This window comes from Phacochoerus africanus, chromosome 5 (assembly GCF_016906955.1).
Source record: "Phacochoerus africanus isolate WHEZ1 chromosome 5, ROS_Pafr_v1, whole genome shotgun sequence".
Classification (NCBI taxonomy): Eukaryota; Metazoa; Chordata; class Mammalia; order Artiodactyla; family Suidae; genus Phacochoerus; species Phacochoerus africanus.
The window spans coordinates 60,540,858-60,755,697 of NC_062548.1; the positions used below are offsets into that span (position 1 = coordinate 60,540,858).

The 214,840-nt window shown below is 49.4% G+C and overlaps 6 protein-coding genes and 1 non-coding gene across 24 annotated transcripts; 5 read left to right on the forward strand and 2 right to left on the reverse strand.

Annotated features, from left to right (window-relative positions):
* The first annotated feature begins 33,110 nt into the window (after nucleotides 1-33,110).
* On the forward strand, nucleotides 33,111-42,874 carry ACTR1B (actin related protein 1B). The gene is made up of 11 exons (XM_047781512.1): nucleotides 33,111-33,318; nucleotides 35,463-35,527; nucleotides 36,691-36,766; nucleotides 38,206-38,331; nucleotides 38,691-38,815; nucleotides 39,049-39,265; nucleotides 39,382-39,474; nucleotides 39,565-39,739; nucleotides 41,234-41,295; nucleotides 41,553-41,593; nucleotides 41,788-42,874. Exons 1-11 carry the CDS (start codon nucleotides 33,271-33,273, stop codon nucleotides 41,888-41,890), a joined length of 1,131 nt encoding a protein of 376 aa, XP_047637468.1. The 5' UTR covers nucleotides 33,111-33,270; the 3' UTR covers nucleotides 41,891-42,874.
* Nucleotides 42,875-53,004: 10,130 nt separating this feature from the next.
* LOC125127846 (cytochrome c oxidase subunit 5B, mitochondrial) lies at nucleotides 53,005-55,165 on the reverse strand. Its single transcript, XM_047781513.1, has 4 exons — nucleotides 54,980-55,165; nucleotides 54,368-54,441; nucleotides 54,096-54,195; nucleotides 53,005-53,199 (listed from the first exon to the last, which is right to left on the reverse strand). The coding sequence occupies exons 1-4, from the start codon at nucleotides 55,080-55,082 to the stop codon at nucleotides 53,087-53,089; spliced, it is 390 nt and encodes a 129-aa protein (XP_047637469.1). The 5' UTR covers nucleotides 55,083-55,165; the 3' UTR covers nucleotides 53,005-53,086.
* Nucleotides 55,166-84,154: 28,989 nt separating this feature from the next.
* On the forward strand, nucleotides 84,155-171,794 carry FAM178B (family with sequence similarity 178 member B). Of its 9 annotated transcripts, XM_047781514.1 has the most exons (15): nucleotides 84,155-84,251; nucleotides 85,551-85,612; nucleotides 88,215-88,322; nucleotides 93,684-93,836; nucleotides 100,204-100,309; nucleotides 103,802-103,886; nucleotides 127,111-127,225; nucleotides 132,859-132,940; nucleotides 133,227-133,403; nucleotides 133,615-133,712; nucleotides 144,829-144,916; nucleotides 153,184-153,309; nucleotides 167,310-167,387; nucleotides 167,693-167,845; nucleotides 171,480-171,794. In XM_047781514.1, the coding sequence occupies exons 1-15, from the start codon at nucleotides 84,198-84,200 to the stop codon at nucleotides 171,525-171,527; spliced, it is 1,533 nt and encodes a 510-aa protein (XP_047637470.1). In that variant the 5' UTR covers nucleotides 84,155-84,197; the 3' UTR covers nucleotides 171,528-171,794. The 9 variants fall into 9 exon arrangements, with proteins under 9 accessions (XP_047637470.1, XP_047637472.1, XP_047637473.1 ...); XM_047781516.1 differs by lacking the exons at nucleotides 153,184-153,309; nucleotides 171,480-171,794 and adding an exon at nucleotides 169,102-169,472 and having other exon boundaries at nucleotides 84,160-84,251; XM_047781515.1 differs by lacking the exons at nucleotides 84,155-84,251; nucleotides 171,480-171,794 and adding an exon at nucleotides 169,102-169,472 and having other exon boundaries at nucleotides 85,535-85,612.
* Nucleotides 171,795-173,367: 1,573 nt separating this feature from the next.
* SEMA4C (semaphorin 4C) lies at nucleotides 173,368-183,904 on the forward strand. Of its 7 annotated transcripts, none has more exons than XM_047781530.1 (15): nucleotides 173,368-174,248; nucleotides 176,707-176,852; nucleotides 178,220-178,368; nucleotides 178,671-178,733; nucleotides 178,910-179,008; nucleotides 179,081-179,177; nucleotides 179,283-179,399; nucleotides 179,505-179,656; nucleotides 179,743-179,918; nucleotides 180,222-180,366; nucleotides 180,461-180,683; nucleotides 180,795-180,907; nucleotides 181,782-181,942; nucleotides 182,023-182,093; nucleotides 182,222-183,567. In XM_047781530.1, exons 2-15 carry the CDS (start codon nucleotides 176,744-176,746, stop codon nucleotides 183,049-183,051), a joined length of 2,505 nt encoding a protein of 834 aa, XP_047637486.1. In that variant the 5' UTR covers nucleotides 173,368-174,248; nucleotides 176,707-176,743; the 3' UTR covers nucleotides 183,052-183,567. The 7 variants fall into 7 exon arrangements, with proteins under 7 accessions (XP_047637486.1, XP_047637484.1, XP_047637485.1 ...); XM_047781528.1 differs by lacking the exon at nucleotides 173,368-174,248 and adding an exon at nucleotides 174,650-174,732 and having other exon boundaries at nucleotides 176,704-176,852; XM_047781529.1 differs by lacking the exon at nucleotides 173,368-174,248 and adding an exon at nucleotides 174,653-174,732.
* Nucleotides 183,905-185,460: 1,556 nt separating this feature from the next.
* On the forward strand, nucleotides 185,461-197,582 carry ANKRD39 (ankyrin repeat domain 39). Its single transcript, XM_047781536.1, has 4 exons — nucleotides 185,461-185,630; nucleotides 193,150-193,253; nucleotides 193,576-193,779; nucleotides 197,189-197,582. The coding sequence occupies exons 1-4, from the start codon at nucleotides 185,531-185,533 to the stop codon at nucleotides 197,330-197,332; spliced, it is 552 nt and encodes a 183-aa protein (XP_047637492.1). The 5' UTR covers nucleotides 185,461-185,530; the 3' UTR covers nucleotides 197,333-197,582.
* LOC125128596 (U6 spliceosomal RNA) lies at nucleotides 195,744-195,850 on the reverse strand. The gene has a single exon (XR_007135291.1). It is a non-coding gene; the product is annotated as a U6 spliceosomal RNA (small nuclear RNA).
* Nucleotides 197,583-200,122: 2,540 nt separating the features above from the next.
* Nucleotides 200,123-205,975, forward strand: ANKRD23 (ankyrin repeat domain 23). 4 transcript variants are annotated; one of them, XM_047781531.1, is made up of 9 exons: nucleotides 200,123-200,200; nucleotides 201,393-201,539; nucleotides 201,707-201,835; nucleotides 202,802-202,927; nucleotides 203,177-203,275; nucleotides 203,361-203,459; nucleotides 203,997-204,095; nucleotides 204,203-204,301; nucleotides 204,372-205,975. In XM_047781531.1, the coding sequence occupies exons 1-9, from the start codon at nucleotides 200,156-200,158 to the stop codon at nucleotides 204,465-204,467; spliced, it is 939 nt and encodes a 312-aa protein (XP_047637487.1). In that variant the 5' UTR covers nucleotides 200,123-200,155; the 3' UTR covers nucleotides 204,468-205,975. The 4 variants fall into 4 exon arrangements, with proteins under 4 accessions (XP_047637487.1, XP_047637488.1, XP_047637489.1 ...); XM_047781532.1 differs by lacking the exon at nucleotides 203,997-204,095; XM_047781533.1 differs by lacking the exon at nucleotides 203,177-203,275.
* Nucleotides 205,976-214,840: the final 8,865 nt, after the last annotated feature.

The window sequence follows — 214,840 nt, forward strand, 5'->3', positions numbered from 1 at the left end:
GCTGTGGCTATGGTGTAGCCAGCGGCTACAGCTCCAACCCTTAGCCTGGGAACCTCCATATGCTGTGGGTGCAGCCATAAAATGACAAAATAAAAATTAAACATTAAAAAATAAAATAACAACATACATACCTTAATTAAAAAATACCTTATTGCTTAAAAATATGCTAACCATCACCTGAGCCTTCAGTGAGTCATAGTAATAACATCAATGATCACTGACCACAGGTCACCCTAATAAATGTAATAATAATGAAAAAGTTTGAAATATTTTGAGAATTACCAGAATGTGACAAAGAGACACGAAATGGGCAGAGGCTGTTGGAAAAATGATGCCAACAGACATGTTTAAGGTATGGCTGTGTTTTTTGTAAAAAAAAACACTATCTGCCAAAAGCAATAAAGTGAAGCACTATAATATGAAGTGTGCCTGTACACAGGCCTTTAGAAGTATGTGCACTTAGAGTCTTAAAGACATATACTTGCTTTCTTCCACATCTCTCTTTGTAAGTGATTTGTCTGCTGTTCCTCTTGTCTCATCAAATGGAACTTTGGAAAACACTTGCAGTAGAATTTCATCTCAAATGAAGCAAAGAAAGGCATGTTAATGTCAGCAATCCAGGATTAACATATTCTGCACCATAAGTACCTAATGTAGTCTACAAATACAGTGAAGAAATGGTACAAATGCAGTGGAGAGATAATGTTATGCTCTAAAATGTCTTAAAAAGGGGAACTTGGTCTATCTAAAGCATTTCTAAACAATTGTGATTTCACTAGACATCCCAGATGGGAAACACTACCCTCTACATATTTGTGGCTAGAAATTTTGCCCCAAATCTCAGGATATTTAATGTCATAATTTTTCTTCTTGCTGCTAATGTCATTCTCTGCACCTCTGAGACTGTCCCCAAACTTTCCCTCTGTAGAAACAAGCCTCTTTCCTGTTTCTAAAAGATGCACATTATTTTCTATCACTGAGACTTAACGACCTCTCCTGGGAAGCATCTCACAGCGAGGTCCTGCTTTTTGTGGCAGCTGGATCTAGACACAAATCTTGGTTTTATTGTTTACCAAAATGTGATCTTGGGCAAATAACTCCACCTCTTTGAGTTTCATTGCCAAGATGGGGTTATGATCATTTAACACAAGGAACTTTAGTTAAAACTGAATAAAACAATGTATGTAAAAACACTTAATGCAGCACCAGTGTGAGGATCACGGAAAGGCTAAGGAGCTGGACACTGCTAATCATCTTACTTACAATAACCTCCAGATCAGCTAGTAAATGTTGCTTTTTTTCTGCTCATTGGAATCCTGTACAAGTCAAATGATATATGGGTAAGGAAGAAATAAAAAAGATACAAACACAAAGGAAACAAAGATGTCACTAACAGATGACAGGAAAAAAAGAGATATCTGCCACAAATTCTATGGTATTTCATCACCAGTCGTTTTTGCCTCCTTCTATGCCTGTGACTGGTCCTCAGGGGCCAGCTCTCAGAGAGACATTTCTTTTCCAGCCACCCTGGCAGCAGGGAGGGCTGTGAGATTTGTGAATCTTTTTCAAAGACTCCTTGGACCCTGGAACTCTTGAACCTCCAGATGGAAGAGAAATTAGTGCTGGGGCTGTACTTCTACACCCCCTTTACCTCCTGCCTTCAGAGCAGATGTGATGGCAGAAGCCATCTTATGACCAAGAGACACAAGCACCAGGGAAGGCTCTGATGATCTCAGGGAAACAGACCCTGACCTGAAGTCACAGGGCACTGCACCAAAGCTGTAGCTGCCTCCTTCAGACTGCTTGAAACAGAAGGAAAATAAACTACTCCATGTTGATGCCACTAACTTAAGTCTTCTGGTAACTGCAGCCAAGTGCTTTATTAGGCATAATGACTAAGGCAACACCTAGACATTCCTCACTGAGTTCATCATGGCCACTCTGGTTTGATGACCTATTATTAGATGAAGGAACCAAATATAACTTCCTAAATATCATAATGGCCATGTAGAATGGGGCAGAGTAGAAAAAACAGTGGGTCATTTGAACAACAAGCTTTTAGCAAGTCCTAGTGTTTTTTCCCCTGCTCAGAAACTGCATGAGGTGATAGAGGATCAACGAGGATGGAGAGAATGACATCACCAAATGGGGACACAGTAGATCACTGCCTCCTTCTCCCAACAAAGATCAACAATGAGACAGCTATCCATGAATAAAAAAAAGCCCTGACAGAGCTCATGAGTAGACTTAAGAAACTTTAGCAATACAGTGGAGTCAAAAAACAAAAACAGGAGTTCCCATCGTGGGGCAGTGGTTAACGAATCCGACTAGGAACCATGAGTTTGCAGGTTCGATCCCTGGCTTTGCTCAATGGGTTAAGGATCCGGCATTGCCATGAGCTGTGGTGTAGGTCGCAGACAAGGCTCGGGTAGATCCTGAGTTGCTGTGGCTCTGGTGAAGGCCGGCAGCTACAGCTCCGATTAGACCCCTAGCCTGGGAACCTCCATATGCCGCAGGAGTGGCCCTAGAAGAAGGCAAAACAAAAAACAAACAAAAAACTGAAAATAACTGCGAAAGAGAGAAAAAGAGGGAAGACTGCTTCATTCTGCCAACATCATTCCATCCCCTAACTTGGCTTTGCTCAGCACCAACAGGGAACTTCCCAGCTAGGGTTCTCCCTGCAAAAAAGGAAGAGCAGCTTCTTACAACCAGTTCTGACAATGGATAGATCAATCAGACTGAAAAACCAACAAGAAAACCCTGGACTTGACCCATACTTTATACCAAGTGGACCTAACAGACATATACAGAACTTCCATTCAATAGCAGCAGAATACACATTCTTCTCAAGTGCATATGGAATATTCTTCAGGACAGAGCACATGATAGGTCACACACATATAAACAAAAAGTGTTTTTTAAAACACTGAAAACATACCAAGTATCTTTCCTGATCAAAATGGTAGAAAACTAAAAATCTGTAACAGAAAGAAAACTGGAAAATTAACAATTATGTAGAAATTACACAAAATAACCAAACAACAAATGGGTCAAAGGAGAAATCAAAGGAAAAGTTTTAAATACCTTGAAACAAATGAAAATGGAAACACACCACACCAAAACTTATAGGATGCTGCAAAAGCAGTTTTAAAAGGGAAATTTACAGCAATAAAGCCCACATTAAGAAGAAAGAAAGATCAGAAATAACCAACATACAAAGAGATAGAAAGATATGCCATCTTCATGGATTAGAAAAAGTAGTATTGTTAAAATGACCACACTATCCTAGGCAATCTACAGATTCAACCTAATCCCTATCAAAATACCAATGGCACTTTCACCAAATCAAAAAGTACAGTTCTAAAATTTGTATGGAAACACAAAAAACCCCAAATGACAAAATAATCTTGAGACAGAAGAAATGACACTAAAGGTATCAAACTACCTGTTTGCAAACTATACTGCAAAGCTACAATAATCAAAACACTATGGTGTTGGCACAGAAACAGAAACATAGATCAATGGAATAGCATAGAGAGCACAGAAATGAAGCCACACTTATACAGGCAATTAATCTATGACAAAGGAGGTAAGAAATACAATGGGGAAATAAATAGCGTTGGGAAAACTGAATAGCTACACCTGGAAAATAATCAAACTGGATTACTCTCTCACACCATGAACAAAAATACACTCAAAATGAATTAAAAGGAGTTGCTACTGGGGTACAGCATGTTAAGGATCCAGCATTACCACAGCTGGCACAGGTCACAGCTGTGGTTTGCATTTGATTCCTGGCTCACGAACTCCCATATGCCATGGGTGTGGCTAAAAAAGAAAATGAAAAAATGAATTAAAAAGTTAGACCCGAAACCATAAAACTCCTAGAAGAAAACAGGTAGTATGTTCTTTGACATAACTTTTAGTGATGGATCTCCTCAGAGAATGAAAATTAAGCAAAAATAATAGAACACAATAAAACTAAACAGCTTTTGCATAGTGAAGGAAACCAGCAACAAAAAGAAAAGGCCCCCTACTGAATGGGAGAAGATGTTTGCAAAAAATATATATGATAAGGGGTTACTATCTAAAATATACAAGAAGGAGATGGGGTTAAGATGGCGGAATAGAAGGACTGGAGCTAAATTTCTCTCCTAAAAACAACAGAATTTACAACCAAATACTGAGCACTCTTCAACCAAATGGACTGGAAATTTTCAAAAAGATATCCTACTCCATAAGACAAAGAGGAGGCCACATGAAGAGGTAGGAGGGGCAATTACGTGATATAACCAACTCCATACCTCCCAGGTGGGAAGATGCACAGACTGGAAGCTAAATGGTTCACACAGACTCACCTACAGGAGTGAAAGTTCTGAGCCCCACATCAAACTCCCACGAGTGGGGATCTGGCACTGGGAGAAAGAGGCCCTTGAGCATCTGGCATTGAAGGCCAGTGGGGCTTGTGCACAGGAGCTCCATGGGACTGGGGGAAACGGAGACCCCATTCTTAAAAGATGCACACAGAATTTCAAGTGCACTGGGTCCCAGGGCAAAGCAAAGTCTCCATAGGAATCTGGGTCAAACCTGACTGCAGTTCTTAGAGGACCTCCTGGGAAAACAGGGGTGAATGTGGCTTGTTATGGGGGAAGGACATTGGAAGAAAAGCTTTTGGGAATATTCAGCAGTGTGCTTTTCTCTGGAGGTGGCCGTTTTTTTGGAAAATCTGGCCCCACCCATCAGCGATAATAAGCCCCAGGCCAAACAACAATCCAGGTGGGGTCACAGCCCCACCCCTCAGTAAACAGGCTGCCTAAGGACCCCACCAGGCACACAGCCACCTCTAATCTCATCCAGAGACAAAGCCCCATCCACCAGATAGATAGGTATCAGCTCCACCTACCAATGGGCAGGCATTAGTGCCTCCCATCAGGAAGACTATAGCAAGCCCCCATACCAACTTCAGCCACAAGGGGGGCAGACATCAGAAGTAAGAGAGGCTACAACTCTATTATCTGTAAAAAGGTCACCACACCAAAAACCTATAAAAATGGAAAGACAGAGAACTATAACTCAGATGAGCAAGAAAGAAAAAACCCCAGGAAAACAGCTAAGTGATCAGGAGATTCTCAGCCTCCAGGAAAAAGACTTTAGACTGTTGATGCTGAAGATGATGCAAGACAATGGAAATAAACTGGAGGCAAAGATGGATAACTTACAGGAAACACTGACCAAAGAGATACAAGATATAAAACTTAAACAAGAAGAGATGCAAAATACAATAACTGAAATTAAAAATTCACTAGAAGCAGCCAACAGCAGAATACAGGAGGCAGAAGAATGAATAAGCAAGGTGGAGGACAGATTAGTAGAAATTATGAATGCGGAATAGAAAAGAGAAAAAAAGATTGAAAACAAATGAAAAGAGTCTCAGAGAACTCTGGAACCATGTTAAACACAACAACATCTGTATTATAGGGGTGACAGAAGGAGAAGAGAGAGAGAAGGGGACAGAAAAAATATTCCAGGAGATAAGAGCCAAAAACTTCCCTAACATGGCAAAGGACCCACCCACTCAAATCCAGGAAGAGCAACAAGTACCATATAAAATAAACCCAAGGAAGAATACCCTGAGACACATATTAATCAAAATGACCAAAATTAAAGACAAAGAGAAAATAGTGAAAGCAGCTAGGGAAAAGAATCAAATAACATACAAGGGAAACCCAATAAGGTTAACAGCAGACTTTTCTGCAGAAACTCTGCAGGCCAGAAGGGAGTGGCATGATATACTTAACGTGATGAAAGGAAAAAAATCCTCCAACCAAGATTACTTTACCCAGTAAGGCCCTCATTAAGATTTGAAGGAGAGGAGTTCCTGTCATGGCTCAGCGATTAATGAATCCATGAGGTTGTGGGTTCGATCCCTGGCCTTGCTCAGTGGGTTGAGGATCCAGCATTGCTGTGAGCTGTGGTGTAGGTCACAGATGCAGCTCAGATTCCACGTTGCTGTGGCTCTGGCATAGGCTGGTGGCTACAGCTCCGATTCTACCCCTAGCCTGGGAACCTCCATATGCCACAGCAGTGGCCCAAGAAATGGCAAAAATACAAAAAAAAAAAAAAAAAGATTTGAAGGAGAAATCAAAAGCTTCACAGATAAGCAAAAGCAAAGAGAATTCAGGAACACTAAACCAGCTTTAGAACAAATACTAAAAGAACTTCTCTAGACAGAAAACACAGCAACAGGAAACAAAAATACCACAAATGACAAGGCTCACCAGTAAAGGTATATATACAGTAAAGATATGAAATCATCTACACACAATTATGCCACCAAAATCAGAAATCATGAGAAGAGGAAGGTACAAATGCAGAACACCAGAGATGAACTTGCAATTAAGAAACCAACAACTTAAACAATCTTGTATATATATAGACACTTATATCAAAACTTCAGAATAACTGCAAACCAAAAATCTACAATTGATGCACAAACAAATAAGAAAGATCAACTCAAATATAACAGTAAAGATAGTCATCAAACCAGAAGAGGAGAGAAAAAGAGAAGGGAAGAAAAAAGAGCAACCAAAACAAATCCAAAGCAATTAATAAAATGGCAATAAGAACATACATATCAATAATTACATTAAATGTAAATGGACTAAAAGCCCCAACCAAAAGACATAGACTGGCTGAATGGATACAAAAACAAGATCCATATATATGCTGTCTTCAAGAGACCCACTTCACTTCTAGGGACACATACAAATTGAAAGTGAGAGGATGGGAGTTCCCGTCGTGGCACAGCGGTTAACGAATCCGACTAAGAACCATGAGGTTGCAGGTTTGATCCCTGACCTTGCTCAGTGGGTTAAGGATCCGGCATTGCCGTGAGCTGTGGTGTAGGTTGCAGACGCAGCTCAGATCCTGCAATGCTGTGGCTCTGGCATAGGCCAGTGGCTACAGGTCTGATTTGACCCTTAGCCTGGGAACCTCCATATGCAGCAGGTGCGGCCCTAGAAAAGGCAAAAAAAGACAAAAAAAAGGAAGTGAGAGGATGAGAGGATGGAAGAAAATATTCCATGAAAAGGAGAATCAAAAGAAAGCTGGAGTTGGAGTTCCCATCGTGGCACAGTGGTTAACAAATCCGACTAGGAACCATGAGGTTGTGGGTTCAGTCCCTGGCGTTGCTCATTGGGTTAAGGATCCATGAGCTGTGGTGTAGGTTGCAGACACAGCTCGGATCCCGTGCTTCTGTGGCTCTAGCATAGGCCAGCGGCTACAGCTCTAATTTGACCCCCAGCCTGGGAACCTCCACATGCCACCGAAGCAGCCCTAGAAAAGGCAAAAAGACGAAAAAAAAGAAAAAAGAAAGCTGGAGTAGCAATACTCATGTCAGACAAAATAGACTTTAAAATGAAGAATATTTTAAGGGACAAGGAAGGTCACTACCTAATGATCAAAGGATCAATCCAAGAAGAAGATATAACAATTTTAATTATCTACACATGCAACATAGGTTCACCACAATATATAAGGCAACTGCTAACACAGTAATAGTGGAGGACTTTAACACTCCACTTACAGCAATAGACAGCCATCTTCCAGACAGAAAATCAATAAGGAAACACAGGCCCTGAATGATGCATTAGACCAGATGGACTTAATAGATATTTGTAGGACATTCCATCCAAAAGCAACAGAATACACATTCTTCTCAAGTGCACATGGAACATTCTCTGAGATTAATCACATCCTGGGCTACAAATCAAACCTCAGTAACTTTAAGAAAATTGAAATCATATCAAGCATCTTTTCCGACCACAACACTATATGACTGGAAATCAACAACAAGAAAAAAACTGCAAAAAAACCACAAACACATAGAGACTAAACAACATGCTACTAAACAACCAATGGATCATTGAAGAAATCAAAGAGGAAATTAAAACATAACTAGAAGCAAATGACAACAAAGATACAACACTCCAAAACCTATGGGATGCAGCAAAAGCCATTCTAAAAGGAAAGTTTATAGCAATACAAGCCCACCTTGGGAAACAAGAAAAAGTTCAAATAAACAGGCTAAGTTTACATCGAAAGCAGCTAGAGAGAGCAGAACAGACAAGACCTAAAGGTAGCAGAAGGAAAGAAATAAAGATCAGAGCAGAAATCAATGAAATAGAAACAAAGAAAACTATAGAAAGGATCAATGAAATGAAAAGCTGGTTCTTTGAAAAGATCAACAAAATTGATAAATCCTTAGCCTGAAAAAAAGAGAGAGGACTCAAATCAATAAAATTAGAAATGAAAAAGAAGTAACAACGGACATCACAGAAATACAAAGGATCATAAGAGACTACTACATGCAACTATATGCCAATAAAATGGAAAACCTAGAAGAAATGGACAAATTCTTAGAAAAGTACAATCTTCCAACACTAAACCAGGTGATATAGAAAAGATAAATGGACCCATCACAAAAACTGAAATTGAAACTGTGATTTAAAAACTTCCAACAAACAAAATCCAAGACCAGATGGCTTCATGGGCAAATTCTATCAAACATTTAGAGAAGAGCTAACATCTATCCTTCTGAAACTATTTCAAAAAACTGCAGAGGAAGGGATACTCCCAAACTCATTCTATGAGGCCACCATCACCCTGATACCAAAACCAGACAAAGATACCACAAAAAAAGAAAACTACAGGCCAATTTCACTGATGAACATCGATGCAAAAATTCTCAACAAAATACTAGCAAACCACATCCAACAATACATTAAAAGGATTGCACATCGTGATCAAGTGGGATTTATCCCAGGGATGCAAGGGTTCTTCAATATCTGCAAATCCAGCAGTGTGATACACCACATTAACAAACTGAAGAATAAAAACCATATGATCCTCTCAATAGACACGGAAAAAGCCTTTGACAAAATCCAACACCCGTTTCTGATTAAAAAAAAAAAACCTTCAGAAAGTGGGCATAGAGGGAGCCTACCTCAACATAATAAAAGCCATACATGACAAACCCACAGCGAACATCATTCTCAATGGTGAAAAGCTGAAAGAATTCCCACTGAGATCAGGAACAAGACAAGGATGTCTGCTCTTGCCACTACTATTCAACATAGTTGTGGAAGTCCTAGCCATAGAAATCAGAGAAGAAAAAAATAGAAAAGGAATCCAAATTGGAAAGGAAGAAGTAAAACTTCACTGTTTGTAGATGACATGATACTATACCTACAAAATCCTAAAGACGCTACCAGAAAACTGTTAGAGCTCATCAATGAATTTGGTAGTTTCAGGATACAAAATTAATACACAGAAATCAACTGCATTTCTATATGCTAATAACAAAAGATCAGAAATAGAAATTAGGGAAACAATCCCATTTACAATCACATCAAAAAGAATAAAATACTTAGGAATAAACCTAAAGAGACAAAAGACCTGTACTCTGAAAACTACAAGATGCTGATGAAAGAGATCAAAGATGACAAAAACAGATGGAAAGACATACCATGCTCTTGGATTGGAAGAATCAATATTGTCAAAATGACTATACTACCCAAGATAATCTAAAGGTTCAATGCAATCCCTATGAAATTACCAAGGACATTTTTGCAGAACTAGAACAAAATATTTAAAGTTTGTTGGAGGCACAAAAACCCAGAAATGGGCCAAAGCCATCCTGAGAAAGAAAAATGGAGCTGGAGGAATCAGGCTCCCTGACTTCAGGCCATCCTACAAACTACAGCCATCAAAACCATATAGTAATGGCACAAAGACAGAAATACAGATCAGTGGAACAGGATAGATAGCCCAAAATTAAATCCACACACCTACAGGCAACTAATCTATGACAAAGGAGACAAGAATATATGGAGAAAAGACAGTCTCTTCAATAAATGGTGCTGGGAAAACAGGACAGCTACATGTAAAAGAATGAAAATAGAACCTAACACCATACACAAAAAAAAAACCTCAAAATGGATTAAAGACCTAAATATAAGACTGGATACTACAGAACTCTTAGAGGAAAACATAGGCCAAACACTCTCTGACATAAACCACAGCAATATCTTCTCAGATCCACCTCCTAGAGTACTGACAATAAAAACAAAAATGAACAAATGGGACCTAAATAAACTTAAAAGTTTTTGTACAGCAAAGGAAACCCTAAACAAAATGAAAAGACAACCCACAGAATGGGACAAAACATCTGCAAATGTAGTGAATGACAAGGGATTAATCTCCAAAATATACAAACACCTCCTGCAGCTCAATACCAAAAAAACAAACAACCCCATCAAAAGTTGGGCAAAAGATGTAAACAGACAATTCTCCAAAGAAGATATACAGAGGTCCAAAAAACACATGAAATGATGTTCAACATCACTAATTATTAGAGAAATGCAAATTAAAACTACTATGAGGTACCACCTTACACTGGCCAAAATGGCCAGCAGCAAAAAATCTACAAACAATAAATACTGGAGAGGGTGTGGAGAAAAGGGAACCCTATTACACTGTTAGTGGGCATGTAAATTGGTGCAACCACTATGGAAAACAGTATGGAAATTCCTCAAAAAGCTAAAAACAGAATTACCATTTAATCCAGCAATCCCACTTCTGGGCATCTATCTGGAGAAAACCATGACTGGAAAAGACACATGCACTGCAATGTTCATTGCAGCAATACATACAATAGCCAAGACATGGAAGCAACCTAAATGTCCACCAATAAAGGAATGGATAAAGAATATGTGGTACATATATACAATGGAATATTAGTCAGCCACAAAAAGGAATAAAATAATGGCATTTGCAGCAACATGGATGGACCTAGAAATTATCATGCTAAGTGAAGTCAGTCAGACAGTGAGACACCAATGTCATATGCTATCACTTACATGTGGAATCTAAAAAAGATACAATGAAATTCTTTGCAGAGCAGATACTGACTCACAGACTTTGAAAAGCTTATGGTTTCTAAAGGAGACAGGTTGCAGGGTGGGTACAATGGGCTGGGAGTTTGGGATGGAAATGTTATAAAACTGGGTTGTGATGATTTTTGTACAACTATAAATGTAATAAAATCCATTGAGTTTAAAAAATACATATATATATAACACATGTATACATACACACACACATATGCACACGCAGAACTCATATAACTAAATATCAAAAAAAAAAAAACAACCACTGGGTTAGAAAATGAGCAGAGGATATAAAGACATTTTTCCAAAGAAGATACACAAATGTCCAACAGACACATGAAGATGTTCAACATCACTAATCATCAGAGAAATGCAGATCAAACCACAATGAGATATCACCTCACATCTATCAGAAAAGCTATTATCGGAGTTCCCGTCGTGGAGCAGTGGTTAACGAATCCGACTAGGAACCATGAGGTTGCGGGTTCGGTCCCTGCCCTTGCTCAGTGGGCTAACGATCCGGCGTTGCCGTGAGCTGTGGTGGAGGTTGCAGACGCGGCTCAGATCCCACGTTGTTGTGGCTCTGGCGTAGGCCGGTGGCTACAGCTCCGATTCGACCCCTAGCCTGGGAACCTCCATATGCCGCAGGAGTGACCCTAGAAATGGCAAAAAGACAAAAAAAAAAAAGCTATCACCAAAAAGATAACAAATAACAAGTATTGGCGAGGATGTGGAGTAAAGGTTTTCATGCACTATTGGTGAGAATGTAAATTTCTATTGAAAAAATTAAAAATAGAATTAACATACGATCCAGAACTCCCCTCCTGGGTATTTATCCAAAGAAAACAAAGCACTAATTAGAAAAGATTCATGCACCTTTATGTTCATTGCAGCATTATTTACAATAGCCAAAACATGGAAGCAACCTAAGTGCCCATCAATAGATGAATGGATAAAGAAGATGTGGTGCGGAGTTCCTGTTGTGTCTCAGCAGTTAATGAATCTGACTAGCATCCATGAGGACGCAGGTTCAACCCCTGGCCCTTCTCAGTGGGTTAAAAGATCTGACATTGCTGTGAGCTGTGGTGTAGGTTGCAGAAGCAGGATGGCTCAGATCCTGCGTTGCTGTGGCTATGGTATAAGCTAGCTACAGCTCCGATTTGACCGCTAGCCTGGGAACCTCCAATATGCCACAGGTACAGCTCTAACAAGCAAAAAAAAAGAAAAGAAAAAAAGAAAAAAAAATCTAAACCGACAATTCTCCAAAGAAGACATACATATGGCAAAAAAAAAAAAAAATGAAATGATGTTCAACATCACAAATTATTAGAAAAATGCAAATCAAAACCACCATGAGGTACTAACTTAACCCAACCAGAATGGGCATCTTCAAAAAGTCTACAAACAATAAATGCTGGAGAGGGTGTGGAGAAAAAGGAACCCTATTACACTGTTGATGGGAATGTAAATTGGTGTAACCACTGTGGAAATCGGTATGGAGATTCCTCAGAAAACTAAAAATAGAACTACCATTTGATCCAGCAATCCCACTCCAGGGCATCTATCCAGAGAAAACCATGATTTGAAAAGACACATGCACTCCAATGTTCACTGCAGCACTTTATACAATAACCAAGGCATGGAAACAACCTAAATGTCCATCGACAGAGGACTGGATAAAGAAGATGTGGTACATATACACAATGGAATATTACTTAGCCATTAAAAGGAAAGAAATAATGGCATTTGTAGCAACATGGATGGACCCAGAAATTATGCTAAGTAAAGTCAGTCAGATAATGAGACACCAACATCAAATGCTAGCACTTACATGTGGAATCTAAAAATAGGACACAATGAACTTCTTTTCAGAGCAGATATTGACTCACAGACTGAAAAACTTATAGTTTCCAAAGGAGACAGGTTGCAGGGTGGGGAGATGCACTGAGGGTTTGGGATGGAAATGCTATAAAATTTGGTTGTGATGATTGTTGTACACCTATAAATGTAATAAAATTCATTAAGTAATTTAAAAAAAAGAAGAAGATGTGGTGTAATATACAATGGAATATTACACAGCCATAAAAAATAATGAAATCTTGTACATCTGAAACTAACACAACATTGTAAGTTAACTACACTCCAACAGATTTTTAAATTAAAAAAATAATGAACTCTTCCTATTTGCAACGACATGGAAGGACCTAGAGGGTATTATGGTAATGAAATAAGTCAGAGAGAGAAAGGCAAATACAATATGATTTCACTTTTCTATGGAATTAATCTGAAAAAAAAAGAAAAAAAAACAATGAACAAATACAACAAAGCACAAAGAGTTGTAGATAGAAAGGAAAAAGAGAAATAAACAAGGGAGATTGAGATACAAATTCCAAGTTGCAAAATGAGTCCCTGGTAGTAAATGCACAGCACAGGGAATATAGTCAATAACTACATAACATCCTTGTAACATCCTTGTTTGGTGGCACACTGTAACCAGGTTTATCATGGTGATCAGTTTGAAATGCATAGAAATTTTGAATCACTATGTTGTGTAACAGGAGCTAATTAAGTGTTGTGGGTCAATTATATGCCAAAACAAATCCACAGAAAAGAGATCAGATTCGTGGTTACCAGGGGCGGGGCAGTAGGGGTCAGGGGAAATGGATGAAGGTAGTCAAAAGTACCTGGTAGTCTTAAACTTCCGGTTATAAGATAAATAAGTACTAGGGATGTATTGAACAACATGATAAATATAATTAACACTGCTGTATGTTATACCTGAAAGTTATGAGAGATTAATCCTAAAAGTTCTCATTGCAAGAAAAGTTTTTCTATATCTTTATGACTTTTTTTCCTTTTTTGTCTTTTCTAGGGCTGCCTCTGTGGCATATGGAGACTCCCAGGCTAGGGGTCTAATCGGAGCTGAAGCCGCCAGCCTACACCAGAGCCACAACAATGCTGGATCCGAGCCGCATCTGCAACCTACACCACAGCTCACAGCAATGCAAGATCCTTAACCCACTGAGTGAGGCCAGGGATCGAACCCACAACCTCATGGTTCCTAGTCGGATTTGCTAACCACTGAGCCACGATGGGAACTCCTATATCTTTAATTCAGTATCTATATGAGACAATGGATGTTCACTAAACTTGTATATAATCACTTCATGATGCTTGTAAATCAAATAATTATGCTGTATACCTTAAACTTATACAGAGCTGTAGGTCAACTACATCTCCATAAAACTGGAAATAAAATAAAATAACCCAACTTTACACATCAAGGAACTAGAAAAAGAATAACAAGCTAAGCCCAAAGTTAGGAGAAAGGTAGAAATAACAAAGCTTAAAGCAGCAATAAGTGAAATAGACACGAGAAAAATAATAGAAAAGATTAACAAAAGTAAGAGTTAGTTTGTTGAAAAGATAAATGAAATTAACAAACTTTTAGCTAAACCAGCAAAGAAAAACACAGAGATGACTCAGGACCATAAATGAAAGAGGAGACTACAACTAACACTATGGAAATACAAAGAATCATAAGAAACAGCTATGAAGAATATACACTGACAAATTGGAACAAAGAAGAAATGGATAAATTTCTAGAAACTAACAACTTACCAAGAGTGAATCAAGAAAAAAACTGAAAATCTAATAATGAATTAGGAGACTGAATCAGTAATCAAAAACCTTATAACAAAGAACAGTCCAAAACCGGGTGGCTTTACTATTGAATATTACCAAACACTTAAGAATTAACACCAGGGTTTCTGTGGGTTCAGGATCAGCATTGTCACTGCAGTGGCTTAGGTCACTGCTGTGACAAGGGTTCAATCCCTAGCCCAAGAACTTACACAGGAACAGCCAAAAGCAAAGAAAATTAATGCCAATCCTCCTCAAACTATTCCAAAACATTTAAGAAGCAGGAGCCTTCCCAAATTCATTTCACATGGCTAGCATTACTCTGATACCAAAGCCAGATAAGAATATTACAAGAGGGAGTTCCTGTTGTGGGTCAGCAGATTAAGGACCCAACTAGTATCCATGTGTATGCGGGTTCAATACCTGGCCTCACTGAGTGGGTTAAGGATCTGGCATTGCCACAAGCTGCAGTGTAGGTTGTAGATGTGGCTTGGACCTGGCACTGCTGTGGCTGTGGCATAGGCTGGCAACTACAGCTGCAATTCAACACTTCCCCTGGGAACTTCCATATGCCACAGGTGTGGCCCTAAAAAGAAGAAGAAGAAAAAGGAATATTACAAGAAAACAAAACTACAGGCCAATATCCCTGATGAACACAAAATGTAAAATTCTCAACAAAATATTAGCAAACAGAATTCAACAGCAAACTAAAAGGATCCTACACCATAATGAAGTGAGTTTAACCCTGAAATGCAAGGGATGGTTCTACATATGCAAATCAATAAATGTGATACACCACTTAATAGAATGAAAGATAAAAATCATCTCAATAGATCCAGAAAAAGCATCTGACAAAATATAACAGCCTTTTACAGTAAAAACACTCAACAAATTGCATATGAAAGGAACATACTGCAACACAATAAAAGCCATATATGATGAACCTATAGCTGATACTTTACTCAACCATGAAACATTGAAAGCTTTTCCTCTAAGATCAAGAATAAGACAAGGATACTCACTCACACCACTCCTATTCAACACAGCACTGGAAAGCTAACCATAATAATCAGGCAAGGGAAAGAATTAAAGGCATCCAAATCAGAAAAGAAAAGGTTAATTTGTCTTTTTTGCAGTTAATGTGATCTTAAATAGAGAAAATATTCTAAACAATCCACTGGAGAAAAAAAAACTGTTAGAAGTAATCAATGAATTCAGTAAAGCTGCAGAATATAAAATCAACATTTTGTTGCATTCTGTACACAAACAATGAGACATCTGAAAAAAAAATAAGGACAATCTAATTCATGATAGCATCAAAAACAACAGAACAGGGAGTTCCCGTCGTGGCGCAGTGGTTAACGAATCCGACTGGGAACCATGAGGTTGCAGGTTCGGTCCCTGCCCTTGCTCAGTGGGTTAACGATCCGGCGTTGCCGTGAGCTGTGGTGTAGGTTGCAGACGCGGCTCAGATCCTGCGTTGCTGTGGCTCTGGCGTAGGCTGGCGGCCACAGCTCCGATTAGACCCCTAGCCTGGGAACCTCCATATGCCGCAGGAGCGGCCCAAGAAATGGCAAAAAGACAAAAAAAAAAAAAACAAAAAAACAGGAGTTCCCATCATGGCTCAGCAGAAACAAATCTGAATAGTATCTATGAGGATGCAGGTTTGATCCCTGGCCTCGCTCAGTGGGTTAGGGATCCTGTGTTGCTGTGAGCTGTGGTGTAGGTCACAGGCATGGCTTGGATCTGGCATTGCTATGGCTGTGGCATAGGCCGGCAGCTGCAGGTCTGATTCAACCCCTAGCCCAGGAACTTCCATATGCTGCAAGTGTGGTCTTAAAAAAAATAATAAAATAGAACTACCATTTAATCCAGCAATCCCACTTCTGGGTATACATCCAAAGGAAATGAAAACAGGAGATAATCTGCACTCCTCTGTTCTGCAAATTCTTCACAAAGCCAAGATATGGAAACAATCTAAGGGTCCATTGATGAATGGATAAAGAAGAGGTATTCACACACACACACACACACACACACACACACAATGGAATGTTATCCAGCTAAGACCATGGATGGACTTTGAGAGTGTTACGCTAAGTAAGTTAGACAGAAAAACACAAATACAGTATGATCTCACTTATATGTGGAATCTAAAAGCCAAACCCATAAAAACAGAAAGTAGAGTGGTGGTTGCCAGGGGTCAGGGGTGAGGGAAATGGGGAGTGGGTCAAAGGATATGAACTTCAAGTTATAAGATGAATATGCTGTGGGGATGGACTGAATACACACAGCATGGAGATTATTATTAATAATACTGTATTATATACTTGAAAGTTGCTAAAATAGTAGATCTTATTGTTCTCACCACAAAAAAAAAAAGAAAGAGACATTATGTGATGTGATGGAGAAGTTAGCTAACACTATCATTTTGCAATAGATAAGTGTATCAAATCATCACATTTATACTTTAAACTTATGTGATATTCTATGTCAATTATATCTCAGTAAGGCTGGGGTCGGGAGTACAAAAGGAGACTGTCTTTTTGTGAATCCACTTTGGAAACTGCCCACCATTTATAGCACTGTTTGAGTGTCCAACTTCAGACTAATAGGACCAAAATAAATATTTGGAGTCAAACTTGTACAAATAGGAGTTCCCTTGTGGTGCAGCACATTAAGGATCCAGTCTTGTCACTGCAGTGGCTCAGTCCTTAGCCCAGGAATTTCCACATGCCACAGGTGTAGCCAAAAAAAATTTTTTTTCAATAAATAAACTGTACAAATAAACTCTGTATAATGGTTGGCTTGTACACAGTAGGCACTGAATCCTTAATGGTTTTAAAGAAAACAAAACAAAGAGGACAGATCTGCCACCTGGTCTGTGTCCCTAAGTCACCCAGACCCAGGGGAGAGGCGGAGGTAGACACAGATGAACAGACATATCGACACAGTCACCCAGAGCAATGAGGCAAAGGACAGGCACAGGAGAGGGGAAGCAGCTCAGCCCAAGGCAGCAGGAGAAGGTGCATGGCTGAGTAGCCTTCAAGAGGATGAAACTGAGTTCTGGATCCAGTTGTCCATGATATTTAGTAAGACCCTCACAAGGTCACTCCTGTCCACAGACACAGGGTGTCAGTCAGTCCCCTTCACCAGCACACTGGTGTTCACCATGGCCTCCCAGCAGCCCTGGCAGGTCAGGATGTGATATACAGGAAATCTGGGAATAGGCTCTTGGGGACACTAATTCGATGAGCTGCAAGCATCATGGAAAGACCTTGAAGCAGCCACGGAGGGACCGCTGCAGGCCAACGACAGCCCCAACATCCCACGGGGCACTCCCTGTGCCTCAGAGAAAAGCCTGGAGTGGGGGTGTGAGTGACTCAGACAATTGCAGTCACAACAGGACTGCCCAGGAGGTGACAAACCAGAAGGGTGAAGCTGTCCTCAGAGTTTCCAAATTTACTTCCATTATACATGAAAATTGTACCCATGAAAACTGGGTAGAGGCATGGAAGAAGATAACAGATTCTGTAAGCTCAGAAAAACTCTTCATTTATAAAATTGTTAGTAATTTTTCTTTGTTACATTTTTGAAATATATTGATTAATTAATATATTAATTTCTCCTCCCCCCCCCCTTTTTTTTCTTTTCTTCTTTCTTTTTAGGGTACACCCACATCATGTGGAAGTTGCCAGGCTACAGGTCAAATTGAGGCCACAGCTTCCAGCCTACACCACAGCCACAGCAATGCAGAGCCAAAGCATGCCTGTGACCCACACCATAGCTCACAGCATCATGGGGTCCTTAACCAACTGAGCAAGGGCAGGGATTAAACCCGCAAACTCATGGATTCTAGTTGGTTTCGCTACTGCTGAACCACAATGGGAACTCCCTCTGCTCCCTTTTATTTTATTTATTTATTTATTATTTTTATTTTTATTATTTTTTTTTGTCTTTTTGCCTTTTCTAGGGCCGCTCCTGCGGCATATGGAGGTTCCCAGGCTAGGGGTCTAATCAGAGCTGTAGCCACCAGCCTATACCAGAGCCACAGCAATGCAGGATCCTTAACCCACTGAGTGAGGCCAGGGATTGAACCCCCAACCTCATGGTTCCTAGTCAGATTTGTTTCCTCTGTGCCACAACAGGAACTCCATCCTTCTCTTTTTAAAAAAATGTTTCAGGAGTTCCCGTCATGGAGCAGTGGTTAACGAATCCGACTGGGAACCATGAGGTTGAGGGTTCGATCCCTGGCCTTGCTCAGTGGGTTAACGATCCGGCGTTGCCGTGAGCTGTGGTGTAGGTTGCAGACGCAGCTCGGATCCCGCGTTGCTGTGACTCTGGCGTAGGCCGGTGGCTACAGCTCTGATTAGACCCCTAGCCTGGGAACCGCCATATGCCCCGGGAGCGGCCCAAGAAATAGCAAAAAAGACCAAAAAAAAAAAAAAAAGTTTCAAATTGAAGTCTTCTCATGCCTAGATGGGAATTCTTGAAAGCATGGAGTTGGACAGCAAGACTCCCTGTATCCATGCATCCGTTCAATCATGCTCACCTACATCTATCAATCAGCCAGCCAGTGCAGATTTACTGTAATAGCACCCATTCCTGACACGAGAAAGCCCCTGGAAAAACAATCCACATCCCAGGTAGACAGATGCTTCCCTTCCAAGCAGGACTGGAGGCATCCCTGTGATCAAACGTCTAACAGCTCCTAAGCCAAAGAGAAGCACCAACCCTAATACCCCCTGGGGGCTCTTCCTCAGACCAAAGATGACCCTCCCTGTCCATTCCTGACCACACAGGTACCAGAGAGGAAAGATTTCTCTAGACTCTGGATGGCTTCCTTCAGCAGATGGCTGCGGTTTCAACTGTTCCTCCTCAGTCTCAGCTCTCTGCTAAAAAGGACCTCCTTGGGCCTCTTGGTATTTTTTCAAATATTAAGTGGGAGGCTTGGAGATCACTAAGTCCCAGCATAGAATCCCCTGCAGGGCTCAGAAAGCTACTCATGAAAGGGTCTCACCCCACAGCAAGGAATCTAATGACTGAGTGTGGGCCTGGATGTCTCTTTTAACAATCTCCCCAAAAGATTCTCAAGCTTTTTTTTTTGGCCACAACCAAGGCATGCAGAATTTCCCAGGCTAGGGATCAAACCTGTGTCTCTGCAGTGACAATGTCAGATCCTTAACCCAATGCACCATAGAACTCTGAGATTTTCAGGCCCAGTTTGGGCTGAGGACATGGGAAGAGGTCTAGCTAAGTCTTAGGGTCCTGCCCATTTCTAACACATGCAGAGATCACCTAGATCATCATCGTCTAGGCAGGTGTGATGCACCTGGTCCAAGGTGGGGTCTGACACTGCACCTTCAATAGTCCCCAGATGGTGGCCCTGCTGCTGCTACATGGACCCCATGTGGAGGAGCAGAATCCCTTCCAACTGCTTATCTTCTCATGTCACCTAATTTCTTGAGACTCTGACACTTAGGGAACCTGTTCTAGCCTCACAGCAAAGCCCCTTCCTTCCCATCAAAGCAGCAGGTACAGGTTATCTGGAAGACCACCACGGGCAGGCATGGAACTCTGGGAATATAGCCTGATGATTGCACGTGAGAAAGGTACTTACCAAAGAGTTTAGCCAAACCTTTGTCCATATGGTTTGAACTTGATGAAAATTCAGTACTTGAACCTGTGGGGAAAATAAATTTTAGCTGTGAGTCAATCTTTCATTGAATCTGCATGTGATCCTTTTTACATCCATACACTCAGGCACAGTATTTTGAGAGCAGCAGCACACAGCTGGCCTGCTCTAAGAGAAGAGCACTGGACTTGGGATCTGGTACAACCTTTGAATACTGTGTGACCTTGGATGTAAAGGTCGGGGGATTTGGTTTTCTCATCTGAGACTGGAGGGAAAGATACTGATCACAGGAGAGCTGTGAGAAGGGAGGAGAAAAGGCTCTGATGTGACCTGTGGACTGAAAGGGCTCGCCCCTCATCCGGTCCCAGTGCTTTTATCTACGATAAACCACACTAAACTGTGCTGGTTCCCAGTAACGTCATGCGCGGTGCTTGGCTGTGGGGGGAATGGAGACAGATGGACACACAGCTCAGGGGCTCTTCCACAACTCTCCCCTCCACAGGCAATGAGGCCAATGATCAATGACTGACCATTCTGGAAATGCGATGCTCTCTTGTTGGGGTGAGGGGACAACACTACAGCATACTCTGCGCTAATCCACACTGTGGAGCTATATTTCGAGGGATGGGGGGCCTGACATCATCCCAACTTGATCTGTTTGATAAGCACAAGGAATCCTGATGTTGTCACTGAGGAATGAAAAAATGAAGGTGCAAACAGAAATGGGCCAGAACAGCAATCTCCCCTGGGACAACATGGATGGGCAGTAAGACGTCTGCTGGCCCTCACCTGGCTACATCAAGGATATGAATTAATTGTGCTAAAAGACTGAAGTGACCTGTGCAGATTTTGAGCTATTTTATCAGGTTTTTCTTTTTGGAGGTCATAATGTCTGTGACACATTTTCCTGATTCAAAGTGAAGGCCAGCCATTTTCTCTGGGCCCTGAAGAGTGTGCAAACCCATCAGAGAGGAGAAACTTGTCCCTTAATGAAGGAGTTTCAGGCCACAGCAGCCACATCTTCTGAAAGCCGCCAAGCATTCACGAAGTGTCTGCAAGAATCTGAACATACTCAGAACCAGGACAACGCTGGTTTCCCCACAGTCTGTGTAGTAGACACTGAGTAATCTATGCACACGACAGCTTTCAACTCTGTAGGAAAACTGCTAAGTAAGTGGTTAATGGTGCATGGCTATTGCTTGCTGGTATGATTGCTTTTTGATAAATGAAAGAAACAAAAAGTTCTCTTGCTATTACAGAGTTATTAAGAATCAATACAATGGAAGTATAAGTAAGCCTAAGCAGTAAATATTTGTTCAACAAAATCCCTTTGGTCCTGACAGTTTGCATAATGTACCTTTATGGCAGATAACGTGATGCTGCTCTGTTTAATTTTGGGGAAACAGTACTATAGCTTCCTCCATCACAAGGTCTGTGTCCACTCCTTTTGCTTTTCTCCACAGACCCTGTTTCTTTACATTGAGAGAATGTTCCAAAATGTGGTCAGCCAATTAGTTTAGTAAATAATAAAAGTGGTTCTAAATGCAGTAAGACTTGCAAGTAGAGCATAGAAATCTAATGTTCACTTTGTAAAAACCAAGTTCATAAAATATTCATAAGAGTTATTCAAAGAGCCAAAAGGTTGAAACAACCCAAATGTCTATCAACTGATAAATGAATTAACAAAATGTGGTAAATTCATGCCATGAGGTGGGTGAACACAGAAAACATGTTCAATGAAAGAAACCTGTACAAAAGACCAGATACTCTGATTCCATATGTGAAATATCCAGAAGAGACAGATTCACAGAGCAGATGGTAGATTAGTAGTTGCCAGGGGCTGTGGGGAAGGGGGGATGGAGTGACAGCAAGTGAGTGTGACATGACTTTTTGGAGCGAGAAAATGTTCTAAAATTAGAGAGTGGTGCTTCACAATCCTGTGAATATAATAAAAATCACTGAAATAGACATTTTAAAGGTGAATTTTATGTTATATGAATAATATTTCAAGCTGTTACTTAAAGTACGGTGAGGGGATAGAAGAAACAAAGTTGGCCTGATTAGCCACAGAGGTTCATTTTACTAATCTCTCTCCTTTTGTATGTTTGATATTTTTTTGTAATAAAAAGTTAAAAAAATTAAGTTATTTTTAAAAGTTAAATAAAAAGTTAAAAGGTGCATGTATGCTCCCCTTCCATGGAGCTCTAGAGTTTGAAAAAGGTTCAAAGTTGGGGAAAATGTTAAAGTTTCTCCCTTCTCCTGAGCAAGACACCCCTCCGGTAGACCCAGGGAGGTAAAGCAGGATGGGGAGAAGCCCTGCACTCACTCCAAGCACCCGTGGGAGGCGAGCACCATCTCCTGCCTGGTTTAAGCTCATGATGAGTCTCACATCTCCATCTGCCACAATATACCTGTGCCGGTACCTTTGATGAGGTGCAAAGGGTGGAGCTCTGCACCTTGCCAATAATCCAGGAAGAGAAGAAACAAGAGGGTCTCCGCTCCTCTCTTCTTTGCCATGGTCTGTGTACCCAAGGAGAGAAGTAAAACAACTGAAATCCTTCAGCCAGAACAGCCTTGAACTCCTGGAGACCTCAGAACAGGACCGTCTGTGACGTCATACCCGGAAGCGGAAGCGAGGTGGGAGCAGGTCTACAGTGGGAAAGAGGAGGGACCGGTGTCTGCGGACAGGGATGGGAGGAGGCTGGCCAGCTGGCGGTAATACCCTCTCGGTTCCCTTCCTTGGGCTCTGCGGTGCCTTCCTCCAACCTCTTGCACTGAAGCCTGAGGGCAGTAGGTTATCAACCAGTACTCTTCAGTTGCAAGTAATTAAAAACTCAGCTAAATCAGCTTAAATGAATTGCAGGTAGCTGGAGTAGCCAGAAAAATCTCAGGACAGATCAAGATATCACATTATGAAAGTATTATTATTTATTGCATTACATAAAATGATAGCACTAAAAATGTTTTAAATGAAAATATAAGTTGATGTTGTCACTCATTTATCAATCACTATTTGCCCTATTAAATTTCATAGGTATGAAACTATTTCCAAAGAAAAAAAATCTTTAGATTTTAGCACCTTTTTTTTTCTTTAACAGCCACTCATGCAGCATATGGAAGTTCCTGGGCTAGGGGTTGAATCAGAGCTTCAGCTGCCAGCCTACACCACAGCCACACCAGATCAGAATTGCGTCTGTGATCTACACCACAGCTTGAGGCAACGCTGGATCCTAACCCACTGAGTGAGACCAGGGATCAAACTCGCATTCTCGTGGACTGGGGTTCTTAACCTGCTGAGTCACAATGGAAACTCCCAGATTTTATTTTTTATTTATTTAATTTTTTTATTTTTTGTCTTTTGGCCATTTCTTGGGCCTCACCCGCGGCACATGGAGGTTCCCAGGCTAGGGATTGAATTGGAGCTGCAGCCACTGGCCTACACCACAGCCACAGCAACATGGTATCCCAGCCGCATCTGCAACCTACACCGCAGCTCACAGCAATGCCAGATCCTTAACCCACTGAGCAAGGCCAGGGATCGAACCTGAAACCTCATGGTTCCCAGTCGGATTGGTTAACCACTGAGCCACAATAGGAACTCCTGGAAACTCCCAGGTTTTAGCACCTTTAACTGTACTTTTTTTCCCTGCACTCTCATTATGCATTGGGTCTCACCAGTTTTATAGCCAGCCCTGCTTTGTATGAAGTGATAGGATGGAAGAGATTTGTAGGGTGGCAAAAACTTACACGAAAAAAAAAGTTATGTAGTTGAAAACTTAGTAGCTCAGATGGATTGCTGGGGCTGCGGTCAAAAAATACCACAAAAGGCTTGGCTTAAGCAACAGCAATCTATTATCTTACAGGTCTGGGGACTAGATGTCCAAGATCAGAGTGAATTTCTTCTGAGTTTCTCCCCAGCTTATAGGTGGCTATCTTCCCTCTGCAGGCATCTATGTCCAAAGTTCCTCTTCTTATAAGAACTCCAGTGATACTGGATTAGAGCCTACCCCCAGTGGACCTCATTTTGACTTGATTACCTCTGTAAATACACTCCAAATAAAGCCACTTTCTGAGGTCCTGGGGGTTAAGACATCAATATATAAATTTGGTGGGGTGAGGCACATTTCAACTCATAACAGTAGGTAATGGCAGCAGCAAAAACATGATTTCTCTAAAACATCTTCAAAAAATAAAAACATATCAAAAAAGAACATATAAAACAGCACAATGTCCACACCCTCAGCATCATTAGAAGACAGAAAATGCCCGATTCCAAATTACCAGTAAGTATAAAAATAAGCCCTAGGCCCAGGCACTGACTCTCTCCATCCTGCCACTTGCCTTTGTGGAGAGGAAACTCAGTGCCCCAAAATGGCCCAAAATCTCCAGTACAAAGAGAACATCCACCTGTGAGTGCAAACACTGCAGATGTGTCCTGGTAGATCAGAACAAATACCCAGAGGTGGAAAAGACCTGGGCAAGAGAGTGGTAAGGCTTCAGTCAAGCAAGACCCTAGAAATGGCTGGGCATGGGCTGGAGGTGGGTGGAGTGAGGGATCTGTCAACAAGGAGATTTCACACAATGCTGAGGGTCAGTAAAACCAAAGAAATGGCAAATAAGCCAGCTTCAAAATCAAGATGCATAACATCCATCCCTTGATCCCCACTGCCTGCTCCTGCCACTTCCCCCCATCTTATTAACCAATCTTTCTACTTGTTCAGGCCAAAATCCAGAGTGCATCCCAGCCTCCTCTATTTCTCTCTTACCACACGTCCAGTCCATGAGTAAATTCTCTCAGTTCCATTTTCACATATATCCCAAACCTGGCCAGCTGGCCCCAGCAGAAACCAATCAGCATCACCTTCACTTTACTGCTAGTGAAATAAGAGGCCACTGTTGAATCCCAGTGAGTCCCATTACCAAAACCTTCACCACCTCCTCTCCCACTAACCCCTTCCTCCCCCTTCTATCTGCCCACATCACCAGAGGGAGAGAATATGGGCTGCTTTGCTACCTGAGTACACCGTAGGACTCTTATGTAGTCTACCATGTACCTTTAAGTGATCAGCAGACTTTCTTTACCTGATTCCTCTTATTTCCAGGCAGATTTGTTGAGTATCAAGGTATGACAGAAAAAAAAATTGTAAAAAATTAATAAACAGAACCTCAGTTAAATAGAGTTGAGGGACCAGAAGGGGGAGCTCTAACTCCCAGAGGTCAATAGGAAAAACAAAGACTCCTCCTCATTCTCTGCCAATGAAAAACCATGGATTCTTTACCATGTCGGCCCCGCCTCCACTCGCGCCCACCCCACCCCCACCCAGGCCAACATCCTTTTCCTGTCTATAAAAGAGCCCTCCCTGGTGCCATGCAGGGACTTACATGTAGCACACCATGGTTGCAGACCCCAAATTTTCTGCTGATCCCAAATAAACCCTTTTTCTTTTTTTTTTTTTTTTGCTTTTTTCTGGGCCACCCCCAAGGCCTATGGAGGTTCCCAGGCTAGGGGTTGAATCTGAGCTGTAGCCACTGGCCTACACCACAGCCACAGCAACGCCAGATCTGAGCTATATCTGCAACCTACACCACAACTCACAGCAACACCAGATCCTTAACCCACTGAGAGAGGGCAGAAATTGAACCATGTCCTCATGGACACTAGTCAGGTAAGTAACCTGCTGAGCCACAATGGGAACTCCTCCTTGTTGTTGTTTTTAAAACCTTTTTAAAATGAAAAAAAAAAAAATCAATGAAACCAAAAGCTAGTTCTTTGAGAAAATCAATAAAATATATAAACCTCTAGCTAGGCTGATCAGGGATAAAGACAGAAGACACATAGCAATATCAAGAATGAGAAAGTAGGCATTGCTAAAGATACTTAAGATCAAAAGGAAAATGAGTATATAACAATTACTTGTTACAAAAGTTAAGAATTTTTTTTTGCCAATAGATTGAACAAACTGGATAAAATGGACAAATTCCTTCACACAAACTGACAGAGTTCACTCAAGAAGAAATAAATAACCCAAATATTTATATAAAAAAAACGTTTTCTTTTTAAAAAGTGAAAAAGCTCTGTATTAAAGAAACTGGATTTTTGGATAAAAAACTTCCCACAAAGAAAACTCAAAGACTATATGGCTTCACTTGTTAACTCTATGTTTAAGGAAGAAACATCACCAATTCTACACAATCTCTTCCAAAAAATTGAAATTGAAGGAGTACTTCCCAACTCAACTTATGAGACAAGCATTATCCTGATAATAAGCCATTGATATTACAGGAATAGAAAATTATAGGCCAGTATCTTTCATAAATATAGACGTAAGAATTCTTAAAATGTTAGCAAATTGACTCCAACTATATACATATATATTTTGCCTGCAGCATGCAGCAGCTTGAAGTGAGATCTGAGTTGCCAGACCAGGGATGAAGCCAGGCTACCGTGGTAAAAGTACTAACCAAATCCTAACCACTAGATCACCAGGAACTCCTCAACAATATTTTTAAAGGATAATATAGCATAACTAAACAGTGTTTATTCCAGGAATGCAAGGCTGACTGAATATTCAAAAATAAATCAGTGTAGGAGTTACCATTGTGGCTCAGTGAGTTAAGGACCCAACATTGTCTCTGTGAGGATGGGTTAAGGATCCAAGCTGCAGTGTAGCTTGCAGAGGGAGCTCCAATTCAACCCCAGGCCTGAGAACTTCTATATGCTGCAGGTGCAACCCTAGCAAGAAAAAAAATCAGTGTACTTTACCAAATTCATTTTAAAAATTATGTAATCATCACCCCAGATAATCAGAAAAAGCACTTGACAAAATCTAACATCCAGTCAGGATGAAACTCCCATTAACTAGAAAATAAAAGAAATCTTCTCAGAGTTCCCAAATTCGACTAGGAACCATGAAGTTGCAGGTTCAATCCCTGCCCTTGCTCAGTGGGTTAAGGATTCTGTGTTGCAGAGAGCTGTGGTGTAGGTCGCAGACGTGGCTGGGACCCCGAGTTGCTGTGGCTCTGGCGTAGGCCGGCGGCTACAGCTCCAATTAGACCCCTGGCCTGGGAACCTCCATACGCCACAGGAGCAGCCCTAGAAAAGGCAAAAAGACAAAAAAAAAAAGAAAGAAAGAAAGAAAGAAATCTTCTCAATTTGATAAATAGTATCTATAAAAAACCTAAAGTAACATCATAAAAATAGTAAAAGATTGAATGCTTTCTTCCTTATCTCAGGATCAAAGCAAGAATATCCACTCTCAGGAGTTCCCTGATGGCTCAGTGGGTTAAGAATCCTGTGTTGTCCCTGCTATGGCTCCAGTTGCTGGGGTAACATGGCTTCTTTATGAATTGAGAAGGCTTCAAGATACAAGGTCAATATTTTAAAAATCAATGGTAAAAGAATGCTCAACATTACTGATTATTAGAGAAATGCAAATCAAAAATTCTATGAGCAGAGTTCCCATCGTGGTGCAGCGGAAACAAATCCAACTAGGAACCATGAGGTCATGGGTTCAATCCCTGGCCTAGCTCCGTAGGTTAAGGATCCAGCGTTGCAGTGAGCTGTGGCGTAGGTCGCAGACACGGCTCAGATCTGGCATTGCTGTGCCTGTGGTGTAGGCCAGCAGCTGTAGTTCCAATTCGACCCCTAGCATGGGAACCTCCATATGCCGCTAGTGTGGCACACACAAAAAAGCAAAACTACTCTGAGGTTGGTACCACCTCATACCAGTCAGAATGGCTGTCATTAATAAGTCCACAAATAACAAATGCTAGAGAGGGTATGTAGAAAAGAGAACCCTCCTACACTGTTGGTGGGAATGTAAATTTGTACAACCACCATAGAAAACAGTATGGAGGGACCTCAGAAAACTAAATATAGAATTACCATATGACCCAGCAATCCCACTCTTGGGCATATATCCAGACAAATCTTTCCTTGAAAAAGACACATACACCCGTATGTTCATTGCAGCCCTATTCACAATAGCGAAGACATGGAAACAACCTAAATGTCCATTGACAGATGAATGGATTAAGATGTGCTATGCATATATATACAATGGAATTCTATTCAGCCATTAAAAATAAAATAAAATACAAAAAAAAAAAAAAAATGCCGCGGGAGCGGCCCAAGAAATAGCAACAACAACAACAACAACAACAAAAGACAAAAAGACAAAAAAATAAAATAAAATAATGCCATTTGCAGCAACATGGATGGAACATACTAAGTGAAATAAGTCAGAAAGAGAAAGACAAATACTGTACGCATGATACCACTTATATGTAGAATCTAAAATATAGCACATGGGAGGAGTTGCCGTCATGGCGCAGTGGTTAACCAATCCGACTAGGAACCATGAGTTTGCCGGTTCGATCCCTGGCCTTGCTCAGTGGGTTAGGGATCTGGCGTTGCCATGACCTGTGGTGTAGGTTGCAGATGCGGCTCGGATCCCGTGTGGCTGTGGCGTAGGCCAGCGGCTACAGCTCCGATTAGACCCCTAGCCTGGGAATCTCCATATGCTGCAGGTGCAGCCCTAGAAAAGGCAAAAAGACAAAAAAAAAATTTTTTAAAGATACAGATATCTAGATATATTCTTTTTCAGATTCTTTTCTATTATGTTTTCTTAACAGTTCATTTATATATATATATATATATATATATATATATATATATATATATATATATATATATATATATAACTGAATCACTTTCTATACCCCAGAAACCAACACAGCATTGTAAATCAACTATACTTCAATAAAATAATAATAATAATAATAAAATTTAAAAGATCTAACACAAGAAGAGACCTGTTCATGGATAAGAAGACATTGTAAAGATGTTAACTCTCCTCAAATCCACCCATCAATTCAACGTAAAACCAATCAAATTCCCAGAAGGCTTCCTTGTAAGAGCAAAGGCGCTTATCCCAAAATTGTATGAAAGTCAAAGAACCCAGACAGTCTGGGTTGAAAAAGAAAGCCAAAAGAGGACTTAACACTATCTGATTTCAAGACATGTAAAACTACAGCAAACAAGACTATGTGGTATTGGCATATAGATTGATGGAACAAAATATGGGGTCCAGAAATAAATTCACACACATGAGGTCAATTGATAACTAATGAAGGCATCAAATGGATCTTTCTCAGTCTCTCCCTCCCATGGCACTGCTGTCCTGCCACCCAGTGTTCACAGAGTTTCTTCACAAGCAGGACCTTGGCACTTCTTTTGTAAATGCTCAGATGTTTGTTATGCAGACACCTTTTCATTCCAGTTTTATATTACATTTAAAAAGTAATATATCATAAAGACAGACATAGAGAATAGAATGGAAAAGAATAGCAAGCCCAGGAGTTCCCATAGTGGCTCAGCGGTTAATGAATCTGACTAGGAACCATGAGGTTGCTGGTTCGATCCCTGCCCTTGCTCAGTGAGTTAAGGATCCAGCGTTGCTGTGGCTCTGTGGTGTAGGTCACAGACGCGGCTTGGATCCCGCATTGCTGTGGCTCTGGCATAGGCCGTTGGCTACAGCTCCAATTGAACCCCTAGCCTGGGAACCTCCATATGCCAGGGAGCGGCCCAAGATAGCAAAAAGACCAAAAAAAAAAAAAAAAATAGCAAGCCCAGAAATAAGCCCTCACATATATGGTCAAATAATTTTTGACAAGGGTGACAAAACTATTCAGTGGGGAAAGTCAGTCTTTTCAACAAATGGTGCTGGGAAATCTGGATATTCGCATGCAAAAAAATGAAATTGGACTCTTACCTAACAGTACATACAAAAATCAACTCAAAATGGGTCAAAGGCCTAAATATAAGAGCTAAAACTACAAAACTCTTAGAATAAAACATAGGGCAAAGCATCAGGACATTAAATGTAGCGATGATATCTCAGAAATGACACCAAAGGCATAGGCAACAGAAGAAAAAACAGGTAAATTAGACTTCATGGCAATTTTTAAATTTTGTGCATCAAAAAACACTACTGGGAGTTTCCATTGTGGCCAGCAGTAATAAACCCAACTAGAATCCATGAGAATTCGGATTCAATCTCTTGCCTTGCTCAGGTGGTGTTGCTGTGAGCTGTGTTGTAGGTCGTAGAGGTGGTTTGGATCTTGCATTGCTGTGGCTGTGGTGTAGGCTGGCAGCTGCAGCTCCAATTCAACCCCTAGCTGGAAGCTCCCATATGCCACAAGTGCAGCCCTTAATGGGTGGGGGGGGGGGAGAAGGGCAAAAAAAAAAAGATACACGAATGGCCATATAAGCAAATGACAAGATACTCAACATCACGAATCACCAAAAAGATGTAAATCAAAACTATGACGAGATATTACCTGATAACCATTAGAATGGCTACAAGCCAAACAAAAACAAAAAACAGAAATGTGAAATAACCAATGTGGTAAAGCTTTGGAGAAACCAGAACCCTTGTGCATTGTTGTCAGGAATGAAAAATGATGCATCTGCTAGGGAAAAGAGTATGGCTGTTCTTCAAATAATTGAAAATAGAATTATAATATGATCCAGCAATTGCATATCTGGTTATATATCCCAGAGAACTGAAGGCAGAGTCTCAAAGTGGTATTTATACATCATTATTTTGTTGTTGTTGTTGTCTTTTTTGCTATTTCTTGGGCCGCTCCTGCGGCATATGGAGGTTCCCTGGCTAGGGGTGGAATTGGAGCTGTAGCCACCAGCCTATGCCACAGCCACAGCAACACAGGATCCGAGCCGCGTCTGCAACCTACACCACAGCTCACAGCAGTGCCAGATCCTTAACCCACTGAGTGAGGCTAGGGATCAAATCAGCAACCTCATGGTTCCTAGTTGGATCCGTTAACCACTGAGCCATGATGGGAACTCCCTGTACATCATTGTTCATAGCAGTTTTACTCACAATAGCTAAAATGTGGAAGCAACCCAAGAATCCAACAGATGAATGGATAAGCAAAATGTACTATATACATACAATTGGATATAATGCAGCCTTAAAAAATGAACGAAATTGTTATGTGGAGGATGGAGAGTTAGAGTTCTGGTCTCATAAGTTCCCTTTCCCATATTAAAGAATCTTGAGGAGTTCCCGTCGTGGCTCAGCAGTTATGAACCAACTAGCATCCATGAGGATGAAGTTTAGATCCCTGGCCTTGCTCAGCGGATTAAGGATCCAGCGTTGCCGTGACCTGTAGTGTAGGTCCCAGACGTAGTATTGCTATGCTTCTGGTGTAGGCAGGTGGCTTCACCTCTGATTGGACCCCTAGCCTGGGAAACTCCATATGCTGCAGGTGTGGCCCTAAAAAGACAAAAAAATAAACAAATAAAGAGTCTTGAATGTGGCTTATACAATCATTGGAGACATTTACACATAGAACATTCTGGACTCTGGCTTTCTTTGCTTTGACTTAGCCGTACATCCCGACGTATTTCTCATCAGATTATACAGAAATCCCTCGTTATTTTAAATAGTTGCACAATGACCCATTTTATGAATGGATAGACACCAGATACAAACAAACACATATCTATGACCTCATTTGCATGAAATTCCACAATAGGCAAAACTAACCTGTGTCATTAGAATGAAGGACAGTGGTCTCCTCCTAGGAGGAAAAAGCAGTGAGCAAAAGGGGTGAGAGGTTTCTGGGTCATGCTTTGTTTCTTTTTTTTGTCTTTTCTAGGGCCGCTCCCGCAGCATATGGAGGTTCACAGGCTAGGGGTCAAATCGGAGCTGTGGCCTATGCCAGAGCCACAGCAACTCAGGATCTGAGCCGCGTCTGCAACCTACACCACAGCTCATGGCAATGCCGGATCCTTAACCCACTGAGCAAGGCCGGGGATCGAACCCGCAACCTCATGGTTCCTAGTCAGATTCGTTAACCACTGAGCCACGACGGGAACTCCCATGCTTTGTTTCTTAAATTCAGTGATGGTTATGATCTCGAAGAGACAGCAGTGAGTAATGACTTGGAGTGAGACCTTAATTTCCTGCTCCAGAATTGAACCTGGGCAGCCTAGATGAAAACCAGGTAACCTAGCCACTAGACTAACTACAGGCTAGAAGTAGAATTGCCCTGATTCTTGCGCCCTGTTGAAAACTGAATGTTTCAAGGAGGCAAAGACTGTGAAAATAGGTATAAAGTTTGGAGTATAGGTATAATTCATTAAAATGTATACTTATGATTTCTGCACTTTTCTGCATGACGGCTGTGCTTCAATTTTACCAAATTTAATCTCACAGTCTAGTGGGAAAGTTATATAGAGATGCAAATAACCATGGCTCAGTTTGGTAGTGAATTCAGGACTCTTATCTAGCACTTATGCAGCAGTTGATCCCAGCACAATTGTAGGCTGCCTGCAGGCTAATCCCAGTTGCTGCTCCTTGATTCCCATATCTGTAAAATGGGGATAATAATAAAACTACCTGATACAGTTACTGCAAGGGTGTAATATAGTAATCTATAGAAAGTGGGTTAGAAGTCCTCCGGAAGCACGTGGCAGGTGCTCCATTAACTCAGCTACCGTTACCACGAAACTGTCATTTTTACTAGGAAAAGGATCCTCCTCAATGCTCTATAAAGAAATGCTTTGGGTGAAATATCCAGCGCCAGCCTCCTCGGGTGCAGCGAGCTCAGGAGGAACGGAGTCTTCCTGGACAGGTGAACTCCCAACCCGCCTGACTCCGAACACGTCCTCTTTAAGAGTGGAGCCACGACGTCAAACCCACGCGGCGCAGCCTACCTTGGAAGCGCCCCTGCGGTTCTTCCGAGCGGCCTCCATTGGCCGGCCAGCACCCGGCGGCCCCGCCCCTTCGCCGGCCTCCGGCCCCAGGCGACCTGCGTCAATCCGCCCTTCTTGGAGCTTGATTGGCCGTGGGGCCGGCCCTCCAGAAAGCCCCGCGGGGCTTGCTTAAGCTGCGCGCTCTGGATGGGAGGGGCGCGGCGCAGCGTCTGGAGTCGCCTCCGTCCCCGTCCGTCTGCCCGCCCGCCGTTGGTCCCTCCAGCAGCCCGCCTGCTGGGCAGGGCCGGCCCGGCCCGGCCATGGAGTCCTACGACATCATCGCTAACCAGCCTGTGGTCATCGACAACGTGAGGCTCGGCGGCCGGGGGGAGGGCGGGCGCTCCGCCCTCAGGGACTCTTGCGGCGGCGCCTGCAGGGACCCCGGCCCGTCTCTGCAGCTCTTCTGCTCACTGTCCGCCCGCCACCCGCGCTGGCCGCCCGCGCCCCCATCTGGCCCTTAACCCGGGCCACGGGGCCAGACCCTCGCCAGCGTGGCAGAGCCCCAGCCAGAGCACTCCCAGCCCGGCGGGGAGGTCAGGAGAGGCAGGAGTCCCATCCGTCTGGCGGCCCTTGGTCAGCATCTGGAGGGCTGGAGTGACAGCCAGGCAGCCCGGCAGATGTGTGTCAGGCTCGGGGGCGCACCCCGGACCCTTCTCAATTGACAGTGAGGTCACAGGGCAGGTCTCGACCCAGCCCCTTTACTCCCCATCAGGCTCTGACTTTGGCTGCCCCTCTTAGTGGAGGAGGAATGGCATTTGCCTTCTTGCACACCGCTGGCCCCATGTTTCGGAGAGGGTTGGCCTGGTGACCTCTACAACAGCTCTTCCCAAGGGGCTGCACCCCCAGGCAGCACCTCCAGAGTGGGCAGGCTTGCTGCACCCTTTTCCTAGGACAGGGGAAAATGTAAGCTAAGCTCTGCCGGCCACATAGCCACGGCCACCTGCGTGGCCACTTGGCTGTTTTGACCCTCTCCTTTAAGTGCTCCAGGAGCCAAACAGAAGTTCCACAGTTGGCAGGGCAATGGAAAGAATTCAGGACTACTTTTCCCAGAACCCATGAGCACTTTGCAATAATTGTTTGACAACCTCAGGAGAAAGTTGCTTGGCTCCATTGTGGTCCTTCAACACTGGGGCTAAGCACGCTTCCTGGTCCACAGGAAGAAAATAAAGGACAGGGAGGGATCTGTGGCTCTGCTCCTAGCTGGGTATCTGCCCCTGGAGCCCTGGAGTTTTTGTTAATGACTCACTTTTCTTTCTTGGATCTGTCTCCCTGCCATTTGACTCCCATGTAATCCCTGAATGGCTGTCTTTTTTGGAGTACCCATGTGAGCACCCTGAGTCACTGCAGGGGATGCTTAATAAGAAAGCTGGAACTGGGCTTGGGGGATACTCTCCATCAGGCCATGGGAAGGACAGGGCCACTTCCTTTCTTGGCGGGCAAATAATCCACTTAGGCTAATCAAAAAGTTTAAGAGGGAACCTGCTTTGCTCCCTCTGGGCTTCCAACCCCTCCTCTGTAACTTAGGGTTGTATATGTCTGCTCTACAGACCCCAAGGCTGGTGGTGGAGATCTCTGGGAACATGGGTTGAGATTCTGGTTCCTGCAGTGGATGGGGAGTTCCTAGATGCCAAGTTCCCTTCAAGATTCTAAGTTCCTTGGTGGTCTAGTGATTAGGATTCAGTGCTTTCAGCACTTTGGCCCAAGTTCCATCCCGAGTCTGGGAGTTGAGATCCCACGTCAAGCTTCTGTACACTCTGGTAAAAAAAAAAGGGGGGGGGGGATTCTAAATCCAGCTTCCATGCTGGAGCAGTGCAAAACCAAATTCTCCTCTTGTAGGCTCTGGGGAAACCACTTGAGAAGTGCCAGCTGTCCCCAAGCATCCAATGATCTTCCCTGGGCCATCCTGTATGTGGTCCATGGCTGCTGACAGGAGGGGGCTGGGGACTGTTGGAGGGAAAAAAAAAAAAACATGCTTAGGGGTTGCTCTAACTGGGTTTGGGGAGTAGCATGTGCTGCTGTGGATTCCTCCTGCCTGGAGTGACCATGGAGCATGCAGAGGAGGGTATGCTTCGTGGTTCCTCCATCTCCACACTAATGACATTCTGGCCTGGATCACTTTTGGTTTTGAGGGGCTGTCCTGTGCATTGTAGGATGTTTAGCAGCATCCCTGGCGTCTACCCACAAGATACCAGTAGTAGTTCCTGCTCCCCAGTCTCCAAATATGGTCAGATTTGGAGGAGGGGATGCAAAATCGCCCCCAGTTTTGAACCATTGGTGTACTTGTAAATGGCCTGGCTCTCTTGTTTTTTGTGTGTTTTTTTGGCTTTGCTCTCTTGGCAGGTCCTCAGCTTCCTGCCCAGGCTGCCCTGGTAGGGCAGCAGCCTTCTGCACAATGGGGCACTGCCTTCATCTGGAGGTGAATGTTGGAAGCTAAACATTATTTTTCTTTCAGGGTTCGGGGGTGATCAAGGCTGGCTTTGCCGGAGACCAGATTCCCAAATACTGTTTCCCAAACTAGTAAGTGTTGCTCAGGCAGCATCCTTAACCCTTTTGTTTGCTTCGGGGGAGAACACTGGTCATGTGTCACAGCTCTCTTGCCCCCGCCTGTATGTAGGGGAAAACACTAGACTTGTGAAACACTAGATTTGAGTTCTGGAAAGAGAAGACAGGTGCTCTGGGCTTCCCCCTCCTCTTTGGACTCTGATTTTGGTCCCTCCTGGAGCCAGGAAGGAGGAGAAACCACCAGCTTTCCCTTGGGGACAGGGCGTGGTAGCAGCAGCAAGAATAAAACAATCTCCTGGAAAGAGACCTAGCCTCCGGGGAGAAAGTACGGAGTTAATGCACAGCCACCCCTTCCTCCCCAGAAATGATTTCCAATTTCTTCGTGTCTTACATAGTTTCAGACTCTAGAAAATATTGTGTGTTCAGACTGAGGGAGTCTTTGCCAGAATGGCACCGTGGTAGCAGAGGTAGGAGGGGGTGAAAGCCTGGCACCCTGCCCTGGCCGCTCCAGCCCATCAGGGAGCCCTCCCTCACCTGTGTCTCTTCTCAAGTCCTAGAGGCTTTTGAGTTTCCTGGCCTAAGGCCCTCAAAATGACTGGCTATAGCAAGACACAGCCAGCATGGAGCACCCAGGAGAGCTTCAGTGTTCCTTCCAGAACTCATATTGAGTGTTCTTAAAGATTCCTCTTAGTGTGCAGGGAACTCAGGTCAGATGTTGAAATGAATGGTAGTTCATCCAGTCTGCCGAGAACTGCGTCTCTGTCCCGGAAGCCCTGGCAGTGGGAATGGGCAGGATTGACTGAGTGAGAAGGGCAGATGGATGAGGGAGCCACGACTCAGCTTCCTGGGGCCATCCCTTTTCAGGCTGCGGAAATCAAGAGCGCAGGCTGAGTCGTGGCTGCCAAGGCTGCCCCTCTGCCAGGGCTGGGCCAGGAATGGCTGATGTTCCAGTGCTCTCAGCTCTCTGGGCGGTCTGGTGGGAGATGGAGGGGATGCCTTTGCTTCTGACTATGACTTCGGTCCTGCCAAGGCCTGCTGTGAAGCAGGCCTAGGTTCTGACCTTTGCCCTGAAGCTTTGGAATACACTTCCCTCTCAACCATTGGCATTACACTGTTTTTCCTGGACTGGGTTCAGCTATGCCCCCTGTTCTTCTCCCCGAATTTTCCTGTCTTCACAGTGTTGGGCGCCCCAAGCACATGCGGGTGATGGCTGGAGCCCTGGAAGGGGACCTCTTCATCGGACCAAAAGCAGAGGTAATACCTGTGGAGACTGCCATTGCCTGGCTTTGGGGTCCTCATTGTCCCAGGAGCTGTGCATTGGCCCATGCAGTCAAAGCTGTACCTGCAGAGAGGGCCTGGGAATCTGTTCTCTGGGGCCACCTGCTGAGCCCCCTCCAGGCTCCAGGCTCCAGCTCTGAAATACTACGCCCTGGTCCCTTTGCTCTATGACATGGGCTGTGTTCCTGTGTAGGGCAACATAGTTAGACCACTTCACGCTCCAGAAGCTAGAAGCTACAGAGCAAAGAACTGACTAAAAAGTGACTTAAGGAATTCCTGTTGTGGCTCAGCAGATTAAGAACCTGACATAGTGGAGTTCCCTTTGTGGCTTAGCAGTCAACGAGCCTGACCAGGAACTATGAAGCTGTGGGTTCGATTCCTGGCCTTGCTCAGTGGGTTGCTGTGATTGTGGTGGAGGCTAGCAGCTGTAGCTCTGATTTGACCTCTAGCTAGCCTGGGAACTTCCATGTGCTGCAAGGGTGGCCCTAAAAAGCTAAAACAAAACCAAAAAAAAACCTGACATAGTGTCCATGAGAATGTGGGTTCAATCTCTGGCCTTGCTCAGTGGGTTAAGAATCCAGTGTTGCCACAAGCTGCAGCGAAGATCACAAATGCGTCTTGGATCCCGCATTGCTGCGGCTGTGGCATAGGCCAGCAGCTGTAGCTCCAGTTCAATCCCTAGCCTGGGAGCATCCATATCCCACAGGAGCAGCTGTAAAAAGAAAAAAAAAAGTGACTTAAAAGTCTGAATCACTTGAACTTGATGACTGATCTGAATGAGAAGGCCACCTCTTGTGCTCCAGCCAGGTTGATGCCCAGGGGCTGCAGGGCCCCATGAAGCCCTTGGGAAGAGGGTGAATGGGGGCAGGGGAATGGCAGAGGATAACAAGCAGGGGCAGTTTAGGCACCTGAGGGCTACAGCATGGGTCCTGAGGACTTGGGGTGCAGCTCCCAGAGCTCTCAGGAAATGGGGTCAAAGGAGCCAGGGCTGTGGGTGAGCAAGGCTGAGTGGTGCTGGGCAGGATGGGGCTCACTGTTAGGGGAAATTGAAGGGCAGGTCTGTGCAGAAGACACAAGCACTGGGGGAAGAACTGGGAGGAGAGGTGGCAGCAGGTGACCTCAGAGGGGACCATGTAGGATCGGCCTGCAGGGAGGCTCCTGGCGCTGGCAGGCGTGGTAAGTGAAGCAGTGGAGCGTGATTGTGGAGGGCAGGAGAGGGTGTGCACTGAGTGTAGAGGAGCCGGACCCCCCTCTGCGAGCCTGAGAAGCTGCTGGGCAGATGACCCTGTGCTGGGTTCTCTGGGCCTGCCCCAGGCACAGGGACCCCCAGGAAGCAGATACAGGCAGCTCCCAGAGGGCTGGGAGCAGTTGCCGGATGTGTGTCTGATGCCACAGCCAGCCTCCCGCCCCCACAGGAGCACCGGGGGCTGCTGGCCATCCGCTACCCCATGGAGCACGGAGTGGTGCGGGACTGGAATGACATGGAACGCATCTGGCAGTACGTCTACTCCAAGGACCAGCTGCAGACCTTCTCCGAGGAGGTGTGGCAGCCAGGCCCCGTTCGGGTGGTGCCTTCCCCATGCCCTGCAGTGTCTCTCTCAGGCTTCCATGTTCCCTCTGGCTTCCGTCAGGGCCCGCTGCCTCTCAGGGCCCTCTCCCTCTTTGTTGTGTGGATGTGGGTCCACATGGTCAGTGGCTGCCAAGCAGAGTGTTCCAGGGAGACCTGGATCTTTAGGAGAGTAACTGCTGGCTGATGACAGGCTGGTGCCCTCAAGAGGGATGGCAGGCCGCAACTTCCTGTGCTCATGGACCGGGGGTGGGTGGGGGGAGGCCTGGAAAGATCCTTTCAGGGCGAGCACATGGTCTCTGCGCCTGTGCACAACGCTGCCGTCTCTCACAGCATCCTGTTCTTCTAACGGAGGCCCCACTCAACCCGAGTAAGAACCGGGAGAAGGCGGCAGAGGTGTTCTTTGAGACCTTCAACGTGCCAGCCCTGTTCATCTCCATGCAGGCTGTGCTCAGCCTGTGAGTGCTCCCCGAGCCCTGTGTCCCCTGCGTCACTCTCGCCATCCTCCTGCTTGGGCTGACCAGGCATCTGACTGCCCTGTAGAAACAGCCCCCTGCTGACTGTCCCTTTAGGGAGTCCTTCGGGTCCCTTGGTCAGACTATATGATGCACATGTCCCGGGGTCCCTTCCAGGGGTGAGGAGGTCCCCGTGCCTTAGTGGCTGAGGTGAAAGGGTGACGACCTGGTGACAGGTATGCAACAGGACGCACAACGGGAGTGGTTTTAGACTCTGGGGACGGGGTCACCCACGCCGTCCCCATCTACGAGGGCTTTGCCATGCCGCACTCCATCATGCGGGTGGACATTGCCGGCCGTGACGTCTCCCGCTACCTCCGGCTGCTGCTGCGCAAGGAAGGGGTCGACTTTCACACCTCGGCCGAGTTTGAGGTTGTCCGGACCATCAAAGAGGTGACAAGGAGCAGGAGGTGGGGAGCCGAGGGTGGTCAGGCCAGGCATAAGGTTGAGCCCTGGGTGTGGTTGTCCTGGCCACAGCTTTCTGAGGGCCATGTCCCTGCCCACTGCAGCGGGCCTGCTACCTGTCCATCAGCCCGCAGAAGGATGAGGCTCTGGAGACAGAGAAGGTGCAGTACCTCTTGCCGGATGGCAGCATGCTTGATGTAAGTTGCCAGGCCAGCCCCAGGTGGCCACAGTAATGCTGGGATGTGGAGGGGAAAGAGGCCTGTCTGCCTCCATCTTATGTTCCAAAGGTGGGGCCAGCGCGATTCCGGGCCCCTGAGCTGCTGTTCCAACCAGACCTGATAGGGGATGAGAGCGAGGGGCTCCACGAGGTGCTGGCCTTCGCCATCCACAAGTCCGACATGGACCTACGCCGGACACTGTTTTCCAACATCGTCCTTTCAGGTGGCTCCACGCTGTTCAAAGGTACCCTAGTTGGGCGACATTGCTGAGACTTGGAGGCCAAGGGCAGCTACCCACTACTCCCTAGAGCCTGGGACATGGTCCATCTTCTGTTGGTTTTTTTAGGTGCTCAGAGAGCTTTTTTTTTAAAGAGAAAGATTTAAAATTAAATTTTGGAGTTCCCGTCGTGGTGCAGTGGTTAACGAATCTGACTAGGAATGATGAGGTTGCGGATTCGATCCCTGCCCTTGCTCAGTGGGTTAACAATCCGGCGTTGCCGTGAGCTGTGGTGTAGATCGCAGATGCGGCTCGGATCCCTCATTGCTGTGTCTCTGGTGTAGGCTGGCAGCTACAGCTCCAATTCAACCCCTAGCCTGGGAACCTCCATATGCCGCGGGAGCGGCCCAAGAAATGGCAAAAAAAACAACAACAAAAAAAAAAAGTAAAATTTTATTGGAGTTCCCATTGTGGCTCAATGGAAACAAATCTGACTGGTATCTGTGAGGACGCCTGTTCGATCCCTGGCCCTGCTCAGTGAGTCAGGGATCTGGCATTGCTGTGAACTGTGGTGTAGGTCACAGATGAGGCTCAGATCCCACATTGCTGTGGCTGTGGCATAGGCTGGCAGCTGTAGCTCCCATTTGACCCCTAGGCTGGAAACTTCTATATACTTTGTAACTAGGCGATAAGTTTAATGAGGTCTCAAAGGTATTAGATGAAGTCTGCCTTCTCCCATGTCCTGGACACCCAGTGCCCTCCCCACAGTTGTTATTTTCCCAAGTAACACCTGTGCATCATTAAGCATTCCCTTTTTACACAAATCATAGCAAACACTCAGGCTCCACTCCAGGCATTTTTTGACTTTGCACTACAACCAGAAGATAGTAAGTTCTCTTAGATGGTGGTATGGGATGCATGTGCCACTTAACCGTCGTCCCTTAACTGGGGGTGCCTGCAGTTCTTTCTAATCACAAAGATGCTTCCGTGGGTGACCTCCTGCACCGTCATTTCACATGATGAGACTGTACCTAAAAGATAAATCCTAAGAGTAGACTTGCTGAGCCAGAGGGTGGGTATGTGCGTTTGTTACCTGGTAGATATCACCAGTGTCCCTCCTGAGAGGCTGTGCCACTTCCGTCCCCACCCCCGCTCCCAACACTGTGTGACATTTGCCCATGTGCTGGGTAGAAGAGACAAGTTCTCCTGACTTGTCGTTTGCCTTTGACTTTGCTTCTGGTGGTTTTGGCTCTGGAATGTCAGGGAAGGAAGAGCATAGGGTCAAGCAGAGCTCAGGGTCCCATGGCTTGGGGTCCCCTGTCCCTGGCCTTGCTGAGGAAGGAAGCTGGGCCCACCTGCAGGCATGGTGCTGGATCTTTTCTGCCTTTGGAGTGGCTCACCCTGGCCTTAATCCTGACAAGAATGACTAAAACAAAAGGGCGGCAGCACTGACAAGCAGAGCTAGGATTTGGGGCAGCTAGTGTTGAGGCGTCAGATGTGGACCCAGCCTTGTGTTCACAGGCTTCGGCGACCGGTTACTAAGTGAGGTAAAGAAGCTTGCCCCAAAGGACGTCAAAATCAAGGTGAGGTTATGGGGAGTCCCAGTAGGGCATGGGGGTGCTGGGTAGCCTTGATCTGGGGAAGAACAGGCAAGAACCACCTTCAGATGCCTCACTTCATGTCCAGCCCAGGCCTGCCCCTCCCACTGCTCCCAGTGGATGTTCTTGCTGCCTGGCACAGGGGGAGGGGCCTCCCAGGGCAGGGAGGGTGAGGGGCGTGTGCAGTAACAGGGGCCTCTGTGTGGGAACAGGGTGGTTAAATCGTTGCTTGCCCCCTCTAGATCTCGGCCCCTCAGGAACGGCTATACTCGACATGGATCGGGTGAGGTGGGGCTCACAGGGAGGGCTCTGGGAGGAGACCATTGTGCCCTGGACATTTCTCCCTGGGTTGGCCCAGGCAAGGTGGAGGTGGGTGGATTTCCCTCCGAGGTAAGGGAAATGGAGCTCCAGGCACCCTGGGAGAATGGGGGGCTCAACCCTCAGGTCCACAGGAATGCTCTCCCTCCCCCCTCTCAGCGGCTCCATCCTAGCCTCGCTGGACACTTTCAAGAAGATGTGGGTATCCAAAAAGGAATATGAAGAGGATGGCTCCCGGGCTATTCATCGTAAAACGTTCTAGCGCCCAAAGAGGAAGGTGGAGGGAGGAGAGGATGGGAGAAGAGGAGGCCAGAGTCCTTAACCTTTTCTGGTCCAGGTTCACAACCTAGGCCTCGGGTCCCTGTGTGCCCCGCTTCCTGGGCAGGTGGTGCAACAGTGCTTTCCTGCAGCCCATCCACACACACTCACATGCACACACAGACACGCACACACACACAGTAACATTTAGCTGCGTGGATGAAGGCTTGAGCTGGCATAGAATGGATGAGCCCAGCTTTGGGCTGTATGAGTGTCCACCTTGGCAAGCCAGTTAGGCCTACAGCTCCTTGCTCTGCCCCTTGGGGCTGCTTCCCCAAGTTCCATGGCCAGACACCCAAACATCATTGATAGGATCCCTCCCAGGGCTAGAGCTCCTGGATGCCTGTGTAACTAGCCTTGGGGAGAGGGGTGGAGGAGGGGGCTACCCACTGCTGTGTCACTGCTTCTCGTGCCACCTCTTCTTCCTGGCCTGACAGGGTAGCCCTCAGGCCACACCTAGGCATCCCCACTGCATTCACATCCTGCCCACCCACCTTCCTGGGTGGATGCCTGGGTGCAGGCTGACTACCTGGCACTCTTCTGTCCCCAGTGAGGGGGTCTGGCCCAGGGTCCAACCCTGTGCAGCCAGGGCAGAGGACACATGGGGTTCGGGCAGCCACGGTGTGTTGCATTTTCCCTCTCAGAGCACTTCACTGACTTGCTGCTTCCTCTCTACCCCAATACCCGGGACAGGAAGGGTTAATGGTCTTCATTTGTTGAGAGGAAGCCACTTAATCAGGAATCAGACCTAGTAGGAGTTGGGGGGGACACATTTTCTCCTCCCACTTCTCCCACAAAAGAAGTCTTCATTCACCCTGTGGTCAGGACCCCCACCTCCCTCTCCTACACATGTACAAGAATTTAACACAGTTGCCTGGAAAAACCTCTTTTTGTAAATCATTATAGTAATAATTATGGACAAAGCCCAGTGTGTGGCTCTGTTTTCTTGTGGTTCTTTGTGCTGTTGTTTTCTCATCCATCCCTGGGGACCAAAGCAGCAGGGCACTGGCTCCAGCTTTGACGCCTGCCTGTTCAGTGGTTGGTGGGGCAACACGGCACAGGAGGCAGACTCCACCCCTGGTGGCAGAACTCCCCAGCCTCTTCACAGGCTTGCTACAGTCCACCAGGAGAAGCAGAGAACAGGCTGCCTTCATGTCCGTATTCTTGGACGGGGCCTTGTGGCAGGCAGGGCTGGGGCTTGGTGCTTCCATGCCTTTACCTGTTCTATTTGAGCACCTCTGCTGCCCGGCTCAGACATGGCCCACAGTGATCCAGTTCCCGAATTGAGTCAAGATGGGAAGGGGAGAGATGTGGAAGGCCATGTGGAGGAGCTGGGTCCTGAAGGAAAAGGCTGGGTACCAAAGAGGGCGGGGGCAGTGGAGGCAGAGGGCACAGTGGGAAATGGGAGTTTGGAGTGTCTGCCCTCTCCTTTCTTCAAGTACTTGAACACCTGCCTACAGTATGTCCAGGAGGTACCGTGTGTTTGGTAAACAAGACATATCTTTGCTGCCCCAGACATACAGATTAGGGGAAGAAGATAAACAGGCTATTCCAGTACAGAGTTGGGGCTGACAGGAGGGGCATCTGGCCCACAGGTGGGGCACACTGACATTCACGTATCCAGGAGGGGGTGACCAGGTAAAGAGGGGGTGTTCCTGGGAGAGGTAGAAGCTCAAGGAGATACCTGGGGCCAGAGAGAAGGACATGGACCGGGAAGGCCAAGTCAGCCAGACAGGGGAAGTGGTCTCCTGTCTATAATGGGAGGTAAACCAAAAAGTAGGCTGGGTCAGCATGTGGGGAACCCTGAGAGGGGTTTTAGCTGTGTCCTGGATGATGGGCAGCCAGCTGTGGGTGCATGGTTATTGTAGCTGTGTGTCAAAGACCATGGAGTTGGTGGGGTTGAGGGTGGGGTTGAGGGAGGGCCCAGACCGAATAAATCAGGCAGAAAGGGAGATCCCTGAGTCAGGCCCTTCACAGAAAATTTTTTGAGGCTTTGTGGTCAAGAACAGTTAAGCCTGTACCTGCTTCCAAGGGGGAAGAGTTAACAGAACCCTTAGATTGGGATTCTGTTCATGGTACCACTTTCTCGAAACCACTCAGGTATGGAGCCTTGTCACTTTGACTCTTCCTTCCTCTTCCCTCCTCCACTTTCCATCAGTTGCCAAGTTCTGTTGGTTCTGTAGTACCTTTCTCACCTGTCACTTCTTTCCCATGGTGACCACCACTACCCAGCTCATGGCCACAGCTCCATTCTCCCCACCCAGTCCACCTGCTCTTGGATGCAAAGCCAAGATAGCCTTGGTTCTGCCACTTCCTAATTGGTTCTCTGCTGCCTGGTGAAATAAAACCGAATTGAGGTGAAGTTGCTAATAAAATCACCTTCACGAGCTACATGTTGTTGCATTTGATCTCGGCCCTTTGGAGCCTGTTCCTTCTGTGTTAGACTTACTCATCATCAGGCCCTGCTTTGACTACCAACCTCTACTCGTCCTCCTCTCTCTGCTGGGAGTGACTTTCCCTATGTCTGTCAAAATCCTATCCTTTAAAGCCGAGTCTGATGTGGTGCTCTCTCTACTAGCTCTTGTGGAAGAGACAGCATGGTCACAGAGCTCTGGCCCTGCTGGGTTTCTCACTGTTGGAGAAAAGCTATAGATGAGACAGTGATACGGCTAGAATGAAACTTGTGGTATTGGATTGTGATCAGAGGTAGTATGCACTCTTGGTTTCCATTACACATGCAGATAGATACTGAAATAATGTATCTGTGTTCAAGTGTCAGGGTTAGAATGTATGAGTATACCTTAGCCCTATCTGCCCAGAGGGCCTAGAGGTGGTGACATCCCAGAAGCAATAAACACATATAGTGTCTGGATCTTGGCTTCTAAATACCTTTCTTCAGTAAAAGGAACCAGAGCTTCTTGAGGAAATTGCAGATCTGAGGCAGAGAAAAGATAAATGGAGCCTGGAATATCTTGTGGTCCTATCAAGGAAGTGTTCAAAAAAGAAGAGGGCTTGACTGAGGGACTCAGGAGCCAACTTGAAAGCACACCAGATGATCAAGTCAGTAATGGACTATAAGCTATGGAATAAAACAGTCATGACTCTAGTCTGGTATGAATAAATAATTGAATAACTATATGCATGGAGAAGAAGGGACAGTTCTTACAGAATTCCAGTTAATAAATGTAGAAAGAATAATGGAGAAGAAAATCACCATTAGACAAACACCACAATAATCATTTGCAGGCAAAAGTGGATACAAAAATAGCAAAAGAAAAAAAGGGAACATTTTCATTGTCTCAAAGTATCTCCCTATAAGGTACTTAACTAATAAAAACGGAAAAATAGTAAGCTTACAGTGCAGAAACCTAGTGAATATCAATCACCTTAATCATGTGGTCAAAGTTTATATCCCCTGTGATTGATTAGTCACTACCTTTTATTGATTGATTGATTGCTTGGTCTTTTTGCCTTCTCTAGGGCCACTCACTCACGCGGCATGTGGAGGTTCCCAGGCTAGGGGTCTAATCAGAGCTGTAGCCACTGGCCTATGCCAGAGCCACAGCAATGCAGGATCCGAGCTGCATCAGCAACCTACACCACAGCTCACAGCAACGCTGGATCCTTAACCCACTGAGCAAGGGCAGGGACTGAACCCTCAACCTCACTGCTCCTAGTCAGATTCGTTAACCACTGCACCACGATGGGAACTCCTAGTCATTATCTTTACATGATGCATTAAGAGGCCCCAGTGTCACCTGTGTATTCTTGTATAACTTCAGTCTAACCAGCAACAAAGAGCAGACAAACCCAAACAGGGATTCTGCAAATCAGTGGACCAGCTGTCTTGTTCAAAAGTGACAGGTTAGCAGTTCCTGCTATGGCACAGTTGGTTAAGGATGAAGACTAAGTAACTGTCATGGATTGGAGGAGACCAAGGAGGTATGACAATTAAATGCAACATGAGATTCTGGATCAGAAGAGGACCTTACTAAGAAAGCTGGCAAAATTAATTCATAGTACTGTATCAAGGTGCATTTCCTGGTTTCACTCATCGTACTACGTGTGAATGTTATCGGTTAACCTTAGGGGGAAACTGCGTAAACAGGAACTCTGTACTATTTTTGCAACTTTTCTGTAAGTCTAAAATTATTTCAAAATAAAAAGTGGAGGAAAAAGCTCAGGCTTGACCTAAATGGTCTGGATTCACAATCCAGCTAACTAACTAGCTAGCTAACTAGCTGCATAATCCTGACCTGTTCTTTGAGGTTCCTGCATCTCTGATATGGGGCTAATAGTAATAGCACCCACCTCATGGGTTTATTAACAGCCTGGAACATTTTGTTCCAGAGAATAAAAGAAGTGTTCCAAGAATGATAGGAACATGTCAAAAGGCCACCGGAGCCAGTTTGAAGAAGCTTCCACTGGCCAAATTTGGAACACATTAAACATGGAAAGATAAATGATAGTTATGAATTAATAAGCCCCTGAATGCAATATGAAAACATGAACCTATGCTGATATAAATTATTAAACTGAAAGACTGATGAGGACCAGGGTACTGGCATTTCAAATTATTGCCCCCTAAGATATTTATTAATATTTAAGGGGCTCGGGGATCTGGCATAACTGTGAGCTGTGGTGTAGCTCTGATTCGACCCCTAGGTGGAAACTTATGCCACAGGTGTGGCCCAAAAAAGCAATAATAATAATAATTAAGGGACAACTTCACCATGGAAAAACCTGGCAAGACATTAGCTTAATCAAGTGACCAAAGTGAACATCTTGTCAGCAAAGGGCCAAATCAACATGATGTGCCCACTGAGAAGGGCACAGCATCACCTCTGTGGTACCCCTGCCCAAGATGTGTAACCTGAATCCAATCACAAGGAAACATCAGAGAAGCCCAGGTTGGTGTAATTTTCAAAAATATCACAGTCACAGAGTCAAGGAAAGGCTGAGGAACTGCTGTAGAGTGAAGGAGACTAAGGGACGTGATGACTAGAGGCAACACGAGCTGGATTCTTTGCTGTTAAAGACATCATTGGAACATTTAGTAAAACTTGAATAGGGTCTGAGGGAGAAATGTCCAAGTTGTAATTCCCTGACTTTGATAGTCATGTTGCAGGTATACAAGGGGATGTCTCTGTAGGAAACTCACATGTGTTGGACATTACATCAGCAACTTACTTAAATCATTCCGGGGGCTGGGGGGCAAGGTCTCTATTCTGTACTTACACATAATTTAATAATAAATACCGTTGGAGAGATGCCAGTATTTTTCCCTAGTGAGGAGAGATGGGATCCAATTTCCAAGCTGCTAAATGGCAAAGGTTCAGATGGAACCTGCTTCTATCCAAAAGCAAAGACTTGGTTCTCCCAGTGGAAGATGCTACACTTCCTCTCTGCCCCTATGTTTCTCAGTCACCAAGAGGCCAGGAAAAAGGCTACTTGTGCTTTTGTGATTAGCTGAGATAGAGGTTCTCTGCCTTGGCGGCATGTTGAAAACACCTGAGAAACTTTAATAATGTCTGGGTCCCAGCCTCTGAGTGTGATGCAGGCATTGGGAACAAAAAGATCTTAGGTGGTTCTAATATGCAGCTATCTTTGAGACCCACTAACCCTGGAGACAGAAGGTGAGTTTACTGATCTCTTCATGCCATGAAAACATTACAATTTTTTTTTTTTTTTTTTTTTGCCGTGCCTGTGGCAAGCAGAAGTTCCTGGACCAGGGATCAAACCTATGTCATGTCAGTGACCTGAGCCATGGCTCCAACAATGCTTGATCCTTAACTGGTAGGCCACCAGAGAGCTCCAAAGCATTACAGTTTTATTTAAGTCCAAAGTGGGTCTCACTGTGCTGAAATCAGTGTACCAGCAGGGCCATTTCTTCCTGGAGACAAGGGGAAGAATCATTTCCTTGCCTTTCCCAGCTTCTAGAGATTAATTGCATTCCTTGGTCTCTTATCTCTTCGGTCCATCTTTAAACCAGCGACAGGGAGTTCTCATTGTGGTTCAGTGGTAACAAACCCGACTAGTATCCATAAGAATGTGGGTTCTATCCCTGGCCTCATTCAGTGGAATAAGGATCCAGCGTTGCCATGAGCTGTGGTGTGTAGGTCACAGATTCAGCTTGGAACGTGCATTGCTGTGGATGTGGAGTAGGCCAGCAGCTGCAGCTCCAATTTGACCCTAGCCTGGGAAATTCCACATGCCACAGTGCGGCCCTAAAACGCAAAAATAAAAAAAAAATACAAACCAAAAAAAACAGCGACATTGCATCTCTCTGTTCTTTTTTTGGGGGGGGGAGGGAGGAGATTATTTTTCTCTTATTACTTTTTTTTTAGGTTTTTTTCTGTTATAGTTGATTTACATTGTTCTGTCAATGTCTGCTATATGGCAGTGACCCAGTCATACGTGTGTGTGTGTGTGTGTGTGTGTGTGTGTGTGTACATTCTTTTTCCTGCATTGTCTTCCATCATCTTCCATCGCAAGTGACTAGTTCCCTGTGCTATACAGCAGGATCTCATTGCTTATCCCCTCCAAATGCAACAGTTTGCATCTATTAACCCCAAACTCCCAGTCCATCCCACTCCCTCTTCCTCAACAACCATAAGTCTGTTCTCCAAGTCCATGTGTTTGTTTCTTTTCTGTAGAAAGGTTCATTTGTGCTGTACATTAGATTCCAGATATAAGTGATAATCATATGGTATTTGCTTTCTGGCTTACTTCACTTAGTATGAGTCTCTAATTCAATCCATGTTGCTGCAAATGGCATTTTTTGTTCTTTTTTATGGCTGAGTAGTATCCCATTGGGCATATGTACCACAACTTCTTAATCCCTTCATCTGTCGATGGACATTTAGGTTGTTTCCATGTCTTGGCTACTGTAAATAGTGCTGCAGTGAACACAGGGGTGCATGTATCTTTTTGAATGAAAGTTTTGTCTGGATATATGCCCAGGAGTGGGATTGCTGGGTCACATGGTAGTTCTATGTTTAGTTTTCTGAGGAACCTCCATACTGTTTTCCATAGTGATTGTACCAATCTCTGACCATTCTTCCTCGGTCTCATCTCCCTTGTGATTATTGGACCCACCTGGATAATCCAGGATAATCTCCCTATTTTAGGGTCAGCTGTTTAGCAACCTTAATTCCATCTGCAACCTTTTAATGTTTGATCTAACATATTCACAGGCTGTTGGGATTAGGACATGGACATCTTTGGGGGAATATTATTCTGATTACCAGAGTCTGGAAATATATGGAGCTTTTCCTTTCTTAGTGGAAAACTGGTGAAAAAATTTAAAAGATGGAAAAGAAGCAAGGCGTTATCTAAGGCAATTTATAGATTCAGTGCAATTGGTATCAAAATACCAGTGGCATTTTTCACAGAACTAGAAAAATAATTCCAAAATTTTTATGGAAAACACAAAAGGCCCTGAATAGCCAAAGCAATATTGAGAAAGAAGAACAAAGCTGGAGGTATCATGCTCCCTGGTTTTAATCTATACTTCAAAGGTACAATAGTCAAAAGAGTATAGTACTGGCACAAAAAACATAGATCAATGGAACAGATTTATATCAACAAAACAAAAGGCAGCCTACCAAATGGGAAAAGATATTTGCAAGTGATATATCCAATAAGGGGTTAACATCCAAAAACATACAAGTAACTCATACAACTCATCAAAAAACAAACAACCCAATTAAAAAATGGGCAGGAGTTCCTGTTGTGTCTCAGTGGGTTAAGAATCCAATTAGTATCCATGAGGATGCAGGTTTGATCCCTGGCCTCCCTTAGTGGGTGAAGGAATCCTCCGATGTTGCCTTGAGCTACGGTATAAGTCACAGATGTGGCTCAGATCTGGCATTGCTGTGGCTGCAGCTGTAGGCTCTGATTCAGCCCCTAGCCTAACTTCCATATGCTGCAGGTGCAGCCCAAGAAAGAAAAAAAAAAAATTAAAATTGGGCAGAGAATTTGAATAGACAGTTTTTCCAAAGACATACATAGACATGAAAAGATGCTCAGTATCACTAACATCAAGGAAATGCAAATCAAAACCACAATGAGTTATCGCCTCATATCTATCAGAATGGCTAGCATCTAAAAGACAAAAAATAACTGGTACTGGGAAAAGGAAACCCTATGCACTGTTTGGTGAGAATGTAAATTGGTGCAACCACTATGGAAAACAGTGTGGAGTTTTCTCAAAAAAATTAAAAATAGAACTTCCATATGATATAGCAATTTCACTTCTGGGTATTTGCCCAAAGAAAACATAAAAGATATGTGTGTACCAATGTTCATTTCAGCATTATTTAAAATAGCTTAGATACAGAAACAACCTAAGTGTCCATCAATAGAGGAATAAAGATGTGATACATATATTATATATATATATATATAAAACACATACACAATGGAATATTACTCTGCCATAAAAATGAATAAAATCTTGCTATTTGTGACAACATGGATAGACCTAGAGGAGTATTATGCTAGGTAAGTCAAACAAAGAAAAAGCTGTATTATCTCACTCATATGTGGAATCTAGAGAATAAAATGAAATAGGGAGTTCCCTTTGTGGCTTAACAGTTAACAGCCCAGCTAGGATCCAGGAAGATTCCGGTTCGATCCCCTGGCCTCGCTCAGTGGGTTAAGGATCCGCCGTTGCCACGAGCTGTGGTGTAGGTCACAGACGTGACTCAGATCCTGAGTTGTTGTGGCTGTGGTATAGCCTGGCAGCTGTAGCTCTGATTTGACCTCTGGCCTGGGAACTTCCATATGCTGCAAGTGCACCCTAAAAAGCAAAACCTAAAAAAACCCCCAAAAAACAAAATAGACAAATAGATACAGAGCACAGGGGAGGGAGGAGGGTGAAATAGGTGCAGGGAATTAAGAGATACAAATCTCTATTTATAAGGGGTATACTATACAGCATGAAGAATATGATCAATAAGATTATAAAAACTTTGTAATGGGGATAGATGGTTATTAGACAAATGGTGATAATCATTTTACATTGTATGCAAGTATCAAATCACTGTAGTACAACTGAAACAATACCATAATATATTTCTACTAAAAATCATTTTAAATCATAAAGATGCAAGGTGAGCTTGGAGATGAAGGAGGAAGACAGGACCAGACAATGATGTGGGGGGTCAGAAACCTACTCTAAGCAGCTTTGATTAGAAAAGGAGACAGTATACAAGGAAAGAAGTTGCAGGTGGGCCAGACGGAAGGGCTTGGGGGCAGCACAAAGCAGTCTTCTTAACATAGTGACTAGGAAACTGTTGATAAATAGCATTAAAGGTGGGAGTGGTAGGTGTTCTATTAACACCTAGAGGTGTTATTAACATCTAGATTTAATAGAGGTGTTCTATTAAATTAAATCTATTAATCTATTAAATTAAATCTATCCCTACCACTCCCACCTTAAATGCTATTTAGGTGTTTCTGGTCCCAAAGGGAACAGGCTTGAATGACAAATAAATGCTTGGGCATTTCCTGGAAATGAGATGAGTCAGGAAAAAAAGCAGTTGCTTGTACCTTTGAGGTAAGACAACATGAAGGGAAGAGCTTTTCTCTCCCATTATCAATTCAACTTAAATGTCTGGTTTGGATCAATTTTGTGGCAACAGTAACTAAAGCCACCTCTATGGCTAGTCCCACAACAAAATGGAAAGGTACTATCTCCATTTAACAAATAAAAATAGCTTTTGGGGAGTTCCCGTTGTGGCGCAGTGGTTAACGAATCCGACTAGGAACCATGAGGTTGCGGGTTCGGTCCCTGCCCTTGCTCAGTGGGTTATGGATCCGGCGTTGCTGTGAGCTGTGGTGTAGGCCGGTGGCTACAGCTCCGATTCAACCCCTAGCCTGGGAACCTCCATATGCCGCGGGAGCGGCCCAAGAAATAGCAACAACAACAACAAAAAAAGACAAAAAGACAAAAAAAAAATAGCTTTTGAGAACTTCATTGTCCAAGGTGCCACAAGTATAAAGTGATTGAATTGGGGCTTTTGTTTCTCTCAAAATTTTGTGTTTTATTATGCTAAAGTTCAACAATACACAAAAGTAGAAAGAACAACCCCTCTTGCCCCAGGCTACAATGGATCAGACACACTCCAAACTACTTTCTTCCTTCCGTTTGTTTGAAGGCTGTACCCTCAGCATATGGAAGTTCTCCAGGCCAGGATAGAATCATGCCACGGCTGCCAGATCCTTAAAACACTGCACCAGGCCGGGGATGGGACCCAAACCTCTGCAGTGACCAGAGCCACTTTGGTTGGATTCTTAGCCCACTGCATCATGGCAGGAACTCCTTCCTCACTCTTTTAAAGCTGATCTTAGCCATATTTCACCTCAGTATGTATTGCTAAAGCATTAAAAAACAAAAACATTCCGTAACACATCTAAAATTTAGTAAGCTCCTAAATCTTGGATTTTTTACAGTTGGTTTTTTTCAAATCAAGTTTCAAACAGTCCACACATTGCTTTTGATTGGTATCTTCCTCATGTCCATTTCACTTGCTAAGTACTCCCATTTTTTTTCTCCCTATAGTTTATTTGAAGAAACTGGTTGCTCGTTTCTGGAACTCTCCCATATTCTAGATTTTGCTGATGGCATCCTCATGAACTATGCTTTAAACCTGGGTCCCTTAAGACTTCAAAGCCAAAACTCTCCTCACAAGGCCACTCTGTCTTTAGAACAGCATAAGGACCTATCTGCCAGGCTCTTTATATATTGTTTACTCCTACAACCTTACAAGATACTTATCCTTTTTTTCTTTCTTTTTTTTAATGTGATCCATCCCAGAGAACATGTCCGCAGTGATAAAGCTAAATGATGGATTGGAGCCAGTTTTACAAGTCCAGCCAGCCTGCTTCCACAAGCGGTTTGCCCCTTGCCAGGTGGTTCCTATCACTGCATTAGGGGATTGGTAATCTCAGTGTACACAGTGGATGGCAAGCTAATACGAATAGACAACTACCTCTGATAAGGAATTACCCATACCCTTCCAGAAATACAGGAAAGAAAGAAGACCAGCCAGCCATGGGAGGAGGAGCCAGTGTAATGGCTAGTCTTTATTGGAAGAAACCTGCCAGCGCATCTTGAGTGAGTTAGTGCAGGGGCTCAGTGGGCCAGCTGGTGGGACACCAGCTTGTAATGGGTTCCACAGCTGGGGCATCGCTGGGTCTCGCCTTTGTGCACCCAGAACCAGATGACAGCACTGTTGTCTTCTTCACCTGAAAGAACATAGGTGGTTGAAAGCTATCCAGCCTAGAAGAGGGGACTTTCAACATAAATCTCTTTTCTTCAGACACGTCTGAGACACAAAATTATGGCTGACACGGCCTAACAGGGTGTCTAACAAAGGAGAAATACAATAAACATTTTCTAGATGAATACTCCTTCTTCATACTGCCTTTCCAATAAGGCAGTATTTTTTTTCTTTTTTGCTTTTTTTTTTTTTTAATTAGGGCTACACCTAAAAAAAACAGCATATAGAAGTCCCCAGGCCAGGGGTCAAATCAGAGCTGCAGCTGCTGGCCTATGCCACAGCCCCAACATCAGATCCTTAACCCACTGAGAGAGGCCTGGGATCAAACCCACATCCTCATGGATATTAGTGTCTTATTCATAACCCACTAAGCCACAATAAGAACTCTCAATGAACCAATATTATTTATGTTCCAGGCCTCTCTCCTGTAAGGATCACCTACTCAAGCAGAGGGGTATGAGAGGGCCAAGACCCTTATAACAACTTATTTACACACACACAAAGCACAAGATATGAAAGAGCTTACAGACCTGTATAGTGGGCTATATTAAATGGGTAAGAAAATAGTGTTGAGGAGTTCCCGTCGTGGCGCAGTGGTTAACGAATCCGACTAGGAACCATGAGGTTGCAGGTTCGGTCCCTGCCCTTGCTCAGTGGGTTAACAATCCGGCGTTGCTGTTAGCTGTGGTGTAGGTTGCAGACGCTGCTCGGATCCTGCGTTGCTGTGACTCTGGCGTAGGCCGGTGGCTACAGCTCCGATTTGACCCCTAGCCTGGGAACCTCCATATGCCTCGGGAGCGGCCCAAGAAATACCAAAAAGACAAAAAAGAAAAGAAAAGAAAATAGTGTTGAAGTACTTACAGATGCAGCCCACTATCCGCTTGTTGGTGATGGAGGGAACTAAATTAGGGTCTTCCTTGGTACCTGAGGCTGCCTTTGGGGCAAGAATATTGTATGGGTCCTGAAAAGACAAAATAAGGATCCATTATGCCAAATGACTCCTACCTTCTATGGGTTAGCGATATTGTTCCCACATGCCAGGTTTCCAGGATCAGTGAGGCCCAGGGAGAAGACTTTTCTGATCCCATCCAAAACCATAAACTCCTAAGAAGACATATAAAGTTTCTCCTCACCAGTCCCTTGCGGGCGGCCATCATGACCTCCCTCTCCAGCCCAGTCGCCTGCTCCTCATCAGTAGGAACACCACCTGAAGGAAAATATGGTAATTACCATGTCTTCTGAAATGATCACGATGGAAAATGCACATACGTAAACTGCTGCATATAGTTTTAGTGGGCTTATTGTCCCCTAAAGACCCGAGTCATGATACCCGAAAGTGGCAACATGGGGTGATCTTCACTTCCTTCGGCCACGGAGGCCGTTTTTCGACACATTTTTTTCCTAAAAGCAGGTTAATCAGAGTCCTAGTGGAATACATCCAACTTGAGATAAGCGCGGGTCTAAGGAGGGGCTTAGCCCCACCCCCCATATCCTGGCTGCAATCCCTGCCCACCAAGGTCATCTAGCATTTCGGTTAAGGATTATTTGGCAGCGGGGTCAGTCTGGTGGTCGGCAGCAACGGCGGCCCAGGGTAACAGGGAGACACCGGTGAAGCCTGAGGCCTTCGGGGCCAAGGGGCGGCCACTGTGGCCGCGAGGTACTGAAGGCTGTCCCCCGCCCCGCTGCCCCCACCACCCCGAGAGAGCAATGGCACGGGTCCCTGGCGCGCCGGGGGGGCCTAGTACCTCCAGATGCCATGGAGCGCACAACGGCGACTCCATTTGGACCTCGGGCCCTCAAGGTCTGCGCAGCTAGCGCTCCAACTCCACGGAGTAACCTTGAAGCCATCACGCCCGCTACAAATACCAGCACTTCCGGTAACAGGCTCCTGAGGTGCAGGGACTTCCGGGGGAGGGCTGCTTTCTGCGCAGAGTCCGCCTTCCGCTTCCTCCCGGCCCCTAGACCGCCCCCCTCACGTGACTCCTCGGGGCGGGGGTTGGGGCAAGGCCTGCGCCTGCGCACCTATGCCTCACTGCCCCGCCTTGCAGCCGCGAGGGCGTGGAGGCGATCAAGGTTTCAATTGCAGGCTTCTGGGGGCTTTGCCCTTTAGTAACGCTCGGATTTGGTGCAACTCGTTTTACGTCCGTGGGACTCAGTGTCCGGCAGTTCAATGGAAAACCACGCTGGAGCCGATAGTTGTGCCGAGTAAACGTGGAGCCTGCTGACGGAAAACATTAAGCCTGCGTCGCTCAAGATACTTGCTGGATCCCAAAAGGTCCAAATTTAGGAGTGGGCTAGTTGTGGTGCTGGTTCACCTGGCCGTTTGTGAGCCACTGCGAACTTGTAGCCCAAGAACTTGAGCAGGAGCTCCCCGCAGTCCTAACGTCAGCTTCTTGTTACGGTGGTTTTGAGGTGATGAGGTTCAGGCCTGAGGCGAGGCTGGGGTGGCAGGGGAAGGGACGGTCAAATTGTGGGCCCTTCCTGGGAGCCAGGCCCTTGATGATATGGGGTAAGGTAAAGGAGTGGTTGCATTGGGAGGCTGTTAATTAAGAAGTTAAGGGAGGGAAGCAGGAAGCGGAGTTGGTGACGGGAAATGGAGCTCCAGAACGTACTGGGGCGAGTTCTCTTGTTTAAAACTGAAAACTTTTTGGCCTGTTTTTTGGTTTTGGCCCGGGTCTACAGCATGTGGAAGTTCCCCGGCCAGGGATGGAACCCATGCCAAAGGAGCGACCCAGGCTGCTGCAGTAGTAATGCTCGGTCCTTAACCTGCTGCACCACAAGAGAACTCCTAAAAGCTGAAAATGTCTTCTGTAGCCGCCCCTATTGCCCCGCAAGCTGAGGTGTGCAAGTTTCTGTAAACGCTGCCTTGTATGGATGGGCTCCTAGGACCTAGTTCCTGCTGTCGGTGTAGCCCTGTTACAGACTGGCTGCATGCAGCATCTTTTTCCCTATTAGGTAGAAAATTCTTTCACAACAGAAATTTTGCTCTATTCATCTTTGGATTCTCTGCCTTGCAGAGGTCTAACATATGGGATCAAGTAAGTTTTAGTAAGTTTAATTCTTGGTGAGAATATACAGAATCAGTTTTGAGGGCCTCTCCTGGCCCATTGAGGTAAATTTGAGGTAAATTGGGAAGGGTTGAAGTCCCAGGTAGTCCCACTCGTACTGTGCAGGTTATATTTTCCAAAGGATCTCGTGGAGCATTCCTTCACATGAGCACAGCTGGTCTTCGTAGCTGCCCCTCCATCAAGAAGAAAATCATCTGTAAAGCCAAAGATGGTTTTGTTTTTTTTTCCCCTCGTCTTGTGGAAGTTCCCAGGCCAAGGATCTGGTGGCCTATGCCACAGCTGTAGCAATGCCAGGTCCTTAACCTGCTGTGCCACAAGGCAACTTCTGGCCAAAGATGACTTGATCCTCTTTAAAGGTGGGCTTTGCTTTGAATGGCTTCCGCTGTTACTCCCTTCACCCTTACCTTCACTGCAACCCCTCCAAATTAAATTGGAAAAAAATTTCCGTAAGTCCTAGGAATGTTCCCCAAGAATCTGTAGTTGATTTGTACCTGTGCTTAAATGTTTAATGCTAGAAAAAAAAGCATCTGGTCTTGGGAACAGGTGTTCTGGGATGGAAACTCACCAGCTAACTCAACCATTTTTTTCTTTTGGACTCCATTTCCCCGTCTTAATTGACCACTCTTCCCTAAGAAACACCTACTAACCCGACTCTCAGCAGACTAGTGAGAAATTCAGTTCTGCCTGATCATAAGATGGCTTATGGCTATAAAGTGGAAATAGAGTTTAGGCTTGTTTCTCGATCTCCCAGGAGCCTTGCCTAATTGTAGGATGTTCTTGGCAGGTCCTTCCTCAGCCCACAAAAGCCCTGGGATTATTCAGCCTATGCAGGTGAGCTCCAGTAGTGAGGCCAGGTTCTGGGCCAACGGAACCCACCCCCTGCTGCCTCCCAGCTCCTACCACCCTCCCCTTGCGCCCATATCCCTGAACGTCTCCTTGAGAAACAATTTGGCTTAGAAAACAGTCTCCCACTGCTTCCTGCTGCATCATCTTTGCCAAAACCATAAACTTGTATTGAGTATTATTTTTTACTTTTGTGGAATAAACCTTAGTGGTCAAAACAAATGCTCATTGTAATAAGTCAGACAACATATATGTTTAAAGAAAATGTTAATTGTTAACAGTTTTATGTTTATCTTTTTTTCTCCTTTGTATCTGCCAGAGTTTTTCAACTTTAGTGCTATTGACATCTTGGACTGGAAAATTCTTTGCAGGATGTTGAGGGGGGAGGTGCTTTCCTGTGTGCATTACAGGATGTTCAGCATCTATGTCATTAGCACTCCCCAGTGGTGACAACCAACAATTTCTTTAGCCATTACCACATGTCCCCCAGAGGGCAAAGACATCTCTGATTGAGAATCATTACTCCATTTGCCTATAGCTATTTTCGAACAAATGCCCATAGATGGCCTGTTTCTTAAAAACATACAGAAATGTAGGAGTTCCCGTCGTGGCTTAGTGGTTAACAAATCCGGCTAGGAACCATGAGGTTGCAGGTTCGATCCCTGGCTTCGCTCAGTGGGTTAAGTATCCAGCATTGCTGTGAGCTATCGCGGCTCGGATCCCGCATTGCTGTGGCTCTGGTGTAGGCCATCGGCTACAGCTCCAATTGGACCCCTAGCCTGGGAACCTCCATATGCCGCAGGAGCGGCCCTAGAAAAGGCAAAAAGACGAAGAAAAAAGAAAAAAAATATATATATGTATATATAAATGTAAATATAAAATAGAAAAACTGCTCTACAGATTATGAGTAAATTGCTTGTTCCAATTTAAAATATTTTGTGGTTGGAGTTCCCATTGTGGTGCATCGGAAATGAATCTGACTAGGAACCATGAGGTTTTGGGTTCAATCCCTGGCCTTGCTCAGTGTGTGAAGGATCTGGCATTGCCATGAGCTGTGGTATAGATTACAGATGCAGCTTGGATCCTGCATTGCTGTGGCCATGGCGTAGGCCAGCAGTTGTAACTCCAGTTTGACCCCTAGCCTGGGAACCTCCATACGCTGTGGGTGCAGCCCTAAAAAGCAAAACAAAACAAAACAAAAAAAAAATTTGTGGTCATCACAGATCAATAGGTAGAGATCTTACTCATTTTATGTAATTGCTGCATAACATTCCCTACTATGAAAGTACTACATATAAGTTTATCCAGACATTTTCCCTGTGATGAATACTGAGATGGTTTCTATTTTTTTGCCTCTCAAACAATCAAGAGTGGCAATGCACATCTGTAGACCTGTATTCTGGAGCCTCCATTTCTGAAGAATAGAGTCAGAGGGTGTGTATCTCAAACATGGCAATAAGTTGTGCCAGATTGTTTTCCCCAAAGTTTAGAGCAGTTTGTGCCACCAGCAGGGCATGTGAGTGCCAGTTCTTGCCTCCACAAGTGAGGGTCATCTGCCTTTTGTCAGGTCTTCCCACAGTTGGATGAAAAATGAGATGCTCTTGGACTTTGCAGTTCTGTTCCCTGACCTCTAAGGCAGCTGAGCTTCTTTTTATAAGTTTCTTGATTATTTTCATTTCCTCGACTGCTGGGCTCAGTTTCATTTTCTTTTCTTTCTTTTGCTTTTTAGGGCTGCACCCTCAGCATGTGGAGGTTCCCAGGCTAGGGGTCTAATCGGAGTTGTAGCCACAGGCCTGCACCACAGCCACAGCAACTCAGGATCCGAGCCTTGTCTGACCTATACCACAGCTCACCGCAATGCCGGATCCTTAACCCACTGAGCAAAGCCCAGCATCGAACCCGCGTCCTCATGGATGCTAGTCGGGTTTGCTAACCGCTGAACCACTACAGGAACTCCTGATATAGACATTTTTTAATTGGCTATTATTTTGGTAGATTGTTTATGTAATTGATTTGCAGAGACTTTGAATGTTAGGAGGGGTATATTGAATCCATTCCTGGGGCCAAGGCTGGTCACTATGCAAGAGGAAAATGAAACATGGTTTCTGCTTTCAATCCATCACAAAAAAAGTGGAAGGTGGAGGCTGTTCTTCCCTTGGGCCAAGTTCACAAAAGCTTGAAGGGATGGGGTCAAAAAAAGGACTTAATCTGCCTATCTGTCACCAGAAGCAGCAGCAGCTCTGACGGGACCACAGAGGCCCCAACCTCTTACAAAAGCAGATGTAGGCCAGTTTTTAATTATAACAGATTAGGGAGACAGCTGCTGTGAGAAGGACTGATCCATCCTGCATCATCCAGGGGCAGCTCAGAGCCCTGGAGCCCCCTCAGGGAGGCCTGAGGATGAGGTGACAAAGTGGCTCAAGCTCTGGCATGCTTCTGGAGGCCAGGACCCTTCTGGCAGAAAAGCCAGGTCAGAACAAACCAAAGATTTTTGTGCAGATGCTACAAATCCAAAATAGGCCACCTGGAACTGCTGTCAGCATGGAGCTGGGCTGGGGATCTGAGGAGGCTTCTTGATTAAAGTATGTGTGTATAATATTAAAAAGGAGTGTATCTAAGGTGTGTGTGTGTGTGTGTGTAAGAAATAAAAGCAGTCTGGTGAACCAGGGCACCTCACACAGGAGAACCGTGAATTGCTGCCCTTCCTCCTCCCAGGACCCTTCTCTCATCCACTGATCCCCCTGCCAGCCCCACGGAGCTCCATTTATTCTTGCAGGGGGGAACCTGAGCCAACCTGGGAAGTCCCAGGATTCCTCTCTTCCTCTCCCTGCCCCTCTTCTTCCTCCCCCTCCTCCACCCCCATCCTGCTGGGCCAGCCCATGGGATCTGTTTTTCCCATGTCACTTCCCAAGTCACTAAACCACATGGAAGAGGTTAGGACTGTTTGCTGAGGGGTGCTCAAGGTTTAGGGAGCCCCAAGGGGGCTCAGGGATGGCCTCCATGGGATACTCTGAGCTCTTCTGGGCTAGGTAGTATGGGCACCTGGTGACAGCTGTAGCAGTAGGAGGCGCTATGTCACAGCCAAAGGCTGGCAGGGAGGGCAGGTAGAGGGGCCCACTTGCCCAAGATCTCACTCCTCCCACCCTCCTCGCTGCCTAACTGGCAACCACAGGGCAAGAGAGTCCCTTGATGTGGGCGATGGAGGTCAGCCCCTCAAGCAGAGAGAGCAGGGAGGGGGTGGAGGGTGGACATGGAGGGCCAAGCAAGGAGCAACCAGCATGGTTCCCTGCCAGATGGCTCTGCCATACTGTCACTGACATTCTTAGTTCCTTGCTTCCTTGCCCACTGGTCCCAGCACTCAATTTCCTCAACCAAGTTTTCTGCATTCCAGCTTCCAATGTGGAAGAATTTGGCAGTTCTTTAAAGAGTTAAACATAGAGCTGCCATGTAACCCAGCAATTCCATTCCTTTACAGATATACCTCCAGGGAACCGAAAACCTGTGTCCACACAGAAACTTACACATGAGTATTTACAGTGACATTATTTGTAATAACCCAAAGGTGGGCATAACTGTATTGATGAACCAAGTGTTCATCAATGGATGCATGGATAAACAAAATGTGGAATATCCATACAATGGAATGTCATTCAGGTATTTATAACATTGAAATACTAATACATGCTACAACATGGATGAGCTTTGAAAACATTATGATAAATAGAAGGCAGACAAAAGACCACATATTGTTATGATTCTATAAATAGAACATGTCCAGGGTAGGCAAATTCAGAGACAGAAAGTTGCCAGGAGCTAGGGGAAAAGGGGAATGGAAGTGATTGCTAATGGACACAGATTTTTCTATTGAGAATTAGTGATAATGATTGCAAAACCTCACGCATAAACTAAAAAAGTCACTGAATTGTGTATGAATTTTATGGTATACAATTATATCTCTGATTTTAGAATTAACAGGAAGGAAGGAAGAAAGAAAAAAATGTCCATCTCACACATTTCCCAGGGTAGTTGTGAGGGTCAAATAAGTTAACAAGTGGGAAGCGGCTGTGCTGGCTTTGATGCTGACAGGATGGTTGTGTAGCCACCTTTCTCTCCCACCAAAGTGTAAGCTCCTCCGAGCAGAACCTCCTGGAACTCATCTCTGTCCTCGCCTGATCCAAGTGCTGAGCATGCAGTCCAGCACATAGGAAGTATCCAGCAAATCCCAGTTAACGCCATAAAAGACAGTTATGCTGCTATTGCAAGCTGATGGGAACACATTATAGATTCACACACATAGATGTGAGTATATTCAACAAATACATTGATGAATCCACAGGGTTATTGGGACAATTCATCTGAACTGGACACTTGTTCAGCTCAGAGAAAGCAGAACTGTCAGTGAAGGATCTTCCAAAAGGTTCTTCTTCCCAAATGACATCAGAGAGCCTGAGCTCAAATCATCTTCCCTTTTTTTTTCCTTTTAGGGCCACACCTTTGGCATATGGAAGTTCCCAGGCCAGGGGTCAAATCAGATCTGCAGCTGCCAGTCTACGCCACAGCCATAGCAACAGAGGATCCAAGCCATATCTGTGACCTACACCATAGCTCAGGGCAACACCAGATCCTTAACCCACTGAGCAGGGCCAGGGATCAAAGCCAGCCTCATCCTCATGGATACTAGTCAGATTCATTACCAGTGAGCAACAATGGGAACTCCTCAAATCATCTTACAAAATACAGGTCTTGGGGATTAAGATGGTGGAACAAAAGGACTGGAGCTCATCTGCTCTAATAAAAACAACAAAATTACAACCAAATGCTGAACAACCTTCAACCAAATGGACTGGAAACTTTCAAAAAGATACTCTACTCCAGAAGACAAAGAGGAGGCCACATCAAGAGGTAGGAGGGACGATTACGTGATATAAGCAACCCCGTACCCGACAGGTGGGCAGCCCACAGACTGGAAAGTAACTTTATCACAGAGACTCACCTACAAGAGTAAGAATTCTGAGCCACACATCAGGTCCCCACACCCGGGGATTTGGTATTGGGAGAAAGTGCCCCCGGAGCGTCTGGCATTGAAGGCCAGTGGGGCTTGTGCACAGGAGCTCCATGGGAGTGGGGGAAACAGAGACCCCATTCTTGAAAGGCACACACACGCTTTCATGTGCACTGGGTTCCACGGCAAAGCAAAGGCTCCATAGGAATCTGAGTCCGACCTGATTGCAGTTTGTGGAGGACCTCCTGGGAAAACAGGGGTGAATGTGGCTTGTTGTGGGGGAAGGACATTGGAGGCAAAGACCTCGGAATATTCATCAGTGTGTTTTCCTCTAAAGGCGGCTGTTTTGGGAAAATCTGACCCCACCTATCAGCTCTGAGAAGCCCCAGACCAAACAATAATCCAGGTGGGATCACAGCCCCACCCATCGGTAAACAGGCTGCCTAAGAATCCCCCCAGGCACACAGCTGCCTCTGTCTCACCCAGAGACAAAGCCCCACCTACCCGTGGGCAGGCACCAGTCCCTCCCATCAGGAAGACTATAGCAAGCCCTTCCCCCCATACTACTGCCTCAAGGGGGGCAGACACCAGAAGTAAGAGAGGCTACAACTCTATTGTCTACAAAAAGGAGACCACACCAAAAACCTATAAAAATGAAAAGACAGAGAACTATAACTCAGATAAGGGAACAAGAAAAAAACCCAGAAAAACAGCTGAGTGATCTGGAGATTATCAGCCTCCAGGAAAAAGACCTTAGACTGATGATGCTGAAGATGATGCAAGATATTGGAAATAAACTGGAGGCAAAGATTGATAATTTACAGCAAATACTGAGCAAAGAAATACAAAATTTAAAACTTAAGCAAGCAGAGATGCAAAATACAATAACTAAAATAAAATATAGGTCTGAAGAATAAACAAAACAAAACAAAACAAAAAAAAGCATGGAGCAGTGACACACCAGGGAGTCCATAGTAGGTACCCTTTATTTATTCCGCTCCTCGAATCTCAGTGCAGTCAGTGGTCTTGCACAGCATCACCCACACTGGGTTTTGTTTGGATATTATATACTTCATATACTGGAATAACTTCATTTTAGACCTCACCCCCTGAATTCTCTGTGGACTCTAAAAATTGACATGGTTTCCAACGGGGCTCACTGTGGGGCCACTCATCCCGTTAATGGGATCCATCCTCTAGGCTGACACACTGGGGTTCCCCTCCCAACTTTCCCTCCTGGTGGTCAATGGTTCTTCCTCAGCAATAGTCCCCAGGGAAGCCCCTGGAGGGGCTTAGCCATAGACTCCCACATGCATTCTGGTAACTACCTTTCTTGAGACTCCAGTTCCCAGCTCCTTCCAACTCTGTTTGGCCTCTGCTCCTTCAGCACTGAATCAGATAAGGGGTTTCCTTAGCCTGGCTAAGTAAGGTCCTTGTCAAGCTGTCTGTCACCTGTGAATTCTGTACTGTCCCAATGATAAGCAGCATTCACTTCCTCAAATGCAACATTTGCATTCATGTTTTGGCATATTCTGTTCCCTTTTGCTTGAATACTTTCTCCTTTTTTTTTTTTTTTTTTTTTTTTTAAAGGACTGCACCCTAGGCATATGGAAATTCCCAGGCTAGGGGTTGACTCAGAGCTGCAGCTGCCGGCCTACACCACAGCTCACGGCAATGCTGGATCCTTAACCCACTGAGCAGGGCCGTTTTGTTACCACTGAGCCCAAACGGGAACTCCTTTTTTCTCCTTTTGGAAGTAAGTTGCAAATTCCAACTCACATTTCAAGACTAGGGGCAAATGCACCCTTGCCAGTGAAGTTATCAGACTACCCCTGTTACCCCCCACAGGGTGTCATCCCACTCCTGTGTGCTCCAGAAACACCAGGCACACCTCTATTATGGGGTTGATTGCACTGCATAGTAATTATCTTTTTTTGGAGTTCCCGTTGTGGCACAGCAGAAACAAATCTGACTAGGAACCATGAGGTTGCCGGTTCGATCCCTGGCTTCACTCAGTGGGTTAAGGATCCTGCGTTGCTATGGCTGTGGCATACGTAGTATGGCAGCTGTAGCTTCAATTGGACCCCTAGCCTGGGAACCTCCCATATGCTGCAAGTGTGGCTCTCAAAAGCAAAAAACAAAAAAGTACCCAAGAATAATTCTTTTTCAGAATGTAAATGTTTCTAATTTTACCTCTTCACAGAAGGTAGAGGGCACTGTTACTATGCTCATCTTTCAGAAGAAGAAACTGAGGCTTGGAGGCCACCTGCTGGTCCAGGGCCATTCCCTGGGTTATGAGAGCCAGAGTTTAGGCCCAGGGCTCACCTCACTGCTAGCCTGTGTTTCCCCACATCTCCCAGGGTTTAGCCTTCACTTTTGGAACCTGTTGTCCTACCTGTTCGTGTGCAGCCTCTGTGTTCTTAAGGCCTTCAACATTCTTCCCAGAGGACTTTGGAGAAAGAAAACGAGGTTTGTCCAGCAGGGCTGTTTCAGGTGACTCAGGGACTACAAGAGAGGGCCCTGCAGGGCCTGGCCATGTGCAACTGAGGACCTGCCTCCTTTTCTTCCTTCTCTTCCACATCCTCTGCCTGGGATCTCCTTGGGACCACCTGCTGTGTGTGCCCAATCCTAGTGACTTGATTTCTTAGCCCGGTTTAAAAACTGTGTTCCCAGAGTTCCCTTGTGGTTCAGCAAGTTAAGGATCTGGTGTTGTCACTGCAGCAGCTTGGGCTGCTGCTATACCTCCGGTTCAATCCCTGGTCTGGGAATTTCTGAATGTCATGGGTGCAACCAAAAAATCCCAAACAAAGAAACAAAAAACAAACCAAACGGTGTTCCTAAGAGTCCTTTGAATAGTGACTCCAATGATGGGATTGACTCAGGGGAACCAGCCATGCTCATTCCCAAGTCATGCCATATGAGGAGCTGCTTATTTTCCCAAAAGTCGGCCTGGAGTGACACTTTCAATTATTCATCTACAGCTTCTACTTCATGTAATTTTCATTTATTGATCATTTAGTAGGTGCTAAATGTGCTATATACATTGCCATTCAATCCTTTTTAATAACCCTACAAAAGGGAAATTAGAGGTTAGGGAGGTTAAGAAAGTTGCCCAAGTTACCCAGCTGCTAGTCACCCAGACTGAACTCCATTCCTTACCTCTTCCTCCACACTACACTGATTTCAAAAGAGTTACTAGAGAAAAGATAAAAAAAAATCAAAACCACAAAGAGGAGGAAGTGTCAAATTTTGGCCAAGAGGGCTAATGTGATTATGTGAATAAATATTAAATCTGTCTCTGAGATTCTTGGAAGTAAGAAACAAAGTTGGGGAGTTCCCGTCGTGGCGCAGTGGTTAAGGAATCCGACTAGGAACCATGAGGTTGCCGGTTCGGTCCCTGCCCTTGCTCAGTGGGTTAACGATCTGGCATTGCCATGAGCTGTGGTGTAGACGCAGCTCGGATCCCGCATTGCTGTGGCTCTGGCGTAGGCCGGTGGCTACAGCTCCGACTAGACCCCTAACCTGGGAATCTCCATATGGCGCGGGAGTGGCCCAAGAAATAGCAAAAAGACAAAAAAAAAAGGAAATAAAGTTGGGAGGGGGCATGAAAGGCTACATGCCTCTCTATATAATATAGAATCTTCATGGTAGAAGGAAATAAAACTTTTCCCTTGGAGTTCCCATCGTGGTGTAGCAGAAACGAATCTGACTAGGAACCATGAGGTTGCAGGTTCGATCCCTGGCCTTGCTCAGTGGGTTAAGGATCTGGAGTTGCCCGTGAGCCGTGGCGTAGGTCGCAGACGCGGCTCGGATCCCCCGTTCCTGTGGCTGTGGCAGGCCAGCAGCTGCAGCTCCAATTCCAGCCCTAGCCTGGGAACCTCCATATGCGCCAGTGCGGCCCTAAAAAAAAAAAAAAACAAAACAACACGTAGTTTTTAACTGATGACAGGGCTGGCTGAGGATAAAGAGAAATAATGCATGTAAACGACCCCCGTCAGTGCCAGGCCCAGGGTCTGGCTCAAGCAGTATTGAGTGTGAACTTGAGGGCCAATGTTCTCCAAAGCGCCTGCACACAGACTCACATGGACACTCACACACACTCAGATACACACGCCCACGAAAGCAAAAGGTGGCGAACAATAATCATGGGTAGTAGTTATGAACTGAGTGTTCTCAACACAGGCCTGTAGCGTCTCAACTTTAAAAAGAAGCAAAGCGATCAGAAGGCACGGTCTGTTCTGCAATCAAAGTTTGATGCCACCCCTTTCCGTCCCTGTGCTTTTCTTGGCAAATGCCCTTTCCCTCTGGGCTTCTATGTCCTCACCTGTAAAATGGAAGCCATAGTGCCCAGGTGAGGGTTCAGCGATTTACTCTGGGGTAAATGGGAAATGCGAGCGGCTGCGGAAAACAGCCTGGGTGCCTGCCGCCCGCACACTAGGGGGCGCGCCCGTGGTTATGCACGTGGTGGGGGGCTGCGCATGCGCAGGGGCTGGGCACCTCCTAGAGCCGGGCGCTGGGCGGCTGTTGCTGGTGAGGTCGACGTTGAGGTGCTGAAGGTCCCGCTGGCCCTGGAGGTAGGGACCTGCGCCTGTCCCGCACTCGCCCACGGGTCCCCCATCCTTCACCCCCATAGTCCCAGAGGCCTGTGCCCACTTCTTTTCCCCGCTGTTTGGCCCCGTCCCCTGCTACCTCCCGGCCTTGAGGGGGGACCTGCCCTGCCCCCTACTCCCCGTGGCGTGGGCTGCGGTTGCGTGCGTGGTCCTGCACCTCGGGAAGGGAGGGAGTGCTGGCAGCCCCATTTTACAGCTGAGGAAATGGAGCCTGAGGGTCCCCGAGGGGCGCATGGTGGCCGCACAGAAAGGCCCTTCTGGGATTCCAGTGGGTCCCAAGCCGGGAGTCGGTGAGCTCTCCTCCTGTCTTAGGCTTTCATGGGTTCCTTTGTTCCATATGTGTGTTTGCGTTTTACTCTGATTTGGGCACAGGGCTGGCCCTCTTCTCTCTGGGTGGCACAGTCACCAAGGCATGGTTTACTTTGTTGGGTTGGAAATCTCTTAAGACTAATTTGGAATTGGTTTATGTTTTGGTTGATTTGGTAGTTTGTTGTTGTTTGTTTTTCATGTTCCCCAGACCACAAAGGGTCGCTGCTGTTTTTCTTTCCAGAAGGGCTTTCTCTCCCCACCCCCTGTCCAGTTTGATGAATGTGCGTTTTATGATACTGGAGACTGTTTGGCTGTTCCTTGTGGATGAAACTCATCTCATCCTCTCTTTCACATTGTGAGCTGAGCCCTTGCTGACCAGAGCCTCTGCCCTCACTAACATTCCTGAGCTATTAAATATTTGTTTAAAAGGACCAGACATAGAGCATAGTGTTAGGAATAAGGCAGCTTGAAGAAGTGGAGTTCATCAAAACATGATAGTTCTGGAGTTACCGTTGTGACTCAGTGGGTTAAGAACTCGACATAGTGTCTGTGAGGATGTGAGGACACAAGTTCGATTCCTGGTCCCCTTGGTGGGTTAAGGATCCAGCGTTGCCATGAACTGTGGTGTAAGTCACAAACATGGCTGGGATCTGGTGTTGCTGTGGCTGTGGTGTAGGCCTGCAGCTGCAACACCGATTCAGCCCCTAGCTTGGGAACTTCATTGCCACAGGTGTGGCCCTGAAAAAAAAAAAAAAGGACAGTTATAATATTCTGAGTTAATCTTGGATCTTTTTACATCAAGGTTCAAAGCACTTTGGATTCCATAATTGTAAGTCGTGGCTGCCACACTTATTTATCTTCTTTTTCTTATAGCCAGGAAAGTAAAAAAAAAAATGAGGTTATGTATCATAATCACACTGTGAGACTGTGATGGAGAGTGGGAGAGGCTGGGAATGGGGGCTGAACTTAAAGCTTTGGGCTTGGTTATGTAGGATTTGGGAGGGGTGTACTAACCCTGCAGGGAGACGCATTAGGTCGATAGACTCCCAGTCCCAGGGCTGGACTGGAGAGAAGGGAATGTAGCTGGCCCAGGGAGCTGTGCTCTGAGGTGGTTTCAGTCCTTAGACTGGAGAAAGTATGAGTGAGATGGAGGAGGAACGGGCCCTGGCTGGTCAACTATTGGTGGCTTGGGAGGGAGATGGTAGAAGAAGTAACGTTTAGACAGTAGATGTTCTCCCCATTGACTGGAGTAGGGTTTTGACATGGTCGCTTTTGTCCCCTCATGTGTGCCTGTCTTGACACCTACCTAGCAACATAGCTCTCAGAGCATGTCAGACCAACCACAGTTACCATTTTTAATTGTTTCTAGGATGCATCTCTGTTCACATTTTAACAGCTTAGTGCAGAGCCCGGTCCCGCAGTTGGTGGTGTCTTCCTCTGTGCCACAATCAGTTGGCAGCTTTTTGTCTTAGTGGCGCAGAAAGTTGTAGTTCTCTTAAAATCAGTGTCATCTTAGCTCTGATGAAGTGCAGTAGTCAGCTGTGACCTTGGTCTAGTAATTGCAGGTTTCAGAGTAGGAGACCCAGGCAGAAATGATGATATGTTATCAGACGGTACTTTTCTACTGTGGTTCATTTCTTCTTCTTTGAAAATGCTAATGTTGGAAGTTCCCTCGTGGCTCAGGGGATTAAGGATCTGGTGTCATTGCAGTGGTTTGGGTTGCTGCTCTTGTGGGTTTGATCCCTGGGAATTTCCATATGTCGTGGGCGTAGCCAAAATAAATAAATAAAATAAAATAAACTCAATTTTAAGAAAAAGAGAAAATGCTAATGTTTTCAAGGAACTTGAGGGAGGGTATTGTTAAGAGCCAGGAACAACAGGTGCAAGTATGAAAAGTGTAATACTTCATGGGCTGGAGAGGGAAGAAACAGCTAGTAGATGTGTCTCTTTTTAGAAAGTGTAGAGTGATACCTTTGAGTGACACATGCTTTGTGCTGGCCTCACTTGGCTGCCCGCTGGACAGGCCACCCTGGCCCATGAGCCTGCTAACAACCAGCCAGTCTGAGTACCCCTTTGGGGACACTGGGGCCCAGGCTCCATCATCTTTTGGAGTCTTGGTGACCCTGGGTCTGTCCCTTGGCAGATACCTCCTGCTGCTGTAGGCTCAAGAGCAGAGGCTACATCTTCCTCTTCCTCGGTGTCCCAGTGCTCAGCACAAGGCCTGACAGACACATCAGAGATGCTAAAGTGGGTTATGCTGAGCAGAGCTGTCCTAGACAGTTTGGGGCAACTTGTCTTCCTGGTGCCTAGGTCAGTCTTCATCTGGTAGGAATGAAGTTCTGGTTCATGGTTCAGTTCCTCGCCCTCAGTCCTCTGTGTAGCTGCTTTGCAGGTTACTGGTTTTGTGAGCTAACCTGGGGACCTTATTTCTCTCCAGTCCCCCCTTTCTTATTTGTAACCCTTGGCTTTCAGAATGAGCCCTTGGGACCTAGTCCACTTACACATTAGAACCTGTTCCTTGTCAGCTCCCTTGGTGACCTTGCTCCCAGGAAGCCTCAGTAGTTAAGCCCAGGATAGTAGGATCCCAGCTGGTGCAGCAGGTCGTCTGTGCTAGATTGGGTGTTTAAACAGGTGAGCAGGTCCAAGCCTGGGGAGAGCTACAGAAGTGAGTGAGAATCTCCTGGAAAAACAGGCCAGTTTTTTCTCCAGTGGGAACATGGCTGGATCCCGGGGCCCTCAGGATCTGCCAGCTTTAACCCTTGCTCCCCACCCACACCCTGGCTGACTTTGTGTGCCCCTTCTGGAATGAGATCCTTTGAATCAGCCTGCACCAGGATTGTCTGGGGTTGGTTTGTACAAGAGTGGAGACTTTTAGGAGAGTTGTTCTCTCTTCTTTGGCTCTCTTTCAGGCCTTCACAGGGAACAGGTACGTGTTGCTTGAGGATCTAGCCACTGGTTGTACCACCACATATTTGCCAGTTTTATTTTTTTAATCTTTGAATGTGATTTTGGGGATATTTTTATGGTAAAGATCTGATGATATTCCAGGTTTCAGTTTTATTTGTGAAAAGTACTGGTTATTACTGTAAGATTTTTGCAAGATTTGAAGCTATTAAAAATATACAGCCACTATGGAAAACAGAATGGAGGTTCCTCAGAAAACTAAATATGGAATTAACATATGGCCCAGCAGTCCCACTCCTAGGCATATATCTGAACAAAACTATAATTCAAAAAGCTTCATGCACCCCAATGTTCATAGCAATACTACTTAACAATAGCCAGGACATGGCATCAACCTAAATGTCCATCAATAGAGGAATGGATAAAGAAGATGTAATATATGTATATACACACCATGGAACATTACTTAACTATAAAAAAGAATGAAATAGTGCTATTTGCAGCAACATGGATGGACCTAGAGATTATTAAACTAAGTGAAGTAAGCCAGAAAGAAAAAGACAAATTTATGATATGACTTATATGTTGAATCTAAATATGATGCAAATAACTTCTGCTGTGGCATAACAGGATTGGGATAGGCAACATCTTGGGTGCACCGGAACACAGGTTCAATCCCTGGCCTAGCACAGTGGGTTAAGAATCTGGTGTTGCCTCAGCTGCAGTTTAGGTCGCAACTGCAGCTCGAATCTGATCCCCTGGCCCGGGAAATCAATATGCTTTGGGGCAGCCAAAAAAGAAAAAATAAAATAAAATATGACACAAATGACCCTATCTACAAAACAGGAACGGACTCACAGACATATAGAACAGACTTGTGGTTGCCATGGGGGAAGGGAGTTGGGGAGGGATGGACTGGGAGTTTGGGATTAGTAAATGCACACTATTACATTTGAAAGGGATAAACAGCAAGGTCCTACTATATAGCACAAAGAACTATATTCAGTATCCTGAAATAGGATATGGAAAAGAAATATAAAAAAGAATGCACATATATATGTATAACTGAATCACTTTGCTGTATATCTGAAACTAATATAACATTGTTTGGGTTTTTTTTAATTTACTAATTAAATTTATTTTTAAATTTTATTTATTCTTGTCTTTTTTGGGGGAGGGTTGGCATATGGAGGTTCCCAGGCTAGGGGTCTAATCAGAGCTGTAGCTGCCGGCCTACACCACAGCCACAGTAATGCCAGATCCAAGCTGTGTCAGCTACCTACACCGCAGCTCACAGCAATGCCAGATCCTTAACCCACTGAGTGAGGCCAGGGATCGAACCCACAACGAACCCCCTAGTCGGATTCGTTTCCCTTGTGCCATGACGGGAACTCCCCGAAATTTATTTTTTTAATGCTTTTTATTTTTTCCATTATAGTTGATTTACCATGTTCTGTCAATTTCTACTGTACAGCAAAGTGACCCAGTCATACATACATGTATATATATGTTCTTTTTCTCACATTATCCTCCATCGTGTTCCATCGCAAGTGACTAGATATGATTCCCTGTGCTATGCAGTAGGATCTCATTGCTTATCCACTCTACATGCAATAGTTTGCATCCTTAACCCCAGACTCCCAGTCCATCCCACTCCCTCACCATCCTCTCCCCCTTGGCTGCTAATATAACATTGTAAATCAACTATACTCCAATATAAAAAAAAACTAAAATAGGAGTTCCTGTTGTGGCGCAGTGGTTAACGAATCCGACTAGGAACCATGAGGTTGCGGGTTCGGTCCCTGGCCTTGCTCAGTGGGTTGACGATCCGGCATTGCCGTGAGCTGTGGTGTAGGTTGCAGACGTGGCTCGGATCCCGTGCTGCTGTGGCTCTGGTGTAGGCCGGCGGCTGCAACTCTGATTCGACCCCTAGCCTGGGACCCTCCATAAGCCGCAGGAGCGGCCCAAGAAATACCAAAAAGACAAAAAAAAAAAAAAAAAAAAGTGTGGTGGGAGTTCCCGTCATGGGTCAGTGGTTAATGAATCCGACTGGGAACCATGAGGTTGCGGGTTCGATCCCTGGTCTTGCTCACTGGGTTGACAATCCAGCGTTGCCGTGAGCTATGGTGTAGGTCGAAGACATGGCTCAGATCTTGCATTGCTGTGGCCTGGTGCAGGCGGGGGCCTACAGCTCCGATTAGACCCCTAGCCTGGGAACCCCATATGCAGTGGGAGCGGCCCTAGAAAAGGCAAAAAGATAAAAAAAAAAAAGAAGAAGAAGCTGTGGTGTAGTTACGTGATGGAATGCCCTATAATAATGAAAATAAATAAACAGCTGTGATATACAATAACATGGATGAATCTCACATGCATAATTTTGAGCAAAATATAATCAGACACAGAAGAGTACAAAATGTATGATTTCATGTATTTTAAGTTCAAGAACAAACAAAATAATTGATGGTGATAGAGGCAGAATATTGTTACCTTTAGGATTATTGATTGCAGGAGGTATGAGGGACCTTCTAGAGTGTGAGAAATGTTCAGTATTTTGATCTGGGCGGTGGTTACATGTATGTATATAAATTCATCAAACTCAGCACTTAAGATTTGTGCATCTTATCTAAGTTATACACCATTAAAATTAAAATGTGTCATGTGGATTGTAGATCCAAATATGAATTGTAAGTGATAGAAATTCTAAAAGTTGGAGTTCCCATCGTTGCTCAGTGGTTAACGAATCCAACTAGGAACAATGAGGTTGCGGGTTCAGTCCGTGGCCTTGCTCAGTGGGTTAAGGATCTGGCGTTGCCGTAAGCTGTAGTGTAGGTTGCAGACGCAGCTCTGATCCCAGTTGCTGTGGCTGTGGTGTAGGCCGGCGACTACAGCTCCAATTAGACCCCTAGCCTGGGAACCTCCATATGCCGCGGGAGCAGCCCAAGAAATAGCAAAAAAGACAAAAAAAAAAGGAAAGGAAGAAATTCTAAAAGTTGACATAAAAGAATGTGTTCACGGAATCCCCTAGTGGCCCAGCGAGGTAAGGATCTGGTGTTGTCACTGCTATGGCTCAGGCTTGATCTCTGGCCCATGAATTTCTGCATGCTGTGAGTGTGGCCAAAAAAAGAAAAAAGAAAAGAAAAGAATGTGACTTTGAGGTAGGGGAAGATTTCTCAATAGGACACAGAATGCTCTATTTTAGGACACTGAAAAGCAGTGTCGATCAGCTAGGGTACGTTAAACTTAAGAACTTCTCTTCATAAAAGCATACCATTAAGAGAGTGAAAAGGCAAGCCATATGGGGGAGAAAATTTGCAGCAGGTGTAACGGACAGAGGGTTCATCTTGATAGTATATGAAGAATGCCTACAGATGAAGAAATCATGAAAATGACAGGTCAATAGAAAAATGGACAGCAGGCACAATGCAGTAGAAAAAGGTGCTCAATTTCACTGTAATTGGGAAAATTCAAATTGAAAAATGCAGTGAGAAACCAATACATACCTCCTAGCATGGTGAACACTTAAAAGACTGACAATCTCAAGTTTTGGCAAGGGTTGAACACAGGGAACTGATAAATGGCATATAGGAGGGTGAATTCATTTTACCACTTTGGAACCCTTTGCCTTTTCTACCACAAATGGACTACCTGTTCCAGTGCCCCATCAATGTGACACCCAGGGGCATTCCTAACAGAAATGTGTGTGATTGTGTGTGTGGCTGTGTGTGTACAAAAGGCAAGTACAAATATTGTTAAGTGTTCATGGAAGCATTATTCACAATAGTTAAAAACTGGAGACGGTGAAGATGTCCATCAGTAGTAGAAGAGTTGAGCCTCTATTCATACAGCAGAACAGTGCAGATCTGTGAAAATGAGCACTCTTGGGAATTCCTGTTGTGGCTCAGCCATAACGAACCTGACTAGTATCCATGAGGACGCTGGTTCGATCCCTGGCCTTGCTCAGTGGGTTAAAAGATCCAGCATTGCCAGGAGCTGTGGTGTAAATTGCAGACATGGCTCGGATCTGGCATTGCTGTGGCTGATTTGACCCCTAGCCTGGGAACTTCCATAAGCCGCTGCAGGTGTGGCCCTAAAAAGCGCCCCCCCCCAAAAAAAAAAAGAGAAGGAAAGAAAATGAGCACTCTTAAACATAACACTGAACAAAAGAAGTCAGACAAAAGGGATCTGTATTCTGTGATTCATTTATGCTTTATCCAAAAAACAGGCAAAGCGAATCTATGTAACACTTTAGGGCAGAGGGTGGGAGTCCTGACTGGGAGAGTGTGAAGAAGACTCTGGGGTGCTAGAATATACTATTTTTATGACTTAGGTCAAGGTTCCCTGGGTGTGTTCAATTGGCGAAAATTCATCATGCTGTTTTCTTACCCTAGTACCCTTTTCTGCATGTATATCATCCTGTAAAGATGATCAGTTTGATTTGTGCTGAGTGTAGTGATGTTTGATATCTTATATTGCATATCACAATGGACTGAACCATGTCTCACCCCCCACATTCTTGCATTGAAGCTCTCACCCCCAATGCGATGGTATTTGGAGATGGGGCCTTTGGGGGTTATTAGGGTTAGATTAGGTCATGAGGGTGGGGCCTCATGCAGAGATTAGTGTCCTTAGAAGAGAAAGAGTCCAGAGCACACACCTGCTTGCTTTCTCTCCCTCTGCCCACTCCATGCTGAGCACACTGCACAATAGCGGCCTTTCCTAAGACACAAGTAAGGCCTCAGAATGTAACCTACCTTGCTAGCACTCTGACCTTGGACTTCTAGGCTCCAGAGCTGTGAACAATAAATCTGTGCTTTAAGCACCCCCAGTCTTTGGCATTTTGGTAAGGCAGGCCCAGCTGACTGAGGCTCATGTAGATATACAATAGCATCAACCACCGAATTTTCTGAGTGTCCTCCAGGGCTGGTCTCTGGACTGGGCGCTAAGGTAGCAAGACAATGCTTCCTCTGTGCTCTCAGGTGACTCAGGAAGAGCATGGACTCCCCAGTGTTATGATGAGGGGGGAGAAGAGGGGCTGAGAGACTATGCAGCTTCCTCAGTCAGCTAGGGCACCCCTCACCCATGGTTCCGCCCTGCCCTCCTTCCGGAGCCGTGACTGCTGAGCTGTCAGGACCCAGAGCATGCTGCTTGTTGTGATCTTGAAATTGCAACTGGACTGGAACAAAGGCTGTGCTGTGTTCCTAAACTTAGTGAGTCCCGCATTGTTCAGAAGACACAGAAAGCACTTGTGCTCAAAAAAGAAACTGATTTCGAAAGGAGAATATATACTCCCCTCCTCCCCCTCCCCCTCCCCGCTCCCCCATTGCATGCAGCAGCTTTGTCTGCATGGGATTGGTCTCTGTATCAGCAGTTTCTGATTATTTTATTTTCTGTCTTGGTTTAGGGCAGTTTTCTTATCTTTGGCAAATGTTCTAGACTCAACTTTGTACTATGAACCCCTAATAAGAGTGCTTTTAGGAGTCCTCTTGTGGTGCAGTGGGTTAAGGATCCAGCATTGTCACTGCAATGGCTCAGGTCCCTGCTGTGGCGTGGGTTTGATCCCTGGTCTGGGAACTTCCACATGCCGCAGGCAAAGCCAAAAAAAAAAAAACGGTGTTCTTTAAAATTAGAGTAGCTCTAATCCCCTGCCCCACAAATTCCCAGAAGTTGTTATCATTCACACAGAATATTTCTGGGAGATTTTAGCGTTACTTTTTACTGTTTGTGTTTCTTTTCCTTCTCGATTCTTGATCAGCATCTACAGTGTGAGCTTTGACCATGTTTCCCAGTTGCTAAACTCCTTGGTCCTCTTGGAAGCTTCAGCTTCATTGACAGTGGTTGCCTTTAGTTTTACTTTCCTTGTACTTTCTTTTTAAAAAAATTTTTAATGAGGTATAACTCATATACCATACCACAGTTCATAGAGCTGTGCAGCCATCGCCCCTGTGAGAAACCTCGCGTCCCTTAGCTCTCACCCTGCCTTCCCTCCTCTCTCAGCCCTAGGCAGCCACCAGTCAGCTTTCTGTCTCTAGGCTCTTGCCTATTCTGGACACTTCATATAAAAGGAACCACAGAGTATATGGTCTTAGGAGTCTCCCTTCTCTCACTTGGTATAATGTTTTTGAGGTTCATCATGTCTTGGTACTTCATTCTTTTCTATGGTTGAATTGTGTCTGTTATATGGATGTAGCGCATTTTGTTTATCTACTCGATGTCCGATGGCCCCTTTGGTGGTTTCCACTTTTGGCTACTGTGAATAATGCTGCCATGGATATTTGTCTCCAAGATGTTGTGTGTCTTCATTTCTCTCGTGTATATACGTTGGAATGCTTTGCTGGGTCATGTGGTACCTTTGTGTTTAATGATTTGAGGAACTTCCAGGCTGCTTTCCAAAGCCCTATTCTGGGTTTTACCAGCAAAAGAAATATTTTATTGCTCTTTAACCTTTGCAGAATTTCAAAAGTTTATTTAAACTTGTTAAAATGCTTCCATAGGAAAGCTGGAGGGGGAGTTCCCATTGTGGCTCAGTGGTAACGAACCCGACTAGTATCCATGAGGACATGAGTTTGATCCCTGTCCTTGTTCAGTGGGTTAAGTATCCAGCATTGCCATGAGCCATGGTGTAGGTTGCAGACGAAGCTCAGATCTCATGTGGCTGTGGTGTAGGTCCAGCAGATATAGCTCCAATTTGACACCTAGCCTGTGTGTGGCCCTAAAAAGACAAAAAAAAAAAAAAAAAGGCAAGCTAGAAGGGTCATCACCACACTTATGCCTTCTTCTCCCCGTATATGTCTCATCCTTTGTAAGAACTGCTGGATCTGGGTCCTAGTCCTCAGCACTCCTAGGAACAGAGATCTTTCCCACCAGATGCATTGTTATTTATGGACCCAACAGCTTTTCAGATACTTCTAGATATAATTTCTTTCTTTCCTTTTTTTAAATTTTTTAGGGCTGCACCTGCGGCGTATGGAAGACTAGGAGTCAAATCGGAGCTACAGCTGCCGGCCTACACCACAGCCACAGCCACACCAAATCCGAGCTTCGTCTGCAATCAACACCGCAGCTCACAGCAATGCTGAATCCTTGACCCCCTGAGCAAGGCCAGGGATCAAACCTGCATCCTCATGGATATTAACCAGGTTCAGTACAGCTGAGCCACAATGGGAACTCCAAGAGCAATTTCTTTTGCTGGTCTTTACTTGTAGTCTCACTTTCATATTAAACCGTAGATATTTCAGGGAGGAGGATGTTGCTCGAGCTGATGTCTGGGTTGCCCTCCACAGCCATGCTGATGTCATGGCCATACCAACAGCAAAGTGATGTCCAAATCAGGAACATGGGAAAGACCTGGGACTTTCAGTGTCACCCTTTCTGATGCACACAAAGGATTTTCAGTGTTTTCAGAGGCCTCACATTCCAATCTCGACCTTCCACAGAGTCAGGGTTATTGCCACCAAATGCAGTGTTATGGGCTAAATTGTGACCCCTTAAAATTCATGTGTTGAAGTCCTAACCCACAGCACCTCACAGTGTGACTGTGTTTGGAGATAGGGACTTGGAAGAGGTAATTAAGGTTAAATGAGGTCATTGAGCATGGGCCCTAATCCAGTGTGATTGGTGTCCTTACAAGAAGAGGCACTTAGGACACAGACACACCCGGAGCAGAAACCATGTGGGTGACACGGGGAGAAGACAGCCATGTGCAAGCCAAGGAAACAGGCACAAAAGACACCAAACTGGAGTTCCCTTCATGGCGCAGCAGAAACAATCCAATTAGGAACCATGCGGCTGGGGGTTTGTTCCCCAGCCTCGCTCCGCAGGTTAAGGATCCAGTGTTGCTGTGAGCTATAGTGTAGGTCAGGGACTTGGCTCGGATCCCGTATTGCTGTGGCTGTGACGTAGGCCAGCAGCTGTAGCTCCAATTCGACCCCTAGCCTGGGAACCTCTATATGCCATGGGTGCGGCCCTTAAAAAAAAAAAAACAAAACAAAACCCTACTGACACCTGGATCTTGAATGTCTAGCCTCCAAAACTGTGAGAAAATGAGTGCTTCTTGTTTGAGCCCCCAGTCTGTGGTATTTGTTACAGCAGCCTGATGTACATGTACCTTGATGCTCCTTCGCCCTGACACCCTGCCTGCTCTCCTGCCCTGTGGGTCTGATGAACAGCTGCTCCCCTCCCTCTCAGACCCTATCCTCTTCTTGGCTCATCTGGAAGCCTCCATTCTGGCTCTCTTTCCCCTGGACCCACCCTGGTCCTTTTTATTTCCCCAGGGCCAAAGAGACCTCCCAGGTAGAAGGCACATCCTGGCCCAAGTATCACCACATAGCAGGGCTTTTGTCACTGGGGGCTCCAATCAAGACCTGAACCCCTACTTCTCCCATTTCTCCTTTACAAGGAGAGGTTCAGTGACTTCTTAGCACTTACCAGGGGCCCCATGGAGAGTGGTCCTGAGAAGGCCAATAGTGGACACTATGCCCAGAGATGGCTTTGATTACCCCAGAGGCATTTTCATTTCATTAGGAGAATTTTCATCTCGTGTTTTCTCCCAGATTTTTTTTTTTTTTTTGGCTTTTTAGGGCCGCACCCGTGGCATATGGAGGTTCCCAGGCTAGGGTTCGAATTGGAGTTATAGCTGCCAGCCTACACCACAGCCACAGCAATGCCAGATTGGAGCCACATCTGTGACCTACGCCACAGCTCATGGCTACGCTGGATCCTTAACCCCCTGCGCAAGGCCAGGGATTGAACCCGCATCCTCATGGACACTAGTCAGGTTCTTAACCCACTGAGCCACAATGGGACTCCTTTTACTTTCTCCTTTTTTTTGGCCTCAGATGATTTCTAATGTGGAAATAATTTTATATGTTGAAAAGTTGGTCTCAGTGTTTGGTAAGTAGGAAGCTGGTGATATTTGTTCAGTTAGGTTTATGGAGGTATAGTTTACATCCAATAAAATTCACCCTTTCTAGATGTGCAGGTCAGTAAGCTTTGACAATTATATATCATTTTTGAGTAACCACCGCACAGTGAAGATAGAGAATATTTTTATCACCCTCTAAAGATGCTTGATGTGCATACCTTTCCCAGCAGTGGCATCTGAGCACAGGAAGTTACTCTAAGGTGATGCTCTGGGACGGTTGAATCAACAGCAGTTTTCAGGAAGGACAGGAAGGAAGAGTGGTTATTTATTGTTTATTTCCTTTTTTGGCTCCCTGCGGCATATGGAGTTCTTAGGCCAGGGATCAGCACCAAGCTGCAGTTGTGACCTAATCCACAGCTGCAGCAACGCTGGATCCTTAACCACTGTGCGGGGCCGGGTTCAAACCTGCATCCCAGTGCTCCCAAGGCACTGCCAATCCCGTTGCACCACAGTGGCAACTCCAAAGAGTGGTTATTTTTTTAAGGGAGAAAAACTAGCAAGAAAATCCCATTGGCTAGTGGAAGGATGGGCAATCCTGGGCAGCTCCTCCAAAAGGCCCAAAGGAGGGCAGGGTGTCCGAACCAGGACAGGGTGATTTTTATTTTATTTTATTTTATTTTTGTCTTTTTGCCATTTCTTGGGCCGCTCCCTCGGCATATGGAGGTTCCCAGGCTAGGGGTCGAATCGGAGCTGTAGCCACCAGCCTACGCCAGAGCCACAGCAACGCGGGATCCGAACCGCGTCTGCGATCTACACCACAGCTCACAGCAACGCTGGATCCTTAACCCACTGAGCAAGGGCAGGGATCGAACCCGCAACCTCATGGTTCCTAGTCGGATTTGTTAACCACTGCACCACGACGGGAACTCCCATGACAGGGTGATTTTTATTGGGCCCCTAGGGGCTTCTGATGCTGCCCTCCAGTGCTTAGGAGGTCAGTTCTTGGTCTTGGCCCCAGCATGTAGAAGTTCCCAAGCCAGGGATAGTGACCCACACCACTGCAGTGACATCACTGGATCCTTAACCCACTAGGTCACCAGAAAATGCCTAAATATTTTTTGTTTTAACCCATGATTTCTACCAAGTTGTGTTGACGTCTCCTCAACTTGACATTATTTTACATGCACTTTTCCCCCATGTATAATTTATATAATTTATCTTATATTGCGGTAAAATTATATGTAACATAAAACTTACTATTTTAAAGTATATAATACAGTGGCATTTGGTACATTCACAGTGTTGTGCAGGCATTAGCACTGTCTAGTTCTAGGATAGTTTCATCATCCAAAGGAGAAAGCTTACCCATTAGGCAGTCACTCCCCATTCCTTCTCTCCTCCCCCCACCTCCCACATCACCTGGCAACCTCTAGTCTGCTTTCTTTCTCTATGGATTTCCTACTCTGAGCGTTTCATATATATGGGATCATATACTATGCAGCCTCTTGTGTCTGGCTTCTTTCAGATAGCGTAATGTTTTTGAGGTTCATCCATTGTTATAGCGTATGTCATTGCTTTATTCTTTTTTGTGGCTCAGTAATGTTCCATTGTGTGGCTATACCATATTTTGTTTATCCACTCAGTAGTTGAGAGGCATTTACATTGTATTTCCACCTTTTGGCTTTGTGAGGAGTGCTACTGTGAAGATTTACAGGCAAGGATTTGAGAACTGAGAACCTATTTTTATTTGTTTTGAGTTTATATCTAGATCATGTTGTCATTCTGTGTATAGCTTACTGAGGAGTTGCCAAACTGTTATCCATAGTGGCTATACCATTTCACATTCACACTAACAATGTACAAGGTTCCAGTTTATCCAGTCCTCACCGACACTAGTTATTTTCCGTTTTTGTTTTTGATAATAGACATCCTGGTGGGTGTGAAGTGGCATCTTATTGTGGTTTTGATTTACCCTTCCCTAACCAAGTAACTATTAACATTGAGCATCTCATGCTGGTTGGCCTTTTGTGTATCTTCTTTTGAAAATGTCTATTCAAATCTTCTGCTTATTTTTTAATTGGACTTTTTGCTTTTTGTTGCTGAGTTGTAAGAGTTCTTCATAAATTCCCAATATTGGACCCTTATAAAATATATGATTTGCAAACATTTTGTCCCATTCTATAGGTTGTCCTTTTTTTTGTTGTTGTTGTTGTTGTTGGTATTTCTTGGGCCGCTCCCGCGGCATATGGAGGTTCCCAGGCTAGGGGTCTAATCGGAGCTGCAGCCACTGGCCTACGCCAGAGCCACAGCAACGCGGGATCCGAACCGCGTCTGCGATCTACACCACAGCTCACAGCAACCCCGGATCGTTAACCCACTGAGCGAGGGCAGGGACCGAACCCGCAACCTCATGGTTCCTAGTCGGATTCGTTAACCACTGCGCCACGACGGGAACTCCAGGTTGTCCTTTTATTTTCTTGACAGTATTATTTAAATTTTTATGAAATCTGTCTTATTTATTTTTTCCTTTGTCACCTGTGTTGTTGATGTCATATCTTTGAAAAACATTGCCAGATCTAAAGTCATAGAGATTTACCCCTCTGTCTTCTTCCTCTGAGTTATGTGGTTTTAGTGCTTCCCTTTAGGTATTTTTTAGTCTGTTTTGAATTAATTATTATGGTGTCTAGTGAGACAAGGGCCCGGCATCATTCTTTTGCACATGGATATTCAGTTGTCCCAGCACAATTTGTTGAAGAGGCTCTTCTTTCCCCATTGAATTAGACACTGCCAATCCCACTGCACCACAGCAGGAACTCTTCCTTTTGATCATTTTTATTTGTTTATTTATTTTATTATTATTATTATTATTTTGGTGTTTGTCTTTTCAGGGCCACACCTGCGGCATATGGATGTTCCCAGGCTAGGCGTCTAATCGGAGCTACAGCTGCCACCCTACGCCAGAGCCACAGCAACGCCAGATCTGAGCCACGTGTGTGACCTACACCACAGCTCATGGCAACACTGGATCCTTAACCCGCTGAGCGAGGCCAGGAATTGGACCCGAAACCTCATGGTTCCTAGTGGGATTCGTTAACCACTGAGCCATGACAGGAACTCTGACTATTTCTTTAATGTGGGTAGTTACAGCTATAAATTTTCCTCTCAGCACTGTTTTCACTGCATGCTATAATACATTTTGGTATGTTGTGTTTCCGTTCTTTGCTTATCTCTAAGTGTTTTCTAATTACTCTTATGATTTCTTCTTGGACCCATTGGTTGTTGAGTTTGTTGTTTTACTTCTACATATTTCTGAAATTCCCTGTTTGCCTTCTGTCATTTATTTCTAGTTTCTGTTTTAATAGGGAAAGATACATTATGTGGTTTCAGTATTTTAAGATTTACTGAGACTTGTTTTCTGGCCTATGATCTATCCTAAAGAAATTCTTTGTGTACTTGAGAAGAATGTGTATTCTGTTGTTGCAAGGTGAAATGCTTTGTATATGTCTGTTACATTTAGTTGGTTTATAGTGTCATTCAAGTCCTCTATTTTCTTTTGATCTTCTGTGTAATTACATTGTTGAAAGTAAGCTATTGAAGACTTCAACTATTATTTCATAATTATGTCTCCCTTCAGCTCTGTCATTTTTTGCTTCACATAGTTTGGAGCTCTGTTTTTAGGTGTGTATATGCTTATAATTATATCTTCTTGATGATTGACCTTATATCAATGTATAATGGTTTCCTTTGTCTCATAGTAATTTTGGATTTAACATCTGTTTTTTTCTAGTATTATAACTACTCCAGCTCTCTTTGGGTTTCTATTTGCATGAAGTAGCTTTTCCTCCCCTTCAGCCTATTTCCATCTTTGGATATAAAGTGAATCTTGTAGAAAGCATATAGTTGAATTATGGTTTTTAAATCCATTTTGCCAGTATCTGCCTTTTGATTTGGGAGTTTACTACATTTAAATTTAAAGTAATTACTGATAAGGAAGAATTTCTGCCATTTTACTATTTGTTTCCTAGATATCTTACATCTTTTTGTTTGTTTGTTTCTCAGTTTCTCCATTACTGCCTTCTTTTGTGATTAACTGATTTTTTTTCTTGTAGTGACCATTTTGATTCTGTACTCATTTCCTTTTCTCTATTAAGTTATTTTGTTAGTGGGTACACTGGAGATTGTAATTTGTATCTTTAATTTATTACAAACTAGTTTGAGTTAATGCCAATCTAGCTTCAACAATATACAAAAACTCTGCTCCTGTACAACTCCACCCTTCCCCTTTATGTTTTTAGTGGCCCAAATCACATCTTTAAACATTGATGTATGATATTTTTTCTTTTTAAATTGTTTTTCTTTCTTTTTTTTTTACAATTTTATTGAGATGTAATTGACATACAGCATACAGTTTAAGGTGTACAGTATCATGATTTGACTTACATAACATCATGAAGTGATTATCACAATAGGCTTCTAAAATGTTGTTTTAACAGTATTTCATACAGGTTTTTAAAGTGTTGATGCCCTTACCCTTGCCCATCACATCCTTGAAATGGCAGGTCACACGGAGCCTCCTTCACCTCAGCCACTTGATCTTTGTGGTGCTTGTGCTTAGTCCTTGGGGTGGAGCTAGAGGGGGAGCTCCTTCCTGGGCACCTGTGAGCCCAGGCCCTCCTCTCTAGAGCACTAAGCTCTCTTCTGGAGGCTCCCCTCACCTGACAGGTGGTTCTTTCTAGGGTAGAACACTTAGCAGTTTGCAGATGGCCAGGCCCCAGAAGGCTGTGCTAGCCCTTCCTTGGAGAGAAGGTAGGTGTCTCTCACCTATACAGGTAGAGCCCTTCTGAGGCTTGGGTCATGAGGGATGCCCCTTGTATTCTGCCCACAACAATTCTGAGCTACCCTTCTCTTCACCCAGCATGGCGCAGTGGCTGGGATGGTGGCGGGCAGGGGGGGACACCGCAGTACTCTGTCCCATCCACAGGGTTGCAGACAGCTGCCGCCAGGCCCATCCTCTTGCCCAGCCTGCAGGGCAGCTACTTCGATCATCCCCTGCACCAGGGACTCGTGAGCCCCACCCGGCGTCTCTGCAGCCCCACCTCTGCTCTAGCTCCCAAGTCCTCAAAGAAGCCCAAGATACAGGCCAGTGGGGACATGTTCCCAAGTGACTGGAGCCCGCCACCTGTGGAGTTCTTGAACTTGAGGGCACTGCAGGCTGACAGGGCAGCCCCAGTCCAGAGGCAGGTGGATACAGTGGGGCCTTGGAGCCTAAGGAGACTGGCCCACCAGCTCCCCGAGGGGTTACAGCAGGAGCCCCAGGACTCAGACTCCACGGAGCACCTGGCCTCACTTGAAGAGCTGTTCTGGAACATGGCAGGCACCAGCCCGAAGGCTGCAGCTCTGGAGGTGGACGCCCGCACCTCGGTAAGCCAGAGGCCCCCTCTTTAGCCACCCTCCTTAGTCACCACCAGGCCGCTCCTCAGCCACTCCCCAGCTGCCCTCCTTTGGCCACCTCCCTTGACCATAGCTCCTTGGCCGCACACCCCAGCCTCTCCCCAACCTTTGGGGTCTCATGGGCCCTTTATTTCTGCTCCCAGTTTCTGCTAACAAATGGCTGAGGGTGGTGTCAGATTGAATGCCATTCCTATGTGGGGCCTTTCAAGGCTTTCACAGCAAAGGCTGGGATCTGGCCCTAGAGAAAGGACCTTGGTGCTGGCATCTGGGCTAGCCTCAGCCGACTCTGGACCAGCAACTTGGGATTCCTGAGTGAACACTTGAGTGATAAATTGCAAGCTGGGGATATAAACTTTTGCTGCTGGGCAGACTGGGGATATGTAAGTGCCCATAGATCCAGGAAATTTATTCTCCACATAGGATTTACTTATTTGTCATAGTCCAAGATTGCCAGTAACTTAACATGCTTACCACTAGGGAACTAATAAGTTATGTTCTAGTTGTACATCAGAATACTTAAATAATTATTTCTTGAAGTTCCCCTCATGGCTCAGTGGAAATGAATCTGACTAGTATCCATGAGGATGCAGGTTTAATCCCTGGCCTTGCTCAGTGGGTTAAGGATCCCGAGTTACTGTGAGCTGTGGTGTAGGCCATCCACTGTAGCTCCGATTGGACCCCTAGGCGGGGAACCTCCATATGCTGCAAGTGCAGCCCTAAAAAGACAAATAATAATATTTATCTCTTGAGTATTGGTATGGAATGATCCTGAAGACTTATCATTAATTGAAAACCAGAGCTAAGTGCAGAGTAGGGAGTATAATATGCTATGATTTGTGTTAAAGGAGAGACTCTGTGATGTGTTACTGTTTGCTTCTCTATGTGTACAGTATCTCTGAAAACACAGCCAGCAGTGAGCACCTATGGTCACCTGTGGGGTGGGACCTAGGTGGCTGAGGATGGAGGCCAGGGGAGATGTCTATACTTTTCAATATATTTTTTTTTGGCCACACCCACGGCATATGGAAGTTCCCAGGCCAGGGATGGAACCCGCCCCACAGTTGCATCCTGTGCCACAGCTGTGACAACACCGGACGTTTAACTGGCTGCACCACAAAGGAACTTGCACTTTTCTATTTGTCAATCAGGTGAATGAATGCCTTGCCTGTTTAGAAAAGTAAACAAAATAAATAAAGGGCTTAATTTAGATTCAGTTTCATTCTCTTTCCCTCTTTTTCTTTCTTTCCCATTCCCATGTCATTTCTCCAGTTCACCTCAGGGGGCTCAGAGTGCTATGTCAACAGCTTGGATTACTTACTGCAAGAGAAGAGGTGAGTGGGGAGGGTCCATCAGGGGGTCTTCACCTCTGTGGGGTTGGTGGTAATTTCACAGAGGTTGTTCTCAGAGACTCAGAGCAAATTCCTCTCAGAATAAAGCAGCCTACCCACCCCACCATCAGCATGCCTCCCAGGTGCCCTGGTTAATAGTAAACTTGGGGAATGGTAGCAGGTCAGAGGGCGCATCTCCGAGGCAGGGAGCCCAGGACCCTCACCCCGTACAGAGGCCTCACTCCAAGTCCTCTCTCTGCCTGGGTGCTGTTTTGCCCGATTCATGATTGTTTAGGGCTCACTCAACTCCCATTGAAGTGTTAGAGTGAAATGGAAAAAGCAGAGCTTTGACTATCGCCTCACCTGTGATGAGGGCAAGTGTAAGGTGCCAGCCTTTCCTGCCGCCTGTCCCACACCAGCACCTGAGCACACTTAGCTCCTTTCCCATGGCACTTGGCCTATTTTATGCCTGCTTTCCCCCTGGCATTGCAGGGAGCCTGTCTCACATGGAAGTTGGCTTCTAAAGGTAAAAGTCATATCCAGTCAGAGCTGGAAATCCCTTAGGAAAGTGGAGGTGGGCACAAAGTCAACCCCTGTGCTCTTTCTGTACTGGAAACCAGCTAAAGTGGTTGGCTGGCACTGAGGGCCCATTTGGGGTGAAGATGCTAGACTCCTGCTCCTCCACTGCCTGCGAGGACTGGGGTGTCTGGCGTGCAGGTAGACTTCATCCCTGGGCATGCGCTTTGATAGAATGGGAGCACATTGCCCACAGGCTTTATTCTTCTTAGTCCTCTTCCCTTCTCCCATGTTGTTTTTGCTCCATGTGTGCTCGCCCCCTTGGCGGAAGTTAAGTATAGGAAGAGGCAGCACTGTTGTCTGACACTTGGGCTCTTGTCTCAGTTCCTGCTGGAGGTCTCACTGGTCTCTGTTTTTCCCACTTCCCAGCCCCATGTTCTTGCCCACAGCAAGGGCTTCAACAGACAAGTGGGCTGAACTACTGTTTTCTCTCCTGGATCTATTCCTGACCCCACCCCAGAGTCATCTTCCTCCTCCATAAGCTCTTCCAGGCTCTTAATAGCCCATGACTTTTGTTGTTTGACTCTTTCACCTAAGTACATTTTCACCCAACCAGAGTGTAAGTTGGGAAAGGGGCCATGTCTGTATGTTCCCACGTGTCCAGCTGTAAGTAAACTAAATGCTTGAAAGTGTCAGTGGGAAAAAGTGACCACGCATGGCAAACTACCTGCTCATCAAGCCTGGCGTTGGGAGGTTCTTGCTCTGTGCTGGGCCCTGTGCCAGGCACCGGATTTACAGATAGGATGGTGCGGCCTGGCTCACCTGGAAACTGAACACAGTAATTCTGGTATTTCCAGTGCTGTGAAGCTGCTATGGAGGGGCCTGGACTGGTGGCACCTAACTTAGCCTGGGGTCAGAAAAGAATCCTCAGAGGGGTCCTTGTTCTCGGGCCTTGGAGGATAAGATCTGGGAGGTCAGCTGGAGTAACTACATGTGTGAAGGGAGGCAGGACAGACTATGTCTCTCCTGGCTGGCTAGGACTGGAATTCTCAGTGCTAGAGTGTGAGGGGTGGGCAGAGCGGGAGATGCAGCTAAGAGCTGAACACGGGCTGGATCATGAGGGGCCTCCTGAGCACAAGGTCGAGTCATGGGAGAATTCTAAGCAGGTTGTGATGCATTTTCCCGCAATCACTGAGGCTGCATTATAGAGACTGGATGGGAAGTGGGAGAGGGAACAGGGTGAATGCTAGTGAGATGGGCCCCTGGGAGGAAGGGCCTCCTGTGGAATCTGCTGCACTGCGTGGTGGGGGCCTATGTCGGGAGGAGGAATTCAGAACTGGAGTGATGTCAGAGGGCTAGCCAGTGGCTGGCCAGGAGGATCTGAACCCAAGGCAGTCTGGGCTGGAGGTGAAATCTTGGAGAGCCAAGGCCCTGTGGGTAGAGCTAGGGTGAGAGCCTGGAGGGCAGGGCAGGGCCTGGGGGGCTCCCAGACTCCCTCCACAGCCCACAGGAACAAGGACACAGAAGGCCAAGGAGGGACTGGGGCCCCTCGGGGCTTGGGGTTGGCATGTGGTTGGAGCAGGAGGAGGGTGAGGGAGCCGGCTTGGCAGGGTCGTGGTTGGCACATTGAAAAGGGAAGTGAGGCTCTCAGGGTGTCCAGGAGAAGCCAGCCTGTGGGCAGGGCAGACGGGAAGGAGCAGCCCCTTGGGGGCTCTGGGGAAATGTGGGCACAGGGGCTTCTCCTGGTCCTCAGGGCTGGACCGAGGCAGGGGCAGAAGGGCTAGGTCTTAGCCCTGATATGTTAAAAAAAGCAAGCAAATGCCAGAATGAAGTGTACAAATAAAGGTGTGTTTGAAGTTGTGTAGTGTAAATTGTCTTCTTTTGGGCAACACAGCAGATGCAATGCAGACCCTCCCCTGTCCCAGGAATCTAAGCTTGAGGCCTTCCTGCAGGGAGACAGGGCCTGGGCTCTTGGCCCCAGGCCTAGGCCCTGCTGTGCCCATGGAGGTGGAGGCCCCTGTGGCCCAGCGATGGGGCCGGGTGAGCAGGCCCCGGATTGACTCTGTTGTTGCCTCTCCTGTCCCTGCAGGGAGCAGGCCCTGGAGCAGGAGCAAGAGAAGCTGCTTCTGCAGGACTGTCCTCACCTCGATTCCTTGGATCCTGATGAAGATGAAGTGCCCCTGGCGCTGGAGCACAGGTTGGGGCAGGGGGCACTGTGGGGGAGGGGCCTGCCCACTTGGGCCGAGTGCCCACACCTGCCTTTCCAGGCAGAAGATTTAAGTGCTGACCTGCCCTTGGGCTTGGATAGTTGCAAGCAGAGATTCGTGCATCACTGATGAGTTTTCAAGTTGCCTCCTTTTACACCCACATCCGTTCATTGATTCACATACTGTGTGTCAGGGCCTAGTGTGGGCCTTTGAGGACACAGAGGCATAAAGCACAGCCTGCTCTTCCCCAGTTGTCTGCCCAGACTGGTAGAACCAGATCTCAAACCACAGTCTGAATGAAAACTGCCTTTGAAAGGAGAATACAGCCTTGTGACATTTTTTTCTCCTCCATGTGGGGAAAGAAAGTAGCTCTGGTCTGAGCTGTGGGCCGGGCCAGAGTCTGCTGGCCCATCGCTGGAGGGAGGACTGGGTTCATGGAGTCTCAGAGATACCCTACAACCACAAGAATTGAATACATCTTCAGGGTACCCTGCTGTCCATCCACCCATTTGCCCGTCCATCTGTTTGTCCATCCAAGCAACAAACATCTATTATGTTCCAACTTGGTGCCAGGCTCTGTGCAGCTTCTGGGGATACAGCAGGCGCAGAACCAGACAGAGATCTCTCCTAAGTGGTGCTTGCTGTCAAGGCGGGGAGACCAGCAGTGCGCACAGTAAATGATGCTGTATGATAAGTGCCAGTGAGAAAGGGTAGCATGGGGAGGAGTGGCAGGAGCATGGGGCAGGCTGTGAGAGCTGGACAACGGTCAGGGAAGGCCTCTGTGAGCGGATGACTTCTAAACCAAGCCCTGCAGCTGGTGAGAGGCGGTCTGGGAGGACCTTCCAGTGGGCGCCCTCCCCATGTGTGGGGAGCAGTGATAAGGAGGAGGTGGGGGAGAAGAGGCTGGGAGGTGAGGGGGGCTTCATGCTGGAGCCTCACCTCTGTGTGAGCTGGCTGCCACTCATCTGAACAGGGCCACTGGTGAGGGGGTGTGGAGGGGGCGTGAGGGTGAAGGGAGAAGGGAGATGGGGTGGCACAGGGAGCCAAGATAGTAACCCTGGGAGGAACGGACGGGGCAGTGAGGAGGAGGCAAATTCCAGGTGTATCTTCAGGGTAGAGCTGAGCTGTCTTTAATTGGGAAAGGCTGAGTGATGCAGGCAGGGGGATAAGAGTTCACTTGGGGGACCCCCTGGAGTGAGAGCCAGACAAGGACCTCCTTGTCTAGAGAGGCAGGCTTGGAAACCACCACAGGTACTGGTGATGTTTAAAGCTGCAAAACCAGGAGTTCCCGTCATGGCACAGCGGAAACAAATCCGACTAGGAACCATGAGGTTTGTGGGTTCAATCCCTGGCCTTGCTCAGCAGGTTAAGGATCCGGCATTGCCATGAGCTGTGTGTGGTGTAGGCTGGCAGCTACAGCTCTGATTGGCCCCCTACCCTGGGAACCTCCATATGCCTCGGGTGCAGCCCTAAAAAGACAAAATAATAATAATAATAATAATAAAGCTGCAAAATCAGATGAGACCCCAAGTTCCCCTTGTGGCTCGAGGGAATCGAACCTGACTAGTGTTCCTGAGGATGTGTGTTCGGTCCCTGGCCTCACTCAGTGGGTTGGGGATCTGGTGTTGCCACAGGCTGCGGGGTAGGTTGCTGATGTGGCTCGGATCTGGCATTGCTGTGGCTGTGGTATAGGCTAGCAGCTGCAGCTCCAGTCGACCCCTAGCCTGGGAACTTCCATATGTTGCAGGTGCAGCTCTAGAGGGGAAAAAAGGTGAGATCGCCAGTATGGAAAGAAGAGCAGGAGCCCAAGGGTGCAACGTGGAGGTCATGGTGACCTTGACCAGAGCAGCTCCAGTGGGTGGTGGCAGCAGGTGGCTTGGGGCAAACCTGCCTGGAATGGGTTCAGAGAAGAACAAGGGGAGAGGTCGAAAGAGAAGAATAGGCGGCAGCTGAGAAGGCGCATTACAGGCAGGACAGATCTTTCTGTTTCTACATCTTCCTTTCCTTTCTTCTCTCCCTTCCTCCTCCCTTCCCTCACTCAGGAGCCATGTGTGCCCATGTGACTGGGGGCAGGCCAGTCCACTCGCCCTGGATTGTCTGCTTGTCTGGGCCCTGCTTTTTCTGTGTGTCTGGGTGACGATATTCAGGTCCCAGCAGTGACAGCTGGGTTTTTTGTTTTGTTTTTTGGATTTTTGTTTTTGTTTTTTGTGGGGTTTTTTTGGTCTTTTTGCATTTTTCTAGGGCCATACTGGCGGCATATGGAGGTTCCCAGGCTAGGGGTTGAATCAGAGCTGTAGCCTCCAGCCTACGCCAGAGCCACAGCAACTTGGGATCCGAGCCACGTCTGCGACCTACACCACAGCTCATGGCAACGCCGGATCCTTAACCTACTGAGCGAGGCCTAGGACTGAACCCACAACTTCATGGTTCCTCATCAGATTTGTTAACCATTGAGCCACGATGGGAACTCCGACGGCTGGGTTTTGTTGTGCTCTGAGTCAGCATCTGGTGTCCACTCACTCTGGCGTGAATGATAACACACTGGCTTCTTGGGTCCCCCACTCTTAGGACCCGCGCTGTCACTGTTGCTCAGAGAAGATCCCCAGCAACACCTTGGCTGGCCGTGTGCTTTTTTTCTCAAGTCTTTTTGATAATCATCTCAGGTTTGATCAGGGACCAGAAGACTTTCTATAGAGCTTGTGAGTATGAAATATTTCAGGCTTGGAGGGCCAATGCAGTCTGTCACAATTACTTGGCTGTACTTCTGTGGTGGGAAGGCACCTGTCCACTAGCCTCAGTGAGTGATCTTGCCTTTGTTGTATTGAAACCTCCTGTACAGAATGGGCAGGAGGTGACTGCAGCTGGTGTGCAGCGGCTGACCCCTGGACTAGATCAGGGGGACACCTGCCTCCTAACTGGTCCCAGTTTCCACACACTGCCCAGAGGCAGGGGAGGGGTACCTTGCAGTCACACAGTGACTTGCGATGGAGCCAGCAGGTTTGTGCCAAAGGCCTTGGTGGCAAACTGAGTGATGAAAGCAATTTTCTCTGTGTTTTGGGGTGTGGATTTGGCTTCCAGGGCCCCCACTCACTGGATGGAGAGCCCTGGAAGTAAACGTCTTGAAACATCTCTGTAGCAAGAATAATCCTTCTGTCTCTTAGCCTTTCTCCTGAGTGCTTTTAGGATTTTGGAAGTCCTGGCCTGGCTGTTTTGAAATTCCCCACAGAAAGAGAGTTATCTGGGCAACCAGCTTAAGTCAGATAGTATTCTAGGCTTTGAAATTGCTGATAATTTCCTGGGCATGTGACATTTTCAAGTAGTACTTTGAGAAAGCTTTTTTGACAACATCCACTTTGAGGTGGTTGTTTTGATGTGGGATCATTTTGATGGGACAGTTCAGTTCTCTTCTTCAAAGAAAATTACTCACTGGTGGACAAAACTAGCAGGCCTCTTCCATCCCTGAACTGAGCCAGGGGTGGGCTGGGGTGGGGAGCACCAAGGAGAGGTATGGAAGGGGTGAGGCCGAAGCCGGGGCCTAACCACCATCTGACATTCAGGGCACATGTGACCCAGAGTCACGTGGCCACCACAGCTGCCCATCATAGAAAGGCCCCCAGTCATGCCAAGCAGATCATCTGCTCATGCTCTAAGGATTGCTTGCATCTTGATTAGACAACTTCCTATGTTCTCTGTTCCTTAACATTAAAGACCTTATGTGTGTGCTGGGCAGGGGAGGGGAGGCTGTTTAACCCACAGCATCATCCTTTATCCTCAGTTCTGAGCTGTACAGGAAATCGTCAATTAGATGTGAGAGTCATCTCAGAGTTCTTAATGATGCACATACATTATATTTAATATCACAAAAGTCCTTTTGAATGATGGTTTGGGGGGCAGGGCTAAGACCTTTTTACAGATGAGCCTATTCTTACAAACTTTTAATAATTTGTACATTTTTTAAAATTATAAAAGCAATATAGGAATGCTCGAGCACTCAGATGGCAGAGAAATTGACAAGACAGAAAGTTGTTTTACCATTCACGTGGTGGTTTGCAGACGCTGCTCCCAGAAGGCCATGGGATCAGAATCTCCTCTATTCCGACATCCTTCCCTTTTGTGCCATTTCATCCTTAGGATGTGCGTAGCCTCCTTACGTTGGGTGTTGGGTCACTTGGCCAGAGTGACAGATTACATCTGGCCAGCTGGTGGGCCGCCAACGGCGCCCCCCCCCCCCCTCCGGTGCTGGCAGCTGGGTCCCAGATCCTCATGGGAGCTGCAGGCAGTGTCCCCCTGAGTTCACTGACTCAGGCCACAGCTGGGAACCTGGGTCTGGGCCTTCCTCTGATTAGAGGAGCAGTGGCAGTGCCTGTGGCTTGTTTTATTTTCTTCTTGTTAAATGGATGTTATGTTATCACAGAATTAAGAAGAACACAGTTTCGTGAAATAAACAGGAAATCTCTCCTCTACCTTCCCCTCCCCCATCCTCTTCCCAAGGGATGACCCAGGCCAGAGTTGGGTGTGTCATTTGGGTGTGGGGAGTGTTGCATGTGGCCAAGAACGTGCGTGTGCTTGTCTGTGGGTTTGTCTGCACACACTTGTCCTATCCTATGACTTGCCGTTTTTACTACCACAGACGCCAACAGTGCTCAGGGGTCAGTGCATCCTTCCTGGTGCGGAGATTTATTCCCATCCTAGGAATCCTCCTCACGTCTCCCTTAGACAGTCCCCAGCGAGTTGGAAGCCATTCCCCCTTCTCCCTGCTCCTCCCCTGTCTGCAGGGCCCAGCTTGGATCCTCCAGGATGAGTGGGCCTGGGCATTTGGCAGGCTCCCTGGAGTCCTGCTCACAAGAGCTTGAGGATGCTGCTGCTGGGAAGAAGGGTCTGGACTCCCTGATGGTGTGGGGACCCTCCCCAACCTGCTGCACCTGGGCCTTCTCCCCTCTGCTGCTCCCAGCGCCCAGCGGCAGCTCTGAGGCTGGTCCACTTGGTGCAGGGCATCGCTGTGATTCATTTGCACCTTTCCTGGGCGTGCAAAGTGCATCCTTCAGCACTTGGCACCACCGTGGTGGTACTCAGTGAGAGTCAGAACTGACCCCAGGGTGGGATAGTGTTTGGGACTAGGACTTCCGGCTCCTGGCCTGAGGCTGGGAGAGGAGGACTGTGGTTTGTGACATCCCGGAGTAGGAAGGGCTCCTTTTTCTGCGTCCCACAGGCTCCTTCCACCAGCAGGTGGCGCTGCACCCTGGTCTGGTCCCCTCCTGGCGGGGGCTGGGGGCTGGCGGCTGGCTTCTCTCCAGGCTGCAGACCAGGGTGTGCCTGCTGACGCCCCACTCTCCTGCCCCCTGCTTTGCCAGGAAGCTGGTGGAGCGGTTCTCCACATCACTGCAGGGCATCCCAGCAGGACACCCTGGCGAGACTGTGTTTGTACCCATGCATCACCCCCTGCCTCGCATGCTGGACCATTCACGCCTGAAGCCTCGAAGTCACCTGGAAGAGCTGTTCCTCAGGTAAAATGCGGCATGGCCAGGCCCCTCCCTCACGGAACCCAGTGATGAGGACGACCCTGTATCACCAGGCTGTATTTTGCCAGTTTGGGTAGGTAGACTTTTAGGGGAATGGATGAAATGGCACACATGGCTGCTTATAATGTTTCATTTACTCTTTTAGATTACATACTTTAAAAACTCTTACATCACAGCAGATACTAGATATTTGTTTATGCGGTCGTGTTGTCTTTTCTCCCCCGTGCCCCAGTTTCATGGAGCAGCTCTGGTCAGGCTCTTCCCACATGCCTTTGGGGTTATGTCTCCATCCACACTGGAGCCACTTTCCTGGCCATCCAGCAGCTTTCCAGAGCCCCTCGTCACTTCCTCCTACTGCCTCTCTGGTCTGTGTGTGATGCTGACGCTGAACAGTTTGACCCCAGTCACGAGTACATCCTGCCTGACATTAGGACAGCTGCCCTGTTCCTCTTCTCCTTGGGAGTTGTTCATGATCGTTATCACATAACCACTGACTATGTTGATTTTTAAGGGAGTTTTTTGTTTTGTTTTGTTTTTTAGGGTTAGGGCCGCACCTGTGGCATATGGAAGCTCCCAGGCTAGGGGTCGAATTGGAGCTGCAGCTGCCAGCCTACACCACAGCCACAGCAACATCAGATCTGAGCCGCATCTGTGACCTACAGATGGCTTTTGGCAACGCCAGATCCTTAACCCACTTAGCGAGGCCAGGGATCCAGTTCACATTCTAATAGACACTGTGTCTGGTTCTTAACCTGCTGAGCCACAATGGGAACTCTCTTTAAGGAGATTTTTAAAAAATTTACCACAGTGACATCTAATGCCTGTCATCGTGAGTTCATATGTCTAAAAATAAGAGAGAGAAGGCCCTCAGGATTCAGTGTGGCAGCCGTCCATGGGGGCTCAGCGCAGGCTGGCACCCTCCTGGACCCAGCAGCTGAGGGATGGAGGAGAGCCCACCTGCCCCCTCCCTGCCCATGAGGCACACGGAGGTTGGGGCTTAGTTAGGACTTGAGTGCAAGAATCTTGTTCTCTTTTCCAGCTGGCCCATCTTATTTTGTAGTAGAAAGATAACAATATCTTGATGTGTTTCCTTTAAAATTCCTTATCATAGGAAGTTTCAAACATACACAGAAGTAGAGTGTACTTCCATGTACCTGTCACCCAACATCAGTGGTTACCAATTCAAAGCCAGTCTTGTTTAACCTGTGCCCACTAAGATTGTCCCCTCAGGATTATTTTTAAACAAATCCCAGAACACATAAAATTTAATCTGTAAGCACTTTAGTCTGTGTCTGTAAAAGACACTATCTTTTGAGTACATAATTACACCTAAAAAAATACAGAATTTTTTTTGACTTTTTTTTAGGATGGCATGTACAGCATATGGAGGTTCTCAGGCTAGGGACTGAATCGGAGCTGCAGCTGCCAGCCATAGCCATAGCCACAGCAACTCCAGATATCCTTAACCCACTGAGTGAGGCCAGGGATCAAACCCTCGTCCTCATGGATGCTAGCTGAACTTGTTACCACTGAGCCACAACAGGAACTCCTGGAATTTCTTAGTATCATTGATATCAGTCAGCGTTCAGGTTTCCTTGATTGCCTCATGAGTGTTTTTTGTATGTTGTTGCAATCAGAATGGAAACAAGGCCCAAATGCTGCAGTTAGACAGTATCATGTTAATGGTGAAATTATATTGCATGGCATTGATGCCCCCAACACATTTTACCATTTTCCTCATTTTTCTTGACATACAGATTACTTCCAACTTTTCCCCTTGTAAACATCGTGGGAGAGAGCGTTCTTACACAGAAATATTTGTCTGCAGTTCTGGAATAGGTCTCTGGGTGTGATGTGAGATGGTTGGGTCTGGGGATATGAATACTGGTAAAAGCTGGCATTGCCAAATTGAAAATATATCTAATAAAGCGATGATGGGGCGGGGGGAGGAATGCAGGGAGAGAAGAAAGATAGTGGTGCTAGAGGAAGAAGAGGGACAGAGAAGCAGCCCAGCTGGGGCGGAGAGGTGCTAAGAGGGGAAAGGCGGGCAGCATCCTGAGCTGCTGCTCCTCAAGTTCTGTGTACACAGCAGGTGTTCTGTCCCGGGCTGGATGCCCGCAGGATGTGTTTGACAGAGGAGATGGCCCGTGGAGCGGTGGCCTGGGATCAGAGCGGCCATGCCAGATGGGGCCAGGTGGCCAGCCAGCCTCCCTGGAGCAGAGAAGCCAGGCCCTCCTCCCTCAGGTCGGCTCACGAAGCTGAGTGGAGAGGGAGGCTGCGGGGCCTCGGCACTGAGGGGCTTTCTGGAAGGTTGCCCATGCCCGCGGTCAGGTCAGGGGTTGCCTGCCATGTGCTGGGGAAGGGCGGCTTCCTGAAGGTTGCCCTTTTACTTCCTGTTCATGCCAAGGACTTCATGTGCAGACACAAGAGTGAGAAGCACTCGTGGTTCAATAATTGTCCTGTTGTGTGTGGCCGGAAACATGAAAACGGAGGAAGAAAAGGTTACTTGATCTTGCAAAAAGCAATGTGGTTCGACTTCTCACCATAGAAAAGAGTTAACACTCTGTGAGATTACGGGGGACTTATATTTTCCTCGTTATACTCCTCTGTATTTTCCACATTTTCTATGAGAAACATGTGCCTTTTTATCATTAGAGGTTTGGGAGAGAAGCAAATGTGGTTTTTAAGATGACTTCTTGAAATAGATTCACTTCTTCTTACTGTTGAGTGAAGAGGGACTTTTTCTTTCTTTCCACTCTACAAAGTGGAAATCTTGGCACAGAGTAATAAGCAGGTCTTTGTCTCAGAGCAAGTGAGGGTGACCCCCGTGTCTCTCCGTGACCGAGTGCCAGGCCTGGTCCTCCTGGGTTGGCTCTACAAGGCCTATATACAAGAAATCCTCTCCCCAGACCCACAGCTCTGGAACCAGAGGGGGCCCCGACCATCCTCTCTCATTCATCACCCAGCCGGAGCTGTAGCCTCAGGTCGGTTCCCTAGGACCAAAGTCACATGCTACAATGGAAAGTACCGGGGTGGACTTTTTCCTCCTCCCCTGACAGCAGTTTAAAAGGAAATCTAAGCCCCCAAGCATGGAAAAGCATCAGGACCTATGCCCACAGGCAGCTTCATTCAGGGCAGGAGCCGGCGCCATGGGGGGTGGAGATTGCCCTCATATTTACTCTGGGTCCTCCTGGGGCTTCCCCAGAGTGTTTGGGAGCATCAGGGCCCACATGTGTCCTCTGGGTGCCGGCTGTGTGTGTGGAGAAAAGGATTGGGCCCGAGCTGCGTGGATGGGGATGGGGCTCGTGTACCAGGTCTCTCCGAGGCCTAGCCCCAGCTCTTGTTCTGCCATGACCTTCTCCTCTCCCTGGCATGCAGGGAGGCCTGGGTGAAATAAATCCAGCAGTGCCAGAGTGTGGACAGGACTGAACCACCCAACTGGCTATGACTGCCCCGAAAGTACAGAGCCAGGGGAAGCGGCAGCTGGGTCGTTGCTGGGCTCCCCAGGCTGCTGGCCAGAGTGGTGCTCACCTGGCTTTAAAGAAAGGAAGGAAAAGAAGAGGAGGCGAGATGTACATTTGGACTGTTCATCATTTCTGTTCTCCCTCGGCATTTTACTTACACTTCCATAGGAGTAGGTTGGCAAAGGCACAGAAACTGATGCTGTTTGGTGTTTATCCCTCTGCCGTTACTTGGGATTCCCAAGGCATTTAGGGACTTCGCTCTCTGGGACTGCTGTCCATAAAATAGATGACCGGTGGGGTTTGGGGGATCCTGACTTGGGCCTTATCAGGAACACAGAGTCCAAGTAGGTCGGAGCTCCGCCAGGAGTCCAACACGCTGACCCAAGCTGGCGCCCTTGTTCTGTGATTCCCCTTTTTGGCTGATTCCCCCACCCCCCCGCCGCTTCCTTCCTTCTGTTTCCGTGGCCCTCTCTCCCTGCCACAGTGGCTGGGGATTTGAGCATTCTGACTAGGGCTGTTCTTTGTCCTGGCGGGGCCCCCTCCTCCTGGATGCTCAGTGTTGTCAGCTGGGCTTCACGTGCAGCCAGCCTGCTTGGCATCTGCTGCCAACAGGAGGCTCTGCTCCTCCTCCCACTCCACAACATTCTGACATTCTCAAGATACCTTCTGATTTGGCGTTGGCTTTGCCATGAACAAAGGAACTGGGTCAGCACTCTTGGTTTGTGGACAGGCCGTGAGCTTTTATAAATGTGACCACAGATGATTGTGTAACACAAGGTGTCCGAGTTCTCAGTGCACGCACCTGCCACCCCCTTCCCTCCTCCAGGCCTCCCCTGTGCTGCTCTGCAGACTCTCCCCCTGCCTCAGACCAGGGCGGTGTCTGCCCTCCAGGTCTGTCCCTGCCCTTAACCAAGCTGGAGGTCAGTTACGCCACTGGCCTGTCCTTTCCCGAATGGTGGGATGTCCGTGTGGTACAGCTGAGGCAAGGCAGCGCCGCCCTCACACTGAGGAGATTCCTGTATCTCATCTAGCTGTCGGCACAGAATTCCTTGAAAGCCCAGCTGGGCCATGCCCTTTCTGCCTGTCTCTGGCTCCTGGTCTTACAGACTAAGCCTAAGCCAGCAGCAGTGAACTCGGCTGCAGAGCCTGTGCTGCAGAGTGGTGTAAAAAGGGAGACGTGACCCAAGGGCTATGTCTCCCTCTGAGCAGCAGCTGAAAATGTGCTGCTCTGAGCTGACAGGGGCTTGTAGAATCAGTTCCCCTGCTGCGAAACTGGCAGGTCCCCCTAGAAGAATGCCAGAGCAAGAGTTTCCTTGGAGTCCCTGGAGCACCGCCTTCCTTGGCACATGGCCCCTGGCCAGATCCTACCAGTCTGTGAGGTCCTCTAGACCTGCTCTGCCTGGGTATTGTCTGTGTTCAGGTGCTGTGCCTGAACATCATGGGGGTGAGTCTGGGAAAGTGTCCATGTGACCAAGCACATGGAGCGGAGTGGCGTGTGCCAGCAGGCCTGCGGTGCACATGAGTTTGTACGTGCAAATCAAGGTCTGTTTCAGAGTGGTCAGCTTCACAAAGCCAGGAACAAAGCCGCTTTCTCCTCTGAACTTAAATGACTTTAAAACAAATATATACAATTTGTGAATTGCCTGGATATACTCAAGGAGACAGCAACTTGGCTCTGAGGAGCATCTTTGTTTTGGAGCATTCTGTTCCTGGCAGATTAAAATATGATGTCCTTTTTTAAAAAGAGAGGGGGAGGTTGGGCTGACCAAGGAAATTTCTATCTAGAGTCGTGACTTTAAATGCTGTCTAAAATGTTCTTTGCCTGAATTTGGCCATTAAAAAGAAGAACAAACATGAAACTACTCTTTCATTTCCTGGAATCCTTATTAATTGCCTTTAGGACATTCACTAGAAAGAGGGAGCAAAGAGGCATTCACCAGCCGTGGACGAAGCAGGAGGCTCCCACCCCAAATACAGCCTCCTCGGCACGCCCAGGAGGGTGACGGTCCAGCTCTCTGAAGCGAAACCTCCTCCACCAGAGGCCCGAAAACCACACGGCATATACCAGCTCCTTGTTTTACAGGAACCTGGGATTCTGTGGGTCCAGCCAACCTACCAGGGCAACAGGGCACATGAAACTGGGCTCCTCTCCATGCCAACAGCTCCTGGCAGAAAGGGAGGCCCAAGGGCAAGCTCAGGTTATGGCCCCAGGCGCGTGGCGAGTCTGAACACCAGTCTCCTTGACCATGGGATCTTGCTGTTCACGTGGTTTCCGAAGAATCCTCTGTGGCACCCTGACAACCTTGGCTGTTATTTCCTTCCCCGAACGTCCCCATCAGAGGCCCCTTTCTGTTACTTTCCCATCTTCTCAGGTGTCCCCTTTGTTTCGGAAAAACACAAGACAGGCAGACACGCTCTGTGTAACCAGACTCCGGACGCCAGCCCCATGTGGGCCCCATGGTAATTCTGTCCTCCTGCTGCAGCCTGGAGCCCTTGGCTGAGATGCGACTCCCAGACGCTGTCCTCACCACAAGCACATCCTTTCCCCAGCCCTGGTAAATGCCTCAGTTTGCCCCTCCATCAAACGGGAAGGACAAACTGTACCACCCAGTTGCGTGTTTAAAACAACTGAGATGTGTTCATGGACAGCAGGTGATTCTGTGGTTCCATGGCTTGTTTTTCCTTCCAGCAGCTGCTTGCACCACGGACTCCACGAGCATTTTTGTCCAGAGCAATTACTGGTGCACTTCTAGTGTCCCTGTGAAGCTGAAATCTGAATGTCTTTTCAGTCTTGCTGAGACGGGTATGTTGAGGAAGGCTGCCAGGCTGCGGGTGTGGAGGTCTCCCTGATCTCGCCCCCCTGTCCCTCTGTTCCTCTGCCCCCACAGCTCCCCGCCGGCCCAGCAGCTCTCATTCCTGCGCAGCGGCCTCCTGAGTGGCCTCTACCTGCACGTAGGTGATAGACCTGAGGCCCTGCTCCGGTGGCTGTTCCAGGTGAGGACTGTGGCCTGCCGCTAGGTGGCAGGAGTGTGCCAGCCAGGCAGCCTGGGCAGGGCTGCAACAGGAGAGGCTGGACACCGACCCTATCTGCCCTTGGGTGCCATTGGCACTGGATTCATCCCAGCAGAGGCTGGAGGAGGAAGGGAGGCTTGTGATGACCAAGCCTGGGAGGGGTGGTGACCAGCCTGTAGTCTCACTCTGCTCCCCCCAGAGCATGTGGCCTGTGTTGCCCGTGCCACTGGAGGCCCTCTGTGTGATGGGGGCCTGAACACTCAACAGGTGTTCCGTCATGTCCAGCTCGGCTCTACTCCGAGTCACAGGTCCTGGCCCTTGTCCCTAAGCAGCGGGAGCACAGCCCTGCCTCGACCTTGCTGGGTGCTGGGTGTTTGCCTCCCACTGTGAAGTTGTAGGTGGTTCGGCTGGGAAAGCCTAGAACAGCTGTTCTGTCTTCCCTTCTGGCTGCTGCCAGGACATTTTGCCTTGGGGGTACATGCATTCTGCCCCAGGCCGGAACCCTCGTACTGAGAACGACAGGGAGAAGCCAGTGAGGAAAGCCTGGCACCAGCTGCTGAGATCTGAATGCGAGGCACGGGGATGTGGCCTGGCCCTCGACCAGGACCAGCCCTGCCTGGGGACAGGCAGGTCACAATTCCAGCTGGTCTCATTTCTGCCAGTTGGAGCCCAGACCCCAGCTGTAAATTAGGGCCACCATGCCGGGTGGATTGTTGTGGGAACTCCTCAGCCCTGGCAGACTGGCTGGCTTCCAGAAAGAGCCCCCCAGCTCTCTCTTCTTCTCTCTGGGGTCCCTCTGTAACCCCTCCCCACCCCAGAGGAGAAAGGCACCCCCTTCCCCCTCCCCCAGGCCGGGCAGGAAAGGCTGGCAGGCAACACAGGGAACAGAGCGGCCATTATGTTCTGTCCCCAGTCAGTGCAGATTCTCTCTGTTCCTTGCGCATATGACAGACGCACAGTTGGGCGTCCGAGGCACAAAGAGCTGGCCTGAGATGTCGTTCAGAGGGTCCTTCTGTGACCTAAACACGGCTGTGGAGGCATGAGTGGGCGCTACTGTTTCTTCTGCCACCTCTGTCACCTGGGTGGGGGAGGGGCTAGAGCAGAGGACCCAGACCTGCTCTGCCACTTAACTGCCTTGTAACCTAAGGGGGTTATTTAACATCAGCTCAGTGCCTCAGTTTCTTCCTCTGTAAACTGGGGCCAATAGTGCCATGTGAAGGTTGAACAAGAAAATGCCAGGACCTGCTTTGTCCTTATGGTCCCCACATGTTTCTGCCCAGGGCCTAGGCATCATTGGAAGGAATGATGTTTGCACAGAGCTTCTGGTTGTCCATCCCCAGGGAGGAGAAACAAAAGCTTCTCCTGCCCACAACTGAAGTCAGATCAGTGAAAGGGTGCATTTGGCCTTAGGAGCTTCTGGTGATTCTCTGCCCAACATCTTTGTCTCGGGAGGGGAAGGAAGAGCAAGACAGCTGACGTCTCACGTGGTCATACCTCAGGCCTCAGCAGGATGGGCTCTGATGTTTCACTTCTGAGATTTGGGTTTTCTTGCCAGGGGAGCTTGTTCTCTCACAGCAGCAGTAGCATCATTCATTCACAGGCATTGGTTGAGGACCCGCTATGTGCCGAGCTCTAGGGATAGAAAGATTTTGGAAGCGAGGTCCCAGGTAAATGTGCAGAACATGGCCATGGGGCTCTGTGCTGAGGACTCTGGTTTTGAGAGGCAGAAATCCATGGGGGCTTCCTGAACTGCTGGGGAAACTCTTATGAAGGAGCAGGGGTCATTCCTGGGATCCAAGGGCAGGGATACAGCTGGGCCTTAAAAGAGTGGAACTAGAATGGGGAAGGGTCAGGATCCTAGGACAGGCTTCAGCTTTTCTTTGTACTCCAGGCTCCATGGTCAAGTAAGTCCCAGGGAGGACGAGTCTGATTGGCCTAAGAGGGGTTAAGGGACCACCCCAACACCTCTGACCCTGGCCCAAAGACAGCTGGGGAGCAGGGCGACAGGCCGCTGGGGACCCACGTGCATTCCTGGAGTTGATTCTGAGAGCTAGGGGATGGGGGAGTCGGGCAGGCTTTAACCCTGCTCGTTCAGCTATTATTGCTTTGGAAAGGCCATCCTCAGTCCTCATGGGGGCTAGTTCCTGCTGCCTGCCACCCTCCCTGCTCCCAGGGGGTTGGGTGGGGTGAACAGTGGGTGCTGGGTGAATAGGCTTCAGCTTCAGGGCTTGCCAATTTATGTTAGCTCTGTCACTGGAAACCCAGTGCATACCTGCCAGGTGAGCCTTGCTTGTAGATTATGCTCTCAGTGAATTCACATTCTTGTTGGGAAATGATTCCGTGTTCAACTATGAAGGAGTTAGGAAAGAGGCAGGGGGGAGGCAGCGTGGTGTCTTAGGGCAGATCGCCAGGGACACAGACCCTGCAGGTTTCCTGGGAAAACTACCCCTGGGATTGAGGGAAGGCGGCAGGAGAAGCAAAGCAAATGCACGAGAGGCCCCACCCAGTCCTGGGGGCTCTGGAACTGGGATTCCCTTTTACATTTGTACCAGCTGAGGCCAGGGGTCCTGGCCTTTGGACTACCAGTTATCAGACAGATGGCACTTGGAGCTGGGTGTGATCCTGGGTGAGAGACTCCCTCACACCAAGGTCATGCCCAGAGCAGGACTCGGCTCGGGGCCCTCAGCCAGCAGCAGTGCCCAACCCATGGGGATGGGAGCCTCTGTCCTGAAGGGGCTCTACCTGGAGCGCCCACTGCAGCAAGCTCTTCTTAGCACCCTTGGGAGGATGTGTACCGCACAGTGTGGCCCGGCCTTGCCTGGGGGGTCCCCAGACTGGACGGCGCTGGTGGGCGGGTTTGTGTCTCCGTGTCACACTCTGTTCACGTTCCCAATCCCCAGCTGTGACCTCAGGCCCAGGGAGCATTGGGTAAGAGATCCCAGGGAGTTTGAGTCAGGCTGGTGTCCTGCCTGCCCTCTCCCCACCAGGCCATTGAGGGTCTGCCCTCAGGACCCAGGACCTCCCAGAGCCAGTTCAGTCACTGCCGGGAAACCATACGAGGGTCACAAAGAGGGGGTGACTTGTCCTTGTCCAGCTGACTACAGTCAGTGATTTTGAGCTCTTTCTTTTCCCTACACTGGTCCCTGTCCTGGAGGGCACGGCTGTCACCACAGGGAGGGAGGAGCAGAAGGACCAAGACCCCCCCACAGGGAGGTGGACAGAGTAGGAGATTTTGAGTCACATAGATTGGGGGTTGAATCCTGATTTTGCTGCTTTCTTGCTGTGTGACCTGGGGCAAGTTGCTTGACCTTTCTGAGCTTGTTTTCCTTACCTCTAAAGTGGCAATAATGATGATATCCTTCTACCGGGTAGATTTGTGAAGATTAAATGGGACTTGTTTAATATGGAGTAATAAAGCTTTATTGCTATTACTTCATAGGGCTGACCCAGCTAACCTGTTTTTTTTCCTGCTAGCTGCTGACATGGCCTCCAGAAACTTCTTTGGGAGCCTTTGGTCTCCTGTGGGACCTCAGTGTGGATGGGCTCATCCGTCAATCTGGTCAGTACTACAGGTGCAGGGTGGCAGCTTGCATGCTGGGTACCCAAGCTGGAGAGCCTATACAGTAGACAGCTCCAGCCCCCTGGAACTCAGGGTGCAGGCGAGGTGCTGGTGGGGACATTGCATCACCAGCACAGGGGACATCAGGACATCTTTGGCTCTGGCTCCGACACTAGTAAAAAGCTGAGCCAGCAGGCTCCTTGGCACCTTATCTGGCCTCAGATCCGTGTCACCAGGGCTGAGTCCAGGCTGACTTCACAGACCCAGGATCCCAGAACAGCCTGGGAGGTGGATTCTCTGGATTTACACAGGCAGTTTGCCTCTGGCTTCTTCCTGAGAGCCCCAGTTTACTCGGGAGCATTCTAGAACATCTGCATCAAATTTGGGGAGCTCTTTGGGTTGGAGTCACCAAGGAGGAGGGCTCTGAAGCTGTGCCCCCACCAGTAGCTGTCCTCAGCTCCTAGGGCAGCAACAGAGCACCTAAGTTTGGACTGAGCTGGAGGGACTTGAGTCTGTACCTTGATCCTGGCACATAAGGGGTATGCCTAAATCATTTTTATGGTTTAAGATATTCAGAGTTCCACAGAAGCAATTCATTTTCCCTTCAGTGGCTGCACCCTTCCCAGGCTGTCATCATTTGGTGCCTAAACCTAGACACTTTGGCATCAAAAAATATCATGGAACCAGTCACAAGAGAAAGGGACTCACAGGTGTCCAGACCCCGACCTTGTACACCAGCTGTAGTCTGCCCCCACTTCCCCTGAAACACTGCAGCACAGAGCTCTGAATGCCAAAGTTAGAGACCCATGATGTACCATTACTCCCCACCCCCACCCACAAGCAGCCCATTGAATTTCTGCTTTTGTGCCTCCTCTCCTTCAGGAGTTGGCTGAACTGGGGGCCATCTGTCAAATTAGAGCATTCCAGACGCCTCCTGTTCCCCCCTCCCACTGCCTACCCCCCAGCCCAGACCCCTCTAACTCAGGTCCTCTGAATAGCGCCAGTCTCGGCCTCCTCTCCCTTTACATAACCTCTTCCCCTGCAGCCGGAGCTGCCCTTTTGGTGCCCCTGGGGCCGCCTCTGCGGCATGCCTGCCCTTTGGGGGAACAGAGGCCTCCTTGTCCCACTCTTCTCCTCCATACAGTGGTATGTGTCTCCTCCCGCAGGGACAGAGAGGACGTCCCACCCTTCTTTGCTGCTTGCCATGTTGTCTCTGACTTGCCCTCCATCTGGAGGAGCTGGGAATGGACTTCTGGGTATCTAGTTGGCCCAGCTCTCATGGCTCCCTTCCTCCAGTCCAGAGCATTTCTCCTGGCATCACATGGGAGCTCAGCCTGAGGTTGTTTTTCCCACCCTTTGCAGTAGAGACTGGCCCACAGAATGCCGGGCTCAAGGTCAGATCTTGATTGATTTGGTGAAAGGCGAAGGCCTGGTTCCCAAAAGAACTGAGAGCTTGAGCAGGCATTTGTACCCCCACTTTCATAGCAGCATTGCTCACAATAGCCAAATCCCAAACATCCACTGATGGATGAATGGATAAGCAAAATATGGTCGTACATCTGTGGAGTATCACACAGCCTTGAAAAAGAAGGACATTTTGTCACGTGCTACGACATGGACAAACCTGGAGGACATCACACTAAGTGAAATAAGCCACAGAAGGGTAACATACAGTATACATACGTACAGTATACATACTGTATGCCGTAGTTCCACTTATATTAAGGCCCTGAAATAGTCAAATTGATAGAGACAAAGTCGAAATGGTAGTTGCCAGGCAGAAGGGGAGGGGAGAATGGGAGGCTAGTGTTTAATGGGTACAGAGTTCCAGTTTGGGATGATGAAGAAGTTCTAGAAGTAGTGGTGATTGTGAAACATGAATGTGCTTAACACTGCTGAACTGTGCACTTAAAAACAGTTAAAGAAGTTCCCCTTGTGGCTCAGCAGGTTAAGAACCTGACTAGCATCGATGAGGATGCGGGTTTGATCCCTGGTCTTGCTCAGTGGGTTAAGGATCTGGCATTGCTGCAAGCTGCAGCAGAGGTTGCACATGTGGCTCAGATCCAGGGCTGCTTTGGCTCTGTGGTATAGGCTGGCAGCTGTAGCTCTGATTGGACCTCTAGCCTGGGAACTTCTATATACAGCAGGTGCAGCCCTAAAAAGAAAAAAAAGTGGTAAAAGAGTTCACTTGTGATGTCATGGGTTTAGGATCCAGCATTGTCACTGTAGCGGCTTGGTTGCTACTGTGGTGCAGGTTCAGTCCCTGGCCCAGAAACTTCTGCATGCTGTGGGTGCAGCCAAAAAAAAAAAAAAAGGTTAAGATGGCAAATTTTATGTTAGGTGTTTTTGTCATAATTTTTTTTAAAAGAAAAGGAAAGGCCAGGTCCAGAGCCAGGAGCCATTTGCCAGGAGAGAACCTACCGCAAGTTGGATCTGAAAATCAGCTGTGAGTCCAGGAAGCATTTGTACAGTTAAGTTAGATCCGGAATTGATACAAAAGGAAGCCATACTTACAGATTTGTCAGCGGCTTGAGGTTCTCTGAGTGTCCTTGTCCTCTGTGGGGTACTGCTCTCCGAGGCAGAACCCTGGGGCTTTGGACCTGTGATTGGGGTAGGTGAGTTTTTAAAGGTGCCTGGCCTTCCTCTTTTGTAAAAAGGGGGAGATTTGTGTAGTGAGTAAATTTCCATATTTTTATGGAGTCTGTAGTGACCAGCATGCCTTCCCAGATTGTCCTGGGAAAGGGCTTCATAATCGCCTTCACCCCAGCACCCCTCCTGGGTGTGGAGAGAGCCAGGGTGGGGTTGGCTGGGTCTCTGGCAGGGTCTGGGCTCCAGGCCGCAGTGCTGACAGTCATGGGTGTGCTGGTTACTCGGGCTAAGGGCCGAGAGCCCAAGGCTGGAGGATTGCAGGAAGATGGGACTTGTTCTTCTGGATTGAGAAGCAGCTCAGGTCACCTTTTAAAAGCTCCTTGATGAACTTGAAGAATGGGATATTCTGGAACACACATTCTTGGTTGTAGGGAGTGTTAATTCATTTATTAAGCAGACATTGAGCACCTCCTGTGTTCAAGCACCTCTGCTGAGATGGCAGAGGGAGATACAAGGATGAATCAGGTGTGGTTCCTGCTCTCACCTGGTTGATAGTCAAGTGGGAGGAGATTAAATTTCCATCTGCAACAGGAGATGAAAAGGAGGCAGAGACAAAAATGGGAGTTCCAAGGAAAAGGAAATGACTTCCTGCTAGATGGGATTGGGGTTGGGGAGGCAGGAATGGGGAAAAGTGCTTTAAAGAAGAGGTAACAATTGATCTATCCCTTGAAAGATGGATAGAGTGAGGATTGCAGGCTCAGTTGTCCATGGGGACCAATTGAGATCAGTGACCAGAGATCCCCTGCCCCATCTAAAGAGGCTGGCAGGTTCCATGTTGCCAGATCTCCATTTTCAAGAGAAGCTGTGTTTCAGTTAGAATGTACTTGGGCTCTGAAGTAACATACCCAATGAAGAGTAGTTTTATTGTCTCACATGACAAGAAATCCAGAGGCAGGTGCTTCTGTGGTATGTTCAGCAGATCAGCATTTTCAGAGCTCTGGCTTAGCTTGCATGTCTTTTCTCACTACTTCTATCAAGGTGGCAGAATGGCTGCCATAGCTCCAAGCATCGTCATGTTCTCACATGACAACAGTGTTCAAGGCAGAAAGAACAGAGGTGAAGGGTAAGAGGTCATGGCTTCTAATACTTTTTTTTCTCTGTTTGTCAGGACGTCCTTTCCATTTTGTTTCAGTAGACAGAACTGGATCACAGGTTTTATTTTTTTTTCTATCTTTTAATTTTTTTGCTATTTCTTTGGGCCGCTTCTGCGGCATATGGAGGTTCCCAGGCTAGGGGTCCAATCGGAGCTGTAGCCACCGGCCTACACCAGAGCCACAGCAACGCGCGATCCGAGCCGCATCTGCAACCCACACCACAGCTCACGGCAACGCCGGATCGTTAACCCACTGAGCAAGGGCAGGGACCGAACCCGCAACCTCATGGTTCCTAGTCGGATTCGTTAACCACTGCGCCACGACGGGAACTCCTGGATCACAGGTTTTAGAGGACTCTTGCCCTCTTTTCTTTTCTCTTCTTAGGGCCACACCCAGGGCATATGGAGGTTCCCAGACTAGGGGTCTAATCAGAGCTACAGCTGCCGGCCTACACCACAGCCACAGCAACTTAGGATCCTTAACCCGCTGAGCGAGGCCAGGCATCAAACCCCCATCCTCAAGGATACAGTCAGGTTCGTAACCCCTTGAGCTACAACAGAAACTCCTTGCCCTGTTTTCTAGCAGTCCAGTGCCCATTAAACACCGTAGCAATGTCTGAAGAATTTTCAGCCTCATGAACCCTACACCTCCAGAGTAGAATCCAGGAGACTCACTTTTTTCCAGGCTCCTTTCAAATATTTGAATTTTTAGTTTTGGAATTTCCATTTAGTTCTTTTTATTTTAAAAATAGTTTCTGGAGTTCCCGTTGTGGCTCAGTGGTTAACGAATCCAACTAGGAACCATGAGGTTGCAGGTTCAATCCCTGGCCTTGCTCAGTGGGTTAAGGATCTGGCGTTGCCGTGAGCTGTGGTGTAGGTTGCAGACGCGGCTCGGATCCCGTGTTGCTGTGGCTCTGGTGTAGGCTGGCAGCTACAGTTCCGATTAGACCCCCAGCCTGGGAACCTCCATATGCCACAGGAGTGGCCCTAGAAATGGTAAAAAGACAAAAAAAAAAAAAAATAGTTTCTGCATCTCTACTGGGATTTCTTATTCATTCAAAGTGAGAATATTTTCATTTACCATCTTGAGCACAGTTATAATAGCTGCTTTAAAATCCTTGACTATGGTGTTCCTGCTGTGGTGCAGTGAGTGGGTTAAGAATCTGACTGCAGCAGTTCAGGTCTCTGCCGAGGCTCCGGTTTGATCCCCAGCCCGGCACAGTGGTTAAAAGGATTCAGCGTTGCCATAGCTTCAGCGTAGGTCACAGCTGTGGCTTGGATTCAGTCCCTGGTCTGGGGAACTTCCATATGCTGTGAGTGAGGCCATAAGAAAAAGTAAAAAATCCTTTACTGTAATTCTAACATCAGAGCCTCTCATTTATTACATGGAAAATTAAGTGTGAAAGTGAACATTTACTGAGAATGAGTAGAGAAGTGATACCAAATACTAGACCTTGGGAGTGTCACGTCCCTGTCCTCTAGCTGTCTTTAGGATATTTCCAGAACCATTCATGTAGAAATGCCTGCTGATTACAGCCTGGCTTCCCTGCCTAATGTGGAACCCTCACAGGGACCGAGCAGGTGAGGTGCCCCAGAGCTTAAGCTTCATTAGCTTTCAGGTCAGTTGGTTTCTGACATATAATAAAACTGTGCTAACAGCCAGAGCCTGTTTCTGCTGCTGTGGCTTAGAACTCTGACTGCTCTCCCAGTCACCCTAGAGCAGTCCTTACAAAGATAAATGGGGTGATGTGGGTTCTTTCGTGGGGGTGGGCCCACTTTCCCTGAACAGACACCAGGACGAAACCAGGGAAGGCTTACTGACTTCCTAGGGAAGGGGGCAGCATGGTTCTTGGATAGGCAGCCGGTAGCCAGAATACTGACGTTTATGTGAAATTTCCTCTTGGTAACTAAATCAGTTGAAAAACAAAACCCCCAAACCCCTACCGTGAAGCCATCTGCAGACTATATTCGACTGTAGATGGGATATACTTCTACTGGTTTGCAGCCCTGGGCAGAGCCCTGGGGGTGGGGTGATGCAAGGAGAGCTGGGAGCAGCAGGAACAAAACCAAGGAAGAGGGGAGAGTGGGGCTTCCTTTAAGGGGCAGAGCAGAAGGTAAGACTGGACATATGGGGCCAGATCTTGGAGGACAGTAGGGTCCATTGCAGGCATACTGAAACTTTATTAATATTTGGTGAGGAGTTCCCGTCGTGGCTCAATGGTTAACGAATCCAACTAGGAACCATGAGGTTGTGGGTTTGCTCCCTGGCCTTGCTCGGTGGGTTAAGGATCCGGTGTTGCCGTGAGCTGTAGTGTAGGTTGCAGATGCGGCTCGGGTCTTGAGTTGCTGTGGCTCTGGCATAGGCCGGCGGCTACAGCTCTGATTCGACCCCTAGCCTGGGAACCTCCATAAGCCGCAGGAGCGGCCCAAGAAATGGCAAATAGACCAAAAAAAAAAAAATTGATGAAACCAGGACAGATTGTTGTCGTTGTTATTTAGATATAATTCATGAACTGTGTAATTCACCCTTTTAAAGTGTATTGATTCAGAGTTGTTCAAACATCACCACTATCTAATTCCAGAACATTTTCATCACCCCCCCCCCAAAGAAACCTCATACATCAGTAGTCACTCCCCATTCCTCCCAGCCCTGGCAATTCTTAATCTACATTCTGTCTCACTGTACTTGCTTATTCTGGACATTTCATATAAATGAAATGATGCAATATGTGACCTTTTGTGTCTGCTTCTTTTACTTAGCAGCATGTTCAAGGTTCATGCATGTCATAGCGTGTGTGACTACTTCATTCCTTTTTATGTCTGAATAGTATTCCACTTTATGGATACACCACTTTTTTTCTTTTTTTTTTTTTACTTTGATCTTTTTTAGGGCCGCACCTGAGGCATATGGAGGTTCCCAGACTAGGGGTCGAATCAGAGCTATAGCTGCTGGCCTACACTACAGCCACAGCAATGTGGGGTCCAAGCTGAGTTTGTGACCTATACCACAGCTCACGGCAACACTGGATCCTTAACCCACTCAGCAAGACCAGGGATCAAACCCGAGTCCTCATGGATACTAGTTGGGTTTGTTTACCACTGAGCCAGGGTGGGAACTCCTGAATATGCCATATTTTATCTATTCATAAGTTAATGGACACTTGGGTTGTTTCTACTTTTTGGCTGTTGTGAATAATGTTATTGTCAACATTTGCACACAGGTGTTTATGGGGATGTATGTTTTCAGTACTCTTCAGTATATGCTTAAGAGTGGAATTGCTGGGTAATATGGTGAATCTTATATTTTACTTTTTGAAGGACTGCTAAACTACTTTCTTTTTATTTTCTTTTTATGGCCACACCTGCGGCATATGGAAGTTCCCAGGTTAGGGGTTGAATTAGGGCTGCAGCTGTAGACCTATGCTGAAGCCACAGCAGTGCCAGATCTGAGCTGCCTCTGCAACTTAACACCATAACTCATGGCAACACCAGATCCTTAACCCACCAGGTGAGGCCAGGGATCAAACCCATATCCTCATGGAGACTATTTTGGGTTTTTAACCTGCTGAGCCACTATGGGAACTCCTGCTGAACTATTTTATGAAGTGGCTGCATCATTTTACATTCCCACTAGAAATGTATGCAAGTTCCAATTTCTTCACATCCCTGCCAGCATTCGTTATTGTCTGTCTCTTGATAGTAGTCATACAAGTGGGTATAACATGATATCTCATTGTGGTTTGGGTTTGCTTTTCTCTAATGACTAAGGATGTTGAGCACCTGTTCATGTACTTGTTGGCCATTTGTATGTCTTCTTTGAGGAGATAAGTATTCATATGCTTTGGTGGTTTTTTTTTTTCTTTTTAAGGCCACACTCACGGCATATGAAGTTCTCAGGTTAGGGGTTGGATCACGAAGCTGCAGCTGCCGGCCTACGCCACAGCCGCAGTAGCATCAGATCCGAGCCGCGTCTGCCATCTATGCTGCATCTTTCAGCAATGCCAGATCCTTTACCCACTGAGTGAGACCAGAGATCAAACCGCATCCTCGTGGATACTATGTTGAGTTCTTAACCCACAGAGCCACAATGGGAACTCCTGCTTTGGTGATTTTTTTTATTCATTTGTTCTTTTATGTGGTTGAGTTGCAGGAGTTCTTTATATACTCTGGATCCTAAACCCTTTCCAGATATCTGATTTGTAAATATTTTCTCCCATTTTGTGGGTTATCTTTTAACTGTCTTGATGGTGGCCTTTGATGCACAAAGGTTTTTAATTTTGATAAGGTCTAATTTAGCTATTTTTTTCTGTTGTTACCTACGCTGTTGATGTCAAACAAGATACCACCATTGCCTGTCCAAGGTGATGAAGATGTGCTCTTATGTTTCATTCTGAGAATCTTATAGTTTGCACTTTTCCATTTAGGTCTTTGATGCATTTTGAGTTGATTTTTGTATATGATGTGGGACAGGGGTCCAGCTTCAGTCTTTTGCATGTGGATATCCACTTGTCCTAAGACCATTTGTTGACTGTTCTTTCCCACAATATGTTATCTTGGCACCCTTGCTGGAAATCAGTTGACCATGGGTGATGTATGAGTTTATTTCTAGATTCTCAATTTTATATATATATGTGTATAATTGAGACAGTACCATGAATTCTTGATCACTGTAGCTTGTGGTTCAGTTTTGAAATTAGGGAGTATGAGTTCTCCAGCTTTGCTCTTTTCAAAATTGTTTTGGCTATACTGGATCACTTGTAATTCCATATTAATTTTAGGATTGACTTATCAATCTCTGCAAAAATGACAGCTGGGGTTTTGATAGTGTTTTTGATAGTGTTGAATTTGTAAATGACTTTGAGTGTTACAATCATCTTAATAATATTGAGCCTTCTAATCCATGAACATGGGCTATCTTTCCATTTATTTAGATCTTCTTTAAACTTTTTTCAAGAATGTTTTGTAGTTTTCAGTGTCCAAGTCTTACCCTTGTTTTATCAAATTTATTCCCAATTATTTTATTCCTTTTGATACTATTCTAAGTGGAGTTTTCTTCCTTCATTTTCTTTTCAGATCATTCCTTCCTAGTGTGTAGAAATACAGCAGATTTTGGTGTATCAACCTTGTATCCTGCGACCTTTCTGAACTTGTTTATTAGCTCTAATAGTTTTTTTTTATGGCAGAGTTTGGTTTTGAAAGCAAACATATTCTTGTGCAGCTAATTCTTGCGAAAAATGACCTCATGTTTTTTTAACAGACATTCTTTGGCTGTGCCAGCGTAGGACTGGCCAGTAACCTAGCTGCCAATCATACTGAGTAGGCAGCAGTGCCTGGAGAAGAGGAGCTCCATCAATGAGACTAAAACACTTTGGAAGTAAAACACACCTAGGCTCCTTCCAGTTAGCTTCTAAGACATTGTTCATTCTTAGCTACCTGTTGCATTCCCTGCCAGCTTCTATAGTAGTTGTGTAGGAGAGGGAGAATATAGCAAAGCAAAATGACACTGGCCAGTACATTCTTTGAATTTTTTTTTTTTTTTTTTGGCCGTGCTGCGGCATATGGAAGTTCCCAGGCCAGGGGTAGAACCCACGCAACAGCAGCAACCAAGCTGCTGCAGTGACAATGCCAGATCCTTAACCCACTGCATTATAGCGCTGCAAGAATACCTTTTTTTTTTCTTTTGCTTTTTAGGGCCACACCTGTGGCATATGGAAGTTCCCAGGCTAGGGGTGAAATCAGAGCTGCAGCTGCTGGCCTACACCACAGCCACAGCAACACCAGATCTGGGCCACATCTGGGACCTACACCACAGCTCACGGCAATGCCGTATCCTTAACCCACTGAGCAAGGCCAGGGATTGAACCTGAGTCCTCACAGAGGCTGGTTCGTTAACCGCTGGGCCACGATAGGAACTCCCTCCCTTTGGATATTTTTAAGTGGACGAGAAATTTGGCTCTCAGAACAAGTTCATTTCATTGTCACGAGAAGTGTCTTTGGACACATTGTTCTTCCTCACTTGGTAGCCATGGTTTTCCTTGTGTTGCCCAGAGCTCCAGTGTTGTTACTGGGGCTTGGAGACCTTCTTGGATAGGCCCCTTTTTGTGGGTGGCTTTGCTTGCTCGAATCCTCTCTCCTTCCTTCTTCTCTGCCCGCCTTCCTTATTCCTTCCCAGATAATCTCTGTAAGATTGCCTCCTGTAGGAGTTCCCAGGTGGTGCAACAGGTTAAGGACCTGGTGTTGCCATTGCTGCAGCTCATGTTCAGTCCCTGCCCCAGAACTTTCCACATGCCATGGACACAGCATATATATGTATATATAACTTCCTGTAAAAAGAATAATAAAAAAGACCAGTAATCTCACTAGCCTTGTAACCTCTGCTGTTCTTTTTTTTTTTTTTGTCTTTTTGCTATTTCTTGGGCCGCTCCCTCAGCATATGGAGGTTCTCAGGTTAGGGGTCGAATCGGAACTGTAGTTGCCAGGCTACACCAGAGCCGCAATGCAGGATCCGAACCGCATCTGCAACCTACATCACAGCTCACGGCAACACCAGATCCTTAACCCACTGAGCAAGGCCAGGGATCGAACCCGCAACCTCATGGTTCCTAGTTGGATTCATTAACCACTGAGCCATGACGGGAACTCCTCTGCTGTTCTTTTTTATTTTAAATATTCTGTGTACCAAGTACAGAATTTTATTTATTTATTTTTGGCCATGCCTCTGGCAGGTAGAAGTTCTCAGACCAGGGATTGAAGCTGTGCCACAGCAGTGACCAAAGCAGTGATAACGCCGGATCCTTAACTGCTAGGACACCAGGGAACTCCTGGAAAAGTCAAATACTAGATCAAGATACAAAGTGAAAAGTGAAAGCTTCATTCCCCACTCACTCCCCATGGCCTTTTCCTCTCTCCAAGTGCTCATTACCAGGAGTTTCCTGTGATTATTTCCAGGAACAGGATTAAGGCACAATCTACATAATATATGTTTTTGTATATATTGGTTTATTTACAGAATGTTTCTTCTGCCACTTTGGCATTCATTTCACGTTACCTCTAATGGAAAATTACTCTTCTAGGAGTCCCACACCTCTCTCTCTGGATGTCAGAGGAGGCCACAGCTCACACAACACAAGTCAGGCAGGGTTTTCTCCTAAGTGGGTGTTTTCTTTTTGCACCCTGGAGGCAGGATGAGCCCTCAGGGTGCAAAAAGAGAACATTGACACTTATATTTACTTTTTTTTTTTTTTTTTTTTGCACTGGAGGCATATGGAAGTTCCCAGGTTAGGGGCTGAATCAGAGGAACAGCTGCTGGCCTACACCACAGCTCACGGCAATGCTGGATCCTTAACCCATTGAGCAAGGCCAGGGATCTAATCTTCATTTTCATGGATAGCAGTTAGGTTCATCACTGCTGAGCCACAATGGGAACTCCCTATGTTTACATTTTAACACATCTTTTAAAAAACAGTTTCATTGAGGTGTGATTGACATATATTGGGCTGTACACACATGAAGTGTACAGCTTATATACTAAACATATGCATGTACCCATAAAACTGTCACCACAATCAAAATAATAATGTCCATTGTCCCCTGCCCTCAAAGCTTTCTTGTGCCTCTTTGCAATTAATTCATTTCTTCCCCCTTTTGTCTCTGGGAAACTACTGACCTATTTTCTGTCATTCCAGATGAGCTTGCATTTTCTATAATTTCATATAAATGGAGTCATGCAGTAGGTACTCTTTTTTTGGTGGGGGGTCTGGCTTGTTTCACTCAACATAATTACTTTGAAATTCACCCACATTATTGTGTATCAAGAGTTCATTCCTTTCAGTAGCCCGAGTAGTGTTCTATTGCATGACAATACAATAGTTTTTTCATCCATTCACCTCTTGGTTATTTCAGTTGTTTTTGGTTTGGGGGCTATGAAAATAAAGCAGCTGTAAGCATTCTTATACAAGTCTTTTTGTGGATGTCTGCTTTCTTTTCCCTTAGGGAAAATACCCACAGGCAGATAGGCTGGGTCATATGGTAAATGCATGTTTAAGTTGTTAAGACATTGCTGAACTATTTTTTTCTAAAGTGGTCGTACCATTTCCCACCAATGGTGGGGGAGAGTTCCAGTTAGGAGCACCCTGCCACTGGTACAGTCAGTCTTTTTAGGAGATGTGCATTGGTAGCTCATTGTGGTTTTAATTTGCATTTCCCTAAAGCTTGGTAATCTTTGTGTTGGTTTATTTGCCATCTGTGTATCTTCTTTAGATAAGTGTCTTTTAGGTTTTTGTTTTGTTTTGCTTTGTTTTTTAAGGCTGCACCTGAGGCTTATAGAAGTTCCCAGGTCAGGATTTGAATCCAGGCTGCAGCAACACCAGATCCTTCACTACTGCACCAGGCTAGGAATTGAACCCTTGTCTCAGCATCAACCCAAGTTGCTACACAGACAATACTGGATCTTTAACCTGCTGCATCACAGTGGGAACTCCTCAATTTGCTAAATTTTTAGTGGAGAACTCTTACATTTATGTGCATAAAGAATATTCATATGTACTTTACTCTTTCTGGTTCTGGTGTCACAGCATTGCTGGTTTCATAGACTATGTTAAGAAGTATTTCCTGGGAGTTCCTGTCATGGCTCAGTGGAAATGAATCTGACTAGCATCCATGAGGCTGCAGATATGATCCCCGCCCTTGCTCAGTGGATTAAGGATCCAGCGTGAGCTGTGTGGTGTAGGACGCAGACGTGGCTCGGATCTGGCATTGCTGTGGCTGTGGCTGTGGTGTAGGCCAGCAGCTATAGCTCCGACTGGACCCCTAGCCTGGGAACTTCTATATGCTGTGGGTGCAACCCTAAAAAGCAAAAAAAAAAAAAAAAGGATTATTTCCTCCTCAGTTTTCTGTTAGAGTTTGTGTAGAACTGGTATTATTTTTTCCTTAAATGTTTCTTGTGATTAGTCAGTGAAGCCATTTAAGCTTTTCGTTTTTTTTTTCTTTTGTCTTTTTAGGTTATTTATATTTGTCTTTATGGTAAATTATATTATCTGTTTCTTCTTTTTTCTTTTTTTTTGTCTTTTTTTGCTATTTCTTGGGCCGCTCCCGCGGCATATGGAGGTTCCCAGGCTAGGGGTCCAATCGGAGCTATAGCCACCGGCCTACGCCAGAGCCACAGCAACGCGGGATCCGAGCCGTGTCTGCAACCTACACCACAGCTCACAGCAACGCCGGATCGTTAACCCACTGACCGAACCCGCAACCTCATGGTTCCTAGTTGGATTCGTTAACCACTGCGCCACGACGGGAACTCCTGTTTCTTCTTGAGTAAGCTTTGTTAGTTTGTGTCCATTCATCTAAATTGTCAAAATTATTGACAGACTTGTTCATAATCTCTCTTATTCTTGTAATGCTTGTTGGATCAATGATGCTCTCTTTCTCATTCTGATATTTGTATTTTATGTTTCTCTCTTCTTCCTGATCAGTCAGGTCACAGGTTTATCAGTTCGCTTTTGGTTTCATTTACTTTCCTTACAGTTGTTTTCTATTTCACTGATTTCTGCTCTTACCTTTATTTCCTTTCTTCTGCTTGTTTTGGGTTTAATTCGTTCCCCTCCCCCTGCCTCACTTTCTCAAGGTGGAAACTTAGATCATAGTAGCTCATCTTTTTAAAGTTCTCTCTTTAATACGTTATAGCATGTACATAACATATTGGTATCATGGTACAGTTATATAGCTTATAAATGTGTTTGTTGGAGGTATATTTTAAAAATTATATCGATAGCTTCCCATTTAGAAAAAATAGAAACTGAAAGACGGGCCCCAGACTGATGGGTACGGTTTAAATTTTTTCCCATTAGATCCCAACATTCCAGGTCCACAGTACCCTCGCCTGGAAAACAAGGTTTATATTTGATTACAGCTTCTAACAATTCCTCTATCTTGGACTCTGTTACCAGAGCCCCTGACTGTTTCAACCTACATTTAAACAATTGAATGTAATGTTTAGTTCCTTGTGATTGATTCTGCCCCATTGTTATCCTGGCTTAAAGTTTCTACTTGCCTACTCACAGTCGCGGGCTCCCCGTTGCGAGTGCAAGGCTACTGTTTTCTGGTCGTCTGTAGTTTCACCTTTTCCTGCTTGTGGCAGACCTTCCTTACTTCTCCACTAGTGGCAGACCTTCTCTTCCAGCCCCACGTTGGGCGCCACTCTGCTGCGTCTAGCGCTGCAGGGAGACGGAGAATCCTGGAAGAGGGAGGCACAGTATAACCAAACGCACAAGACTCTTACATTTAGAAAGTGGGGGACCAAGAGGCACTCTGTTCATAGAACAGGTAGAAGGAAGGCAAAGGAGCCTAGGCTTTAGGCCATATCTTTTTATTAAGGAAGATGATGAGATTATTATTGATGGGATTAATGAAGGTGACAAGATTTGTGGGCAGGGACAGGCATAGGCAATAACGAGATTATCATCTTAGTAATATCAAAGGAGGTATCCTTAGGACATAGTTCAGCTGTTTATAGAATAACATGGTTAATGCATAAGTCCTTCATCTTGTCTTTGAAGGAGACTCTGTGCTTTAGAACTCTGAGTCCAAGACATTCGCCTTCTGCAAAGTTCAGCTGTTCCATGGTCTCCAACAATAAATAAATGATAATTTTTTAAAAAAGGAGTTTCTGGAGTTCCCATCGTGGCTCAGTGGTTAACAAATCTGACTAGGAAGCATGGGGTTGCGGGTTTGATCCCTGGCCTCGCTCAGTGGGTTAAGGATCTGGCATTGCCGTGAACTGTGGTGTAGGTTGCAGACACGGCTCAGATCCCTCATGGCTGTGGCTGTGGCTGTGGCATAGGCCGGCAGCTTCAGCTCTGATTTGACCCCTAGCCTGGGAACCTCCATATGCCTCAGGTGCGACCCTAAAAAGCAAAAAAAAAAAAAAAAATTAAATGACAGATAACAACAAAAAAGTTTGGAGACCAGCAGAAGCATTCTTTGATTGGCATTCTAGGCAGACTCCTTATTGGCAAGTTTGAGCATCAATGTGTCAGGGAAGTGCAGGGATGCATGACTGGGGACAGCGTGTAGGGTGGCTGGATGGAGTGAGGCCAGGGTGTCCAGCAGTCATCCCTTGGGGAAACCCTGTAGCACCACGAAGCAGCCTCAGGACACAGACGAGTCCTCACCTGAGGGGCCAGCACTGTGCACCGGGGATTGTTTTCAGAGTTGGCGGGTAATTATGTCTGTGAAGCATCTGGTGGATCCAGAAGCTATGGTGGCTGTTATCAAAACAAAAATGTATTTCTTCACGAATCATACCTTATTCAATAAACTGAAGATACTAAGCAGCATGAATGCTCTAAGTACTGTCTGTGTTTCTTTCTGTAGTTCCTTTTTGGCCATTTCTTCCTCAGCCTAGTCTCAGATGGTTTGGTTTGGTTTCTCTTTTTGTTTTCTCACAGGGTTTTTAAGCAGTCAGAAATCCCTTTGTCCATAGATGTGGTTGACACTTTCTGCTCTTATGCTGTCTTTGGACACCTGATCTGCCTCACAGCGAGCAGAGCAGTCTCCAGCTTGGGTGGCGAGGAAGCCGTTCAGAGCTCCTGGAGCCCCCAGTGTGGAGGCCCAGCCCGTGGGCAGCTGCCCCTCAGGGAACCACATGGCCCCGTTATCTGTGAATCACAGACGCACACGGAGCACTTAGGTGCCAGCCCAGGGCCTGCCCTGTTCACATGTGGGTGCCCTTCACTCCTGAACATCACAGAGAGACAGGCTGGGATCCAGCTTGGCTGCCCCAGCTGCACTCTCAGTCCCCACCCTGGTACTGTGAGAAGGCTGTGTAGACCTAGACGGGCAGGAAAAGGCTTTGAGGACCACCCGGGAGATCCCCCCACCCTGGCTTCCCCAGAGCTATCACTGGTCCAGCACAGCCCCTCCAGAGTCTCCAATTGGAGCCCGACAATAACAGTAATTCAGCTTCATAATTGGTTCTCATTTTTGAAACATGTTATTGTCTGTTGTGATGATAAAAGTAATTTCATTAAAAATAATAGCTAACATTTCTAGAGAGCTTGTGCCAGGCACTGAGCCCAGGGCTTTGCCCATCTCATTCGGTCACCACAACCACCCAACAAGTAGATACTATTATTTTCCAGTTTTACAAATAATCAGGGGGCTGGGAAGCCTGAACTTCATGGTCTGGAAGAAGAGTGGCTGGCCTGGCCTGGCCCTGGTCTGGCTTGTCGTGGCTTTCTCTCTGTCTTGCCATCTGTGCTCCACCCTTACTGGCCTTCTTTCCCCTCTGTCGTCCTGCTGCAGGTCCTCGGCCTGTGCCCATTTCTCTGCTTGGGGTCACTCTCCCTCCTCCCAGCAGCTCCCTGGCTTTTGCCTTCTTGTCTTCACCTCTTCCTCTGCCCCCCCCCCCACTCCCCTAGCCTCCATTCCCTCCACTGTCACGCTCCCTTTTCCACTCTTTGTGGCTCTGGTTATCTGTCTGACATGTAGATTCTTTGATTCATACTACCTCTCCTGATAGGCTGCGAGCCCAGAGCTTAGGGACCGTGTCTTTGCTTGTTTTCGTTTCAGCTTTCTCTTAAGTCTCTGGCAGCTCTGTGAGCCGAGTCCACAGTAAGACTCAGACCTTCCCCGTTGAACAAGGGGACGGTTTGGGGAATGTGTATGTTGTCCACAGCGGATGTAGGCATCTTTTCCACCAGCTCCTCTGATCCCCTGTGGTCACTTGGCAGTGGAGCTGCCTATCCGCTGACCTGGTGGCGACAGGCAGACATGCTTTACCCCAGCTCAGCCGTGGCTGAGCTTCACAAAGTATGGCCAGGCTCCTGCCCTCTGAGACTGGTCCAGTGAAGCCTGGATGTGAGCACTTTAAAAGCTCCCCAGGAGTCCCGATGTGGCTCAGTGAAAACAGATCTGACTGGTATCCATGAAGACACGAGTTTGATCCTTGGCCTTGCTCAGTGCGTTGAGGATCCAGCGTTGCCTTGGGCTGTGGTGTGGTGTAGACCAGCTGTTACAGCTTCAATTTGACCCCTAGCCTGGGAACCTCCATATGCCATGGGTGCGGCCCTAAAAAGACAATAAATAAATAAAAATTTAAAAATAAAGTCTTTGTTTAAAAATTAAAAAAAATAAAAGCTCCCCTGATGGTTCCACAGAGGCAGTTGGCCTCCCCTTGGAGGCTGAGAGCCCTGGGTGTGATGGGTGGTGGGGGCTGCCTGCCTTGATTCCTCCCTCCCCCTCCCCACCCACACAATCTGCCAGAGTCCCAGGGTGCCGCTCTGAGGCAGGGCCATGGCTGTCTCAGCTCTGTGGTTCCTGAGCCTAGCTGGTATTAGAATCACTTGGGAATTCTTAAAAATTCCGGAGCCCAAGCCACACCCATGTTAATTAAACCATAGTCACAGGGAGTGGGACACAGGTGGCAGTAATTTTTGAAGCTGCTCCCTAAGTGATTGCAGACTGTGCAGATGAGTCTGAGAACCACTGCATTAGGTTCTTAGCTGGGTCCTGATCCAGAAGCAAACACCAGCATCCTGCCAAAGATGTTATGTGTGGAGTCCTTTTCCTCTGTGTGTGTGTGTGTGTGTTTAAGGGTTCTTTGGTTCGTTTTTGCTTGTTTTGGATGTGCCTGCAGCATGTGGAAATTCCCAGGCCAGGGATCAAACTCATGCCACAGCAGTGACCCAAGCCAGTGCAGTGACACCTGATCCTTAACCTGTTGCACCACAAGGGAACTCCTGAGTTCTTTGTTTTCATTGTTTTGTTTATTTATTTATTTATTTATTTTTGCTTTTTAGAGCCACGGTTTCAGCATATTGAGGTTCCCAGGCTAGGGGTCCTTTCGGAGCTACAGCTGCTGGCCTACACCACAGCCACAGCACCTTGGAATCCAAGCTGCGTCTGAGACCTACACCACAGCTCTTGGCAATGCCGGATCCTTAACCCCTGAAGGGGGCCAGGGATTGAACCCCTAACCTCTTGGTTCCTAGTCAGATTTGTTTCCACTGTGCCACAACAGGAACTCCTTTTATTTAATTTTTAGAGCAGTTTTAAGGCTTACAGAAAGAGTCCACCTTTGCCCACAATGTCTCCTGTTAGTAACATCTTGCATTAGTGAGGTATATTTGTTAGGGTTGATGAGCCATTACTGTTACATTGTTATTAGCTGAAGTCCACTATTTACATTAAGGTTTCTGGGTTGTACAATTATGACATGTGACATTACTAGATCCTACAGAATTGTTTCACTACTCTAAACATCCTCTGTGCTCCTGTTTCTCCCTCCTGCCCTCCTTCCCTGCCTTCCTCCCTACTCCTGGTAACCCCTGATTGTTTTTGCCATTGCTATAGTTTGCTTCTTCCGGAACAGCGTATAGTTGGCATCATGTAGCCTTTTCAGACTGGCTTCTTTTCCCTTGGCAGTGTATACATTGGAAGTTTCTCCGTGTCATTTTGTCGCTTGATGGTTTATTTCTTTTTATTGCTCAGTGGTATGCCATGTCTGGAGGTACTCCAGTCTGTTTATCCATCCCCCTATTGAAGGACATTTTGGTGGCTCCCAACTTTTGACAATTATGCATAAAGCTGCTGTAAACATTCCTGTGCAGCTTATAAGTTCATCTGGGTAAATACCAAGGAGCACAGTTGCAGGACGATATGGTAAGAGAATGTTGATTTTGTTAGAAACTGCCCGACTGTCTTCTACAGTGGCTGCACCATCCCACGTTCCCACCAGTGGTGCCTGAGCCTTCCTGTTGCTCCACATCCTCGCCAGCATTCGGTGTCTTCTGTTTCCTTTCAGTGCAGAGATGAGGAGCATTCCCAGCATGGCCAGTTCACACATCCAGAGTGAGCGAGAACCAGCTGGCCCCGTGTCAGGACTGTCACCCGGTTGTTCTTTGGTCGAGTCTAAATCAGTTTGAGACTTTTGAAACTTGAGAATGTGGTTTGCTCCTGTCTTCCAGAGTCAAGCTGAGGGGGGCCTCACAGACAACCCAAGAGTGTGCACTGAAGTGGCACAGTGAGGAAGTGGTTGTCTGGAGGTGAAACACACAGTAGCTGGGCCTCTAGCCACGTCCCAGGCCACCAGGTGGTCTTGAAAAGGACCCAGAGCAGGAGGCTGCACCCAGGGTCCTACAGATGTGTCAGGTCCCTGTGCAGAGTGGCCCACCCACCTCCAGACTTCCTTTTCATCAGTGAGAAGCAAGACTCTAGCTTAGTTAAGCCCCAGTGGGCTTTTTGTTTTGTGGCTTTTTCTTATTTGCAGCCACACCTAATTCTAGAAAATGCCCATGGTTCCCTGGTCTGTCCTACACATGGGGTCTGGAATACTCCACAGTGTTAGGTGACACCAGGGAATGGCGTGGGTTACAGAGGGAAGGAGAGAGGAGAGGTGGCCTGGGGACAGTGTCCCCTGCCCTGTACATACCCTCACCTCATGGATAAATGAACCTGGGGCTGACAGAGCCTCCGAGTATATGTGAGTGGTGTAGTGTGTGAATACATGGTGTTTGGTGTATGTGGGGGGTATGTCAGTACACGTGGTGTGCTGTATGTGTGAGCGGTGTGGTGGTTGTATACATGCGGTTTGGTGTGTGTGTGTATGTGGTAGGGGATAGAGGCTGCATTACATCAGCAAGGCAGGCAGGGAGGCTGGGGGTCCCCGAGGGGAGGACCTCAGCTCAGGTCCTCTGAGCAGAGAGAAGAGGGAAAATGAAGAGCCAGCAGAGTGGAAGGCACAGCAGAGAAGAAACAAAAAGCTTAGGAAGAATGTGGGCCGGAGTTCCCGTGTGGCTCACAACATAGCTACTCGGCATTGCTTCTACGGTGGCTGTGGCTCGACCCCTAGCTTGGGAACTTCCATATGCTGGAGGTGTGGCCACTTGTTTAAAAAAAAAAAAAAGGAATGTAGGCAGAGCAGGTCTGGGGGGGAACCAGTGGGTACTAGAGGCCAGGGAGAGGGTCAGGGCCCCCACGTTGGGGCCCTTCAAGGTCCCGCGTGCATGCCCTGTGGTGGGTGAGCAGGTGAGCAGGTCCTGTGCTCACACTATAGCTGGACAGTGAAGCGCAAGTGTTTTAAATGTGAACTTAATAGGATTTCTTCCCACTACATGTGTGGATCCCTCTGATAATGTCCCCTTTGCCTTTTGTCTTGGCCTGTCTGCAGGGTGGGCAGGTCCCCTCCCAGGTCTCTCTGACCTCGTTCCCCAGCCCTGAGCCTGGCACTGGCTCCAGGACCCTGGGGTCTTCGGGCTGGACCCAGGTCTCTGCAGGGCTCTTCCTTCCGCCTGTAACATCTCCCTGCATCACCCAGACCCCCTTCCTTCCATGCTGGTTACACTTCCTGGCATGGTTTTGTGCATTCAGTTTTTGTGTGCATTGTCTGTTTCCACAGCACACCATCAGCTCTGTCAGACCAGAACTTCGGTCCCCTGGTGTCCACTTACCATTTGTTGAGTGAATAACAGTTTAAAATGACTAAGATTAGAGCTGATTGACTAAAGCCCGCGATACTGACAGTGTTTAAATTCAAATATGAAAGCGCCAAGGGAAGTTAAGTGACCAGAGTTGGCAGGATAAGAAATGACGAGATATTCAGCCTCCTCTAGATGTCATGAGCCCCACACCCCATGTGCTGGCTCGGTAGCTTGTGCTCCTTCAGGAACCAGATCCCCCGTTCCGGCTGATGGGGATGCCCCCTCCTGGGGAACTGTGGGGCCTCAGAGAATCAGGACCCAGTCAGAGGGTACTTGGCCCTCCCAGTGTAGCACTCGGGATGCTCATTGGTGACTTGATTTGGGGGCAGGGAGGGGGCGAACTAGAACTGATGCCTGCAGATCTCTCACCCCTAAGGCCCAGGAAACAGAGAGAGTGAGGGGAGGGGGGCTGAGCTCACTGCTGGGGCTGCCTGAGCACCCGGGGGGGCTCTTGGGATGCGTGTGGTTTTCCCATATTCTGTGCACAAGGTGCCCGGAGAACAGTGGGTTACGTGAAGTAAAGCTTCTTCCCAGGCACAGATGGAAAAGTCACTTTTATTTCAGGCCTGATGCTTTTCTTCCCCTGCCTTCTCCTGAAGCTGCAGTTCTATCCCAGGAGAACATTCAGATTCAGCCTCCAAGCAGAGCCCAGATGAGCAGGGCCGTTGCTGCTGGCATTTGAAATGGCCCAGGGCCCTGCTGCTCCCCCAGGGAGTCACCTCAGATGACTGTGCCGTGGGCGTAGAGACTGAGTTAGGAAGACTCTTCTCTGTCAGCTCTCTAGAAAACCCTCTTTCGGGACAAACAGTGCCCAGGAAAAGCTGAGCACATGGCCTACTTACAGGCTGCATTAATTACAGGCTCTCGGGTGCTGGTCGTCACTTAACCAACTTACCGGGCTGTCGATGCGGACTGATTTATCCCAAGACATCACAGGCCCCTTTCTCTGAAACTGCTCCTGACACATCAGCCTGGGTCGAGTGGGGATGTGGAACCATCACCAGTGGGAGCTGGGAGGTGCCGAGGCTGGGCTCCAGGCCTTTGCTGGCGGGATCCACACTGCTGCTCTCAAGTGTTTCACAAGCAGCAGATGCACCTGCATGGCCTACCCGGGCAGTAGGGTCTGAGGCAGCTGGCAGGACATCTTTGCCAAGCAGGGCCTCCTTGGGCCTCGCCCTCCTCCATTCTCTTACCACACTGTCTCCCCCGCCCCTACCCTCACCCCAGCGTAGCAAGTTCAGCACCGCCCACACAGGCCCCCAGAGCTTGGGTAAACAGCCCTCTCTCCTTTTGCTTTTGCAGACTTCATTCTTCCAGCTCTCCTTTGTGAAGGAGGCAAGGGTATCATTACAGTTCTTTGACTTGTTAAGTTGCCCGAGAGGAAAAAAACAAACAAGAAAGTTTTTCCTCCTTCAAGAGTCTAATTACTTGTTGGGTGAGCCTTGGCCTGTATTCCTTTCCAGAGAGAAAGACACTCGATGCTGCCTCGAGAACGTCCCTGGATGGGGCTCAGAGACCCTCTCTCTGCTGGCTGTGTGTCACACTGTTGCTGAGACATCTCAGTGCTTTTAGGACACCTTCTTTCTTGCTTTGAATGTGCCAGGATCTTCCATGCCTCTCTGCCTTCGTCATTTCTGTCCCTTTGCCGGGTGTGTGCTTCCTTTCCTGGTACCTGTGCCAGCTGCCCTCCTACCAGCAGCCCCCAGTTACCCCCCGCCCCAGCAGGCTCCACACCCTTCACTTACTGCGGTTTTTGCAGGAACAGCTCTGTTGTATTTGTTTATGTGTCTGGCTGCTCTCCCTCCTAGACTGTGAGCTCCCTGAGGTCAAGGGTGCTCCTGGGTCAACTTTTTGTCTTTGGCACCAGGCACAGTTCCCACACACAGTGGGATCCGTCGAGGTGGGCCCTTAGGAGGGAAGGCTCACCCCCGAGAAGGGCAAAGCGTCAAGCCTGAGCTGCTCCTGTGCTCCTGGCCCTGTCTCCACGTTCTTGATGCCCACAGTCCCCACAGTCAGATCCATCATCTGTGTTCCAGACACTGCCAGCTTGTCTTGTGTCTTGTTTCCAGTTTCTCTCTTAGTCATGCTTGACTTGGTCACTTTGTGTAGGATGTTCCCCATTGGTGCGTCCGTACATCCATCCATTTATCCGGCTCCCTCCACACACCGGCCACTCTGGGGCTGGGTGTGCAGGAGTGAGCAGCGCAGACTGGCCCTGTCCTCATGGAGTTTACATTCTAATGGGGAGAGGAAGACAAGATGCAGGTAAATCAAATAATATGTGGAGGAATGAGAGAGCAGAGGGTGGGCTCTGCTTCTGCTGGGGTAGGGATGCCACCGTGCAGAAGAGCATGTGGGGTGTGATGCAGGGGTGCAGCTGGCTCTGGTTTGGAAAATATCCTTAAGTAAGTCTGACAGTAGAAAAGGCTGTCAGTGCATAAGGTTTTTCCCTTTTGTCCATATGGTCAGATTATCGTTCGCGTCTTGTTAAACTCATCAGGAGAGAGCTCCTTGCGGCTGGAGCTTGGCAGGATGACACCTCCTGGGCTGCAGGGCTGGTGGACCTGGGAACACCCAGACGTGACGGCAGGGGCGCTGAGTCGGCAGTAGGTGCAGGGCTGGCCTCCGCCCTGAGTGGCGGAGAGCCTGGGGCTGTGGAGACTGCTGTCTCCTGAGTCTTGCGGTTTTGAGGCCTCCAGTTCGGGCATCTGGCTCAGCTCAGGGCAGCTCAGCGCCCTGATCACTGCCTGATGGAGATGGTCAGAGCATCATCCTCCCTGGGTGGTCATAGCTTGAAGATGGGAGAATGAAGGTCCAGGTGCCCAGAGCACTGGCGAACGTGAGCACACCACTGGTGGCTTCCCTGTCCAGAAAACATCTGTGGTGCCAGAGGATTCAGGTTGGTCCCCGAAGGCCAGGAGCCATCATGTCCAGCCCTGCCTGTGGGCACAGCGTGGCCTGTCCTGCTCTGCCTGCCCTAACCCACCGCCCTTCTTTGGTCTGACAGATGAGGACACGTACTTGTGGTGCCCCTCGCTGCAAGAGGTCACGGCCGCATTCCACAGCCTGGGAGCCCGAAGCCCAGCACTGCACCCCCTGGGGCCCTTCCAGCACAGTGGGAGGTGAGTACCTCCCTGGTCCCCGTCCTCCCTCACGCGCTCTGCGGCCACTGAACTCAGTTCACATCCACGCACATGTGTACATTAAATGTGCACAGTACCAGTTTCATCTCAGGAAAAATGTAAAAAAACAAAACAAAATATTTTCCCTAAAGAGAGATTCTTCTAAACATATATTCATTCTGTGAAACACTAATTTCCAGTATTTCCTATTTAATGAATGTAATACAATGGGCAGTTCATCATAGCGTTCCATTTGCATTCTTGTCGGTGGCATCCAGCCTCAGCACCAGGAACATTTTTTTTTTTTTAAATATTGACTCTTTTAATACAATATGTTTAGTGATAAGTTTATATAATATAAATTTTAACAAACTGGTTCACAAAATTATTGAAAATGTATCAGTTGTCTCTTGTGAGCTGGTGCAAGCTGATATAAACCAGCCCTCGGTTAGGAACACCGAGCCTCCATGCAGTTGAAACTTTGAGTTTTACTTATAGTTGGTCCTCGGTATCCAAGGTTCCTCCAGCCCTGTGGTTCACTGCCAGTCGTGTCGTGCTATAGTACTTACTCTTGGAAAAACTCCTTGTATAAGTGGACTGTTGGGTATTAGTCAGGGTTAACTGTAATGTGTGAATTCATGGGCATTTTTCAAGTTAAAGGAAAGATTTCTTCTGATGATTTAAATAAAATTATACTTTTTTTTGGCTGCACCTACAGCACATGGAAGTTCCCAAGCCAGAGACTGAATCTGAGCCACAGCTATGACGTGTGCAGTGGTGGCAGTGCTGGGCTGGGGATCGAACCCGCACCTCCACAGCGATCTGAGCCTTTGTAGTCGGATTCCTAACTCACTGTGCCACACTGGGAACTCCTGTGTGGTTTTTTTTTTTTTTTTTAAGTTTAAAAAACAAAGTTACCAAACTCGGCCTCTAGCCCAAACCGTGCAGCACAGAGTCCAAGGGGATCAAAGGCCCATTGCACACAGGGACCTGAGCATCACACTGTGAATGACCAGCCTAGCAACCACCCTGCTGGCAGCCTCGATGGGTGGGAGGAACCAGGCTTGGATGAGTCTGGCTGCTTTGGCTGACATTGGTTCCTGCCCCATCCTGACTCAGAGTCCTCACTGTACCTCCTCTTCCAAGACATGTCTCAATCTCTTTGGTGTGTCTCCAAGCCCCTCCCGGCACCTTACCTAATACCAGCTCATGGCCAGCGAAGCACAATTTTACATGTAATTTCCACAGGGCTCCATCTTGTCTTGTGGGTGCCCTCTCTGTGCACTGGGCCGGGGGGTGGGGTGGGCAGGGATGCTAATTCCTCCCTTCCCTCTAGGAATAACCGATCCAGTACAATACAATACATTGATGACTTGCTGGGTGGATGGTGACTAGATCTGGCTGTCGAGATGTCGGTATCATAAGCTTGTTCTTTCTTGAGGTTTCTTTGAGAAGTTGGTTTGCAGTACGACCGAGAGCTTAGACCCTGGACAAGCTGTCCCGTGGGAGCCCCCGCCATCCTGCCAACAGTCCCTGGGGCCCACTGTGGTGGGCGGATGTCCCTCTGGGGGAAGGCTGAAGCTTTCTTAAGAACCTGTTCCACGACTGTGTTTAGTAATTGTCTGCCAAACCAAACCAGACCAAACCACACTCACTGTGCTATAAATACCCGACACGTGTGCCAGCCTGCTGTGCTCCTGCCCCTCTCCCTCACCTTGGAGTTCATAAGTGGTGTAGTAAACCTCTGAGCCTCTTCTCCAACACAGATCTTCAATCAGGCCACCTCCTAGGAGGAGTTGGGGAAAAAATTATACTTGGGAAAATAAGTGCACATATGGGACATGTCGGGGGGTGGGGGGCTGTGAGATTCAGAAGAGCCACTTATAACAAAGAGTACCCAGTCACCCACTTAGAAATTGAGAGGTGGCCCTGGAAGTTTGTAAGCTCCCTGTTTGCTCTGTGGAGAGCCCCCCACACACCTCCCTCACTTCCGCCTTCCACCAGGATTTGAAGGCTTCCTGCCCCTGATGTTTCAAAACAAATCCACCAGCTTGGGGCGGGTGGGGGGGGGGTGCGCACAGGGGCAGGTGAGCATTAGGACTGTGACTGTGGAAACATGTCATCTCAAATACTTGAGACACAGCCCCCGCCTGCAGACTTCCAGCTTTACCGGGCGCAGTTAGCCCTCCAGGCCCAGAGTGCTGCAACCTGAGGCATCCTGTTTTGAGACCCCTGCCTCTTTCCTTGGGCTCCCTTCTTGGGCTGGCTGCTGGCATCATTTCCCACAAAGGATTCCAACCAACCCAGAGGATTGGGCCAGCAGCTTCAGGGGTCATTTCCCCATCCCAGCTCTGGAAGAGTGTGCTGGGACCACCTGCCCAGCCATTAAGTCTGGGGGCATTCTGCCTGAACACAGCCTCCAGTTGAGAAGCAAACAAACAGGTCCAGAGGAGTTCTGACCATAGCTCAGCAGAAACAAATCTGACCAGCATCCATGAGGACATAGGTTTGATCCCTGGCCTTGCTCAGTGGGTTAAGGATCTGGCGTTGCCATGAGCTGTGGTGTAGGTCACAGGTGTGGGTTAAGGATCTGGCGTTGCCTTGAGCTGTGGCTGTAGCCAGCAGCTATACTCAGATTTGACCCCTAGCCTGGGAACCTCCATATGCCACCGGTTTGGGCCTAAAAAAGACCAAAAAAAAAAAAGAGGTCCGGGAGACCCCTCCCACGACCTCCTTGAGGCAAAGGGTGGTGAAGATGCTCTAGTGGCTGTCCTGGATTGCTGCTGCCTGGCTGCTGTGTTGCGGGAACCTCTAGAGTACTTAGGAGACACCAAGAAGGTTCCAGGCTCTCCTCCACCAAGGGTTTGGCATCCTTCATGGATGCATGGGCTACAGGGGGATCTACAGGGCAGGCTGCCTTCTCTGTGCCATCCTCATCCTCAGAGGTTCTCCCTGTGCCAATTGGTTCCACATGAGGCATTTTCCTGTTGATCTCCAGGGATGTCGCCACCTAAGACTTTCCGGGCCAAATAGGTACCCTGGGGCTCCTCTGAGGCACCCACAAGCCTCACGGTAGCCAGGACTGGAGATGAGGGCCTGAGATGTGTGTGCACGTGGACCCACGGCTTGGCTGTCTCTAGCCGTGATGAGAAAGACTGGTCTTTCCCCAGTTGTTCCTAATCTCAAATTTCCTTGGAATGCATCACCATGTCATTGAATGCTCCAAGATTGCCTTTTAGGACACAGCCCTGTGCTGCTGGACCATGCTGATCGCCTTACTGCCAGTTGAGTAGCCCTCTGCCCCGTGATGAGGCTGGGGAGGGAGAAATCGGAAGGACCTCTGGGGGAAAAGGGGAGCTGAGGAGGGACCAGAGCACGAGTGCCAGATGGGAAGCAGGAGAGAGCGCCAGCATCCTCAGGGGCTGATGCCACATACCTACACAGACACTCTTGGTCAGGTACCACCAGTCTCACCTGGGGAGAGGAGTGGGCTTATTAGCCTACTATTATAATTCTTTTCTCTGTTTTGGGGGCCTGGGGATCAGCTGATGCTGCGTCCCAGAATAGCAGTCGTGGATGTGGACATTTCAGTCCAGTGGCTTCTCAGAGAAGCAAGGATGAGGCCCTGGTGACGTGGCCTGCTGTCCCCAGCAGAAGTGGCGCAGGGCATTACTGGGCTGCACATTCCTCCCCAGCCCACATTTTCTATACTCCTCCTCCCACTGGTAGCACCAAATTGAAAGCCCACTCCTCCTCAGCAGAGTCTCACTGCACTGTGGTTGCCCCCGCCCTGGAGGAAGTCTGAGACTATTCCCAGCCCTCCTTGCCCCACTTAGGGTTAGGGCTGGCGAACAGACCGGAACTCCCCTCCTGTAGTGACACAGAGCCATCCCATACCCGATGCACGAGGGCTAGCCCCACCTGTTAGTTCTCTGGCCCTGGTAAATGCTAGAATCTGAAAGAATGGCCGAGCCCAGTCCTGTCTTGTCCCCCACAGTTTTGGTTTGTTGACACCAACTTCCAAGGTACCTAGAGATGGGTTTCCTTTTTTCCTCTTGGAGAAGCAGCACCACAGCACCACGAAGTAAAGAAGAGCAGAGCCTTTTCACTGGAGCACCCAGGAGCGGTGGCCAGGGTGGTGGTGTCATCATCATATCTTCATTGTTGGAGTCTGCGGGTGTCAGGAACTCCAAGCTAGTTAGTAAGAGTGGAGGCGTGGAAGAGATGGTGAAAGGAGTCTTGTCACAATGTCATCTCACTTATTTGAAACCAACAGCAACACCTACTTGGCCAGAGAGAGCATGTCATGCAGCTGAGGGCACCCCTGCTCAGTGTGCCATCCAGGGAGTGTGTGCCCAGGGGCCTGCGCAGAGGGCCAAGTGGCTCTGCTATCACCTAGTGCCTATCTCTATGTGAGGCTCTCGCCACCCTGAGTGTGACCCTGATCTTTCAAGGGGGTGTTTTAAATATATGACCCTGGCCTCTAACTTTACCCAGGCTGTTTCCTGGCTGTGCCAGGCCTGGTTGTGGACAGCATGGTAGTGGAGCACGTCTGGAGGGGTTTTCAAGGATGTCTTTCACTCTGATTTTCACTTCACCTGCAGACTTGGGAAGCTGACCGGATGTAAGCTGCAACATTGTGAGCTTGCCCCTGCATGTGTAGTCTCACCATACCTGTGTGGACAAAGGATGCTTGTGAGGGAGACTTTTGGGGGGGCAGTGGAGTATGATTTTTGGGGTCCCCCATGTTCTGGAGCAGCTGCATTAGGGAGCGAGGCCCCTGTGGTCCCCACCTCCTGGCATTCACCCCCAGCTGCAGCTCCCTCCCACCCAAGTCAGGCTGGCCCGTGGGGTCAGTAAAAATCAGCAGAGGTGATGTCACTTCCAAGGTTAGGTTATAAAAGCCTGCAGTTTCTATCTCAGATATCTTCTCTTTCTCAGATCACTTGATTTAGGGAGGCCGGGGCAAGGTGAGGAACCACATGGCAGGGTCTGAGGCCTGTGACCAAGTGAGTGAGCTTAAAGCAGCTCCTTCCGCTCAGTTAACCTAAACTGGGAGCAGCCCCTCCTCCCAAGGCCCTGAGCCAAAGCACCCCCTGCCCGGCCTCCAGTAAGCTGCTCCTGGATTCTTTTTTCTTCATTTTAGGGCCGCACCTGTGGCATATGGAAGTTGCTGGGCTTCCGAATCAGAAGGGTCGAATTGGAGCTGCAGCCGCTGGCCTATACCACACCACCACCCGATCCTAGCCAAGCCTGAAACCTATGCTGCAGCTTGCGGCAATGCCAGGTCCTTAACCCCTGAGTGACGCCAGGGAGCAACCCTGCGTCCTCACGAGATTAGTTGGGTTTTTAACTCACTGAGCCACAATGAGAACTTCTGCTTCTGGATTTTTGACCTCAAAACTACATGGAATAATACACATTTGTTGTTTTTAAGCGTCTTTGGGATTATTTGGGGGTAATTTGTTACACAACAGGAGGTGACCTCAGGGTCCCCAGGCTGAATGGGTCCCCAGGCTGAACAGACCATCCTGGGTCTGTTCTGAGCAAGCTCGGGCCTCCCTCTCTGCCTCAGTTCTCTCCTCATGCCTGCCTCCTCCTACTTCCTTTCCTTTGTTTCGGTACCACCTTAGCAAGGCCAACCTGAGCCAGTGTGAGCAGCAGGACACCCCCGGGGAGACGGCCCTGGACATCAGTCTGAGCCACATCTGTAAGGTGAGGCACACCCAGCCCTCTGCTCCCAGTCCAGGCCTATTCAGCGTTGAATTCAGGGAGGGAGTACCTCTGAGCACTCAGGGTGCGCTCAGCACCATTGCAGGCACCTGCTGGCTGCCAGGCCACCGGCTGTAGCAGCTCATACTCCTTCCCCGCCTATGCGTGAAGCCGACGACCCAGGGAGCTGGACTCCAGCCCTCAATATTTTTCTCAGCTCCTTCCCCGCATGGCTGAGGGCTCACAGTGCCCTGGGGGCCCCTGCCCCTGAGCTCTCTGTGCTTTCCAGTTCCTGATGCTGTGTGCCCTGGCCCAACCAGGGGCCTACCCCGACGGGAGCCTTTTGGGCCTGATTGAGCTGATATGTCAAGCTGGCCTGGATGTGGGACTCCGCCTACTGCCCAAGACTGACCTCCAGCAGCTCTTGCTCCTGCTCCTGGAGAACATCCAGGAGTGGCCTGGGAAGGTACCGTGGACCCCTCAGCCCAAGCCCAAGCACTCACCTTCACCTGGAAGGTCCTCACAGTGTCTCGTGGCCCCTAGAGCGCCCCAGCTAGGGACAGCATTGCTCAGAGGTTCCTTCCTTACCTGGCCTTCTCCCCTGGGTGGGCTGGTTCAGGGCGTCAGGGTGGAAGGTGTCCCACCCCCGGCTCACCTTAATCCCCTCTTCCCCATAGCTCCGGCCGCTGTGCTGTGCCCTGAGTCAGGTGTCCGATCACCACCACAACCTGCTGGCCCTCGTGCAGCTCTTCCCTGACGTGACCTCCCGGAGTAGGTGGGTCCTGCTCCACCTCGGCCTCCCCACTCTGAGACTCATCCCTGTCCCTGTGACAGGGTGTAGCTGGTGGGTGGGGGGCTGTTTCCACAATCCTCTCCTCAGTCCCAACAAACCTTCCTCTCCCGCCCCATCTCAAAAACCCAGGAGAAAAGACTAAAAATATAATTCACTAATGAGTTCATTACAAATGGAAAAAAGCCTCATTTTCTTAACACAGTCTTATTAGCAAAACAATTGCCTTGTACAATTAGCCTCAGACTTGCAGCATCCCCACCCTCCTTTGCGGCTCCCTCTGTCCCTGGTGGAGGCAGGGTTCCTTCTCCCCATTCAGACCTCAGCTGCACAGTCCCCTCACTCTCTCACCCCCTCTCCAACTCTCTGCGCATCTTTCTGTTTTATTTTCTGCACAGCATCAATCTGACAGAAATTATCTTACCATTTGTTCCTCGTTCATGGTTGCCTCTCCTCCTTGTCACTTCCAGGGGAACAGGTCTCTTCTTGAGGTCACTGCCGTGTCACCCTGCATCCAGAACAGTGCCTGGCACATTGTTGGCACTTTGTAAATTCCTTTCAAACAAACTAACAAGGTGAACAAACAGACCCAAGCCCATGGAGAGATAAGACCCATTCCCTAGACAGGCCCCAGTCTCTCCTCCCCTCTCCTCTCTCCCTCTCCCCTCCTTGTCCTGCCACAGCCTCAGGGAGTTCTTTGCCCTTCCCAGCACTGACCATTCCCTGTGTCTCCTCCTCTCCCCTTTGGCCATCCATTCACAGCTCCTCCCACCTAGAATGACACCCCTTCCCACCCTTCCAACCAGAATAGTCCTGGGCCCCCTTCAGGAAGACCCACAGCCTTCACAGGCACCCTCAGGGTCACCTGCCACTGGTGCCATCCCCTGCGACTCCCCTTCCCCAGGAGGCAGCTCCTGGGAGAAGGCTTGGAGTTCCACTCAGACACACATCCTCAGAGCCATCCTGAGCTCAACTTCTGGCTAAGTTGGGAAGTTCAAGTCTCTTTGCTAGGAATCTGGTTGAAAGAGCAGAGGCTTTTCCACAGTTCTGAAAGGAAAGATTTGCTCTGTATTTGAAAGAACGGGGCTTCTAGAAGCTCTGAGACCTTTAGGTGTTGCACAAGTTAGAAATTGTAGTCCCAAAGGGCTTTCCCATCCCCGTCTCGTTATCCCTGTTCATCCCCAAATCCTTTTTTTCTAGTTGCCTCTCCATGTCTGCCCCTTAGCAGGGACCTTGTCCGGGTCACTTTAAATCAGCCACCTCCTTCCCGCCCCCTCCTGCTTGGATTTCTCCATCTCTCACCTGGATGGTGGCAGTGGCTCTCTGTCCCTGCCTCCTTGTCCAGAGGCTCTTTGCTCAGCGGTACCTGTGCTTGTCCTGTCTCTGCCTGGCCTTGCTCCCCATTGCCTGCACAGCCACTTGCAAGTGTCTTAGCCTGGCCTCCAAGGCTCCGTGTGATCCAGCCCCAATTTCCCACTTACTCCAACCAGGCCACGTGATTAGGATTTGTTTTTCTCACTGTCATATATGTGTATGTGTGTGTGCATGTGTATACACACACATATATATATGTACACACACATACATGTTTCATATATACACAGTATAGCATAAACAGCATTTATTTGTACTGAGAAATCAAAGCATTAATGTGACTTGCTTTATAATAGTGTTTGATTTATTGTGGTGATCTAGAACCTGACCTGCAGTAGCTCTGAGGTGTGTTTGTGTGTGTATGAGAGAGAGATGAGCCCCCTTTTTTTTTTTTTTTTTTTGTCTCCACCCATGGCATATGGAAGTTCCCAGGCCTAGGATCAAATCCAAGCCACAGCTGCAGCAGTACCAGATCCTTAACACACTGCTCTGGGCTGGGGATCAAACCCACACTTCAGCAGCGACCCAAGCTGCTGCAGAGACAACACTGGATCCTTAACCTGTTGCACCATAGCAGGACCTCTGAGATGAACCTAATTCTTTTCCATAGCTGCTTAGTATTTCCTGATGTGTGCGGAAACCAGTCCCCTGTTCTGGATAGTTGTCCAATATATAAGCTTTGTACATCTATGCAAATATTCCTATAGGATAATTCTTTGAAATTGCAGTTCTAACGTATGTGTATTTGAAATTTGGGGAGTTCTCTTGTGACCCAGTGGGTTAAAGGATCTGACATTTTCACTGTAGCAAGTTGGGTCGCTGCCGCAGCTTGGGTCCCGTTTCTGACCCAGGAACTTCCACATGCAGTGGGCTCAGCCAAAAAAAAAAAAAAAAAATTGTTTTTTAATCTGGCCTCCAGAAAAGAAGCTGTACCCATTAATAATAGACATGAAAATGCCTGTTGCTCCACACTCTAATTAACACTGTATATTCTCAGTTTTGTTTCTAAGTTTTAGTTAATCTAGTAAGTGAGAAATCTCATCCTGTGGTTCTAATTTTCATTTCCCTGGTTGCCAGTGAAATAGAGAGTCTCTTCCTGTGTTTGTTGACCTTTTGTGTTTCTCTTGGTGTAAATTATCTCTTGATAGTTCTTGCTCATTTTTCTGTCAAGTAATTTATCTTCTTAATTATATATTGGTTTACAGATTGCTTACTAATTATGTTTCAGACACCATATTTTCTTCCCCTAGGCTATAAGTTGTCCTTTTTTATTTTTTATTTTTATTTTTTCGGCCACACCTGTGGCATGCGGAAGTTCCCAGGCCAGAGATAAAGCCCCTGCCACAGTAGTGGCAACACCAGATCCTTAACTGCTAGGCTACCAGGGAACTCCAGTAAACTTTTCATTTCAGAATAGATTTAAATTTACAGAAAAGTTACATAGATAGTACAGAGTTGATTGTAATTGAATCTTTCTATCTTGAAAAGGAAGACCTTGCCCACCCCAAGAATATAAAAATATTGTGTTCTGTTTTCTTCTAGTACTTATATAACTTTGTTTCTATTGGCACTTAATCCCATCTGGAATCTACTTTTTTTGTAGGTATGAAACAAAGATCTAACTTGATTTTTTTTCTACCCCCAAAGAGCAGGTGACCACAAATTAATTGTTTTCTTTCTTTTTTCTTTTCTTTTTTTTTTTGTATTTCCTAGGGCCACACCCGCTGCATATGGAGGTTCCCAGGCTAGGGGTCTAATTGGAGCTGTAGCCACCGGCCTACGCCACAGCCACAGCAACGCAGGATCTAAGCCACCTGGGCGACCTACACCACAGCTCATGGCAACACCAGATCCTTAACCCACTGAGCGAGGCCAGGGATCGAACCTGCAACTTCATGGTCCCTAGTCGGATTCGTTTCCACTGTGCCACGAACAGGGAATTCCTGTTTTCTGTCTTAATAGTCTATCCTTTCCCAAAGATTTGTCATATCCTAAATTTGTGACATTGTTCATCTGTTAGCCAAACTGGGATTTCAGGAATCAGTGTCTTTTTGTAGCTCCAGGGCCCGTGGTAAGTCTCCTTAAATGCTGGGAGCAAGTATAATGGAAGTGTCAGCTGGGGTAGAACCTCCTGCTGAGGGCTTTGCTGGGAAAGAGGAGTCATCATCTGGATGGGTTGTTCTTTATTCATTTATTTAGAAATTTTTTTCTGAATAGATAAAGCAGTCAAATAGAATAGAATCCAAAGGGCACCAAGGAATACCTCTTAAAAAGTGCCCTCCCTGCTCCTCTGCCACCTGGCCTATCCCCATTTCTCATCTGTGCTTTAGGCCTGTCCTCGCCGCTCCTCTTTCCACTTCCACGTGGGTTTTGGCAGCTGTGCCAGACTGGATCGGAAAGGATTTCTAATTCTTTTTCCCAGCTGCACTGTTTCCACTGTGATCTTTAGTTAGCCTCCCCCCACCCCCCCCATCCCCATGCTGGCAGCTCTGCTCTGCCCTCGTTGGTAGATGCCCCACTGGGCTCAGCGCCCAGACTGACCCCAGCACCCAGACTGACCCCAGGAAAGTGTTCTCTTACACAACGGGCTGCCACTTTCTTGTCTACTGACCGGTTAAGCACAAAGCGAGAGCCCTGTCAACATTTGTGTGACGTATGCCACCCTCTACCCCCTACCCCCAGCCAACCAACCTTTTTGACCAGAACTTCAAGGGATGCACTGTATGTGGAAAGCAATGTTGAACTTAACTGTGAGACATGAAAGTACAAGCTGGAGGACACTACCTGAAATGGGGCCAACGGGTAGAAGAGGTTCTTGGAGGAAGGTGCGTCTGGGGTAGCTCAGGGAGTTGATGGGAAGAACAGGGCCCAGCTTCGGTCCAGGGGCTCTGGCGCGTGTCCTCGCAAGCCTCTGTGCTGTTCCCAGGAGCCCTGTCTCAAGGGAGCCGCTCCACCAGGACCCTTTTCCACCACCTGCAAAAGTTGACATAATATCCCTGTACGTAGAGGGGAACGTGACGCCAGGCACCCCAGGCCACCCCCCCCCCCCCGCCCCCGCCTCAGCCCTCCTGGTTTCTCTCTGTGTCCCACTCTGCCACCCTAGGTGGGGATCCTAACTCTCCACAGGGCAGGACAAAAGACTGTCAGGGCCCTGGACCAATTCATTTCTTCCCCACCCATCAGCCTCTCTGGGCTTCCTTTCCTAGGGTCCTTCCTCCACCATTAATTCCCTTTCTGTGTGTTCTTTAGATCTGCCCCCTCCCTGAAAACTGCATGACTGTGTGGAGTAATGTGTCTACACATCTTTTGTTTCTCCCTTGGCCCCCCACCCCTTCAGACCTCCTAGGAGCCACCCAGAGATGCTGGCCAGCCCCTGGGTTCCCAGCCCCAGCACACTTCCTGCTGCTGCTGAAACCTCTGCTCTCCCAGCAGGCAGTGGGGCCCCTCTCCCTCCACTGAATGACCACTGCCCTTTCCTCTTCCTCTGTGTGGTTGACGTTTCCTACCATCCCACCCTATGCCCTGCCAAGACTGGGCCCAGAAGAGGCATCTCCTCTTCCAGGAAACCTCCTGACACAGAGCCCTGGTTGGTGGTGCTCTTTGCTGGCCCGCTAGCCTGGGAGGAAGGGAGCTGTGGCCTAGGGAACTTTGCCCTTTGGGTCTTCAGACTCTGGCATGGAGAAGGAGCATGCTTATGGAGTGGTTGTTACTGGTGGGCAGATTTCAAGAAGCATAGAAAGAGGTGATTTTTTAGTAGCATATTCCAAAAAGAAAGATGGTTCAGATGGGCTAGGGGATGCTGCAATAAAACTTTGAACATGGGAGTTCCCGTTGTGGCTCAGCAGGTTATCCATGGATACTGACTAGTATCCATGAAGATGCAGGTTTGATCCCTGGCCTCACTCAGTGGGTTAAGGATCTGGCATTGCTGTGAGCTGTGGGGTAGGTTGTAGACACAGCTTGGATCCCGCATTGCTGTGACTGTGGCATAGGCCAGCAGTTACAGCTCCAATTCAACCCTAACCTGGGAACTTCCATATGCTGCAGGTGTGGCCCTAAAAAGCAAAAAAAAAAAAAAAAAAAACCACCGCCACCACCAACAAAAACCCACAAAACAAACAAACAAAAAAACAAAACCACTTTGAACATGGATTGGAAATGATTCCAGTGAGGCAAAAAGCGGGAAGTATCTAGAGGCTACAGGGGCTGTACCCAGAGCTCATGCTCGCCTCCTGATTTGGAAGGATTCAGGAGAGGGGAAGAAAGGCACACAGGCAAGGCAGATGGAGAAGCAGCATGGACCAGCGACAGCATCATTGGGAAAGCTAAGGCCCATAGAAGGGGACTCTGTATAGGTGCTTCCAAGCAAGAGGTGCTGTTCTGGGTTGACACAGAACTGTGAACAGTGATGCAGAGAGAACACCGCCAAGTAATTCTTATTTTGCTTCTCTCTTTGTGGAGGAGCATAATTTCTCATCTGAACTTGAATATTGATCAAAGGGGGTTTCAGCCTAAGATAGTAGGGGAGAGAGTGTGACAGCATCTAGCTGAGGAATGCGTTTAGGTCCCCTCTTGTGCAAGGATGTCCCATGTCTGTCCTGGGTGACATGCGGGGGTGGGGACTTGGAGACTGCCTGGGAGATGGCGAGGGAGGGAGGGTGCAGAAGGTGCTTTCCTGGCCAGGGCTGCAGTCTTGTTGTGTCCTCAACAGAACTCCCCAGAGGACAGTTTGTGAGCACATACAGAGAAAAGGAAGCACTGCTTTCTAAGACTCCTAAGAATAAATCATACCAGACTAGCCTCATTTAGTTTTTGACAGGCTAACCAGAATAGTTCTCTGGAGCTGTCTAAGCTTTCGTAGGGCATCTGATGGAGATGATAGTCAATCTCATGGACCTTGAAAGAAATGTGGGCCAGGTGATGTGGAATTAGATGGCTCGTCATCAGAAGGTGCTGCGGCTATCGGAGTCCACCTGGAGGGCCAGCCCCAGCAGCCACCCAGAGTTCTGTCTCTGCTCTGACAGCTTGGCCAGAGTGGACCCAGTGTCTTGGATGAGACCATTAAGTGGTCACACATAACATGAATGCAACTGACAGCAAATTGAAGCCCTCAAAAGATCTCTGCAGACTATAATGATGGGCTGAGTGGGAATGGAAGGTCCAGCTGCACAATTAAGAATAGGATCTGGGAAATGGGATTTGACAGCAAGACATGTGAACTAGACCTGGGCTCCACCTGTCAACTGTGTAGCGTCTCAGGGCTGCCCTGAAAGTAAGCATGGGCCTCAGCTCTGAGCACCTCGCTCAACGGGAACACCAACATCCCTGAGAGCCTTCAGAAGAACCAGCCCCAAAGGGCAAAGAGATTCTGAAAGAGAGAAAAGGTGTAGCTCTTGCAGCTGGGGAAGGGTGGAAAGTATGGTGACATCCTTTAAGTACCCCAAAGGCTTAATTTAATGGATATGAGGATACTAGGACATGAGACCAGGTGACTGTAAGGTGTTTTTAGCCTAAGGGTCTCTCTGGGTTTTATCATGATACCAAAAAGAGGAAGGGAGATAGGAGAGTGGGAATTGGGTTGTGATTATCCCTATGAACTTTGTTTACTAGGTGGTGGCAACCTTTTTCACAAATTATAATATCCATGCAGGAAAGGAAACATCACAGGTTGATGCTGTGCACCTTGCCAGCCATATGGGTCACTGTGTCACGGGGCAGAATGTCACCTGCTCCCCACAGGCCCAGGTGTCTCCTCTGCAAAGAAAACTGCTCCCCCAGCTCCCATCCTATAGATGGGTTTAGTTGAGTTTTGAATGTGTGTCCCAGTTGTGAGGCCCTTTGCACTCAACGCCAGGCCAGAATCTCTTGTATCTGGCTTCCTTGGCTTAGCCAGCACTGCTTGTGGGATTTATCCGTGTTGAAGTGAGTGGTGGTGGCTGGCCCCTTCGTGGTGCCCCATGGAACTCCCCAGCATGGATCTCAGGCTGGCTGGGGCCCCATCTCACCTCTTCCTGTCTGCACAGTGTGGGCGTGGACCCGGAGCTCAAGCCCCCTAGTGCATGCAGGAATGGCTGGCAGGTCCCAGAGGGGGTTACCCTGACCTGCTTCTTCCAGCCAGGGGAGCATGCTCAAGTGCCAGATGGAAGACTCCAGGGAGGGGGCTGGAGAGTGTGGACGCCCCGAGAGGTAGGCATTTCCACGGAGGAACAGGCCACTGCTAGCTGCTTCCTGAGCTGCCCTTGAGACGTGGAAAAGGCAGCCCACGCCTTTGGCCAAATGCCTGTTGGCCTTTTAGGGTAGTTCAGCCTTGGCAAAGCCTGGTTCCCCTCTGAAGGGGCTGCGTTGACCCGTGGGCTTGTCTTGACAGCCTAGTGGCCCAAACTGGTAGGTGCCTTTGCTGTCCCAAGAGAGCAGGCTGCCCCTTGCAGGAGCTGGAGGCAGGGTGGAGGCTGGGAAGCCAAGTGCCTGCATTCCATCCCCAGCTCTGCTCTGGGTTTGGAAAAGTCATTTCCAAATATCCCAGCGCCTAAGATCCTCTGAGCGCTAATCCAGTGCCTGGTCTTACAGCGGCCAGTGGGGGGTGGAGGGGGCAGGACTGAGACAGAGGCTTGGCCTTGTGTGAGCTGAGGGTTGGAGCCTGTTGCCTTATATGACAGTGGCTAGGAGGGCCCCAGTGGTTCTTACATCCTCCTTTGTCCTGCTGATTTGAGTTCCGGGGAGGGAGGCCGGGCTGGGTGGGGTTGGGCAGTTCTGGGGGAGGATGAGCCCAAGGCCAACCTCAGCTGGGCGGTGGTCCCCTCTGCCTGCCCCTGCACCGTTTGGGTGGTGTTTGGGGGTGAGTCTTTGCTTTTTTTTTCCTCTGTTGGGCAAATTCTCAGTGTGAAATTAAAAAGTGGTCCTGTCCTCTCTCCCTGTGCCCCATCAGGAACCGAGAGGGCAGGGGACTGTGTTTAAGAGGCCAGTCGGACCGTTGGGATGAAAGGCCATGGGCACGCGGGACTGCGAGGGGGGGGAGGCGCGCCACCCTCAGATGTGGGTTTTTTTAATCCATTCACCCCCTCAGTGCTCTTTCTGGTGCTTTTCTTCTGTTTTTCTTTATGGACAACAGCCCTGCCCTGACCCACCCGGCCCGCCTCCTCCCTTCTGGAACCACCCCGGCTGTGCTTTGCAGGCCTGCCAGCACCCCACCCCTGGCTCAGCCCCTCCCCTCCAGCGGCGGGTTAAGGAAGCTCCCCAAGGCCAGGCTTGGGTTAATGAAGCCCAGATGCTGGCCTTCTGACTCGAGCTACAAGTTCGCTTTGGAGCAGCGGCTTGAGGGGCCGTCTACCTCCCACTGTGCTCTGGGCCCAGCTGCTGCTGGGGCTCCCGAAGAACAGCTGGAGAGCAGGTTCTGGCTGCTGGTGGTGTGTGCCACGCCCAGAGCCCAGAGAGAGATGAGGGCGGGGCCCCGTCGGCACCCACAGGGGTCTGGGGTGGGGGACACTGGATGTGGGGCTCCTGTTTTCCGTTCCATGGCTCAGTCCAGCTGGGGCTGTTTCTCCCCAGGACGCACAAGATTGGTGGGAACTCCCGGGCACTGTTTGGAAAGAGCTGAAGTCAGAGAGGGCCCTGTGTTCACTGATGGCCAGTCTTCTCAGTCCAGAATGGAAGGGGATGGCTGGTTCCTCCCAGGGTGGCCAGATGAAATACAGACGTCACATGGGCAAAACATGCTTTAAAAAATTATTCTCTCTTTATCCCTAAGAACTTCAACTATAATTGGACATTCTATATTTTTATTGACTAAATCGGCCAATCCCGCCTCCCCCTCCAGCTGAATTTCTTCTTTAAGTAATAGTATTATTGAGCTGCAAAATAACAAACAGAACCCAGACCATAAGTGTGTGGCTCGGGGTTTCCACCAGCAGAATGAATGTGAAACCAGCACCCAGCTCAAGAAATGAACCCTGAGGAGAACCTGCCCCACAAGCATCACAGTATCCTGTCTTCCAGCAGCTGGTATTGGCCTCTTCTTGTACTTCACATAAATGAAATCATACACATGTCCTCTTTTGTAACTGGCTTCTTTCACAGAGCGCCATGAGGCTCATCCGTGCTGCTGGATGTCGTTGCAGCTCATTCATAATCATTATGCGTGGGGTTGTGTTTCATGGACAGAGCACGTCTCTTCATCCATCCTAGTGGTGTGTCAGTACCACACATCCACCTCTCTCGTTTTTGAACTTCGCACTTATATGCCCAGGAGTAGGACAGCTGGGTGTGGGGTGAGCATCCCTGTATCTTAGTTGGTCTTGCCCAACAGCTGACCATGGTAGGTGGACCCATTGATGTTCCCACCAGCTGTATGTGAGCCCGTCTCCTCTTGTCAGTTTGCTCTTCTGATGCAGCTGCCTCTTGCTGCTTTTTTTTTTTTTTTTTTTTTTTTTTAAGGGCCGCTTCTGTGGTATATGGAGGGTTCCAGGCTAGGGGATGAACCGGAGCTGCAGCTGCTGGCCAGTGCCACAGCCACAGCAATGTGGGATCCAAGCTGGATCTGCGACCTCCACCACAGCTCATGGCGCTACCAGATCCTTAACCCGCTGAGTGAGGCCAGGGATGGACCCCTGCATCCTCATGGATACCAGTAGGGTTTCTTTCCACTGTGCCACAATGGGAACTCTTGTTGCTGCTTATTTTATTTTATTTTTTCCTATTTTAATTAAGAGCCTTTTGCCTTATTGCTTCCTCTGGTCTTCTTGAATAAAAAAATAAACAGTGCCCCTGCTCCAGGCACCACCTGTCAGCCTTGAAGGAACTTGGGAAAGGCCATTGATTCCCACCTCAGTTCCCCACCACCTGGGAGCCCCCTACCCCAACGCAAGGCCTGGGCAGCCGCTGGCCCTGGGAAACTTGCAGGGACACCTTTGGCACCACTAGAGGAGCAGCCGCGCTCAGCCCTGCCTCCCCCAAGGAGTTCCTTAGAGAAACGTGGTTTCCTTCCTGTCCCTGATGTCCTCGTGGGGGTGGGTGGCTGTGGGGACCCACGGCAGTTTTGTGACCTGAGGGCATTTCTCCTCCATGGACCTGGTTTTCCTTGGTGTTCCTTGAGTTTCTTGCAGCTCCAGGACCTCTTTGCTTCCCACAGTGCTGGCTTTCCACAGGAATTAGGGACTGTGGCCATGTCATAGCCCATGCTAGGGGCTGAAACCTCCTGCCTGGGGTGGGTGGGGGGCAGCGACATGTGACCCAAGGAGGATGTGACCCTCATGGTGGAGCTGGCCCTCCAGCCCTCTTGCCACTGGCCCTCTGCAGCTGCTCCCAGGCCTGTCCTCTGGTCTCTGCTTCTCTTCTCTCCTCTTTTCATTCACTCCAACCCTCAAGGATCCATGAACATCAGAGCCCCAAACGGTAGCACATGAAATCCCCTTGCAAAGGTCTTCCTGAAAGGAGGAGATGCCAGCTCGTCCTGAGTGAATCAGTTAGGGCTGCCTGATGCTAGACTTAGAAGCCCAGCTTGGACTAAAGAGACAGAAGGGCTTATATTGGCTGACCTGACAGACCCACTGACTGCATGATCAGGACTGGAGGCTTCAGGTAGGGCGGGCTCTTGGTGTTGTTGGGGCTCCTTCCCCAGGCTCTCCTGCAAGGAGGCAGGCTTGCCACCAGCAGCTGTGGGATCACTTTCCACCAGGTTGGTGGCCCCTTTGGAGAGGCACCCCCTCAGTCTCTCCCGCCCCTTCTCCCACAGGCAGCTTCGAAGCCAGCTCAGCCTTGTGGTCATTGCCCGGATGCTGGACCAGCAAGAGACACTCCCTCTCTGGCAAGAGAAGGCCCAGGTGAGCCTCTGCTCTGTGTCCTCTGGGGCCTGGGGAAGCCCCGCCAGCTCGCTCCTGCTGCTTTTCCCAAAGGTTGGGATCCTCAGGCCAAGGGAGTTGAGGAGAGTGAGTTTTTGCTTACTCCTCATATTCAATGGTTACTTTTTGCATGCCTACTAGATGCTCAGCTCTGAGAATAGAGAGATGAGCTGGGAGCTTGTATCGCTTAAAAATTCTGTCAAAATATACATAATATAGAATTTACCGGAGTTCCCGTCGTGGCGCAGTGGTTAACGAATCCGACTAGGAACCATGAGGTTGCGGGTTCGGTCCCTGCCCTTGCTCAGTGGGTTAACGATCCGGCGTTGCCGTGAGCTGTGGTGTAGGTCGCAGACGCGGCTCGGATCCCGCGTTGCTGTGGCTCTGGCGTAGGCCGGTGGCTACAGCTCCTATTTGACCCCTAGCCTGGGAACCTCCATATGCCGAGAGAGCGGCCCAAGAAATAGCAAAAAGACAAAAAAAAAAGTTAAAAAAAAAAAGAATTTACCATTTTGGAGTTTTTGATGTGGCACAGTAGGTTAAGGATCCAGAGTTGCCGCTGCTGTGGCTTGGGTCGCAGCTGCTGCTCAGATTCAGTCACTGGCCTGGGTACCTGCATATGCCATTGGTGCAGCCCTTAAAAAAAACAAAAAAAAAGTTTTTGCTTTTTTTAAACCATCTTAACAATTTTAAGTGTAGTTCTGAGCATTTTGAAGCGTGCAGGTCCACAGTTTAAGTGTAGCCACCATCCATCTCCAGAACTTTCTCATCCTCCCAAACAGAAACTCAGTACCTGCTGAACTCTAGCTCCCCATTTAGTCTTCCCCAGCCCCTGCTTGTGTTACTTTTTTATAGATGGAAAAACAATAAAGATGAGAACAAATAGTCCTCAGTTAACACTGCTTGCCCGCAGCATCCCTTCCCAGCTGGCATCAGGCATTCTTGGGGTGGCAGAGGGGAACCAGGTGTCTTCTTTTCTCAGCCCTCTTCTCTCCTAAAAGCTCAGGCTGCAACCTCCTTGCAGCCGAGAGAACAGTAGGGGTCTGGGGGCAGCTGGGTTGCAGTCGGCCTGAGGGTGGGTGTCAGGAGATTAAGAATGCTCTCACCCCGCCCCCCTGCAACCAAGAATCTCCCTGGAATCCGAGGAGTTCCCCATACAGCCTAGCCCTGTAGTGCAGCAGCACAAGACAGAGGCAAGGCTGTGGCTGTAGTCACCAGAGGTGTTAAAAGGTGAGCCTGCATAACCCCAGTGTCCAGACATTGTTCCCAACTGTTCTGGGGTGGGGTAGACCACATGGCTGCATCTGAGAGACTGTGATGGCAGGGCAGGTGCTCAGGAAGGTAACCGGTTGGGTTGGCCTGTCTAGGTAGGCCTAGCCTGGCTTTTGCCCCAGCTGCCCCCCCCCCCCCTTTTGCTGTACATGCTTTCCCCCAAGACTTGGCATGGCTAGAACTTCTTGTGCCTCCAATTCAAGTGTCACCTCCTCCAGGGGGCCTTTTCTGACCACCCAACCCCAAGTGCCCTGGCACCATCCCCCTGTTTGAAAGTATTCATGGCACTCACCTCTTGATGTTTTTTAGCAGCAGCATGAATGCACCTTGAATGCAGGAACCAAGTGCAATGTCAGCCCCTCGCACAGTGCCTGGCGCACACTTGGGGACTGAAGGAGCCTGAGGCTGAGTTCCAGGGTGGGCAAGGAAAGTTTGCCCAGGCAGAAACCTTGGGAGGGGCGGGGCAGGGGGAGGTGGACAGCCTGCCCAGGGGTCACTTTACAAAAATGACAGCTTGAGGACAGAACATCTCTGCGAGATAGAGAACGGAAGGACCACACTGTTGGGGCAGGGGCGGACAGAGGTGCAGCTGTGGAGACGAGACCACATGGTCCCAGGAGGCTGGGGGGCAGCTGGTGGAGAAGCACTGATTTTGATTGGAGTTTGGGCCTCAAGCTCCGTGGAGAACTGAGTACCTGTCAGCAGAGCGGAGGCAAGAGGTCAGAGTGTGATGATCAGAAGAAGTAGGACTGACTGCAGGTGGGTGTGGGGGTAGCCACCTTCCAGCAGCACTTGGCAGTGATGGAAAACACAGGCTGGCTAGAGCATCAGGGTTGGTTCAAGGCGTGGGGTTTTCTTTTGATTTGTTTTTTACTGGCCTGAGCCTGCATGTGGGGGAGGGAGCGTGATGAAGGCCGAAGAGAGATGAGGGCCATGGTGTGGAGGAAGTGCCTAGTTCTCTGGGCCTGGAGGGGAGGCCAGTGAGCAAGGGCAGGGGGTGTCCCTCCCTGAGGAAGAGCTACCCTGGGGGGTTCACAGCAGGGTTCAGGGCTCTCCCACCACACCAGTCACCCACCCGCCTGTGTGCCCTGCATTCATGAGACCCCAAACTGTGTGCTAGGCTCTGCCCCAGGAGGCGACCCAAAGGAGAAGGTGTGAGTGAGGCAGACTGAGGGCAAGTGACTAATTCTGCCGAGGCCGTGAAGCGGCTTGCAGAGGTGTCCAGAGCCAGGTCTTAAAGGCTGAGTCAGCGTGTGTGTAGAGAGGAGAGACAGTCGGCAGGCGGGCCAAACAGCCCGAGCAAAGCCGCGCCAGACTCATGGTGCTTGAGGGAGGCCAGACCGGCTAGGGCCTGCCCATGGCCCTCCTGGTGTTTCCTGTCCCTGCTGCAAGCCCAAGGGGCTGCAGGGCCTCGTCCCAGGTCTCAGGCTGCAGTCTGGCCTGTCAGACAGATCCTCCTGAGACTCGCCTTCAAAGGGCCGCCCAGCCCTGTGCCGCCTTTCCCCACTTCTCCTCGTGGCCTGCCGGGGCCCTCCTCTCAGGCCGGCTCCATGCCCAGGGCCCTTCTTCCTTTTCACCCATCACATCCCACCTGAAGTGGTGGCTCCAACGTGCTGCAGAGTATGGCTGAGCCCCGGGTGCTGTGCTCAGAGCTCACCTCGAGCTATAGCCCTAGGCAGGGAGGACTGTTATCATCATCCCCATTTTACAAATGGGGAAACAGAGGCAGGTACAGTCAGGAAACTTCTTAGGGTCACGTAGGAAAGCCAGGGAACTAGGCTTAACCTGGATCCCTACAGCATGCCATCTCTGTTTCTCCAGCCCCTTCCTGGGCTCCTGTTGTGGGGACAGCCTGAACTACACCTGCTGCTTCATGCTGAGGTGCCTGGCTTGTCCCTTAAGCTTTGGTCCTGGATGGCAGCTAGGAGGAAGAGGGCCCTCTCACTTCCTTCATCGATGTGTAAGTGCCTGATGAACCTTAGCACCGATTCACTGTGAAGGGGAGTTCAAGGGGTGAGAACTGGCTAGTGGGAAGAGAGGACCTGGGGTGAGGGCCAGACAGAGGATTCTCAGGGCACTGCTGGGCAGGAGTCCCCAGTGCTTGGGCCGCTTGGTTCTCCATCTCAGGCCTGAGGCCCCAGCAGCAGGAGCAGGTGCTGTAGAACTGACTTTAGGGACAGGACTTCTGCAGGTGGTCAGGACGCAGCAACCCTAAGACCTGCATTCTCCAGGGGAGTCTTGGGGTCAGACTGCTCCCTGTGGTTCCTGCAAAGCCTGGGAATATCCCAGACACAGTGGAGTTTTGGCCTCAGACACCAGTGTGCTCCAGACATGGCTCAGGGCACTGAAGATACAGTCCTGAACAGAACTTAGTCCCTTCCTCATGGAATTCAGCGGGAGACAGACACAGGCACCAAGAGAGAAGTAAATCTTTGGCATTCCTGATGGTAATAGGTCCGGTGGAGGAAAATAAAGCCAGATAGAGGAATGGGAGTATGGGGAGAATGCTATTTTATGAGCGTGATCAGAGGAGACATTTGAGTACAGACCTAAAGGAGTCACTCAGATTTCTTGGGTAAAAGAATTCCATGCAGAGGGAACAGCAGGTGCAAAGGCACTGGAGCAGGTAAGGGCCTCTTAGGTTGGAAAAAGGAAGCATGGTTGGAGCAGAGGGCTGAGGGTGGAGTAGCAGTAGTTGAAGTCACATAGGTAAGTGGGGACTCAGGTGGGGGCTTGATTTTCACATCAGCTTGGAGAGCCACTGGAAGGTTTTAATAAGAGGAGCAGGAGTTCCCATTGTGGCTCAGTGGTTACAAACCCAGCTAGTATCCATGAGGATTTGGGTTTGATCCCTGGCCTTACTCAGTGGGTTCAGGATCCGGCGTTGCTGTGAGCTGTGGTGTAGGTTGCAGACCCAGCTCGGATATGGCGTTGCTGTGGCTGTGATACAGGCCAGCAGCTGCAGCTCTGATTCGACCTCTAGCCTGGGAAGCTCCATATACTGCAGGTGCTGCACTAAAAAAAATAAAATAAAATAAGAGAAACATAATATGATTTTATAAAATTTTAAAATTTACACTGGCTGCTGTGGAGAATAGACCATTGGGCATGGGGTGGGAGGAGGCATTCAGGAGCCCTGGTAAGACCTGACAGCGGTGTGTCCTGGGGAGGTGGTGGCGTAAGTGGAGAGAAGTGGTCAGGTTCTAGGGTATTTCCCCAGTAGAGCCAGCGGGATGTAGAATGTGAGAGAAAGGAGGCAAGGAGGAACCTCTGCTCTCGCAGGACAGAGAAACCCCTTCCTGAGGTAGGCCAGGCACAGGGGCGACAGGTGTGGAGAGGAATTGGGACTTTGTTCCTTATCCCAGGCCACATCTCACAACACAGCAAACCTCTTTTGTCAGCTCCAGTTGGGAGTTCAGAAACATGGGCTTCATATGGCCAAAATCAAGGGGGACAGGTTTGCATCTGAAAGGCCAGCATTCATTCATTTATTCATTTAACAAATGCTTATTAAACACATGCAATAGTCCCTGGTGTTTTTGGGGGATGCGTCCCAAGATGCCTAGTGGGTGTCTGAACCAAAAGCTACATATACTGTGCTTTTTCAGTACATACTTACCTATGATAAAGTTTAATTTAGAAGTCAGGCACAGTAAGACTAATAACAATAACTAATAGTGAAATAGAACAATGATAACAATATACTGTAATAAAAGTTAGGTTAGGAGTTCCCATTGTGGTTTAGTGGAAATGAACCTGACTAATATCTATGAAGACACAGGTTTGATCCCTGGCCTCGCTCAGTGGGTTAAGGATCCAGCGTTGCCATGAGCTGTGGTGTAGGTTGCAGACGTAGCTATGATCCTGCGTTGCTGTGGCTCTGGCGTAGGCTGGTATGTACAGCTTCGATTCAGCTGCTAGCCTGGGAACTTTCATACGCCACACCCGTGACCCTAAAAAGACAAGAAAATAGTTAAGTGAATGTGGTCCTCCTCTCTCTGAAAAAATCTTATTGTACAAATTCAACACCTTTTCCATCTTAACTAAGCACTTATCCTGCACTGTGGCTGTAACTTTGGCAGTTTGGGATGCAGTAGCAAAACCAGGTTGAATTTCCTTTTCCTTCTCACAGTCTCACAGATAGAAGATTTGTTTTTACTGTAGATCTTAGCACTCTTGGCATATGATTTTTTTTTTTAGTCGAGAACATTCACCCTTTCACTTAAAGGAAGCACTTTCCAGCTTTTTCTTCAGCACATCCAAATTGCCAGCATCATCTCTCTCATGCATTGGGACTGTTATTAGGTAGAATAAGGGTCACATGGACACAAGAACACAAGCGTTGCAGTCCCATAACGGTACCCTGATAACTGCAATGAACACTAAGTGACTGACAGGCGGGCCTGCTGTACAGAGGGGTATTCACGTCCCAGGAGGAATGCAGCAGGACTGCATGAGATTTCATCAGGCCATTCAGGATGGTGCGTGATTTAAAACTTACAAACCATTTATTTCTAGAATTATCCATTTAATCTTTTTGGGTTGCAGTTGACCATGGGTCTCTGAAACAGTGGAAAGTGAAACCTTGGATAAGGGGCACAGCTGTGCCAGGTGCCAGGTGCTGTGCTAGGTTCTGGGGACAGTGCAGTAACCAAAACTGCCCTAGTTGAGCTTATATTCTGGTGGGGGGGGCGGCAGGGGGAAGTGGATAATAATAATCAACATAACAAACAGGTAAATCACAGAGCATGTAGGTGATAAATGCTGGGGAAACACAAGTAATGCAGGGTAAGGGGATTAGCAGGTGCAGGTGCTGTGGGCTACAGGGTGGGGGCTTGGGGGTGGAGCTGGGAAGGTGGGCTTAAGGAAGGCTGGAAGGAGGAGCAGGGCAGCTGTGCAGTGTCTGGTCAGAAGGCCAGGGCAGGGCACAGGCTCCAGGGAGAAGCCAGGGCCACCTGGGACTTTGCAGACCCTTAAGATGTCCTGGCCTTCTACCCTGGGCAAAAAGAAGTAGCCGTCGGGGTCAAAGCAGAGGAGTGACCGCTGGGTGGACAGGTGTCTCCCCAGAACTCATCTGCCTCCTCTTGCCAGGCAAACCGACAGGGCCCATGGAGGCTGCCTTTTTGGGTTGCCATTTGCTTCTTGCCTGGAAACGTCAGCTCTAACGGGCTGAGTGTTTGCAGAGACAGCTCCCAGGGGTGGGGGTGAAGTGGGGAGATGTGCTGGTCAGAGCCTGGCCTCGCCAGGACCCACATGGCCCAAATCAGCCCTTATCCCAGGGAAGGGTGTGTCTGACGGAGAGGGGATGGCTGGGCTGCCAGAGCTGGAAACAAAAGAGAATCAGCAATCAGAAGGTAGCAGTTTGCTGTGCTGAGCAGAGCAAAGCTGTTTTCAGGGACTGAGAGGAAAAACGTGGGAGCAGCCAGCCGCTGCTGTGTGCTCCCCTGCCCAGCCCCACCCAGGGCTCCTGGCGGGGAGGGGCCCAACCAGGGTGGGGCTGCCACCCGAGGGCTGCTGCGGGGACGATGTGGGCTGCAGAGCCCGACCCTGTGCTTGCACAGCTGTGAGCCCAGAGCAGGCAGGGCTGTTTTGGAAACCATCCCTAGACTTGCAAGGCCTGTGCAAGGCGGCACAGCTCTGGTTTTGGCGAAGCTCCAGATGGTGCCTCTCTTCGCCGAGAACATTCCCTCTCCCTCTCTAAAGGGATCAGACACTAGGCCAAGAAGCCCTGCCCCCTGCCAGGAGCCGTGGCCCAGTCCTGACTCCTAACCCTTGCTCAGCCCAGCTGCTCTTGTGGTCTGGCTAAGTCCAGGCTGGCCGAGAAGCTGAGCAGGTGTCTGCGGGCGAGTCAGGGGAGGAAGCCAGGTGTGCCAGGCAGGGCTGGGCTCGGGCTGGGAGCTGAGCCAGAGGCTTAGCCCTGGCCCTTTTGGTCAGCCTACACCTGCTACATCTAAAGAGATGTGCCTCTGTCATCTCCCCTGGCCCTGCCCTTTCATTCTGCATCCCCAGAGGGGCCTAGGGATCAGAGACTGCCTGCCTTCTGAAGCCCCATCCACACGTTAGCTCTGGGGCAGCTGATGGTCTTGCTGGGGCTCAGCTGAGGCTGCCCAAACCAGGTGCCAGGCTGGCTGGGAAGACAGACACCTGGACTTAGGCAGGCCACAAGCCCCCATTTGTTCAGAGAGGGTGGGCAGTTTAGGTGGGGGTGGGGTGGCTGGCAGATGGAGTGATATATTAACCACACGGCCACATGAGGACCTGAGGGAATCCTATTCCAGCAAAGCAGCTACATAAAGACATTTCTGAGATAATCAGAGAAATATGGACATAGGTGTTTGATCACATAAGGAATTCTCAGTAATTTTGTTAGGAAAATGATATTGTGATTACATCGGGGAAAAAAATCCTTATCTCTTTCTGTTAGAAGTTCTTTATGGGTAAAATGATGTTTGAATTTGCTTTAAAATTTTTTGGAAGGAAAAAGGCAGAGGAGGTTGGGGGTGAGGAGGGCCATCATCATTGTTCACATTCATAGCCATGGGCGTAGGGCTAGCACTCAGCCTCTCCCCTTTGATCAGGTGTTGAAAACCCCGTAGTAACAAGTAAAATGGAAGGAGAGGGCCAGCAGGTGAGAGCAGAACTCAGGCTGGGAAGGTCTTGCCTGGTGACAGGGGAGACTGTCTGCTGGTCTTGGTTCTTCTAAACCCTGAGTGGCTGCTCAGTCCTGGGTCGTGAGTTGAACCGGCAGAGGTCCTCCCGATTTGCTTATTTAAGGGCTGCTTGCCCTGCATCAGGCACTGTGTGCATGCGAGCCTCCTCTCCTGGGACAGAGATGGGAGCAGGCTCCAAGGGGCCACATGGGTCCAAGTGGGATGTGCATCGGGGTCCTGGAAGCAGCGCTCTGGCCCTGGAGCCTGGGCTCTGACCCCTGAGGGGGCCCGTCCTCTCATGAGTGATGGCCTCCCCTCTCTCCCCAGCTGTCCTCACTTATCCAGCTCCTGGGCCTTATGAGGCCGTCATCCCTGGGGCAGTACCTGCGTGCTGAGATCTTGCCACCTGGCCAGGACCAACAGCCAAAGGCCAGTGCCCAGCTGGATCACAAGGTGAGCACCCAGCTCCCACCTGCTTCCACCGGGGTGCCGCCTGGATTAGCGGGGAAGGCAGGGCTGTCCGTGCTGCACAGCCTGGGGCCCTGAAGGCTGCCAGTCCTGAGACCCTCTGGGCCCTGCAGGTCAGGCCCAGCCAGCTGCCTCCCTCCCACCTCCTCAGAGCCTGTCATTGGTGCCCATGCCCCTCGTGGAGGCGCCATGGAGCACCATGGGCCCAGGTGTGCAGACTCATGGCTGTATCATGTGCAGCTGGTGTGGCCTTGTTAGCAGTAGGGTGCTCCACAGCACAGGTTAGAGAGGATGCAAGAGCTAAAGTGCTGGCAAGGGGAGTGGGCTAGGAAGGTCGCTCCCTAAAGGAACAGCACAGGGAACGTTCAGAGGCGAGAGGCCACCTGTTTCTCATGACGGAGCTGGGTTCAGCCTCCCTGTTCCCGTCCACTGTGGTCTGAGGCCCAGTGCTTGGCTTCTCCCCTGATTGACTTGCCACATTGCTCAGCCTTCCTGAAAGCCATGCTTTGGTGAGGGTCAGGGGCAGTGAGGTACCTCAGAGCCTGCAGGCTGTAGGGCGTGGAATGGTCAATCCTGTGGTCCCTGGGTGGAGCAGAAGTGGCAGTGTAGGGGAATCTGACTGGGATCCCAAGCCCAGCTCGCTGGATAGCAGGGGTGGACCCCAGAAAGCACTCCCATCCCTGGGGACTTGGGGATGAAGGATACAGATAGGCATCATCCTAATTTAGGAAGGTGGTAATTCCAAAAGCTCACCCAGATGTTGAATGTGGATGATCCAGAATGCCAACCTTTGGGCATCATTCTACAGATCAGATAAGTGAATTACTTACTTAATGAACACAAATGAACTATTAAGAAGATGTGATAATCCCCAGATGTAGTCAGCTCTTCTGGAGTATGTAGGGAAGGTCACCCCTCAGTTGTGCCTCCTGCATTTACGAGGCAGCTGCCTACCAGGAGGGGGTGAGCTGTCTGCGTGCCCTCTTCCCTTTTACCAGCCATTTCCAGGTTATGGAGGCTGAGCTCAGGTCTTGGGGGTGGGGTGGGGGGCTCTGGAACAGAGATGGGGTCAGCTCCTGGGGGTGGTCCCTGTAAGCAGCACACAGATGGGAAGGCCCAGGCCTGGCTGGAAGAAGGGAAAAAGAGGAAGAAGGGGAGGCGTGAGAGAAAAGGAGGCTTGGCCTGGCCAAGCTAAGAGCATGCCCCCTGGGTGCTGTGGAGCTGGGTGCTCTTGCCTGCAGAGGTGGTGTTACTGTGGCCTGAGGAGGAAGGAGAGGAGGGGATGGAAGGGTGCGGGAAGGGGGCTCATTTGGCTCATCCCAGAGCCCATCTGGTAGCAGATGTCCCTTCAGCAGCCTGGGAAGGAAGAGGCGTGAGCAGGCTGAGGGTACCTTTTATATTTGAGGACTGTTCTCATGCATGTTAAGGAAGCTGTGAGGTGCTTCCCTGGTCAGCTGCCACACTGGAAGTGAGGGGCCGGTATGACTCAGCTGCATACTCCAGAAGCGTGGGGTGTGCTGGTCCAGGGCAGGGGGAGGGGCAGTTAAGGCTGAGACAGCTCTCAGAGGCCTTTGCTGCGGCTTGAGCCTGTGAAAGTGATGCTGGCCTGAGAGAGAAGTGGCCAAGGGCAGAGGAGGGCCAGGGAGGAGGTGGGCTGGGCTGGGGGGCACAGGTGCCTTGCACAGGAAGAAGTGTGCTGTCCCCCTGGGCTGGGGACCATTCTGATCTGGAGAGGCTGGGCGGGGCTAGGACTAGACTCCCACAGCCCAGCTCCAGTCCCACCTCAGCCCACTGATTCCTCATGAGGCCCGAGCATGTTTCATCTTCAGAGATGACTGGGCTACTCACCAGCCGAAAAGAGCAGCGGCGTCACCTGCCCTGTTTTATGAGAAGTGGTGGTCTGGGCTGCCTGATCCTTTTGTCCCCGGAGCTCAAAGTCTTTGCCTTCTTTCTCCTTGAGGTGCAGCGAGGAAACTAAGGCCAGAGTGAGGCTGGCCCGAGGCGACTCAGTCTAGAGAAAACAGGGACAGCCCTTTCCCAGAGCTTGGAGCAGCCCTGCTGGGCCCTATTCATGGGGGCCCTGTGCCCTCCCCCCTCCCCCAGGTCTTGCTCACTCCTGTTTGGGAGATTTCCTGCCTGAGACTGCGGGTCTCAGCCCTCCTCCAGCTCTGCAGATAAACACTCTGCCACCCTCTGCTCCCCCTGGTCACCCACCTCCTGTATCTGCCTGGGGCCTTGGCCCAAGCTCCTCCTTCCCCTGGGAGGCCCCTGGCCTCTTCCCCCAGAGGCTGGTTGGGCTGCTCTCTGGTGCCTAGGGCCTGGCTTTCACTCCTCTCTGACCCCCTGGCTTTGCAGTTGTCCCTTGACTTACCCATCTCCCTAGCTAGACTGTGGGCATAGCTGGTGTCTCAGAATCCTATGGTATGTTTGGCAGTAGGCGACTGAATGAGTGAACAAATGAATGAATGCCTTTCCACTTCTCCCTCTCCAAACTCTCTTCGTCCACCTGATTCTGGTGTCCCTCTGCACGCCCTCTGCCCTCAGACCAGCCTCTGTGTTAGGCCCCCTCATCTCTTAATGTCCTTGTTTCATTAAGACTTCCAATGGAGGCCCCTTGAAGTGTTTCCTGCTCATGAGAGAACCAATCACAGCCATTGTTTGTAATTATAAGCTACTAGTAGATTCCTGCCTGGAAAAGCTAACTACCAGTAGTTCAACAAAAGAGGCAACATGCTCCTGCTGGGAGTGGCAGGTGGAAGGGGACTGCAGTGGGGTGGGTATCTGTCCTAGCTGGGTCACAGTCACAAAGTGTCCTAGCAATTCATGGCAGAGCTTGTGTGGAAAACAGGCATCCAGCTTCTTAACAGGATGATGCGAGTACTGTGAGCATTTTCAAGTGCTTGTGGATAAAGAAGTTAGCCCCTCGGTGGTTTTTGGCGGCCTGTGTTGTCTGGTTTGAGAGAGAGTGGTTTGAGGAGAATGAGCATCTAGGTCAGAGTGATGCTTGCGGGGGACCAAGACTGCCTCGCTAGAGGCCGGTGCCCTGTGTGTCAGAGGCGGGAGAGGATGCTTTAATGCGGGCGTATGCTCCGAGAGCTGGCCTCCAGGTGCTTGCCTCTGGCCCACAGGTACCAATTCTGCAGGAGGCCAGCTCCTTCCCAGCCTCCTACTGTGTATGAGACTGTCCTTCCTGCCCCTGTGCAGACAGACATCATGTAACTGGACTCTGTTTGCCACTGTTGCTCAAAGCCACCAGCTCAGCCATACAGCCCAGAACCAGGCTTTCTGGGCTCTCTCTTTTCTTTTAGCTGACTTGCACAGACTGTGTTTAGCCAGACTTACTTTTTATCGAGAGGACTGGTGCTTTGGTCTTGTTACACTCCCCTGCATGGGCCATTTGCTGTTTATCACACTTCCTGTCCTTCCCAGCTTCTCCCCAGCCTTCTGCAACATGGGTACCAGGTTGTAGGATTTGGGGGTTCAGTTTTTCCCCCAGGCATTTGGAAGGTATATAGAACCAGGATCTTTATGGTGGAATGGTAGTTTTTCCCCAATTTGGTGAAATTTGGGAACGTAACTAGAAGTAAACGATCTCTCATGGGGTGTAAAGGACACTAAGGTCCACAGTGGGGGACATCCCAAAGTTGGGGCTGCATTGAGGCACCAAGAAGCATCCCATTTCCTCCTCTGTCTCCTGGGCATGTCCTCCTCATAGCCTGACAGTGTCCTTGTGGCATGGACAGCCTTGGGCCCCCTGAGGGCTCTGTATCTGTCACCCAGAGCCCAGCTGCAAGAGGCCACTCCACCCATCTGTGCCTGGTGGCTGCAGATGACCCTCATCAGCTTCCTCACCATGCACATGGCCATGTACGCGGCCTGTGGTCCGTCTCTGTGCTAGGGAGGCTCTGGGAAGGCTTGATTGTAGAAGTGCACGTGGGAGGTGATGAAGGGGCCGGGTGTGCTCTGAGCTTGCTGATGCTCTGGGGGAAACCTCACCCTGTTCAAAGGCACAGAATGCTTTGAACTCTTTCTTGGGTCTCTGCACTTCTGTACATCTTCTGCAAAGGGCATGAGCCTGCCATGTGTGTGCACACGCATGTGTCTTGTGCATGCGTGTGCATGTATGTGTTGTGTGCCTTTCCCGTCTATCTTTATGGTATGCCCATGTGTTAACAGAGTTGACAGACAAGTTTTACTGCTTTTGCTCCTGCACTGGCCTGTCCCTGTGTAGGGTGACCCTGCCAAGAGCTGCCTTAAGTGACTGGGGTGTGGTTGGGGAGAGGATGGGAGAGTGCCCTCAGGCAGCTCTGCGCCTGCCTGTGCACTGCACTCTCAGCCAGCACGCAGCACCAGCAAAGGGGACATGGACTCCCTCAGGCCTGGGCACAGGCTCTTTGCCCTGTGTCACCTAGAAGGACAGGTGGAGCAGGCACCCTTCCCTCTCTGCCCTCTCCACTGCACTTCCTGTCCCTTGCCTTGCGCCTTAGGGAGTCCCACGCCCACAGGGCTGGGGACCTTGGTCAGGCCAGGTTAGACGGGTTGGGAAAAAACTGACTGGTTTTGAAGGATGAACATTGGGTGTTCAGGACTCCTGAGTTCCTCTCTGTCTGGTCTGTGGTGGGTTCCTCCTCACTTCCTCCAAATGAGGATCATGTGACATCTTTTGAAACTTCAAAGAGGTGACCTCTGGGAAGCTGACCCTAAGGGGAGATTTGCGCATCAGCCGCACATCACACACTCTGGAGTGGCCCCCGAGTCTCTTTAGAATGGGCACCTCTAAGCATCTGAAGGCACATGGGGCCCAGGTTCAGGTCATTTGATTGAGTCCCAGGAATTCTGGCTTGTTTGCAAGCCTTATGAGCAGGGCTTGAAGTGATATTGTTGAGCTGGGGAGGGCAGGCTTGGATTCTGCAGGCTGCTTTTGTTTAAGCCCAGCCAGCCGGAGCCCTCAGCAGCTTCTGGGCCTGCCCTCTGCCCTGCCTCTCCCCAGGCTCAGTCCCCCTAAGGACCCTGAAGGGTCCTTCCCGCATGACTCATCTGCTTCTGACCCAACACCCACCTCCATCTATTGATCCTTCAAGGCCTCCTGGCCAATTCTGTCATCACCTTCCTCCCATTCTTTCTTAGAAAAAAAAAAAAAAAACTTGTCTGCCAACCTGACCGCTTGTCCCATCATATTCCAATCCCACCATCCAAGGCCTTTGTCATATGGCCCTACTTCACCCATGCAGTTTTTCTCCTCCAAAGCAAACCACTTGATTCCAAGCAATGGGCGTCTTTCCCAGAACCTTCCATTCTCAGGCCTATGTCTTTGCTCCCACTGGTCCTCCTTCCTGGCAATGCCTGGCCTGTCACTCCTGTCCTTGGATTCCACGGTCATTGCAGTCTGTTCACTTGGTCGGTGGCTTGTCCACACATTGCTGCACACACCTGAACAGAGTCACCTTTGAGGGCCAGGTCCAGGGTCAGTCTCAACCACATACCCCAAGGCTGCCATTAAAATGCCTAGCCTTGGAATTCCCGTCGTGGCGCAGTGGAAACAAATCCAACTAGAAGCCATGAGGTTACGGTTTCAGTCCCTGGCCTCACTCAGTGGGTTAAGGATCTGGCGTTGCCATGAGCTCTGGCGTAGATTGCACAGGCGACTTGGATCCCACATTGCTGTGGCTGTGGCGTAGGCCAGCGGCTACGGCTCCAATTAGACCCCTAGCCTGGGAACCTCCACATGCCGCAGATGCGGCCCTAAAAAAAAGACAAAAAGACAAAAAAAAAAAAACAAAAACACCGTAGCCTGGAGTTCCCTTCGTGGTTCAGTGGAATTGAATCTGACTAGCATCTGTGAGGACGTAGGTTCCATTCCTGTCCTCACTCAGTGGGTTAAGGATCTGGCGTTGTCATGGTTGTGTTGTTGGCCAGCGGCTGCAGCTCCAATTCCACCCCTAGCCTGGGAACCTGCATATGCTGCAGGTGTGGCCCTAAAAAGACGAAAAAAAAAAATGCCTACCCCAAGCAGGTACAGCCTGGTGAGGGACTCTCCCACACCCTCAGCACCCAGCCCACCCACCACCTTGGGAGTGCAGGTGGAGGGACAGTGCTTTAGAGCCATGTCTCAGCAGCCTGGGCTCAGCTCCCATCTGTACCTGACAGGGAACAGGAAGGGTGTGTGAGGTCCCTCACTGCTGTCCTATCTGGAGGAGCAGCTGGCAGGCAGACCACGGCCCTCTCAGTGACTCTTCTGCTCACCACTTTTCCTGTCCCTTCTCAGACCATCTTTGCTGGGACTCTGTAGTGGCAGAAACACAAACACATGCCTGAAAGGTCCTAGGACAGCTCAAGAGGCTCAGCTGGACCAGTGTGGAGCAGTGTCGTGAAACCTCAGTGTTGCTCTCTGTATCTCTCGGCTCTGCCCTTTGGTGCAATCGCAGGCAGCTTTCCGGCTGCTTCTGAGACACTCCAGGTGTACTTCCTTCTTTCCACAACCCTATCCAAGGAGGAAGAAAGAGCTTCTGTCCTGGAGTCCTGAGTCCCAGAGTTGAGCCTCATTGGCTGAGCTTGGGTCATGTGCTCACCTCTAAGCCAATCACATAGCCAGGCACACAGTGATTGGTTGGCTCAGGTCATGCCTCTTCCCCTGGAGTCAGTCCTAAAGACCCCACTGTGCAACACCTTGGCCTGGGTGTAGGGGACAGGAGGCTGGGACTGGACAAAGGAATGGGTAGGATCCTGGGCACTGGGAAACCTTAGTGTCCCTTACATGCCCCTGGTCCTCAGCCGTGGGCAGCGGCCTTGTTCTCTGACACCCGTGGGAAGTATAAGGAGGGCAGTGCTTCCCAGTTACTGGGCCTGCCAACATGCCAGGAGACAATCCAGTGAGTGAGAAAGAGAAGGAAGAAAAAAGAGGAAGCCATTGCTTTTGAGGAAATGGCTTTTGAGGGAGCCACTGCTCCATGGGGCCTGTCCAGCCTCTGGAGGAGCACCTGCCAGTACTCTAGCTGGTTTCCTGGGCTCCCTCCGGCATTGGCGCCTGTGTACTGAAGGCAAACATGCACACTCAGGCATAGAGTCTCAAACACAGGCCCTGAGAATCATGTCCCTCCCTGGGCAGCCGGCAGAGCTGTGTTTCCGTTCCAGATCCCCCCGGGGTCAGGGTCTCTAGTCCCAGCTGGAGGAGCAGGAAGAGCCAGCCAATCCCTGCCTGTCAGCTCCCCACCCCCACAGCCAGCAGGAAGCTGGGAAGGAAGGGTGGGCTGGGTGGGAGCTCTCTAGCAAGGGTTTGTCTGCAGCCCCTCAATTCCTCCCACTGCAGACATAGGACTGGGGCACATGCTGAGCTGACCCCCCTGCAGCAGATCCACGGGAACAAAAACCCTTGGCCTTCCTGCTTTTGTCTCAGTTCCATCTCTTTCCCACCCGGCCTTGCTGTGCCATGGTCTCCTAGTCTCTCCCTAGCCTCACTACCAAGAACAGGGGCCAGGGCTGCTCAGAGGCCGGTCCCAAGTTCCGAATAGTTTAAAAAAATAATCTATCTGGAGTTCCCATTGTGGCTCAGCGGAAGCAATCCTGACTAGTATCCGTGAGGATGCGGGTTTGATCCCTGGCCTTGCTTAGTGGGTTAAGGATCTGGTGTTGCTGTGGCTGTGGCGTAGGCCGGCAGCTACAGCTCTTGATTAGACCCCTAGCCTATGAACTTTCATATGCCACAGGTGTAGCTCTTTAAAATAAAAAAAAAAAAAGAAGCGCTGTCTCTTTCAAGTGAAGAGCAGGTAAGGGGCTCACCTTTGGAGGAATCAGTGGAGATGGTCACATGCTGGCCCCAAGGTCCTCTGGCAGCCTCAGCAGGGACATCCCTTCCCTCCACTCACCTCGGCTCTTGAGAGCAACTTGCTAGGCAGTGGCCGTTCCTAGCCCCTGAGCTGGAAGACCTGGTCCTGTCCAGATGCTGCCAGCCTGGTTCTCATCACCCTCAGTTGGCCTCATCCTGCTCCATGATGAGGGCTCCGCCCACCCTCACACCTAAACAGGCACTTTCATTTACAGAATTGAGTATCTGGCCTTGCAGGCTCCCATGGTAAGTTTGGCAGGCCCCGACTGTGACGTCTGGTCTTTGGCTTCTGCGCCCTGTGCTTTCAGGGACCCTAGGCTGTGTCACCATGTCATTTCCTAGTGATGGGTCATGCGTCCTTGTCACTTCCTTCTCACTAGGACTTATGACCGATAACCTGTTTTGGTCAGAGTCACTGTCAAACTCAGCTTTCCTTTGAGCACAACCCTCAGCTTGCTGCATCAGTGCTTGCCCAAGCCAAGGTCAGGGAATGGAACCTTGAAGCAGGAGCAGCCTGGGCAAGGGGACTGAATCATGTGGTTAACCTGTGGGGGTGGGGGAGAAAAAGCATCGTAGAGACAGTAGTAGGTGCCATGCTCCAGGATAGGTCAGGTGGGGGTCCCCTCTCATCCTGAGCTCTGACAAACATCCCAGCCCCCTGAGTTTTGATCTATCACCAAGCTGGGGCTCCTGACCTGGGCCTTCGACAGCCCAACTCAGGATTACTCAGGACTGTTTTTGTTGTTACTTGCCCAGCCTGTGTGGGGTGGTTTTAGACAGCCCTGGGGCTCAGGCTGGCCGCTCCCTCCCCTCCCTGGGGGGGAGCCTCAGCCTGTCTCTGTCCTGCCTCTGGCAGGCCCCTGGGCCCTGGCTATCAGTGCAGAAGTGCCTTGATCTCTCCCATGTTAACCCCCTTTAAGGAGTATGCACGGTGTACATGTGCATGCACACACCCACACTCAAGGGCTTGCACACACACTGCTTGTCTCGCTTAAAGGAGCATGTACAGGCGTCTGCTTCAGCCCTAACCCTTACAAAGATGGTCATGCAGTCAGGGGAGCTCCCCAAGCTCACGTCCACATCTACTCAAAGTGACACTAAGCAGAGCACTGTGCGGTGATGCTGTAGGGTTAGGCTTGATAAAAGGAGAAAGAAAGGGAGGAAGGGCAAGGGCGGAAGAAAAGAATTCAGCAGGGCTCAGAGCTAGCCTTGGGCTAGGAATGGCCCCAGGCAGGCTAGCATGACTTCAGTCTTGACCTAGTCTTAGACCTGGCTCTAGAATTGACCTTCAGCATGTGTGTGTGCTGTAAAGTGTCTCCAAGGGAACAAAGCGCCTGAGAGGACCCACATGTGGCAATGACGGGACTTGTGGCAGAATTCTCTTCCTGGGGTCGATCGTCAGGTTGAGTCAGACCTCCAGGCGTTCCAGACAGGGCTGAGAGCAGCGCAGCCAGATTGTGGCCTAATGCAGGTCTCCCAAGGAAGCCCCCCAACCCACCCCAGAGCCTGTGAGCATGGAGAGGCGAAACTACAGGGCGGCTGCTCTGGGGGCCTGGCATCCCAGGCAGGGAGCCGGACAGCAGTTGGCCTTGGGGACTAGCTTGCTGAGCCAGAGCCAGCAACACCTGTAGTGTGAGCCCCTGAACCCCAGGAGCCTGCTGGAAGGCAGTGTCCTGAGTCAGCCCCTGGCCTCCCCTGCAGGTGTTCCTGGGTCAGCCTTAGTTCTTCCCCACCCCCGGCCCTACAGCAGCTGCCCCAGAGCCTGGCTGGACCTGCTCCCACAGGACCCTCCAGCAGAGGGCACAGTTTGCTGTCCCCACCCTGCCAGCGGCCTCCAGGAAGAGGGCTTGGCTGGAAGGGTTGCTGAGGGTGAGCCTGGGGGTCTTGGGCAGACCCGAGGTGGGAGAAACCACCGTGTTCTGGCCAGAGCGAGTGGCTTCCGGGGAGATGCTCTTCCTCCCCCTTCGTGCCCTTTCTCAGCGTAAATAACCCTCAACCAGCTCCCTTGGCATTAGTTAGAGGGGAATTTTCTAAAGAATGGAGTTCCCGGGAAATGTTCACGCTTTTTCTCCTTCGTCTTATGACGAAAGCCCTGCAAACAAAGACTTGGCTGGCGGTTCCTGGCGTCAGAACTAACTGGGCCAGAAAGGGAGACACGGACCTTCCCCTCCCCAGGCCCCTCGTGGGTGACAAGCCCCGGGGTCTGTCTCCTGTCTCCCAGCCTTGTCATCCTTCCCCAGGGGGTGGGCAGGGCCCGCCTCAAGGCGCTAGAGCCGGGAAAGAGGCATCCTGCACAGAACTTCTCAGAAAAGTCAGCCTGCCAGACTCTAGGGAGAGACCCAGGAAGTGGAAGCAGGAGGCCTTGCTGGTAGCCAGGGCAAGGGATCCTTTGTTGTCTGCATTGGGTTCAGGCACGTCCCATTTCTTGCCTCAGACTCTGCCTCTCACCAAGTTGTTAACTGAGGTTTCCGGGTCCCATTTCCCATGAGGGCTTCCCAGCCTCCACTCAGCCCAGTCAGGAGGTGCTGGGCAGCCTGAGTGGGGGTGGGGCGGGGGGAGCTGGGCATTCTTAAGACAAGATCCCCTGAAGCCTGGACCAGCATAACCCCCACTCAAGGGCGCTCTGGCACTGCTCTTAACCCTGAAGCCACACCGACCCCTACCCCCCAACACACACACACCAGCCCTTAGGGACTTGGAAAGGCCTCAGGCTGGAGGGCCACCTTGCACTTGCAGCCCCAGGGAAACGAGAGCCGGCAGCAGGCTCAGCCCTCACTGTATGCAGGGCTTCCCTTCCCTACATCTTGAAAGAGAAGACAGAGCCCCACGTTTCCCTGGTGCCAGCAGGACAGGAACGGGCTTGCTGAGTTCAGGAATTGGTCACAGCGCAACTGGAGCAGGAAACACAGCTCTCACACCTGGCTGTTGACTTAGCGTCCTACCCTGGCTCCCGCCCACCCCTGTCGGGCTCCCCTCCCCCCACTGGGGAGTCCAGAGGGAGGAGACCCAGGTTTAGCCTTCCTGGCTGCAGAGCCCCAGGTTCTGCTCATGTTTTGCTTCTCTGACCTTCGCAGAAACAAGGCACAGGAGAGGATCGGGGTGGGGGTGGGGGGTCAGGGGGAAGGTGTTAGAAGAAGCCTTGCTTACCCCCAGTGCCCCTGCGTGTCCCTTTGTCTGGTCAGGAGTGGACCCTCTCTTGCCTCTCAACGCAGGAACCGTGGGAAGTGAGGAGAGGAGATAATCCAGGCAATGCTGCTGATAGCAAGGCCCTTCCCCCAAAGTCCATTGCTGTCTCTGCGTGATTTCTGACCGCAGGTGGAACCTCATGCCCTAAGCTTGAGCAAAGTCTTTCCCTAAAGGGCCTTCCCTCACTGAGAGACTCCAGGGATTGCCCCCAGTTCATAGTGCACGGATGCTTCCAGAGCCCCTTTCCAGGTAGTGGGCAGCACCCCCCCATACCTTTGGAAAATGTGGTTAAGAGGCATTTCTTCAGAACTACCTTTTTCCTCCTTGCTATTCCCGCCACCCCCGCAAAAAAACACTACATTCAGCATAGTTTTCTTGGGATTTTCCCTCCAGATTCAGTTATGGGAATCGGCATGAGAACGGAGTTGTGAAACCCGCGCACGCGTAGTCTCTTTCTTCTCTCAGTAAATCACCGCTGCACAGTTTCCTCCAGGGCACTCCTCAGATCCCCGGCCCACCCTCCCCATGCCTCCCTCCTAGGAAGAAAATTCTGCTAGGGAGGAGAGATGGGGGCCTGGCCGGGCTGCCACCTGAGCGCCTCCCATCCCCACCCCCTTGGGTGCGGGGATGTTTACAAGTGAAAGGTCCTTGCCTCCCCCCTGCCCCACCTCCTTCCAAGCATTACACCCACCCCTGCAGACAGGCCCCTTCCCAGCCACCCTCCCACCAGCCACCAACCGCTGGCTCCACGGCCCTCGGATGTTTTCTTTGGCTTCTCTGCCACCTCACCGTCAGCTTGCTCAATGTCCCTCAAAGGAGAGGGGCCTCGGTTTCCAAGGTCACTGCCCTCGCCCCAGCCCTGCACCCCCCCCCCCAAATCTGACTGCCTTCAACAGTTGTAACTGGCATTGTCTGGTTCAAACTTAATTTAAAACTTTGAGAGTTCCCATCGTGGTTCAGAGGTTAACTAGTATCCGTGAGGACTCAGGTTCAATCCCTGGCCTCACTCAGTGGGTTAAGGATCTGGCATTGCCGTGAGCTGTGGTGTAGGTCACAGACATGGCTTGGACCTGGTGTTTCTGTGGCTGTGGTATAGGCCAGCAGCTACAGCTCCAGTTCAAACCCTAGCCTGGGAACCTCCATATGCCACGGGTGTGGCCCTAAAAAGACAAAAAAAATTTTTTTTCATTCTCATTCTATGAGTAAAGTAAATTGTAAATAAATAATCTTAAAAAGAAAAAAAAGTTGGAGGAAGTATAATGCTATTCAGCTGCATTTTCACTTTGGTGGGTTCCATCCCAACCGATTCTATTGCCTGCTTCCCACAAGTGTCCCCAGTCTGTCCCCCACAACCCAGTTCCCCTACTCCAGCGCCTTGAGCGGCCTCCACTGCCCACTGTCTGGTTCCTCTGCTGTCAGCCCTGTCCCCAGGGTGCCCCTCCCCCAGCTCCCCACTCCAGCCCAGCCGGTCCCCCAGCAGTGGTCAGTCCTGCCCCTGTTTCTTGCATCAGCCAAGGATCTGTCTGGTGGTGTCATCTCAGCTGTGTCCCCGCCCCCACAGGACCATCCTCACCTCAAATCCTACTGTTCCTTTGAGACCTAGTTTAGTCACTTCCTCTCTGAAGTCTTCTGAGCTGCACAGCACCATGCCCCCCACCTCACCCCGCTAAAGGCTAGAAGGGTCCTTTCTCCCTTGGTCCATGGGAAAACTGAGCTTCAGTATTTGTTGACCAAATGATTGCCTCCTAAAGTACCCTTCTCCCTCTAACATTTGAGTGTTTGTGGCTGTGTCTCAGTCAAGGTACAAATGTCTGGCACGCAGGCCTGAGCCTGCTTTAAGGGGTTGGCGTGGCGGGGAAGGGCTGTTTGCCAGGACTGCCGAGTTTAGGAGTTCCGAATTCCCCGGGCTCTAGGGCAAGGCCAGGCTGGGGAAGCAGAACGAGCCCGAGCCTGTGGGAAGCAGTGGCCCAGCTGGGGGCCCAGCAGGTGGAGCTGGCTGATCTTCCTCAGCCCAGGGCAGCACGGCCCGGAGGCACTCTGATTTTCCCCTCTGTGTCTCCTCTGTTTCTGCCAGGTGCAGTGCCGCTCAAACCAGCCAGCCTGTGGGATCAGCCACCTGTGGGCCTCAGCTGTTGTGCTGAAGAGCAGGCTGGGTCCTGGGCAGGGCAGGTGCCACCAGGGGAGGGGGGCAGGTGGCCTGTGTCCTTAGGATTCCGTACGGGGTATTTGAGTTCTCAAAGGCTCCGAGGTATCTGGTGCCCTCCAAGCTGGTTCTAGCTCCTGCCCTAAGGAGCCTGCTGGGTCTGTGCAAAGAGGCTGTCACCATTTCTGGGGCACTGCCAGGTGCTCTAAATGGGGAGGATGATAAGAAAGTGGGGGGGGCTTGGCTGGTTCAGGGCTCCAGCCCCGTTAATCACCACGCTTGAGCCCTGCTGGCCGTCTTTGGAGCCTGCCTCTCCCTTCCCAGCCCAGCATCAGGGCCAGTTATCAGCCTCAGGCACAGTGGTGGGGTAGCTTCCTGCCACCCTTCCTATCTTATACAGAAGGGGCAAGGCACCAGGCACCTCTGAGTGGGGGAGGGGTGTGCCTGGCGCCTGCCATGAGCAGACTGAGCAGACTGGCTTCGTCAAGAGCCTCACGTCTCCCTGGGGCGCTGCTATACTTTGGTTTCTCTGCACAGCCCGCAAAGTCTATAAATAAAGGGGCACCAGCAGAGTCCAGGGGCACCCTGGAACCAAGCTATCACCTACCAGCTGGAATTGGCCTTTGTCCTGTCTCACCTCTCAGGACAGGGTTGGGGAATTGGATTTCTGAATGGCAGAGATGTCTTTTTTTCGGGGGACGATGATCACTCATAGGGAGAGTTCTAAGTGGTGCCTGGAGCCCTCCTCGTAGATGCTGCCCCAGAAACTGGGCAGGAAGCCCAGTGCTGGCTGAAGGACTCAGGGAAGCCTGTCTTGCTGTCCCCTCCCTCCAGGTCTGCTACTTGTGCCACAGCCTCCTGACCCTGGCGGGGGTGGTGGTCAGCTGCCAGGACATCACTCCAGACCGATGGGTGAGTCTCCCAAGAGGTAGGGCTGGGGCTGCTGGGCTGGAGCCCAGCTCACTGCCGGCAATGCAGAGGGTGGGAGGCTGAGAAGGAAGCGGGCGAGGGAGTCTGGCCCCTCTTGCCTCGTACCACCAGGCCTTCCCAGGGTACTCAATCTCCAGCACCCACTGTTGCCCTGTGCCTCCCCTCCCTTTCCTGCCCCACTTCTGAGCACTCAGCTCCATCCTCTGCTTTCTCTCCCCAACTGTGGCACCTGGCCTGTGGCTTGCTCCCCTACCCCCACCTCCCGCCCTCTGCCCCCGCCTCTACAGGGAGAGCTGCAGCTGCTGTGCATGCAGTTGGACCGTCACATCAGCACCCATATCCGGGAGAGCCCCCAGGCAATGTACTGGACCAGACTCAAGGACTTGGCCACCCAGACCTACATCCGCTGGCAGGAGCTGCTGGCCCACTGCCAGCCCCAGGTGGTACCCCCTGCTGGCCCCCAGGCTTGGGAGGGAGGTGGGCAGGCGGCTGACCAGAGCCCACAGCGTGTCCACCCCCACTGCAGCTGCCCTCCTGGCTGGGAGATGGGGGTGGGTGGGGGTGGGGTGGGGAGGATGTGCTCAAGGACCTTCAGTTTTCTCATCAAGAGTCAGATGCCCAGGGCAGGGGTGGTGAGGGGGGTAGAGAAGCTGACTCCTTCGTTGTACAGAAAAACTTTACCCCCAAGAGGGAAGAGCCTGGGCCAGGGTACACTTTGTCATCACAGTGTCAGGAAGAGCACCAGAAGGGGTCTGCCCTCTGCCCACTTGTCCTGTGGGCCTGAGGCTGCCCTCCCATGCTGCCCTGGTCCCTCCAGTTTTAGTAGCAACAACCTCCACAACCTTGGTTCCCTCAGCCACTCTAGGTAATAATACTCATAGCTAATAATTATTGGATAAAGACCCTCTTCTACATGAATCTACACAACCCTCCCTCAGGCAGGTATAGTTATCATTCCATTTTACAGATGAACAGGCTAGCCAGAGCCACTGAGTAGTTTTGTAGCTTGCTGCATCACACAGGCCATAGCATGCAAATGTCAGAACTGGGGCGCAGAGCCAACCTGACTCGCGGGCCTGCAGACTTAAGCGCAGTCCAGGCCCTGCTCTGGCAGCCTCCCCGCTGGCCTCTATCTCTTCCACCAATGAGCAGCCCCTCCCTCCCCGAGCCCCCAGCCCTGGATAGAGATGAGCTGTATCTCCTTTGAGCTCTTTCTCCGCCTGGGCTCCCAGCTGGCCTTCCCTCAGACTCTCCTCTGCTTGTCCTTCCCCCTGTAACCTCTGACTTGAGCTGACACATCGGCCACAGGCTGTGGCTTGGGTCTCAGATTTCACAAGTCCCTGAGAAAGCTGGAGAGCAAACCTCACCCTCAACCCCCAAGGAACTAGATCACACTCTCTCTGGTGGGAAGCAGTGCATTTGTCATGAAAAAAAGGCAAAGATATTCGTGGCCTGGCCCAGCCGGGGGAAGGGCCCACCTTCCTCTCACACAGCTCCCGGCCTGCGGGCCGGAAGTAGAGGGAACCTCTGTGGGTGTTCTTGCCTGGACCAGGAGCCCCAGGAGCCTTGTGGCTCAGCGCCCGACACAGAGGAGGCCTTCGTAGATACTCAGCAGACGCCAGGGCATCAGGGAGCATCACGGTGGTGGGCCCCACCGGGCCCAGGCCATCACACCCGGTTTCCCTCCTTGCCGCAGACCCCGTACTTCAGCACGTGGAGGACGGCTGATGGAGCAGTGCAGGGGTGGCTCAGCACTCCAGGCTCTGGCTGAAGTGGACATGGCCCAGGAAATGGGAGGAGTGAAGAATGGAAGCCAGAGGAGGGCCAGTTAGCTGGAGCATCAGCCGCCTCCCCTGCTGCCCCCAAGCCCTGCCACAGGGCAGGGGTCCTGCCTCTCACTGACCAGCCTGCCTCCCAGCTCTCCTCTCCCCAAGGCCTTTGTCTCTGAAGTGCTGGTTTCCCTGGGCCTTCAGGGGCCCCATGGCCTCCCTCCTCTCCCTCCCACCTCCCTGTGTGTGTCATGTTGTGAGGGTTCTTTATGCACACTAAAGTCGCATTTCAGCATCAGTGGTTTCGAAGAGTTCCTTCAATCCCTTACTGAGGACTGGTGCCCAGCGTCCAGTTTCCTGACTTCTCTGCTGGTGTTTTATAGAAGACTCACCTCTGACAATCATGTGACTGGGTCTCAGGCCCTGCCCCGTCCCACCCCCTGCAGCCAAAGGTTGTTTGTAAACCTGGGAGGTGGGGGGCCTGAAAGCTATCAGGCACCCAGGGAGCAGGGCTGGGGAGCATCTGTGTGTACCAGTCTGTGACCACTCCCCGCTCCCCACACCCGCTAGGGGAGATCTGTGGAGTGAGATGGTGGATCGGAGCTGTAATTACACTTAATTCAGTTTATTGTTGAGCCCTGAAATCAACTCCCAGACTTAGAAGTTGGGGCAGTGCCAAAAAGCAGTTCCCAATACTGCTTTTGTTCTCCCTCTGCTTTCCCCAAGATGGGTTTTGTGAGGCCCACTCCCTAAAAGGGTGCTGGATCTCTCTGACCTGCCCCCTGTAAGAGGTGAGTGGGCCTCCAGTATCCCCGGGAGGTCCTTGGGGGTCATTTTCTCTGCCCACTCCTCCATCCCTGAGACTCTGTAGCTAGCCTCTGGCCCCTCCTGCCCCTTCCTGGCTGAGCCAGGGTTTTGCAGGGGCCACGAGGGGCAGACAGGAAATAGCAGAGCATGAGCCCTGCCTACTCAGCCTGTGCCCACTCCTCAGCTCGGGCATAGTGCCGCCCAGTGGAGCTCCACCGTGGCTGGCGCTTGCGACTTTCTCTGTTTATTTGTCCTTTCATGCCACAGGGGTCAGGGTAAGGCAGGCTAAATAGGAGAGAGGCTCCCCCAATGTCGAGAGCCTCAATTTGCAGACCCAGTGTGTAGCCCATCACTTCTGGGCCTGTTAGGGAGGCCCTCACCAGGTCCCCAGAATGCTGAGGTTAGAGAGCAGGAGCACAGGCAGGGTGCCGGGATCCACACAGGAACCCCTGTCTTCGCCAAGTGAGAGGTGGAATGGACTCCGCCAGGGAGGCCCAGGTGGCTTGAGAGGAGTTCTGGTTTTAGTTCCTGACTGTGTCACAAGCCCCCTGGTCAGGCCACCCCTGAGGTCCTGGTGGTCTCAGGTAGGCCTGGGGTCCTCCTATGAAAGAACAGGGGCTGTGGGGAGCCACCTGCACCCTCCCTCAGGGCTGTCCTTGCTTCTGACACTACATGTCCTGACGGTTCATCCTCAGCTATTCGGTTTGCTCTGGAAACCTGGAAATCACCTTTGAAACTTCCCTTCTTTGTTCTTGCTGCCAAGGGCAGAGAGGGAGTAGGGAGGCCTAAGAGGCAGAACTGGGGAGTTCCCAGTGCTCGAAGCTGTCCCTACTTGGCTCTGAGAAAGCTTGTGAGCAGCTCATCAATGTCAGCGTTTGGAACCCTCCTCCCAGGCTGCTGCTTGTGCACTGCCCCCTTCTCCCCTGCTCCCCAAACCCTGGTCCCCAAGAGAGAAATAGATACCAAGGAGAGAGGAGGTGCTGGTGACAGCTCAGTCCCTCCAGAGACCAAGCCGTAACCTGAGCAGAGGTGTGCACTTTGAGGTCACCCAAGGGCATGTGATTTCCCCTGGGACGTGTAATGGGCCCTTTTCTGGAACTGGCTGGGAGCTGACCAGATCTTCTAAAACCAGGCTGGGGTCACTTAGAGTCCCCCTCCTCTAGGCCAAGAATTCGGGGTGGTGCTGGCACCTTTGCCTCTTCCCCTTTCCAGACTCCTAAGCCCCTGGGAAAGGGCTGCGGGATATCCTGATGGAAGCCTCTAGAAAAGCAGCATCCGGGGCTGTGGTGACGGATGTTTTCCTGCTTCCTTTGGTGATGGTGGCAGGGAGGGGCTGGAAGGGAAAGGCTTCCCAGGTGGACGGCTTTGATAACTCTCCTTTAGGAGGAAGTGGAGAGAGGAAGTCCTTTTCCTATGTCCCCATCACCTCAGTCCCCAGATGATCAGAAAGATCCCTGAAGGGTAGCTGACCCAGGCTTTCTCATTTCCTCCTCTGTAGGTTAACTGCAGGTCCTGGCTCCCTTGGAAGTTGGCCAGGAGGTGTTGACTGGAGAAGTCTGCTGTGAACCCTGGGCCCAGCTTCTGTCAGGAAGCAGCCTTGGGAGAGCTGGAGTGGAAGGAGCTCCAGGGAGGGGCCCCTTGACCAAGCGTGGGGGTGACGGGTAGCCTTGCTTTCCAGATAAGACTCTTGGGTCCATCTCTAGGGCCCTGGCCTGAGTTGCCAGTGGATCCTTAGAAAAACTCAGATGTAGCACGTCTGCCTTTTCTTGACTTGCCCACCAAGGGTTGAATAAATGGAGAAAGTCTGACAGTCTCTCAAGGCCTAAGGCCTGAAATGTAGGTACCTTCCATAGAACGTGCCGACAGACTCTGAGAGACTTGATAGTTACCCGAGACTTTTTTTTTTGGTATTAGTAAATTTTTTTTTTTTTTTTTTTTGGTCCTTTTAGGGCTGAACCCACGGCATATGGAGGTTCCCAGGCTAGGGGTCTAATTGGAGCTGTAGCCACTGGCCCACATCACAGCAGATCCGAGCTGTGTCTGTGACCTACACCACAGCTCACAGCAATGCCAGATCCCTTAACCCACTGAGCAAGGCCAGGATCGAACCCACAACCTCATGGTTCCTAGTCGGATTTGTTTCTGGTGCGCCATGATGGGAACTCCAGTAATTTTTTTTTCCCCTTAGTTTAAGGCCCAGAAGTCCTCATTTTTGACAGTTGTGCTTTTATATAAAAGTATGAATCACGGAGTTCCCTTCGTGGCTCAGTGGTTAACGAATCCGACTAGGAACCATGAGGTTCCAGGTTCCATCCCTGCCCTTGCTCAGTGGGTTAAGGATCCAGCATTGCTGTGAGCTGTGGTGGTTGTAGACGCGGCTCAGATCCCGCGTTGCTGTGGCTCTGGCGTAGGCCAGTGGCTACATCTCCGATTTGACCCCTAGCCTGGGAATCTCCATATGCCACGGGAGCGGCCCTAGAAAAGGCAAAAAGACAATATATATATATATATATATATATATATATATATGAATAATGAGCAAGTAGACATGCAGGAAACTATATACCCTGCTTGCCCACCCATGGAAAAGGCCTGTGCTGGAAAGGAACAGAATACAGCAGGAAATGAGCGAAGGTAGAGAAGGAGAGCCCAGGAACTGCAGCCTCATCTTTGAGGAGCGTTTGGGAGGGAAGGGCTCTGGAGTCTGTTAGCAGGAAGGGAGAAGTCTGCCTTGAGGTATAGGAGATGGTCCCTGCCAGTGAAACCAAACCACCTCCTGAGACTTTCCACTGGGGCCGTCTTGCAAGTGGGGCCAGGAGCTCAGGTCTCAGCCTGGTAACCCTCATCCCTAGGGGTGGGTGGGGGTGAAACTGAGGCAAAATAGCAGGAAGAGGAGGGTTTGGGGCCTAAAAGTTGTCAGAATGACTGATCAATTTATCAGAAAGACAGAATCAGGAATCCCAAGGCCTGATTTAATATTCCGACCTTGGTAATTATCTGTGTGACTTTGGACAGGTTGCTTAACCTTTCTGAGACTCATTTTATCTATAAAATGAGAGAAACAATACCTACTTTATAAAGGGTGTTGATGAGGGTAAAAGGTTGCAGACTCTAAAGCACAGAACAAATGTGAGGGGTTTCTACCTATCAGTTTACTGCCGCTTAGATAGACAGGGTCTAACTTGGATCACAAGTGGAGTATGTGTGTTTGTGTCACCATCTTCTCCCTCCCTGCCACCCACCCCATGCTAATTAACTGGCTTGTCCCCTATCTCCAGCATCTCCAAGGCCACCAGCTGTTTTTCTGGTGGAGAGGAACTGGGAAATGTGGCTTTGGCCAGCACGGCAGAAGGGATCTTTATGTATACTAGCAAAGACCCAATTGTTACTGAATCCAAACTGGGCTGCTTTCCCCAATTATCTCCACTGGTCTTCTGGCCTCCACTTTTCAGATGCCAAGTTTTAACCCAGAACAAAAGCCCCTGTCCAGGACTGATTTATAATCCAAATCTGCTGACGGGGCCTTAAAGTGTCCCTCCCCTACAGGACTGCACAGGGCTTAATGTCACCAGGAAGCTTTTCTGCCTCCAGTCTCTTCACTTCTGCCCTTTGGCCCCAGACAGGAGGTGGCATCTGTCTTTGGGTCCCCATGAGGTGGCCTCCCTGGGGTTCCTCTGTCCACTTGTCCAGCTTGGAGGACCAGCTGGCAAAGACACCACAGCACCACCCAGGAGACCAGAGCTACAAGTTACTTCTAGGAGCGGCTGTGGGCGGAGGCTGGCGGTTCTGAGAGTGGTAGTTCTCCAGCTGGCTCCCCTCAACCCCTTTCATCTGAACATCAGGGCTCATGTCACTTGTTATTCAGCCTTCCAGTGGCACCAGAAGGAGTCATTTCCTGAGGGTAGGCTCTGTGCAACAGGAGCCGGGGTTTATCCTTGCCGGAGTCAGGCAAGGGGCGCTGAGTGGGACCCTTTGCCTGGAGCGTGAGAAACAACAGGCAGAAGCTCGAGGGAGGCTCGGGGGTCTTCCTGGCTGGTGAGGCCCGATCCAGTCTGATCCCAGGGGTCAGGCGTCAAGCCAAGAAACGATGCAGAATTGGGGGTCCAAATAAGACCACTCTGGGCCGCCCCGAAGAAAAGCCTCGGATACACGCCCCGAGGTGGCTCGCCTGCCTTCGTTCCTGTAACCATAGCGTAGGGGAGCGCCTTAGCCCCATTCCCAATCCAGCACGAGCGGTTGGCCTTAGGGGACACTTCGGAAAGACCGGGTAAGTCCGATTCCCCTTGCCAGGGCCCGGAGTCCCTCCCCTGTCCCACCTCCCCGCGCGGTGGCGCAGATCATGACTACAAGGCGCTGGGCCGCAGGGCACCGGGAGGGGCGGGGGTCCGAGCCACCGGACGGGGAGCGGCGAGGCGTGCGGGTCGCGGCGGGTCACAGCCCCCCTCGGGGCGGGCCTTCGCGTCCCGCCCCCGGCCTCCGCAGACCCCCCCCCACCCTGTTTGACGTCAGGGGGGAGGGGACGGAGAGCGGCGGCAGCCGGGGAGAAAGAGCCGGCGCCCGCCGCGGTGGCGCGGGGAGCCCGAGCCCAGGGGCGCCGAGCCGAGCCTGGCCGAGGGGCGGTGGCAGCCGGGCAGCGGAGCAGGGCGGGCGGGCGGGCGCGCGCGGGCGGGCGGCGGCGCGCGGGCAGGGGCGGACCGTGGTCGGAGCCGAACGCGAGGGCGGCGCCCAGGGATTCCAGCCGCGTAGAAGAGGTGAGTGAGGCCGGGGTTGCCCGGGGCCGGAGCTAAGGGGCTCCGGCCCCGCCGCTTTGTCCGCCGACTCGGGAGGGGGCGGCCTGCACGCGCGAGGGACAGGGTCTGGGGGCGCAGGGAGGGGCGGCGGCAGGGACAACTGTCCGCCCGAGTGCCTTCTTACGCCCCCCGCGGGCTGCCTCGCGGGGGGTCGTAAGCGGGGCAAGCTGCTCCCTTCGCCACAGGGTCCGGAAGCGCGGACTGGTCAGGGGGAGCGGGGGTCCCCCGTGCTGTCCGGTCCGAGGCCGGGATCTTCTCCGGGTCCCCGAACTGCCCCCGGCTTTGCCACCTCCGACGGAAAGTTTGGGGCGGGCTTGGACGGAGGCCGATGTTGTGGGATCGGATTTCCCTGCCGCGGCCCCCCAGCCGCCCGCCCGCTCCGCTGGGGAAGCGGGCTGTCCTGGAAAGGCAGGAGCGCTCGCCTTGCAGCCGCGGGGGTGCCATCCACGGCCCGCCGCTCGGGGTGGGCAAGGGTCGGGGGCGCGAGGCCGGGATCCTGCACCCCTCCACCCCCGCACCGCAAGGCTGCCCATTTCCCCCGCTCTGGGAGGAGCTGGGAGCAGGGGCACCACTGTGGGAGCAGAGCATCGGAGTGCGCCGCGGGGTCCGATTCGGGCCTGGGTAAGGGGCCGAGGGAGGGCTGGGGGTGTGTTGGGGGACCGGTTCAGGGGGTGAACGCATCCCAGGTCGCCCGCCCTTCCCGCGCTGGGGTACTGGGCCGACAGGGGGCGTCCATAGCCCGGGCACCGCCACGCTCCCAGCGCCGCCGCTTTGTTTGCATTCAAATCCCCGGAGCTGGGGGAGGGGAGAACGGGGTGAGGGGCGACCGGGGACCGAGTCTTGGCGGGGACCTTTTGTTTTTGGGTGAGCACATCCGTAGCTTCAGTGTCTCTGTGGCCAGCATTGCAGGGCTGGAGCAGTGGAAATTAATCCAGATGGCCTGCCCTGGCTGGGGTCCCGGGGGCGCAATCCCTGAGTTGGGAAGGTTCATCAGACGACGGGTAGCACAGCAGGCGCGCCGCCCTACTCGAGGCGCCTCCCGCGGTCCGGGAGGAACCCCCGTGGCCCTATCCACCCGGTCTTCACCGCCCCCCCCCCGCCCCCGCCTGAAAGCGCCGCCGGGAGATCCCTGATGAGACCAGAGCTGGCTCTGTTGTCCCGTCGCCCCTCAGCCTGAGGGCTGGTGTCTTCTATCTAGGAGGCTGTGCGAGGAACAGGATGAGGCCCCGGTCATTTCCACGCCCATCCCACCCACTTCCTGCCTCCCTTCGTGGGCAACAAAGGGGCCTTGGGAAGCGGGGCCCCACCAGCTCCAGGCCCCACTTCAGCCCTGTGATGTGGAACGGGGCTGGGGGCTTTGCCTGGCCATTGTCTGCGCTGGGGGAGGGGAGGGACTGGCACCTGGACCCCCGCTTGCCCGAGGCACCAAGTCCTCCCTGGAGGGCCTTTCCCACCACCACCCCACTACACACTCATCCCCCTGCTAAGGGGTTTGTGCCTCAGAATAGGTCTTGGGGCTGGCTAGAGCCCGTGTAGGTACTGCTTCCAGAGGTTATTTTAAGAAATCCTTCCAATCTATCAGGCCTGGGTGGGGGAAGGGGGGGGTCCCCTTTTTATTTTCTTAAACAACTTCCTGTGGAGGAGTGGGGGAGGGCTAGGAGGCCGGCCTTTCTCCGGTGTCCACTCTTCCAGCTGACTCAGCTCACCCGTTCTCCTCAGGGAGACCCCATGGTCCTTTGAAGGCTGTGGTGGCTGAACCCAGGTGTGGGCGTGGGCTGGGTCTGTGCTCCAAGCTCTGGGGCAATGGAGGGGCAAGTCCTGGAGAGGCCTGATCAGATCTTCGGTCCAGTCAGTGCCTCCTGGCATGGCTTGTGTGGGCCCCCTTCGGTCTGTTTTCTCTGGCTGTGATTCTGACCCTTTCTTTTCCCCCAGCAGGGCAGCTGGCCTGGAGCTTAGAGGTGGGGCGTGTGCCATGGCCCCGCACTGGGCTGTCTGGCTGCTGGCAGTGGGGCTGTGGGGCCTGGGCATTGAGGCTGAGGTGTGGTGGAACCTGGTGCCCCGGAAGACGGTCTCTTCTGGGGGTGAGTGCCTGGAGGGTGGCATGCGGGGGGCCAGGAGGGACTGCAGGGGGAAGGGTGTGCTAAGGAATTGTTCTCTAGAATGTGTCAGATTTATTCTGCAGTTGGACTCAAGGCCTACTGATGTATGTGACACAGCTTTCTAAGAAATGAGAGAGGTGCCAGGGACCCAGAACTGGGAATCCAGGCCAGGCCCTGGGGTACCTCTCCTGACACTTAAGCTGCCCCTGTTATGTGAGAGAGAGCGCCCATCTTGCATCGCTCTCCCTGTGCCTCACTTCTAAAAGCATCACTAGCACTGAGAGCCAGGATAGGTGTGAAGCAGAGGGTGTCTCCCCCACCCCTACCCTGCCCTCCGCACCAAAGTCTTTCTAACTCTCTGCCCCCAGGAGCCCCCTTAGCAACCCTGATAGATCTGCTCTGCTACCCTGACACTCAGGCTGTCTGGCGGCCCTGGATGCGCACACACCTGTATGCAGAGGTGATGTCAGGTGTTTGTATCATCCATGCACTCTGGGGACCTGGATGAGCTCACCTCCCACAGGCTCCTCTTGGTGCTAACGAAGCCCTCCCTGGCCAGCCTATGTCTGGCCCCATTGCTGGCTCTAAAGACTAAGGCTGGTTTAGGGGGACCCTGAGGACAGGTCACTGGCTGCTTGGGGGACTGACATGGGAATCCGGTGAATGTTGTGATGTCCTGGTGCCCTGCATGGTGGGTGGCAGCAGGGCTTCCCAGCCCCGAGGGCCTCTGATCCCCACCTCTGCTTTCCCCTGGCCTCCCAGCCTGATTCCGTCTCCTGCCATCCCTCCTGGTCCATGGCCAGCTCTGCTTGGATCTCTAGCAGCCTGGATTTGGGTCCCACTAGAGGAAAAGGTTTCCTAAGATAAGGAGCACCTACAGCTTCTGTCCGTTCTGTCCTGCTGGATTAGGGGCCAGTGCCTAGCTGGCCCTTAAGGAGGGCCTCGGACAGCAGAGCAAAGAAGGAAGCAGCAGCTGAGGAGGCCAGGGTGAGGGTGGGGGTGCCCAGCTCTGCAGCCGGAGGTGCTGCTGACCCTGAGGGTGAGAGCCACCAGCCTAATGGCTTCCTCTGGCCGGAAGCGGTGGCTGAGAGCGCCTTCCTTCCTTCTCACCAGCCCAGATTTGCCTCCTTCCTGGCTGGGAACTGCCAGGGAGGCCTGGGTGGAGCTGTTAGAGCCAAAAGCCTATTCAGTAAAGGCCCTTTATTGCCTGTCAGGGGGCCCGGCTGGCATCTGCTTGTGGTGTGCTGGCTCCACTGTGGGGAACGGGGTGACCACCACATTGAGGAAGCCTGATTTGAGGGAAGGTCTGCTGCCCCAGAGCCCTGCTCACCCCCGCCTTGTCCCCGCAGAGCTGGCCACAGTGGTGCGGCGCTTCTCCCAGACGGGCATCCAGGACTTCCTGACACTGACTCTGACCGAGCAGACCGGGCTTCTGTATGTGGGGGCGCGGGAGGCCCTGTTCGCCTTCAGTGTGGAGGCTCTGGAGCTGCAGGGAGTGGTGAGAGGTGGGGGAGTGGGAGGCATGGGGTGGGGGTGGGGGGAGGCGAATACCCGAGGGCTTCACGTAGGCTGTTCCCCTCAGCTCGAAAGGCCGCACCCCTTCTCTTCACCTGCAGTGCTTACTGCTTCAGCTGCATTTGCGCAGCTGGGACTTCTGTCTTCCACTGGAGTAAGCTCCCAGAGAATGGGGACCACATATTCTCGCTTGGTGTCCCTGTGTTGCTGCTATAGGCCGTGCTTGTGGCACATGCTCAGTATGTCCCTGGGACGCTGCTGACTTGCCCCCCTCCCTGTTCCCAGATCTCATGGGAGGCGCCAGCTGAGAAGAAGGCCGAGTGTATCCAGAAAGGGAAGAGTAACCAGGTGGGTGCTCTCGACGCCATGGGGGGTGTGGGGGCGGTGGGGAATGGTACATACTCTCTGCCCAGAGCCCGCTCTGCCCCAGTGCTGGTCTGGGTCCTTGTGTCCCTGTGTCCAGGTTCTCATCCTTTATCTGTGTACACAGTGAAAGCTTATAGGGTAAACTCTTATCTCCCCAGACGGAGTGTTTCAACTTCATCCGCTTCCTGCAGCCGTATAACACATCCCACCTGTACGTCTGCGGTACCTACGCCTTCCAGCCCAAGTGCACCTACATCGTGAGTGCCCCTCCGCCCCAGCCCCTCAGGCCCTTCCCCAGCCCTTTCTCATCGCCCTTTCCCTGCCCCTAGGACATGCTCACCTTCACTTTGGAGCGTGGAGAGTTTGAGGACGGCAAGGGGAAGTGTCCCTATGATCCAGCTAAGGGCCACACTGGCCTCCTTGTGGGTGAGTGGCTGTCCTGAAGGTTGGGGGTTCCCCAGGGCTTGATCCCGCTCTGGGGCCACATGGCCTGAGTGCCTCTGCTTATGGGCTGACGTCTGTCTCCCCCAGACGGGGAGCTCTACTCGGCCACGTTCAACAACTTCCTGGGCACGGAGCCTGTCATCCTGCGGAACATGGGGCCCCACCACGCCATGAAGACAGAGTACTTGGCCTTCTGGCTCAACGGTGAGCCCCAGGAGCTGGCGGGCCAGCAGGGGTGCTTGCGTTGGGGGGAAGGCGTCGCGAGGGTTTCAGTGCCCCGGCTCACCCTCCTCCCCCGCCCGCCCGCAGAACCTCATTTTGTAGGTTCGGCCTATGTCCCGGAGAGCGTGGGCAGCTTCACGGGGGACGATGACAAGGTCTACTTCTTCTTCAGTGAGCGCGCTGTGGAGTATGACTGCTATGCCGAGCAGGTGGTGGCTCGCGTGGCCCGCGTCTGCAAGGTACACACAGAGCCCTGAGGTGGGCCGCCCCCGGAGCCCATCTGCTGGGCGGGGCTGACCAGCAGTGTCCCTTCGCCATCTGCCAGGGTGATGTGGGGGGCGCGCGGACGCTGCAGAGAAAGTGGACCACGTTCCTAAAGGCACGGCTGGTGTGCTCCGCCCCTGACTGGCAGCTCTACTTCAACCAGCTGCAGGCACTGCACACCCTGCTGGACGCCTCTTGGCATAACACCACCTTCTTTGGGGTTTTTCGGGCACGGTGGTGAGTTGGCGGGGAGTCTGGGGAGGGGGAGGAGCGGGTTTGCAGGTTAGGGATAGCTTTTGGGGCCGGCCTCGGGGGGAGGTTCAGGTCAGTTGGGAGGAAATTGGGCACCTGCCCCTTTTCAAAGCCCCTCTGTGGGTGGTGGGCCCGGCCACATCCCCAGTGGCACTTTGAGCTGCCATCTCATCAGGCGTGCCCATGACCTTCTTGTGCTTGGGCCCTGCCTTCCTGCCACATGCCCTGGGCTGTGGTTAAAGTGGGTACCAGGCCTTGACCCTTGGGGTCCCTCCCTCGCTGTGACAGGGGGGACGTGGACCTGTCAGCAGTCTGCGAGTACCAGTTGGAAGAGATCCAGAGGGTGTTCGAGGGGCCCTACAAGGAGTACCACGAGCAAGCCCAGAAGTGGGGCCGCTATACTGACCCAGTGCCCAGCCCGCGGCCCGGCTCAGTGAGTCGTCTGGGGCGGGGATGCCCTGGTGCCCTCGGCTCCACGGCCATTCCCACCAGGCTGACAGCTATCCCCACCCCCACCCCACCCCCAGTGCATCAACAACTGGCACCGACGCCACGGCTACACCAGTTCCCTGGAGCTGCCTGACAACACCCTCAACTTCATCAAGAAGCACCCGCTGATGGAGGAGCAGGTGGACCCCCGGTGGGGCCGGCCCCTGCTGGTGAAGAAGGACACAAACTTCACCCATCTGGTGGCTGACCGGGTGGTGGGGCTTGATGGAGCCACCTATACAGTGCTGTTCATTGGCACAGGTAGGCACATGGGTACGGTTGAAGGTCTGTGTGCCCGAGGCAGGGAGGTCCAGAGTCACCCTGGGACCCTCGTGCCCTTTCTTTAATACCTGTCCTCCCCACCCCCCACAGGAGACGGCTGGGTGCTCAAGGCTGTGAGCCTGGGGCCCTGGGTCCACCTGATTGAAGAGCTGCAGGTGTTTGACCAGGAGCCTGTGGAAAGCCTGGTCCTGTCACAGAGCAAGGTAGTAAGCAGCACCCCCTCTCCCCACCCCACCCCACTGTCCCCACACCTTCCCCAGTCGTGTGTGTGGCCTGTACAGGGGTGGGGAGATGCTCAGGCAAGTCCCAAGAATGAGTGCTGATGGAATCTGGGCCCTGCAGGCATTAGGCTCTATATCTGGCCTGGTCCCCACGGGGCTGCGTTCCCAGAACGGGGCCTCGGTACCTGCACCCGGTGCCCTCAGACCCCTTGGGGTTGCACCAGGCCTCTGCTACTCATGGCCTCTTCTCTGATGGTGCCCCTACTGGCCAGGCCTCAGGCTGCCTTGCTTCATGACGTGATGGCCCCTTTCCTGCCAGCCCGGACCCTGAAGTGCTGCTGCAGCTTCCCCATGTGCTCCGCTCTCTTCTGCCATACTTGGGGGGCTTCTGTCTGCTCGCCTTTCAACAACTCTGGTGGCTCAAATTGTTCCCCAGAACACAGAAAAATGGCAGAAAGTCCATGGTCAAAGAAACACACGGAATTGACCATCGCCCCTCAAACAGAGGAAAAGGCCTCATGCTCTGCTGGTGCTATTGTGAGGCTGACTGGCCCTGCGGAAACTGTGCTTCCTGCGCTATTTATACTTTCCTGGAGTTTTGTGTGTGTGTGTATGAGTGCATTACACTTCTTGGCCTCCCAGGTCTGCCATTCTGCTCTAAGAAGGTCACACCCGTAAGGTGCTTAGGATTGTGGCTAGCTTACAGTAAGCCCTCTGCCTGTTCTTGGTCCTCAGATTTCCCTCCTCAGGATGTGGGCACCACCCTCTCCTCCCTGGGGCAACTTTTGCCCTTGTGTCCCCAGCAAGGGTCCTAGCTGTGTCTGCCCCGCTCAGCCTCCCTTCTGTGTTTCTCCAGCAGAAGCTGCTCTTTGCGGGCTCCCGCTCCCAGCTGGTGCAGCTGCCCCTGGCTGACTGCGTCAAGTACCGCTCCTGTGCTGACTGCGTGCTGGCTCGGGACCCCTACTGCGCCTGGAGCGTCAACACCAGCCGCTGCGTGGCCGTGGGTGGCCACTCAGGGTGCGCGTGGGGCTCTGCTGGGCCCTGGGGCTGGGGGGAGCTGCAGCCAGGACACTGACGGCCTCTGCTTCCCCCACCAGATCCCTGCTGATCCAGCATGTGACGGTCTCAGACACCTCGAGTATTTGTAACTTCCGGGGCAGTAAGAAAGGTGAGCTATCTTTTTAGTCCCCCTTGGGGTGGGGGGGCTTGGCTGAAGTGCCTGCACGCCCCGCCCCCCCCACCCCGGCCCTGAGTTTCCTGCACTCACTCTCTGCTCTGCTTTCTCTGCCGCTGCAGTCAGGCTCACACCTAAAAACATCACGGTGGTGGCAGGCACTGACCTGGTGCTGCCCTGCCGCCTCTCCTCCAACCTTGCCCACGCCCGCTGGACCTTTGGGGGCCGGGACCTGCCTGCAGAGCAGCCCGGCTCCTTCCTCTATGACGCCCGGCTGCAGGCCCTGGTGGTGATGGCTGCCCAGCCCCGCCACGCCGGGGCCTACCACTGCTTCTCCGAGGAGCAGGGGGCACGGCTGGCTGCTGAAGGCTACCTGGTGGCGGTGGTGGCAGGCCCGTCAGTGACGCTGGAGGCCCGAGCCCCCCTGGAGAACCTGGGCCTGGTGTGGCTGGCTGTAGTGGCCCTGGGCGCTGTGTGCCTGGTGCTGCTGCTGCTGGTTCTGTCACTGCGCCGGCGGCTGCGGGAGGAGCTGGAGAAAGGTGCCAAGGCTGCGGAGAGGACCCTGGTGTACCCTCTGGAGCTGCCCAAGGAGCCCACCAGCCCCCCGTTCCGGCCCGGACCTGAGACAGATGAAAAACTCTGGGACCCTGTGGGCTACTACTACTCAGACGGCTCCCTCAAGATCGTGCCTGGCCACGCCCGGTGCCAGGCCGGTGGCGGGCCACCGTCCCCGCCACCTGGCATCCCCGGCCAGCCCCTGCCTTCTCCAACCCGGCTCCACCTGGGGGGCGGGCGGAACTCCAATGCCAATGGTTACGTGCGCTTGCAGCTAGGAGGGGAGGACCGGGGCGGCCTCGGGCACCCTCTGCCCGAGCTGGCTGATGAACTGAGGCGCAAGCTGCAGCAGCGCCAGCCGCTGCCGGACTCCAACCCCGAGGAGTCCTCAGTATGAGGGGACCCCTCCATGCAGCAGCGGCGGCAATGGCGCGGGAGGTGTGCTCCCACTTTTGCACAGGCACCAGCTACCTCAGGGACATGGCGCGGGCACCTGCCTGCCACCGCCCGGCCATGAGGACCTGCTCTGTCAGCATGGGCACTGCCACTTGGTGTGGCTCACCAGGGCACCGGCCTCACAGAAGGCACCTTCCTCCTCTGTGAGGGGCTGTGAATCACGGACACATGGGACCCCAGCAGCCAAAATGTTTCAAGGCAGAAGTTGGAGACATGGGTGTGCTTGCGTATATACGTGTGTGTGGGTGTGTGTATGTGTGCGTGTGCGACATAGTCCTCCTGTTTCTGTCGAGTCTTCCCTTGGCGTGGGGTGGTCCTGGTGGGTCATTGGAGCTATGAAGGGGAAGGGGTTGTATCACTTTGCTTCTCCTACCCCCACCTGTCCCCCGTGCGGGCCGGCCATGTACATATGGGGGTGGGTGGGGCAGGGTGCTGTGCCCCTTTGGGGGAGCACAGGGCTCTGGGGTGGGCCGGGTCCTGCTCCCAGGGCTGTGAATGTTTTCAGGGTGGGGGGAGGGAGATGGAGCCTCCTGTGTGTTTGGGGGAAGGGTGGGAGGGGCCGCCCCCTTGGCCCTGGCGTTCTGTGGTGTTTCCTACTTGTCCTCCGTGATGGGGCTGGGGAAGGGTATGGGGGGAGGGGGGAGGAGAGAGGGTGGGCATGCTGTGGAGGGTGTATCCTCTCCCAGCCCTAGGAGGAGGGCTCCTGACAGTGTAACTTATTGTGTCCCCACGTATTTATTTGTTGTAAATATTTGAGTATTTTTATATTGACAAATAAAATGGCGATAATGAAACTGTTCCTGTCATGGAGATAAGACATTCAGGCTAAAATAAAAGTTAAAAAAAAAATAAAACTTGGGTGCCAAGAGGGAGGCTGGACTGCCCCCACTCCCAGTCCAGGGGCGGCTGCCCCTTCAGTGGTCCCTTCCTGCTGGTGCCCCTCTCTGGAGCAGGGAGAGCCCAGGCTCCAGTGTTTTCCCACAGTGGTGGCTCAGACTGGGCACCAGACCAGGGCCACAGCCTCTGGGGAGCCAGCCTTGGCTTCTGGCCATAGGGAGAAGTCAGGGCAGGAGGGGAGGAGGGGCCTGGCCTCCCAGAACTCTGGGAGGGGGAAGTGGGAGTGAGGGTGGGAGGAGGGGAACTTTCTAGAAGCGATTTAAGGTTGTGTGGACTAGCTTGTGCGAGGGTGAGGCTCCCAGCCAGTTTGGGGCAGGAGAGATTACTTTGAGCCCTACCCTTGGGGAATGCTAGTCTTTTTTTTTTTTTTTTTAACGTATTTTGTATTTTTTTAAAGATTTTTATTTTTTCTATTATAGTTGATCTACAATGTTCTGTCAATTTCTACTGTACAGCAAAGTGCTCCAGTCTCTCCCTCCTCACCACACACATTCTTTTTCTCACATTATCCTCCATCATGTTTCATCACAAGTGATTGGATATAGTCCCCTGTACTATACAGCAGAATCTCATTGCTTATCCACTGGGAATGCCAATCTTGAATGTAAGTACCTGGAAGAGGGAACTTTCCTCTCTGCCACCCCTGCACACCAAGCCCCTGTCCTATGGGGGCGGAGCATGCAGGGCCCAGCCTAGGTTCTGTGCCCCCTGAAAAGAGGCAATCAAAGTGCGGAGTTCTCTGTACCCTTGACTGCTCTGGGGGCCTGCCATGGCCGGAACAGGCTGCCGCCGGTGTCGTGCTATAGGAGAGGGCTGGCATCTTATTTGCGTATGCAACGCTTTCTTGCACGGTGGGTAATCCGCAGCTCAGAGAATGCTTTGATACAAGCAGGATGATTCAGTAACCTAGGTTCCCACTGTGGGGTTGAGGGGTTCCAGGCCCTGTCCCTGCCCTCAGGCCTACGGGGCACATGCTCCCACCGACAAGGTAAGTTGTGACCACCTGCCTCCTATCTGGTTTCAGGAAATTGGCAGGAGGGGCCCGAGGAGGGTGTTGCGCAGCCTTTCAAGTGGCCGTCTTCCTGGGCCCCGAGTAGTGAAGGAAAGAGGAGGTAAGACCTTGGGGCGCTCTTGGCGACCCCTGCCCTGGGAAGCCCGTTGGGGCTAGGAGAACCTGGAGGTCGCCACATAAATGCTCCCTATCGGCCCTGCTGCCCTCCCCAGCAGTCAGGTCCCAGGTCCCAGCGGGCTCGCCTCGGCCGCAGCTTAGCCTGGGACGCCCTCGCGTGGCTGCTTGGGCCTGCGCGGCCCAGCTCCCCGGGTCCCGCCCCGCTGCCGCGATTGGCTCCCGGGCTCAGCCCCAGCTGCTTGATTGGTCTGCCCTGCGGGTCCTGTCGGCTCCGAGTGGTCAGACCCGACGGGTGGGCAGCGCTGCGTCCGCCTCGCCTGCCGAGGCCGCGCCTGCGCCTGTGCTGGTGGCTGTGCCCTCACCCGCCAGCGGGTGGGCGGGGGCCGAGGCCGGCATGGCGGCGCCGCGTCCCTGCGCGGAGGGCCCCTGCTGCTCCCACCCCAGCTCGGCGCCCGGCGTGCAGCAGACGCTGGACGAGATGGACTTCGAAAGGGGTGAGGAGGGCGCACGACCCTACTGGCCCGGGGCCTTCCGGCCTCACCAGGCCCGCGGGGCAAAGGAGGTGGCCGCGAACTCGGGCCACGGGTGGAAGGCAACTGGGGGACTGGTCGGAGTCTGGGCAGGACGTGGGATCCCCGCTTACACGTAGTGAGAGCCCGCCAGTCACTACGGAGCGAGTTCAGCATTAGAAACACCGGCTCGCTTACAGGTCTATAAACAGGCATTGGCTTCAGTAACTTTCCCCCGTGGACGGTGGGGCCCGGATCCTCAACTGGTGTGACCCTGGGAGACCCAGGCCTGCTTCTGGGCCTGAGATGGGCCAGGCAGCAGAGTCTGCAACTGGGTTATTGCACCCTCCCCGAGGGGATGGAGCTTCAGACTAGGGGGGCTGCCCCTTGCAAAATATGTGTTGGGGACCGAAGGCATCAGAGATGGCCTTGAGGCAGGTGATGTCATTCCTCCCTGTGGGCCCTGCAGGGTAAGTCTTTTGCCCCAGACTATATGGAAATTTTGTCACCAGTAAGGAATAGTGTGAGGTTCTTGGGAACCAGTGTATCATCTCAGATCAGAGGCAGCCTATGCAGTAATAACCCTATAGTCATTTGTTAGGTAGATGCTACTGTTTTACAGACATTCCCATCTCTTACTGTTAAGTGGCTGTTGCACCTGCCTTGTTCCCTCCATCTCTTTATTTGGAGAGGGGTGGTTTAGAACAACAGTAACTTAAAAAAATTTTTTATTATATTTATGGTTGTACAGCCACCATCACAACCTAATTTCACTACATTTCCATCCCAAACCCCCAGTCCACCCCTTCCTGGCTCCCTCTGGTAGCAGTAAGTTTTTCAAAGTCTGTGAGTCTGTTTCTGTTGCAATTAAGTTCATTTGTTTCCTTTTTCTTAGACTTCACATATAAGTGATAGCATATGATGTTTGTCTTTTGCCCTCTGACTAACTTCATTTAGCACGGTAATTTCTAGATCCATCCATGTTGCTGCAGATAACATTATTTCATTCTTTTTTTTTTTGGCCCTTTCTAGGGCCGCTCTTGCAGCATATGGAGGTTCCCAGTCTAGGGGTCCAGTCAGAGCTGTAGCCGCCGGCCTACACCAGAGCCACAGCAACGCCAGATCCGAGCCACGTCTGTTACCTACACCACAGCTCATGGCAACGCCGGATAGTTAACCCCCTGAACAAGGCCAGGGATTGAACCGGCAACCTCATGGTTCCTAGTTGGATTCGTTAACCACTGCACCACAATGGGAACTCCATTATTTCATTTTTTTTTTTTTAGCTATTTCTTGGGCCGCTCCCACAGCATATGGAGGTTCCCAGGCTAGGGGTCGAATTGGAGCTGTAGCCACCGGCCTACGCCAGAGCCACAGCAACGCGGGATCCGAGCCGTGTCTGCAACCTACACCACAGCTCACGGCAACGCCGGATCCTTAACCCACTGAGCAAGGGCAGGGATCGAACCCGCAACCTCATGGTTCCTAGTCGGATTCGTTAACCACTGCGCCACGACGGGAACTCCTATTTCATTCTTTTTTATGGCTAATATTCCATTGTATATATGTACCATGTCTTCTTATCCACTCCTCTCTTGGTGAACATTTAGGTTGCTTCCATTGTCTTGGCTATTGTAAATAGTGCTGCAATGAATATTGGGCTACATGTATCTTTTTAAGTCATGGTTTTCTTGAGATCAATGCCCAGAAGTGGGATTGCTGGATCATGTGGTAATTCTTTGTTTTTTTGTCTTTTTAGGGCCACACCTGCGGCATATGGAGGTTCCCAGGCTAGGGGTCTCATCAGAGCCACAGCTGCTGGCCTATGCCACAGCCACAGCAATGCCAGATCCGAGCCGCACCTGTGACCTACACCCTAGCTCACAGCAATGCTGGATTCTTAACCCACTGAGCGAGGCCGGGGATCAGACCCTCAAACTCATGGTTCCTAGTCGGATTCGTTTCCGCTGTGCCACAATGGGAACTCCCGTAGTAGTTTTGATTTGCATTTCTTTAATAATTAGTGATGCAGAACCACAATAACATTTATTTGGCTGATCAGTTGCAGTTTGGTCAGGGCCTCGCTGGGCTGGCTCATTCCTTCTCTACATGGTAGCAGCTGGGGCGACTTTGCTCCGTGGATTGCTGTTGGCTGTTCTCCACGTGGGCAAGTTCATTGTGCTGCTTAGTCTTCCTCCCAGCATTGCAGCTTCAGTCTGAGAGCACATGTTCCAAGAAACAGGAGAGGTAGCTGCCAGTCTCTGATAGCCTGAGCCCATACCTAGAAAGCATCATTGATGCTGTGTTCCATTAAGCAATGGTGAGTTTGTTCAAACTCCAGGGAAAGGGTTTACACCCACTTCTTTAAGGAAGGAATGGCACATAATTTAACAATCTTTAATTTACCTCCTGGAGGTAAATGGAGGGAATGGTCACAAAAGAACTGTTTGAGGAATTGACATTGAGGTTGAGACCTGATGGGGAAAGGCTCATTTAGCATTCACTCACCAATAGTTATTGAATACCTCCCTCCACCTCATGTGCTATCCTCTGAGCTACTGATGTGGTCCCCTCTTGGCCTTCTGGCATTCACCCTCGCCCTCTTACAATGTTTTCTCCTCTCCACACAAAAGCCAGAGTGACCACCTCAGAGTGACATCCTATAATGCATAGCTCCCCATGACAAAGTGTTATCTGGTCCAAAGCGTCGGTCATACCCTGTTGAGAAAGAAACCTTGCCAAGGGAATTCCTATTGTAGCACTGCAGAAACTAATCTGGCTGGTATCCATGAGGATGTGGGTTTGATACCTGGCCTTGATCAGTGGGTTAAGGAACCGGCATCGCCGTGAGCTGTGGTGTATAGGTTGTAGACACAGCTCGGATCCCGTGTTGCTGTGGCATTGGCTGGCAGCTGTAGCTCCGATTTGACCGCTACCCTGGGAACCTCCATATGCCGTGGGTTCAGCCCTAAAAAGCAAAAATAATATAAAATTCTAGGGGAGTTCCCGTCATGGCGCAGTGGTTAACGAATCTGACTAGGAACCATGAGGTTGCGGGTTCGATCCCTAGCCTTGCTCAGTGGGTTAAGGATCCGGGATTGTTGTGAGCTGTGGTATGGGTTGCAGACGAGGCTTGGATCCCACATTGCTATGGCTCTGGCATGGGCCGGCAGCTACAGCTCCGATTAGACCGCTAGCTTGGGAACCTCCATATAACGCGGGAACCAGCCCTAGAAAAGGCAAAAAGACACACACACAAAAAAAGAAAAAATTCTAGGTTGACATTTATTTCCACCCCCCCACAATCCTTTGGCAATATTATTTCTTTATCTTCTTGTTTCTGCTACTGATGTTAAGAATTCTGCTGATTATCTGATTGGTATTTTTTAATGGGTGATAATCTTTTCTTTTTGATAATTTTTTTAAAATTACTTAATGAATTGTATTACATTTACAGGTGTACAACAATCATCACAACCAAATTTTATAGCATTTCCATCCCAAACCCTCAGTGCATCCCCCCCACACCCCAACCTGTCTCATTCGGAAACCATAAGTTTTTCAAAGTCTGTGAGTCAGTATCTGTTCTGCAAAGAAGTTCATTGTGTTCTTTTTTTAGATTCCACATGTAAATGATAGCATATGATGTTGGTGTCTCACTGTCTGACTGACTTGACTTAGCATGATAATTTCTGGGTCCATCCATGTTGCTGCAAATGCCATTATTTCTTTCCTTTTAGTGGCTGAGTAATATTCCATTGTGCATATGTACCACATCTTCTTTATCTACTCCTCTGTCGATGGGCATTTAGGTTGTTTCCATGTCTTGGCTCTCATATATAGTGCTGCAATGAACATTGGAGTACATGTGTCTTTTTGAGTCATGGTTTTCTCTGGATAGATGACCAGGAGTGGGATTGCTTGATCAAATGGTAATTCTATTTTTAGTTTTCTGAGGAATCTCCACACTGTTCTCCATAGTAGTTGCACCAATTTACATTCCCACCAATAGTGTAATAGGGTTCCTTTTTTTCTGCACCCACTCCAGCACTTATTGTTTGTAGACTTTTGGATGATGGCCATTCTGGCTGGTGTAAGGTGGTTCTTTTTGGTAATTTTTTTTTTTGTCTTTTGTCTTTTTTGTTATTGTTGTTGCTATTTCTTGGGCCGCTCCCGCGGCATATGAAGGTTCCCAGGCTAGGGGTTGAATCGGAGCTGTAGCCACTGGCCTACGCCAGAGCCACAGCAACGCGGGATCCGAGCCGCGTCTGCAACCTACACCACAGCTCACGGCAACGCTGGATCGTTAACCCACTGAGCAAGGGCAGGGACTGAACCCGCAACCTCATGGTTCCTAGTCGGATTCGTTAACCACTGCACCACTACGGGAACTCCCTTTTTGGTAATTTTTTAATGTTCTCTTTATTCTTGATGTTGTGTCATTTCACTATGCTAGTTTTTTTTGTTTGTTTTAATGGCAGCACCTGCAGCATAGGCAGTCCCCAGGCCAAGAATTGAATCCAAACTGCAGCTGCAGCAATGCCAGATTCTTTAACCCACTGCCAGGAATCAAACCCACACCTCTGCAGTGACCCAGGCCACTGCAGTCAGATTCTTAACCCACTGTGCCATGGTGGAAACTCTCACTAGATTTGTTTTTAATCAATCCTTCTTGAGACTTAATGTGGTTTTTCATCTGAGAACTCATGCTCCTCTAAATTTCAGAATAATTCTCAGATATTATCTCTTCAAACACTGCTTCTCTCCCATTCTTTTTTTTTTAATTTTTAATTTTATTTATTTTTTCCACTGTACAGCATGGGGACCAAGTTACACTTACATGTATGCATTTTTTTTCCTCCCTTTGTTCTGTTGCGATATAAGTATCTAGACATAGTTCTCAATGCTGCACAGCAGGATCTCATTGTAAATCCATTCCAAGAGCAATAGTTTGCATCTGATAACCCCAAGCTCCCAATCCCTCCCTCTCCTTCCCTCTCCCCCTGGGGAAGCCACAAGTCTATTCTCCAAGTCTATGGTTTTCTTTTCTGTGGAAATGTTCATTTGTGCTATATATTGGATTCCAGTTATAAGTTATATCATATGGTATTTGTCTTTGTCTTTCTGACTTATTTCACTCAATATGAGAGTCTCTAGTTCCATCCTTTTTTTTTTTTTTTTTGCTTTTTAGGGCTACATCTGCAGCATATGGAAGTTACCAGACTAGGGTCAAATCAGAGCTGCTGCTGCCACCCTAGAGCACAGGCACAGCAACACCAGATCCAAGCCACATCTTTGACCTACACCATAGCTCATTGCAATGTCAGATCCTTAACCAACTGATTAAGGCCAGGAATCAAACCCACATCCTCATGGATACTCAGTTGGATTCCCTTCCACTGTGCCATAATGGGAACTCCCTGCTTCCCTCCGGTTCTGTATAGTTTCCTCTGTTTTTAAACCCCTATTGGTATGTTCTATTGTTCATATTTCTTCACCATTCTTAAAATTTTTTTTCTTTACCATTTTGTATGATTTTCCAAATCACTAATTCTCTGTTTGGCCACGGCTACTCTACTCTTCAATTTTCTGTTGTTTTGTTTTAGTGATTATACTTTTTTTTGTCTTTTGTCTTTTTAGGGCGCACTTGCAGCATACAGAGGTTCCTGGGCCAGGGGTCTAATCGGAGCTGTCGCCACCGGCCTACACCACAGCAACAACCGATCCGAGCTGCGTCTGTGGCCTACATACACCACAGTTCACAGCAACGCCAGATCCTTAACCCACTGAGCAAGGCCAGGGATCAAACCCACAACCTCATGGTTCCTAGTCGGATTTGTTTCCGCTGCACCACGACGGGAACTCCTCACTGATTCTACTTTTAATTTGACTTTTGTTTCAGTTCTGCCTGATTTTTTTCCCCCTAATGCTCTTTTGATTTGTGGATTCTGAACACACTAAACATTGATTTAAACTCTTTTTTTTTTTAGTTTTTAGTTTAGTTTTTTGGTTGTGCTGTGCAGAGGCTGATGTGGGATCTTAGTCCCAGACCAGGAATTGAACCCAAGCCGCAACAGTGAAAGCACTGAGTCCTAACCACTAGACCACCAGGGAACTCCCTTTTCAAGTCTTTTAGATTGTGCTGTTATGGCTGATTTTTCAAACCTGCAGTTTTCCAACTTGTATTTGCTGACTGTCTCAAATGGCAGTGCATTGCTTCTCGTTTTGCAACTTTTAATCTTTGAGCCTCCCGGGGGTTGGGGGAGGGGTCCCTCTTTGTAAGATATCCTCACACTTAACTTTGTTGGCTTGTGGAGGCATCCTTGCAATTTAAAAATTCACCTCTACCTGGCCCTTGTAAGGTTCACCTGTCTGGATTAGTTTTAGCGCCAGATTCAGATTATGACAGCTTCTAAGATTTGGGGGTTTGTTCCCCAAGGGTAATGTAGTTAGGAATAGCTCCCAAGGTGCTTAAGTCAGGGGATCTGATTTTTTTAGGTTTTTTCTGCCTTTGCTCTCTTCTCACACCTATTCAGATGGTGCCTTTTCTCATTTCCTTTAGGTTTCTGTTTAAATGTCATGTTTTCAAAGATTCTATACTTGACCACTGCTTATACCCTCTCTCTGCTTTGTTTTTCTTCACAGCACTTAGTGTTGCCTGACTTATATATGTATTTTTTTTTTCTTTATCTGTTTCCTTTAATTAGAAGGTAAGCTCCATGAGATCAAAATTTTGCGTGAGGGGGAGTCTTTCATTCTCGGCTGACCCCTGGTGCCCAGAACAGTGCGGGATCCATTGTAAGTGTTCAGCAAATTTTTGCTGAAGGAGTGAAGTGCCAGGCACTTGGTCCCCGCTGCTGTTCAGGGCAGGAGAATGGAGACTCTCCAGGCCCCCTTCATCTGTGATGGGGCACAGCCTGCCCCTGGCCTGTACACAGAGTCTCACTCTGCGCATTCCCCACCATGAACGCAGCTTGCCACTTTGCTCCAGACCCTACCCAGCATTCCAGCCAAAGCCCCTGAGATGTGTGTATGGGAGACTCTGGAGCTGCTCACCACTTTGGCTGTGGTTCTCACTTGGTGCTGGCACCTGGCAACGTCCTTTTCTTGCCTTTGACTGTGACTGTATGATGTATGTATGTACAGTCTAGTATATTGTATATATATAGTATATTGTATACACATACAGATTGTATATATGTATATTCAAGCATCGTAAACAGTACTTTAAACAACAATGGCGTGTGTGTGTTTGAAGTGGGAAGGAGGGTGACTGTGTTCGCCCAGTGTCCTGTCCTGGTTAGACAAGGCCCTGTATGTCTTGTTCACGGCGGTGTCACCAGCACGCAGGACAGTCCTTGGCACGGAGGAGGTGCTCAGTTATGTTTGTCAAGTGGACAAATTCCCACTTTGCAGATGAGAAAGCAGAGGTCAAGCAGCAAATGGAGCACCGAAAGCCCCCAGCCACCCGATGTTATTCAGGGCTTGAGTTATGTTTCTGCAGGAATCTGGTCGGCAGCCCTGAACGGGGACCTGGGCCGAGTGAAGTATTTAATCCAGAAGGCGGCAGATCCCAGTCAGCCTGACTCTGCTGGCTACACTGCTCTGGTGAGCTGCTAGGGGGCCCGGTGGAGGGGAGAAACCTCAGCGGGTGATGAGGCGGGGAGGTCTGCATTTCCCTTCTCCTGCCCCCTCTTCTCTCCCAGCAGGGTTTCCATGTGAACATCACGTGAACCTGGGTTTTAATTAGTGCAGTTGCCTCACATAAGTTATTTAGCTGCATTTTCATAATGGTCCTGTGAGTTAGGGATGGTTATTTCCCCCATTTTGCAGTTGCAGAAACTGATGCTGGGAATGAAGACACGTGCCCAGTCACCTGGTGGCCAATGGGGGTCACCAGTGCCCCTGACCCCACCTCTGTTCCCTGCAGCACTATGCCAGCCGCAATGGGCACTATGCTGTGTGCCAGTTCCTGCTGGAAAGCGGAGCCAAGTGTGATGCCCAGACCCGCGGTGGGGCCACCGCCCTGCACCGGGCCAGCTACTGCGGCCACACGGATATCGCCCGGCTCCTGCTTTCGCACGGCTGCAACCCCCAGCTGGTGGACGCCGATGGCATGACCAGTCTGCATAAGGTGCGTCCACCCCGCAAGCTCATGGGCTACAGCAGCTTGTCTTCTTTCCATCTCTATAAACGTTAGAACATGTTCACCGTAGAAGACATGGGGAGAACAGGAAAGCGTAATAGTAGGAAATGGACTACTTGCTGCTCACATGATAGGTGTTCACAGGCCCCTGGACAGATGTGCTGGGATCACTCAGAACCTGGAGCATTCTCGTAACGTCCTGGGAGTGCATATGTATGAGGAGTATGATTTGTCCCTGCCTGCCTCCCTGCCTTCCGCAAACATTGGCATTTTTTTTTTTTTTTTTGGCCAGAGACAATTTGAAATTCATCTCACAGCTGCTGACAACACACCATTGCCTGAGGCAATAAAATTAAGAGGCCCCATCTGTACTCATGGAGATAATATTTATGCTAAATAAAGATTTAGGTTCAGGAGTTCCTGTTGTAGCTCATGGGTTAAGAACCTGACATGGTGTCCATGAGGATGCAGGTTTGATCCCTGGCCTCACTCAGTGGGTTAAGGATCCGGCATTGCTGTGAGCTGTGGTGGAGGTCGCAGACATGGCTTGGATCCTGTGGCGTAGGCTGGCAGCTGCAGCTCTGATTCGACCCCTAGCCTGGGAACCTCCATATGCTGAGGGTACGACCTCAAAAAGAAAAGAAAAAAAAAAAGATTTAGATTAGGATTTGAACTGGTGTTTGGTCCTAATATTAATTTTGATATCTTTCAGAAGCCCTGAAGCCCATCCATCCATCTTTTGGCGGGAGTAGGGATAGAAGGATACCTCATAGGTAGTGAGAGTTTGGACTTTAAGGTCAGACAGGCTTAGAATTCCCCAGGCTGCTGCACTGGCTCTGTGACCTTCGGTGAGTTACTCAACTTTTATAAGCCCCAGTTTCTTTATCTATAAAATGGGAACAGTTGGAGTTCCCTTGTGGCATAGGGGTTAAGGATCTGGTGTCACTGTGTGGCTCTGGTCACTGCTGTGATGTGGCTGTGGCCAAAAGGGGGGGATAGTGATGGTCCCTAGCTCTGCTGGTTACTATGAAAGGTAAATAAGATAATCTCTGTAAATCAGCTAACTCTGCTCTTTTTTTTGTCTTTTCTAGGACTGCACCAGTGGCATATGGAGGTTTCCAGGCTAGGGGTTGAATTGGAGCTGTAGCCGCCGGCCTATGCCAGAGCCACAGCACTGCGGGATCCGAGCCGCATCTGCAACCTATACCACAGCTCAAAGCAACACTGGATCCTTAACCCACTGAGTGAGGCCGGGGATCAAACCCGCAACCTCATGGTTCTTAGTCGGATTCATTAACCACTGAGCCACAACGGGAATGCCCACTCTGCTCTTTTTCTGAGGATGTAGGCTGGGATCCAGATTGGGATCCTTCAGCTCAGAGGGGAAGAGCAGGAGCCCAGGAACCCGGGCCTCTTGTTCTCTGCTCATCTGACAGTTCCCAGAGGGCAGGGGCCATGTCTGATGTGTCTCATGCCCCCGGCACCCAGCACACTGCAGACAATGGGAATGTTTGTTTGTAAAGATGCTGGACATCCAAGATTCTGTACTTTTTTCTTTTTTTGTGGTTGCACCTGCATCATATGGAGGTTCCCAGGCTAGGGGTTGAATCAGAGCTGTAACTGCTGGCCTACATCACAATCACAGCAATGCAGGATCTGAGCTGTGTCTGTGACCTACACCTTGCAGCTCACGGCAGTGGGGGATCCTTAACCCACTGAACAGGGCCAGGGATGGAACCTGACTCCTCGTGGATACTAGCTGGGTTTTTAACCCACCGAGCCACAATGGGAACTCCTATACTTCTTTTTATTTTATGTTAATTTATAATGATTTTTATTTTTTCCATTTTAGCTGACTTACAGTATTCTTTCAATTTTCTGCTGCACAGCAAGGTGACCCAGTCATACATACATGTATACATTCTTTTTTCTCACATTATCATGCTCTGTCAAAAAATATGGACTGCTTCATGAATTTGCCTGTCATACTTGCACAGGGGCCATGCTAATATTCTCTGTACCGTTCCAGTTCTAGTATATGTGCTACTGAAGCAAGCACCTGTACTTCTTTTTTTTTCTTTTTTTTCTTTTTTTGCCATTTCTAGGGCCGCTCTTGTGGCATATGGAGGTTCCCAGGCTAGGGGTCTAATCCAAGCTGTAGCCACTGGCCTACATCAGAGCCACAGCAATGCAGGATCTGAGCCGCATCTGCAAACTACACTACAGCTCATGGCAGCGCCGGATCCTTAACCCACTGAGCAAGGCCAGGGATCGAACCCACAACCTCATGGTTCCTAGTTGGATTCGTTAACCACTGAGCCACGACAGGAACTCCTGTACTTCTTTTTTTTTTTCATTTTTTTTTATTACTCAAATGAATTTATCACATCTGTAGTTATATAATGATCATAACAATCTGATTTCACAGGATTTCCATATCACAGCCCAAGCACATCCCCCCACCCCCCCAAACTGTCTCCTCTGGAGACCATAAGTTTTTCAATGTCTGTGAGTCAGCATCTGTTCTGCAAAGAAGTTCTGTCTGTCCTTGTTTCAGATTCCACATGTCAGTGAAAGCATTTGATGTTTGTGTCTCATTGTATGGCTGACTTTACTTAGCATGATAGTTTCTAGGTCCATCCATGCTGCTAAAAATGCTGGTATTTTGTTCTTTTTGATGGCTGAGTAATATTCCACTGTGTATATGTACCACATCTTCTTTATCTACTCCTCTGTCGATGGACATTTAGGTTGTTTCCATGTTTTGGCTGTTTGTAAATAGTGCTGCAATGAACACTGGAGTATATGTGTCTTTGCGAGTCGTGGTTTTCTCTGGATAGATGCCCAGGAGTGGGATTGCTGGATCAAATGGTAGTTCTATGTTTAGTTTTCTGAGGAATCTCCATACTGCTTTCCACAGTGGTTGCACCAATTTACAATCCCACCAACAGTGTACTAGGGTTCCTTTTTCTCCACCCCCTCTCCAGCACTTATTGTTTGTAGACTTTTGGATGATGGCCATTCTGGCTGGTGTAAGGTGGTACCTCATCGTGGTTTTGATTTGCTTTTCTCTAATAATGAGTGACGCTGAACATCTTTTCATGTGTTTCTCGGCCATCTCTGTACTTCTTTTTAATATGCAGCCTTGAGCAGGGAAGCATGGCCACTGAGCCAAGGACACAGGAAGGAAAGAGCGGGTGGACTGGCAGAGTGGCACCTGGGTGTCCCGCCATCCTGCACACTGGGATTTGGTGGGAGTTGGGGAAAATCTGCTCAGACTGCCAGCACCTCCATTTCCATGGGACCTTTTTGGGTGCCAAAAGAGCCCCAAAAAGAAGTGGAACACAAAGGAACAGGGCCTGGGGGAGCGGCTTCTGACTGGGGCCTCTCTCCACAGGCTGCTGAGCAGGGGCACGTGGACATCTGCTCCCTCCTGCTGCAGCACAGCCCAGCCCTGAAGGCTATCCGGGACCGGAAGGCACGGCTGGCTTGTGACCTGCTGCCCCACAACAGTGACCTGCGGGACCTGCTGGCCGGCTGAGTGGCCCCCTCCTGTCTCAGGCTGCGTGCAGACGGCACAGACTAGCTCTCCAGGCCCCCTCTCAGTTACTGCAGGGTGGGAAGCTGAGGCCAGGAGGCCCAGGGAGAGCCCCGTCCTGGCCGCTGTGGAATCGGGGGGAGCAGCTGCACGGGGCTGCCGGGCCCCAGCCTGGACAGACGACCTCACGCTAAATGAGGTCACGTGGAAACGCCTACCCAGTGGGAAAAAATAAAGTTATATCCTTACCTCACCCTGTGCACAGAAGTACATTTCGAGTAGTTTAAAGACCTAAATGTAAAAACACAAAACTGTGCAAATGAAAAGCTGCTTTCTAGCCAAGAGACCTCGTACAAGTCACCCTACCCGTCTGTCCCTGGCCCTCGTGTCTCTGTAGCGTGTCTGTCGCGGCTGGTGCCTCGGGGTCCATGTGGGGTTAGACGAGTGCACATACGGGGGGCACTGGGGGCACCTGGTGCTTTGCAGGCAGTGTGTGGTCTCCCACGCCCCCCAGACCGGCCCGACACTTGTGTATACACCATAATATTAATTTTTACCATCTGATAGACTAAAAAGTGTTACTGTTTTGTTTTATTTTGTGTTAATGACCAGTAAGTTTGAACACCTGTCTGCTGTGAACTTCCTGTCCATATCCTTTACTCATCTAAAATTCTATTTTTTTTTTTTTTTGACTCATAGGCATTGTTTATGTGTTCTAGATATGGATCATTTGTTGTTTTTTCTTGTTAGGCCATGCCCACAGCACATGGAAGTTCCTGGGCCAGGGACCGAATCTGCTGCAACACACTGGGAATGCCCCTTTGTTTTACATATAAATTTTTTCTTTTTTCTCCCATGCTGTCCCTTGTCTTAACTGTGTTTGTTGTTCTCTGTCCATGGAAATTGGAAGAGCTCCGGTGGATAGCAGTTTGGCAGTATCTGTTAAAACTTAGGTGAGCAAGGCCAAAGAAATATTCATCCATGTGGACAAAGCTGTGTGTTTACAGAAACATTTACAAAGATGTGCACTTGAGCATGCATGGGGAGTGATATGAGAAAAAAAGAGGGGAACCCCCCTGAGTGTTCCCACTGGTGGGCTAGTGCGGTTCTGGCACATGTGGGTGCAGATATACTGACGTGGAGAGTGGCAAGTGTGACCACACTGCTCTGTCGGTAGACAGATCTGGGCATACACAACACAGGAAGAGCATTGGGTGGTAGGCACTAAACTGCCCACGGTTTCCCTGGGCTCTGTGGTGAGCGTGCTTAGCCAAGTGGTTCCTGAGCTTGATTTGCTGTTTGGGGGATTTTTTGTTTTCTTTTTAGGGCTGTGCCCACAGCATTTGGAAGTTTCCAGGCCAGGGACTGAATCAGAGCTGCAACTGCCAGCCTACATCAAAAACACAGCCACGCCAGATCCAAGCCACATCTGCAGCCTACACCACAGCTTGTGGCAATGCCGGATCTTTAACCCACTGAGTGAGGCCAGGGATCGAACCCACATCTTCATAGATACTAGTTGGGTTCATAACTTGCTGAGCCACAATGGGAACTCCAATTTTTTTTTTCTTGATAAGTAATAGCAGTAGTAAGTTAATACAGTGAGCTCCGTGTGAATACCAATAGTTTCTGCTGAGAATTTCAGGTGCAGTCTGCTGGAGCCCTCGCCCTCAGATGTTGCTGGAGGGGAGTCTTAGAGTTGGTGGCTGGCGGTGGGGGCCAAAGCTGAAGTCCTGCCTTCTCCTGTCTATATCCCCTCACTCTCCTCCAGGTAATTCTCCCTCGTCACAACCACAAGTCACCTTCAAAAGAAAGGTGGACCATAAGCTTGGGCTCCTCATGTCTCAAAACTTGGAAGCACTGAGAAGCCAGCTGGGGGTGGGGCCTCGGTCTGCCTGTGACCTGCAGTTCTCCTGCTCGGCCTGGATGCCTCTGCTCATGTTTCTCCGATTCTGGAGTCTTACTCACTAGCTATCAGATTTCCTTGAAACGTCAAGGCAGAGGTCAAGGCGCAGCCAAGGGGAGGCATGCTTGGTGTCCCGGGAAAATTAGGAAGTTTGACCTTGGCAGCTGGAGAGGGATTGCTCTGCGACTGGATTAATGGTTCATGTTCATAGTTGGACCTGGGGCGGATCTGAGCCTCACCTTCCTGGTGAGGGTCGTGCTGTGCCTGGCAGGTGTCCGTGGGGACCTGCATGTGGGCCGTCAAAGGCTCTTCAGGAGGCACAAGGTGCCGATGACAGGCCAAGCTTGGCTCCGAGTGGTGGCCTAGCTTAATGCTAAGGCCTTCAGAGTGATGGGGGACAAACCCACCAGGAGCAGCTGGGAGTGATCTGGGAACTGGCCAGGTGAGAAACAGCTCGATTTCTTCAAGTAGGTGCCAGCTGAGGCAGAGGTCAGCCTCCTGGGCCTGTGGTTTGGAGGTCTTCTTTAAGGATTCTGGTCCTTCTGCTAGGGCAGTCATGCTGGATCTTCCAAGGTCTCGGCAGACAGACCTCATACTTGACTGTGTTTTCAAGTGGGAGCTATTTCCCCTGAGCCTAGGCTGGTGGCCCAGCACCCAGGATGTGTGTTATTGGTTGAATTGCTTCTGAGTAGGTGCCTGGGGGCAGGTGGCACCGGTGCAGGATGGCAGATATCTGAGGATGCAACTGACTCAGCTCAAAACAGCTTTTTCCTGCCTACAGCAGGCTGCATGACCGCACTGGTATTTCGGTGGTGTTACAGAGCCACTGAGTTATCTGGCCAGGGCACAAGCCTCTACCCTTCCCCCGGAGATAGCTCTCTATAAAAGGGCCAAGCCTCTCAGCTCCTCTCACTGGGAGCATGGAGAGCGGGGGGACCATGGACTTGATCAGCATCCAGCAGTTGGTAAGGCCACAGGGCAGTGGTCTGGGTGCCCTGGACTGTCTCAGCAGAATGAGGAGCTCAGGCAGCTTTTTTCTTTAGCCTGTAGAGTGGGTTTTAGGAGTCAAGACCTGGTCTGTCTGCCGAGTCCTCATGTGAGGTGGTGAGGGGCTAGGGAGCAAGAGAGGGAAACAGTGAGAAAGATGCTGCGTCATGGTGGGCAAGGAAATCCTTGAGTTTAGTGGGTTTTGCCCTGGGCTGTGATGGCCAAAGAGAAACACAAAGTGGCAGGTCACCCTAGAAGACACACGTGTGGCTGGGGTGTTTAGCTCAATTGCACTGATGGTCCAGAGGGTCTGGCCGCCTTGGCTGGGGGCAGGGAGAAGGTGCCCTGGGCAGTGAAACAGGAATAGCAGTGGCACTTTGGGATGTCTGCTGTGGGGAGGTGGGGTGTAGAGGGTGGTGAGGCTGATGGCCACAGCCAGGGCAGCCTCAGCAGCCTCTTGCTGGGAGGCGGGCTGCAGGGCCTGAGTGGTTTCATGTTGCCTGGGTTTGCTTTTCAAAGCCCAAGGCTCTGCCATCCTGTCATTCCAACTTTTTCTCTCCCCTCAACACGCTTATTCCTCGATGCTCCCCAGCTCCTGAGTCCCGGGCCTGGGGGCCGGGAAGGAAAAGACAGGAAGAATGTATAGCAGGTTCTGCCCTAGGCACTAGTCCCTGGACGTCACAGCTCCAAGGGGTAAATGCTGGCTTCACCCCATTTTACTGTGAAGAAACAGAGCTTCATGAGGAGCCAAGATTTGAACCCAGGAATCTTACCCAGAAGGCATCTCCTCTGTCCCTCTGGGCTTGGGGTCAGGTGGCAGTGTGGCGTGATCTGGTAGGAATGTAAGGACAACAACTCAGGAGGGCAGCCGTGTCAACCACCCCGGGCTCACCTGGACATAGCCCAACAGTATAAATAGATGCAGTGTCAGGCCCCCTGCTGCTGGTTTCTGCTGACAGTATAGGGCAGGCCGCAGGCGACACCGCAGGCCATGAGCCAGCGATAGCCATGGGTGTCAGGAGCAGCCCGTGCTTAGACTGCCCGTGAGCTTTGACAGGGGTCAGGCCAGCTCTCAAATCACTCCCCACCCCCTGCCCTGTACAACACAGCCATGTTTTCTAACGCCTCCTCTTAATTTTTCTGATCCTTTATCCTTGTCCTGTCCTGTAGGTAAGTGGAGAGAGAGGTGAAAGGAAAGAACTGGGACGTGGACATAAAGTTCCTGATCCTGGAGGTGGGCCTTGCACCTGGAGGCTGGGGCCCCAGGAGGCTGAGGCCCAGGAGAGGCGGAAACTGGAGGAAGAGAAGAGGAGCAGAGTGAGTGACCGGGTGGCTGGCCGTGAGCAGGGCCCCACAGCTTGAGTGCTGCGCTTCTTTTGTGGGCAGGGAGGATGGGGTTAGAACAGCCGGAGGCTGCCCCAGGGCTCCTGCGGCCAGCAGCTAATGGCTGGCATGGCCCTGTTTCCACCCCCTTTCTGCTCCAGCTTGAAAGATTTAACAGTTCCAGAATTAACTTGGAGAACCTGGCTGACTTGGAAAAGTTGGTTCAAAGACGGAGAGAAAAGCGACTAAAACGCAGAGTCCCCCCCGGGGCACCTGAGCCTGAGGTCAAGGTGAGAGAGAAGGTGGGGTGAGTGGGGACAGGGGTGGGCCCACACCAGGGCTGGAGCCCGAGAGCAGGAGCCCCCTGCCACTACGGCTGCCCAGCTGGCCCCTGGAGCCCCCCAACCCCTGCTAGTTTGCCTGGGCTGCTGCCAGAACAAAGTGCTGCAAACCAGGGGCTTAAAAAGCAGCTGTTTTTTGTCTCATAGGAACATTATGTCTTGGAGGCTGGAAGTCTGAGACCAAGGTGTTGGCAGGGCTGGTTCCTTCTGAGACTCTGGGGGGAAATCTGTCCAGGCCGGTGGCTGTCTTTGCTGTTTCTTGGCTTGTGGCCACATCACCCCAGTCTCTGAGTTCACGTGGCCTTCTACCCATGTGAACACCTCTGGTCCCTTTTCGTAAGGACACCAGCCATACTGGACTGGGGCCCACCTAACTCCAGTATGACCTCATCTTAACCAATTACAGATATAGTGACCCTATTTCGAAATAAGGTCCCCTTCTGAGGTACTGGGATTATTAGGACTTTGACATAGAAACCTGCAGGGGGCACAACCTGACACCCCGTCATGCCAATTTAGTCAGAGTCTTCTTTTCTGTCTTTTTAGGGCTGCACCCATGGCATACAGAGGTTCCCAGGCCAGGGGTCGAATCGGAGCTGTAGCCGCCAGCCTATGCCACAGCCACAGCAACGTAAGATCCGGGCCATGTCTGCAACCTACACCACAGCTCACAGCAATGCTGGATCCTTAACCTGCTGAGCGAGGCCAGGGATCGAACCCACATCCTCATGGATACTAGTTGGGTTCTTAACCCACTGAGCCACAACAGGAACTCCTAGTCAGAATCTTCTGGGAGCAGGCTTTTTTTTGCTGATCGTCCCCAGCTCTTTGGAACTGCCTGGTTAGGCTGCTGAGGCTGTGTGGGCAGAGGCCTGGCATGTAGAGTGAGCCCATCTTGTCTTTCAACTTCCTTAGCCGCAGCCTGAAGCCCCGCTGGAGCCCGTGGACCTGGAGGTGTTCCTGAAGGCAGCTGCTGAGAACCAGGAGGCCCTGATTGACAAGTACCTGGCAGATGGAGGGGACCCCAATGCCCACGACCAGGTAGCGGGAGTAGGTGCAGGCAGGCGGCCTTCAGTGTGGTCTAGTCCGGGCCTAGGAAACTGCAGGGCTTTCTGGTTTTGGGGGCACAGATCCTGATGCCTCCTGAGTCAGGAAGGAGGGGCCCTCCATGTGGCAGGAGAGATAGCAGCTCTGTTCAGGGAACCTGGCACCAGGGACGGGATCCGGGCTGGACCCTCCAGAGGGTGATGTGCTCCCTGAGCCTAACCTCCTCCACCCCCCACTCCCCAGCTCCACCGCACAGCCCTGCACTGGGCCTGCCTGAAGGGTCACGGCCAGCTTGTGAATAAGCTTTTGGAGGCGGGGGCCACTGTGGACGCTCGGGACTTGGTGAGAACTGGGGAAGGCCCATGCCCATAGCAGACCCCCTGCCTGGCATTCCCGTGTCAGCTACTTTGGTGCTTTTGCTTTGCAGCTGGACAGGACCCCCGTGTTCTGGGCCTGCCGCCGAGGGCACCTAGACATCCTCAAGCAGCTGCTTAACCGAGGTGCCCGGGTCAATGCCCGGGACAAGGTGAGGGGCACACTTTGTGGGGCGGCCCATTAGGAAAGACAGGTGGAGAGTTCCTATTGTGGCTCAGTGGGTTAAGAATACCTGACTAGTATCCATGAGGTTGCAGGTTCGATCCCTGGCCTTGCTCAGTGGGTTAAGGATCTGATGTTGCCGTGAGCTGTAGTGTAGATCACAGACGCTGCTCAGATCCCAAGTTGCTGTGGCTGCAGCTCCAATTCGACCCTCAGCCTGGGAACTTCCAAAGTGCTGCGGGTGCAGCCCTAGAGACCAAAAAAAAAAAAAAAAAAAAAAAAATTAAAAGACGGCAAGGCCGGGGGGGAGTCTAGCAGGTAGCATTCAGCACTCACTGCTGTGGCCTGGGTTCTCTCCCTGCTCTGGGATCTGAGATCCCACATCAAACTGCCACATGCCACAGCCCCAAAAACAGGAGAAAAAAAAAAAAAAAGGCAGTCAGGTGGGTGTTCCCTGGAAGCCAGTGCTCTCCTGGGGAAGAGAGGCGCAGCTTTTGGGTGGCCTGACGTGCACTGGCTCCCTCAGATCTGGAGCACGCCCCTGCACGTGGCCGTGCGCACAGGTCACTGCGACTGCCTGGAGCACCTCATTGCCTGTGGAGCCCATATTGACGCGCAGGACAAGGTGGGCATCTGGTCATCCCGGTTTGGGGCCCCTCCCCCGGGGAGACCCATCTGCTGACCCGGCCCCCCCGGGTGCAGGGGTGTGGATGATGCCCCTTTTCTCGACAGGAAGGGGACACGGCTCTACATGAGGCCGTGCGGCACGGCCGCTACAAAGCCATGAAGGTGCTGCTGCTCTATGGAGCCAAGCTGGGTGTGCAGAATGGGGTGAGTGAGTGGGGCCGCAGGGGGTTGGCTCCTCGGGACAGCAAGGACTGACCTAGCATCCTTGTTCCAGGCTTCAGTGACCCCAGTGCAGCTGGCCAGGGACTGGCAGCGGGGCATCCAAGAAGCACTGCAGGCCCACATCGGGCACCCCCGTACCCGGTGCTGATGACAGGGACCTGCGGGTCACTCGGCCACATTCCATCCCCTTCACCTCCCACCCCTGTGCCACTCATGCATCTGGTCTCACCTGGGTGGTTCTCCCTCAGCCATGATTCCGTGCCCAGGGCTGCTTCATTGCCTCCAGGCAGCCCTTGCAGAACTGGGGGCAGCTCCGCACATGCTTGACAGGTAGAGAAGCAGGCCTCCCTGTTCCAGCCTCAGGGTGACTTGCTCCCTGCCAAGGTGTGAGCTGAGGGCTGACAAGGAGGACCCCGGGTGGGCAGGCAACGAAGTGGGTCCAGGGGAGGGGCTGTGGAGGCAGGTAGGGACCCGGGATGGAGCAGGAAGGGAACAAGTGTCGACTTCCCCCATGTCCACTGACTGGTCCTCAGTCTGGAGGCGACCAGACCCCTGCCCTCTGCAGGGCCCGCTTCCCGAGACGTGTGGTCCAGCACCTGGCCAGCAGCCAGTCCCAGCCCCGCAGCTACCCTTGGGCACAGGCTTCTCCAGGAACCTCCCTCCCTATCAGCAGCAACCCTGGTAGTGTCGAGAGTGGCTCTAGACTGTTGGCCTTGGGGCTCTGGAGTTGGGTCCGGCCATCTGGAGCCCTGGGGGGGCTACTCAACAGGTTTGAGCCCCCACTGCAGAAGGCCAGACCCAGCTGGGTTGCCTCAGAAGCCCCAAGGCTGATGAGCTGGAGCTAAGATTTAGGGAGAACTTGTGCCCGCTGCCCAGGGCTATAGCCAGGCCTGCCTGCTGTACTTTAGGTGGCCAGCTGGCGGCTCTCCTTGCAGGGAAGTGCCTGGGTGCTGGGGTTGCTTGTGGCCCACCCAACTTCTGGGGCGGTGGCCCGTAACCCTTCTCTGCCTCGGGCACTACTGCTACCCTGGCCCTAGAGTGTGCTTGGGCCTGGCCCCTGTGCCTGTGCTGCTCAACCCGCCTCAGGCAGGATGTGGGGCAGCGCTTACTCCCTTCCCCTCCCTGGCTGCCCGGTAGTGGACCGAGGACCCACCTGCGCACACACCCTCCCAAGGCTTCCTCCTCTCACCGTCCTTTCTGGGTCAACTGCACTGGCGCAGACTATTCTGCTGGCGGGGCGGGGTCCTCAAATGCCAGAAAGTCAGTCTGAGAAGAACTCTGCCCTAAAGAGAACCACAGGCTGGAGGGATGGGCTCCAAGACCAAGGTTAGCCTCCCTCACATAAGTTACCTGGGTCCATGTCCACTTTGCAGCAGTTACGTTACTCTAACTGGTGGCCTTCTCAGGCTAAGGTCAAGGCAGTTTTTTACTGTGAAAAATACAGCAGCTCCCAACAGGGGCCACATGCCTTCCCCTCACACGGGCAGTTCCTGCCCTGTAGTGACAGAGCCCCGGTCACCCAGACGCTGGGGCCACGGGAGAAATCAAGTCCATGGAGAAGACGACTTCCCATCTAGAAAATGGGGACACTTAAGTTCAAGAAAAAATTCCTTTTTATACCATCAGTATTTTGTTCATTAAAACTGGTTGACTGTCCACAGCCTGTCATCTGTTCTGGGCTGGAAGGGGCTGGGTCCTCAGGCACTGGGCCTCATCTTCCTCAGCAGCAACGCTCAAGCCTGATAACCATGCCAGCCTGACAGCAAGGTGCTGTTAGGCAGGCCCCCAAGGACAGGGCAGGGAGGCAGGGCAGTCCTTCTCCGCTTTGACAGCCTATTAGAATCAGGACAGGAGTTCCCATTGTGGCTCAGTGCGTTAAAAACCCAACTAGTATCCATGAGGAAGCAGGTTTGATCCCTGGACTCACTCTGGGTTATAAAGGATCTGGCATTACCATAAGCTGTGGTATAGGTCGCAGATTTGGCTTGAGCCTGGTGTTGCTGTGGCTGTGGTATAGGCCGGCAGCTGCAGCTCTGATTTGACCCCTAGCCTGGGAACTTCCATATACTGTGGGTGCAGCCCTAAAAAAAAAAAAATCCTTTGTTTTGGACCCAGGGATCAGCATGCAGATGACATGCTTGTCTGTGAAGGAAATCCTAAGGAATCTACAAATAAAACAAACCCCCCAAAACCAAAAAGCACCTAGAATAAGGGGTTTTCCAAGATCTCAGGATGCAAGATAAACATACAAAAACCTAATTTTACATACTTAGCAATGCTTCTGAATATAAAATTGAACACATGGTACCATTTATAATTGCCATAAAGAAAACCCACTTAGGTGTAAATCTAACAAAACATCTCAGGTCTTGTATGCCGAAAAGTACAAAACACTGATGAATGAAATCAGAGTTAAGTAACTGGAGACACAGCCACAACAATCAGACAAACAAAAGAAATAAAAGGTATCCAAACTGGAAGAGGTAAAATTGTCACTCTATGCAGATGACATGATACTATATACAGAAAACCCTAAGGACTCTACATAAAAATTACTCCAACCAATGAATTCAGCAAAGTAGCAAGATACAAGATTAACATTCAGAATCAGTTGTATTTCGGAGTCAGGATTAAGATGATGGAGTAAAAGGACTGGAGCTCACCTTCTGTCATAAAAGCAACAAAATTACAACCAACTGCTGAACAACCTTCAACCAAATAGACTGCAACTATCAATAAAGACATCCTACTCCAGAAGACAAAGAGGAAGCCACATAGAGATGGTAGGAGGGGCAATTATACGATATAAGCAACCCCCTACCTGCCAGGTGGGCGGCCCACAGAATGGAAAGTGGACTGCAGAAGCTCACCACAGAGTGAGGGTTCTGAGCCCCACAGGTTCCCACCACTGGGGATCTGGCACTGGGAGGAGCTGCCCCCAGAGCATCTGGCATTCAGAGATAGAGGGGCTTGTGTGCAGGAGCTCCCTGGGGCTGGGAGCACACAGGCTTTCATGGGCATGCAGTACAAGGGCAAAACAGAGACTCCATGGGAATCTGGGGCAGACCTCCATGTGATTCTTGGAGGATTGCCTGGGAAAATGAATGACTGGCTTTTTGTGGGGGAAGGACATTGGAGGCAAAGGTCTTGGGAACAATCATAAGCCTTAACTCCCCTGTAGGTGGCCACTGTGGAAAAATTAGGGCTGAGCAGCCCCAGGCCAAACAAAAAACTGGTTGGGAAAACAGCCCCACCCACCAGCAAACAGGCTGGCTAAAGACCCCCCAGAAACACAACTGCCTCAAATCTCAGAGACAAAGCCCCACCCACCAGAGGGAAAATCAGGTCCATCTACCAGTGTGCAGACACCAGTCCCTGCCTTCAGGAAGCCTGCAGCAAGCCCCCATACCAACTTCGACCACAAGGGGGCAGACACCAGAAGTAACAGAGGCTACAACCCTTCTGTCTGCAAAAAGGAGACAACATCAAAAGTCTATACAAAGTGAGAGTTCCCATTGTGGTGCAGTGAAAATGAATCTGACATCCATGAGGATGCAGGTTCCATCCCTGGCCTTGCTCAGTGGGTTGGGGATCTGGCATTGCTGGGACCTGTGGTGTAGGTCAGACAGGGCTCAGATCCTGTGTTGCTGTGGTTGTGGCATGGGCCAGCAGCTGTAGCTCTGATTTGACACCTAGCCTGCGAACTTCCATATGCCATGGGTGTGGCCCTAAAAAGCAAAAAAAGAAAAAAAGTCTATACAAAATGAAAAGGCAGAGAATTATGACCAGATAAGGAAACAAGAAACAAAAAAAGCCAGAAAAACAGCTAAGTGATCTGGAGATTACCAACCTCCATTAAAAAGACTTTAGACTAATGATAGTAAAGATGATTCAAGATCTTGGAAATAAACTGGAGGCAAAGATTGATAAACAACAAGAAATACTGAGGAAAGAAACAAGGTTTTTAAAATTATTTATTTACTTATTTGCTTTTTAGGGCTGCACTCATGGCATATGGAGGTTCCCAGGCTAGGGGTCAAATCGGAGCTACAGCTGCCGGCCTACACCACAGCCACAGCCACTTCTGCGACCTACACCACAGATCATAGCAACACAGGATCCTTAACCCACTGAGTGAGGCCAGGGATGGAATCCCCAACCTCATGGTTCCTAGTTGGATTCGTTTCCACTATGCCACGATGGGAACTCCAGATATAGCAAGATTTAAGGATTAAGCAAGCAGATATACAAAATACAAAAACTGAAATTAAAAATTCACTGGAAGCAACAAATAGCTAAATACAGGAGGCAGAATAACAAATAACCGAGGTGAAGACAGACTAATGGAAATCGCTGACATGGAACAGAAAAGAGAAAAAACTGAAAAGAAATGAAGACAGTCTAAGAGAACTGTGGGACTACATTAAATGCACCAATATCCATATTACAGGGGTGCCAGAAGGAGGAAAGAAAAAGGGCCAGAGGAAACATATGCAGAAATAATAGCCAAAAACTTCCCTAACATGAGAAACACTCAAATCCAGGAAGCACATGAGAGCCATATAAAATAAACCCAAGGAGGAACAACACCCTGAGACACATATTAATCAAACTGACCAAAATTAAAGAGAAAACACTGAAAGCAGTTAGGGAAAAGAAGCAAGTTAACATACAAGGGAACCCCATAAGGTTATCGGCAGATTTTTGAGCAGAAACTCTGCAGGCCAGAAGGGAAAGGCACAATATAATCAAAGTGCTGAAAGGAAAAAACCTCCAACCAATATTACTCTACCCAGCAAGGCTCTCATTCAGATTTGATGGAGAAGTCAAAAGCTTTACAGACAGGCAAAAGCTAAGAGAATTCAGTACCACTAAACCAGCTTTACAACAAACACTAAAGGAACTTCTCTAGGTGGAAAAGAAAATGCCACAACTAGAAACAAAAATGAAACAGAAATGACAAGGCCCATCGTTAAAGCCATGCATACAGTACGGGTAGGAAATCATCCACACGAAAACATGCTACCAAAACCAAAAAAAAACTGTAGGCATTCCCTTCGTGGCTCAGTGGAAACAAATCTGACTAGTATCCATGAGGATGCAGCTTGATCACTGGCTTCGCTCAATGGGCTAAGGATTCAGCATCGCCATGAGCTGTGATGTAGGTCACAGTCATAGCTCAGATCCTGCATTGCTATGGTTGTGGCCCAAGCCAGCAGCTATAGCTCCTATTCAACCCCTACCCTGGGCACCTCCATATGCTGCAGGTGTAACCCTAAAAAGACAAAAAGAGTAATAATAAAGATTATATAAGAGACAAAGAAGGACACTGCAAGAGTTACCGTTGTGGCACAATGGAAACGAACTCAACCAGTATCCATGAGGATGCGGGTTTGATCCCTGGCCTCGTGCAGTGGGTCAGGGATCCGGCATTGCTGTGAGCTGCATGCGGTGTGGCTCAAGATGGCAGCTACAGTTCCAATGCAACCACTAGCCTGGGAACCTCCAGGTGCCACACCTTCAGCCCTAAAAAGCAAAAAAATAAAAAAGCAAAAAAAAAAATTAAAAGGTCACTACATAATGATCAAAGAATCAATCCAATAAGAAGAGTATAACAACTACAAATACATGCACCCAACACAGCATCACTCAATATATATGGCAATTGTTAACTATAAAAGGAGAAATTGACGATAACACAGTAATAGCAGGGGACTTTTAACACCCCACTTACAGCAATGGACAGATCATCCAGACAGAAAATGAACAAGGAAACAGAGGCCTTAAATGATGCATTAGACCAGATGGACTTAATAGATATTTTTATAGAACATTCCATCCGAAAGCAGCAGAATACACATTCTTCTCAAGTGCACATGGAATATTCTCCAGGGTAGATCACATTCTGGGCCACAGACCAAGCCTTGGTAAATTTAAGAAAATTAAAATCCTATCAAGCATTTTTTCCAATCACAATGCTGTAGCATTGTAGAAATCAACAAGAAAAAAACCGCAGGAGTTCCCATCGTGGCTCACTGGAAATGAATCTCACCTGTATCCATGAGGATGCAGGTTTGATCCCTGGCCTCGCTCAGTGGGTTAAGGATCCGGCATTGCCATGAGCTGTGATGTAGGTCACAGACGCAGCCAGATCTGTCATGGCTGTGGCTGTGGCTGGCAGCTATAGCTCCGATTCTACCCCTAGCCTGGGAACCTTCATATGCTGTGGGTGCAGCCCTAAACAGACAAAACAAAAAAAAACTTCCAACAAACAAAAGTCCAGGACAAGATGGCTTCACAGGTGAATTCTATCAAATATTTAGAGAAGAGTTGACACCTATCCTTCTGAAACTATTCACAAAATCTGCAGAGGAAGGAACACTCCCAAACTCATTCTATGAGGCCATCATCACCCTGATACCAAAACCAGACAAAGACACCACAAAAAAAGAAAATTACATGTCACTATCACTGATGAACATAGATGCAAAAATCCTCAACAAAATACAAGCAACCCAAATTCAGCAATACATTAAAAGATCATACACCATGATCAAGTGGGACTTATCCCAGGGATGCCAGGATTTTTCAATATCTGCAAATCCATCAGTGTAGTATGATACACCACATTAACCAGGTGGAGAATAAAAATCCTATGGTCCTCTCAATAGATGCAGAAAGAGCTTTTCAGAAAATCCAACACCCATTTCTGATAAAAACCCTCCAGAAAGTGGGCACAGAGGCAACCTCCCTCAACATAATAAAGACCATATATGACAAACCCACAGATAACATAATTCCCAATGGTGAAAAGTTGAAAAAATTCCTCCTAAAATAAGGAACAAGACAAGGATGTCCGATCTCACCACTACTATTCAATATAGTTTTGGAACTCCTTGCCACGGCAATCAGAGAAGAAAAAGAAAGAAAAGGAGTCCAAATTGGAAAGGAAGAAGTAAAACTATCACTGTTTGCAGATGACATGATACTATACCTAGAAAATCCTAAAGACGCTACCAGAAAAATGTTAAAGCTCACCAATGAATTTGATAGTTTCAGGATACAAAATTAATACACAGCAATAAACTACATACTAACAAAATAAGATCAGAAAGAGAAATTAGGGAAATTATCCCATTTAACATCACATCAAAAAGAATAAAATACCTAGGAATAAACATACCTAGAGACAAACAACCTGTACTCTGAAAACGATAAGGTGCTGATGAAAGAAAGCAAAAATGACACAAACAGATGGAAAGATATACCATGCTCTTGGACTGGAAGAATCAATACTGTCAAAATGACTATGCTACCCAAGGCAATTTACAGATTCAATGCAATCCTTATCAAATTACCAAGGACATTTTCACAGAACTAGAACAAAATATTTTAACATCTCTTTGGAAGCACAAAAGAACCAGAATAAGCCAAAGCCATCCTGAGAAAGAAAAATGGAGCTGGAGGAATTAGGCTTCCTGACTTCAGACTATACTACAAAGCCACATGCATCAAAACCATATGGTACTTGCACAAAAACAGAAATATAGATCAGCAGAACAGGAGAGAAACCCCAGAATTAAACCCACACACCTATGGTCAACAGAGAATCCAGAAGTAAACCCAGACACCTACAGTCAATTAATCTTTTGATTTTTAAATTTTTTTTATGTCTTTTCTAGGGCCGCACCCACACAGCATATGGAGGTCCTCAGGCTAGGGGTCTAATTAGAGCTGTAGCTGCCAGCCTACACCAGAGCCACAGCAATGCGGGATCCCAGCCAGGTCTGCAACCTACACTACAGCTCACAGCAACACTGGATCCTTAACCCACTGAGCAAGGCCAGGGATCAAACCCGCAACCTCATGGTTCCTAGTCAGATTCGTCAACCACTGTGCCACTATGGGAACTCCAATTAATCTTTTATAAGGGAGGCAAGAATATAAACTGGGAAAAAGACAGCCTCTTCAGCAGGTTGTACTGGGAAAACTGGACAGCTGCATGTAAATCAATGAAACTATAAGACACCCTCACACCACCCACAAAAATAATCTCAAAATGGCTTAAACATAAGACACCATAAAACTCCTAGAAGAGACCATAGGTAAAATATTCTCTGACATCAACCATACAAATGTTTTCTTAGGTCAGATTCCCAAAGCAATAGAAATAAAAATAAAAATCAATGGGACCTAATCAAACTTATGAGCTTTTGCACAGCAAAGGAAAGGATAAAAAAAAAAAAAAAAAAAAAAAAGACAACCTATGGAATGGGAGAAAATAGTTTCAAACAATGCTAAAGGCTTGATCTCCAAAATACACAAACAACTCACACTACTCAACAGCAAAAAAACCAAACAACCTTGGAGTTCCCATCCCGGTGCAGTGGAAATGAATCTGACTAGGAACCATGAGGTGGGTTTGATCCCTGGCCTTGCTCAGTGGGTTAAAGATCTGGCATTGCTGTGAGCTGTGGTGTAGGTTGTAGATGTGACTTGGATCTGGCATTGCTGTGGCTGTGACGCAGGCTGGCAGCTGTAGCTCCAATTAGACCCCTAGCCTGGGAACCTCCATATGCCGCGGGTGCAGCCCTATAAAGTAAGAAAGAAAACAACCCAACTGAAAAATGTGCAAAAGACCTGAATAGACATTTCTCCAAAGAAGACAGACAGATGGACAACAAGCACATGAAAAAACTCTCAATTATTAGAGAAATGCAAGTCAAAACTATAAGGTACCACTTCGCACTGGTCAGAATGGCCATGATTAGTAAGGCTACATGTAACAAATGCTGGAGAGGGTGTGGAGAAAAGGCAACCCTTCTACACTGCTGATGGGAATGTAAATGGGTACAACCACTATGGAAAACAGTATGGAGGTACCTCAGAAAACTAAATAAAGAACCACCATATAATCCAGCAATTCCACTCTTGGGCATATATCCAGACAAAGCTTTCACTGAAAAAGATACATGCACCCCTATGTTCATTGCAGCACTATTCACAATAGCCAAGACATGGAAACAACCTAAATGTCCATCAACAGGTGAATGGATTAAGAAGATGTGGTATATACACACAATGGAATAATACCACTCAGCTGTAAAAAAGAATAAAATAATGCCATTTGCAGCAACATGGATGGAAGTGGAGACTCTCATACTAAGTGAAATAAGTCGGAAAGAGAAAAACAGATATCATATCATTTGTATCTGGAATCTAATATATGGCTCAAATGAACCTATCTACAGAAAAGAGGCAAACTCATAGACATGGAAAACAGACTTGTAATTGCCAGGGGGAGGGGGAGGGATTGGGACGGACTGGGAGTTTGGGGTTTGGGGAAATGCAAACTATTGCATTTGGAGTGGATAAGCAATGAGACCCTGCTGTATAGCACAGGGAACTGCATCTAATCACTTGTGATGGAACATGATGGAGGATAATATGTGTGTGTGTAAGTGGGTCACTTTGCAGTACAGCAGAAACTGACAGAATGCTTTAAATCAAGTATAATTTAAAAATTAAAATAAATGGAAACATACATATGGACTGAAAGATAAAACGAGGTAAAGATGTCAGTTCCACCCAAATTGATACACAGGTTTAACATAATTCCTACCAAAATCCCAGCAAGACTTTTTTTTGTAGATGTAGAGAAGATTATTCTAAAATTTAAAACAACTCTGGGAAAGAACAAAGTGGAAGAAATACCAGTCTACCTGATTTCAGGACCTGTTTAATAGTTACAGTAATCAAGACAGTGTGGTACCAATGGAGGGAGAGATGGTCAATGGGACAGAATAGACAATCCAGAAATAGACACAATACATATGCCAAAAGACGTAAAAGTTATTCAGCGTGCTGAAGAAACTAGACATCTACAGGCAGCTGGTAGGGGGGACGACAACTCAGAATGGATCATGGACTTAGATGCAAATTAAAACTATAAAAACTTTAGAAAAACAAAAGATAATCTTCACGATCAAGGACTAGGTTAAGGAATTCTTAAGACACCAAAAGCATTATCCATTAAAAAAAATTACTCAATTGGAAATTATCAAAAATTAAAATTTTTGCTCAAGTAAAAAAAAAAAAAAATTCTGGCGCTCTCATCATGGCTCAGTAGAAACAAATCTGACTAGTATCCATGAGGATGCAGGTCTGATCCTTGGCCTTCCTTGCTCGGTGGGTTGAGGATCCAGCGTTGCTGTGAGCTATGGTGTAAGTAACAGATGTGGCTAGTATCCTGAGCTGCTGTGGCTGTGGTGTAGGCTGACAACTGTAGCTCCAATTTGACCACTATCCTGGGAACCTCCATTTGCTGCAAGTGCAGCTCTAAAATGACAAAAAAAAAAAAAAAAAAACAACCCAAAACAAAACAAAAAAACCAACCCAAAAAAAGTCCTATTGAGAGGATGAAAAAATAGGAGTTCCTGTTGTGGCTCAGTAGGATAAGAACCTGACTAGTATCCACAAGGATGCAGGTTCAATCCCTGGCCTCACTCAGTGGGTTAAGGA

Coding starts and splice junctions, on each gene's coding strand:
- ACTR1B (XM_047781512.1), top strand. CDS start 33,271: ATGGAGTCCTACGACATCATCGCTAACCAGCCTGTGGTCATCGACAAC. Junction 39,475..39,564: donor CGGATGGCAGCATGCTTGAT/GTAAGTTGCCAG, acceptor TATGTTCCAAAG/GTGGGGCCAGCGCGATTCCG. Junction 41,296..41,552: donor CAAAGGACGTCAAAATCAAG/GTGAGGTTATGG, acceptor TGCCCCCTCTAG/ATCTCGGCCCCTCAGGAACG.
- LOC125127846 (XM_047781513.1), bottom strand. CDS start 55,082: ATGGCTTCAAGGTTACTCCGTGGAGTTGGAGCGCTAGCTGCGCAGACC. Junction 54,442..54,979: donor GCGCTCCATGGCATCTGGAG/GTACTAGGCCCC, acceptor ATTTTCCTTCAG/GTGGTGTTCCTACTGATGAG. Junction 53,200..54,095: donor GCGGATAGTGGGCTGCATCT/GTAAGTACTTCA, acceptor ATGTTCTTTCAG/GTGAAGAAGACAACAGTGCT.
- FAM178B (XM_047781514.1), top strand. CDS start 84,198: ATGGCAGGCACCAGCCCGAAGGCTGCAGCTCTGGAGGTGGACGCCCGC. Junction 144,917..153,183: donor TCTGGCAAGAGAAGGCCCAG/GTGAGCCTCTGC, acceptor CTCTCTCCCCAG/CTGTCCTCACTTATCCAGCT. Junction 167,388..167,692: donor ACATCACTCCAGACCGATGG/GTGAGTCTCCCA, acceptor CCGCCTCTACAG/GGAGAGCTGCAGCTGCTGTG.
- SEMA4C (XM_047781524.1), top strand. CDS start 175,100: ATGTTGTGGGATCGGATTTCCCTGCCGCGGCCCCCCAGCCGCCCGCCC. Junction 178,369..178,670: donor CTCTGGAGCTGCAGGGAGTG/GTGAGAGGTGGG, acceptor CCCTGTTCCCAG/ATCTCATGGGAGGCGCCAGC. Junction 179,919..180,221: donor GGGGTTTTTCGGGCACGGTG/GTGAGTTGGCGG, acceptor TCGCTGTGACAG/GGGGGACGTGGACCTGTCAG.
- ANKRD39 (XM_047781536.1), top strand. CDS start 185,531: ATGGCGGCGCCGCGTCCCTGCGCGGAGGGCCCCTGCTGCTCCCACCCC. Junction 193,254..193,575: donor CTGCTGGCTACACTGCTCTG/GTGAGCTGCTAG, acceptor TGTTCCCTGCAG/CACTATGCCAGCCGCAATGG. Junction 193,780..197,188: donor GCATGACCAGTCTGCATAAG/GTGCGTCCACCC, acceptor CTCTCTCCACAG/GCTGCTGAGCAGGGGCACGT.
- ANKRD23 (XM_047781531.1), top strand. CDS start 200,156: ATGGAGAGCGGGGGGACCATGGACTTGATCAGCATCCAGCAGTTG. Junction 200,201..201,392: donor TGATCAGCATCCAGCAGTTG/GTAAGGCCACAG, acceptor CCTGTCCTGTAG/GTAAGTGGAGAGAGAGGTGA. Junction 203,460..203,996: donor GGGTCAATGCCCGGGACAAG/GTGAGGGGCACA, acceptor TGGCTCCCTCAG/ATCTGGAGCACGCCCCTGCA.